The sequence below is a fragment of the Theropithecus gelada genome, chromosome 8 (genome assembly GCF_003255815.1).
Source record: "Theropithecus gelada isolate Dixy chromosome 8, Tgel_1.0, whole genome shotgun sequence".
Taxonomy (NCBI): Eukaryota; Metazoa; Chordata; class Mammalia; order Primates; family Cercopithecidae; genus Theropithecus; species Theropithecus gelada.
The window spans coordinates 25,484,681-25,773,038 of NC_037676.1; the positions used below are offsets into that span (position 1 = coordinate 25,484,681).

At 39.4% G+C, this 288,358-nt stretch overlaps 1 protein-coding gene and 1 pseudogene across 2 annotated transcripts; one reads left to right on the top strand and one right to left on the bottom strand.

The window, feature by feature from the left end:
* Positions 1-6,277: 6,277 nt before the first annotated feature.
* Positions 6,278-117,695, bottom strand: ADRA1A (adrenoceptor alpha 1A). Of its 2 annotated transcripts, XM_025394165.1 has the most exons (4): positions 117,356-117,695; positions 114,520-116,071; positions 21,676-22,061; positions 6,278-8,101 (listed from the first exon to the last, which is right to left on the bottom strand). In XM_025394165.1, the coding sequence occupies exons 2-4, from the start codon at positions 115,400-115,402 to the stop codon at positions 8,081-8,083; spliced, it is 1,290 nt and encodes a 429-aa protein (XP_025249950.1). In that variant the 5' UTR covers positions 115,403-116,071; positions 117,356-117,695; the 3' UTR covers positions 6,278-8,080. The 2 variants fall into 2 exon arrangements, with proteins under 2 accessions (XP_025249950.1, XP_025249949.1); XM_025394164.1 differs by lacking the exon at positions 6,278-8,101 and having other exon boundaries at positions 20,206-22,061.
* Positions 22,633-23,544, top strand: LOC112629768 (annotated as a pseudogene).
* Positions 117,696-288,358: the final 170,663 nt, after the last annotated feature.

Genomic DNA, 288,358 nt, shown 5'->3' on the forward strand with positions numbered 1-288,358 from the left:
TGGTGACAGAGTTAGACTCTGTCTAAAAAAAAAAAAAAAAGTTGAAAAACCATTGACCTAATTTTTTCCACTGGGTTTATTCAGCATGGCTTTTTATAGTGGTTTGATCCTCCCAGCTTGCATTTGGCCAATAGGATGACCTGGCCAATGTCTTGGCACCAGTCACCTACGGACTCAACCAGAGAGGACCTCTGAAACTGTCTCCTCAGCAGGTGAGGTTCACTTTTTGTATTGGAGAAAGATGTTTTGTGGTCAAGGTTAGTATTATTTCCAATAATAAGTAAATAAGGAATTTGTTGGGGGAGGTACCACACATAAATTGACTCTGAAGGCAGTCTCAAAACAGTTTCAAGAATGTTTTAGGCAGTGACAACATGATTGAAATATACTCATGGCCCCTAAAAATACTAGAAGCTCTAAAATAAGCTCTCAAAGTTGTTTTGTAGGACTCATAATATCAAACTATAACTTTCCAAAGGACAGGAGACTGGACTTTTCTTTAACTTTGTGGTGTGTTTGTTATGGCAACAACCCAGGGATCTAAGATAATCAGGGGCTGATGGCCCAATCACTGATCTATAGAGATGCATCTAATATAACCAATCAGTATCTGGCTCATTCTGTTTTTATAAGGATATTTGTGCAATCCACATATTTGCATGTTTATAGAGCATTTCTGGAAGTTGTTCTAGCATGTTAGCTTCATAGAGTAAGCCTTATGTTATTCTGTTTTGTTCACGAATGTGGTCAAAGATGATGCCTAGCATGTAACAAATTTTTAATAGCTATGCATTGAATGAGTAAACTCACAAGAAAATGGTAAGGGTGGTTACCTCTAGGGAGTAGGACTAGAGATTGGTGAAACTATTACTTTTCAATTTATATCCACATATGGCATTTATATGAAGAGGGCAGGAAGACTGTCTGCTTTTCTCTTTGTATTTGCTCCTTTACCCACAGAGAGGAAGAAATTTCTGCCTTTGCTTTCACTGCTGTCTTTTGGCCTTATGACTTCTCCATGGGCAGCCCAAACCAAAAAGGAATGCACAATCTGGCTGGTTGTTCTTGGACCATGTATTCTTAGTGGGAAAGTTTCCACTCTTCTTCACTCATTTCCTATCTCTATTGTTTTATGATCAGGGCCTCCCTTCCAGAATAAGTCCTGGTCATGACTCTACTCTCAATTTCAGCTTTTTCATTAGTGTTTGGTTCATAGGGCTAGTGGCATGTGAGCATTGAAATTTGTCCTTGTCTTAGTTCATCTGGGCTGCTGTAACAAAATAACATAAATAGGTGGCTTATACACAAGATACATTTATTTCTCTCAGCTCTGGAGGCTGGGAAGTTCAAAGCAAGGCACTGGCAGATTTGGTATCTGGTAAAGGCCTGTTTTCTGTTTCATAGGTGGCCATCTCCTCACTGGAGCCTCACATAGCAGAAGGGACAAGGAAGCTATCTGGGCTGGGGTCTCTTATTTTTCTTTCTTTGTTTTTTCTTTCTTTCTTTTTTGTTTTTTTGAGACCGAATCTTGCTCTGTTGCCCAGGCTGGAGTGCAGTGGCAAGATCTTGGCTCACTGCAACCTCTGCTTCCTGGGTTCAAGCGATTCCCCTGCCTCAGTCTCCCAAGTAGCTGGGACTACAGACATGTGCCACCATGCCCAACTAATTTTTGTATTTTTAGTAGAGACAGGGTTTCACCATGTTGCCCAGGCTGGTCTCGAACTCCTGAGTTCAGGTGATCCACTGGCCTTGGCCTCCGAATGTGCTGGAATTACAGGCATGAGCCACCACACTCAGCTGGGTATCTTCCTGTAAGGACAAAAATCTCATTCCCGAAGGCTTTCCCTAATTACTTCCCAAAGGTCCCAACTCCAAATAGTTTTACAATGGGAATGATATTTTAACATAAGGATTTTGGAGGGACACAGACATTCCTTCTGTGGCATTCCTCAAACCTGGACATTTTAGATGCAAGCAAGTTGGGTATAGGAAACCCTGAGTGAGACAGAGTAGCTCAGCAGAGATGCTTTAATTTTGGGAAGACAGTTCTCCTGGTGATTAATAAAAATTCTAAGTTGTAGGCTGGGCGCAGTGGCTCATGCCTGTAGCCCCAGCACTTTGGGAGGCCAAGGCAGGTGGATCACCTGAGGTCGGGAGTTCAAGACCAGTCTGACCAACATGGAGAAACCCCATCTCTACTAAAAATACAAAATTAGCTGGGCGTGGTGGTGCATGCCTGTAATCCAGCTACTCAGGAGGATGAGGCAGGAGAATCACTTGAACCCAGGAGGCGGAGGTTGCGGTGAGCCGAGATCGCGCCATTGCACTCCAGCCTGGGCAGCAAAAGCAAAACTCTGTCTCAAAACAACAACAACAACAACAACAACAAAAATTGTAAGTTGTTTCCCATTTTGCTCTTGTCCTCCTATGTACAGTTTCTGCAACGAGGCTGCAGTGATAGGATTCAGAAACCCAGAGCTCATTCCAACCTCATGATACTGCCGTGCTTTTACTTGTTTAGTTTATCATGTGCATATATAATTTTGAAATGAGTATATGGATCAGAACATAATAACATGTGAGGAGTGAGTACAAAGTATTTTTTCCTCCACCTACACAACGTAATAAAATAGTTGTTTTTCATAAATTCTGTTGAAGGCAATTTATATTTATAAACAGGAGAATTAATAATAATAATAGGCTGGCAGGATGATTTAGCATTAAGAGGCCTTTTGTCTAAGAAAACTAGTTCATAGAATCATTAAATACTTTGGTTAAAATTGAAAAGTAAAGGGACAGAGTTAACCCCAAAACTTTGAAGTCTGAAGCAGAGACAACAAATTCAGTATGGGTGAGTGTAAGGAGTAGGTGCTACATGATGACCAAAAGAAGGATTGTAATGCTGCCACACATATTTCAGAAAAGTTGATCTACTAGGGAATGTGTGTGGATGGACACTTTTGCTGTTCTGAGATATCTGTGATCTGTGCTAATAGGCATCAGTATTGTGTTAACAGTAACAGCAATTGCAACAACAACAGCTAAGACTCATTGAATGTTTATTATGAACTACACAGACATTCTTTGCATGTATCGGTCCAATGAGGAAGCTTCTATTATTATCCCATTTTACAGATACGGAAATGAACACTAGGTAGGCTTAGGTCACATGCTGCTAAGGGGCATGGGTGGGATCAGTGGAGTGTTGAAGTTGGCTTGTACAGGCTCTTGAGAACTGACTGTGCACACCTCTTCCCAACAGTGTGTTCAGCAACATCATGTTGCTACCTTGAATTTGGCCATTATGGGATAATTTACACCACAAAAATTGACCAAATGCCACAGATCATGTGGCATTTTTTTTTTTCCAGAGAGCTCATTGGCAAACATTCTAACAAATCACTAGATAGGATTCAAACCCAGGCAGTTTGACTGGAGAGCATCTTGGCAAAGATGCATGTTTTCAGGCCGAAGTATTGATAATGGTTTTAACAATTTTCTTATTGTGTGAGCCACTTTTATTTGGTTGGTTTTATAGATGAGCTTGAGGAGGCGGTGTCTCATTTATATGGGGCATAGTGGATTGGTTGGACCAGGTGTGCCATTTACATAGTGCCAGAGGAGGCTGGTCATCCCACCCTAATCTTTTATTATGTAAATGAGGTCTTTACCTGGCCTGTGCCATGTTACCTGCGCATGTGGCAACAAAGAAAAGGGAAGGGAAAACCTCCATTTTGAATATAACTGGCTTCCAGATATCCCTTTTTTATTGGTATAACTGCTGGCATTTACCTATGCAAGCTTCAAGCTTGCTTGTCTATGCCTGCAGCTTGATTTTTCAGGCTGCTTTTTGTTAGAAAAGAAATTATTTTGGGGCTGCTTTTTGTTAAAAGGAAATTCCACCGAGAACTCTTTTACCCTAACTGCCTAAATCATTTCTTTTTAGCTCCTGTATTACTATCATTTGATTTATATGCCAAGGACTTTGGCTGGAAAATAATGATCCCTCCTCATCGGGACGCAGATGCTCACCTTTGTGGATAGTCAAAGTGACAGCCACAAAAATCCCCCAGCAAGATCAATGAGAAGAAAAACAACCTGTGATTGCTGAGTGCTAACTCTATGTCAGGCATTTCCTTAAATCATTACCTGCATAGTTTTATTTCATTAGCCCAGAAGCCCTCTAATGATGCGCAGTAGCCATTGTTCTCATTTTTGAGACGAGGAAGTGAAGATTTGGAGATGTTGAAACATTGGCTTAAGATCTTCTAAGTGGCGAGTGGTTGAGGGAATTTGGAGCCTGTAACAGCTGCCAGGCAATCTGACTCCAGAGTTCATGTCCCCAAGGAGGAAACCATACTGCTGAGAAGTCCCACTGAGGGAGTGGGGCCGAAAGGGTAGCCCTGAGGCTTCCAGGTTCTGAGCCCTTGGCCAGAGAAGAACCTCCATCAAAGCACTCCACCAAAACACAGCTGTGTTGTCGGCGATCTTCTCTGACCTCGGCCCTCATAACCTATTGCCTTGGCTATGAGTAATTTAATATGTCCTGCCCTGAACACATCCAACATTTCCATGTGTCTGACTTCCAATACCACATTCCCCCACTACCTGCTTCTAAACCTGATGATCCAGGTGTATTCTGGTCCTTGCCCATATCTTGAATGCAGTCCCTGTACACCCTATGTCCCTGTACACCCTATGTCCGATCTACCCTATTTATTATTTTTTCCAGTATACTTTCTATTTTATTTTTTTTAAAGTGAGGATATAAAAATGAGATTCTTGAAGAAAATAATAAAGTGTTATCTTTGGAAGGTAAACTTAAAGGCACCTTCTATTGTGCTCTTCCTATACTTATTTACTGATTTTCTACATTTTCTATAATGAATGAGTTATTTCTATAACAAAAAAATGCTACTTACAAATGGATAAATGAAGACAAATCTTAAAACAAATCTTAATACCTATTCATCCAAAAAGCAAAGGACACTTTGCAAACTATTACAATCTACCTTATGCAGCTGGCTGAAGATACCAACTTTCTTTGTCTGCGCTACCCACTCCATTTCTCAAGAGACATTAACAACACACCATGATTGAAGAACTAGGGTGTTATGTGTTTAAAGAAAGAGGTTTAAAATATTTTATTAGAGAATACATATCAATATTGAACAACACTTAAATAGATGGCATTCATATTAATAAGGACAATATAAATTCTTATAATTTGAACAGTCACTTTGTTCAACAAATAAAATAAATTCATTTTTATCAGTGGGCATGATCCATGAAGTGTATATTTTCAATAATTTATTCATCTGCTTAGTACTATATACATTCATTTTCTTTGAAAAGAAACATAAAATCAACGTGATTGTTTATCACATCACATCATAAACAGATGGACCTGTAAAAATGGTGTGTAGAAAATTCAGAAACACTTACACAGCACATTCCAAGGATACCGAGTCCATTTAAGAGAAATTAAACGCTTTGAAGCCATTGTAGTCAGCCTGGGTGTCATATATATGCATCAATACAAAATGTTGCCACAAATTCAAGTATACTGATTCACACACATAAATATATTATTCTGACATAGGAGAGAATGCTCCCTTGAATAGTATAGCGTGCATACCAAACTCTCAGCATGATTCAGATTAACTTTTTTTTTTTTTTTTTTGTAAAATGGAAGGAAAGGTAATGACATCGTCAACTTAGTCGACCAAATACCAAACCTGGAGAAGGTGGACGTGGTTCACAAACACTGCACAGTTAGAAATTGCACCATACATGGAATCTTATTTGTCACAACAATTGTTAAAGGTTACAGAAAAACCATAGCAGCTAAAACCAGCCAGTCAGCCCACATTTGCTTCTGTGGCAACATGGAAATGCTGTGTTTGTATTTTGAACAAATGTAACAAGGAGACGAGCAGAAACGCTGCAGCAAGCCAGGAAATGTCACCGGGTTCATTGTTAAATGGCGTCAGCTTTATTTACTGAAGTATAATTTTAATTTCACAGGCAAAATGGACCTCCAAATTTGTTTTCCTTAGCCCCAGCAAGTCAAGTCCTTCCTAACTGCTAGTTGATTGCAAAAGTGCAGCTTCAAGTCTGTCCCTTTTGTGTTCATTTCTGCGCCCCCCACCTCTAGTCCATCAGGTTTCTAACACGAGCAGACACTCTTTCATACGCTTCAGTGTAGCGTGAGATGTGACCCTTCGGTGATGTGAAAGTCAACCTTTGGGTGTATTATAGTGATTCAGTTATTTTCTTTTTTGTTGTTGTTGTTGTTGTTGTAAAACTTGTTTTTTAAAAACGTGCTGCAGAACATCTTCTTGCTAAAAACAATTTCTCAATTAGTAGGAACACTGAATTGCCTTGTATATGATTTGCTTGTTTAGACGTCCAAAGCATTTGGTTATTCTTAAGAATTAGGCACTTCCATTCTTGAGCAAATATTTATTTGTGTGAAGAGAGAGAAATAGACCTCCTTTTTTTTTTTTTTTTTTTTTCTGTTTAGCCATCCCACTGTAATGCTGCACCAGGCCTTGAGAACAAAGAGAATCAGACAACTGGGAAACCAAGGCTTTGTGATTTTCAGCCAAGCCAAACATGGTCACTCTGTCAGGAAAGCCTTGGACTCACCACCGACTGGCTGTTTCAGTGAGTTCTTTCTTGGCTTAAAAAAAGAGTGAGAAGAAGAGCAGTTGTGTGGTTTGCCTGTGGGGACTTGGGCAGTGGGGGTTTGTAGAGCCAAGTGGTCACCATGATAAGTGAGACTGACTGCCCTGTGCCCCGACATTTGGGAGGAGGCAGCAGCCCTAGCACACGCCCAAGGTTTACCAGCCCCTGGGCCTTTGCACAGATTCCTCCCTTCTTTGCCTGGAACAACTGTTTCTGTTCCCCACCCCATTGTGTCCTCCAAGACTCACCGTAGAGATCACCACTTTTGAAAAGCCTAACTCTGCAGTCGACTGAGGCCCTCCACCAAGCTCCCATGGCACTGTGTCAATATCATAGATGCTTGGAGGGCAAGGACTATGTCTCTGCCCTTGTTATTCTCCATCCCCTGGACTTGGGGCTGGAGCACAGTCAGCTACACTGAATATTATAGAGTGAATAAAGAAATGAGAGAGCAGAGAGTGCAACAGCAGCTCTCTTTGAACAAAGGGGATTTTGTTTTGCAGCATGATTTTCATGTCTATGAATGTTCCAGAATTCAAGGGACACTGACTTTTACAAGTTAAATGTGCCTTGTTTTTCTTTTAAAAATATTTTATTCTGAAAAATTTCAAACATGCACAAACATGGAAGAACAGCGTGTGGCCTTGCCTGCCATTCTTATTTCATCTATCACCCTTGCTTCTCCACTTTTGGCAATAAAACTTTCAAGCAAATTGTAAACATACTTTGATATGCACTTACCAGTTAAGGACAATGCCATTATCACATCCAATAAAATTTAAAGTAACAATCTAATTATCTAACATCTAATAGGACCCAGCCTATTCTTAATTTTCTCCAATTACTTCAAAAATGTCTTTTTACACTTTAATAAAGATCTAAATGAACAACGCTTATACAGTATACTTGATGAATACATCTCTTAAGAATATTTTAACCCATAAAAGTTCCCCTTTTTAAAATGCCATTTACTTATTGAAGAAACTGGGGTGCCTTATGGAATTCCTCACACCCTACACATGGCTGATCATTCTCAGTGAACTTTTAGGAATGAAATGGGGGAGGGAGGTTGTACGAAACTGATTTACAAAAAATCGAGCTATTTGTCTCCGAAGGCTCTTTTCCTCTTGCCCTTTGCATTCATGATCATTCCTTAAGTTACGTTTTTCTTGCATCAGCAACAGTAATATATTGGATTTGTACCTTAGTCAGAAGGATTCTTGATAAAGAATTCAATCCATGTGACATGCAAGGCTCCTGGGCTCCTGGGGTGGATTCCAAAGACAGTGGTTCACAGGATGAGTGGTGGGTTTGCTTCACTCGTGCATTTGCTTCAAATGCTCCCCTTCCTTGGGCAGTAAGGACAACAGTTGTGGACAGGAAGCTGGCTTCATGTTATGGGTGTGTGTCCCTTTAAAACACAAGGTAGACTAACCTTTAATTAATCATGCATTTTTAATATCCTAGGCATCATGCATCAATGTGATCACAATTTTACCCTTTTGTAGAGTAAGAATTCTTACTCCAGACCCAATGTGTCCATTTTCACAAGTTCAGACTCCGGTAGAGCAGGTTCTTCTCAAATTGAGGATCCCTCTAATTTTCTCATTAGCCAGGCTGCTCACATTCTGCTCCCTGTGAGATGATGCTTTTGGTCTTCTTTCTCCAAACACTGAAAGAACTGAACACTCTTCTTTTTAATTTGGGCCAACACCAATCCGTTCATCCTTGCAGCTGCTTCTCAAAATCCAGAAGACTGAAATAGTCATAGACTGTGTTTACATAAAGCAGAGTTGGGCCAAGAACCTCATCCCCGAAAGTGACTTTTTTCCTCTCTTTAAAACAATTTTGAGATTCTGAGTCACGAGAGACCATTTGGCAGGGAGATGGCAGCAAGTCCCTGCCAAATTCAGCCTCCGGGCATGGCTGACTGCCCCGTCAGCCTGAGTTGTGGTGAGCTGAGCTTGCAGTGTGGACCTCCCTCTGAAGCCACCTGCCTAGAAGGCTGCTGGAGACCACTTAAAGGGCGCCCCAGAAATGTCTAGACTTGACTGGCAGAACCTGAAACTGGAACTAAGATTGTGACCTGGAGCTTCCATGCGAGTCTGGAAGTGCAGCGTCAAGTCTGTCCCTTTTGCTTCCATTTCCCCCACCCCCCACCTCTACTCTGTCAGGTTTGTGACACAAGCAGACACTCATACGCTTCAATGTAGCATGAGTCGTGACCCTTGGATGATGTGAAAGCCAGCCGTTGGGGGTATTATAGTGATCTTCAACTTGCAGTGAAATCAAAACGACCTCTGTTCATGATTGGGAATTTGCGGTTTTGGCTTGTAAACATTTACTTCCAATAGTTGCCCAAGCCCGGAGGTGCTCATCCCATATTTCCTTAGATGATGTTACATCTTAGTTTTGCTTCAAATGCTGTACTGCCTTCCAGTGGTCAAAACTACTTCTCTTTCCCATAACATCATTTATATAAGCACACGCACGCACACACACAAAGGCAAACACACACACCTTTTCTATAATGATTGCATTTTATGTAGTGTCTTTCATAGGACAACTATGATAACTTAAAATACTTTCTATTACTAAGCAAGTAGCCAATGTGAGGAAGATGACAAACACCAGCCTTGGATACTCTTGTTCTGGCCTGTCTACAATTCAGAGAGCTTGGTGGAAATCTTCAAAGTCGTGCAGTTTGCCTGATTTTTAAAAGCTAAGACAAATTTTCCAGGTGGAGATATTTCCAACCCAAAGAAAGTAGCGTGGTGTGGGGAATAACTGAGAGCTGGGATTTGGTGCCTAGCACATTGAATGCAGGAATGACAGGACCTGACCCACGGTGCAGCAGGTGCTTTGTGACCTGCTTTCTAATTACAGAGAAATGAATGTCTTCGGGTGGGCATGACCAACTCCTGGAAATGTAAACCTGAAGTGAGATAAAGAGCAAAGGAAAGTGAAGGACTTATTTTCTCTCTTCCTGCATATGGCACTTTCAGTGCTTGAAGATACTTTAAAGGTCATCTAATTTATAGTTGCGTCTTATTTAGATGGCATTTGAGAGGGGAAATGAAGACGGGGAAAGAGTGCTAGCATTTATAGGGGGCCTACTATGATTTTTTAGCTTTATCAGCTCATAAGGCATTTCATGTACACAATTTTATCTGCTAATCCCATTTCACAGGTGAGGAAAATGGCTCAAGAGAGGTCACATGACTTGTTTAGGGCCTCTTAAATAGGTACAGAGATGGGGACTGCAATGAAGCCCAGGCCTGTGACTCCTAGTCCATCATTGGTCTTCTCTCAACACCATTTTCCAGATCCTTCCAGTGCCCTTCCTAGCATGGGCCTTGGAGTGGAGTTGGGAAGGTCACGTTTAGCAAGCTAAGCGGTGAGCACAGGAGAACACCAGGAGAACATAGAAGAGAACAGTTCTTTCCAGTCTTTCTCTTTTTCAAAACTCCCTGCAGACTTGACTTACTTTCCTTGTCTCATACCCATAATGTATTTATTCTCTGGGAAAATATTTCTTTTGTAATGTGACTATGAAATCTCATACCTTACCATACCATGTGCAAAAAACTTGGCATGTAGTGGATACTCCGAAAATACCATTTTTACTATTTAAACTTTATCTTTGTATAAATCATCATGGATGCATTATAGGGAGCAAAATGATTTCGTTGTTGGCAATATTGGGTTAAGTTTCTGTGTTAATACTGGAGAGTGAATTGCTTGTGACTTGTTATACCCAGAGATAAAAATAGTTTGTTTTCCCTCACATCTGATGAAGAAAGCATGTGTTTTTGATTCAGCTTTAAATGCTGAGGCAGAATTTCTGTTGCACAAATGTCAGCTCTCACTTGTTGAAGTTTAAGTATCAGGGTTGTGTATGATGTTCAGAAGAAGAAGTTGGGGCCAGACAAGCCGCTGGGAATGGGGATGAGAGCAAGCAACAGACCTCAGTTTTTATTCAATTATTTCCTAATAAAAGTTTGACTCTTTTTGTTTAAAGTATGTAGAAAACTAGCAATAGATTGTTACTTAAATATTTGTAATGCTTGCTTTGATCTTAAAAATACTTCACAGAAGTACTTTTTAATAGCCTTCCTACTTGTCAGATTGACTTTGGACATCCTTATTTGTAGATTCAAGCTGCTCATTCCCCACCACATTCATCAAGATCCCCTCCTTCTCTGCTCTTTACAACCACTGTCACCTCTGCTATGACTCCAGGACTGACTAGGGGAGGCACTGTGGGGCACGAAGTACTTTACCCGATGCTCAGCTTTTGATTAATGGGCCACAGCCTTCCTATCTCTTGAGACTTCAATTAGTCAAACTCTTTTCATTATGAAAGATAAGGCTGCATTTAGCAACAGGAATGAAGACAAGGGAGTGGAAGAAATGCAATGTTTAAAGATAAATCAATAAGCCATTGCTACACTTATTCGAACCTGGTTTTGGATGGCTTTTGGGCTTGAATAGACTGAATACTTTTGTAGGCTTTTCCTTTTGATGTGATTTTCCCCCTGTCATTTCCAGATTGGACTAAAGTTGGTACATCACGTGACTCTAGACAGCAAAGGTGTTCTGATGTGATTGATATTGTGGAAGCAGAAACACTTGCAACCTGAGAGTGCCCAGGGAGGAAGGAGGGGGATAGGAGGCCACAGCGGCATGGTGTCTTGCCCAGAAAACACAACAGCAGGTGCAATGCAGTTAGAACAGTCCTGATTCTTCCAAATGAGGATAAATGCTCTTTGCTTCTTAGCAGGAACCAGGACAGAAGAGAATATATCACTCTGTGGCTGTCAGGGAAACACTGTGAGGCAATACAAGGCTCTTGGGTTGGGTGATTAAGTGGAAATGGCATGGAATTTTTCAAGAGGCACAAGGTGTGCAGGCCAGGATGCCCTGAGACCAGGCAGAGTGGGCAGCAGGGCAGCAGGACCGTCTTATTGCGCTTACGAAGGCTTAGGTTTTAAGAGTGGGAGGTGGTCTTCAGAAGGTCGAAATTAAGACAGCTTTTAGCAGGGCCTAGCTGTCTACATCCTCATATCAAATCCAAACAATGCAGCTTCCTTTCCTCTTTTCTGTCAGTTTTAGGCTATGAGAAGAGTAGAGGAAAATTACATGAAGCTCTTTGGCACCCATTTTTTAAGCCAGTTGTGTGATACAGGGTAGACAGCACTGATATACCCTTAGCCCACCTATCACTGGCATGGGGGCCCCAGCATGATCACAGGGCTCTCATGTGGTCCTCAATGCCCCAGTTCCCAAGATTGGGCTCTGCTGTTGGTTCTTATCCCATCTTGTTCGGTCTCACCCTCCTCTCGGAGTCTAGGGTCTATCCTATTTAATGATGGGGCTCTGCTTCCTCAGGTGCAGATGTCTCTGGGTAAGCATATGCCCACTTGACTCAAGATGGCTGGGATTCCCCACTGCTGACCTGGGGTTCCCCACTGCTGTGCTCTGCACCCCTAACTGGATCTTACTGTCCCTAAGAATCCTCAGGGTCATCAACTTGAGCCTTTCTGAGTGGATCTTCTGATGTTTCCAGGTCCCTGGGGACTGGCCTCCCAGCTGCTATCTGTAACTAGTGGTTGGATCTTATTACTTGTTCTGCTGTGCACCCCTCTCTCCATGTTTGCTTAGGGGCTGGAGTACTGTCATGGGCATGCTAAGTGACAGACCATTGCTGCCATCCAGGAGTTCTCCTCTAGTTGAGAAGACAGGACTTATATAAGTACAGTGTATACAAGGTACCCTTTAAAATACTTTAAATAGATACAGACTTTTAAAGACAACAGAAAAATTACAATAGACTACAGAATTAGTTGCCAAATAGATTCTACAGACAATTGCTGTAAGAACTTGGAGAGAAATTGGAATGATCAGAAAGGGCCGAATTTAAACTTCTAATCTGGGAAAAGAATTATGGATACATTTTGTATGGGCAGAAATGAGAGAGTGAGGAGAGAGTCCTTATGGGCTCAAATGAGTCTCCCACAGATTCCTATGTTGAAGTCCCCAAGACCTCAGAATGTGACTGTATTCAGTGATAGTGCCTTTTAAGGCATGGTGTGGTTAAATGAGGTGATGAGGGTTGACCCTAATCCAATAAAACAGGTGTCCTTATAAGAAGAAGAAATTGGGACAGAGAAATGCACAGAGGAAAGACCATGTGAAGACACAGCGAGAAGATATCTATCTATAAGTCAAGGAGAGATGCCTCACAGGAAACAACCAGCCAACGCCTTAATCTTGGACTTTCCAACCTCCAGAATGGTGGCGCAATATATTTCTGTTGTTGAAGCCACCCCATTTGTTTGTTATGATTGGCTAGGACACTAATATGATGGAGCTGGAAATGCATGGAGCTGTGCTGTATCTGCAAAAGCAGGAGCATACTGGTTGGGAGAAGATCCTTTACTTAAAGCAGAAAAGTTCCTGGAACAAGAATATGATGAGTTGGCAGAAGGACTCCGTGAACAAGTTCCAGCAGCAGATGGGCTGCTGGGGACAGGGACAAAGAGCAGCGCACCAGAAGAAAAAGAACACCCTTTGCCTGGTTGACAGTTTGCTTAGGGTATACATTCCGATGGGTTAAGCATTGCTCAATGCTATCATAAAACCAGCTTTACTTTATGGGATTAATCAAGGCCTGGAAGGCCCTCAGGTGCTCTTAAGAGGGAAAGTTAACAGGAAAGGAACAATAAGGGCAAGAGACAGAAGATGCAGAAGAGAAAGAGAAGGTGACTTTGCTGGGCTCAGTAGAGACTTTTGAACCATCAGAGAGTGGTAAGAGGTGCACACCACGGAGGCTGATAGAAATACTGCAGCCACCCACTCTGACCGCCAACTCTTTTCTAAAATGCGGCTGCACGTTGTGTTTGTACTTGGAAGCAATTGTATAAGAACAGAAAGGCAGCACTGCAAGCAGAGGGTAAAAGTCCATGGGGGCCTTCAGAATGTCCTCACCCTCCTGGCACCATCTCATGCCCTGGGCTCTCTGGAGGATGTGGGCCTGGAGCTCACAGAATCAGGCTGACCTGGGAAGAGGATGGAGTTGCTGAGGGCAGCCCCATCTCATCACCCAGAGCTATGCATGGAGCATGGATTCCATGGGAAATGGCACCCTCTGGAGGAAGGGCACCCACCCCAGCTTCTTTCACTGTTTGTAACTTTAGCAAGAAGGGGACAGTGGAATTATGGAGAGGATGGGATCAGGAAAGGAGATGGGAAAGATGAAAGGGCACAGGACCAAGGCCAAACAGGGGACAAGGAAGGGAAGGGAGGGGAAGCTGTCATGTGGCATCAGCCCAAGGTGGCAGTGGTGTTATTACTGAATGGCCTCAGTATTTCCAGGTTCTTCCATATCAGTTCTGCACCCACCACCATCCATGCCCCACCCCAGAGCCCTGCTGTGGAGTCTCCTCTCTCAACACTGTGAACACTGTGCCTTTGGCTGCAGGAACTGCACCTTATTTCTGATTGGGAAAGTCTTTCTCTTCCTTGTTGCCCATCAGGACTGGAGAGAGGAAGGAACAAGAGGTTCCTCCAACAAAGTGTGTCAGCTCAGGGAAACATGAATCTGGTATTCCCAGGGGAGGGACAAATATGCTTCCCCATAGTAATATCATTTCTATTCCAGTTAGTCAAAGAGAAAGGAAAAATAAGAAAAGATGAAGTGGAGAAGGAGAAGAAGGAGGAGGAAGAGGAAGAGAAAAAGGAGGAGAGAAATTCTGCATCCTATCTGTCGTTTGGAAATGCCTGTCATACCCAGCATGCTTTCTGAACCCCCTGACTCTTCTTGGTGAGCTCCAGGCAGGCCCTCAAATGCCCTGGTGTGGGGTGCCATGTCCAGGACTCAAGGAGCCAAGTGTGGCCCTGAAATTCTCTTGAGGGCCTCTGGGAACCTCCACTTGGGCAGGTCCCAAGGGTCTGGGAGGAATTTCAGGTTGGCCTTGCTCAAGAGGTGTGTATTTATTATTGCTACTCTTAGGGTCAGCCAGATTGTGCTGTGGGGGTTTCCCTGATGAGGTGAGGAGCTGAATGATGTTGAGGCTCCCTGGGCTCCAGTGTACCTTCCTGCTCTACAGACGACAGCAGTGGGGGTGGCAGAGGCTCATCTCGTATCCTGATGCCTGCTTGGAAGGTCACAACAATTCATGGAGTGAGGCCACTCTGAATATGGACTTGTCACTTTATCCAACGACTCATGCAGGCTGAGAACTTGAATTTAGCCAAGTGGAATTGTGTCAATGGCATATGAAAAAATGTTTGTATGTTGAACACCGAAACCCATTGTTTAGCATCATCTGTGCTACACTGTTAGCTAGTAATGGCATAGATCATGACGGCAAATTATGGCCAATGAGCTCACTCCGACCTGCAGCCTAACCAGGTTTTGTTTGTTTGTTTTGTTTGAGAGAAGAAGGGTTTTTACATTTTAGAGGGTTGTTCCCCCGGCCCCAAAAAGGCTAAACAAATAAGAATGTGTGATAGAGACTGTATGACCCCACGATGCCTAAAATATTTACTATCTAGTCACATACAGAAAAGGTTTGCAAACTCCTAAGGTACATTAAATAGATTTTTATTTTTTGGTTCATCTGGGAACATCCTCCCCCTCCCCCATTTATAACAATGCCTCTTGGAAAAATGCTTTCTTGACTTTGAAATAGATGAACCCGGACTCCATCCAGCTGGCAAGCTGGGGACTCTCTGTGCCTCTTTTTCATGCCAAGTGCAGGGCGGGGTGCAGGAGAGGTCGTTTGCTGCTGCTGATAACCAGTGGGTGTGCAATGACCCACAGGCTGACCGGGAAAATAATTATTCCCCAAACTCCCTTTGGGACCTCTGCATTCCTGAGGACATTAAGGTGACAATCACTGCCTTACATGTCACCCTGTGGAGCAAACCAAGAGCCTCCTGCCCTGCATATTTCCTTGGCTCCGCTGCTGCCATCTAGGGAGAAAGAACAGAATCACCTGTGCTTGTCTGTCAGTCAATGACAGAAGCATAGACAAATATGCCCTTGGTCCCTAGAACAGTGGCATGCCGCCCAGCCATGGCAGAGATAAGGTGGGAGAGAAAGTGCCAATAGAGCTGGGATTATAGGTCAGGGACAAATGAGTGAGATATGAAAGTCAGAGTGTCGAGAAATACAGTGGACCTGGGAAACATTGAGGTGTCATGGAAAAAGGAGTCGGAGGCTGGCTTTGGGGATATTCAAATAAACCCTTAAATCTCCCACCTCCTCTTTTCTTTATATGCTAAAGTGTAGGTAATAATCTGTTTCTTCTCCTTCTACTGCACAGGGATGACTTAAGATAGGCACAATTACTTTGACAAATATAAAGTGCTATGTAAATGGACAGAAATAGTAAACTCAAGTTGGGATTTTCTGTCTTAGCTTTCTCTCTACTGCATTTGAATGCACCTGTGGGACCCAGGCTTTTGAAGAAGCCAGTGCCTTCATGTTTTTTCTCCAAATACAGTGTACATTTGCTCTTAAATTTTCTGCCTAATTAAGTCTGTAGTTTTTATAGTTTAGTAATAGTCATTTTCAGCTTATAACGTGGCTCCACTGAATATGATATGGAGAAAAAGTAAAGTAATAACTCCTGAGCCACACAAAAAGGAAAGGCAATTATTCTGTCTTTTGAAATGAATAAGCCATAATCTTTAGGGCAGTTCCTTGCTTATCAGTTGCAGCAAGGCATGACTCAACCATCCTGCTTTGAGCGATGTCTATGGTAAATCTTCCTGCTTCTAAACCCCTCCACCCCCAAACCCCACAACCTTCCTTTTAGGTGGGAGAACCAGTAATGCATGTTTCAGCAGCAAAGCAGAAATGACAATTTCCTGCATAGAGTAGATACGGCCCATTCTCAACCCCTCCTTCACGACATTTGGGTCCGGGGAGCACGAATGAGCTAATGCTGATGGGAGCAGGGCTGGTGTCCTCCGCTGAAATCCTAACTTGCTTTTGTCAGCCCAGCCCCACAACGGTCATCTCCACTCACTCCGCTCCCAGGGGTTCTGGAGGGCCAGGAGGCCACAGCTGCCATTGCTTTCTGAAGATGGTGGGCACCACAGCAGCCTGGCTCAGCCCAGCTCCCCAGCACAGTCTGCAGACACGGAGCGGTGCAAACAGTGTTCCAACTGGGCTCCACTGGAGCTGTGCGCAGGTGGTTTCATGGTTAAAAGTCCTAGTAGTGTAAAAAAAATCAGAGTAACTGGTAAGCATACCTCTGATGTCTCCGTATTTGCCTCCTCTGCTTTCTTTTCACTTGGTTTTTCCTTGCAGAGTTTACCTTGGAGAGTTTACCTCCCATCTGCTTGGGTGCCCTTTGCTGATGAGCAGAGCTCTTTCTTTAATTAAGTCAACAAGTATTCATACACACAGGCAGCATCGTTTTTGGCTAAAGGACCTGAGCAGACCAGCCCCAGAAGCAATTGAAAAAGTCTGTCAAGCTCTGATTGAGTAGCCGTGATCAAAGAGTGAACAATTACCTGCCCAAGCAAATAGTTCCTAAAATGTTCTCATCCCAGGTCTTAACCATGAAACCTACTGGGCCAGAAGGTCAGGCTATCCAGTGTTCACTTGTGAAAAGAAATTAGGAACAAGCGATGTCACATAATACATAGCCATAACTTCCAACTGGCTCCTAATTTTCAGACTGCCTAAGTCTCCAGCTACCTGGAGATCAACATTCTGAACCCTTTCCCCATGGTGGCATTATAAAATTCACATGCTTGATATGTTCTCTGCAATTCTTGGTGAAATATCTATCCCCCTCTGTCCAACTAAAAAAAATCCATTCCCCTCTGTCCAACTAAAAACGTAGTTGGAATACAGGTGAGTGAGAGTGACTTATGTTGTATTTGTTTTCATTTATTTTTAAAACGGATGTACTCCCCGAAAGTGTTTCTATGAACTGTGGTTGGTCATCAATAACTTCAATACAACACCCGATATGTGTCCTGTCTGCAACTGCATTTTACTGTTCTTGGCCAATGCGGCCCCTTCTGCATTGTCTTCTATGCTCATCTTCCCCCAACGTGCCATTAGTATGTCCTCCTTGCAAGGCCTTAATCACATTCCAGGCCATTAACTCCTAAAAATGTGGTGCAGTCTGATAGTTAGAAGTGCAGACACCAAACCCTTCCACAGATGTCCTGCTCTTGGGTTTGACTGGGCTGGAGATTTGGCAGCATGTTTGCCATGGTTAATTTGGAGGCAAATCCCAAGGAAACAGAACATTAAAAAGTTTGGATATGGCTTGGCATTCTCAGCATACCCAATCCAAATGGGAAAACTTTTACCCCCATTCTCTTGAGGAAGGAGGGATATGGAAAATGTGCAGGTTGAGAATAGGGAGACCTAGGTTTAAATCATGGTTCCCCCTTGGCCTTGGGCAAGTCCTTAACCTCTCACAATGATGGGATTTTTATCTGTAAAATAGGGGTAGCAGAGTTTCCAGGGAGTTTAGAGGCAATGGGTGCAAAATTTCCTGCAGATGCCTGGCACACAGTATGAGCTAACAGAAAAATCTTAAGAGAATATTTATTTACCCAAACACTACTATCTACCATGGAATATTTATTTTTGAATATTTTGGAGAGTGTTAGACATGCTATGTGACTACAAGCAGAAGTCCTCTTGGATAAGACATGAGAGAGGCAAATGAAAGAAAACTGACGAGTAAAATGCTTTTCTGAAATCCTTGACGTAGTCTGGGGAAATTTTTGAAGAAGGAGATTCAGGGTCTCTCTTAATGCATGCAGTTTGAGTTGCAGAATAAACTCAAAATTTCCCTATCCCATAATGTCAGAATAAACTCAAATTTTCCCTATCCCATAATGTCATGTTGATTTTTGTGATATTTAGACAATCCCAAAGCAAGTACTTTTTATAACATATTAGAGAAGACATCGTTACTCTGGGTAAATTCCTCAAACTCCAAATAGAAGCAGTAAACATGTGAGTATAAATATGACAATCACTTGCTAAACTGCAACAATTTTAGATATTTTTTGGCATGCCTAAAGGTACAGAGATTTAGGGGGAATGAGCAAAAAGTAATTCAACTCATATATTGTTTACCCCACTTTGACTAAGTTTTGGTTGACGTTATCAATTTCTTGTAAAATTGGTGTATCATGCTATGGGAAAGGAAAAAAATGTTAAAAGTTTACCTCCCTGGAGAGAGGGAGCTGGAGAAGAGTGTAGCAGACAATTATTTACGGATAGTTTTACACGGATACAATTGTCATGGTTTTAATCTGATGACTGAAAGATTCTCTAGTTGTTTATTTAGATTAGATGTGGCATTAGTGCCAGATTTCCTGTGTTTCTAAGCTTTCCCATATCTAAAATTTAAATGTGTCTGTAAAGGTGTTTAAAGGATCATCTCTAACATGGAATCATAATTCGCTGAAGAAAAATGATAGTCATTCTTCCCGTGGGGACGCTCTTTCTGTAAGGAGGAGTGGGGCAAGTGATTTTCTTATTCAGATTCTGGACCAAACTCTTGTCAGCAATGAAACTGATCTTTCCTATCAAGGCCAAAGAGAAGCGAGGGTTTGCATATTCAATTTCTTCCTAGATGCCTGCCTCTATAATAGGACATCCACATCTGGCAGAGCTCTTATGGGACACACAGAGAGAACAAAAGAGTCTAAAAATCCAGCCAACATCTCAGTGCCAGAATCCAAGCTCTGAACACAAGGCTGAATATGTATCTGGCCAGTAAGAAGATACTCTTCAGAAAAAGGCTGAAAAAACAGTCACGCTCCAGGTCTCAGCACAACCTATAACAAAACTCAAATAAACATACAAACATACCCTCCATTGCAACGTGGAAAGAGATTTGTTTTTTTAGAAGAATTTAAAGAAATTATCATTTTGCTGCAAGGGAAGAAGAAAAGGATGTTGAGGCCACTACTCTTGCTGTGAAGGTTAGAGCTGCTTTGAATTTCTTGGAGGAATTACCCTAATAGAGGAAAGAGACTAGGCAAATGGTCTTTAGTTTTAGACCACTGATTGTTGTCAAGAATTATTCCAAAAACATAAATCCTATTTTAAATCCTTATTGTGGAACGGCAGCCATATATAATTTTTGCATATAGTTACCATCTTCCTCATTAGTAAACTATAGCTTGAGCAGCCCTAATCCGAAAATCTGAAATCCAAAATGCTCTAAGATCCGAGATTGTTTGAGCACCGACATGGCGCCACAGGTGGGAAATTCCACACCTGACCTCATGTCTATGGGTTGTAGTCCAAAACAGTCAATTAAAAATATTGTATAAAATTACCCTCAGGCTATGCATATGCGGTGTATATGAAACATAAATAAATTTTGTGTTTAGACTTGGGTCCCATCCCAGAGATATTTGATTATGTATATGCAAGTATTTCAAAATTTGAAAAAATCTGTAATCTGAAACACTTCTGGTTCCAAGCATTTCAGGAAAGAGATACGCAAGTTCTGTACTGAGTTATTATGGTTTACCAAAATTTGGTACACATAAAGCAAAATATAGCATGTTCCCCAAGTTCTTGCAGAAAAGTAGGAATAGATGAAGTTGAGTTGACTACTGGATCTTTTTCCAGAACAAATGGGCTTCTATCAAAAAATGTTTGCAAACTCCTGCTTTAGACAGTTCTTTGGTGATCCATCAGTATCTCTCTGAAGCTAAGCATTAGTATATTTCAAAGTTCGGGAAGAATGTATTTGGATCATAAGGCTCATTCCAACATGCCACAGGTGAAGCTCATTCATTATGCAATAGTGAAGCAGATGAGAAGTAATGGGAGACAATCTTTTGCCTTTCAAAATATTATAAGCTCTGGATTTTCATAACAGAGTTCTGGAACAGGTAAGTGATTTGTCAAGAAAGCCTTTTGTAAGCCATGTTGAAATGGCTGTGCAGTAAGTGAACAGCCTCTGTCTTTGCAAGAAATTAACAGCCACCCCAAGCTCTTGATGTTTAAAGATATTAGAGAGAAAGCCTATCATCATCTGATCTTGGAACTGTTTAATGGGTTTTCTCTCTAGTAGTTAAATTGAAAGAATGATGCTCAGGTCTACTGTCTTCTCTTGGGAAAAGCCATACCGCCCTGGTTGGTTCTTTCAACGCTCTCCTGACCCCGGGATAGAGAATGCTACATTCTGAGACATCATGAGTGCCCCTCACTCTCATCTTTGGGAAATGAGGAGCAGCATCCATTCAAAGTGCAGCCAAAGGTAAACTTCACTGTCAAGTTTCCCTCAAGCTGAGAAATTGGATGTGTCAGAAAGGGTGGAGTTTCAGAACTTGCTCTAAAAATAATGTGTCTGGATCTCGGCCACCATCTTAATGCTCTTCCTCTCTAAGCCCTCTCCCCATAAATGTCAAATGTGGCTGTCAGTAGGTTTAGCCTGAAAATAAAATCCCCTCACTTCCATCAAGAAATAGCTCCAAACTTAGAGTGTGTGCTCAAAATATTCATGATGAAATCATAATCCTGTATTTATAGTCTTTTGGATTGTGCATGAAATTCTGTTTCCCATGGTGGTTTTCGTTGAAGCGGGCACAGAGTGACCGAGAAAGCATTAGCTGCAGGGAAATGCTGTTCCGTATCGTTCTGAACTGGTTGGTTGTGAGAAACCCTCCCTCTTCCCTGTGCCCTATCCACTGCCTAATGAGTTGGGTTTACCCCCCACCCCATTCCCAGAAGGTCCCCTCTTTGATTAGTCCTGTCTTGTCCTCCAAGAAGAGCTGGCCTTCTGAGAAGGAAGTGGGGTGGGTACCTAAGCTTATTCCCCTTTCCTCTGCATCTTTCCTGTCCTAGACTTCCTCCCCGTTTTCACTGAGGGAGATGGTGTGGACCTTAATGGTTGGAACTTGATGGTTCTTGTCAAGGCTGGGGGTTGAGGGCCCTACACAGCAGCAGACCTGCAAAAAGCTTTTACTTCTCACCCGGGCTGTGGTGCAGGAGGATTGGTCTTTGGACACTGTAATCCTGGCAGATCCACGGGGCATGGAAGAGAAAAATTTCCATTCACAAACACCATCCGTCTTGGAGATCCTGTAGAAGGTCTCTCCTGATCCCACGGGGATGCGCACCGTGTCCTTGTGCTGCCCTTCCAGGGCCTGACTGGGCGGGTGCAGGGTGTAGCCCGGGGCATGTTTGGAAGACTGCTTTCTGCGGAGACACTGGATTCTCAAGACATTCTGAAAGGCCTTTTTGAACTCTTGGCTGGAACATGGGTATATGATGGGGTTGATGCAGCTGTTTAGATATCCGAGCCAAAATACTATTTTAAAAACTGTTTCAGAGGGCTTGATATCAGGGAAGAAAGACCCTGGAAGAAAACACACAGATTGATATATATTATTTGCAAGCCAGCAGGCCAATTGGCTAGGAAAACAAACAAACAAACATCTTTCTGTGTTTTTAAAAAGGTTAAAATGATCCCAAACACATTTGAGTTTCTCATATTTGACTGACTAGCTTCTGTGACTGTCACCCTTTTGCAGTATCTTCAAAGACCATTCCTACTTGGTTCATGTGTGTCATTAATTACAGGAGCAGGCCCAGTGGATAGGGTTGCATTGGCTCACAGTGACCAATGTCTGCTGTGAAGTTTTACCAAATGAAAATGTGAAACTCAGACTGAACCCACATATGTACATCATTTTGCCTAAATTGAAAAGTAAGTTGGAATCCATGCAAATAATCCATATTAAAATTCAGTTACCTGAACATGCCCTTTATTCTCTGATGCAGTGTTAGGTAACAGACACAGCTTCAGTGTTTATGAATTCTTCCCCTCTCGAATATTAGAATTACGGATTTTGATGAGAATCTCAACTTCACACAATACTGGCCTTGCCAATGTTGGGCCAGTGATTCTCAATCACTTTTCCTAGATGATGTCTTTTGACATCACCGTGAGTTCCCTTTGTCAATATCCCTCGATGACTCCCAAATGTGTGTCATTTGCTTCACATTCAGAGTCCTCCACAGCCCCTGGTCTGACCAGCTTTCTAATATGATTGGTTGTTATTTTTTCTCTAGCCAGACTCACTACACTTTTTCTCCAGGTCATTGGTCAATTTTTTTTGTCCTCTCAAGTTGGGCCACTGTGTCCTTGATGCCCTTTTCCACCTTCTCTACCTACCCAAACCCTACCCGTTGATGTACATAGCAGGAACCCCGCCTCAGGACCTGTCATGACCTGCACACAGAGTGCCACGGGGCATTTGGCAGCAGAAGAACAAAACTGTGAAGTCTTAAAGGGGAACAATCTTAAGGATTATCTCCTCCAATTACTCAATTTACAAATATGAAAAAATGCGTATTTAGCCTTTTCCCAGCTGCCGCCAAGACACTCCGCCCTTCTGAGCTGAGGCCACCTTGGGGTGAGGCCCTCACTGCATCCAGCACTAGCACTATTCCGGGCAGCCCAGCCTTGCACTTGTCCATAGCACGGACTCCATCTCAGAGCTCGCCTGCACCGACTCAGCCCTCGTTCTGCATAACGCTGAGGGGATCATCACAGAGGATAAGGTCAATGTCCTTTCTAAAGCAGCTGGGGTAAATGATGACGACTTTTGGCCTGGCTTGTCTGCCAGGGCCCTGGCCATTGTCAACATCGGGAGCCTCCTCTGCAGTGGAGGGGTGGGGTGGGATGACCTGCTCCAGCAGCTGGTGGTGCATCTGCAGGAAGTCCTGCCCTTCCATCACTGCAGCCCAGGTAGAGGAGAAGAAAGTGGAAGCAAAGAAAGAAGAATCTGGAGTCTGATGATAACATGGGCTTTTTTTTTTTTTTTTTTTTTTTTTGAGTAAGCCTATTTTATAGCATGTTCAATAAAAAGCTGAACTCTTAAAAATGCTTATTAAAGAGATTGTCACAAACCTCATAGCTATAATACTGATAAGAGTGATGGATAAAGGGTATGGGACTCCCAGTCGAATGTTCTTTATTCTCTGATTCTCAGACTTCCATGGACTTTTACTAAAGGAGCTTTATGAATTATGAAATCCCAAATGTCCCTCTTCACTCCTTTCAGAGAAATTGCAAAATAACATCTTGACTTTCCTTCCACCTCCTTTCTTTTCTTTCTCCACTCCCAAGCTCGTTTTCCTTCTCCACAGGCTTTTAGTCACAGCTTTGTGTACAGTTGGCAGAATGGCTTTGGGAAAGTCCCATGATCCCTTTGGGCCTCCAGTTTTCTTATCTGAAAAAGGAGTAGGTTGAATGGATGATTCCTAATGGCCCTGAACAATTTTTTTTCGTCGTTGTTTCAAACCTAAGGTCTTGATTTTATGTCTTTCTTTTCTTCTCTGCTCTGTGGACCTATCAGAGTCATGACAAATTGCTGGTGCTCTTAAAATCTACTCTGGCAAACAGTGCTCTGAAATTAAGTCCAAAAGTTCATCAATATAAACAGAGAGTAAACTTAAATACTGAAGATCCCAAAGAAGACAAAATATTGTGGTTGTTGATGGGAGCATTTATTATCTCTGAAGCAACACTCCCTGCTAAGTTCCATGTATCTCAAATTCACACACACACACACACACACACACACACACACACACACACACACAAAATGGGTGTTTATTTGGGAAAAAGAAACATGTAAAGTGAGAAAGTTTTATTCTTTAGCTCTAAAGCTCTTCACATTGTCCTATAATTATAATAAAGTTTACAGTCTTTGAATGCGTGATTTGAAACAGGCAAGGCAGTGTGCTGAACACTTTCCATATGATTTAATCATCATTAGTACCATGAAGAGTTATGTTACTCTTCCCTGTTTTACAAACGAAGAAACTGTGGCTTAATGAGTTTGAATAGCTCAACTGAGGTCACTCACATAGTTACTGGTAGGTTTGAAATTGGGCAGTGTGATTTCAGGGCCCATGCTCCTTTATGGAATCTCCAAATATATTGGAATAATACATCTCTTAGGAGGATGGCCGATGGGGAGTGATAAAGTGTGCAGCTAGGGGAAGCTGAATTGGAAAAACGCTTTCTCGAACCTCATCTGTGATGGAAAAAATGGCTAATGCCAACATGACTGATGGTTTTGTGCAAATGCGGTCAGTTCCAGAAAAAAATTTGTCTTACATTATGATACCTATATATTGTCCAATATTTCCTCCTAATAGTGACAGTGATGTGATTAAGGAAACCCATTTCACAAAGGCCTGCCTGGGCCTGTGCTTAATGACTACAAGAATGTCTGAGCTGAGCACACCAAAAACTCACCTTGTCTGGGAATGTCACTACTCTGTAAATCAGCGAGGGAGGGGAGGATCTTTCCCTTATCTGAATACTTTCAATTTTTAAGAAGGACAAAAAATGCACTATGAATGTGAATGCTAATAAATATGATTTGAGAGTCTTGGAACTTCCCATAATTCCCTCAAGGACGCTCATTCTGCTTACAGAGCCCAGTTTTGCACTCATAAATCTCAACATTTCCTTTTAGTCACTTCCTTTACATCCCTTCTTTCCTTGCATGGCCCCGCTCTTAATTCCAGGTCTGGCTGACCCAGAGCCAAGCTCTTGGGCCCTCTCTCTAGTCTCTTGCTGCGTTCCTGTCTTCACAGGTGAATCCTGGACTCCCCCTCTCTGTACCCCACTCAAAACACTCATTTCTTCAATGTGGCTCAGGTATAGGTATAGGGTGAGAAAGAGAGTTGGTTAAAACTAATTTACACTAAGATCTGAATGCACATAATCTCTAGCCCTAACCCCAGGAATATTTTCTTTTTAATCCAAGCAAATCTCTAGATTTTGGCTTATGCTTCCAGGCCAGAGACCTTCCTGTAAATGACAACGTTTGGTTTATCCCATCAAGTGTGTGACAGCAGCCAGATGTGTGTAAGTGTAGCACGAATTTGCATGCTCACAAACTGACAATTCCACCAGGGGCAGGTTGCAGGATCCATTCTCATGCTTGGAGTATTCTTCCCTTGCCATGGGGAGCAGGTGCAGGGAGCCACGTGATTTTCTTTGTGCAGCTGCTGACTGGCTGGGGTTAGAGGAGAGACTCATAGCTGTGCTTCCTTCAGGAACTTTCCAAAGAGTGAGAAGAGACAGCAAAAGGGGTAGGCACAGTGGCTCACACCTCTAATTCCTGCACTTTGGGAGGCTGAGGTGGGCAGATCACTTGAGACCAGGAATTTGAGACCAGCCTGGGCAACATGGTGAAACCCCATCTCTACTAAAAATACAAAAATTAGCTGGGTGTGGTGGCATGCGCCTGTAGTTTCAGTTACTCAGGAGGCTGAGGCAGGAGGATTGCTTGAGCCCAGGAGGTGGAGGTTATAGTGAGCCAATGCGCACCACTGCAGTCCAGCCTGGGCAACGGAAGTGAACTTGTCTCAAAAAAAAAAAAAAAAAAAAAAAAAAAAAAGAAAGAAAGAAAGAAAGAAAGAAAAAAGGACAGCAGAAGGGCAGCTCCTCTCCTTGTTGACATTATTCCCATCTACATATCTCTTCCTTCATTTTTCCTCTCCTAGGAAGGAGAGATGGGGCTGGAACTGGGCTTGGAAAGCAGCTGCCTGGTCCTATTCAGGGTTCCCTCGTCCTGCTCTCTCCTTCTCTGCCCAAACCTTCGCCATCTGTGCCCGTTTCTCTGAACTCTGCATTAGTTCTATCCCCAGCCTCCATTCTTCCCAAATCTCTTTCTTCATGAGGACTGGCAATGCTTTTTAGGGTAGGAAGACAGCTGGATAATGCTTGTCCCTGGCCTCCACCCATCAGGACCTAGAGTGTCAGGGCTGAACTTGGTTTAGGGGTGGGTGCCTCTGATCCAGTCACTGGGTGGGGAAGTCCATTCGAGCAGCCATCCGGCCAGCTTTGCTCACTCACAGAGCTCCAGAATCCGGTACAATGCTAGAGTCTTGAAGGCATTCTCCAAGGTTTTGCTGCATGAATGGCCAACCTCCTGATTGACGGATGGACTGACTGAATGAATGAATGAATAGCTGTGTCTCTGTGTTCTTGTCATGGTTCTTCTTCTCAATGTGGCTTGGTTTTCTTCTCTGCTTGATGGCTGTCGCCTCATATTCTCTCCCAACCCTGCCTTCCTTCTGCTGTCTCATTCTTTTTTTTGGCCCACCATTTATGTTCAGTCATTTGGTTTTTTTCTGCAATGTTATTTTACTACCATTTTTTCCTTGCCCTGTCATCTAGCATCAGACCCTCTAGTTTTTCTCATCATACTTCATAGGAAGAGCCAGACTTCCGAATCACCCACATGAGAATAGGAGCTCCTATTTTTTTTTGGTCACCATGGCTATGGTTTTTCTCCTCAACAATCTCTGCTTCAAGAGGAGCCAACAGCTCCTGACTTAATCCCCTAAACACCTTGCCCTGCAGCTCAAGCCATCCTTTGCATGTGAATTTGCCTGGTTTAGTTCTTGGGCTTTGGAAAATCCTCACACCCTAAGGACTATTCCTTTCACTGAGTTTCTTTCCACCATTTGCTCTGCTGCAGAATTTCTGCCTCTTTCTTGACCCTCCGGACACCCTGACCAACATACTACTGGTCAGACTGAGGTGGAGAGAACAGGTGTTTATGGCCAAACACCATCAACATTCTCATTCATGGAGATTCAGAATCCTCACTTCCACTGTAAAGGCCTCTAGATGCCAAGAAGATATTGAAATGAATAATTTAAAATGTTGCCTCTATGTTTTTCCACTGAATGCTATATCCATTGGGAACATCTTACTTCATTTTTGAACTGGGGCTCATCTAATAGGCTTATGGGGAGGGGGGCACTAGGAGTCATCCCAGGAAAGGCTTGGCCACTAGAGTCACCTTTTATAGCTATAAAATTACAGCAACGTTTGCCTCAATGACTCCAATACAAGATAAAACCATTTTTTTTCCTGCCCATGCTGGTCTCCTTCATGAATTTGATACACTGGTGAGTGCTATGGTTAGCTTCAAAAGTCAGTGAGAGTAGGAACTGAGTTCTCAAATTCCCATCCAGCACTGGTCATTAGGGGGTTCCTCCTTAGTTCAACTGTTTCTCTCAGAATTAGGGTGACTTGATGTGGAAGCTGAAAGCTGTGAGTCAGTCTTCTTGGTTGCAGCCTCCAGCTTCTGTGCTTCATTTTACCCCCTGGAAAACTTGACATCTTAATGACAACTTTGAGAGACACTGGGCTATGGTAAACCCTACTTAGCTGGAGTCGCAGAAGGCTAAAATGTGAAGACTGGCAGGCACTTTGAGATCAGCGCTGTAAACCTGTCCTTTACAAGTGAAGACAGTAAGGCTGAAGATGGGAGTAGTTCCCCAAAATCACACAACTGGACCCAAAGTTGGTTCCACCTCACCCATTTCCACTCCTGATCTTTATGTGCCATTTAGCAACCCTACGATGGCATGGAAGTATTAATGGCAATATATCCAGCTTTCACTGAATGACAACAGGTTTTGCAGAGATATGGAGAAAGAAGAAAGAGGAGAGTAGTATCCTCAATAATTGCATTATTTTAAAAGTCAGAGTGTGCTGTTTAGAAGGGTTTGTCGGCAGGGCATCACATTCTGAGAATTGGAGTTTGAATGATCTCAATTTAAAAAAATGTTGACTCCAAAGAAGAAGCTAATGTTCTGTGACCATCGGATAAAATAACCCTTAATTGTTTCTCCTTGTCCAGCGAGTGGTCTCTCCAATGTGCCTGGTACACATCCAATGAGCAGAGGAGAGAGACAGGCTGCCACACCAACAGGCCAAGGAGCTCCAGTGCCAGTAACATTCAGGCCAGACTCGATGGCGCCTTCTTACCAGGAAGAAAACTGCCCCATCAAATTAAACCCCAGAGACAAGCTGTAGAGTCAAAGTTTAAGGGCAGACCATATTCTACCAGATGCCTTTGTGCTGAACTACTTTGGCCTGAGCCCTCCTGGGGTTTATGTGGGGCCACTTGGGCAGCTCTCAGTCAGCAAGAAGTTTTTGGATTATCTACCCTAGATGGTGACCAGGGCTGTCTAAAGTGGTGGCCAGAATAACCATGGACTGTCACCTTAGGCGTGAAACCTCAGGTTCACAGACAAACTTCCCAAGATTGACATTAAATGTGTATGCCCAGAGAGACATTTTCCTGGGAAGAGCCCTTGGCTTGTATTAGCTTCTCGCAGTGGTCTCTGGTGATAGTAAAGATGGTTCAGCCTGGATTCCAGGTAGAGAGGACAAGCTGTACCCTGGCTGGGGAACCCCACTTAGCCGTATGTCCTAATGATAGAATCAAGCTTACCAACAGAGCAAGCAGATGTGACTTCAGTGCCTCTTTGGAAGGACTCCACCAGTCTTTTCTTCCCCGATTTAACTGGGGCCTGAAATTGTACAGCTCTCCACTCATGTATCTGAGTAAAGTCATGTGCATGCTCACTTGAGAGTGTTGGTATGTGGAGTCTTTTCTGAACTTTCTGGCAGAAAGCATGAGTGGTTGGCAAAGTGAAGAAGGTGGCACTGAGCAGGAATGGAATTAGCTGTCCTCCTGCATGGAGCAAAGCATGGGAACATGGCATGGGAGGGTGCAGTGAGTAAGGGGAACCGGGCACACTGTGCTGGGTACTCAGTCCCAAAGGAGGCAGACTCGGGGCACCCTGGGGGCCTGCCCAGTGTGGGATGGAAGTGCTGCCCACTTTTCCAGGGACCTGGGGTATGTTGGTCTATGGTTACTGTGAAAAACCATTGCTCTTTCCAATCCAGGCACGGAAAGAAGTCACTTGGGGAGATGTCCTCTCATCCCTCAAACTTCTGTAAGTGGCAGCTAAAGCTCTCTTGACAGGATCTGTCTGGCTGGCCAAGGAGAGCTCTGCGGAATCAGGAATTTCATCCTGGATGAGTCTGAACTGCTTGAATTAAAACTTGTCAAATGGTTTGTCTTGCCAGTTAACAAAGCCTAAGCAGCATTTCTCCTTTTAGGAAAAATGAGCAGGTCCACCCAAATGCATGATTTGGACCCCAATGCCCATAGGAATGCTGGAAAGAGTAACAGGGGACCCCACATGCAAGCATTTCTCCCTAGAAGACTTCCTTGTGTTGAATAAATAATTTGATTTGAAACTCTCTAAAAAGATAGCAAGATTCTCTACCCCACCCCCTTTATTTAAAATATTATTTGTTCAGGGAAAAGCTAGTGATGAGGAAGTCATCATGTGCTTTTATGGGCTGCTTCCTTTAAAAAGCAGATCTGCTTTCATAAGCCAGTGTGTTTTCCAAGCCTCGTCACTTTCACTAAGGTCACCATTGTTTCACGAGTCTTCCATTTAAAACATTTTTTAATTGTCTCTGCACAAAAGCTCTCCCTGAGACCACCCAGTCTAAAGACGAGTAATCTTCGAACTCACACCTGCTGAATGGCTTATTTATTTCACGGTACATATCACAGTTTTTACATTTTCTTATTTACTTGTTTTCTTTGATTGTCTCATCCTCCAGAGCACAGATGATATGCTCTCCAATGGCAGGAGGCCAGGTTATCTCTCTCACTGTAGTGTGAGGTGGGGGCAGGAGCCCAATTAACAGTTCCTGCCAGAAGAATGTGTATCGAGTTCCTTCTCCCCTTTTTTTGCTTCTTACATTCCAACTGGTCACCAAACCCCACAGGTGTCTTTCCTTGAAACACCTTCCAAATTTGCCTTCTCCATCACCTCCATCCCCAGCACCCCTGAATGGTGAACTGGTTATTTAAAGCTGGGTGAGTCATTTTTCCCTCTTGGGCCTCAGTTTCCTCATCTGTAAAATTAAAGACTTAGAACAGTAATTGATACTACCCCTTCCTATCTGTAAGAGCAGATGCTTCTAGGCAAATGGAAACAGTCAAAAGGGGAAAACAGGCCCATGACAAGCAAGATGATGAAGAAGCATGGTGGAGAGATGGCCAGAAGGGAACAGGGCAGGCTTTGGAAGGAAGAGGGAAACCTGAGGTTTGGGGGAGGGCTTTGGGAGGACATCCTGATGTCTATCCTAGAGATTTACTCTGAGATCACAGAAAGGAGGGATGGGAAGAGAATCCAAAGGCTGCTGTCATGGAGTGCACCTGCATAGGGACCCAGGCAACTGTGATTGCACCAAGTGGGAATGGAACTAGCTCTGTTCCTGCTTGGAGCACAGCACAGTTTGGGCTTCTGGTCGCGTCAGAACTCATGTGCTCCTTAATAATACATGGGCCGCAGACCTCCACATCTGAGGCCTGGGAGGCTAAGGCTGTGCTCATCTGGTCCTTTCCAAGGAGATGGGATGGAAAGGGTAGAAACCATGGCGGAAAATTCCCAGAAATAACTAAAGGGAGGGGAGGCTTATCAAGGGGCTCAGTATTGTAGCTAAAGGAACCTCATAATGGGGTATCTGCCAAGACATGTGTTATGCATTATCTTTTTGTTGCTGATAAGATCAAGCTCAAGCTTCTCACTCTGTCATTCAAGGCCCTTCATCATTTGGTTCCACCAGTCCTACACAACCTTCTCCATTCCTCATTCACTTAACACATAATTTACTTAGCACCGGCTCAGGCCAGGCACTTCCATAGATACTGGAGGTAGAACAGTCAGGAACATGCAAAGGTGTTTACCTTCTATGAGTATCTCCAACAAATGCCTAAGTTGGAGGCATTTGTTGCTCCAACAAATGAATTATGAGTTTCCAATACCAAGGCTTTCTTCCTGCCACAGTAGACTTTTCACTCTAACTTTGTTAGTTCGCGAGGTGACTGTGACCTCAAGCTCCTGTGGTTGTGGTTCTCTGCTGCACTCTTCTGCTCTTCACTCAATGACCTGTCCCTCTCCCCTGTATCTACTCAAACTGGAATCTGTCCAATTCTCTCTGTCTTCAAGGCTGTGTTCAAAATCCCACTCATCCACAGGCCCTTCTTTGTTGCAGTATAACTTGCAAGAAATTGCCATTTCCCCTATGGATTTAGCACCAGTTACTTTTCTCTATAGCAGGGGAAACCCCCGGGCCACAGACCATACCAGTCTGTGGCCTTTTAGAAACTGGGCTGTACAGCAGGACGTATGTGGTGGGTCAGCAAAGCTTCATCTGTATTTACAATTTACAGCCTCTCTCCATTGCTCACATTACCTGTCAGATCAGCAGTGGCATTAGATTCTAATAGGAGCAACAACCCTATCATGAACTGCACATGCCAGGGATCTATGTTGTGTGCTCCTTATGAGAATCTAATGCCTGATGATCTGTCACTGTTTCCCATCACCCCCAGATGGAACTGCCTAGTTGCAGGAAAGCAAGCTCAGGGCTCCCACTGATTCTACATTATGGTGAGTTGTATAATTATTTCATTATATATTACAATGTAATAAGCATAGAAATAAAGTGCACAATAAATGTAATACACTTGAATCATCCTGAAACCATCCTCCCATCTCCAGGTCCATAAAAAAGTTGTCTGCCATGAAACCAGTCCCTTGTGCCAAAAAGATTGGGGACCACTGCTCTATAGCCCTTATCACCATTTTCTGTGCTTTACTTATTTCTATTTTTGGTTGCTTTTCTTGACTATAAACTCCCTTGAAGGAAGAGATTCTTGTCTTTTAAATTTACTGCTGTATCCTCAACACCCATAACGGTGTACAGCATTTAGTAGGCTCCCAACAATGTTGCTGAATGAATGACACATTCAGTCCTCGTGGTTTTAGTCTCCTTAAAGATACACCATCCTTCTTATCCTTCATTCGTATCTCTCTAAGTGATCAACATGATTCTCAATGAATGCTTATTGAACCAATGGATGACATTGGTTGATGGAAGAAAACAACATTCTGAATACAACTCCTGCTTCAATTACTCACAGCTGGAGATAGATTGTCAAATGCAGAAATGGAGCCTGTCTTAACTTACATTCCAGGGAGGTCTTTCAGATCTTCAAGACACTCACATTTATTTACATGAAAACAAGACCATTCTCCAAATAATTTTATACAGCTAAGTTGCAGGCACTTCATAAAATGATTACTTCCAGTACTTATAAAAACATTTTATGCGGTCCTGGAGGAAGGGTTGAAGCCTATAATTCAGATGTGATAGTCATCATCTCCTCTCATATTTGTGGGATTCAAGTCCAAGGCCAAACACCACACGTCTGAAGCAGTGATGCAAACAACCAAAACTGATCTCCCAAGGAGGAAGTGTGAGGCTTTCTCAGGACTGTGTCCCTTAGTATTCAGCTTAAAGGCTAAAGCAGGTTCAGGTCCTGATCCTTGCCAGCAAGGACATAGGTGAGTTGGCTGATGCTTGAGTAGTCACAGGTGAACAGGGGAGCAGGAAAATGGGTTTTTGGTTCTGGACTGCTGCAAAGATGCTTAATCTCAGTGCTCTGGACAGTTCCGTACTTGGAGAGGACATACCGGGTCCTCTCCCAGGCCACTGGCTCACCCAGAGGCATGGCCCTTGCATCTTCCAACAGCATCTTCTAGCTCTGTGCAAAGTAGGAATATGAATAAACCCTTGCTCTTCACTCCCAGCTCCTGCACAGCTCCCTCCCCTGCCTGAATTAAGCTAGGGATGAAGATTGGCTGTAGGTCTCTGCTGTTATAAAGCTGCATAAGATTTTATACAGCTTAGATTTTATACATCTGGACTAGATCACCTGACCAGGGCCTGACCTCCATCAATCATGGGTCCTGTATTCAAATGGACATAATACATATATATATAAGAATTTTAATAGCTCATTTAAAACATGAAAGATGTCTTTTTGGAAGCTATAATATAGCTTCTAAGTATAGCTGGGCAGACCAATTTTAAAATGCAGAAAGCGGTTGGGGCAATTTCCTCTTTAATTTTAAAAGGCAATAGAGTATGGTACTGTTTTGATTATAGACATTTTTGCAAATAGGAATTGGCCATGCCTCCTTCTTTCATATAAATGCCACATTTAGAAAGCTCAGCTTTGCTTGCAAGACACATCCTTGCTCTTTTCAAACTTAACGAAGCCTTCTGCATTCTCATCTGAGAACTGGCTGGTAATTTCAGGGGGAAGAGCAAGGTCAGGGCAGCTCATTCATTTCATACCTTTAGTTTCTTTCTTTTCCCTGATGACTTGCAAATCTCTATGCCTAGACCATCTCTGCCTCCTGAGCTCCTGTCCTGCACACACAACTTTTACCAGACATCCCTCCTGATGTTTCTAAACTATCTCATCCTTAACATCATCAAGCTGAACTCATCATCAAGCTGAACTCCCCATCTCCCACAAAACCGACTCTTGCTCCTCTGCTTCACTTTTGGCAGCCTTCCTCTCAGTTGTCCAAGCCAGAAACACACTGTCATCCTCAACCTTCCACTCTCCAACCTCTTCCACAACATCCAATCACCCAGCCCTGACTACGAAACCTGTGTTCACTTGCTATTGTCCATTCCAGTTCTGGCCACCACCACATCTAGCTAGAACCTCATATCAGTTTTCTAACTGGTCTGGCCACCACCACGTCTAGCTAGAACCTCATATCAGTTTTCTAACTGGGCTTCCTGCTTCTGGTCTTATCTGCTTCCAACCCATTTCTCACACTCTTGCCAGCGAGATTCTGAGAAAGCAAGCATGACACTATCCCTCCCTTGAGTAAATCCTTTCAATGATTCTTCGCTGAATTAAAGATGAAGTATGAGTTCTACATGAAAATTTATTAGGCTTGGGAGACTGAAAATTCACTTGACTGGTTAAGCAGGTAGTAGAGCATGGTAATCCAAGTGTCCACCTAGAGACTCTAGTCAGTGTCATAGAAGAGCAGAGAATTACATCCGCCAGGATGTGATCATTTGCATAACTGTTAGCTGAGCAATGTGGAATCTTTTGTTCACTAGGATGTAGGCTGGCGTTATAGTGGTTGAGACATATAGAATTTAATTTTAAGAAATAAATATACATCTTCTATAAGGCAGTGCATCCACCAAAAAACTCTTCCCAAGGCCAGAGAATATTAAGAATGAATTTCCAACTGTTCCAGAGATAGTGGTGACAATGATTCAGAAAGTTTTGTAAAACCTGGAAGACCCAAGATAGGCATAAAAATACCTGAAGGATCAACAAGAGAAGTGGTAAAAATACCATTTGATCCAGCAATCCCATTACTGGGTGTATACCCAAAGGAATATAAATCATTCTATTTTAAAGATACATGCATGTGTATGTTCACTGCAGCACTATTCACAATGGCAAATACATGGAATCAACCCAAATGCCCATCAACGATAGACTGGATAAAGAAAATGTGGTGCATATACACCATAGAATACTATGCAGCTATAAAAAGGAATGAGATCATGTCCTTTGCAGGGACATGGATGGAGTTGGAACCTGTTATCGTCAGCAAACTAACGCAGGAACAGAAAACCAAACACCACGTGTTCTCACTTATAAGTGCGAGCTGAATGAACACATGGGGGGAACAACACACACTGGGGCCTGTTTGGGGGGGTGTGGTGAATGAGAGCTTCAGGAAGAATAGCTAATGGATGCTGGGCTTAATACTTAAGTGATAGGTTGATCTGTGTAGCAAACCACCGTGGCACAAGTTTACCTATGTAACAAATCTGCACATCCTGCAACAGGTACCCCGGAACTTACAATAAAAGTTGAAGAAAAATAATCAAACACAGAAACAAGTGCATTTGAGGCTGTCTCAGAAGAACTAATCCCTGGTACCTGTTGTGATTTTCTGTGACCCCAAACCAGCCATGTTTCTAAGAAAAAAGTCATTTCCCACTGTCAGGATTCCCCTCTGAAATGCTCACCCAATATCTGCTCCAATTAGGTGATTAATTTGGAACATATCAGATTGCCACCAATAATAGTTTCTAGATATGCTGTTAGGGAACAATAGTGTTCATCAACAATCTCAGCACAGATGTACTAATTCCCCAGGTGGGTGTGGAAGCAGTGGAACTTTTACCCAACTGTAGTTATCAATTTCTCTCTCTCTCACTCACAGAAAAATGTTCATGAGAAGAAAAGAAAGCGGGCATAGTTTGTCGAAATGAAAATAATGAGACACACTATTGTCGTTTATTCAGATTTGATTTTGGAGAATTCTAAATCTCCAAAAAATCCTCAGGATAGGAATTGGTGTTAGCAAGTGACTGCCTTCAGAATGTGTTAGAACCTGGGGATCTGGCATGACTCTATTTTCCTAAGTTTTCCATAAGGCTTATACTATCTAAGAATAACTGAAGAAGAAGGCTGCTAGGGAGACCAACCAGGAGGCTAGCAGCACATTGGTTTGGGGTCAGAACTCTAAGCGATGGCTAAAAGCTATAGGAAGACTGATTTGGGCTGCCCTGGAACTTGACCTTACCATCAATGATACATAAAAAGTATCTCAGAATAGGCTGGATACCCACTCACTGAGTCCCAAGACTGGGGAGTTCAGCATCACACAGCATCCTATTAAAATACTCGTTAGGGGACATTTAAATCCTGAAGTAAAACTTACTGAGAAAGCAAACACTATTGGAGGAGAGAAAGTTAATTATTTTTTGAATGTTGAATGAATGAATGTTGAATGAATGAAAAAGTTGACTGTCTTGCTTCCCTTTTAATATTGCAATAAGGTGTACATTAGAAGCATTTTAAAGAGTATATATATATATAAGAATATGAATATATTATTGGACATGACAACTTATTTATTTAACACGATTTATCTATTTCTGAGAAGGGGACTAGTGTGCATGTATTTCAATAATTCCTAAATTTTCCCCATTTAGGATTCATTATACACATTTTGATCTAATTTGTTGTTGAAGTCATTTATAATCACGTTGTATAAAAACTTAAGGCACCGAGAGTTGAGCTGACATCTGGGCTACAAATAGGCAAGGATGTCAACATTCAGAAAAGATCAGGAACTTGCTCAGGGTTACACAGCCAGTGAGCAAAAGGACTAGGTTAAAAACTCTGTTCTTCAGATATCCAATTTAGAAATCTTTCTTTTAATTGATACATTGAATTTTTTCAATTGCAAGACTAGCAATATCCTCCAATTATTTGGGGGCTCTCAGAAACCCTACTCTAAAAAAAACATGAACACGTTCAAGCTGAGTATCTGCAGTTAGCATTCAGCCATCAAGCGAGGGGCTTCAGTCCTTGCTTATTTTTCCAGCTCATGATTCATACATACCTCTCCATGTAAATGTCTCACAGAAGCCTCAGGGTTAATGTGTTCAAAACGACACATGCTAGTCTGCTTGCTTCTAGCATTTCCCATCTTTATAAATGATATTTAGCATTCACTCACTGTTATAAAAACATGACAATCAGTCCTGATGCCTTCTTGACATCTCCAGTAGATCAGAACTCCTAGTATTGCCTCAGTCTTTTCACATCTCTCCATCTCCACTGTTAGCTCCTACTCCAGCCACAACACCTGTCACCTGTAAGAGCCTTCTTATTGATCTCCTGCATGCCTGGGTCACCTTCCCTTTTCCCTAGGATGACCTTTATGGAATACAACTCTAATTCGGTGACATTTCCACTTCAAGACCTCAAACACTTTCCAGTACTCTTAGATGAAGCCCAATGTCCGTAGCATGGGCCATAGGGCCATATGATCTGCTCTTGCCTTCCTCTCCTGGCCTGCCTTTCACTCTCTTCCCTATCCCCTGCTCTGGCCACCCCGATTTCTTTTTTATTTTTATTTAAAATTTTTTTTTTTTTTGAGATAAGGTCTCACTCTCTCACCCAGACTGGAGTGTAGTGGTGCAATCTTGGCTCATTGCAACCTCCGCCTCCCAGGCTCAAGCGATTCTCCTGGCTTAGCCTCCCCAGTAGCTGGGATTACAGGTGCACACTACTATACCCCGGCTAATTTTTGTATTTTTAGGAATACAAAAATTGAAATAACTCCATTGAGTACATCTCTTGACCTCAAATGATCCACCTGCCTCAGCCTCAGCCTCCCAAAGTGCTGGGATTACACACCCTGATCTCTTGATCTGTGGAATACTTCTCTGCACCAGGTCCTTTACTTCTGGTCTTCTCCTTGCATGGAGTGTCCTCTCTACCTCTGTCCCCTCCATTCACCATTTATATCTTAACTTAAGTCCCCCTTCCTCAGGGAAAAGATCTTTGATCCCCTTCCACCCATCCACGTACCTGAGACTCCATGCTGGGTTGGGGGGTCTCATTAAATGTTATCAAAGCATCCTAAACTTTTTCTTCATAGCTCAAGCAATTGTTCTTATTTGATTTTGTGGGTGATGATTTGTTCAACATATCTCCCTATATAAATTTTATAAAGATAGGATTTGTGCCTGGTACATTGTAGTTGTTAAATAAGTATTTGTTCATGAATAAAATATTTATAGAGCACTCATTATGTGCCAGACATCATGCAAAATATTACACAAACATTATCCCATTTAATTCTCCCAAGAACACGATGTGACTGTATTACCAACCTCATCTTACAGATGAGGAAACTGAGGCTTAAGGAGTTTAATTTGCAACTAAGGAAAATGGCTGACCTCAGATTCAAATCCAGGCTTGATGCCCAAACTCATGTTTTAAATTTCTAGACGATGCTATCTGTGAGTCTATCACTGCTTTGCGGTCTTCATAGTGAAAATAGTGCATAGAGTCAGAGTACTTGAAGTTCAAAACAAAGACAATCATCAGAATAGCCAAGAAAATTAATCACACATTCCATGTCCTGTTTTTTTCAGAAAGCAGAGACGTGTAATTCAAATTATTAACACAAAAACAAAATTCTCAAATGTTAATAATTAGGTTTGTTCAGAACAGACATGTTTGGACATGGAAAAAAAACCACACATACTATATTCTATCTAAAAAGCCTTTGACAAAATGCAACTAATAAAGTATGCCTAAAAAACAATCAGGTAAGACTGGCCAGAAAGTATGATCTGTTATTTATGACAAAATCGGAATGAAAGTATAGGACTAAAAGAACTGTCATGTGTAGTTCTTGGATATGGAGAGAAGGGAAGAGTGAAGGAGAGATGATAACAGAAATAGTTACCATCTTGTGTGCTGCATAAAAATATCAATGCCTGACACAGACTTCTTAGTGCTTAGTACTTATTCCCCAGGGAGGAAATCCCGATAGCTCACTTGGCAGTTCAGGGATGAGGGCAAGATTGTTCCCTTTTCTGTGCCTCAGTTTCCTGGCACACGTAAGTGCAGTGTCTGGCTGTAAGCATTTGCTCATTTGCTATCCCAGAGCTATGATCAGTTTCCTTCCTCTGCATGTAGCAGCTCTGCATCTACTTTCAGGGTATCTGCTCAGTCATTAGTGCTCATCTTGTCTATTTTTTTCTAACACTTGGGAATAATTTCCAAGGTCAGAAACCGGACATTGAGTACATCTTCCTGCAGAGATGCCCCTGGATGTGTGGTTCTGGTTTACCCAATGGTTACTGAGATGTCACACCTGTCAGCTGCTCTGAGAATCCCCAAGTATTTCCAGAGAATTTCTCTAATTCAGAGTTTTGGGGAGAAACACTGTGCTCGCATTTCTTGCACAGCCTGTTGTCTGATACTACCTAATTGTGGCTACAGAAAGGTAAGCTATAATTTTATTTATTTGGGATGTTTTTCAAGACTAAGTTGAATCTAATTAGGTAAATAATAGGTGTGTTTCTACAAGTTGTGCTGAGTCTACTCTAGAGCTAAGGCCCCATGGTTATTACATTGGATTTCTTGCTGGAATTTCTTCCTCATTAACACCTGGGCTTTCTATCACATCTGGCACTTTGTTTCTTATTTTTGTCACTTTTAAAGAAAAAGCCTCCTAGAAATTAGACATAATTTTTGAAAAAGAGTTTGAGAAGTTTTTAAGTTTCATGATCTCATAACCCATGTGGAGAGTTCTTCCGAGCACCATGAGGTTGATGATGGTGGCACTAGTAATGTTAACTATAGCAGTAGATGTAATTTATCAGTAATTTCAACTGTCCAGCAATGTGCTAAGTACTTTTCATGCACCACCTCATCACCTCATCTCAACCCTGTAAGGTATGCATTGTTTATCCCCATTTTACAAACGAGGAAAATGAGACTTGGGGAGTTTAATAACTTGCCATAAAACAATCAGCCAGTAAGAGTGAAGCTGGGTTCAAACACATGCTTGCCTGGCTCCAGACCCTGTCCTGTACCCCCTAACACTGAACGTGCTACAACTCAATGCCTGGTTTCTTTACTGCTGTGTAGTGCTATGTGCTTATTGCTAAATTTTCACTGGCAAACTAGGATCCTGATTTAGACAACAAAACAAAGCAATTTGAATCAATTATTAAGAAATTGTTTTTGTGATGGTTAAAATATATATATTTTTAAATTTTACTTTAAGTTCTGGGATGCATGTGCTGAACATGCACATTTGTTACATAGGTATACATGTGCCATGGTGGCCTGCTGCATGCACCAACACATCATCCAGGTTCCAAGCCCCACATGTATTAGACATATGTCTTAATGCCCCCCTTCCCCTTTCCCCCACCCCTGACAGGCCCCCAGGTGTGATGTTCCCCTAAATTGTTTTTAAAAAGGGTAAAATTTCTATGGAACCACAAAAGACCCTAAATAGCCAAAGCAATCCTGAACGAAAAGTACAAAGCTAGAGGCACCACACTACATGGCTTCAAAATATATTGTGAAGCTATAGTAATCAAAACAGCAAGGTACTGATATAAAAATAGACACATAGACCAATGGAATAGGATAGAGAATCCAGAAATCAATCCATGCATTTGCAGCTAACTGATTTTCAACAAAAGTACCAAGTACATACAGTGGGGCAGGGATAGTCTTTTTGATACATGGTGTTGGGAAAATTGGATATCCATATGCAGAAGAATGAAACTAAACTGTTATTTCTCACCTTATACAAAAATTCACCAAAGTGGTTTAAAAACTTAAATGTAAGACCCAAAACTATAAATATACTAGAAGAAAATGTAAGGGAAATGCATCAGGACATCAGTCTGGGAGAAATTTAATAAACAAGACCTCAAAAGCACAGGCCACAAAAGCAAAAATAGGTAAATGGGATTATATCAAACTAAAAACCTTATGCACAGCAAAGGAAATAAGCTATGTGTCTGACAAGGGATTAATATCCAGAATATAAAAGGAACTTAAACTATTAAATGGTGAAAAATGTGATAATCCACTTAAAAAGGACAAATAATCTGAACAGACATTTCTCAAAAGAAGACATACAAATGGCTAACAAATACATAAAAATATCACAAATCATCAGCTATATGCAAATCCAAACCACAATGAGATATTTTCTTACCCCAGTAAAAATGTTTACTGTCAAAAACAAAAAACATGACAAATGCTGGTGAGGATGTGAAGAAAAGGGAACTATGATACACTGTTGGTGGGAATGTAAACTAGTACAGCCATTATAAAGAACAGTATGGTGGTTCCTCAAAAAACCACATACAAGTAGAACTACCACAATCCAGCAATCCAGCTATTGGGTATATAGCCAAAGGAAAGGAAATCAGTATCTTTAAGGGATCTCTGTACTTCTGTGTTTATTGCAATGTTATTCAAGATAGCCAAGATATGGAATCAACCTAAGTATTTATCAACAGATGAATGGATAACAGAAGAGTGGTATATATACACAATAGAATACTACTCAACCCTAAAAAAGAATGAAATTCTCTCATTTGTGGCAACATGGATGAGCCTGGAAGATACTGTGTTAAGTGAAATAAGCCAGGAACAGAAAGATAAATACCACATGTTCCCACTCATATGTAGAAGCTAAAAAAGTTGATCTCATAGAAGCAGAGATTAGAATAGTGGTTACTGAAGGCTGGGAAGAATCGTGGAAGGGGCATAGGGAGAGATTGGGTAAAGGATACAAAATTACAGCCAGATAGGAGGAATAAGTTCTAGTGTTCTATAGCACTATAAGATGACTATAGTTAAAAAGTTATGATATATTTATGGCTAGAAGAGAGGAGTTTGAATGTTCCCAACACAAATAAATGATCTTACAAATGTTTGAACTGATGGATATGTTAATCACTCTAATTTGACCACTATACATTGTATATATCAAAACATCACTGTGTGCCCCATAAACATAGTATGTATGGTTATTTTGTGTCAATTAAAGAAATAAAATAAAAATAAATTGTTAAAAACTTCCTAACATAGAAATTTTAATGACTTTCTTTTTGGAATAAGTTTGATCTATATTCAGGCACCAAAACAGTTTGAAGAAGGTCATAGCAACTATGTTTAAAAATTATTGTGCTTTTTAAGATACAAAATTAATATATGCCAAATTTGTAAAATCTGTGATATCCACAATTGGTATGCCTCCCATGTACATATAGGTGCATGTGTACACACACACTCACACACACACACAAAGTACAAAACTCAACCATGATGCTACAATCTAGAAAGAAGAACAGATTTTAAATAACTATGATTGTATTTAGAGCACATGCTTTTGTGACCAGCATTTATGTAATATGTCATGAACATTTTGCTATTTTATTTTCATTACAGAACACAATTTTTCATGGCATCTTAGTGTTTCATCACATGAATATAACAAAATTTATCTACTTCTGCTAATTTGAATATTTTGGTTCTTTCCAGTTTCCTCTATTATAAATAACTATGAAATAAATATTTGTGTGGATAGATTTGGAGTATTTTCTTAAGTTACATTTCTAGAGAAAGAATTCTGGGTCATATAATATAAATTTTGTAAGGTTTTTGATCCATATTGCCAAATTGCTCTCTGGAGAGAATATACCTACTTATACTTGTCCAGCATTGAAAAGTAATGACAGTATGGTGATGATGATGGCAGTAAATTATGAGTGCCCACTGGGTGCTAAACTCCTAGAGCTTCACATGCAGCAGTTAATCTAATTTTCCCATGTGTTCAGTGAGGTTGGGTGCCACGAAGCCTGTTTTATACAGACAGGTTTTATCTGCATAGGTGCTAAGAAAGATAACCTTGCCAAAGACTAAAAGGGTCTGCCTGACCTGGCCTCTGCCATTTTGTAAGAAAACATTTAACAGTCATGCCAAAATGCTTTTTACTTCTTAAACTGCCCAGATTTTCCTAACAAAGCTTTTGTATTCATTAATGTTCCCTCTTCCTGAGATGTTCTTCCCTTGGGTTTGCAGGTCTAGACCTTTCTCTTTTATGTCTCAGCTCAGAGGCTGTTCAGTGAGGCTGGGTGCCACAAAAATGCATTTTCTAAACATGTAATCTAAAGGATACTTCTGTCCCTACTTCCCAATATCCCTAACACCAGCCTCCCTATCACATCAGCCCACTGTATTTCTTTAATGGCTCTTGTCTTTTTCTGAAACATTTAAAAACTGTCTGTTTCACTTACGAAAAGTAATTTCCCTAAGGACAAGGAGCACTAGAATAGGGCCTGGTAAACAGTAGGAAGACAATACATGCTTGCTGGCTAATGAATAAATGCCCACATGAAAGGACAGCTAAAAAACAGCCATCAGGATTGGAACCCAAGTGTGCTTTTGAATCTTGCTTTAATCATTGCAATGTACAGAGGATGTCTCCTATTCCACCTTTAGCAGCAGTATGTATTTATTTGCTCTTTGCCAGTTTGATGGGTAAAATATGATATATTTTTATGTTTTATTAGTTATTTGTATTTCTGCTTTTGTTAATTACCTCTGTCCATTTTTTATTGGTTAGTCATCTTTTCTCGTTTTTTATATTTATCAATATTTGTATTAGACTTCTAAATATATCCTTGCCAAGTAAGAAAACAGGTAGAAAAGAAGAATACATGATTAATTTGATAGATGGACAAAGACGTTAAGTAGAATTCATCACCAATTCTGGATAAAATCATTTAAATGCATATAGACTGGAAGGACACTCTCTTAGTAGCACAAAGACGACCTGTAAGTTCCATCACAATATTTCACAAAGAGCTACTAAAAAGATAGACATTTAACTCAGTACTTTCTCACTCCCCCTTTGCCTTAGGTTCTTTATGTAGTAAATGTTTACTTTGTAAGCATCAAATGAATTAATATAGAGAGGAATATATAGATCAGTGTCTGGCACATAGTAAGGTCATATACATTGGTGATTATTGTTATTACCACTATATAACATACACAATTAAAATAATGAGTTTGTAACCAATCATTAACTCTTGCTTATATTTTTAGTACATCCATGCTCACCCTTTCATGACTAAAGTATGAACATGTTCCAATATGTGAATTATAAAAATAAATGTAAATGGATTAAAACACTGTATTAAAAATTAAAGCCTCTCACACTGAGTTAAGAAAAAAATGGAATATATACTGTTTATGACAGACATAAAAGACATGGTTACAAAAATAACATGGCTTGGAAATATATACTAAACCTAGGTTAAAAAAAAAACTGAGACAGTAATATTAGCATTAAACAAAGCAGACTCCATAACATAAAGCATTTCATGGAATAGACAGGATTATTTTAGGTTGATAAAAGTCATGCTTACCAATAGAGCCATATCTATTAAATTTTATGTACCAAGAGATAGCAAATATGAAGGTATATGTATGTATGTTTTTAAAATGCTTAAAATTGATAGAATTTTGCTTGAAGTAGATGACTAAGGTACAGACAACAAAATATGTATCAAGTTTTCAGTTCAAGAGTAAATCAAAACTAGAATGACAACTTAGAAAATACTGAAAATGAGAGCTTCGTGCAAGAAGCCAAAGCTATTCTCCTCTGTGAAGTCTTAGATGGTTATATTTAAACAAAAAAGACACAAATAGCTTCATTGGGGCATTAGAGTAAATAAGTTGGAAAAGAACTACAAATTAAAACAAAGGAAGCAAAAATTAATGAATTAAAAAACAGAAAATCTTTAGAATTAATTAGTACATTTAAGCTGATTCATTGAAAAGACTTTAAACTGGAAACGCCTCTGGCAATCCTGACCAGAAAGTAAGAGGAAAAGCATAACTGTCCATCAGTAATGAGAAATAATTTATTTTCAGATGCTGAAAAAAGTGAAAGCAGTTTCAAGTAAAAAACCGTATGCAGATAATATGAAGAATTTTGATAAATTTGAAGATATTTGTCAAATTTTATTCAAGGAGAGATAATATATGAAAACTATAATCATTATAGAAGACACAAAAACTGACAAAACTTCTCCTTAGAAACTGTTGGATCCAAATAGTTTATATTCATGCTATGTAAGTATTTTCAGAGTCTTTAAGTCTGTAAAAATGCTTCCTAATTTCACTTTCAAAGCTAGCGTAATCTTGATCTCAAAACTGAGAAACAGAGCCAAATCAAAAGAAAACAAATAAAAAATAAATATGAACAACCCACTGTCACCACAAAACAAACAATTCCACAGACTTGTATCATTTAGAAATGAAGTTGAAATACAATAAAAGTTGTCAATTATATCTACCAGTCTATGAAGTAAAAACAAACCATGATCAAGTAGGACTGGAACTGGCAAACTTTTGGAGTTTTATTATTAAAAACATTAGGGAATAATGGAATAATTAACAGGAAGGGAACACTTTCATTTCAAGGATTAAAGTTGTTACCTGAGGTGGCTCTTTTTCTATTCAGTGATATACCATTAGATTCTGCATCATCTTCATGCAACTTTATCTGTCTCTTCATTGTTGTTAGAATGAATTAAGAGAAAAAGTGAAATTTAGAAGGAAAGAAGCCTGCTATCTGGTAATAGATAGTCTGTGTGGTTCTTCTGGCCTCAGAATTGTGGTTCATGAATCTTGCATGAATTTTGGGATACAGGGCCAGATAGTAAGTATTTTAGGCTTTGCTAGCTGTATGATCTCTGTTTCTATTATTCAGCTCTGCCATTGTAGCTTGAATGCAACAATAGTCATTAGGTAAATGAATGTGTGTGACTGTGTTTTAACAAAACTTTATTTGTGAACACTAAAATTTGAATTTCATATAATTTTCCTGTGTCACAAAATAAATTCTTTGTTTGATTGTTAAAAATTATTTAAAAATGAAAAAATTGTATTTAATTCATGTGGCCATACCAAAAAAAAGGAGGCAGGTTGGATTTGACCTATGAGCTCTAGTTAGCTAACATCTAAGGTAGAATTTATCTCTTACTTTAAAGGGAATTAAGAACAAAAGTGTTTCTTCTGTCCTTTGATTATTAAGAATATTATTATGAACAAGAAATAGATGTTTAAAATTATAATTAATGAACGATGTTCTAGAAGAGTAAGTCAATGTAACGAGAGAAGAAAAGAAAGAAGATATAAATAATGGAAAAGGCAACTTATTAAGATTTGTATCCTGTGTACTATAATAATTTGTTACCTGGAAAACAAATGGTGTATTTTTAAAAATCTTTTTTCCTAACTTTGAATTCTAAAAAAACCTAGAAGCAATGATCTGTGCAGTTGCAATGAATATTCCATTAGATTGTGTCCTTCAAACACCATCTCCTACTAAAAAGACCAAGACTTCCTGGAGAAACGGCTGATTCCAGGTCTGGGCAGGAAATATACAAGAACAGACTTACTGCTACAGGTCAGGTAGCCACAAGAGACTGCAGCATCGTGTCAAAAGAACTCAGGAACTAACTTAAATAAACAACCGTTGGCCAATGATGAGACAATGTGAGACTCGATAAGGATTCACAAAGGATTAAAAATTTCTGCAAGGATTAATAATGTGTTTCAATTAGTAAGCTCTCAGTGATGCTGGGGGAAAATAAACCTTCTTTTATTACCTTTGAAGGAAACTAATAACTGCCTTATTATTTTGAAAATTGATAAGTAAAGAAACAGGCGTATATCCCACCTTTCTTGTAAAATCTACACCTCAGTTAATCAAATGGTTGATGAGCGGAAGTTGCTCTTTCTATGTGTTTTCCAACTAATAAATTAACGTGGAATGATAGAATGTCACCATTTTGAAACCCTAATAAATAAAATAAATTAATAAAATATAGGCAATTACTATAATTAGTAATATTTTGAAAAACCAAAAAAACATGACGTACCTCCTGATGGAAGTGTATACCATCCAAGCATTAGTTTTACCACAAATGAACAGACAAAGTGATAAATCCTTCTAAGTCCAATAACCAACTTCTAGGAACTATAAGGAGGAGAATATATTAAATGACACCACTGTAATGAAGTCAGCAAAACTCAGACTATGGAAAATTGTTTATTCAAAGGAAAACTAAATCGGAATTCCAAGAAAAAGAAAAGATAAGGGAGAACTTGTACAGGAAACAAATTTAGACATATAAACTATTCATACTATATGGACCTGATTTGGATCTCAATTCAAATAAAAAAGTTCTAAAAGTGTACTAAGAAAATTGAAGATATTTGATAATATAAAATTATTGTCAGCTTTTGTTTAGATATAATAGTATTATTGTTATACTTTTCAAAAAAAGAGTAATATTTAGAGGTAAATAGTAAAATATTTACAGGTGAAATGACATGCTGTCTAGAATTTGCTTCCAAAGAACCTGAGTAGAGTGAGAAATCTGAATAAAATAAAACTGCCTATGAATTAGTTTACAATTATTAAAATTGGGTGATAAGCACATCAGTTTCATTATGTGATTTTCTCCACTTTTGTACACATTTGATAATATCCATAATAAATACTTAAAATATTAAAGAAGAATAAAAGCACATAACTAAAAAATAACTCACTGATTACCTACAATATTTTGTTACCTTCATCTGCATTTCCAAGTTGGTTTTTAATAGCTTTCTTAAATAAGTTTGCTTTTTAATTCATCCTGCTTGAAAGCCAAATGCATTCAGGGCTGTGAAGGACGCAAAGAGGTGGGATTTTGTTCCCAACCTTCTGGATTCATTATGAACCAAGACTGGTAGAAATCCTACAGTAATTCACAGCCTACAATGTGCGAAGACACGGAGCAAAGATTCGAGGACAAATGTATCCTACACGTGGCCACAGAAAACAGACACCATGGGGACATGTGAGACAGTGAAGCAGAGGGTATTTTAAATGAAGGGGAATGATGCTAAAGGAGGGTCAGAGTGAATGTGGATAGAGAGATGATTAATTTCGAAAGGGGGGTACAAGATGAAGGGATGCCCCTGAAATCGGGCACAGGCAGGTAGATTTGATACCAGGATTATCAGGCAACCTCTGTAATGTGTGATCACAGGAAGCTCTTGCATATGGCTTTGTTTTAAAAGGCAGATATGTTCAGGACATATTGGAGAGGTTTATTCCCTCACTGAGCAAATTTTTATAGAGATGAGACTAGAAACGAGAGAGAAATGAAGGGATTCATATTAGAGCATCAGTTCTCTCAATGTTCTCCTCCAAAGGGTCTGCAAAGTGAACAGTATGTTCACAACGATACTAAGGCAGTATTTGCCTTTGCCATTATCATTCTGTTATGAAAGTGGAGTGAAATGTTCCAGAGATGAAATGATGTGTGTTATTGTAACAGATTAAATGAAGGGCAGATATGAGGATCTAGCTATCATTTATAGCCGGAAATCAAAGACACTTGCAAAAATGTAAAACAATATCATCCCTCTGACTTTTTAAAATTTGGAAAATGCAGTTTGTTTTCACAAAAGTATGTTATTTATGTTAATATGTAATGGGTTTGTTATTTTTATTTTATTTTATTTATTTTTGAAACAGGGTCTTGCTCTGTCGCCCAGGCTGGAGTGCAGTGGTGCGATCACAGCTCACTGCAGCCTTCAACTCCTGGGCCCAAGCAATCCTCCTGCCTCAGCCTCCTGAATAGCTGGGACTACAGTCATGAGCCACCACGACTGGCTAATTTTTTGATTTTTTTTTGTGAAGATAGGGTCTCATTGTTGCCCAGGCTGGGCGCAAACTTCTGAGCTCAAGTGATCCTCCAGCCTTGGCTTCCCAAAGTGCTGAGATTACAGGTGTGAGCCATCATGCCTGACCTATTATTGTTATTTTAAAGAAATTAATAAATATTTTTTAAATTTCTCAGTTTTAATGTTGAATATGGTAAATATCAACGGAGTCAACATACACAAAAACTCTTTAAAGTCCTACATAATTTTAAGAGTGTAGAGGGATCCTGAGACCAACAGGTCTGGGAATTACTACATTTGAGTGTTTATTGAGGCTATGGAGAAGAGGGATTCAAGAGGAATTTCAAAGGAAAAGTGATCATGACATGGTGTTTACATCAATAAATAATCATTAAGCACTCCCAATGTCCAAGGTCCTAAACATGAAGTAGGACACAAGGTGTCTTCAGGTGGTCAAGGTAGAGATCGGTTTGATTCAGATACAAATTGTCATCTGCATCGACAAGTAAGTTAGTCTTTTTTTTTCTTTTTTTGAGATGGAATTTCACTTGTTGCCCAGGCTGAAGTTCAGTGGCACCATCTCTGCTCACTGCAACCTCTGCCTTCCAGGCTCAATTGATTCTCCTGCCTCAGCCTCCTGCATAGCTGGGATTACAGGTGCTTGCCACCACACCTGGCTACTTTTTGTATTTTTAGTAGAGACAGGGTTTCACCATGTTGGCAAGGCTGGTCTTGAACTCCTGACCTCAAGTGATCCTACCACCTCAGCCTATCAAAGTGCTGGGATTACAAGTGTAAGCCATTGCACCTGACTAGTCTTGATAACTTCTAGTGATGTTCCAAGTGATTTGCTCTTTCAGAGAATTAGATGGGCGAGGTTCTAAATCTCACTCAGAAAAGCATGGCTTTTTTAACCCACAAAGAAAGAATGCCTTCTCAAAAGGACTCAATATGTTAAGCAGATCTGAATATACTTATTCCTTTGCTTACACGAGTCATAAACTCTGTCAGCTCTCACCTACCTCCTGCTTATTCTCATTTACTTTTGTTCAAAGGACATATTTTTATTCCCAAATTATTTCTCCAGACAGAGGTAATAATTCAGTATCTTGATGTTCATTTAATGCATGTGCATGGGAAGCCAAGTCATTTGACTATCTGGAGTCTAATGAAAAACAGAATTAGAATGGTAACTGCCTGTAAAAAAGACACAAAGTTTAGAGAATATACTAAAGTTCACAAAAAGAGGATTTTGGGAGTTATGTAGGTTACCATTATTAAATACCCAAATAAGACTATTTCTATAAGAAACAGTTTAAAACACCACTCACCTATCACCATCCCCATGCCAAAATTAAACACTCTCCTTGTGCTCCCACGAGTACTGCAATTTTCCTCCTATAGTATTACCAACACCTCTGGTATATGACAGTTTGTTACATTTCTTTCTTTTTTCTCTCTCTGCCCAGGGAGATCTTGCAGAGCAGGTAGTTTGCTTTATTCCCATTTGATTTCCAACAATCCCTTACATGGTGCATTCTATCTAGCAAGTTTCAATAATGGATGTTGAATTTAAGAAGCTAAAGAAAGCCCTGGATGTTGTCAAGATTGCATTTGTTTATTTAATGTATGTAGTTGTTCAAAATTTCACTAGTGGTGTCCAGTTATGACACAGTAATGGGTATGATATACTCTTCTGCTGTAAAAAAAAAAAAAGAGATATAATTGATTACAATATATGAAGTCCTTGTTTTTAAGCATTTAGGATTTTGATCCTCTGGAGAAGTGAACACATGAGATGAGCTCAATGTTACTCTGTCTTTCTCCTTCAGGGCATTTTCTAAATTGTGGCACAGAGAAGTTGGGCCTAATGAAACTGATCTCTGGGTGGAGAAAACAGAGGTTGTCGCCCAGGGAAACTGAGATGGGTGAAATTTGCAAGGCAGGGTGCCACAGAGAAGAGAGCTGTGCAGTGACTTCCAGTGAATCTATGTGCTGGGTCTCAGTGAAACTACGGCCAAACATTTGAATCTATGGTCAAATATACCCAGTACAAGCATAGAGTAATTGCCTGCAACAACACCAGTAGATGGGTTCGTTTGGTTCTTTGAGGCATGGCCTTAAGCTTTGCCATTACTTTTAAGGCTAGAGCAATGCTGCTGTAAGATATACTTTTCTGGGGTCCAGCTGAGCCCAGATTACAGAACAGGCTCTCTACTGTAGCTTGTTTCACCTTCAATGTGTCATGTGTGACCTCTGGAGTCTCTGTTGAGTTTGTAGCTCTCAGGGACAATAAGTGAATATTTTAGACTGTATGCCAATAAATTAAACAAACTAAATGAATTGAAGAAATTCCTTGAAGTACACAAATTTTCAAAAGTGATTTAAGAAGAAAGAACATTTGAATAAATCAATTTACATGGAAATGCAAATAATCTAGAATTGCCAATTCAGTGTGGAGAAAAATAAAGTTGGAGGAGTTATGTTACTTGACTTCATGATGTAATAAAAAGATTATCATCTGCTGGGCATGGTAACTCATGCCTGTAATCCGAGCACTGTGGGAGGCCAAGGAGGGTGGATCACTTGAGGTCAGGAGTTCGAGACCAACCTGGTCATCATGGTGAAACCCCGTCTCTACTAATAAAGTACAAAAATTGCCAGGCATGGTGGCACATGCCTGTAATTCCAGCTACTTGGGAGGCTGAGGCATGAGAATCGCTTGCACCTAGGAGGCAGAGGTTGCAGTGAGCTGAGATCATGCCACTGCACCCCAGCCTGGGTTACAGAGTGAGACTCTGTCTGAAAAAACAAGAGAAAAAATGATCATCATCAAAACAATATTACATTAGCGTAAGGACAGACCAATAGATGAATAGAAGAGAACAGAAACTCTAGGAACAGGCCAAGACATGAAGAATGATTTTTCAAAAATGGTATAAAAGTAGTTCAATGGAGGAAAGTAGCTCAGTGGTGGAAAGTCTTTTCAACAAATGGTGTAAGAGTAACTGAATATCTATATGAAAAAAAGATCATCCTTGAACCTAGAAGAAATGAATATATTCCTAGACACGTACAACCTACCAAGACTGAATCAAGAAGAAATCCAAAATCTGAATAGACCAATAACAAGTAATAATATTAAAGCCATAATAAAAAGTTTCCTAGCAAAGAAAATCCTGGAACCCAATTAATGGTTTTATTGCTGAATTCTACCAAATATTCAAAGAAGAACTAATACCAATCCTATTCAATCTATTTCAACAAATAGAAGAGGAGGGAATACTTCCAAATACTCATTATATGTGGCCAGTATTACCTTGCCACCAAAACACATGAAAAATCATAAAAAAAAAGACATAAAAAACCCCAAAACAAAATTACAGGATAATATCTCTGATGAACATTGATGCAAAAATCCTCAACAAAACACTTGTAAAGCAAATTCAACAACATATTAAAAAGATTATTCATAATGACCAAGTGAGATTCATTCTAGGGATGCAAGGATGGTTCAACATATGCATATCAATCAGTGTGATACAGCATATCAATAGAATGAAGTACAAAAACTGTATGATCATTTCAATTGTTTTTGAAAAAGCATTTGATAAAATTAACATCCCTTCGTGATAAAAAGCCTCAAAAAATTTGGTATAGAAATATTCCAACACAACAAAAGCCATCTATGACAGACCCACAGCTAATATTATACTGAATTGGAAAAAGTGAAAGCCTTTCCTCTAAGTTCTAGAACAAGACAATGATGTTCACTTTCACTGCTGTTAGTTAACATGGTACTGGGAGTCCTAACTAGAGCAATTAGACAAGAGAAAGAAAGTAAAGGCATCCAACTTGGAAAGGAAGAAGTCAAATTATCGTTGTTTGCAGATGATATAATCTTATGTTTGAAAAAATCTAAAGACTACACTGAAAAGTTAAAAGTACTGATTAAAAAATTCAGTAAAATTGCAGGATACAAAAATCAGCAGCATTTCTAAATGCCAACAGCAAACAGTTTGAAAAAGATATTTCAAAAGTAATTCTATTTACAATAGCTACAAATAAAATAAAATACCTAGGAATAAACTTAACCAAAGAAGTGAAAGATTTCTACAATGAAAACTATAGAATACTGATGAAAGAAATTGAAGAAGACACACAAAAAATGGAGATATTGTATGTTCATAGATTGGAAGAATCAATACTATTAAAATGTTCATACAACACAAAGCAATCTACAGATTCAGTGCAATCCCTATCAAAATAACAATGAAGTTCTTCACAGAAATAAAATAAATAATCTTAAATTTATATGGAACCAGAAAAGTCCCAGAATAGCCAAAGGTATCCAGAGCAAAAAGATCAAAACTGGAGGAATCACACTACCTGACTTCAAATTATACTTCAGAGCTATGGTAACCATAATAACATGGTACTGGCATAAAAACAGACATATAGACAAACATAACTGAATAAAGAACCCAGAAATAAATTCATACATCTACAGTGAACTCATTTTTGACAAAGGTGCCATAAATATACACTGGGGAAAGAACAGTCTCTTCAGTGAATGGTGCTGGGAAAACCAGATATCCATATGCAGAAGAATGAAACCAGACCCCTATCTCTCGCAATATACAAAAATCAAATCAAAATTGATTAAAGACTGAAATCTAAGACCGGAAACTATGAAACTACTAAAACAAAACATCGGAGAAACTCTTCAGGATACTGGACTGGCATACATTTATTGAGTAATATCCCAAAGCACAGGCAACCAAAGCAAAAACGGACAAATGGGATCACATCAAGTTAACAAGCTTTTGCACAGCAAAGGAAACAATCTACAAAGTGAAGACACAATCCACAGAATGCGAGAAAATATGTGCAAATTATCCATCTAAAAAGAAACTAATAACCAAAGTATATAAGGAGCTCAAACAACTCATTAAGAAAACATACAATAATCTGATTAAAAATGGATGAAAGATATGAATAGACATTTCTCAAAAGAAGACATACAAATGGTAAACAGGCATATGAAAATGTGATCAACATTATTCATCATCAGAGAAATGCAAATCAAAACTTCAATGAGATGTCTCACCCCAGTAAAAATGGCTTTTATTCAAAAGACAGGCAATGACAAATGCTGATGAGGATGTAGAGAAAAGGGCACCCTCATACACTGTTGGTGGGAGTGTGAATTACTACAACCACTATGGAGAACAGAATGGGGGCTCCTCAAAAAACGAAAAATAGAGCTACCATGTGATCCAGCAATCCTACTGCTAGGTATATACCTAAAAGAAAGGAAATCAATATATTGAGGAGACATCTGCATTCCCATGTTTTTGGCAACACTATTCACAATAGCCAAGATTTGAAAGCAACCTAAGTATCCATTAACAGCTGAATAAATAATACAAATGTGGTAAATATACACAATGGGGTACTATTCAGCCATAAGAAAGAATAAGGTCCTGCCATTTGCAACAACATGGATGGAACTGGAGGACATTTTGTTAAGTGAAATAAGCCAGGCAAGGAAAGACAAACTTCACATGTTCTCACTTATTTTGGGGAGCACAAAATTAAAACAATTGGACCCATGGAGACAGAGTAGAATGATGGTTACCAGTGACTGGGAAGGGTAGTGGGAGGGCGAAGGTGGGGAATGGGGATGGTTAATCTAAAAATATAGTTAGATATGAAGAATATTATCTAGTATTTGATAGCATAACAGAGTGACTACAGTAAGCAATAATTTGTTGTATATTATGGAATAACTGAGGGAGTACAATTGGAATGTTTGTAAAACAAGAAATGATGAATGATTGAGGTGAAGAAAACCCCATTTATTCTGATATGATTATTACACAGTATATGACTGTATCAAAATATGTCATGTACTCCATAAATATATCCTACTAGGTATCCATAAAAATTAAAAATGAGAAAAGATGACTTTCAAATTATACCTTATACTATGCACAAAAATTAGTTTGTATGGAGTCTGAACACAAACATAAAAGCTAAACCTGGCCGGGCACAGTTTCTCACGCCTGTAATCCCAGCACTTTGGGAGGCCGAGGCAGGCGGATCATGAGGTCAGGAGATCGAGACCATCCTGGCTAACACAGTGAAACTCCGTCTCTACTAAAAATACAAAAATAAATTAGCCAGGCATGGTGGCGGGCACCTGTAGTCCCAGCTACTCAGGAGGCTGAGGCAGGAGAATGGCGTGAACCTGGGAGGTAGAGCTTGCAGTGAGCCGAGATCATGCCACTGCACTCCAGCCTGGGAGACAGAGCGAGACTCCGGCTTAAAAAAAAAAAAAAAAAAAAAAAAGCTAAACCTATAAAGCTTTAAGAAGAAAACATTGAACAATACCTTTGTGATCCTAGAGTAGTGCAATATTTCCTGGATAAGACTTGGAAAGTGATAAATGTAAAAGCAGATAAATAAGCTTGATAAAAATGCAAACTTCTGCTCATCGAAAGATAGCATTAAGAAAATAGACAAAACACAGCCTATGAGACAATACAGACAATATAAATATCTAACAAAGTACTTTATCTAGAATATATGCAGAGATGCTAAACTCAATAATTTTAAAAATCCAATTAAAAATAGATAAAAGATGAGAATAGACACTTGACATAAAAAGATATACAAATAGCTGATGAGCACAGGAAAGGAGGCTCAGCATCATCAGTCATCAGGGACATGCAAATTAAAAGCATAAGGAGATACCACCACATACCTACTACAATCACTCTGCAAAAGAATATTTTGGAAGTTTCGGGTTTTTTTAGACGATTTCACTCTGTTGCTTAGGTTGGAGTGCAGTGGCAAGATCATAGCTCAAGAGATCCTTCCACTGCAGCATCCCAAGTAGCTGAGACTACGGGTGTGTGCCACCACACTTGGTTAATTTTTAAAGTTTTTGGAGAGTCGGGGTCTTGCTGTGTTGTCCACGCTGGTCTCGAACTCAAGGGTCAAGTGATCCTCCTGCCTTGGCCTCCCAAAGTGTTGGGGTTACAAGAATAAGCCGTGAGTTTCTTGAAAAGTTAAACATGTATCTATCTTAGGACCCATTACTCCCCTTAATGCTTACCCAGGAGACATGAAAACACATCTACAGGCAGGCTTGTCTATGAGTGTTCAAAGAGGCTTTATTTGTAATAGCCACAAAGCGGAAACAGTTCGCTTTGTGAAAGTATAAAAAATTATACCTATTACTCTAGAATAAAAAAGAATAGACTATTGATACATGTGACATGCATCTCAAAATCATTATCATGAGTGAAAGGAAAGAGGCCAAAAAGATTCATACTGCATGATTTTTCTTCATGTAGGAATCTAGAAATTGCAAGGTAATCTACAGTGCTGGTAAACAGATCAGTATTTGCCTGGGGACAGAATCTGTAACTCCATGGATTCCATGGGTATCAGAGTTTTGCTCTGACTTGTCTGACATATATCACTATTTGATGAACAAATGATCATATAAAGTGAAAAATCAACCTCTAAACTAAAAATTTGGGGTCTAATTCCAGAATAACACCAGTAACCTCTGTGTGTCTCATTGGAAGAACATATGATGCTTCAAGGATGGTTATGTCAGAGATCAAATGAGATTGTATGTGAAAAATAATGGTAATTATAATATCTGATAGAAATTTAATTTATTCTTATTGTTTGTTATTAATAACAAACTCTGATAAACTGTGTCTTTACCAAGGGCCAGCGTAGCTTGGCTTTGGCTCTGTTAATAATGTTAAACTTATGTCGGGGGGAAAGTGCTATAAAAATAAACGTGTTCACTGAACGGGCTTACTAAAATTCTAGTGACTCTTGGCTTGTCAAGTTTCTTGTATCAGGTAGAATCAACACGAAAAGAAGCCTTGTAATACTTTTCACAGCAAGTGATTATTACCTTTCATAAGAATCACAAATTTAAGTTAGAGATAAACCTGGAATTATAATTTCATAGCTCATCAGTCAGGGTAACGAAGAATTTGCATCAAAATAAGGTTTGGAGTCAGTCTCTCTCTCTCTCACATACACACACACATACACACATGCACTTATGCATGCACACACACAAACATACACCACTCAGGTTTCATGGACATTATTTCTGGAGATAAAGGGTATGGCTCCGAATTTTGTTTCTAATGCTGTTGATTATTTGCATGCTAATTCTAGGCTAGGAATCAAATCCTAAAAGGTCGGTTAGATTGTGTCCCACTGTGACCACCAAAAGTGGGGCTCTCACCTCTGCCTACCTGGCTCTTCACTTGAAGTCACCTTCCTTATTTGTCCACTCTCAATTTACGCCTATTGCCTCACTATGGTTATTAATTGTAATTTCTTACATTTTGAGTGTTTTGAGCTAGACAGTAAATTAACATTGAATTAATATTTCCTGGTTTGGATCTACAAGGTGGGAATTATTCCTACTTTAAAGATGAGGCAAATCGCTTGCCTACTACGCTGCCACATTGTCTTAGAGAAGGGAGACCAAGACTCTGGGTAATACAAGACTGAATACTTACTGCATGTCCACTCTATGCCCAGTGCTTTTGAAACGCTTTCCATCTATTAGCTCATTTAATTTTCCAAAAACGCTAGGAGGATACCAATACATTAGTGTTATTACAGATTAGGAAACATGCATGAGAGGCTAAGTAACTTGCCCAAGGCCATGTAACAAGTAAGAGATGGGACTGGATTTGAACTCTGGTACCCCAGCTCCAGAACTGGTGGGTAAGAATTACTTGCTGTGAAAAGTATTACGAGGCTCTCTTTTTTGTGTTGCTTCTACCTGGTACAAGAATCTTGATGAGCCAAGAGTTACTGGAACTTTAGTAAGCTCATTACTTGAACGCATTTATTTTTAACCATTTCCCCCCGACATAGATTTGACATTATTAACAGAGCCAAAGCCAAGCTATGTTGGCCTTTGGTAAAGATATAGCTTATCAGAGCCTGGGCCCCCCTTCCCCTAAGCATCTTCTCTCTCTGTTGCAGATGCTGGCCCCCTCTACACCCACTCTGGAAAGCTGAGGGTTGTGGCTGGTTCTCCTTTTCTAGGAGGCTCCCTGAAGCCACTTCTAGCAGCGGCCAATGTGGCAGCTTTACGTAATGACTGAACTCCTGAATGGTCGTTCCCATTCTGTCCTGCCTCTCTTTTCCCCTTACTCCAAGAGTGACCCATTATGGGGAATTAGCACTGCCCTGTTTTTAACTGGGTTGCAATTCATGCAGCTTCCTAACTGAAAAATCACTTCCCTACAGCCTTCCTTCAGACAAGGTGGAACTGGCCCCAGAAGCTGGGTGTTTACACCAAAGTTTTTGTTTGTTTGTTTGTTTTGTTTTGTTTTGAAAGCTGCCTTCTGTTTTGCTCTTCTCTTATTGTATAACAGATAGCAGGGTGCAAAAAGCCCTTTATCCTGTTAATAGTGGCCTTAGGTAAGAAAAAAAGAAAGCATGATTCAAGTTTTCTGTGGCCTCTGGCTCAGTTGTAATGGAATGTAAGTGCAATGCCAGAGCCTGGTAAAAATAGAAACTCTCCAGTGTCCAGACTCCTCTCCAGATGGTGTGGGAATCCAGATAGTAACTCATCACTAAGGAGAGTTGCCATTAATTAGTGGGGAGATGTCATGCCTCACACTGGGGAGTAAATGAAATGGCCTATAGCTTAGAGTGGAACCTCTCGTTAGAGTGGAACCTCTCGTTAGAGTGGAACCTCTCGTATCGCCAGAGAGTCCCAGGTTGCTCCCTAAGTCTCTTTACTCTGGCTCAATCAAGAGTTTGGTCATTACATAAAGCTGCCACATGTCTGGAAGGAGGAAATAGGAAGAGCAAGCGCAGTGGCCGCTGCTAGAAGTGGCCTCATGGAACATCCTAGAAAAGGAGAACCAGCCACAACCCTCAGCTTCCCAGAGTGGGTGGGGAGGGGGCCGGCATATGTGATAATGAGAGAAGTTGCTTAGAGGGAGCTGGGCCCAAACTCTGATAAGCTGTGTCTTTACCAAGGGCCAGCGTAGCTTGGCTTTGGCTCTGTTAATAATGTCAAACTTATGTCGGGGGGAAAGTGCTATAAAAATAAACGTGTTCACTGAACGGGCTTACTAAAATTCCAGTGACTCTTGGCTTGTCAAGTTTCTTGTATCAGGCAGAATCAACACAAAAAGAAGCCTTGTAATACTTTTCACAGCAAGTGATTATTACCCTTCATAAGAATCACAAATTTAACCCCTTTCCATTAAGCTTAGCCTCCTAAAAGGAATTAGCTTTGGGCCCTGGGCAAGCCACTGAGCTCTGCTAGTCTCCCCTTCTTTATCAATGTCATGAGGGTGATCATACCAATTTTCACATGACTGCTTCTTTTGGCAATTAAATAATAAGAAGGTACAAGAATCAAGAAGGGTGACAAGCACATGGGTGGCTAAAAATATTAACTGAAGAAATCAAAGCAATACAAATGATTGGCACCATTAAGTTAGAAAGAATGTATGAGAACTGGAAGGAACCCCTCCACTGGTCAATTTTTATTATTTGGAGTAAATGTCACCTCTCAGAGAGTCTAAGTGCTCTCGAAGATCATGTTGCGTTGTTAATTTCAGTGTCTGTCTCTCTTAATAGACAGTGAACCTTCAAAGTGGGGAAGACCATGGCACGTTCAGGTCTCATTATAGCATCTAGTGCATAAAGGTGCTTGGATGTTTATTGAATAAAAGAATGAGTGAAGATTTGGAATAATGGAAAACATTGGGAAGGGTGTTTCTTTTGGTGGGAATGTAGCATGATGAAAACTATGAAGTTACGTAGAATGTCCAGGAAAAGACAGGAGAGGGTGGCATGGGTGGAAAACAGGAATTGGGGAGTACTGAGCAAGAGACACAATAAAGAGGCCAGGACCCACCACCTTATCTCCTCACCTATACATTCTGCTCCCCTCCTCCTTTGCAAGGTCCAAGCCTCACAATATGGCTCCCTCTCTCCACCATCACATCCTGCTCCTGTTTGGAAACGGAGCCACAGTTCCCAAGCTCTTTATACTAGACACAGGGCTATGTATTCTGCACTTATTTTTCTAAGTTCATACTTTGAATAGGGTAATACATTTATGTGGCTCAAAAATTAGAACAATATAACAAATTATACTCTAAGGTATTATACCCTTGACTTTATCTCCCCTATCCCCCTTCAATCCCTACATCATAATCCTTTTAATTAGTGTCTTTTTTATTCTTCCAGTGTTTTATGAAAATATAAGAAGTATGTCTATATATTATTTACTTATGTTTCCTACACAAAAGATTGCATACTACATATACTTCTACATATTGCTTTTTCCACTTAATACACCCTGGTCCTCTTTTCCCTATCAATGTGTAAAGATCTTCATCCTTCTTTATAGCTGTGTAGTATTCCATTGTATGTATTTAGCATAGTTTATTCAACTAATCTTCTAGTGCTGGATTTTTTTTCATTATATGCACTGTGGAAATGAATAATGATTTTGAACAGTTTTTGAACTTAGCCTTTTACCTGATTGTTGATGCGTTTTTTTCTTCTTTCGTGATCCTGGCAATTCTTAGGACTCCATAGATCACTTCTATGCTGATGACAAAGCCCCCTTGCGGTGTGCATCCCCTCTCCTGCTTCTAGCTGCCTTCCTGATCTATTACAATGTATTATCTCACAAACATCTCAACAGCAACTCTAAACTTGACCTCATTTTCTCCTCCCACGCTCCTCCGCTTAGGAGGTTTTCTTAATGAAAAGTATACATTTAGATGTCACATTCTCTCTCCTACTCCCTAAGATAAGAAACTTCAGTTGCCTGTGATTTCTTCCCTGCTTTGAACTCTGCATCCATTGGGTGCAACAAACATATTGTTTTCTTGCATAATATTTTGGACACATGTCCTTTCTGTTTATTCTTATTGTCATAAATAACTGATTTTTCCACTTCTCTCTTACATGTCCTCTGCAATAATGTAGACAGCTTTGGTAGGAAATGTCTCACAACTTTGGTAGGATCATTTTTCTGCCGTTAGAGGTATCCCAATGCCTAATGAAGAAAGTGTACATTGCTGTTTGTAATGAGAAACTTGCTTTGTCTTTATTGACGGGTGAGCTCTTTAAGAGTAGACACCTGCCTTATTTACTACAATACCCTTACCACCTGCCATGATGCTGGTCTTAAGGTATGTGTTCAGTAAATAATTGTTGAATTTGTCTCTGCAATATAATTTCAAAGGGCATTTCCAATCTTACCTCCCATTATTCCCCTAAATGAACTTTATTGCCAAAGCTAATTTGAACTGCTGTCCAGATATACTATTTAACTTTCATGACTTGGATTATGCCATTCTCTCTGCCTAGCATAATCTTCACTCTGTCTCTATGTGCTACTCTGTTCAGGTACTGAAAAGCCAACAGTTTCCAAGGCCCAGCACCTCTGAGAAGTGCTATCTGACTACCCTGAAAACACTGAGGCCCAAAAGAAAGCAACTTTCTCAGTAAAGGAAATGGGCCCAGAACCCTGGTTTCTCAGCACTCATGAGCCTAGAAAGAGTAGAGACTCTAAGATCCAGAGCTACACATTCTATTTCCCAGTAAGCCATGACATCCTGCCTTAGAGGCTAGAATGATACTTGTCTTACAACCGTATTGGATAATAGGGAGGATTCCATGGAATGATGGAATTAGTAATCATTTATAAAAGCACTAAATCTTATAAACTGTAGTGAAGTATATAGTCATTTCTATTCAATTAAATAAACATGTATTAAGCTCCTACCTCTACTATACACTGAGCAATGTGCTACAAATGGAAAGGTTTCTTCCCACAAAGCGCTGAGAAAGAGAAAGCTGTAGCCTTACTGAAGCTATTGATTTAGCCTCAATAAATGCAGAAGGATGTCATCTACTCACACGAAGATAAAAGAGTTACAATCATGGACATGGCTTACCTCTCTAAATAGCTCGCTATATAATTTTGGCAAAGTCCCTTGAACAATTTTGTCCTTAGACTTCCTAGGTTGTTCATGGAACTTTCTTCTTAGATTATTATACCCTGTTCTGTGTCTCAGTTTGCAATTTTTTTCCCAGCAGAGGAACTCTGGTTCTAAGATGGAGATCTGCCCTTGAAAATCGGCTGCTCTTATTACTTCCTGTCTTTCTTTTAAGTGAGCTCCACTGGCTCAGACACATAATTTTTGTTAACCATGAATGCTTTAATAAACTCAGAGGTCGAATCAATAAAGCCAAAATTTTTGACCAACTGTGGTCATCACAAGTACCAAAGTGAATTTTTATAAAAGGTCTGCCATTCAATTTCTAGTAATTCAGGGCAAATTCCACTTTGGGTTAATTTCATGCTGCATTTCTGAATTCCCAAAGCAGTTTCTACAGAATGTCATCATGATTATGGGTTTTTTCCCTTGATCCATCCTAAGACTTGATGACAGGCAACAAGCCTAAAACAGTCACTCTGTTTCACTGGGGAGAGAGATTGGATGTGTACCCTGAATGAAACCATCTACTAGAATCTTCCAGCAGTGCAATAAAGGAGAATGAAATGGAGAATTGTTCAAGGATCTCAGTTGAAGGTAACAGTATTTATGGGATGATCTAAAACAATTCAAATAAGAAAGCCAGCTTTAAGTAACAATATCCCACTGCTGTGTCACACTAGTGAGGCAGTTCTGGCATGGTCAACTTAAAATATGGCCAGTGATTTGATTGTAAAAAATTAGCTAGTTCACTGGAGTACAGGACTTTAGAGAAGACCTGGACTCATTTTTCAGGTCCCACTTTCAACCTCAGCATTCCCACTCCCATGGAATCATATATGACCCACACATCTTTGTTCCTTGGATGGCACGTTTTGCAGTTACTCTTAATGACCATGCTTCCTACTCAAGTGACCATAAATAGTTTGGAAGTAAAATTGCCCTAATTTCAACTATGACTAATCAATTAGTTGAAAAATCAATTACCGGAAAAAAAAATCCAAGATTCACTTGGCATGAACTTTTAGTCTTTCATCATTTCCCCCATTTGTGCTCCTGTGTTCAACCAGCTTTGGAAGTAAATTAATAGAAAAAGATGAAGGAACTGCTTTGAATCCATACAAGACATGGTTTATCAAACACTTAGTTCACTAGCAAACATAGACGAACTCTGGGTGCATTTATTCATCATCATTTTGTGTGAGGCTCTAGGGTGAGAAACAGAAATGAAGGCTGGTTTCTGTCCATTTGGGTCTCACTGTCTAGCTTTCTAAAGACAAACCGGTATTTACACCAATCTCTCCTTGTCACTGCCACTAAACTCCAGTCCACTAGAGCCCACTCACAGAGTCTTTCTCAACTGATGGGAGCATAAAATTTGAGATTTTGAGATCATTCTCAAATTTCTTCTATTTTTTAGATGAATATAACTTAAGATTTGTAACATTCCAAATCTTCAGATATAGAACATTTCCAGCACCTCAGAAGGCTCCCTCATGCTCCCTCCCTATAAAGGTAACAACTATTCCAGCCTCTAACACTACAGCTTAGTTCGGTTTGCTTTTGAACTTGATATAAATGAGGTCATGTGGAATGTACTATTTGTGTTTGACTTTGTTTACTCAACAGTACCTCTGCGTGATTCACCCACATTGTTATATGCATCAGTGCTTTGTTCCCTTTCATTGTATAGTAGGAATATAACACAATTTATTTACCTTTTCCACAGGTGAGGGACATTGGTGCTGTTTCCTGCTGTTGAGCTATTACAAATAAAGCAGCCAAAAACATTCTTATAAATATCTTTGGGCCGATACGTCTTTTCTAAAGAAATCAAAATTTCTAATTTAATAAATTATATGTTTTCTACCTTGGAAGACGAAGACAATGAAATCTAATGAAATGAGAGGCTGAGAAAACCGGACCTGATTAGATGCATGCAGAGGTAACCTGTGAGAAAACTGTGTTTTTTCCATCTTTGACATTCACATGCCTCTTTCTTCCTCCTTCTCTGCTCCCACTCTTAGCAGTGGTAACTTCTGCTCACCCATTTTTCTTCTGAGATTTTTCTCATACTATCTCCATATTCTGTCAACTGATAACCACTCAGAAAACTTACAATCAAATAACTGATACTTAGGTTAAAATAATAGTTACACTACTCTCCTAATAATCAAATAACTAATAGGTTTAAATAGTAATGACTACTTTCCTAATGATATGTGCTCATTTAAAGGAAACAGGGATCTATTTATGTGGAGAAATTTTAGAAGTCAGTAAAGTTCAGGAGATAGTTTTTGAGTGGGTGAAAGTGATTTTCAGTACCAGAAAATCATAAAATAAACATCTTTCTTCTGAATCTAGTTCTTAATACATCCAAAAAAGGGAGTTGCCTTTTTATAATAATTTAATTTTTTAAAAATGCTGATAAAGACCTCTAGTTTGATCTATAATTCTCAGAGTTGTGCTATCATCTAACTACAATTTTCCATTGTTAATTGTAGTCATACCCTTCTCATCAATTGCAAGCTAAGGGACAGGTAATAAAAGACTACATTTGCATTAATAGTAAAACATACTAGGGAAAAGTTTTTCAGTTAGAGTTTCAGAAAGTTGTTCAGTTGCTGTGAAAAAGTGGAAATTAAATATTTGCTTCCTTCTATTATAAACACAGCAGGCAACCTAACCTAAGTCACCAAAGAAGCAGTTAACATTATTTTCAGTGACATTGCGGGGCTAGGCTTTTTAAAGCAAGACTGAGAAGATTTTTTAAAGCAAGATTGAGAAGGTAAAACAACTATAAGGCATCCTTTTGTTTTTTTCTTTCCTAACCCACTCATCTAACTTTCTGTCTCATTGAGCTTCCTTCTTACAAATAAGTGAATTAATTAAGACCCTACTTGCAAGAAAACCTGTGATTAAAAGGCATCTTAATTCCCCTTGCATCCATCCATCCATCCATCCATCCATCCATCTATTAATCCAGCCAACCATCCCTCAGATGCTTGGCTTGGATCCCAGGCCAGTAGGTTACACTGTGGACATCCATCCTATGTGTAGTGCTTGAGTGTTTCCAGTGATACGGGATTCATACGAGCCAAGCAGCCAGCTCAGTTCTGACAAGGTAACAAAGTTGCCTAATTAGAAGGTAATCAATAGGTAGTTTTGATAAGATGGCATTTTTTTCTCATTATTTTAGTTCCCATTTTTTAAACTTTTTTTTTCAAACACTGGGAAAATAGAATATTAAAAACAAAAAGCAATTTCATATGTAAATGTCTTTTTAGACTAGGCTCAAAAACCTGGACACAGTGAAGGATGATGTTGGCAGCTAACATTTTTCTATCTGACTTGGAGCAGGTGAAAGATTTCTCTACAAGTGACATGGACCTGCCAAGCCAAACCAGTGATCCTCAGGTCAGGCCAAGCTTTGTAACTTGGGGCCCACAGATGCGGTTTGCTTGGCTAGCACAATATTTTTAAAATAATGAGTTAGTTGCCAAGTTTTAAAATTAGACTGTTTCACATAAAATTTGAGTCTGGTTGATCCTAACAAAAAGAGGGTGCTTATTTATTTTTATAAAGGTTTTTTCTTAGCTTTACAGGAGTGGTTTTAGTGATTGCTATCTCCTATGGTGAAAAAAAAAAACACACTTCCTAGAATTAAGTGATTCCTTTTTAAATTTTTTAATTTATTTATGTTTTTAGAGACAGGGTCTTGCTCTGTTGCCCAGGCTGGAATGCAGTGATGTGATCATAGATTACTCTAGCTTGAAACTCCTGAGTTTAAGCAATCTTTCCACCTCAGCCTTCTGGGTAGCTGGGACTGCAGAATAGCGGAGACTTCAGGTGTGAGCCACCATACCTGCCTAATTTTAAAAATTATTTGTAGAGATAGGGTCTTGCTATATTGCCCAGGCTGGTCTTAAACTCCTGGCCTCAAAGAATCCTCTCACCTTGGCCTCCCAAAGGCCAACGATTACAGATATGTGCCACTGCACCTGGCCAAGTGATTCCTTTCATTTAGCTTTAATTTTACTTCTGTTAAATAATTAAAATTTAACACTTCTTTCAAATAAAGAAATATCATCTGTTTTATAATTTTCTTTCTCTCCATCTATTTACTCATCCATCTACCCTTCCATTTAGAGAGCTGTCTAGATTTGTGTTGGCCAAATGATAATGGTGGTTACTTTAGGATGGTGGAATTTTAGATGGCCTTTAACTTTCTATTTTGTATTTTGCTATGCTGAATTTTTAGTACTTAACATATTTCATTTTTATATAACATTAGTCCTTGTCACTTAAGAAGTCCTTTAAAATTAAAATATGTCTCTCTTCTTTTATCTCTTGAACTGGACCTTTAATGGATGTGATTAAGTGAAATCTAAATTAATGGTGAATGCCATTTTTCAGGTAACAAGAAAAATTTGAAAATTTGAGCTTCCTTATTAGACAGCCTTCTCCTCTGATACCAATCCTTATGTGTTTAACTCACTTTAGTAATTTAGTAAAACGTGTTTTATTTCTTTTGTTGGTCAATATAATTTAGATGCATGGGCCAAAGTATCAAAACTTTCCACTATCAAATCCTCACCAAGACATACTGGGTTAAAGCTTCTGGTAAAATATCTTAAACAGATACTTGAAATCGCATGCAGATTTCCTTTTCTGGAAATAGGGCATTCTAGAATACTGAAAAATATTTTGCCAGAGAACACCTAGACAGAGTGGAAAATTTGATAAGCTTTCTTTTACATGCATGGTTAGGTTTGCAAGATAGTAAAATTTTTCCAAGGCAGCAAAAAATTCTCCAAAGCACTAAAACAAGAGGTAGCTGAAAACCTAAGTATTAATGTAACACTGACTTCAAGCTACCTTATGGGATTTGTTGGTCTTGACAATCAAGTGATGTGGGTTGCATAAACCACATCAGGACAGAAGATGAGGCCTTGGGCTTACGTAAAATTGGAAGGAACATACACTGAGATCCCTACATGCAAACTTGAACCCTCACAGGGCTAGGTCTTTAGTGAAAAGCAGACAACTAGGAACCTGATCAGTCTCAGCCTGGATACTGTTTGTGGGAGAGAAAGGTCTCTGTTGAGTACTGAACAAGAATAAAAATAAAGCATATCAAAACCTGTAGAATGCAGCCAAAGCAATAATCGGAAATGTGCAGCCTCAAATATTTCTACTAGAGAAGAACAAGGCTGAAAATTAATAAGCAAAGTAGCTGTCTCTGTTCCCTATAAAACAAAGAGTAAGGCAGTGATTAAGTGCTAATCCTTCATTGGGGAGGTTCCAGGGCAGAAGGAATGAGAGGAAAGGGAAATGAGACAGGACAAGATGAGAAGCGAGGCAGGGGGGCATGTCCAGGTGCTGCTGGTTTCTTTATCATGAGCCTTGAAAAGACCTCGCTGGTTCCCTGGCAGCTGTACCCATTTGGCCACTCTTCAGGACCTCCAGAAAGGCAAGACACAGAAACAGTGCCTCACAGCAGCATCCCGAGGTGTCCCTCTTAGTGTAGACCTGAGGAGGTGGGGAAGAGCAGCCTTCAGGATAGGTGTAAAATCCCACCTGGATCTGTCTTTCCTCTATTTCTTTTGAAACAAAAGCCTTAAAGTGGTGTGGGAAGGACACAAAGCCTGTCACCTTTAAGGAATTGGAGAAAATCCACTAAAACTGGGGAAGGGCATGGGAAAAACCGTATTCCTTGAAGGTGGGGCAAACTTGCTGGGTTCAGACCTATTGATTGGGATCAAGGCAGATCACTGAGGAACTCCTCTCCTGAGACCCAAGGATGCAGTGCCTGCCAAGGACAGAGACTTAACCAGAGCATCAGAGTACACCCATGTGCTGCCCCTGGAACCAGTGTAGCACACATTGAGCAACAAGTAACAGTGGTCTATGGTTGGGAGAAGGGCAAAAACAACAAGAGAGGTGCTCATGGTGTGTGTGTGTGCGTGCGTGTGCATCCACATTGTATGCACACACTCATGTGCACATGCCTAACACACGGAGGCAGCCTGCATGGCACCCAGACCAGAGCGCCTATGCGGTCACACAAACACTTGAGTGGACATTGGCTCACTCACGCCTCCATGTGGCACCTCAGCGCCCACCAGCTGCTCAGCAGCTTGTCCACACATGCTTCTTGTGGCGCAAAGGGAAGACCTAAAACAGAAGATGGAGAAGATACTATGAAAGCCCCTGGCATGCCAGCCCCCATCCTACAGGGGTTTGAACACCCCCCTCACTCTTTGCAACAAACTAACTCAAACATATCATAGACTCAAATGTAAAACCCCAAACTGTAAAACATCTCGAAGAAAATGTAGTCGAAAAATCTTTGTGATCTGGAGTTAGTCAAGGATTCTGGGGTTAAAGATTTCTTAGCTACAATTCCAAAAGCATGACCCATAAAAGAAAAAGATAAATTGGGCTTCATCGAGATGAAAAACTGTTATTTAAGAAGTCTGTGCTGACAGAATGAAAAGTAAGCCATATACTAGGATAGAAATATTTACAAATCATGTATCTGATAAATGACTTGTATTCAGAATATACAAAACCATCAAACGAAGTAATAAGAAAACAGACAATTCAATAAAAATAGAAGTGACATATTTGAACACACACTTCACCAAAAAGATATGCAAATGTCAAATAAGCGAATAAAAAGATGCTCAACATTATTAGTCTTTAGGACAATGAAAATTAAAGCAACAATGAGGTACCATTTTACATGTATTAGAATGGCTAAAACCAAAACAAAAACAAGAGCATCCTGACAATTTTGTGTACTGGATTGTTCATATATTGCTTAAAAGAATGCAAAATGATACAACCACTTTGGAAAACAGCTTGGTGGTCTCTCATAAAGTTAATATATGAGCTGGGCACAGTGGCTCATGCCTGTAATCCCACCATTTTGGGAGGCCGAGGCAGGTGGATCCTTTGAGTCCAGGAGTTTGAGACCAGCCTGGGAAACACACAAAACCCTGTCTCTACAAAAAATACAAAAATTAGTTGGGCATGGTGGCCGATGCCTGCAGACCCAACCACCAGGGAGGCTGACGTTGGAGGATTGATTGAGCCTGGGAGGTTGAGGCTGCAGTGAGCTGTGATTGTGTCCCTGCACTCCAGCCTGGGTGACAGAGCGAGACCTTATCTCAAGTAAACAAAAACAAAAACAAAATAGGCTTATCCTACCACCCAGAGATTCATTTGCTGATGTTAACCCAAGTTAAATGAAAACTTGTTCATTTAAAACCTGTATGTGAATGTTTATAGTGGCTTTAGTTATAAGAGCCAAAATCTAGAATCAACACAGACATACATCCCTCAGTTGGGGACTAATGAATACACTGTGATACATCCACATAATGGAATGCTACTCAGCAACAGGAAGGAACATCCCAAGAACACATGGATGAATCTCAAATGCATTACACTGAGTAAAAGATGCCTGACTCCAAAGACTACAAACTGTATGCCTCCATTTATATGACATTTTTACAAAGACAACACTATACAGACAGAAAAGTCAGTGGTTGCCAAGGAAAGAGGTGGACAGATGGTTTGACTATAAACAGACATGAGAAAATTTCTGTGGGTAATAGAACTTTTCTGTCTTTTTTATGGTCATGCCATGTGACTGCAGAAATTTGACTCACAGAACTGGATACTACAAAGGTAAATTTTACTCTATATAAATTAAATGTTAATGTTAAAAATGAAATAATATTAAGTCAAAAAGAATTCCATGGTATCTCACTATCCAACGACAACTTTATTAACATTTTTTTGTTTTTAAAATTTTCTGAGATCATTTTTTTAAAAACTGCACTTGCTGCTTCCTACACATGAACAATAGACCCAGAAAACTTTAAAAATGAGTTTCACAAAACATTCAAGGAATTGATGGGTTAACTATCTCAAAGTATAATATATACGAAAAGGGGGAAAATTTCCTAGTTCATTTTATATGACTATAAATAAAAAGAACCAAAGAGAAATTCTGGAGCTGAATAATACATTAAAAAAGAAGCAAAGGGAAATTCTGGAGCCGGATAATACAGTAATACCTCTGGAAATGAGGTAGACAGCATCAACAGCAGACTTGATCAAGGAGAAGAAAGAATCTGTGAACAAAAAGGCTAGTAATTTGAAGTTATCCAGAGAAGAAGAAGTAAAAAAAATTAAAATAAAAAATGTGAAGAAAGACTCCAGGATTTATGAAATTTCATCTAGTAAAATAATATATGCATAATGAAGAATTTAAGAGGAAAAGAGAGAGAGAGAAAGGGGCAGAAAGCTTGTTTAAAGAAATAATGTTGGAAAACTTTCCAAAACTTAGAAAGGATGTGGACATCCAGACTTTTGATGCTCAGAGTTCCACCAAAAGGATCAACTGAAAGATAATTACGCAGAGACACATTATAATCAAATTATTAAAAGTCAAAGACAGAGGATTCCAAAGGCAGCAAGGCAAAAGCAGGAAAATTCCATGAGGCTATCAGTGGATTTCTCAGGAGAAACCTTGCTGGCCCGGAGGGGAGTGATATATTAAAAATGCTGAAAGAAAAAGACCACCAACCAAGAATATCATACTTGGAAAGCTGCCCTCCAGAATTGAAGGAGAGAGAAGACTTTCCCAGAGAAACAAAAGCTGTGGGAATTCATCACCATGAAACTGCCTTATAAGAAATAATAAAGGGAGTTATTCAAGTTGATAATAAAGGGATACTAATAAGTAATTTAAAATCATAGGAAAGTATAAAACTCACTTTTACTCTGGTATAAAAGTTAAAAGACAAAAGTATTAAAATAACTATAGCTACAATTATTAATAAACAATACAAAAGATGTAAATTGTGATATCAATAAAAAATGTGTATTGGGGGAGACAAGTTGGGGTAGAGTTTTTGTATGCAATTGAATTTAAATTGTTATCAGCATAAAATAGATTGTTACAACTATAAGACGTTTGATGTAAGCTTCATGGTAATCACAAAGCAAAAACCTTTTAGATACACAGAAGATAAAGAAAGGAATCAAAGCATACTACTACAAAATATCATAAAGAAAGATGGTAATATAGGAAAAAAGGAACTACACAACAGTCATAAAAATAATAAATTGGCAATAGTAAGTTGCCATCTATCAATAATTACTTTAAATATAAATGGATTAAATTCTTCAATAAAAAGACACAGAGCAGCTGAATGGGTTTGAAAAACAGGATCCCAAAATATGCTGGCTACAAAAGACTAACTTTAGATTTAAAGACACAACTGAAAGTGAAGTGATGGAGAAAAGATATTGCATGTAAGTGGTAACCAAAAGAGAGCAGGGGTAGCTATACTTACACCAGACAAAATAGATTTGAGGTAAAAATCTGTGACAACAGACAAAAAAGGTCATTATATAATGATAAAGGGGTCAATTAGCCATGAAGAATAATTGTAAGTGCACCCAACACTAGAGCACCCAAGTATATAAAGCAAATATTACCAAAACTGAAAAGAGAAATAGACAGCAATACAATAATAGTAGCGAACTTCAGTACCCCACTTTCAATAATGGGTAGATCGTACAGATGAAAAATCAATAAAGAAATACCAGACTTGAATTATACTACAGACCAAAGGCTAACAGACATACAGAATATTTCATCCAACAGCAGCATAATATATGTTTTTCTCAATTGTAGGTGGAACATTCTCCAGGATAGATCATATATTGGACCACGAACAAGTCTGAACAAATTTAAGAAAACTGAAATCATATCAAGTTGTTTTTTGACCACAATTATTGTCAATTATTACCTCAATAGTGCTGGAAAAAAAGTTTAAATCTAAATCTTAGCCCCAGGGATACTTTCTTGACTAAACATCATTGATCACCACAGATTTACTTTGTTTCTGGCTGGATAGTATAGCCATTCCCTTCTCAGTGTAGACTTTTCACCACCTTCCCCATGGCATAGACTGAGCATTTTCTGGCTCTTTGCACCTTACACCTTCTCATCTTACAAATCCACGCATGTGTGGGCACATGCACCATATGCCCATATGCATATGCCAATATGCGAGCATTGTTAGAAAGAATTGGCTTGATGACACTGAGATTCTGGGAAAATGCAGCTTCTATAGGTAATGAGCATATATATCTAGTCACATTAAAAAAGAATTTATTTTGAGTTAATTGTAGATTCATATATGGTTGTAAGAAATAATACAGACAGATTTAGTGTAACCTTTACCAGATGCATTAGGCCATTTTGTTGCTGTTGTTGTTGAGACAGAGTCTTGCTCTGTCACCCAGGCTGGAGTGCAGTGGTGCCATCTTAGCTCACTGCAACCTCTGCCTCCTGGGTTCAAGCAATTCTTCTGCCTCAGCCTCCTGAGTAACTGGGATTACAGGCGGGTGCCACCACGCCTGGCTAATTTTTGTATTTTTAGTAGAGATGGGGTTTTGCCATGTTAGCCAGGCTGGTCTCGAACTCCTGATCTCAGGTGATCTACCCACCTTGGCCTCCCAAAGTGCTGGGATTATAGGCATGAGCCACCGCGTCCGGCCACATTAGGCCATTTTAGTGTTGCTATGAAGAAATACCTGAGGCTAGATGTGTTATAAAGAAAGAGGTTTAACTGGCTCGTGTTGCTGCAGGCTGTACAAACATGGCTCTAGCATTTGCTTCTGGTGAGGGCCTCAGGAAGCATACAGTCATGATGGAAGGCTAAGGGAGAGCAGGCAATATCACATGGTGAGAGTGGGAGCAAGAGAGAGCAAGGGAGTGGGAAGGCCTCAGACTTTTAAACAAGCAGATCTCAAGTGAACTGAGAACTCACTTTTCACCACAGAGATGGTGCTAAACCATTCATGAGGAAGCCAACCCCCTGATCCAATCACTTCCCACCAGGCCCCACCTCCAACATTGGGAATCACATTTCAACATGAGACTTGGAGGGGACAAACATTCAAACCACATTACCAGGTTTCATTCAATGGCAACATCTGGAAAAACTTCAGTACAATATCACAACCAGGATATTGACAACGATACAGTCGAGATACAGAATAGTTCCATCCTGGCAAGGAGCTCTCAGATAGCCCTTTTATAGCCATACCCACATCCCTTCTGCCCCACTCCTATCTTCACTCCTGGCAATCACTAATCTGTTCTCTATTTCTATAATTTTGTCATTTCAAGAATGTTATGTAAATAGAGTAATACAGTATGCAATCATTTTGGGATTGGCTTTTTCCACTTAGCATAATTCTCTGGTACTTCATCTAGAGAATGTTGCATGTATCAATAGCTCACTCTTTTTTATTGCTAAGTAGGGGTGTATTACCATTCGCTTAACCCTTCATTCACTGATGAATATCTGGATTGTTTCCAGTTTGAGGCTATTAACAAATAAAACTGCTGTAAAAATTCCTGTACAAGTTTTTGTGTAACCATAAATTTTCATCTCTCTAGAATATGTGGCCAGGAGAACAACTCCTGGGTTGAATGGTAATTGCATGTTAAGATTTTTAAGAAATTGTGAAAGTTTTTCCAAAGTATGGTATCATGGTTGAGAGAGAAAATTATGGAGCCAGACCAACCCACATCCACCGCTTTTCAGTTGTATGTGTCTTGATATGAGAGCAAATCTCTCCAAGATTCAGTTTGTCTATAAAGCTATGCCTACTTCATAAAATGTTTCATTAAATTGTCTGAGGGTTAAAAGGGATTATACAAACAAGTTCTTAGCATGCAACTACTCAGAACTTGAAATGTGGCCAGGATCATTGAGGAAGTGAAGCTTTTCATTTACTCAATTTTAAATCACTTAAATTAAAATAGCCACATGTGGCCAGTGGCTACTCTATCAGACAGCACAGGTTTATGTTGTTATAAAGTGAAGATTACAATAAGGTTGATACAGAATGAAAAAATGCAAAAGAAAACTGCATTGAAGACATTGTAGTATACAACCTAAGGTGCTATTTATAGACAATAACTCACTCAAGGACGGTTTAGATACAGGCTGTATTAGTCCGTTCTCACATTGCTGTAAAGGAATGCCTGAGACTGGGTAATTTATAAAGAAAAGAAGTTTAATTGGCTTGTGATTCTGCAGGCTACGCAGGAACCATGGTGACTTCTGCTTCTGGGGAGATCTCAGGAAACTTACAATCATGGTGGAAGGTGGAGGGGGAGGAGGCACATAGCTGGAGCAGAAGCAAGAAAGTGGTGGGAGGAGGTGCCACACACCTTTTAATAAACAAATCTCATGAGAACTCACTATCATGATGACAGCACAAAGGAAAGACGGTGTTAAACTATGAGAAACCACCCCAATGAGTCAGTCACCTCCCACCAGGTCCCACTTCCAGCATTAGGGATTACAATTTGACATGAGATTTGGGTGGGGACACAGATCCAAACCATATCACAGGCCAAGAAAGATTTTCTCTCCTTTCCAATTGTGAACTCTAATTTTTTGTTATAGGTATTAACAGAAGAACAAACACCAGCAAGAAATGAACAAAAAATGGGGGAGGGCAGTGTCATGAAGCAAAATATGTGGCTAGCCTTTCTGCAAAGTGTGCTCCTGTCTGTGACACACGCTCCTATGGCCACATGGTATAGTGTCTGCCTTACACACTCTGTCACGTGCTGGGGGCTGGGCATGGACGGTGACTTCCAGCTGCTTCCTCATGGAGCACAGCCTCACAGAATTCATCATGGAGATAGGTCATGAATGGGAATACACGCCAGTGTAATATCTTTGTCCCTGGTGAGCCCCATCTCTGATACCTTCTAAAACGTTAGCTAGAGAAAGTGGAGGTGTTTCATTGACAGGTAATTATTATTGTCTCATGAAATCTGTGAATTCTATGAAGAACAAAACCTTTCCTCCATCTTGGAAGTTGGGACAAATGCACTGGCTCAGGGAGCGCTGGGCTAGGGATCAGGCTGCTTGGGCTATCAATATATTTGTGTCACCACCTATCTAAGTGGCACCAGGAAGCCCACCTCCCTTTTTCCTATAAGACACAGGATCAGGACTAGGTGGCCTAGGACCCCTACCAGGACCATCATTTCATCATTTATACTTGACACCTGCATATTTTTGCAACTTCAAGGGCAAAACCACTCTCTGATGTGTGTTATAATTATAGTTGTCAAGGTGAGGAACAAGGGATACCATAAGACTATGGCTTGGTCAAAACCCCACAATATCATAGGATGGTGGCAGAATTGGAAATGAAATCTTCATACTCCAAGCCTTTCTTTGGGTCTTTGTTCCATACTATGTTACTCTGGGCTCATTTAGAAGAAAGTATTGCCCCAGGCTGGAAAATGGAGTGCCCAGTGAATAGAGCTGCTCCTCTCTCCTTCCCCTGCCTCTTCTTTCTCAGCCCCCACACCGGCTATACTGGCCTTTGTCTGGATGTAGTAGGAGAGAGAAGAAAAGCAGAACAAAATAGGTAGAGGGCAAGAAAAGAGAAAGATATTAGAAAGGTAATAGAAAGGATGTATAGTAGTTTTCCGTCTGTCCAGAAAGAAAGGCACTTAGAGCTTCAGAAGAGCGAGTATTTTTACAGAATCATGAACAGTTAAAGCAATCAAGGACAGAGAGGTGAAGTGACTCATCCTGGGTAACAGGGGTCTATTTAGTAAGAAAAAGCTAATAAAGGATGGCAAAGCCTAGGAATTAAGGCCAACTAGAGTCTCTGTGTCAGCCCTGTTGCATGCCTGCCGGGAAGCCACGGTCAAGGCAGCCTCCTCCAAACTTTGTTTCTCATCTCTGTAAAGGAGGCCATGATACCAACATTGTAGGGTTATTGTGAGGATCAAACAAGGTAATGTCTGTAACACAGCTGACCAAAATCTAAGAGCTTAATAGAACAGAAAATTGATGAGTTTGGACTAGAACCCAGATATTCCTGTTCAATCAAGTGCTCTTCCCAGTATAACACGCTGCCCCTCCCTGCTTCCTCCCTTTTTGGTCAATGCCAGCTTGCTCCCTTAAGCTCTCTAATTAGCTAAATAAAGAGTGCAGACAGGGCCTATGTTAAAAAATGCTTTCTGAGCCAAGTGAAATCCCTAGGGAAGTGAAAAGAAAAGAAAAAAACACACACATGGCCAATTACCATAGCATCATTTCATTTCTTCAGAGTGACAAATACCCAGAGACAGTCACTTAAACACTAATTGCAGGAGAACAGGTAGAAATCATGTTAAATGAGCCCATCTTTATTCCCGGAAGAAAAGACAGCAAAGCTCTCCGATGCCTGAGTACGTCTGCCTCTTAATCATCTGCAGAAAGAGAAGGCGGCTTCCTTCTCTGATTGAACATTGGATTTTGATGGCATCGTAGTTCTTCTTGAACTAGCCGGCAGACCTGCAGCATGGAAGGAGTTACCAGTGGAGCAACATGTCAGCTTCCTTCTGACAGAGTTTGATGGTTCAGAATTCAAGCATGGCATAAAACAATGCCTGCATGCTCCAGAGAGACTCCCAGCCCCCACATGTCCCATCCTGAGCTTGCCAGGCCTTCCAGGGCCTCGGTCCCCACATCTGTGTTGGGAGAGAGGAGACAGCTCCTTCTTTAGGAAACGGGGGTTATAGAGATGTCTTCACTCTTTAGCTTGTTTTCTTCTTTCTGACTGTAGCTCCTTTTCTTTTCTCCTCTCTTCTTCCTGCCTTTAACCATTCTTCCATTAAACACTCAAGTGGAAGAGTTTGGTTGTTTGACAAAAAACGGGGAGGGTGGGTAGGGAGGAAGATGGAGTTCCTTTGCTTTCTAACTCTGCCCTACTTCATTTCCTATAAAGTGACTGTGAGCACTTTTCACTGGTCATCCTGGAACTTCTCATCCCCTAAAGGCCATATTACCCCAACTTCTGGTTGTCAGCTATTCTTGTCAAAATTTCCTAATTTTGACACTTATATCCCACTTATTCACTAATCCCAGGTCAATCTTAACTTCCTCCAAAAAGTCTTTTTTAACTATGTCAGCCTTCACAGAGCAACAGTCATTCTTTAGGAAAAATCAAATTTTAGCTTGTAATGATATATAAATTGTACAAGCACGCTAATTTATACTCTCCCTCCTGATTTAACAATCCTTAAGAGAACAGTCTCACTTGTATCCTGTGGGCGTTCTGGTTCGATACTAGGCACAGGGTTGATTGCCTGTTTGATACCTGCTTAAAACAGAAAATCCACTTCCAAGTTCTGCACACTGGTGTTTGCGTGAGGACATGAACCCCGTTCCTTGAATTCCTACAATGTCCCAAGTGCTGAGCTGGGCACTGTCCATGCCAAAAACACATCTGTCCGGAGAGTGCTGACCTCTTCTTCCTGAGGAGATGGCCGGCTCACTTACACACTGACTTCATTCTCGTCATGGAGGTCATGAACAGAGGGTGCATTCCAGCTGAGCTAGTACTTCTTGCCCCTCAAAGCTCAGCTCAAACTGAGTTTCCTTCTGTGGCCTTCCTCAGGCCATGCAATCTTAAGTTTCTTCATTTTTTCCCCTAAGACAATGAAAGGAAGAACGCTACAGTAATTAACGAAAGTCTCATGAGTGATCTCTTGCATCTATTTCCAGTGGGTAGTTGGGTGTTTCTGATTGTCAAGCAGTTCTCCTGCAGACCAAATTCAGGGACCCAGGCTCCTTCTACTTGTGGCTCTGCCACCTGCAAAGGCCTTGGAGTGACCTGCATCCAGAGGGCAATGGCAGGGTCACATTATGACTTTTATGGCTCCAATGACTCTTGCCTTCATGGGCTCCTTCTTTCGTGCAAAGTATTAATTATATTCTATAGCTTTGTTGGCATAAAGATGACTATATTGTATATAATTATATTTTATTTGGCCAAAAAGTCTATTTTGTTGTTTTGATTTTAAAGAACTAGAAACATTTCCATGAGGCCTTAAAACTCTTGTGGACCTGTGCTCATCTTTGTCTGTGCTTACCTCCCAGTCTGACCCCTGCGGTGCTCATTGGTCTTATGCCCTTGGCTCCAGCATGTGCCACCTTGCTTTGCCTTCTTAATATGTTCCTGTCAGCCTCCCCAGACAGACAGCAAGATCTTAGGTCTTTGGCTAGCTGCCCAGCACATTACATCATGCCTTGCCTAGGGCGAGGGTCTCCCAGTCTGAACCCTGAATATGACCAGCAGGACAGCTATCTGCCAACCAGAAACACCCAGTTACCAGCTGGAAATAGATTCAAGAGATCATCTCATAAGACATTAGTCAATTACTGTAGCATTCTTCATTTCACTATCTTAGGAAAAATGAAAAAAACTTAGGGTTACACAGTCTGAGGGAAGCCACAAATTTATAGGTATTGACGACACAGCTCTGCATGGTTGCGCCCGTTCTGCAACTCACTAACCCTCAGTTTCCTCATCTGTAAAATGGAGTGCAAGAACTGAATCTCCCTCATGGCACTGCGTGAGGAAGAAATTAGATGATTCGTGCAATGTGCTTAAAATAGCATCTGGCACATGGTAAGCACTAAATAAAGGTTAACCTTTTTATTATTATGACAATACAACAAAGATTCTTATTTATGAAATACGTGTGTTTTCCTAAAAACTGCCACAGGGTGATACCATAGCTATAATTGTAATGTCTCATTGCAGCCAAAACTTGTTTATGGGAAATGTTGAGATTGAATGGAAATGTTAAAGACAGATGTGGATTTAAATCCCAGCTTTGCCATTTGCCAGCTTAGTGACATGTGATACCTACCGAATTTCTCTGAATGTCTTAGTCTGTTTGGGCTGCTATAACAAGATTCCCTAAACTAGCTGGCACATAAAAAACAGAAATCTATTTCTTATAGTTCTGGATGCCAGGAAGTCCAAGATCCAGGTGCCAGAGTGTCTGGTGAGGTCCACTTTCTGGTTCGCAGAAGGCTCCTTCTATCTGTGTCCTCACAAAGTGGAAGGGGCAAGGCAGCTCTCTGGGGTTTTTCTTTTCTTTTTTTCATCTTTTTTGTCTTTTTAGCAACAAGAATGCTCAATTTATTTTTTCTTAGCTGCAGGAATGCCCAGTCTTGGGCTTTTTCCATAAGGACACGAATCCCAAACATCAGTGCTCTACCCTCGTGACCTACTCACCTTCCAAAGATCTCACTTCCTAATACTATTACAGCGATGATTAGGTTTCAACATAGGAATTTTGGGAGGGGGGACACAAACATTTGGACCACAGCACTGAGACTCTGTCTTCTTACTTGTTTTTATTATACTTTATTTTATTATTATTTTTTTTGAGATAGGGTCTCTCTCTTTCACCCAGGCTGGGGTGCAGTGCCATGATCATGGCTCACTGCAGCCTCAACTTCCTGGACTCCAGCAACCCTCCTACCTCAGCCTCCTGAGTAGCTGGGACCACAGGCATGTGCCACCATGCCCGGATAATTTTTATATTTTTTGTAGAGACAGAGTTTCACCATGCTGCCCAGGCTGGTCTCAAACTCCTGAGCTCAAGCGATCTACCTACCTGGGCCTCCCAGGGTGCTAAGATTACAGCTATGAGCCACTGCACCTGGCCTCCTTCTTCTTATTTGTAAAATCAGATAATAATACCACTTACTTCACAAGTATTAAGAAACTGTTCTTGGCATGCTTGACACCAGGCTGCCTTTTCTTTTTTTTCTTTTGTCGATTGTCTAAACAAATACCTCCTACTCATCCATGGTTACCAAAGCTTCAAGTCCTCATTAGAGACAAGCTTTGGTGTTAGGCTCAAGAATGCTAGCGCCCTTCCCTTTTCCCTATCCCTATTAAAATAAAAAACACTACACACCTCGAAGGATAACACATGAGTCCTTCCTCAGTCATTAATACCTTAACCTAAATGTGCTTCTTATCTCCAGAGAGCAAGCTCTATCAGCTGGGGAAAGAAGGGAGGGTTTAAGTATGCAGGGCCAGAGGCACAGGTCTCTGATGCCGAGAATTGATTTTGTTTCTGTTAATTTTATTTTTCTGTGATACTAGCATTCACATAATATGACATTTTCTGGATTTTGGAGGATCACATTCTCTGTCGAACTCTTCTTGATTAGATGAAGTCACTGGGTGAATATTTCAATTATTTCAAGTCTTTGTGGTCAGTGATCTAGTATTCAAGTGACCTGAACGCTGAAAACAATCATCATGCCTATGGTTATTTGCTTGGGACTTGTGATAACCACAAGCAGGAATTCTGGGTAAGAACCCAGGACCTCATTCCTGAAAAGGAATGAGGACCCTGCCTTTCCCAAACACCTGCTCTGTGAGCCAAATCACTTAATCTTAGGATTCTTTTGTTTCTTCTTTTATAATTTTAAAAATAACATCACCTACCTTATAAAGTTTTATGCATGAGATGGTGCACATCAAGTGTATAGTGGTTGGTGTGTGATAATTTTGCGAAAGCGTCACATCCCAGTACAACAGAGCCACATGACATACATGACTGCTGGGAACTGGGAAACACACTAGAAGCAGTGGTGCCTTCCAGCTGTCACCTGAGCAGACACTGAACCACCACTCACAATGCTCGGGAGACTCACCTAATGCCAAAGCCAGAGTCTGGATAAATCCTGCTTGATACAAGACTATATAAAGAGAGAGAGAAATATAGGGTTGACAAAAAGTGGCTACAAAGCAAGGCAAATTCAAGTGGCTACTAGTGGTGTGTATAAAACGCAACTGCCCTGGGAAAGGAACAACCAAAAAACAAGATGGTGCCTGGGGAACTTTCTCAAAAGTGAGGAAACAATGAGCTATGTGTGCTCCTTAAAGCAAAGATACAACAAAGATCCCAATCCATCTCATGTTTTTAATAAATATGTCATTCTAATAGAATTTTCCTTGGTACTTAAAATTACATTATAAATTTTACCCATAGAAAAAAATACAGGTAGGAAAAAGAAGGATGATTGAATGAATGAAAAAAGGAAAAATAATGAGTGAGCAGTCAGTAACATGATAATATGATAATATGCTTAATCACCTCTCAAAGAAATACAGCTATAAGTTACATAATCCTGGATTCCACATCTGGAAACAAGGCGCACTCCCTGTATTTTGGAGTTTATTATAAAGATAGGCAGAAAGGCTGCAATGGAATTCAGAAGAACAACCCGGTAGAAAATTAAAACCTGGAAAAAAATCAGCAATTCCATAACACATCACTTATAGACAGCCCCACGCCCCGCCCCGCCCCACCCAGTAAGTTTTTGCAGAAGAACACGAAAATCCTTAGCTAAGGTACAAACAAGCCAAGTAGAGGTCGAAGCATTTGGGAAATAGTGGCTCCACACTCCTAAATGTCAACGGTGTGTGTCTGGGGGGTGGCGGTGGGTGGGGAAGGATTGTGGTGTTTCAGGGAGAAGGAATGTCATATGTTTGAAGACAGTACTAAGTGCATATGAGAGTGACCACTGTCCTGAGCCTCTAATGGACTCCATTCTGAGATCTGTCTCAGAACTGTCAAGAACCCAGCCTAGCCCCAAAGAGTTAATTTATCACCTCCCACTCAGAGCCGACCCTGCTTCTCAGATTGCTTCCGGGCAGGTCCCCTGCAGAGAAAGCCAAAGCATGGGTAGACTCACAGGACTGGTATTAGAAGAGATGCTTCATGGTTTATTTCTTTTGCAACCTGCCCTCAAAGCTTGAAGGCAGCTCTTGAAATCCTTATTTCAAAGAAAGGGGAGGAATTTGGCTGTGATATTATGATGCTCCCTAAGATCTTGCGCTCTAAGAGCTGGCTTGGAGGCTTGTTTTCTTCTGCCATCTCCAGAACCCCAAATGTACTAATCAAGACTCCCTTGTTTGTGCTAGGATAACACATGACTGGACCACAGGGAAATAAATGGCCGTGGAAAGATGACACCCTGAAGCCAGACAATATTCTCCTAACATAGAAAGGGGAAGAGTTAACAGAGGGTTAAACCAAAGACAGTTTGGCTAGAGAGAGCATAGTTGAACCTTCTCATCAGTTGTGGCTATAACAAGAGTTTGCAAAGATGAAGGTTTATTTAAGGAATTAACCAAGAAATAAGCTGTTCTGCCCACAGTCATCACAGCTGCCAAAAGTCAAATTATTTTCTTACCCTGAAATGATCCTAGGGGAAAGCATGATTCAAGTTCTACCAGAGTGTCAACTACTCCCTCTGGGCTTGTGTTAACTCCCTTGGAATATTAAAATTGTTTCTGTAGCCTGCCAGAATAGAGCTGGGCTGTTGCAGTAGCCTCCCAGATGAGGTTAGGGTCATTGTGGGTGGGAGGGAGTCTTTCTCTCACCTTTTTTCTCTTTATCTTATATACACAAAGTTAAATGACTGGATGAAAGCCCAAGATACTGGTCTGCAGAAGTGTCTTTGTTCTCATGGATGCACTGTTACTTCCTGGACTTTGGAGGACTGAGGTCTTTTATAGTTAAAGAAATATACTTGGGAGATGGATCTGGTTGGGGCTCTGCCATCACAGTCTCTGGAGCTGTAACCTAATCACATATCCTTGGCAGCAAAGGCAAGATCCCCTGCTGACTTGTCAAACTCTCACATGGATGTTAAGAAGATTAAGATAATAGCGTGCCTAACATAGCTAATAAGAGAGATTTAAAACAATTGGCAGAAACAGATTGAGTTATGAAATGCTTATTATGGATAATGATTCTGTGTCACAAAAACAGCATATAGGGTCAGCTTAATTTCTCACACCAGTAAGGGGAGAGGAGATGCTAATGATGATGAGGCAGAGAGAGAGAGAGAGAGAGAGACTGCTATGCCATGCCCAGTGCTCAAGTGGGCAGGCTGATACTGAGCTCTGCTGGGACTGCCCAGTACCAAACCCCTGCCCACACCCCACCACTGATCATGGCCAGTTTGGAAAGGGTGTAGAGGTCATGGAAGTGCCAGGTCACATCCAATGTCCTAGACACTGGAGGAGGTGCATCTGTGTCCAAATATCCTAAATAGATTTTCCTAAATTTAAGAATAGTCACTTCAATCTTTCTTCTTTCCAGCCTGGGTAGATCAGCCACATGCCAATTGTCTTCCTGCTTTCTTTCCAGGACAAGAAGAACATAGTTTCACTTGCAGGGAACGAAGGACCCTTTGGGCCTTGGGGGGAATACGCTGCATGCAGCTTCCTTTCCATCCTTGCATCTTCTTTGCTGTCTAGTGCTCCTTGTCGTGGTCTCTGGAGCTGTCAGCAGCCACTGCCCTTGCTCTGTGGGCTCCCTGCCCTGTGGAGTCCTGTGCTCCAGGCTTGCTCCCTCCTCTCACACGGCCTGGCCGTGTGGTTTGAGGCTAGAGTGGGGAAAGAGTCCTGCTGGTCTCACCCCACATTTCTCATCCATTTAGAGGAAGGAGCCACCTGAGAATCCAGGGATGCTCCTGAGGCACACCAGGCTTCTCTCCCCTCTCCCAATCTCCCCTTCCTTTCACAAGGGAAGGGAGGGGATTGGGTTTGCAGCGAGATATGTTAAAGTTGTGAACGAAGTCTTTGGAGTGGATTAGCCCTTTCATCTTCAGGTGGGATCTCCAGGTCGGATGCTCACGGTGAGAACAAGCAGCAGGCTGCTCTCCTGCCTTGCTGGTGAAACTGTGTCCCAGACCCCTGAGAAAGTGACCTGGCAACGTCATTAAAATTGCAAGCACACATTCCTTTTAAACCAGAAATCCCCCTCTTAGGAGTCTCTCCCACAGAAGTAAAAGCATCTAGGTACAAAGGGACCTCTGTAAACAATGTGCACTCTTTGTGGAGGCAAAAGTCTGGAAACTAGATAAGTATCCCTGATAGAGGAAAGGAGGAATACAACAGACTACAGACACCGTTCAGAGAAAACTTAATGAAAACCCTGGCAGATACAAATCAGGTTGTGGACACGTGTTTTCTTGGGAGAAATTAAGGAAGCTGAAGTTGGTGTACGGCGCAAGAGATGAAGAGGGGTTGGCCGCTCCCAGCAAACAAAAAAGAAAAAAAAAAACAAGAAAAATGACGACACTTTAACAATTCAAGCAGATTGTCTAAGGCAGGGAAGTAGACTGAGAAACAGGCTCTGGGAAGTAGACTCTGAGATGGAGATTTGCCTGCAGGAGGATGTGACCTCCATGTTACATCTGTGGGGGAGGGAGGCAAGCAGGATGGGATGGAGGGAGAAGTCGGGCTGCCATGCAGTCAGGACAAAAGCTTCAGCCCATCCCAGGGAAGCTGGCATTGCTCTGGACAGCTGCCCAGTCATTAGATGTGGGCTGCCACCAGGAAGAAGGAGACTCTCATTTGCAGAGAGCAGCCACCAGGAGTGAGACACAGCTGGGAGCTGCCAGGCATTGGCCCTCCCAGCACCATAGGGAAGGGACACAGAGGGCACACTGTAGCGCCCATCGCACGGGTGCATGGTCACATGTATGTATATTAGTAAAGTTATAGATATATGCGTGTGTGGAAATCAATAAAGGATGAGAGTAGGCAGAAGAAAAGAGGGCCTCTGATTCTCAGAGTGTAGGATTTATTTCTAACACTGGTGAGTCTGAAGCCTCACTGGACCCCATTCCAATGGGAAACAGACGAGACTCTCAGCCTGGGTAGTTTCAGCAGTGACACTGGCTGGGTGATTTCCCTTGACTTCGCCACATGGAAGCCAGGCACCCAGCCCCCCATCGTCTTAGCTCCTGAGAACTTTGACTGCTTTCTATTTTTGAATGGGTTGGAAATAGAACCAAGGGATAAATTTTGTCTCCCTTTTGCTTGTCAGGGATGGGTGCCTTGAATATGGGTTCAAATTGGAACCAAAAATGCAATTCAAAGTAAACACCTCAGAAGGACACCCAGCTATCTCCATGGCACAACTTTGCATAGGGTGCTGGAAAATTCAGGCAACTGCTCTGACCCAGCCCAAACTAAGAAGCCCAGCGATGACTCAGTCACTCCTCTTGAGAGCAATTAAGATGCTAGAAAACATGTAGGAATCTGATAAATAGACATACAATCAGTCCCTAAATCCCACCTTCTCCTAGCACCATATTGCTAAGGCAAAGCAGAGACAATTCATTTGGCTTGCATATTTTCCTCAAGACTGTCTTTCATACTTCTCTGAATGAGTTTTGTTTTTATCAGCAAGTGTTTGAGAAACTATGGAGAGGAAGAGGAGGCTGGCATATGGTTTCAAAATAACTTATTTCTGTTGATATGAAAAGAAAGCCTGTTATATTTCAATAGGATATCTTCATGTATTCAGCATTGTTCTGGAAATAACAGTTAATGCAATGAGCCAAGGAAAAGGTGATTATATGTATTGAGAAGGAGGAGCAGAGTTAGTAAATATTGATAATTTTTGTATGTCTGGATAACCCAAAAGTTATTAGCTGGAAAAAGTTATTAGTAGGATATAATAAGAAAGCAGGAAGGTAGCTGGGTAAATATTAAATACATTAAAATCTATAGCTTTCTTATATGCCAGCATTAATTGTAAGTAGAATGTAAATATTCTACTCACAGTAGCAACAAAACTATAAAATACCAAGAGATACATTTAATAAGCAATGTATACAATAAACAATAGAGAAAGGTACAAAAATGAACTGACTTGAAAGAAGTAATACATTCTGGGATCGAAATCTTTAGGTTGTGAAGATATCAGTTTTATCCATTCTGATTTATAAATTAACAGCATTCCAACAAAGAGTTTACTTATAACTAGACAAAATAATTCTAAATTTTACCTGGAAGAATAATTATAGGTGAAAAACTAAAATGAGATGGGTGGAAGCGGGGAGCTTTTCCTATTTGATATTTGGATGTGTTTTTAAGTTGCATTCATTTACAGATAGGAAGACCAAAATACAAATCAGGCCATCTGCTGATTATTCAGCCATTTCTGATGTTTTCAGACATGGAAATTAACATTCTCTCTTTCCTCAGTTGACCATAGATTCTCATGAGTGTTATTTAGCCTTGTAGAGCACAGCAATCTCCACCTTGATCCCACCAGCCCAGAAGAGCCATCAGCCCCTGCGGTCAGATAGCTCTTCCCTTTGGACCTGTATTCCTCTGACAATACTGAGTGCATCTCCAAGGACAGAGCATGTCCTCTGGCTGGGTCTACAGGACACCAACATCTGGCAGAGAACTGACCCATCCAGTTGGAACTCTGGACTTTTTCCACTTCCACGTTTTCCTGAATAAGTAAAACATGCAGACTTCTATTTTAAATCTTCACTTGTTTCCTGGGATTTTTGATGTCACACATGCCAGAGCTTTTCAAATCATCTGTGTAAAGAGCCAGTTTTTCTCAAATCCATTGTGCACCATGATGTGTTTCAAATGTATGAAAAATAAATCATAAATAATGAAATTGAAAAGAAAGCCAATGTCAAGCAAATACAAGCCCCCATTTTTATTACTACATTTCATAGAAATCAAGTTACTCTGTCATGTTGCTGTATATGTCCTTAAACATTTATTTTCTTTGGTGACCTGGGCCTTGTCAACTGACTGCACTATTATATAACTCATCACAGGTGGACTGGCTACTATTTTAGCTAGCGATTCTTTATGCTTTGTGATCTATGTAGCAAATCTTACATTTTTATAACACTTAACTTTTTGTAGTATGCGAATTTTTTTCCTCTCCAACAACACTGTTCCGAGGTAATTGGGGCAGCTTTTCACAAAGCCAATTTCTCAAGTAGTGTATTAGCCTGTTCTCAAACTGCTAGAAGGATGTACCCAAGACTGGATAATTTATAAAGGAAAGAGATTTAATTGACTCATAGTTCTGCAGAGATGGAGAGGCCTCAGGAAACTTACAGTTATGCTGAAAGGGGAAGCAAACACATCCTTCTTCACAATGCGGCAGGAGAGAGAAGAATGAGAGCCAAGTTAAGGGAGAAGCCCCTTATAAAACCATCAGATCTTGTGAGAACTTACTATTATGAGAATAGCATGGGAGAAACTGCTCCTGTGATTCAATTACCTTCCACTTGTCCCTCCCACGACACATGGGGATTATGGGAACTACAATTCAAGGTGAGACTTGGGTGGGGATATACTCAAACTACGTCAGGTAGGAAATGCAGTTCCTCACAGAGATATTCAGTGACATGGTCAAAGGGGTTACTGACAAAGCTAGTATGCACCCTGGAATGCCCTCCCTGATTCATTATTTTGTGTTATTTCCACTCCTTTCCCCCTGCTTTTCCAATGCATTTTTATTCATAGTTAAGTTATGATTAAGGGCTCCAGGGTGAGAATCACCATGTACCCAGGTTTCCCTTTGCCTGGGAGAAAGATGGAGGACATAAGAGGAGTGAGATGCAGCCAGTTCAGATTTTTCCAGGAAATGTGCCTTTAGCCCAGCTGTCATCCTAGGCTGAAACCCAGGAGCAGGGCAGAAGAACTTGTACACACACTGGTATCACTCACACATAGAGACATCACCCCCTTCAGTGGTTGTCTTCTCACAGAGGTGGAAGTCCAGGAAGTTCTGCCAGCAGTTCCTAGTCTGCTTGAGGAAGCATCTGTCAAAAGGGGCAGTCTTATAGTTCTTGATTTTGGTCTTCATGTCTTTTGCCAAGGTGCTGACTTCTAAAGATGCTCATGATGCAGCTGGTAGCTCAGTGTGACCCTCAGCAAAGACATCAAGGTTGGACCTTGTTCCACTCTTTAATGAATCTTTTGCGACTCAGTGAGTGGAGCTACTGATCACTGACTCAGTGAGTCTAATCCCATGGCCCTGACTGACATAGCATTGTAAATGCTAATCCTGCAAAAGTCCCTTCTACCATTCTCTACACCTTGAAGAGAAAACCCACCAAACTGAACAAAGATGATGTTCTTACACAGCATCACTGCATTAGGAAGAAAATTTCAAATAATTCATCACCTAGTATGAATATTTCTACAAAACAGTAGCAAAATTCACTAAAAACTCTCATTAAACACTTTAAGAAGAGAAGTGTAGTGAGTTATTTAGGCTACACAAACCAATTGTTGCTTTGGTAGCTCTTTCTTAAAACAGTAGGTAACACATGTAAGAGCAAATAAGTAGTGTCTTATAGACCAAGTTTGCAAAAATAAACTACAAAGAAATGTGAGAAATTTTAAGCAAAATCTCTGCTCATTGTTCAGAAGGAGATGCTCTTCTCTGTGCTCTGCAGGAGGGGCCAGCAGTGGTATTTGGACTGGGTGGCAAGTGAAGAGGAGTGCTTAGGTCCCCTCAGACTGTGTGCCAGTAAATGCAGTTCCAAAGAGCTGAGAGAAGGGCAAACGACCAGCCCAAGGAGGCATCATTGTACAATGGAAAGCCCGTGGTTCCAGAATCCAAGGGTTTTGGTTTGAATCCCAGCTTTGCCACTTCCTAACTGGGTAATGGGCCCTCACCTCACTGTGCCTAATAGAACTGTGATTACTAAACAAAGGTAGATATACAATGGCTAGTATATAAGTGCTGAGAGATATTTGTCCTTGTCAATAGAATAAAAAGCATACGGAATTCACCTTCCTCTACTAGGCATGTGCCTGGACCTCTTCAGGTTGTTTAAAAAAGATTTTTAAATTTATTTTTGCCTGACATTGATTATGTGGAATAAAAATATCTCCAGGTGCAGTGCAAAATCTCTATGAAGAAACACAGTTAAGAAGAGAAGTAGTCACATTAAAGTCAAATTAAGAGTCCTATTAAAGTCTACAATAGCCAGGCTAGGCATGGCAGCCTACGCCTGTAATCCCAGCACTTTGGGAGGCTAAGGAGGGCCAGGAGTTTGAGACCAGCCTAGTCAACATGGTGAAACCCCATCTCTATTAAAAACACAAAAATTAGCCAGGTGTGGTGGTGCATGCTTGCAATCCTAACTACTTGGGAGGCTGAGGCACAAGAATCTCTTGAGCCTGGGAGGTGGAAGTTGCAGTGAGCTGACATGGCACCACTGCACTCCAGCCTGGGTGACAGAGAGAGACTCTGTATAAAAAAAAAAAAAATTCTACAGTACCCATTGGGCTAGATAGCCTGAGGCCTGACCAGTGCCCACAGGGAGAATGTGTTATAGCACAGGGAAAAAATCTTTGCTTTATGAGACAATTTTGCAAGGGCTATTCTGACACTCACCTGGGTGAGCTGACATGTTTGGAGAAGGCTCAATGAGTAGAAGCTCAGTACCTCTCATGTATGCTCAGAATGTTCCCACTTTTACTGGCTTTGATTCCTATCTCAATACATTACTTTAGTCTCTACCAAAGTAATATAGAAGACAGAATTAGAATTGTCTTTCAGTGATTGTATGCAGTGCAATGTACAACCAGGACAATTCTGTTGTTTTTCTGGCTTCAGTTGCTCCAGTTGGCTGTCTATACCAATCACGAGACTTGTATTTCTCAGGACTGTGCAAAGTTAAGCCAAGTAGTTGAGTACAAACCAGGACAACGTTTAATGATACAGATGTTCTACACCGTGTTTTCTTTTCTTTTTTTTCAGGCACCAAAAACCTGCGTGGTTACTTTCTTTAGTTTATAAGACCACATTTAAGTACTTTGGACAATTGATGTATTTTTCCTTTTTACATTCAGATATTTAACAAAGCAAGGCACAGGTCCAGGCTTTGTATGAATCTATATCTGAAGAAGCCAAGTTGGAGCAGCTTACAGATCCAAGTCACTGACGCCACCTTCCGAGGCTTAGCGATGGGTAGAAAATCCAGACCCTTCACCCGGCTGTTCATATGAAATAGAGGACAATAACTGGAATCTCTACACTCTCCAATAATGTAGGACTGGACTTGGAGTCTCTTCAATTTAATTGAACAAATATTTATTCAGGACTTACTACTGTGCTTAGGCCTGAGGATTCCAAGCTGATAAAGACTGATTCAGGTTAGGCCTATGGAATCCAATTTAGAGCTTAAAAGATGATCACCTAAGCCACTTCCATCATTCAGCTGATGAAGAACTGAGGCCTGGAGAGAAGGAAGCTTCTCACGGGCACAAAGCAAGGGAGAACCAGCGTCATTCAAAAATTTGAAATGGTAAAAATGTAGATGCCATTACTATCAAAGAAGTGGTAGAAGAGAAAAGTACTGTGCGCAAGTCCCTATTCTATAGCTTTGGGCTTAGATGTGGATCCATTCCTCACCTGGACACAGAGGAAAGGCCTCCCTTCTTAATGTCTGCATAGGGCCAGCCCCTCAGGTAAACCACCTGTGTGTCCTCTAATGTGTCCCCTCAGCTCTGGAACCAGAGTTAAGGCCACCTGACCCTCACCATGTGACTAGCTCTATCCTGGACAAGTGAGATATTAAACTCAGTATAATGAAAACCAGGTCTTTACATTCGAGATTTTTGTTATTTCAATAGATCTCAAGACAGACTTGCATGCAAATTTGTGTATTTAAAGTATATGATATAATGATGGACTATGCATGCTAATTATAGTAATTATAGAAGATAATGAGGATGCTAGTTAAGTGGTGCTTCACTTCTCTATGAATAATTTTTTTTTTTTTTTTTTGAGATGGAGCCTTGTTCTGTGTCCAGGCTGGAGTTCAGTGGCACGATCTTGGCTCACTGCAACCTCCGCCTCCTGGGTTCAAGTGATTCTCCTGCCTCAGCCTCCTGAGTAGCGGGGACTACAGGCTTCTGCCACCACGCCCAGCTCATTTTTTTTTTTTGTATTTTTAGTAGAGACGGGGTTTCACCATGTTAGCCAGGATGATCTTGATCTCCTGACCTTGTGATCCACCTGCCTCAGCCTCCCAAAGTGCTGCGATTACATGCGTGAGCTACCACGCCCGGCCTGAATAATTTTTTTGACTTCCTGAACTTCAAATTGGAAAACCAGCCTCCTCTGACTGTACCTGTACAATGATTTTGGTCCTTTGTTGGGCTCGATTCCATGCTAGTCTCCATCTTGAAGTCAGGGTCTGTTCCTGTCTGGCGCCCAGTAGACTCTCAATGTTTCTTGAATAAAGTAAATAAAAGATATTTTGAGATCTTAGTCCACTCTGGGGTGGCTTCCCAGAAGAGAAAAGCTGGGATTTATTTTAAGAAATGGAAGTAATTTGGTGGAAGGAGGCATATTTCTTCCTTAGTGCCCTCATCAAGCCTAGAAAATAGGAGCAGGTCTTGGGGTGGGGTGGTGGGAAGGGTGTCGGGGGAAGAAAGGCACAAACTGTTTGTGTGATTCCCCCATGGCTAGAGAGAAGCTCTCGGAGGCAGGCTAACTCTGCCAAGGTCAAGGAGCAAACAGGAATGGAAGCCTTGACCCTTGGCCCAGCCTCACACCACATGTTCTCTGTAGGAGACACCTTTGTACGGAGCTTTGCACTGACCTTGGGAAATAATTTCCATCTGGAATCCTGGGTGAATCACAGGAAGGCAATCTGCAATTTCTCAAGTTTTTACTTGGCTGGGGTTGTGGGATCTATGTTGTAACCCTTATGAAACACTGTTGCCCAAGAACATTCGAATGGATGCAACATTTGTAAATTAAAAGCCTGCTGCTTTAATTCCCTTCCAGTGGACACAGTTAGGCATATACAGAAGTCACAGTTGGTTGCAGCTGGAGGTTTGACTTTGAGAGGATGGGAGACTGGAAATCCCTGGGCATTTGGTCAGCACAGTAGCAGAGTGCTAGGGTTTGGGAAGGTAGCGGTTGGGTTGGATAGGGTGTTGCATGCAATATTTTTCTTTCTGGTATTTGTCCCGGGAGATCCATATTGACACCTGAACTTTGTGACACAGTCGAGCCTTGCTCCACTGGCTTCTACACAAACAACATGATGCAAACCAGCTGTGGTCAAAGCGGTTACCATGGAAACCCTAGACTTTGGTTTGGAAAGTAAAAGTAAAAGACATTTACGATGACCACAGCAGTGGTTTGTACCAATGCACTTCTTGGGAAGTTTCTTTTTTATCCTGAACTTTAGCGTTCTTTTTTTTTTCTTGCCCTGTGGAATTTGGCAAAAGAAATATTTAAAATCAGATTGGAAATATTACCTTCCCCGTTAAATAGCTAAAACAGGAAGTCTTGATTTATTCAAACCATATTTGCTAAAGACAAATTTAACTCTAAATGGAGAAACCGCTTAAAGGTCAAGTTTTGTCTTGGATACTTTGAAAGAGTTGCTAAGCATTTTTGTCCCCTATGGAGGCTGGGTTGACACCAGGAGGTGTTATTTCTGTTATTTCCCCTCAACCATTTTTCCACCTCTCAGTAACGACAGGAGAATTATGGCTATAGAGAGCAAACACAGCCTTATGTGGGCATGATCAGAGTTGTAGCAAGCCAGTCACGATAGCAGGAATAGGCTAGTTGCGTGAGTGCACTGGGTGAAGAATACAGAGGATGTTAAGGGCACCAGAAAGAACAGGTTCAATTTCCACTCTGTCACTTACTTGCTGCATGATCCTGGGCCAGTTACTTAACCACCCTCTACCACAGTTTCCTCAAGTTGGAAATGAGAATCAAAATACCCAATTGCCCCCAAATGTTCCCAGGGATTCAATGAAATAAAGCACATAAAGCACAAACTGAAATCCAGATGGAAAGCAATCACAAAAAGAATCCAGTGGAAGGGAAGTGAGGAGTAGCAGGCGGATCAGGCTGACACGTTGGCTTCAAGCAACTGTTCCAGTTTCAGAGGACGACAGTCCCAAGGCCACCTACAGCTCTCTTTACCTCCCACTGCCTGAGCCACCAAAGCCTACCCCACTCTTGCGCCTCCTTTCTTACTCCATTCCAACCGTGAAGGCATCAGGCTCTCCCAGATACTCTTTTCATTCGAATCCTCTCAATCACCACCCACAGATTCTCCCTTCTGTACTCATCTTTCTTTTCTTGGAAAAAAACAAAAACAGTGTTGGAGTCTTGGTGGAGCCCTTGATGGTGACAGCACAATCTTTCATCCCTTTGCTTTGTCCTCTCAGCTCCTGACTCTGTTCCTCACCTCCATTTTCACTTCCACGTCTCCTCACCTCCATTTTCACTTCCACGTCTCCATGGCAAGCCTCCCATCCCTAACATTCTGCTGAAACTGTTCCTAGATCCCAAACTCCTACCCCAGCACAAGAGAAAGCTGGTGGCATTCCTATTTAGTGACATCTCTTCCCGACTCTGCATCAGCTTTGATAGGTCACAAATGACCTCATATTACTAAATACTACTTCTTTTTTTCTCATTTTCTTTGTCCTTGACTTCTCTGCTGCATTTAACATTGGTGCCACTTTCTTCTCACTCAAATTCTCTCTTCTTTTTGTTGCCAGGATTTTATGCTGTGGTGAGTCTCCCACTTTTCCAAAACATCGTGCAATTTCTGCTTGTTTTTCTTCTGCCTACGCATGCCAACATATTCTAAAATGCAGCCCTCCTTAGGAGATGACCCATTCCCTTAGCTTTGCTATTTTCTATTCCCATGACTCTCATCTCAAGAGCTCTCCTTCACCAAATGCCAATATTTCTACTGATCTCTAGGTCAACCCTGTCCAACAGAACATTCTGAGGGGATGGAAATGTTCTATGCCTGGGCTGTCGAATGCAGTGGCCATTAGCCATATGAAGCTATGGAGCACTTGAAATGCAGTTAGCCTGACTGCAAAACTGAATTTTTAATTTTATCTAATTTCAATTTCAATTTAATTTATTACATGTGGCTAGAGGCTACCATATTGGACAGCATAGTTCCAGATAGTTTAAGTTAAACACCATCATTTCAGGCAAAATATGGTCAATACTAAAGGTTTTCTGGAACCAACTCCTATCCCAGCATCTCTGTCTGTGGACAACTACTCCCTACTGCACACAAAGCTCAAAAGCCTCTTTTATTAATTCCACTCTGATTCCTCAGATGCAGTCTCTGATTCCCATTGACCTGCCTTGAAATATCTCTGTTCTCTCCCCGACCTTCTGTATCTTACTGCCACACCCCTGGGCAGGTCCTCATTCAAACCTAAACAGCCAGCCTGATTCTGTCACTTCAACACACACTGCCATCCATGCAGATGGGATCTTATTCTAATACTGCTCTGCAGTGTTGCTTCCCTGCCTCAGACCCCCAGTGGCTCCCCCACTTCTTCTGATTTCTTGGCCAAAACCTTTGTCTGGTTTTCAAAAAGACACCCAGAATAATATTGTCCCACCAACTCTGATCAATGTTGTTTTCCATGACTCCCTCTCTCCCTCTCTCTCTCTCTCTCTCTCCACACACACACACACACACACACACACACACACAAACACACACACACCATTTGAGGATCATCTCACGAGCTCACGAATGTGCTGTGTTCACTCCTGTCTTGGAGCTTCTACTGGCTTTTCAAATCCTCTATTGTCTTTTCAAATCCTGCCTTTCAAGACCCAGTTGAAGACTCCTTTCCTCTGTGGAAACTTCCCTAATTAAGACCTGCCTGGCACATCTCCCCTCTGGATTCCTAGACCATTTATAAAGAGTGTTATCTTGTCCTGATGACTATTGTTTCACGTGTGTTATCCTTTTCCCCAGATTAGACTTGAAGAAAGTGGCTCTTCTTGTTCCTGACCTCCAGAAGACTTAGCTCAGAACTGAGCCTGCAGCAGATGCCAGTGCTTTGTGAATATGTCTTGATTAATCAGCAAGTGCAGGATAAGAACTGGATGTGACAACATCTGAGAACTCAGTGAACATTAGACTCACCTTGTTAATAATTTACTCCCTTTGCCCCTAGTTTTCTGCTCTTCCCTCTATTTCTCCTGGCCCTTTCCAGCTTCAATTCCTCTCATTTGTCCACTTTTTCCCTTTGTCCAGTAAACCACATGAGCTAATCAGGGTTGGAGTAAAGAGCGTAGGATTGTTTATTTTCTCTTGGAATTGATGGCCATGGCGAATACCTTGTTTGCCATATGATCAACATGGCTCTATGAGGCAGTTAAAACTATCTAGACAATTTTTTTTGTCAGATAAAATGAGGATAAAAATACCTCCTCATCATCATATACAAGAACTGTGGAATTAAGTGAATAATGAGTAATGGGCTAAGAATATAGGATTGGATGTACCAGAATCACAGTGCAACTGCCTCATGGAAAAGCTGGGCAGTTTCATCTCAAAGGATGATCCAGAAGGGCAAAGTTTAAAACAAAGGAACTGATTAAAGTGTAATATTTTACATGGTTTAAACATCTGAAGGAATTCACAAATGGACCACAATGGCTGCACAGACAGAGTGGTAAAGTGCTTAATAAATTGGTGAACATGTGTTGTGCCATAAATGTTAGGTGCATAAAGCAAATTATGATTATTTGTTTCCCTTTGTGTTTTTCTAATCAAAGATTTAAAAATCATGGGAGTTTTGAGCATCATGAGATAACCAGTGTTGTGATACAGGTCCACCATTTCTTTTCCAAAACCTTTGGTATTAGATGTGTTTTGGAAATCAGGATTTTTCAGATTTTATAAAGGTCATCTGGATCATATGTTGTATATTGTATACTACTACCAGTGGGATATGGTTCAGTACCCTACAATCAAACACATAAATATTTCTGCAACACAACGTGTAAAATATAAAATCTACAAATGGACTCACCTGAGTTAAGATTGAGTTCACTGACAAATTAGTTCTGATAAGGTCAGACTTTGGCCCCAAATTATTAATGGAGAACTTTTGATTTTCAGAGCCTCTGAATTTAGGAATACAGACATTGTGTACCCGTATTATTCTATATCATTTTCTTTAAAAAGAGGTAGTCTTTTTGAACATTTCTATTAAACTTTTAGAAATGTAAAAAGTAGTGGGTAGTAATTACAGAACTTACTACAAAGCTAAAGTAATCAAAACAGTGTGGTACTGTCATAAGGATAAAAGACATATGAAATGTGGAATACAATTCCATTTGATGGAATATAATTTAGACTCCAGAAATGAACCCATATATCTGTGGTCAGTTGAATTTTGACAAGGGTGCCAAGACCACTCTGTGGAAGAAAGAATAGTTTCTTCAACAGATGATGCTTGGACAAGTGGATTTCTACATGCAAAAGAATGAAATTGGGAGCTTACCTCCTATCATGTATAAAAATTAACTCAAAATGGATCAAGGACCTAAGTGTAACTATAACTCTTAGGAGAAACTATAACTCTTAGGAGAAAACCTAAGAATAAATTTTTGTAACTTTGTCAGGGATGTCCAATCTTTTGGCTTCCCTGGACCACAGTGGAAGAAGAAGAGTTGTCTTGGGACACATATAAAATACACTAAAACTAGCAATACCTGATGAGCTAAAAAAATTGGAAAAAATCATAATGTTTTAAGAAAGTTTATGAATTTTTGTTGGGCTGCATTCAAAGCAGTCCTGGCCGTGGGTTGGACAAGCTTGAATTAGACAACGATTCCTTAGACATGACACCAAGAGCACAGGCAACAAAAGAAAAAGTAGATAAATTGGATGTCATAAAAATTAAAGACAGCTGTGCACCAAAGGATACTATCAAGAATGTGAAAGGGCAACCCACGAATGAAAATAATTGCAAATCAAATATCTCACCAGGGTCTGGCATCCAGAATAGATAAATAACTCAACAGCAAAGAGACAAATAACCCAATTAAAAAATGGGCAAAGGATGTGAATAGATATAACTCCAGAGAAGTTATATGAATGGCCAAATATGCACATGAAAAGACGCTCAGCATTATTAGTCATTAGGGAAATGCAAAGCAACATCACTAGAGATACTATTTCACACCCACTTGGATGGACATCATTTCAAAAAATGACAAGTAATGGTGAGGATGTAGAGATACTAGAACCCTCAAACATTGCTGATGGTTATGTAAACTGGGGAATTTGCTGTGAAAAACAATTTGGCAGTTCCTTAATTAGCTACATGTAGAAGTTCCATATGACCGAGCAATTCAACTCCTGGGGGTATACGTGAAAGAACTGAAAACAGGTACTCAAACAAAAACTTGTACACAAATGTTCATAGGAATACTATTCACAGTGGTCACAAGGCGGAAATAACTTAAATGTCCCTCAATGGAGGAATGGATAAATAAAACACAGTATATTCATACAAATAAATAGTATTCAGTCATACAAAAGGAATGAAGTACTGAAACATGTCATAACATGGATGAAGCTTGATAACATTACACAAAATGAAGAGGTATACACGAAAGGTCACACATATGATCCTATTCATATGCAGTATCAGTAATCAGCACATCCATACAGTTTGATGGCTGCCAGGAACTTGGGGAGTGGGGAATGTAGCATGATTGCTAATGGGACCTAGATTTCATTCTGAGGTCACGAAGTGCTTTGGAACTAGATAGTGGTGATGGTTGGATAACACTGTCAATGTATTAAATGCTACTGAATTTTACAATTTAAAATGGTTAAAATTGTGAATTTTATGTTATGTGAATTTAATTACAGTAAAAAAATACTGAGTAGACAACTATTGCCTCTGGAGAACTCAAGGCATCTGGAGACCTCAGGGTTTGTTTGGTTCATGTGTTTTGTTTTGTTTTGAATCACTAGCTAAGATATTGGCAACAGAGTAAACAAAATCTGAACAATAATAATTGATGTCCGCTTTAAATGTGCTGTTTCTAATGTATTTTGGTAAATTTCAGGAATTTCTGTAGCATAAACCAGAGTTTGTTAATCTTGGCACTATTGCCATTTTGGGCTGGTTAATTCTCTGTTGTAGGGGCTGTCCTGTTGTTGTGGAACATTCGGCAGCATCCCTGGTCTAACCCACACAATGCCAGCAGCATTTCCCACCCCAATTGTGACACTGTGGCAAAAAGAGGTCTTGGGCCAGGCGCAGTGGCTCATGCCTGTAATCCTAGCACTTTGGGAGGCCCAGGTGGGTGGATCACTTGAGGTCAGGAGATCGAGACCAGACTGGCCAACATGGAGAAACCTGATCTCTACTAAAAACATACAAAAAAATCAGCTAGGCATGGTGGCAGGTGCCTGTAATCCCACCCACTTGGGAGGCCAAGGCAGGAGAATCGCTTGAACCCAGGAGGCAGAGGTTGCAGTGAGCCGAGATCACGCCATTGCACTGTAGCCTCGGCAACAGAGTGAGACATCGTCTCAAGAAAAGAAACAAAACAAAACAAAAATACTAACAAAAACAAAAACACAAAAAGAAAAACATCTCCAGACCTTGCCAAGTGCCTCCTGGAGGTCAAAATCACCCCTGATTGAGAACTACTGATGTGACCTCTTTAGGAATAGTTTATTATCCTGGGATTTTACCCTCCCTAAAGTTTCTTTTTAAAAACCCATTTCTGAGATTGTTCTTTAGTAATTTCCAAATGACAGCAAAGTCATGAAACAAACATGAAAATTCCAGGTAAATGTCAAAAACCTTTTGCATTAAGAGGAACTAAAACTACGTGGTCTACTAGTAGACAGCAGGTTTCTCACTGGCAACGAATGCCCTGGCAATAAGCTAAATGTGGATAGCACATTAAAAAAGTGAGTGTGCAATGTTCCCTTTTCAAACCCTTTTTGGGCAAAGACGGCTGCTCTGCCAGCATTCCAGTATAATGACAGCTCATGCACCCTTTGTCAACCTTGCCTCCTTCTCCTTTGAAAATGCAAACCACACTTCTTCCCGAACTTCTTCTGATACCATTTAATGAGTCTGGGATCAGACACTGTTAGCACAGAGAGCAACCTGTGCTCCGGATCCCCCCTCAGCAGCCGCTGTCAGCAGGAAGGGAGGGCTGAGTGTTCAGGACACACGGTTCCCTGGCTGCTTCACCAGTGCAGTGCTGCCTTTATCCATTTTATGTCTTGGGTTTCTGAGTGGGATTTATTTTGCACAAAGAGTTCTGAAGCTGAGAAGTCTGAAAGCCACTGGCTTGACCCAAGCCCCTCTCCTACAGATGAGGACACCAGAGTGCAGAGGGAAGGGCAGGACCAGGTGTGATCCCAGGGCTTTTAACTGTAGCCAGGCCCCTTTCCTCTGTTCCAGGGAAGGCAGCCAGGCAGCTGCTGCAAGATGTCACTAATCCCTTGTGGTCTCAGTTTCCTTATCTCTACATGAGCATAGCAACCTCCATCTTCCTGGCTACTTCTGGGATTTAAGTTAGACGTATTAAGTGCCACGCAAGTACCACTAATATGGACTGAAAGTCTGTGTCCTCCCCAAATCCACATGTTGAAACTCTAACCACCAGGGTGATGGTGTTAGGAGGTGGGGCCTTTGGGAGGTGATTAGGACTAGATGATGTCATGAGGGTGAACCCCCATAATGAGATTACTGCCCTTATACAAGGAGTAAAGGATCAGAGAGCTCTCTGTCTCTCTCTCTTCATCAGGTGAGGATGCAGGGAGAAGGCAACCATCTGTGACCCAGGAGGAGAACCCTCACCAAGAGCCTGACAATGCTGGCACCCTGATCTCGGACTTCCAGCCTCCAGAGCTCTGATAAATCAATGTCAGCTGCCTAAGCTGCTCGGTCTATACCTGCCCAGGTATTCCATTATGGCAGCCTGAGTTGACAAGGCTACTGCTTGACATCACACACATCCTCAGGTGTGTGAATGGTTTCACTTCCTTTTTCCTAGGAAAAGAGTCATTAAACTCTACACATGTTTCACATAATCCTCTTGTGATCACAGCCACAAGGGAAAGCTTAGCTTACTGAACTGTGTAGGGACACTGCTACTGTCTGACCCCACAGTTGTCTTCCTCTAACTGTTGAGAATCAAAGGCTGTAGGAGAATGGGTCTACTTTGTCTTGAACCACAAACTTCTGAAGGACTAAAGGAGAGAACCACACTGCAGGTGACTCACTTCTGCTTCCCACTCTTATATCCCCATGAAAAGGAGCCTGAACGCAGGCAGTGAATTCTAGACGGAGCTGAACTCTCAGGTCCTCTTTCTAAATTCTCTGTCTAAAAGAATACACTTACAGGTGAAGTTTTACCTCGCTGATAAAAACCTTAGGGAAAGCCAATATTCATAAGCCAGAATCTCTGAGAAGTTTCTTGAAACTACAGTTTGGTTAGAACCAGCCCGAATAAAGAACTGATGAGTCCTCGGTTCACATCAATGAAAGATGGGAAAGATGGGCTCCCGTTGCTTCTCAGGAGTAGCCCCGAGGGCTTGAGATAATAGAAACTGCGACACACACACACAGGATCAGGGCCAGCTTGTCAAAGGCAAATCTCAATGCTCACATCCAGGCAGGATGGGAAGGACCCTGGGCTTTCCCAGGCAAGGTCAGCAGACGAGGGAGGTTCTCTACAACAGCTGCCCAGGCAGTCAGTCATGCCACCCAGAGGAGAGGGCACCACACCCCCTGCATCAAGCAGACAAGAGAAAGAGGCTTTGCTGTGCAAAATTAAACGCATTACTTCTATCTCCTGATGGATAAAGAGATCTGTACTCTCGCGGATTCAAACCACAACAAAGACAATCCATTTCCTTCTCCCCTTAATCTGGATCTGAAGATTTGAAGAGGAACCTACCCAGTTTCAAACAAAGCCCATTTCAAATTTTAATACCAGATCACCCTCTATGGGGCTGAACAAAAAGAGAAAAAGTACTGTTCCTATGAAAAGCTTCAGCTATTCAATAGAGGAGATTGATCTGAGGAATCAGAGCAAGTGTACATCTTTAAAATGGTGATGCGGAAGACGATCTCTGAATTGTATTCAAACAAGACTTAAGCAGCTATTACGCTCACAAAACAAGTGTAGGAGGTGACGAAGACGGACAGTGTGCCCACCAAATGGAGTGGGATGGAGGGAGTATGGAGATTGTGTATTACAAAAACCAAGTAAGTCAAGTGGAACATGAACTTGAGAAATTCAAATGGAAATTAAAAAAATAGTAAAAAAGTGACCAAAGAGAGAGAAATGCAAAAGAAAAAGAGGGTAGGTATAGGAATTGAAATTCCAAGAGAAAGAGCAGAGCAGAGGACGTCATCATCAAAGGAGGCTGCCTTTGGCTTCAGAGCAAAAGGTGCACCGGGTCTCAGGCAATAGCAATGAAAAGTTACCCCAAACAGAAGTCCCCAGGATATATATTTTTTAATTTAATAAAGAAAAAAATTTTTTATAAACATCTTAGTTGAAAAATAAATACATAAACAAAGAGAATACTTGACAAAAAAACAATAATCAAGGGGACCTCGTGTCTTTTATGAAGTATTAAATGCCAAGAAACAAAGAAGCAACAAGAGTATTTTGAAATGAAAAAAAAAAACAAAAACTCACTTGAATTCTAAGTTGTCTTCACATAAGTTGTCTTTCATGTATTAAGGCTCAGGCCTAGAAGGGCTGAGAAAATGTGTTTTGCTTGTATCTTTTTTTGTTGCTGTTGTTGTCAGAGACAAAGTGTTGCTCTGTTGCCCAGGCTGCAGTGCGGTGTGGAAATCTCGGCTCACTGCAACATCCGCCTCCTGAGTTCAAGTGATTCTTGTGCCTCAGGCTGCTGAATAGCTAGAATTACAGGTGTGTGCCACCACGCCTAGTTTTTGTACTTTTAATAGAGACGGGGTTTCGCCTTATTGTCTAGGCTTGTCTCAAACTCCTGGCCTCAAGTGATCCGCCCACCTCGGCCTCCCAAATTGCTGGGATTACAGGCGTGAGTCACTGCACATGGCCCTTGCTTATATCTTTATTGGTAAAATTTTGTTTGGTGCTACAGTCTCCTCTAATATAATAATAAATATTTTAAACTTTGTGGGCCACACAGTCTCTGTAGCATCTACCCAAGTCCACCACTGTCGCATGGAAGCACCACAGACAATATGTCAATTACAGGGCATGGCCAACCCAGCTGGAAGAACTTTACTCCCAAAAGCAGGCCATGGTTTGCTGACCTCTGCTCCATCTGGGAGGTTAAGAAAAATCCAGAGTACAGGAGTGAGTAAGTCATAATATATAACAGGAGGACAATTGATAAACTAAACTATGGAAAGTTACAAAAGACAGGAGAGGCAATACAAAATTTAATGAAAATAATCTAGATTTAAAATGCACTATTTTATTAACTAAAAGATAGAGGTTTTAAGGAGAAGAGAAAAGAAGAGTATGCTAAACTTCTCACCTTCCATGGGCAAAGGTGGGTGGTGGAGTAACAGTAAGAGAGAACTGAAGGTTTAAACATGATTTTGAAAAGCTCAAAAGTTATGTCTAGTAAAATTAAACACAGGAGACAAGCTTTCCAAACCACCACAGAATTAAAAAGCAAAGAAAAAAATTACCCGTTTTATGAAAGACTGAAAATAGTGAAAACGAAGGAAGCATAGAACCAGAAAGTATATGGTAAGTTGACAAAAATCACACCAAATAATCTGTCACGATAAATGAAAATTAGTTAAATACTTAGTAAGGACAAATACCCAGATTAGAGACATGGATTATGAGAATTCCATTTGATGTGAAATACACAAGCTGATAAATAAAATGATGAACAAATGTGAACAAAAAGTAGATTAGAGATTGAAATATTATTTTTTTAAATGTGCATATCCAGGAAAAATAATTAAATAGAATAAAAAGTCTATCTTTAAATGAAGATATTATTGACTTGATCTTCTATGCATGAAGCAAAAGCATAAACATATATAAAGCAAAACTTGTTAAAAATTTAAGAAATAATGGGAAGAAACCCTGTAGCAAAGGGAAACTTTATCATACCTCTCTCATTATTTGGCAAGTAAAGTATATAATAGATAGTGGTAAGATAAATAAAGATGAATGGATAAACAGGATCTGGAAAACACCACTATTAATGTTTAGTTAATATATGCACTAAAGATTAAATCTATTAAGTGTGTTAATTATTTATTACATATTAAGCCATTAAGAAAATCTCAATAAGCCCCATAGCTAAAAATTACTGAGCTCACACTCTCTGACCACAATGCATTGAATTGGAAATTAAATTTGAGAAAGTGGGAGATAAAATTACCAATTATTTTCAAATGAACAAACAACAACAACAACACAACGAATCCCTTCCTGTCTGCACAGGACGAGGGAAATATTAAAAGAAGAAAGACAGACTGATTGGATGAGGGCACTCCCTACCCAAACATAAGGGAAGAAAGTGAACTTTGCTTAGAAGCAAATGTACAGCTTGGATTGTTTTTAATCTTAGACAAGAAAGAATTAAAATACATGAACTAAACATTCTGGGTAAGCTAATATTGAAAAGCAAAATATAACCAGAAAATAAAAGAGAGAAATCTCTAGAGATTACATTAATGCACTAGAAAGGAGATTAAAATAACTAATAAATTCAGGACTTGGATTCTTTGAAAAAAACTAATAAAATATACAGGCTCTCAGAAAGTGAAGGCGGAAAGAAAGAAGAAAGACAGCAAAGAAATAAAAAGTTACAGAATTTCATGTAGAAGTCTATGCTAAAAACTTGAACCTCAATGAGAAGGCAAATGGAAAATATGAAAATAAAAATTATCAAATCTGACAATCAGAACAGACCACTGTCCTTGGAAGAAATAGAAACCAGTCTCAAAGAATTGCATCCATAAAAGGAGCTGGGCCCGAATGTTTTATGGGCAAGTTTTTCAGACCTTCAAGGAACACATAATTCTTATGCTATTTAAGCTGTTACAGTTCATAGAAAAAAAATGAAAAGTGTCACAATTTGCTTTATGAAATTAACATAAACCTGCTACCAAATGCAACAAAGACAGTGCATTAAAGTAAAACAATAGACTCATTTCACACAGAAATATATATGCAAATGAGAAGTGAAATATTTCCTGTGATATAGCAACATGAATAAGGGTAATGTCACTTGATTGAGTAGAATTTAATCCAAGAATACATGGATAGGTTAATAATATGAAATAAATTTTTATCAAATCAATGGCAATGAAAAAAGATTATATTGATTGATATCAATAAAGCAAATGTTTAATTTAACAAAATTAAAAATTCATTTTTGATTGAATTATATTAAAAATGCAAACAAATTAAAATGCATTTTAAATCTAGATCAGTATAGTTTTGTAAACTCTAGAAAGATATTTCTTGGATATGATCGAGTATATCAATCTAAAACCAATGGTCAGTGTCATATCTGTCAAAATATCAAAGCAGCATTTCCCAACTTCGTTGTTATAATCAGTTTTCCAGGAGATGTTAGCAGGTGTGCTTAAAAGTAAAGTGTAAACAATAGTTCAAAAGTAGTTTGGGAAGTAAATGGAGTGACAAAATGAATCCAGAGTTTTCTTGGCAGAATGAATGTACAAGAATAGACAAAATAATTTTGAAAAAGAATATTCATCCAGGCCTTAAACTGGAGAATATTAAAATGTATCATGCAACCACAGCCATTAAAGTAATGTGACAGCAATACTAGAGCAGAGAGACAGATAAATGGAAAAGAAGCGAGTGTGTTCCAAAATAGATCCAAAATTCTTTTTAATATAACAAATGTGGTTTTCCAAATAAGAAAGGAAATGATGGATTATTTGATAAGTCTTTTGAGACTATCTGGCTAACCATTTCAAAATAAATACAGTAAGGCATCATCTACCAAAATACAAACACGAATTCCAGGTAGATTACAAATGATGCTCTAAAAGAATGAGGAGGAAATAGACTTACGCTGTGGAAGCTCTCTCTGAGCATCCCTGAGAAGGCACATTCCATGAAAAAACAGATGAAAATATTTGACTATATAAATATTTTAAGTGTCCAAATATTTGTAAAAAACCATAAAACAACAAAATGCAAATAACCAAGCGGAAAAGATAATTTTAAATATGTATAAGGATTATGATATTTTAAAATACTCCTCATCTTTATTCTTCTCTTAGTAAATCTCTCTCTCTGCTGTCCATTGTATGGCTTTGCTATTCCATACAAGGTGGATGCCACTCTGGAAAGGAGGAGGAGTATCCCCTTTAGCCAGAACAAGGAAAAGGAAAGACTTCGCTGTCTTCCCCAAGGGACTGTGAGAAAGGCAGAGAAGAAGGTAGTAGAAAGGGGCAGTTGGCATTTGTTCTGATTTCTGTCTCTCAACAACAATGGTAGGAATGCCTGAAGATTGGCTGGGCGTGGTGGTGCATGTCTGTAGTTCCACCTACTCAGGAGGCTGAGAAGAGAGGATCACTTGAACCCAGAGGTTCTAGGCTGCAGTGAGCCATGACTGTGCCACTGCACCCCAGCCTGGGTGACACAGCAAGACCCTGTGTGTAACCAAAAAAAAAGCCTGAAGTTAAAGGTGGGAACAGAGGTGCTTTCTCCCATTCTCCATTCTGGGTGTCGTCAGTCCTTTATATGAGAGCCACCATACCTGTTAATGTGGCAGCCAGTGTGTTGGGGCAGAGAATGTGGTGTGGAAGGAACCCACAGGGCTTTCTGTGCCCTGAGACTGGGATGGAAACATTGTTGAGAATTTGGTGCAGGAGGTTGTCAAAGTTGTTCACAGGGCTGCAGGGACAAAGTAACTCCCTGGCCAACAGCAACAGAGCCAATGTCAACAGAGCCAGGAACCAATGAAGTCATAGTCAAAACCTCTCTGACTACTATGAGGTTCGTAAGCACCTAGGCCTGGTCAGTAACTTAGAGGGCAGATCTGAAAGGCCCTGTGCTGTGGTCTGCGCCCCACCCCCAAAATTCCTGTATTAGAATCCTGGCCCCCAGTGTGATGATATTAGGAGATGGGGCCTTTGGGAGGTGATGCAGAAAGAGGCCCTAGGGAGCTGCCTCACTCCTTCCACCAAGTGAGCACACAGCCAGAAGGCACGATCCATGAAAAAGAAGGTAGGTCCTCTTCAGACACTAAATCTGTTGGTACCTTGAGCTCAGACTTCCAGTCTTGAGGATTGTGAGAAATAAATTCCTGTTGTTTATAAGCCACCCAGTCTATGGCATTTTATTATAGCAACCTGAATGGACTAAGACACCAAGCCATCCAAAAGAGACTGAATATACAAAGGTGATGCATAAACTATTGGATTGGAATAAGTTTATTAAATTTATCTAAAAGTGTGTGTGCATGCATGCGTGTGTGTGTGTGTGCCTGTCAGTACATGCGTATGTGTATTTCCATGGAAGTTTGTAGAAAAGATCACATCTGTTTTTGGAAAATAAGCTACATTTTCTTGGCACATTTGCATATAGTGTGAGAAGATTGGTAACCCAGGATTTATGATAAACAAGTAATTATTTATCTTCAATGTATAAAATGAGCTTACTGATAAAAAAAGACAGAAAAACAGCTGTAGAAAAAGTGACCAAAAAAACACAGATAGGAAATTTCACAAGAGGAGAAATATAAGTGACAGATAAAAAAATAAAAAGAAATGTTCAAATGAGAACACATGGACACAAGGAGGGGAACATCACACATCGGAGCCTGTTGGGGGTTGGGGGGCAAGGGGAGGGAGAGCATTAGGACAAATACCTAATGCACGCCAGGCTTAAAACCTAGATAATGGGTTGATAGGTACAGCAAACCACAATGGCAGATGCGTACCTATGTAACAAACCTGCACATTCTGCATATGTATCCCAGAACTTAAAGAAAAAAAAAAAAGAAAAAGTAGAAGAAGAAAAGAGATGTTTAAATAGCAAAGAAATATATAACGTAAAAATGAGAAGCCACTAGGCAAGTGCCAAACTGGCAAACCAAATAGTAGGGCTAAAATACAGTAAACTTGTTAGACAGAGAAAATGCGTTAGAAAACTGTCCTCACATCCACTATGAAACCATGAGGTGACAGAACACAGCAATGACTTTGTTACTAAGTGACTAAGGATTATTACTCCACCCAAGTAATAACTCACCTGTCTATAGCCTGACTTGAGAGTCAGCTATTGTTCACAGCATTGTTAGAGCTCATTGTTGACATCTTCTGAGCCTGCAGCACGTTCTTTTGAAAATGATGGTAAATCTTCATTGACAGATTTGTCTTGTGGAAAGAGCCAAAATTAATTTAAAGCCTAGTCTGGTTATACTGTTTCTGATCACGAGAAAGGTTTTCTCATAAATCTAAGCTCTGAAGGCAGTGACAAAAGAGGCATTCCAGAATGATGTGGCAGCTCACGGAAATAAGTTTTTTAAATGGCATGGTAGAAGGATTGCACTTGTCAGGATACAGCTCCCCCTGTCCTGCATAAAGGTCTCCCAACTGGTCTATCCACAATCTTGTTTTCACTAAGCCTTCGATATCTTGAAATGCTGTATAAACTCAATCATGTCATTCCTGCTCGTCTTTGGATAAAAACACAAACTTGTATAATGGCTATAAAGCCTTGTTTAGTCTGGTTCTTCTCTTTCCAGCTTCACTGGACACCAGTTATCTCTTGGCCTCTTGTTTCTGGCCACAGTGGCCTTCTAGAAAGTCATTATGGGCATTAAGCCGCCCCCACTAGAGTCTTTGCATATTCTCTTCCCTCCCTCCCCATTTTTGCCACTAAACACCTACTCCTTCAATAGATCTGGACTTAATAGTCAAGCCCTCCTTCCCAGAAAGACCTTTCTACCCTCCCAGTCCAGGACCACCCTTAGCCACAGGACATATTTTTAAGGCACCGTTTATGTTCCCTTCATTGCTCTGTACATGGTTTTCAATAACTTAATGTGGCTATCCGATTAATGTCTGTCTCCTGGAGATTAGAAGCCTGCAGGGAGGCAGAGACCCCAGTTGGTTTTACTCTGTGCATTGCATGAAGCCTGGCATACAGGGTTCTCAATATAACTGATGGATGAAAGAGAAATGTAATTTGGCACACTTGTGAGGTCGGTGATCTGCAAGAGGACTACGATGATCCGCCCCTCCCTGTATGCACCTGCTGCTCTCCCATCAAGAGATGAGTCTGTCTCACTTCTCCTTGAACCTAGGCTGGTCTTCTGACTTGCTGTGACTGCAGAATGAAACAGCAGTGATGCTGGACCAGGTGTGAGCCCAGTTCTTCAAAGGCCTCACAGTTTCTGCCTTGGCTTTCTTGGGGGAGAACTGCCATGCTATGAGAAGGCAGTTTAGACCATGGAGGGAAGAGAGGCCACCAAGACTCACAACCAGCTTCAACTGCCAGGCAAGCTGGGTGCTGACGTACTTCTGCCCATAGAATCATGAGACATAGATGGCTGTTGCTTTAAGCCACTACCTTTTGGTATGGTTTGTGGTGTAGTAAGAGTACCTTAAACACTGACTTCTTATCTTAAAATAAATTCTAGCCAGGTGTGATGGCTCATGCCTATAATCTCAATGCTTTGGGAGGCTAAAGAAAAAGGATTGCTTGAGCCCAGGAGCTCAAGACCAGCCTGGACAACATAGCAAGACCCCATCTCTATAAAAATGAAATATAAAAATTAGCCAGGCATGGTGGTGCATGCCTGTAGTCCCAGCTACTCAGAAAGCTGAGGTGGGAGAACCACTTGAGTTAGAGGCTGCAGTGAACTATGATTACCACTGAACTCCAGCCTGGGTGAAAGAATGAGATCCTGTTGTTAAATAAATAAACAAAATAAAATAAATCCTAATGGCATTAGTTTCTCCTCACACCATTATCTCTAAGAGGTGAACCTTTTCCATGAGAACCAGGGGACTGCTCCCCTTTGTACCTGCAGTGAAGCAACCTTCAGCCTCTGGTTATCTTGGGCATCCACAGAGGGTTTGGGGTTATCATATAGCATTGTATGTACTTGTCCTTTTTCCTTGTCATTTTTCATATACTTTTACTAGGTATCTAATTGTTCAGATGTTCTGCTCCTTTAGGGCAGGGATGTATTTGTCTTTATCTCCAGTGATTCTATAGCTTCCTGGCAAACAGTAGATGTTCAACGAAATTCTGCTGAATGAATGAATGAATCATTCTCTGCCTCGCTGCCTCCACCTGACCAATCCCCTGCCAGCTGTGCCCTCCTCAAACATCCAATCTTAAAACATTCTCCTGCTCTATCAATGTGCTGCCTTCTGTTCTTTTATAAACATAATCCTCAAAAATGCTACGTCTATGTAAGCCACATCTCAGCCCAACACTGCCTCCTTTGATGCAGTGGCAATAGCAATCAATGGCTTAGGTCCTATAATAACACTGAGTTTTGTGTTTAAATCAGATAACATGTCCAGAATTCAGACACCTAACTATATTTTCAGTGAATGTTACCTTTTCATCTTCTTTCCAATGCTTTCTATTTCTCAGAATGCCAAGGACATCAACCCTCAACATGCAACATCCGCATGTTGACAGACATCAGTAATAGTCTGTGAATCCTTTGAATTCTGGTAAGATGGACATTTATTGACATTTACTCTGTGTTAGGCACTATGCTGGGCAGCTGACCTATACAACATCCCCTGTCATATGAAAAAGAAAGCCTAGGTTTAAATCTCAGGCCAACAGTTTCTCCACTCAGCAGCACACTGCCTCTGGAACTAGTGGGCTCTAGACGATGGGATGAAATCAACAAAGATGATTTACAGGTTTTAGATGCTGGAGGTTCCTGAGAAGCAGAGTCCTTATCCCTCCTTTTCTTTCGTAGTTTGAAGGCTAACAACGTCATAGTCTCTCTACTCATCTCCATGACCAAAATTTGCTTTTTGAAAGCATTTGCTCCAAAGTATAAATGACTGTTAACAACCTCACAATGCAACCCCCTCCCTTGAAGGCATTCTGAATTTCACCCAAACATTTAGGATGCAGAAACGGAACAAGACTAGCAAGATTTAGACTTGGAAGCAGGCAAGTCAGATTCCTCCCAACAGTCATTCTACTGAATGCAGCAAGCAACCCAGCCTTAGTGGGGAGAAGCTTGGGAAAAAGGGAACGTGAGACTTCTCATAATACACAGGAAGGACCTTCGCAGTCAAATAGCCTACTCACCTGATTTTTCTGGGTCAATCCCTATTAAACATGGGTGTTTCACTTCTTAGCTGTGGATAGCACACTCATCCCTGCCCTGGTTTTAGTTTTTAATCTCTTTCCTCTCCTGCAGTCTAGTGCAGACCGACAGCCGTTTTTTCCAAAACAGCACATGTCATATTTAAGAATGAATATCCCTTGCATATAATAATATGATAGCATATTTATTCTTCTGTTCACATTTTGCATGAAAAACACACTTAAGACAGTTAATAAAAAGACATATAACATCTAGTTGATGACCCAGCGGAAGTAGTGCCATCTTCTTTAAGTCTCTGCTCTGTCAATGGCTATGCATATAGAAGCTTCTCAGTGACCTCCAGACACAGTTAACAGCTATATACCTTAGCACTGGGTAATAATGTCATTCTGAGCACCATCCTGAGCACCATGTAATAATATCACTCTGAGCACCAGTCTCACAGACTTGCAATAATTGTTGACAATTTGTCTCCTTAACTAGACTGTGAGGCCCTTGAGGGCACTGTGCTTTATTCATCTTTTTTATTCTGTGTAGCCCAGAGCCTGGTGCTTATTACATAGGCAGTACATTCTTGGAGGAAATCATCTCTTACTCAACTGGTGTCAGGAGGAAACTGGGGACCACAGATTGGCAGGTTCAGGAATGTTTTGCACTACTGAGCAGCTACTCAGACCTTGTGAACTGTACGTTCCCTACTTCCCTCCTGTCATATAATCTTTTCCCTTTTTTTTTTTTAAGACAGAATCTCGCTCTGTTGCCCAGGCTGGAGTACAGTGGTGTGACTCAGCTCACTGCAACCTCTGTCTCCTGGGTTCAAGCAATTCTCCAGCCTCAGTCTACCAGGTAGCTAGGATTACAGGTGTGCACCACCATGCCCAGCTGATTTTTGTGTTTTAAGTAGAGATGGGGTTTCACCATGTTGGCCAGGCTCGTCTTGAGCTCCTAACCTCAAGTGATCCGCCTGCTCAGTCTCCCAAAGTGCTAGGATTACAGGCATGAGCCACCGCACCCAGCACCTTTCTGGGATTTAAAGTCCACTGATTCCGAGGGCTCCTGTCTACCACCACTTCTCTCCACCACAACATCTTCTCCTCCACACTGCTGACTCCCTGGGAGAGCAAATCCAAGAGTGAGCTATGATTAGACAGAGCATCCACCTCCCCTAGACGACTGCAGAACCCAGGCCATTGTTTCTCATCTCTATGCATAGCTCAGCCACCACCACAAGCTCCAAACTCTCAGGCCACCCATCGTCACCCGGGCTCCTTCTACCACCTGGCTGTGGATGCTCCCTAACCTGACTGAGTCTGTGTCTCTTCACAAACACACTCTCTGGGACTCACAGTTGGTCCTCAGCAATGCCTCCTGTATCCCTCAGCTGCTTAGCTCTCACACAACCCTCCTGACTGCTCTACTTTAATGTTATGACCGTAAATCTCAAATAGGCCTTCAGGACTATCCAGTGACTCTACTAAACTTCCATAAAATGTTTACTCTTCCACTCTCAAAGATGAATCTTTCACACCTTCTCTGCTGCTCAAACTGCCATCGTTCCCCATTCCTGACTCACTCTTAGCTGATGATCTTGCTTCATATTTCACTGAGGACATAAACATATCCTAAAGGGATCAATATGTCTCTCCCTCCATCTCTGCTTGCCTCAGGACTCACACACTTTACTTTCTTTGTCATTTTCCAATGCTCTCCTTGGGCACTGAATCCTGTCTCCTCTCTTGCTTATCCCATCAGTGCCTCTCTCTATCCCATCGTTCCCATCAGAATGTAAATATCATGTCATATACCCACCTCCCACCATTGAAAGCCTTCTCTAGAACCCTCCAGCTACACCACATCTCCTAGCTCCACTGTATAGCAAAACCTTTCACAAGAGTTGTCTATTTTCCCTGTTCCCACTTTTTTCATCCTTTGTTCTTTCTAGAAAGTACACAATCAGGCTTTTGGTTCCATCACTCCCCTGGAGCTGTGAACCTCATGTGTCTTCCTCCTATCACTAAGAACCTCCTTACTGCCAAATCCAATGTTGGCTCCCAGTCCTCCTCTAACCTGACCTCTCAGCTGCATGTGACACAGTTGATTATTCCTGCCTTCTTGAAACATTTTCATTAGGCTTCCAGGATATCACATTCTCCTGATTTTTCCTCTCCCTGGCTAGTCCTTTGCAATCTTGTTTGCTGGCTGTTTCTCCTCTTTTTTTCTGACCTGACCCCCAAGTATCAGAATTCCCTGGAGGTTTTTTTTTTTTTTTTTTTTTTTTTTTTTTTTTTTTTTTTTTTTTTTTGAGATGGAGCCTCGCTCTGAGCCCAGGCTGGAATGCAGTGGCATGATCTCGGCTCACTGCAACCTCCGCCTCCTGGGTTCAAGCAATTCTCCTGCCTCAGCCTCCCGAGTAGCTGGAACTACAGGTGTGGAGGCTCTGTTCTTGTCTCTTTTCTCTCTTTACCTTCTCTTTTGTCAACCTCTTTATTCCTATAGCTTTAAAGATGTTGACATATCCCAAGTTTATATCTGTATCCCGCCTCCTCTCTAAGCTCCAAATCTATGTACAGTATCTAACTCCCTACTTGCCATCTCTACTTCAATGTCTAATGAATGTTTCTCAACACAGTGTACACAAAAGAAAGGCTCCTACTTCTCACTCCCTGCAGCCCCTTGCAATCATGTAACTCTTTGGTTTTGCTAGTCTTAGTAAAAAGCATTATTATTTACTCAGCTGTTCAGGCCCTAAACCTCCCTTTTTCTCACACCTTTGTCCAAACTCATCAGCTTTACCTTTAAAATAAGTGGTAAATGTGATCACTTCTTACCACCTCTACCTGTCCCACCTGAGTTCAAGATGTCATGACCTCTATCCCCTTGACTTCTAATAGCCTTTTAACTAGTCTCTGCTTCTGCTCTTGCCCCCAAACAGCCAATTTTCCCCCCAACAACCAGAATGATCCTTCAAAAATATAAATGAAACTGGCCACTCACCTGCTAAACACCCTTGAATGACTTCCCACCACAGTTAGAATAATACGGAAATTTTACTTTGGTCTAAAAGACCCCACATGACTTTGGTGTTGTCTATCTGTCCAATCTCTTCTTGAACTTGACTGCTCCCTCCCTGTCTGTAGCTGAGTCATACTGGCCTCCATGATCTTCATTGAACAGGTCAGGCTCTTTCCCATCTCTGTACTCACTGCTCCCTCTGCCCAGGAAGCTCTTCTTCCCAGATCTTGCAAGCTTTGCTCTTCAGTCCAGTCAGGACTCTGCTCAAATATCACTTCTTTAGACAGAATTTTCCCCACTACCCACTAAAGCAGACCCTCATTGTCTTTGTCATTTTCTAGCCTCTCATCCTGTTGATTTTTTGATAGTGCATGTTAATCTTGACTTTTTGGGATTCATTCATTTGCTTAAGTCTATCCTTTCCAAATGCAAACATCTCATTGGCAAGGACTTTTCTGCCCTGTTCATCCAAAGTGCCTAGAACAGATGGTCCATAAATACTTGTTGAGCGAGCAGATGCATGAATAAATGTGCAAAGGGACTCAGGTAAAGAGTGTAATTTCTATAATTTCAAAGCTGTGATGTACTTCCAGGAGCAGAGTAAGTAATAATGATGGGCAGGCACAATGGAAGGCCAGGTGTTGGACTAAAGAGGGCCTCTCTGGCAGCCCTACAGGACAGACATTTCTGCAATGATAGAAATGACCTATATCTCTGCTGTCTAAAACAGTAGTCACTGGCCACGTGTGACTATTGGGCACTTAAGATGTGGTCAGTGGGACTGAGAAATTGAGGAACCGAATATTAATTTAATTTAATTTCAATTAACATTTAAATAGCTATCCATGGCTTGTGGCTATGGTATTAGGACCTGAAGAATCCCTTCCCATGACTTGTGATTGCCGGATAATTGTGTATAACTCACCGAGTTGTCGAGAGGACTAATGAAATAAAAACTTGGGAAAATGTCTGGAACATAAATGGCACAAAAAAATAATAGTTGCTATTATTGCACAGAGTTGCAAATTAAAGTACTTTAAGTACATGCCATTTAAATTAGGCTGTAAAGCACTTGAAATGGACTTTTACTAATGTTAACCATGATGTTTTGTTTTTTAGAGTTGGTGGATAATCAATGTTTGGGTCTATATTTGAGCTTCCAAACTAAAAATAGCATACAACCATTCTGGGATCTCACTGAAGGAGATAGATGACTATTCCAAGTGGATCAGCTTGCTGATACTTATAACGAGCTAATTAATTTTGACAACAGCTAATTTAGCATCTGCAAAAATTGGATTTGTAACATTACGTGTACTGTATTATTTTCAAACAGCGTCATCTGCAACTTTCTGGATGATTTTGGGTAAGAGAAGTGTTTGTTTTAATACTTACTATTAAAGTAAAAAAATAAGTATTTACTTATTGGAAACATTATGATTAATTATTTAAGGCTAAAATTGGTTTGGACATAGAATCATTTTTTTTTTCTTAGTGGCTCACCGTAATTCCTTCCATACTGAATCCAGAAAATAAAATTAGCACAGATATAGAACATAAACAGACCATTAAAACAAACCCTTATGAATAACCTAATGCAATAATAAAATCCCACATTTGTCCAGAATAAGCATGGTACTTATTCTCAGGCCAAGAGAATTTGTGCTCTGTAGCAGAGTGAAAATGACATTCCACAGTCAGCCTAAACACTTGGTGGAGACTCTGAGACTAGAGAGAGCAGATGCATTTAAATTAAACACGTGCTTATAGGCATTAAGAAAAGTTGACATTCTTATTACAGAGAACAATTAATCTGCATCAGTTGGAAGCCACTTTACAGTTGAAAAAGTGTTCTAGGACCTAACATAAATGAGACTGGAGTAGAAAGAGAATGAAAATTCACTTTTCTACACGGGAGCCTTTTCTAATTGCCCTAGAGCTGTGCTGTTTGAAATGCTAATCCATCCTCTCCCATCCAGGACTGGGAGTCTGGGGTAACAGAAGCCAAGAAGGGTGAAGATCCCCAAATGCTAAAGTGAGGGGTGGTCAAGACTTACCAATGGGCATCACTAAGAAAAAAGGTAGCCAGCAGAGGACGAAGCAGCCCACCACGATGCCCAGCGTTTTGGCCGCTTTCTTCTCCCGGGAGAACTTGAGAAGCCTCACCGAGAAGTGCGTCTTGGTCTTGGTGCTGGCCACCCCGCTGCCTCCTGCCGGGGCGTTTTTCCGATGGATGCGGAGCGTCACTTGCTCCGAGTCCGACTTGTCGGTCTTGAGGCCAGACTTGAGGCCCCGGCTCTCCCTCTTGGCCACCACGTAGACGCGGCAGTACATGACCAAGATGATGGCCAGCGGCAGGTAGAAGGAGCCCAGCGCTGAGAAGAGCACGTAGCCCGGCTCCTCGTTGATCTGGCAGATGGTCTCGTCCTCGGGGGCCGGCTGCCTCCAGCCGAACAGGGGTCCGATGGAGATGACCAGGGAGAGTGCCCAGACGCAGAGCAGAGCCATGAGACCCCTCCTCTGGGTGACGATGGTTGGGTAGCGCAGCGGGTAGCTCACGCCGATGTAGCGGTCGATGGAGATGATGCAGAGGCCCATGATGGACGCGGTGCAGCACAGAACATCCACTGCCGCCCAGATGTTGCAGAAGACCCTGCCAAAGGCCCAGTAGCCTAGGACCTCGAAGATGGCGGAGAAGGGCAGCACCGTGGAGGTGAGCAGGAGGTCGGCCACCGCCAGATTGACGATGTAGTAGTGTGTGACTGAGTGCAGGTGTCGGTGACAGGCTACGGAGAGGATCACTAGGATGTTCCCCAGCACCCCGAAAAGAATGAGGCCCCCCAAGATCACCCCGAGCAGAATGGCCTTGGAAATGTTCACCGGTGCCGGCGGTTGGGTGCAGTTGGAGCTGTCGGAAGCATTTCCGGAGAGAAACACCATGGTCCCAGCCGGGGCCGGGCGAGGTCCGGCTCTCCAGGGCCACCCCGCGGGCTGGCGCGGAGGCGGGAGCGCGGGAGCCGGGAATCAAAAGGTCTCGGCTGGAGGGAGCCCTGCCAGCTGGGTTTGGCTGGGAGTGAGAGCGCGCGCGCGGGTGGGAAACAACCCTGGCCAGCCCTGGGAACCCTCAGAAGGCCACACGAAGGGGCAGGGCATTAAAGGCGACATGGCCAGGGGCGCGCGGGGCTGCCGGGGACCCTCTCCACCTGCTGGGCTGGCCTAGCCCGGACCCCAACTCCCTCTCTACCCGAGGGTGGGCGTGAAGATCCAGGAGACTCCTTGCAACATGCAATTCCAAAATTACGAGAGTCTGCTTTTCCGCGTGGTGTGATTCGTCCTGGCTCGGGGAAGATTCAGCATTCTGCACATGATTCGGAATTCAAAATTCCAGCGCCAGTCTCCCCCACAAACCAAAGGATCAGCCGTCGACGCTCAAAGGCAGGGACCGATGGCATCTGGGCGCTGCTCCTGGCCCGCAGTTACCTACATTTTGAGCTGCCCCACCGAAGGTTTCTGCTGTCTCCAGCTTCTAGGAGCACAGGCCAGGGGAGGTGGGTGTGAAATATGTGTTGAGACACAGGTGGCTGCCGGGCATCGTTTGACCGCGTCCACCTGAAAGAATGCAAGAGAAAGGCGGGCTGTGAGCTAGGCGCCCCAAGGAGAGAGGCTGTGCTGAGCTCGACGGGCTGCGGGACGCCAGCTGGGAGCCGGGCTGGTTCTGCGGTCCAGAAGCTGCTTCGCCCGGCTGCGGCGGAGGCGACTGCGGAGCGCATTTCGCGTCCCCACCACTGGGAACCTGCCTCGCGCGCTCTACTGAGTCACCTCTGCCCGAGTTCAGGATTCGAAGCGAAAAAGAAACAAACAAAAAAACAAATCCCCCTAACCCCAGGCTCCAGCGCTCGAAGGCTGGATTTCGAGCGCCGGTACCGAGAAATTACAATCCTCGAAGCCCGGGAAGGGCGATCGCGGCTGGCGAGTGTGTCGCACCGATCCTAGCCGGGGAATTCTGGAGGATGTACTCGGTTTCCATTAGAACAGGTTGCTTCGCAGTCACCTGGAGGGGGCGGCCTGGGAGAGGGAACCGCTGCGACCCAGGGACCGCAGGGCCAGGACCACGCGCACGCTCACGCTCACGCCGGTGGAATTCGCACTCGGGTGCGCAGAGCGCTCCGGTCTGTCCACCAGCCAAGCTGACTTGAGAGCCAGGTCCCGAGCGAAGCCGGGAGGGACCCGAGGGCTGACAGCGACCCAGGTCTGTCCACGACGCCTCTCCAAGCCTCACTGTTGGCCACCCGAGGGGCTCCAGCTGCCAGCCGTAGCGGGACTGCCGGGGCACGGAGTGGGGAGGACGTCCCTCTGCAGAGGCAGCTTTGCAAGTGACAGTCACTGCGGATTTTGCAGGCGTAAACATGAAGCCGGCATGCCAGCGGGCAGGGGCGGCCTTCGATTTTCTGGGCTGGGGGCCACCATCTGCGTAAGAAACCTGGGTTTCCACAACTGCGAACCGACCGCAGGGACTCGGCAGGACCGCGGGGCGTGAGGAAGTGCCCACCTTGCCTTCTTGGGTTGGGCCCTGAGAGGAGACCTCGGGCAAAGACTGTTGTTAAAATCCCAAGTTTAAGACCTCACAGGTGGTATTAAAATCGTGCCACTGCAGAAACCCTTTCCCTCCTACCTCGAGGGTGATAAACACAGGGTTAAAAAGACACTTGTTAAGTAGAAGGCAACTTCGCAGAAGATGTAAGGGAATCGGGGGTGGGGTAGAGGGGCCGGTATAAAACCTGGTGGAAAAAGCGGGAGGCGCTGGGAAAAGTGGGGGTTCGGTCTCACCAGACGGCGGGGGATGTCTGCCCTCACCCACTCGGCCCTGCGGGACGCCCGCCCGGGCGCACTCACCTGAAGCGCCGCTGCTGAGCCACCAGCTCGCGAGCGTGGGAGGCGGACCCGGCTTGGGTCCCGGGAGCTGCCTGCCTGCTCTTCTCTGGAGGCGGAGAGGGGACCGTCTCTCCGAGGAACCAAATCCTTGTCCTTTTGCACCCGCTGACTCACCCTTCCACCAGCGATGTCTTTAAGCTCCTGGCCCGCTGTCACTTTACCTGCATTTTTTAAAAGAGTCAAAATAGGAAAAGAAAAAAAAAAAATACAGATAACCGATAACTCCACAATCACCCTTTTAATATTCAGCTCCCCGACACCAGAAAAGAATAGCAAGGAACTTTGCAGCTCTCGCTGACGTAACACAGGCAGTAGCCCAGCTAGTACCGTAATCTCCTGCTGCTACCGTATTACTCTAGGGCAACAGGCACAAGTGCGTGTACAGCTGTAATGTTTTCCTCTGGCCTAAAGGGGGTTGGGTTCTAGCGTTTCTTTAAAAAGGTTTGCGTGTGTGTGCGCGTGTGTGTGTAGAGTCATTTGTAGTAAATAACTTCTTTAAATGATCTGATTTTAAAAATAAAGAAAAATTGACACCCTTGCTAGATATTGCTGTGTGTATGGTGTGTTCATAGGAATGTGTTATAAAGTAACTTTGAACAGTTTGATTTGATTAAATTCAGCTGGAGAATGTGCTAAGTGTCTTGAGCATTGCACTTGAGCTAAGTGGTGTAATCAGAAAGACCCAACATGGCCGAGTTGCGAGAGCTGGTCCTGATCACCAGCTACTTCTTTTCTTCTTACTTTCCCCCCTTGTTCTTTGAATTGAGGGGCCATGCAAATGTGTGTGAACACCTCAGCCCCTACATCCAGAAAGCTGCCTTCTTGGCCTCGGGCCTTGGGGTGCACACATTTGTGATGTCTGCCCAGAGAAGATGGACCTGAAAGTGATTGTGTGGCCATCTAGGGTAAGGGATTCTGAGTCCCAGGGCATGGCCTAGAAGGGAGGGCACAGGCTCCAGGTGGGCATATCACATTAGTCCTATGGCCAAAAGGAGTCAGAGCTGGACTCTGTAAAGCATGAAACCCTAGCCAGGAGTCCCTCTTGCCTGGCTCTGAGGGTGATACTCTGAAGACTTCCTGTGTGAATTGAAGAATCCCCTGAAGGGGTGGTTGTGGAAAGGCTCATAAAATGATATTGCTTGATGTAGGATTTGTGGAATCAGCAGGATTGAGATTTGTAGACAAAAGTGAGGAAGGTGAACCATCAGCAGCCGCATTTTAGAGTGGTGTGTCAGGGATGCTGGGGGAATGAGTCTGATTGGAGAAGGGCTGAGCAATGGACATAAACCCATGCGTTGATTGACAGGACTTTCTTAGTGACTAGTGAGGAACTCAGCAAGTGTGGTAGGCTTAGGGGTTTAAAAAATAAAGAATCTGTCTATCATTCCCTTAGAAAACAATACACAATGGAATTAGGAGCTGTGTTCTGGAATTTATGATTGCAAATGACAGAGTAGAAGACTTAATGTTAGTATCTACCCCAAAGACTTGGCTTTTCAACTAATTCTCCTAAGGCTTAAGAAGTTAAAGAGGCAAGAAAATGAAAAACATTTCTCAGAAAGATATTGATGCAGTATCAAGTCACAGTTCTCCAAAGAAGCATTGTGTCCTAATCCTTTATCGAACTGAGAACACTGCACAGCCCACAGACACTGCTGAGGGATGTCTTTGATGAGATAATAATTCTGTCTTTGCTATCATTTGTCCAAATCTTCATTGCCCTGAGAAAATAACATACTCCAAGTCTTGGGAGTCATACCACCCCATCCCTACACTGTGGGACTATCATGGTAGGAATATGAGGTCAAGTCACCCTATAGCTGATCAGCAAATAATTCCTTTAAAACAATAAGACTTTGCTCTTGCATAGCAAGTCTGAGCTGAGGCATATCAATCAAATTTTTTCAATATCTTTGTCAATATCATCTGGAAATGGAAGTAAAAGAAAATCAATATGTGTACCAAGTGCAGACACATTTTTATCTCATCTCTTCACTTGCTGATGGGCTGTTATAGGCACATTAAAATGCTTATTGACTTGTATTTAATTATAAAATTTGTGCTCATAATAGCACATTTGGAAAAGTCAGACAGAAATGTATGAAAATAAAAATTATCTGTAATCCTGCTGCTGCAGAAATAGCTACTGTTAAATATTTGTCATATTTTCTCATTTTTTGCTAATGTGTATAAATTATATACATAAAAATATATATACACATGTATATACCAGGAAATATTTTATGTACATGTATTTATTATGTGTACATATATATTTCATATATTATACATTGTATACATTACATAAAATAGTGTAATCATACTGTACCCATAGTTACATATCTTATTTTTTCACTTATATTATTTCATGAACTCATTCTATTATTACATTTATACCAAAACATGATTTATAAGAGCTCCACAGTGATTCTATTCTATGTATCTGCTATTGTCTGAATGTTTGTATTCTCCCCAAAATTCATATGTTGTAGCCTAACTTCTGAGGTGATGGTATTAAGAGGTGAGGTCTTTGTAAGATGATTAGGTCATGAGGATTCCACCCTCAGGAATGGAATTAGTGCCTTTATGAAAGAGGAAGCCTCTTTGCCCTTCTGCCATGTGAGAACACGTAGAAGGTGACATCTATGAGGAATGGGCCCTTGCCCAGCACCAAATCTTCCAGCACCTTGATCTTGGACTTCTCAACCTCCAGAGCAACATATTTCTTTTGTTTATAAATTATCCAGTCTACGGTATTTTGTTATAGCAGCCTGAACAGACTAAGACACTGTATGTCATGCTAAACTAAATATTTAAATATTCAGGTTTAAAAAAAATCCTAATCTATAACTTGAACTGTGGTAAATACTCTTATTTATTTATTATTTTACTTTAAGTTCTGGGATACATGTGCTGAATGTGCAGGTTTGTTACATAGGTATACATGTGCCATGGTGGTTTGCTGCACCTATCAACCCATCATCTAGGTTTTAAGCTCCACATGCATTAGGTATTTGTCCTAATGCTCTCCTTCCCCTTGCCCCCCATCCCCTGATGGGCCCCAGTGTGTGTTGTTCTCCTCCCTGTGTCCAAGTGTTCTCATTGTTCAGCTCCCACTTATGAGTGAGAACATGTGGTGTACAGTTTTCTATTCCTATATTAGTTTTCTGAGAATGATGGCTTCCAGCTTCATCCATGTCCCTGCAAAGTACATGAACTCATTCTTTTTTATGTCTGCATCATATTCCACAGTGTGTATGTGCCACATTGATAAATACTCGTATATATAACATTGTACTCCAAATTTTCCTTAAGATTAATTTCTGTAACTAAAATTAGAATGACAAAGATTATGAACATTTAAGAGGTTATAACAGATATTGACCTCTAGAAAGGTTTTACAAATGTAAATGTAAAATATAAACTCCCCACAGGAGTGCATAACAGTACCTGTTTTTTGTCTCTTTACTTATTTATTTTTTGTCTCTTGCCAACTTTGACTGTTTATAATAAACTAGACAAGTACATAAATATATGTAAATAAAATAAACCTTAGCCAGTTTGATAAGTAAAAAATATCTCATTTAAAAAAATTTGTATTCTTTAATTATGATTTTATTTTTATACATTTATTTCTATGTATTCGTTTATGATTTCCTTGTTCATGTTTCTGCTAGCCAGGTGTTATGGTTTGGCTCTGTGTCCCCACCCAAATCTCATCTTGAATTCTAATCCCCATGTGTCAAGGGAGAGATCTGGTGGGAGGTGATAGGATCATGGTGGAGGGTTCCCCCATGCTGTTCTTGTGATAGCAAGGGAGTTCTCATGATATCCAATGGCTTAAAAAATGACAGTTTCTCCTGCACTCCCTCTCTCTCCTGCCACTCTGTGAAGAAGGTGCCTTGCTTTCCCTTCACCTTCCATCTTACTGTAAGTTTCCTGAGGCCTCTCCAACCATGCAGAACTGTGAGTCAATTAAACTTCTCTTGTTTATAAATTACCCAGTCTCAGTGTGAAAACGAACTAATACACCAGGATTTGGTCAGAAACCGCTGTAGTTGTTTCATGCAGGAAGGATTTAATACAGGGAATCAGACGGTTATGATATTGCTTGGAAATATTGGGAAACAGATTAGAGAAAGCTACTGTTTGCTTCCAGAAATTCTGAAGTGCAACTGTATCGGGAAACCATGCTGATGATTTAGCTGTCTAAAGCACCAATATGTGCATGCAGGTCACCCAGGAGCTCCTGGCAAAACCTCACCTCTACTGTTGGCTGAAGTCTTCATCCTTGCACAACACGGTTACAGGGTGAGAAATGGCTTCCACTTCTCTTCCACTTTCCAAAATCTCACAAAATTCCTCTCATTGGTGAATTGTGACTCAGAATCCTGATGGCTTTTGCAATGCAGAGAAGAGTATAGAAAGAAAAAAATGTGACCCTGAGTGGACAACAGACAATTTGGTATAGTGTCCATTACCCATTTTGATATTGGTATTTTCCTCTTTTACCTTATTGATTTGTAAGAACTTCTTATATATTATGGTGGCCTTGAAAACATGCCATTCGATCTGCAGCAAGGAGCATAATTGACTTAGATTGTCTTAGATTTTGCTCTTCTGGATCCATTCCTGTATTCATGCCACACTTTCTATAGGCTGTTCTCAACCAAAGGCAAAGCAGGGCAAAGGTTCTAATGCAGGCTTATTACTGTAATATATGGGATTTCTTGAATTGGTGAATTTGTCTCAGGTCAGCTAAAACTTTCTTATGACTGTGCAACAGTCTGACACTTTTCCTTCCCTTCTTCTTCAGAAGGTGTCAACTTGGATCATAGTCTGGAGGCTCTCCTTACCTTCTGAATTAATCTCTTCTCATGCTGCTAATAAAGACATACTTGAGATTGGGTAATTTATAAAGGAAAGAGATTTATTCGACTAACAGTTCCACATGGCTGGGGAGGCCTCACAATCATGGTTGAAGGCAAATGAGAAGGTCAACATCTTACATGGTGGTAGGCAAGAGAGCTTGTGTAGGCGAACTCTCCTTTATAAACCATCAGATCTCATGAGACTCATTCACCACCATGAGAACAGCACGGGAAAGACCCTCCGCCATGATTCAATTACCTCCCAGTGGGTCCCTCCCAAGACATGTGGGAATTATCAGAGATAAAATTCAAGATGAGATTTGGGTGGGGACACAGCCAAACCATATCACCTTTCCCAGCTCCCTTCCTCCTTGCCTTTACAAGCACTTCCCAGTAAATCTCTTGTATGCTGAAATCTTACCTTGGTGTATGCTTTTTGGAGGGCCAAATGTAACACGTATATTAAAGATATTAGAACTTTGTGATATTCTTTGCCATTTCTTATCATAGACATTTAAAAAGAAAAATTTCATGAATTTACATAAAGAGAGAGGCTTCCACATAAGTTCTTCCATAATCAGTATATAAAGTATCATATTATTTATACCTGGGTAACCTGTAAGCTTCATATATTTTGTGCAGATTTTATAGAATTTTACTTATTAGTGATTTTTCTCTATGATCAGGATGGTTAACCTCATGAAAGAAACCACAGGGGCTTCCTTACTTCCCTCTACTCAGGGATTTTTCCTAAAATTAACCTATATGAAGAAGATAAGAATTTGCACCAACTTTAAAGCTCTTTCCTTCTGAAATGAAAAGAGTGAGTATTGATAAGGAGCGGTCCTTCGATTTCTTCTGGCTGAAGATCAGCAGATAATAACACTATTACTTTAAAAGCTTAAAATCAGAGTGTTTTGTCTCGTTTATTGATGGATAAGCTTGAGTTCTGGATCAATATTCAGAATTTCTCTAGTCTTGTTAATTTAACGGCCAGTTTATTTACTTTCTGAATGAAGATGTGGGACATGTATTGATAAAATGGTTTTGTTCCTCTGTCCAGCATCAGAAAAAGCAAAACAGAATAATTTTTACAGTTCTTTTTTTTCTTACTTACTGAAACCACCTTTATTACCTTTTCTGCTCCCTTGTAGCAGCGACATGAATCCAACTATGAGGAATTAAGGCTATAAGAAAAGACACACATCAAAAGTCAGGCTAGTCTGATTTTATCAGAAGTACCAATTGTACCTGGGGAATCCTTGGAAAGAATGGTTGAATTATCAACTGAGAAAATCTTGGGGGAAAAAAAAACCTTGAAAGCCAAGGATCTAGATAATCTATTTTATATTTTTGATGACAAATGTGTTTATAAATATGAAGACAGAAAGTTGTTTAATGATATAAACACTAGTTTAAACTAACATAGGGAGATTCATCTCCATTAGCCAAATTTCCAATTATTCCTGTTATTGATTTCTAGTTTTATACTACTGTGTTCAGAAAAGATACTTAATGTCATTTCAATCTTTCTACATTTGTCCAGATTTGTTTGGTGATGACGTATGTCTATTTTGAAGAATATTCTGTGTGCACTTGAGAAGAATGTGTATTCTATTGCTATTAGATAGAATATTCTAAGTATGTCTGTTAGATCTATTTAGTCTAAAGTGCAGTTATAGTCCAATGTTTCATTACTTACTTTCTGTCTGAAAGATCTGTCCTTTGTTGAAAGTGGGCTACTGAAGTCACCTAGTATTACTGTATTACAATGTGTTTTTCCCTTCAGATACTTTAATATTTGCTTTACATATTTAGTTGTCCCAATGTCAGGTATGTATATATTTACAATTATTATATTCTCTTGTTAAGTTAATCCCTTTATCATTATATAATGTCTGTCTTTGTTTATTTTTTAAATTTTTAACTTAAACTTTATTTTGTCTGAAGTAAAGTATAAGTATCAGATTACCCCTGTTCTCTTTAGGCTTCAGTTTGCAAAAAATAATCTCTTCCATTTATTCACTTTCAGTCTATGTGTGCTTAAGAGTGAGGTGAATCTCTTGTATGCAACATATATTTGGGTCTTAAAAAAATCAATTTAGCCACTCTTATGTATTTTTATTGGAGAACTTAATTTATTTACATTCAAAGTAATTATTGATAAGTAAGGACTTATCCACTGTCATTTTGTAAATCATTTTCTGTTTTGTATTTAATAGATATTTTGTTTCTTTCTTCCTCTTTTTCTGTCTTTGTGGTCTGATGGTTTTCTTTAGTGGGATGTTTTGAATCCTTTCTATTTATATTTTGTGCATCTACTATAGAGTTTTATTTTGTGGTTACCATGAGCCTTACATAAAATGTTTTATACTTAAAACAGAGTATTTAAAGCTAATAACAACTTAACTTTGGTTGCATACAACAACTCTGCACTTTTACTTTCTCCTCCCCACATTTTATATTTTCAATATCAAAATCAATATCACTTTGTAATGTGCTTCTCTTTACAGCTTATTTCTCCTATAGTTGTTTTTAATAGTTTTGCCTTTTAATCCTTGTACTAAAAGTAAAATTCCTTTAAAAACTACCATTACAATCCCAGAATATTCTGAATATGACTCTCTATTACTTTTACCACTGAGTTTTGTGCTTTTGTATGTTTTATGTTGTTTATTAGCAGTCTTTGGTTTAGCTTAAAGACTTCATTTAGCGATACCGGTATAGCAGGCCTAGTGGTAACGAACTCCCTTAGCTTTGTCTGGGAAAGTTTTTTTTTTTTTTCCTTATTTCCGAAGTACAGATTTTTCAGGTAAAACTGTTCTAGGTTGTCAGGTTTTTGTTTTTGTTTCTGTTTTTTGTTTGTTTGTTTTTACCTTCAGCCCCCTGCTTATATCATAGTACTCTCTCCTGGCCTGTAGGGTTTCCGTGGAGAAATCCACTGATAACCATTTTAGGACTCCCTTATATGGATATGTTTCTTATCTCTTGCCACTCTTAGAATTTTTTCTTTGTCTTTGATTTTTGATAATTTGGTTGTTATGTGTCTTTGTGAACTCCTCTTTGGGTTTAATTTTGCTGAAGATTGTTCTTACTAAACTTGGATTTTTGCATCTTTCTAATATTTGGGAAGTTTTCAGCCATTATTTCTTTAGTTGTGTTTACTGGCTTTTTAATCTGTCTCTTATCCTTTTGAACTCCTGTTATAAAAATGTTAGTTCTAATGAGAATACGTGGATACAGGGAGGGGGGAACATCACATAATGGGGCCTGTTGGGGAAAAAGGGGAGGGAGAGCATTAGTACAAATACCTAATGCATGTGGGGCTTAAAACCTAGACGATGGATTGATAGGTGCAGCAAACCACCATGACACATGTATACCTATGTAACAAACCTGCACGTTCAGCTCATGTATCAAGTAAAAATAAATAAATAAATAAAATAAAACTTTAAAAAAAAAAAGAAGAAGAAAATGTTAGTTATCTTAATGGTGTACCATAATTCCTGCAGACTTTCTTCATTATTTTTAATTCTTTTTCTCTGACTTCTCTGACTGAATAATTTCAAATATTCTGCCTTCAAGCTCACTGATTCTTTTTTTTTTTTTTTTTAAATGAGACAGGGTCTCACTTTGTCACCTAGGCTGGAGTGCAGTGATGTGATCTTGGCTCACTGTAGCCTCGACTTTCTGGGCTAAAGCAATCCTCCCACCTCAGCCTGCCGAGTAGCTGGGATTACAGGCACGTACCACCACACCCAGGTAATTTTTTGTATTTTTTTTTTTTTTTTTTGTAGAGACAGGGTTTTGCCATGTTTCCCAGGTTGGTCTTGAACTCCTGAGCTCAAGCATTGGCCTCCCAAAGTGCTAGAATTATAGGTATGAGGCACCACGCCTGGCCTGATTCTTTTCTTTTCTTTTTTTTTTTTTTTTTTGCTTGATTGAATCAACTATTGAAGCTTGTTATTGAAGCTTTTCATTGAAATTTTTAGTTCAGTCATTGTATTCATTTTTAGAATTTCTACTTTTTAAAACAATTTTGTTTCTATTTATTTGTCAAACTTTAAATTTGTTTGCATATATTTTCCAGATTTTATTTAATTTTCTATTAGTATATTCTTGTGATTCATCGAACTTCAAGAGGATTTTTCTAAATTCTTTGTTAGTCATTTCTTAGTTCTTCATTTATTGAGTGTTCAATGTTAGAGCTTTATTGGTTTCATTTGGTGGTGTCACGATTCTCTGAATTTTTTGTAAATCTTCTGTCCTTGCATTAATGTCTACACATTTAAGGAGACAGCCACCTGCTCTGGACTTTACAGGTGTTATTGGCAGGGATAGAACTTCATTATTTAGTCTAGTCCTGATCCTGGATGGGCCAACTTGTACCAACCCCGAGCAGGCAGAGATTCCTGTCAGGTTGTTCAGTTGGATGGGCTGCTGTCTTTGCTCTGAGGTCTGAAGGGACTATTGGCTGGGCTCCACCATTTGGCAAGACTATTGGCTGGTCTCTGCAAACAGGCCCAGCTGCTGGCTGGGCACTGCAATAACCACCCATTGGGCAGATTTGCAGTGTGTATTCCCTGGCCAGGTTGAACTACTGTTTGCATTTTGGAGCTTGTAGGGCTGCAGGCTGGGCTTTGAGGTCAGGTGGAGTTACAGCTTAGGACAAATGGGTCCAGAGACTTTGCTTCACAGAACTGTCTTTCTTTGCTCCATAGAACTGTCCTTCTTTGCTCCATAGAACTATATTTCCTTGCTCCATACAACTGTCTTTCTTTGTTCCATGCAACTGTCTTTCTTTGCTCCACAGAAATGTCTGATTGAGACTTGTCTTTCTGCCTGGGTGGGGTTTTGGAGTGAATTCCGAGGCTTGCCTTACTTTTCTGGACTCCCAAGTTGAGCAAGACCAGCCCCTGTTCTCTTCTGAAATGTGCTGTGGCAGGTGTTTCCCTCCCTGAGTGGAGACTTGGTTTAGGCTCTGAGGCTGGGTCAAGCTGCTGTTTGAAATATATGGTTTGCAAATAATTTCTCCAACTTTTTACTTTGTCTTTTCATCCTCTTAACAAAGGCAAATGTTTTTAATATCAATGAGATCAGTTCATCAATTTTTTATTTTATGAATCATGCTTTTGGCGTCAAGTCTAAGAATTCTGTCTAAACTTAGATCCCATTATTTTCCTATTTTCTCTAAAGTTCCATAGTTTTAAAAATTAACTTTTTAACATTGTTCCTTTTAGTTTCCATTAGTATTGGTTTTATTTCTTTAAACTAATGTATGTTTTAATTTTGATTTCAAATTTAATTGCGTTGGGATCATATTGTGTTACTCTGCCTTCTCTCCCATTAACTTCTGCTGTTTTTAAATTACTTTTCCCTTTTTAAAAAAATATTCCTTTTAGTCTTATATGAACATATTTTTTGGGCAGTTTAGACTTTAGTAGTTGAATGTTTTATAATTTATTTTTCATTTTTCTTTGCAAAGCAAATGCAGTTATAGCAATAAAATAACTGAATTCCACTTAATACCCCACAATGCTTGATTTGATATCTAGTGTTTTCATAGTCATCCAGTTCTAAATATTTCACACATTCCAATACGGTTTTCTTCTTTATCTAAGAATTAATTAGCAGTGTGATTTTCTTAGTATCAGACTTCAAACTGTTATTTTAATGTCGATATGTAATTTAATTACATGGATGTCTGGGAAAATCATCTATATGATATTTACTCTATAAAATTCTTGAGACTCACTTTGTAATCTAGAATGTGGCCAATTTTTGAAATGTTTCCTATGTGCTTGGAAAACACATATATTCTCTGTTTGTTGAGTGTGGGGATACCTGTACCACTATTAGATCAAACATATTAATTTTGTTATGAAGATTTTATTTGTTCTCTCAAATTTTAGGTCTGCTTGATCCACTAGTCTCTGATCAAAGTGACCTAATGTATTCCATTCTGATTGCAGATTTACCCTTTTCTCCTTATAATTCTTTTTTAATGTATGTTTTATTCTTGTAAAAATAGCAACCTTTAATAGTTATTTCACAGATGTTTTTTAAGTTTCACAAAATTGTCTTAATGTGTGTATATTTGAAAACATCCTTATTTCATGTTTTCTCTTGAAAGATAGTTTCATTGGTGATAAAATTCTAATATATTTCTCTTCACCATTTAGATGATTGATCATTTGTATGATGTTATTCATTTTTGCTGATGGTAACTTTGCTATTGCTATAGTTATTATTTTTTGTAATAATCTTTTATCTCTAGTAGCTCTTAGGGTCTTATTTTTATCTTTTATGTCCTAAAGTTTCATAAAATGTGAATTTGTTTCTATTCTGTTGGATTCTACTTGTGACATTTCAAAATGAAGATTCATGTAATTCTTTAATTCCTGAACATTCTCATTGATTATCTTTTGTTTAAACTTCTGAAATTGAAGCAAAATACACAGTGCACCAACTGTAAATGTACAACATGATAGATTACCACAGTTGCCCAAGTATGAACCAGAACATTGCCAAAGTCCTAGAAGCCTCCTTCATAGCCAGTCATCCTCTTCCCCATAGGTAAACACTATCTTGATGTCTAATTTTATACTTATGCCTATTTTTGAGCTTTATGTAAATCATACAGTATATATTCGGTCATATTTAGTTTCTTTAATTCAAGGTTATATTTGTGAGAATTAATCACGCTGTTTTACATGGATCATGCTGTTTCTTGTAAATCATGTAGATCATTTACTGACACTGTTTATTCATTTATTTCTGTGTATGAATATACCATTTTTATGTATCCTTTATACTCTTAGTGGGCATTTAGATTATGTCCAGTGTTTAACTATTATGAATAATGTTGATATGAACATACTGTAAAAGTCTTTTGATGCGTATGCACCTGAATTTTTATTTCGATGTCTATTTCTAGAAAATGAAATTGCTGGATCATAGGACAAGTATAAATTCTACATGTTCTTCTTTAGTAAATATTGACATATGCTTTTCCAAAGCAGTGGTAGCAATTACATCGCTATCAATAGTACAAGATTCTCTGTTATGAGTCTTACTAGTTTTAGCCTTTTTGGTGTGTAGGAATAGCTTGTTTTAGCTTTAGTTTGCATTTTCCTTATTATTAATGAGGTTGAGCAACTTTTCATATGTTTCTTGGGTATTTGATCATCTTTTTGTGTGATTTGTCTGGTTAGTTCTTTTTCTGAAATTTCTACTGTGAAATTTCTACTGTGTTCCCACTACTCATTCAGCAGACTTGCTCTCCCCTCCAGTATACTCATATCTAAATCATAAACACATTTCAATACTCATCCAAAGGTCAAATTTTCTGTGATACTTTCCCTAATACACCCAGCCAAAATAGATCTATTTATCTAGCAGACTTTCTAAAATGTTTATATAAGTGTTGGTAATTATCACTTTGTACTTAAGTTCATAATTATTTGTATTTGTTTGGTCTCCTGCAATATAGCCAAGGTGCCAGGGGACATGAACTGTTGGTATTATGTATGATTTCTAGCATCGTATTAGGTTGGTGCAAAAGTAATTGCAGCTGTCCACCAAAAGTAATGGCAATAACCGCAATTACTTTCGCACTAACTTAACACTTGGCTAAGTTGACTGTATGTTCCATTTTCTCAGGACAGCCCAAGTTGATGCTACATCCTGCTGGTCCTGATGGACCGTCTAGTTAGCACTTCTTTCTGCTCTCAACATCACCCTGGTTTATATGTGGTGTTATGTGGTCACCCTGTTCATATTAGAATAAAAAAAAAAAGACTTGGCAGCAATGATAACTTGCAATTAAATCGATGCTTACTGAGGAGAAAAGAGACACTTCTAAGTGACTTAAAAATCGTGGCGCCGAGGCCGGGCGCGGTGGCTCAAGCCTGTAATCCCAGCACTTTGGGAGGCCGAGACGGGCGGATCACGAGGTCAGGAGATCGAGACCATCCTGGCTAGCACGGTGAAACCCCGTCTCTACTAAAAAATACAAAAAACTAGCCGGGCGAGGTGGCCGGCGCCTGTAGTCCCAGCTACTCGGGAGGCTGAGACAGGAGAATGGCGTAAACCTGGGAGGCGGAGCTTGCAGTGAGCTGAGATCCAGCCACTGCACTCCAGCCTGGGTGACAGAGCAAGACTCCGTCTCAAAAAAAAAAAAAAAAAAAAAAAAAAAACATTTTAGTGAAAAGAGCCACTAGCGTATCCATCATGAATCAGCAACAGAAATTTTGATTTGGGGGCAGATAGGTGTGGGCTGGAGGGGTGAGGGAGGNAAAAAAAAAAAAAAAAAAAAAAAAAAAAAAAAAAAAAAATCGTGGCGCCATTGGTATAATGAAGTCAGGAGGAGGAGATTTGTGAGGCGGCTACTGAATGTGGTAAGTGTGGCTTGGATATATTGAGTTTGAGGTCACTGGTAAGAAATGGGGCCGGGCGCGGTGGCTCAAGCCTGTAATCCCAGCACTTTGGGAGGCCGAGATGGGCGGATCACGAGGTCAGGAGATCGAGACCATCCTGGCTAACACGGTGAAACCCCATCTCTACTAAGAAATACAAAAAATAGCCGGGCGAGGTGGCAGCGCCTGTAGTCCCAGCTACTCGGGAGGCTGAGGCCGGAGAATGGCGTGAACCCGGGAGGCGGAGCTTGCAGTGAGCTGAGATCCGGCCACTGCACTCCAGCCTGGGCTACAGAGCGAGACTCCGTCTCAAAAAAAAAAAAAAAAAAAAAAAAAAAGAAATGGGGCAGAACGCAGAGTTATGCACAGTGTTAGATAGACGGGGTGACAGAAGCCCTGGGAGTGATATTGTGAGCCAGCTTTCATATTCCTTACTTAGGGATTTAGCAGGGAGCAAGACAAAGTCCCTGCTCTCGCAGAGCTTATGAGAATTAGAATAGGCACATTAGATAACTATTTATGAGCGATTTTATCATCTGAGGGATGGAGGTGAGGAGAAAGTTTGGGAACAATAAAAAAAAATTGGGAAATGCTCATGTTTTCAGGGGAGCATAAGGATGAGGGCCCAGAGAATAAAAGAGCTGGCAGAGTTAAATGTTACGCATTTCAAGGTTTTTAAAAGAAAGATGTGGTCTGATATTAAATGCAGAATATTAAAATAAACTGGAAAATTGGAGATAGTGTTTTATATTTTTGTATGCTTTTCATATTTTTAATATTTGCACAAACAAAATACAAACAAAATTTTTAATACATATTTTTGAAATAGGTATGCTTCATTGTCGCATTGACCACAATTTGTTGAAGCTCTTATTTAACTTTTTTGGGAGACATACCTTAAGAGTCTATTGCCATGCTGCCAGGAATATACCTGCTTTCACCTGAGAAATACCTTAAAAGTCTCATGGAAAGAATAAAAATTTATTTTTTGTCTTGACTGTTGCCCAAGTTTGGTGACAATTACTAGCTGTTCAATTCTGAAATATATTAAGCAAGAAAGCATTGCAGCCACAGCCAGCCAACAGCATTTAGGTGAATATGCATTTCCTCCTTACCAAAGTATATTATATTAATTTTTAGCAAAATCTCAATTTCTCCTTTTTCAAAGAAATGAGTCATCACTCATTTTAATTTTACAAGGACAAAATCTTTGGCATTTGAAAATTGACCTCTACAAATATGTTTTATAAAAATATTTTTTTTCTTTTGTGGTTTTTAGCCTTGAATGTGGAAAGTTAGGAAACGACAACATTTTTTCCTTAAAAGTAGTTTCCCACACAAAGAAAATAATAGCCTCTAAGAAAAGTTAGAAGCTTTCTAATAATTTATAATTCAAACCAATATTTTTTTGGGATTTTCCCACACTCTCTCTATCACTGGAACTGTATATATACAAACTAAACCATAATGTCATCAGAGTAATTATGTTTCCTGAGAATTCAGTAGCATTAACAATAATAACAGCTAACATTTAAATAGAACTTGTGGTTTGCAAAGAACTTTCACATACATTATCTAATTCGATGCTTTGAGCAACGCTATAAGATGCTTATCTATGACCCACGTTTTCACGATGAAGCAACTGAAAATTAGAGAAGTCCAGTTAGCAGGCCCAAGTCACACAGTGACTTGGAGGGAGAAAACTGGGTTATCTGAACCTATATCATTAATTCTTCAAAAAGAAAACCTTCCTTAAAATAAACTTATTATTGTGTTGGTAGTACCACCAAAGTAAAAGAATATTGCTAACCTTTCTCATGGGTTGTTAAACTGGATCTTGTGGGCCAAATCCAGTTTTGCAGCCTAAGTTTTTGTAGTAGAGTCCTCCAGTGTAGAATGCTTTTGTAATGCTTCCAATGTTTGTAAAAAACAAACAAAAAGCAAGCAAGCAACAGAAAACCAAACACCGCATGTTCTCACTCACAGGTGGGAGTTGAACAACGAGAACACATGGACACAGGGAGGGGAATATCACACACCGGGGCCTGTCGGGGGGTGGGAGGGCGCTGGGGGAGGGATAGCATTAGGAAAAATACCTAATGTAGATGATGGGTTAATGGGTGCAGAAAACCACCATGGCACATGTATACCTATGTAACAAACCTGCACGTTCTGCACATGTATCTCAGAACTTAAAGTATTAAAAAAAAAAAAAAAAAAAAAAAAAAGCAAGCAAGCAAACAAAGAAGAATATGCAATTGACATGTAGGTGACACACAAAGTATTTTATACTTACAATTTGGTCCTCTACAGGCAAGTTTTGCTGAACCCTGTTTACAGCAGTGTAGATATTGGGCACGGCAGGAGACTTTGCTGGCAAATGCTCCCTCAGGCTGAAGGTTTTAGGGGGAGGGTTGTCTAGGCTGTTTTCAGTGCACTCCTGAAAATGGTATACATAGCAGAAAGAAGCACCTCACAGAAAGTCTCTAGGAAATGACCTATGTAGTTTCTGAAGCTAGGGAGCTGAACCTGAGCAGAAAAGGGTCATGGGTTTGAATCCTGGCTTCCACTGGGCAGCTTCTGCGACAGGGTCAGGTTAGCTGTGCATTTAGTGTTGTACACTTGATATTGGGCATCCTTCAGCATTGTGCATAGGAGAACAATTATGGAGCCTCTCTGTATTTCAAAATTCTCCAAGAATGATCTGAAATATTTGGTGTAGAACCCTATATCAAAGTAGTCTAAGGAATATTTTTCAATAGTGAGCACAAAACCAAGTAAGTTTTCCCCATTCTCACTTTCTAATTCACTGCAGTCATGTGAGAGGAGGTAAAGAACATTAGGGAGTTGAATAGGTTTCCTTCCACTTGACATATGGCTTTAGTCTCTTATATTTACCATTTACAAGATTTAATGTAGGATGATGCTTGCTAAAGATGGTATTTTAACAGTCTTTTACTCTGTAAAGATGTTGTGTCAAGTGCTGGGACCATGACGATGAATGAGACACTCTACCTGTCCTCTAGGATTTCAGGGACTGAAGAGGAAGGTTAACATGTAAATAATTGCATAAACACATTATAGTAAGTATTAAAGGGAAATGTAATGGAAGGATATGCGTGTATTTTTGGCATTGAGTATGTCTGTGTCTTGACAGCATGTAGCTCTTTTATTGCTAGCGTGAATATTAGAGGTAGCTCTTTATCGATGACTGATCAGTAGAGGTCAACTAAATTCTACAAATTCTATTTATCAGGGACAAAATATCTACCAGGCACACTTCTTCTCTTCCAGTTAAGAAGTTCTACAAATAAATGGCAAGAGGCACCAACACCAAAAACCATGTAAACCTCCAATTAGATGTTGAACTAGGAATCCCATCACTGACTAGTGACAACTCAGACAGGTACAACCAGAAATTACATCTGTTTGCTGTGTCTGCCTGAGAAAGTTACAAGGAACCCAGTGACAGTCCAGCTCCAGCAATCAAAGCAGCTGTGGGAAAGTGGGTGTAATAATCCTTGCAGGGAAGTCCCTGGGGCACTGCTACGTGGATAGGTATTGCTACATGACAGCTACTTGGGGTGGCTCTGTCCTCAGCATTTTGAATCACATGCAAATGTAACCTTCATTCACTGCCATCACGAACTGCCTCTGCTCTTTTCACATGCCAGTGTTCCCTACCCACTTTCAGATGTCACAGCTTCTACTTTACCCTGGAGTAAAATAAGCTTCCACACCAAAAACAAGTCTCCCTGCTGGCAACATATTTCCCTCTATACTCCAGATTCCAAAAGGAGAGTTTGCTACACTGGTCTCCAATCCCTGGGTATTGCTGCCTGGAGCTCACAGAATTACTCTCTTATGCTTTGGAGTTACTATGGCTATCAGGACAGTTTGAGTTGTCCCAGGCTTCCGGATGAATTATGAGAAATTGGCAGTGGGAGAAGTGGTATCAAAACTAGAGAAAGCAAGAAGTGTTGATGCCAGGCCAAATTCAAAAGGAAATAGTCATTCTCCTTTTAGGCCCCTGAAAACTTAGGTTCATGCAAAGCATTCAGGGGAAGCCTTCTTTGATTGCATCACCTGACAGGTATTTACTGGGTGCTTATCTTTGGTCATTGCAGCATATACCCACTAAGAATACTCTCCCCTGCAGAAAGACTACCTGGAGCTAAATCAGCTAGAAAAGTAAGACGCATCTGTTTCAAAGGCAAAAGCAAAATTGATCTAAGACACTTCAGAATTTTCATGTTTATAGGAAGAAATGCAAATAGGTTCTAGTTCCAGTTTGTGAGGGAGCTTATCCCATGCTGTGCTGCAAACAGCATGTACTGTGGGGAGATAGAGTGATGGCTGTTGACAGATGGACCATGACTTTAGGTGTGGGGATATCTGGAATGGAATGTTCTTTGAAGTGGGAGAGATTCAGAGGTACCAAGTGAAAAAAAAATCTCCTTTACTTTTAGATTGTATCCAACTCCAGTCAATGTATTCCAATTCATTTTTATGGCTGGTTGTTAATGGAAGGCTGGGCTTACATTACATGCATTCGGGGTGAGTCTGGAGAAGGGAAGAACTGACCGCCAAAAACCATTGAGGAAAGCAGGCTGTATTCTGCATTTCTTCGGACTTATCTTTGTGGAGTTCGATTGGAACCATGGATGCCTTTCCTGGGGCTTTCAAATTCCTTGTTTCTGAGACACTCCAAAGTTACCTAAAAGCAGAGAGATCTGAAGGTTAATCCAAAGAAGACAAGCTCCTCCATTGTCACCTTGTGTGAATTTGGGCAATATACTCCACAACTCTTCATCTTTGCAGGCACAGATGACACCATATTTCTTTATTTTTTTAAGTTAACACTTGCTTAAGCCCCCACCTGCCAGTCTTTATTCTCTAATCCAAATCTTCCCAAACCCAAGCTTTAGAAATGGACATTGATGTCCATTTAATGTCCTTACACTGTGCCCACCCAATGGAGAGTAGTGGATGAAAGCACAGACTCTGATCAGAGTTCCTGGGATTGAGTGCTGACTCCACTATTTACTACCTATCTGAACTTGGACAAGTTTCTTAATGTCTCTGTGCCTCATTTTTCTCAGTGATGAGGTATAGATAATAAGAATAGGTCTTCATGATGATTAAATTAGTTTGTATACATGTCTTAGTCTGCTCTGGCTTCTATGACAAAATACTACAGACTTGATGGCTTAAACAACATACATTTGTTTCTTATAGTTCTGGAGGCTAGGAAGTCCAAGATCAGGGTACCAGCAGATTCATTCCTGTTAAGGACCTTCTTTCTGGCTTGCAGACATCTTGCTTCTTACTATGTTCTCACATAGCAAAAAGAAAGAGAGAACTACTGTCTGATTAGTGTCTGATAGGGACACTAATCCCACACAAGGGGCTCTGACCTCATCTACATCTAATTATCTCCCAAGGGCCCCATCTTTTAATAGCATCACATTGGAGGTTAGAATTTCAACATGCGAATTTGGTGGGAGGACACAAACATTCAGTCCCTAAAAACATGTAAATTGATTAGATTAGTGTTTGCATAGAAAAATGTTCAATAAATAGTGGTTCTTATTGTTTCCACCCCCCTTATTTCTCCCAGCCACACAGTGTCATGATGTCACTGTTGAGGGTCTGTGCTCTGCAGTCAGCAGCTGCCGACCTCTCTGTAGTGAGACCCTATTGGTCCATCCCTGTGGTGGGAAGCCTCTAAGAAAACCTACAAGGATTTCTGCCTCTTAGCATTCATCCCCTTGTGTAGTTCCCTTTTCTTTAGTGTGGGATGGATGTAGTGACTCATTTCTAATAACTGGAATATGGTGAGTGATAGCATGACACTTCTGAGATTAGGTTACAAAAAGATAGTGACTTCCATGCTGCTGTGCCGTGGCAAGGCCCACGAAGCAAGGTTCTAAGTGAGTCCTTCAGTCAACAGTCAACAAGGAATTGAGGCCTACTGAGATCCATGTGAATGAGCTTTGGAATACAGCTCCCTACCCCTCAATGGCACTTTAAGATGGGACCACAGCCCCAGCTGACATCTTGACTGCAACATCAGAGACTTTCAGCCAAGGGTACCCAGCTGACCTACAAATACCAACAGATAAAAAATGTCTCCAGACATTAATTTTGGGGGTAATTTGCTAACCAGCAATAAATCACTAATATATATGTTGTCAAGGCTGTCTAAGAGCAGATGAGTGCCAAACTCAGCCAGAATGCTCCTACATGAACTTTTTTCAAGTTGATGCTCTCATGTTCAGTTACTTTCCAGCAATACAAACAACGTAACGGGGTTTGGTCTGGAGGAGCTCCCAGTATCAGCATCATTGAATAAACCAATCCTTTTCTATGAAACCTCAGGTCTTTATCTTGAATACTACTCTTCAGCTTGACTCCCACTTTTCTCAATGCAATTTATTTTAGGGACTTCAATGTACCTCCCTGTCTTTAGGTCTTGGTTGAACGGACCTTGATTTAACAAATCAGGACAACCTAAGTTCAGTTATTGAGAAATTCTGAGTGGTTTTAGTTATTTCCCTCCCACAAGGCCCAGTAATTTCGAGGAATGGCAACCAAAACTTAGTCACAAAACATTTTCTTATACTGAAATTCCAGCGCTTAGAAGAGCTACTCAGGTCTATAATAGTTCAAAAGACAGTGAAGTCCAACTTCTATTAACAAAAATAAAACCCATCCCACACAAACACACAATATATTGTACCTAATACATGTGAAGGGAAATGCTCCTCTTTAGTGGGAAATAAGGAAGAGTATTAAGAAAAGGCACAGCTGCTTTGGCCACATGACCACAGTTCAGATCATGTGAGGTCCCCATGTGTGTGGTTGTGAGAACCACTGCTTTGTGGAAGTCTAAGGAATTGTTGAAGGGACTCTGTTGCTGTTGTTGTTTTGAACCAATCTGACAATCTTCAGCACCAGTCTGACAATCTTCAGCTTTGAGCTGAAATATTTTGTACATTTATGTTTAATGTAATTACTAGTGTAGATTTAAATTTCTTATCTTAGCATGTGCTTTCCATGTGCCCTACTGGTACTGTTTGTTTTTTGATTTTGCTTCTTTAAAATTTATTGAGAATTTTTTATTCCACTTATTTCCTCTGTTAGTTTGGAATTTATGCACTGTTTTACTATCATTTTAGTACTTACTTTAAAAATTCAGCATATATACTTGACCTATCAAAGTTTCTGATAATTGATCCTTTTACTCTCCTCTGAAACAACAAAAGGACCCTAGAACATTTTGTCTTCCTTTAATCCTCTCTTTGATTTTATGTTATTATTGTCATTTACTTCAGTTGCATACATAATATCCAAATTAGACATTGTTATTATTATTGTGATACCTTCAATGCTTATTCAGGTTTATCCTTTTATCTATCCCTTTTGTAATTTTTCTCTTCTTTCTATATCTCCAACCTTTATTTGAGATTACTTTATTTCTGCCTAAAGAATATCCTTCAGATTTCTTTTAGTATGGGTTTGCTGGGAGCAAATACTCTCATTTTTGTGTATCTGAAAATGTTTTTAGTTCATCTTCATCCTCAAAGGATATTTTCAGTTGAGTATCAAATTTTACATTGAGAGTAATTTTGTTTGAGTATTTTGAAGGTCATATTCTGCTGTATCCTAATTTCTGATATTGCTGCTGAGAGGTAGGCTTTAGTCTGTCACTCCTTTGAACATAATCTGTCCTTTTACCTGTGACTGCTTTTAAGATTTTCTCTTAACTTTATCTTAAGTTTTCTGCAATTATGCATTATGCACTATGATATACCTAGGTGTGAATTTCTCTTTTATTTATCCTACTTGGGATTTACTGGACTTCTTAAATCTATAGATTGATATCTTTTATTGGTTTTGAAAAATTATCAGGCATTATCTCTTCAATTATTGTCTGTATTATTTTCTCTTTTAACTTCTGGGATTTTAATCAACTATATGTTAGATCTTGCTACTGAATTTCCCACATCTTTTCTCTCTTCTTTGTTTTGTCACTCTATGATTTTTTCTTCATAAAATTTTCTGACCTATGTGCTAGTTTACTAATTTTCTCTTCAGCTGTGTTTTCTCTGCTATTAAATATATTAACATAAATAAGTAAATTTCTAGGATAACCATAAAACCCATAGTAAAACAGTGTGTACATTTTAAACTAATTAAATCTTAATTTTTATTTATTTTTTTTTAGTTCTAGAATTTTCAGGGGGAGGGGGTGGCAGTTATTTTCAACTGTAAACTGTTATTTTATGTTGGAATACAAGAGGCAATGGGACAGTTGTTTGGAAGGTTTAGGACTAGGAAAAGTCTGGGAGATGGGAGGGAGTTTGGAAGCTGTTATAGTTCTGACAATAGCAGGAAAGGGCAGGAAGGTGAGGTTTACATCCACCACTGCAGAGAGCAGAGCAGGATGCAGGAGCACTGTGGAGGGACTCCAAGTCTGGAGCGATTTACTCTTTCCTATATTCCCTGCTACCTGTTGGGCCTCACAGGTCTGGGACAGGCACTAAATAGAACTAAGAGTAGCAAAAATCCCACAGCTGAAATTAATTCCTAATCTCTAAGTAAGACAAGGAAGCTAAAATTCTTTGCCAGAAGACAACATAGACTTATGAAAGTTTTGTGGTAAAGCAAAATCATAATAAATAAAAGTAATATTTTAATGTTACTCTTTCTCTCTGCGTTCAGTATTTTGTATAATCCTTCAACTGTTCTACCTTCAGCACCTCTCACTATAAAAATATAATAGGGAGATGGAGGCCAATGACTACCAAGTTTCAATTTTGCAGGATAAATAAGCCTAGACCTCTAATGTACAGCATGATGACTAGAGTTTATAATATTTTATTGTACACTGGAAATGTGCACAGTTACCACACAAAAAAATATAACTATGTGAAATGATAGTTATGTTAATTTGCTTGAATGTAGTAATCATTTCAGTATGTATATGTGTATCAAAACATCATGTTGCTCAATAAATATATAGGATAAATGAATAAAAAATACAATAGAAGCATCTTCCTGGAATTAAATTTTAAAAAAGAAGAAAGGAAGATTATATTTAAACCTAGAATGATAAATGAGAATTAAATACACAACTTTTAAGTTTTCTTTATCAATATGAACTGTGTAACCAATTTTGTTTTTGCAATTTTAGGCACTTTGTAATTTTATAACCTGCCTAAACGTTTGCAGGGCCTTCCTGCTGAGAAAACAACAGGCATTTAATCCATGTGATTTCTTTCTCCTGTTCACTGCTAACACATTTCAAAAATTCATATCCTAAAAAAAATCATTACATTAAAGAAATGCAAATACGGCTCAATTAATGTATCTTCCAGGACTAAAGCATTTTTGGAGGTATTTGCTTTGTTAAAAATGACAATGAACCTTCTTTTTACTCTGGTAGAACCCAAGAGGTCAAAGGTGAAAGCAGTTCCAGTGTTGGAAGGATGTGGGGACTGTATTGGTTTTTTCATTGCCAAATTGAGGGTGGGAGCAGTATCGGAGGTGGGATTGGCATAAGGGTGAGCGACTGAAGCTCCTGTCAGTCCATAGTGGTGGCAGGGACAATTGTAGTGATGGTGTCCAAGGCCCAACAGATGGCCCAGAGGAGGTGGAGTTGGTGGCTCTGGAGTGGTAGCTGTATTGACTTAGCTGCAGACCCCCTGTGGGCAGGACAGAATCCAGGAATCAGAATGTGGTTGCAGAGTTGTACCTAGGAGTCAGGAAACTTTGTCTCTGCTTTAAATTCTGTCACTGTTCTCACTGCTATGTAGAAATACCTGAGACTGGGTAATTTGTAAAGAAGAGATTTAATTGACTCACAGTTCCACATGGCTGCTGAGGCCTCAGGAAACTTACAATCATGGCGGAAGGCACCCCTTCACAGGGTGGCAGGAGAGAGATTGAGTGCAGCAGGGGAAATGCTAGATGCTTATAAAACCATCAGCTCTTGTGAGAACTCACCCTCAGGAGAACAGTAAGGGGGAAACCATCCCCATGACTCAATTACCTCCCACTAGAACATGTGAGGATTATGGGGATTACAATTCAAGATGAGATTTGGGTGGGGACACAGCCAAACCATATCAGTCACCAACCAGTTATGTAGTCTCAGGTAACTTTCCAGTCACTTGAGGCAGCAACTTCTACATCTCTAAAGGGAGGGTATTGGAATCAATGTTCTCCGATGTCCTTCCCAGCTCAAAAAGTCTCTATTATCATTGGATTCTCATACCTTATATTGTTTCTATGGTTGGAAAATTAAAAAATTTTATAATGAAAATATTTAAGAATTAAAAAGTATTTTGAAGTATTTTAAATAATTTTACATAAATATTTTAATAAATATTTTAATACTTTATTTTGAATAAAATATTCAAATTTTAATTTTACTAAGAACTTTAATAATGAAAAATTGTAAGCACAGAGAAAAATAGGCAAAATCTTATAATCCTCTGAATAATCCTCTATATTCAATAACTATTAGCATTTTGCTACATTTGCTTTATCTATTTTTTTGCTTAATTTTTGAAAATTATGAATATCTTGACATTCTTCATGCAGAATACTTCAGAATATCTCTCTAAAAATAAGGACATTTGCCTGCATAACCATAATATTATTTTTACAGCTAACAAAAATAATAATAATTCTTCGACATTTCTAATACCCAGCCTGTAGTCAAATTTCCCCAGTTGTATCCCAAATATTTTCTACCTTTGATTTGTTTGAACTTACTAAGGTCCACAAATTTTATGTTGTCATTATGCATTAAAATTCTCTTTTAATAAATATCAATCTCCTCCACCTTTTTAATGTGACATTAAGTTATTGAAGAAAATAAAATTTTGATGCCAAATAAACTATTAGCCTGCATCTTCTTTAGCAGAAGTACAATATTATGATGCATTGGATTGGTTTATAAGCACCATCTAACTTATAACCCCTTTCCAATAACCCTGTTCCCACTAAGAAACAAAACACAACAAAACTGACATCTTTGGCTCAGACAACTGTGGCTCAAAGCAGCAAGCTTCTGTCCCCAGACTCTGGGGTCACAATTTATCAGGGAGTCAGGCCGGGGTGCTGGGTCAGTGGTTGATAACTGCACAAGGAGACAGAAAGAAAATGCTTTCCTTGCTGAATGGGGAGAAATTTAATGGAGGACATGAAATCTGCGATATCATTCATAATGAGTTTCTATTTTATTAGATACACGCTTTGAGTTTCTTCAGTCCTAGGGGAATTTTCAAAAACAGCCAGCCACCTTTTTCCATTACAAAAGCTATAATTTTTAATATGTTTCTTGAGGCTATTCTAACCAAAGATTATGATGTTTTTTATTTTATTGTACACAAGTAAGATGAACTTTTGGGGGGAACTTTAAACTTTGATCAAACAATTTGGGGTGAGGCTGCTTATTATACAGGATTCTCACTAGTGGTATCTTTTTAAAAAAATAATTTCAAGTTTTATTTTAGATTCAGGGGTACATTTGCAGGTTTGTTACATGGGTATATTGTGTGATGTTGAGGTCTGGGATAAGAATGATCCCATCCTAGAGCCAAGGAGTTTGAGGCTATAGTGAGCTATGATCATGCCACTGCACTCCCTTTTCTCCATGTCCCATGTCCTCACCAGTATTTTTTTTTTTACCTTTATGATAATAGCCAGTCTAACTGCGATGAGATAATATCTCATTGTGTCTTTGATTACATTTTCCTGATGATTAGTGATGTTGAGCATTTAAAAAATACTTTTGTTAGCCATTTGTGTATCTTCTTTTGAGAAATCTCTGTTCAGATCATTTGCCCATTTTAAAATCAGATTGTTTATTTTTTTGCTATTGAGATGTTTGAGTTCCTTATACATTCTGGTTTTTAATCCCCTATTGGATGAATTGGTTTGCAAATGTTTTCTCCCATTCTGTAGGTTGTCTTTTCACTTTGTTGATTGTTTCCTTTGCTGTCCAGAAGCTTTTTAGTTTTATATAATTCTATTTGTTTATTGCAGCCCTACTCATAATAGCCAAGATATGGAATTAACCTAATTGTCCATCAACAGATGAATGGATTAAGAAAATGTGGTATATATACACAGTGGAATACTATTCAGCCATGAAAAATAATAAATAATGACATTGTATAAAAATAAGTATAAAATATTATAAAATAATAAATACTGTCATTTTCTGCAACATGGATGAGCATGGAGGACATTTTGTTAAGTGAAATAAGTCACCAACAGAAATTTAAACACCATGTTATTACTTATATATGGAAGCCAAATAAGTGGATCTAATAGAACTAAAGTGTAAAACAGAGGTTACTAGAGGATGGGAAGAGAAGGGAGAAAGGAAGAATAGGGAGAGATTTATCAAAGCGAGTGTCCCCAGTCCCTGGGCCATGAATCAGTACTGGTCCATGGCCTCTTAGGAACCAGGCTGCACCGAAGGTGAGTGGCAAGTGAGCAAGTGATGGCTTCATCTGTATTTACAGCTGCTCCTCATCATTCCCATTACTGTCTGAGCTCCCCCTCCTGTCAGATCACTGGCAACACTGGATTGTCATAGGAGTGCAAACCCTATTGTGAACTGCACATGTGAGGGATCTACATTGCATGCTCCTGATGAGAATCTAATTCCTGATGATCTGTCACTGTCTCCCATCACCCCCAGAAGGACCATCTGGTTGTGGGAAAACAAGCTCAGGGCTTCCACTGATTCTACATTATGGTAAGTTGTGTAATTATTTCATTATATATCACAGTATAATAATAGAAATAAAGTGCACAATAAATGTAATGTGCTTTAGTCATCCTGAAACCATCCTTCTCCATGGTCCGTGGAAAAATTGCCTTCCATGAAACTGGCCCCTGGTGCCAAAAAGGTTGGGGACTGCTGTATTAAAGGCTACAAAATTACAGCTAGAGAGGAGGAATAAGTCTTAGTGTTCCATAGCACTGTAGGATCACTATAGTTAACAATGTATTATATATTTTCAAATAGCTAGAAGGAGGATATTGAATGTTTGCAACACAAAGAAATGATAAATGTTTGAGATGATGAATATGCTAATTACCATGATCTTATCACTTACATTGTATGTATGGAAACATCACTATGTACTCCATAAATACATACAACTATTGTGTATCAATTTTAAAAATAAATAGTTTCTAAAAAAACGAATTTGAAGGTAATCCAATGGTTTAGTGGTTTCAGCAAATTTAAGTCTCTAGCTTGGCTTGTTATTTCAGTAGTGTATTCTGTCACTTAGTTCTAGACATTATGCCAACTCAAAGGGATGGGTTGATCTTCAGTAGAGTCCTTCAGAGTCTCATATTATACATTTTATTGTGCCAAGTCAGGTCTAACAATAATATTGAACTGCTTTTCATAAAGAAAACAATAAGATTTAGTGAAGGTAAGGATCTATTCTATTCTGAATCATTGTTGAAATGAAGTCCTATGGCATTTGGTTCCTGTAAATAAAAGAGAAGAACCCCAGGAGGCGCATGTTTGTAATACTCCACTTTGATGAAGTTTTTCTCGATGAAAGGTTTTGTCTATATTCTGTATGCATAAAAAGAGTTACTACTCATATGAGCTGAGCCACAGTGGAAAGTTTCCTGCAAAGTCAGTGAAAGATAACATGTGGATTACTGGGAGGATGTGAAAATGCAAGCAAAGTTCCCTGTGATGGGAGAAGGAAGCATTAAGTGCTAAAGTTCAACACATAAAACAAAAATAAAACATAGGCAACACTAAACCGTGAGAATTCCTTAAAGTGCCCATAAAAATAAGTACAAAAGTACACATAGTTTGGGGCTCTTAACTCAGTACAGTAATACATACTGTATGTATTAATATAGTGTATATACAAAATCTACAAAATGTAACTTTATGGTATTATAAATCATGCCATTTAAAACTGTTATTTTCCTTTCTCTTTAAAAAGTGCCAAGTATATCTCAACACATTTATATACATGTGATATTGATGGCTAGATATTGAGATATTCTTTAGTATGCTAATTAAGACTACTTAGATGCTTCTTTAAAGTTTGCAAGGACAGATGTTGAATATTGACTAATATCTTTTTTTGGTTTCTAATGGGACCACCATATGACTGTTCTCTTTTGCCTTATTAATGTGATTTCTATCAGTTGATCTCTTAATATTAAGTCAGCCTTCTTTTCTTCAGATGAGGCTTCCTTGATATGGTCTATTATTGTTCTGAATAATTGCTGAATTTCACTGTATTTTCTGTAGTCTTTCTAGTACTATCATTTTCAGGCTTGGATATCAGAGTAAAACAAATTGGGAAGCTTTCTTTCCTTTGTTACGCTCTGGAGCAGTTTAGACCATATGGGAATAATTTATTCTTTGAAATTTTGGAATAACACATTTAATAGCTTTAGTAGCATCCCACAAATGTTGATATATATAGTGTTTTCATTGTCATAATCTGAATAGTTCTTTAACAATGGTATTGATCTCCTCTTTGATCCCAGAATTATTCAGAACATTGTCCAGGAGTTTGAGAATATTTTTGTTTGTGTTTTTTGTTTTTTTGTTATAAGTTTAATTTTATTGCACTGCAATCAATACTGTGGTCTGTACAATTTCTACTTTCTATATTTAATTTGTTTTTGTTATGGCTATTAAGACTATTTTTGTAAGCTTGAAAAGGAAGATATTTTTATGCTTGTAAAGTATTATCTATGTAATAACTCTCATTAAGGATATTGTTCAAATGCTCTATATTTTGGATGTTAGTCTGCCTTAGACTGAGGATGCATATTTGAAGTTATTCCACTACTATTTCATTTCTGTTGATTTCTATTTGTATTTCTAGCAGGTTTTTCTTTATGTATTTTGGGCCAATGCTATGTGGCAGAGAAAAGTTTGTGATAGTTGTGTTTCAATTTTGTATTATATATTTTGACATTATTAAATGACTTTTTCCTATATAATATTTTCAATTTTGTGTTTCTTTTCATTTAGTTTTTTTTACTAATATTAGTGTTTTTGTGTGTTTTTCATTTTTTCTTTAACTTTTCCTATACGAATTTGAGTTATCTTTTATTCTGCAATAATTTAGAAGTTATATAATATTTAATTCTACTATTGCTTACCAGTAAGTTTTAAAAATTGTATTTGAATCTATTTTTCCTAAACTCAAAGGAAACTTTAAGCAATATTATTGTTTTCCCAACACATAAACCATGAGATAAGACATTTTCGTATTTTATTTTTGTCACTACTGTCTCTACTCTTCTCCATTCTACTTCCTAAATTGTATTTACGGATGTTTAGACCCATATTATTACCTTTGTGTTATGAATCATCTCTCTTAAAATGTTTTGTATTTGTACTCATATTATTGAACTCAATCTGTATATGATAGAGTTTTCTGCCTTACTATAGCTTTTTATACTACTTTATTCCCATTTACGAATTTAATGTAGTCTAGTTCATGCAGGATAATTCTGAGTAATTTTTTCTGGTTTCGTCTGTGGATGGTATACTTTCTAATCTCTTGTAGATCTGAAAGTGTCTTTCTGTTATTCTTATGCGCACATTTAAATGGAGTGCAGGATTGTGGAGCCACAATATTTTACCTCAAAACTAGATGTTGCTCCATTGTGTTACAGTGTCTAGTGCTGCAAGGAAGTTCGATATCCTCCTGATTTTCATTCTTTTGGGGGTGATTGCTTTTCCATCCGGATACAGTTTTCTTTTTCTTTTTTTTTTTTTTTTTTGAGACAGAGTCTCACTGGATGCCCAGGCTGGAGTGCAATGGTGCGATCTCAGCTCACTGCAGTCTCCGTCTCCCAGGTTCAAGCGATTCTCCTGCCTCAGCTTCCCAAGTAGCTGAGATTACAGGTGCCCACCACCACACCCGGCTAATTTTTTTGTATTTTTAGTAGAGACAGGGTCTCATCATGTTGGCCAGGCTAGGCTCGAACTCCTGACCTCAAATGATCCACCCACCTCGGCCTCCCAAAGTTCTGGGATTACAGGCATGAGCCACAGCGTCCGGCTATCATCCAGATGCCTGTTGGACATTTTATTTGGCCTCACATTTTTTAAATATTTGCCATGATATCTTTGACCTTGACCTTGTAGATTTTCTTCTATGGTTTTAAAAAACATTAGTACTATTGTTCTATTCTGTTCTTCATCTTTGGGACTACAATTAAATATATTTTGTGTATTCTTGTTTTTCCTGCCACAGAGTATATCGTTCATTTTTCTTGTTTCTTCTGTGTACTTAGAGAAGTAGCCTGTCTTCTACTTCACTGATTAGATCTATAGTATCTAATCAATATTCAACATCACATTGCACCTTTTAATTCAAAAATTGTAGTTTTCATCACAATTTTCTTCCTGGTCTCAAACAGTTTATTTTTTTTAATGAATACATGCTCTAATCTCATACCTGTAGTGCCCTTTTGAAACTGAGAACAAAGACTATGCAATTTCTTTAAAATGCCAGTTTCTGATAACAACTGTAGATTTCAGAAGATGACATTTGTTCCCCTTGATACGAAATACAGTGGTTTCAATGGCTTTCTGCTTAGTCCTCCCAAGGGAGGGAGGTCCAGGTTTACCCAGTGGTGGCTTATAGAGCTAAGATTTGATGAGTTTTGTGTGTGCATTCTTTATTTCAGAATGGGTAGCTCTTGTCTCTTTTAGAGCCTTTCAGTCTAGTTGGAGGAAGACAGGGCAGCTGGGCTTTTCTGTGGTTTACTTTACTACAGTCCTGGGTGGCCTCTCTTCTAGCCCTGCTTCAATACTGGTCAACTCTGGGAGCCTGAACCAGGGATGGAGATCTCAGCAGGGAGCGAATCCCCAAGGAGGCAGCTTGTTGCTGTGCTTCTTCTGGGTGGCTGCAGCCTAGGGAACCTCCAGCAGATGCTGGTAGGGTGGAAATGTCACTGCTCACTCCCAGCTCCCCGCAGGTGACACCAGGACCTTCAGCACTCATCCTTTCTCCTCTGCATTACAGGATCTCAATGCAATTTTCCTGGATTCTCTTCCACTTACTTTCTGGGCAAACAGTACAGTGGTAGATCATTCTTCCTTTTCATTAAATCCCATCTCACTCCATTGTTTCTAAATGACATTGTGAATACTCTAGTGCTTCTGGAACACTTGTCTGTGCATAATCTTTCCCTGAACTCCAGCACCAGCTATTGACTTTTTTCTTCTTTGTGTAGTCTCAATGGCCATTTAAACAGGAACCGGGGAGGAGCAATTTGATGTTTGTACACATATCATCCTCTTGGCTGGTCATCACATGGTTTCTGAATGCTTTCTGTGACTCTCATGCATATCTCTAACTAGACAGCACAGAGCTCGCCTAAGTTTTATTTTGTTTTCTGCTGTCCGCAAGAGGCTCACTTTTTTTTAGATCCAAGGAGTAAAAGTGCAGGTTTGTCACCTGGTTTTATTGAGTGATGCTGAGGTTTTGGGTATGAATGATCCTGTCACCCAGATAGTGACATAGTACGCAATAGGTAGTTTTTTAACCTTGCTCCTTCCCCATCTTCTCACCTCTAGTAGTCCCTAGTGTCCATTGTTTCTGTCTTTAGGTCCACGTGTACCTAATGTTTAGCTTCCACTTATTAGTGAGAACATGTGGTATTTGGTTTTCTGTTTCCGTGTTAATTCGCTTAGGATAATGCCTTTCAGCTGCATCCATGTTTCTGCAAAGAATATAATTTCATTATATTTTATGGCCACATAGTCTTCCATGGTGTATCTGTACCATATCGTCTTTATACAATCCACCATTGATGGGCATCTAGGTCTTCGCTATTGTGAATAGTGTTGCATGAACATATGAGTACATGTGTCTTTTTGATAGAACAATTTATTTTCCTTTGGGTATATACCCAGTAATGGGATTGCTAGATCAATTAGAAGTTCTCTTCCTAGTTCTTTGAGAAATCTCCAAATGGCTTTCCACTGTGGTTGAAGTAATTTACATTCCCACCAACAGTGTATATGTTCCTTTTTCTCTGCAGTCTTGCCAACATGTTATTTTTTGACTTTTTAGTAATAGTCATTCTAACTGGTGTGAGATGGTATCTCATTGTGGTTTTGATTTGCATCCCTCTGATGATTAGTGATGCTGAGCATTTTTTCATACGTTTCACAGTCACTTGTATGTCTTCTTTTGAGAAATGTCTGTTTATGTTCTTTGCTCACATCACTATTTCTAAATGGTATTGTGAATGCTTTAATGCTTCTGGAACATGTGAGTGTGAGTGTGTATGTGTGTTTCTGTGTGTGTGAATGTGAACTTTCCTTGAGCTGCAGCATTTCTTTTTTTCATAGTCTTTATAGTCATCGAAGTAGAAATTGGAGAGGAGTGATTTGATGTTTGTACACACATCATCCTCTTGGTTGGTCTTCACATTGCTTCTGAATGCTTTCTGAGTTTCATGTATGTCTCTAAGTAGACAGCAAAGAGCTGCCCTTAGGTTTTCTTACATTTTTCACAGCCCAATCAATGCTTTGCATATCATTTACATTTTATAAACACTGGAGGAATTGAATTCTAATGAAATCTCTCCCACTTCCCTACCCCTAAATCCAGGCTTTAAATATCAATATTTTTGCTGGTTGGGATTCTTCTAAAATAAGAATTGAGTCTCTAGTTCTCTTTTTCGGTTTCAGGAATAAAAAGGTAATATTAGAGCACCAGATAAGAGAAATTTTCTGTAATTTATTTAATAAAATAATTGGGTTAATATGCCTGGGTCTGCAGCATTACAAGTGAAATCCATGCTTCATTGCTTTCACACTGAGTGAATTACACAGGGAAGCCGATAGACTGAAAATGAGAATAATAGTCTCTCTTTCCCTAGCTTCTTGTGCTGTCCCTGCCTTCATATTCAGTTTGTGCCCAAAGAACAAAGCAACAGGAGAACACTGTTTAAGTCTCTTCTGAAATGTTCACACAGATATGGTCCTGATAGCTGTCATGAAAGTCAAAACTAAGCCACTGAATTAGTTGAATAAGTCATCTGAGAAGGCCGTGTCTGAGAATGTTGGCCTACTAAAGATGGCTAGCCACAGGAAAGACATCAATTATAGACAATAAAACTGGAAAATTATACAATTATTTCTTATTTCCCTCCTAGTGATGGATACCCCACCTGACCATGGAGGTGAGCAGTTTGACTCTCGTTTTGTCAAGAGGCAGTGCTGTGGGAGTCAGCTTGGGCTGCCATAACAACACACCACAGCCTGAGTGGCATCCGCAATATTTATCTATCACAGTCCTGAAGGCTGTGAAGTTCAAGATCAAGGTTACAGTAAGATTTGGTTCTTAGTGAGGCCTCTTTTCCTGGCTTATAGATTACACCATCTCACTGTGTTCTCACATGACAGAGAGAGAGAGAATGCATACTCTCTGGTGTTTCTTCTTATTAAATACTGCATTAGTTTTATCATTGTATCAGGGTCGCATCCTTCAACCTCGTCTAAACTTAACTACCTCTGTATAAGCCCCATTTTCCAAATACAGTCACATTGTGGGTTAGGGCTGCAACATACAAATTTTGGGAGGACACTATTCAATCGTAGCAGGTGGACTGGATAATATGGGTGTATGTGGAGAGATTTGGACCAGGAATTGGAAAACTTCTTTTCTTTCCTGGTTGCTATATGAATTCAATAAGTCATTTTACATTTTGAGTCTTATTGATCTCATCTGGAGGATATTCATGTGACAATGGTAAGGCTTCTGCCAGCTGGGCCCTCCAGGGTCATGCTAACATTGCACGCAGTCTAGTCTTTCCAGTGAGTTCAGCAGCCTAGCCTCCCTTATGCACGCTGTGTTTGGCCAGACATTATTCCTTTCTCTATAACATCACAGTGCCCAGAGAGCCCTTCTCTTAGCAGGTTGCCAAATGCGGGAGGCCTTTCAGAATACCTCCATCCATCCATCCATCCATTTACTCTATAGTTTTCTCTTTTGCTTTGTTCGAGGTGCTGCTTTAGGTGCTGGGGATATCTGTGCTCTGATAAATTCCATGCTTTAGTGGATTTGCATGGATAGGAGGGATAATAGCAAACAAACAAATATATAGTATGTCAGATGGTCCATGAGTGCTATGGAAAAAAATAAAGTAAGGAGAGAGAATGAAATGTCCTGGACTGGATGGAAGGGTGGGAGGCTGTTATTTTATATCTGATGGTCAGAAAAAGTCTCCGTGCAGATATGCAGAGGATGTGAGCTAGCCCAGCATGTATGGGGTGCAGAGGGCCCAGGTGGGCAGGGCAGTAAGCACCTGCAGTGTGTGTGGTGTGGCTGGGGAAGAGTGAGCAAGGAGAGCAGTGAAAGGAAATAAGGTGAGAAAAGCAGAGTCCCTGAGCTGGCCAGGCTTTGTTGAGACTCCAGAGACTTGGGTCGCCTTTTCTATTTTGACCAGAATTTATACTGTTCTTTGCAGGAGGATGGTTTGTTAGGCTCTCACTCCTCTATACCAGAAACAAAGCTCTCTAGATTGATATTTTTAAAATGTAAATTGAATCATGTTAGTCACTTGCTTAAACCACTTCATTATTTCTTTTTCATTTTATTATATAACAAAATCAAAACCTTTCACCAGGACTCCCCACGGATCCTTCCTTATCATCCTAACTTCATTTTGGCCCTGTTTCCCATCCCTGCATGGCTTCATAAGCTCCAGTCACCAGGTCTCCTTCTAGTTTCAAGAATCCTGCAAGCTCATCTTCCCTCAGGGCTACTGATGCTGGAGGTTTCCCTGGCTGCTCTTCACTTCTTACTCTATAGGTCTCAGTTTAAATGTCCTCTTCTTAGGCAGACTGAAAGCATCTCTTTACTAGTATATCTAATAATTTGTAATTACTTGCTTTATTTTTTTTCCCTTTCAAATGTACACTTCTTGAGGGCAGGTACCACCTGCTGGCATTGAATCTGAGGATCTGGAATGTGGTAGGTACTCAAAATATTTGTTGAACGAATAATTAATGGCTGGGGAATTGAGTGTTTGATAGCATTATCTGAAGTAGACTGGAATTTTCTATGATTTTCCAGAAAAATCCAGAGAAGTGGATGGGTTCTCAGCCTTCATCTTCCTTCCTCTCTCAGTAGCGTGTTACTTAGCTGATAACAGCCTCTTCTAGATATGTAAAGCTCTCTTAAATTATAATTTTAGGCTGGGCATTATGGCTCATTCCTGTAATCCCAGGACTTTGGAAAGCCAAGGCAGGTGGATCACTTGAGGTCAAGAGTTCAAGACCAGCCCGGCCAACACAGTGAAACCTAGTCTCTACTAAAAATACAAAACTTAGCTGGGTGTGGTGGTGGACACCTGTAGACGCAGCTACTCAGGAGGTTGAGGCAGGAGAATTACTTGAACCCAGGAGGCAGAGGCTGCAGTGAGTCGAGATTGTGCCACTGCAATCCAGCCTAGGTGACAAAGTGAGACTCTGTCTCAAAAAAAAAATTTTTTTTTTAAATTTATACACTCACACACACACACACACATATATATACACACACATATATAATATATATTTAATAATAGTTCTATTAAAACCAAAATCTTTTTCCTCATTAACAATAATTTGCACAATTTGATTTACTTTATATTAACTGTGTAAAGAAAGTATAATTTGTTGAGAAATAAATTAGAAATGACGGGGTTGTTTTGGTCTCAGAATGGAATGTATGCTAATATGTAGGTTGAAATGCAATTACTTATTACTGCACTAAAAATTGACAAAAGCTGTCAAGGCTTAAAAATCAATGGTTTTATTTTTATAGTTCTACATGATAAAACAACAGATGGTTTTTGGCTGCTGTGTTTAACCTTTCCCTTCAAACAACATAGTGTGTTATTCTTTGCATCCCATAAATGAATTTAGATATATTTATTACTATATTTCATATTTTCAATTTTTTGAAAAGTAATTCATATATATTAATCTGCTGCATAAGAATTTATATACAAGTTACAGATACAGTGAATATCAATTTGAGATAAGGTTGCAGAATTGTTATCATTTTGATTATTCTTCTAAGTTACATTTTGACATTATATTCTTTATGCTTTCTTTAGCAAGTGATCCATTATAGATACAAAAGAAAGACTCTAAGACTATAACTAAAAGCAATTCAAAACCATCATGACTAGTGGGGTTTAGTTGAATAACAAATAAATGAGTCATAGGTTTACTTACTTTGAAATTCACTGGCCACAGCATACCTGTTCACTGGATACAAACTGAGATATTAGCAAAGTGTTCCTTTTTAAAAGGGAAGATACTTAAAATCATTGCTTTATTTACTGATTCATTGAACTGTGTTTCTGTTATTAACTCATAGATAAAAGATGAAAGGGATAGACACTACTGTGGTTGTGAATGACCTGAACCTTCTGGAACCTTTTGGAAGTCCTCCATTAAATCCCTATTAAATCCTCTAACCACCAACTAGGCAGACCCAGTCGAAAGACTAGCAAAGGGATTTAAGAAGGGGACACACTGATCAGATTATCCTTTTAGACAAGTCACTCTGGATTGGACAATGAAGCCACTGAAGGCAGGCAATGGCAACAGCCACTCAGGTAAAAGTGAGTAGGGATTTGAAGGGATGAGGTCAAGAGATTTTGAGGAGGCAGAGTCAACAGGTCATGGTGATGAAGTTGGAGGAGAGCAGGAAGAGGGATTAAGGTGCTGGGATAGACACCGGAATGTAAATTAGATAAAGAATTCAGACATGTGAGCAGGTTTGGAGGGAGGGAGGATGAGTTTCCTTGGAACATGTTAAGTTTCAGTTGCTCATGGGATTTACATATGGAATGGTACATGGTGCACACACTACAATGATTTGAAAGCAAAATTGAAGGGTAGCTTTTATATTCTGTATTTTTTAACCACATAAAAATAATTTGGATCTGCATGGGATGTTTTGGGTTGTCAAAATAACAGGAAGGGGTGCTACTGACATTTAAAGTCAAGGGGAAGGGAGAGAAGTATGGTGAACTACCCTGTGAAGCAAAAGTGACAGGCTTGCTGCACCCATTTGCTGAACTATCCTGTGAATCAAAAGTGACAGCTTGCTGCACCCACTCAGCACCCTCTTGAAAAACAGTGAAGGTGCTGGTAGAAACCATAAGCCTCTGTAGACTTGGTAGAAAAGCACAGAATCCCTCAGAATCTATGTATGTATGTATATATGTATCTCTGTTTACCTACCTACCTATTTATCTGTCATTATCTATCTCTCTGTGCTTTAAGCAAGGGAAGCTGCTATTTAAGATTCTGAAGCTATGCCTGTGTCTACAGGTGATGACAGCAGGTCATCTTGGAGCACATTCTCTAGTGTGATAAATATTTGTTTTTTATAGGTATATAAACACAAGACAAGAAGGCACTTACTGTTTGGGAAAAGGTGTAAGAAGACACTGTACATTTGCTCCTCTCTTTGTGACATGGTAAATTCTGTTCCTCTCAAAATTGCTTGAGATCTACAGGGCTGTGGGAGGGGGTGTGGGGTCATCAAATATTTTTGCATAAGGAACTCAGAGGGAGGAAAAGGATTAAGAACCTCCTAGCCTCTACTGCTCAAGTTAAAAGTTAGAGAAATCTCTTTGCATATTCATGGTTTATAAAAGTTTTAGAGACCCTGGATAGGGTTTTCCCTGCAGGTAATACTACAATTATTATTATTTTTTTCTGCCAGGTCATCATTACTTAAATAAACAGGTGATTTTATAGCTAAAGGGGAAGAAAGGATATGTATTAAGAAGTTAAATTTTATTTTTAAGTGATTGAGACATTTTCTTAAACTAATACGAAATGCTTCACATTTGTCACCTTTTTACTGAAAGTACATTAGCCTGAGTTCACTGCTGTGTGGCTACCTAATGGAAGGAATAAATCTCTGAATGCCACTGAGAGTGCAAATTCACTTTGGAATGGTGCAATATCTCAAGGTTAATGGATAGAAAAATTATAATTTAATGCTCAACCATCTAGGTTCTTGTGTTGTATGGGATAAAGGATTTTGGAATAAAAATTCTCATAATATTGCTTAAAAAAAGTTACAGAAATCTGTTTATGTGAACCTGGCCCTAATCAAAGCTCTGGGGACAGCAAAGGGCAACAAAATTGACAAATAAAATGACTGTGGGCCTGGAAATAGTCATTACCAGTGGGCTGGCCCTTACTCTGGAGTCTTAAGTGGTTGGTTCTGGGACCCAAGATGACAGATATTCTAACTCCGTAGGTCTCTATTTGTCTACAACACATTGAAAACATATGAGTGAACCCAGCCAACAGATCAAATAAATGCGTATCTCTGAAGGGTAGGCATCAGGCATTATTAGTATTACTGGAAAGCTCTCCAACCCAAATAATGTCAGAAAATACTTGAAAATCATATATTTGATAAGGGACTTGTAACTAGAATATATAAACAACTCTTATAATTCAATGAAAAGACAAGTAATCCAATCAAAAAAATGGGAAAGGTATCTGAATAGACATTTCTCCAGAGAAGATAAACAAACGTCAAAAAGCACATGAAACAATACACAACATCATTAGTCGTCATATGGGTTTTGTCTTTCATTCTATTACTGTGTTGTATCACATTTACAGATTTGCATATGTTGAACCACCCTTGAATCCCTAGGATAAATTGCACTGGATCATGAGAAGTGATTCTTTTAATATGTGCTATTGAATTCACTTTGATAGTGTTTTGTTGAGTATTTTTGCATCTATGTTCATCAGGGATATTGCCCTGTAATTTTATTTTCTTGTAATGTTCTTATCTGGCTTTGGTATCAGGATAATGCTAGCCTTGTAAAAAGAGTTTGGAAATATTCCCTCCTCTGATTGTTTGGAAGAGTTCGAGAAGGACTGATATTAGTTTTTCTTTAAATGTTTTGTAGATTTCAGCAGCGAAGCCATCATGTCCTGGGCTTTCTTTGATGGGAGACTTTTTAATGACGGATTCAAACTCTTCTTATTAGTCTTTTCAGATTTTCTGTTTTTTAAAGATTCAGTCTTCCTAGGATATACATGTCTAAGAATTTATCTATTTCATCTAGGTTATCGAATTTGTTGGTGCATAAATTATTCAGAATAATCTCTTATGATCTTTGTATTTCTGTAGTATCAATTATAATTGTTTCTGATTTTATTTTTTTCCCTTTTTTTCCTAGTAAGTCTAGTTAAGGGTTTGCTGATTTTGTTTAGCTTTTCAAAAAAACCAACTCTTAGTTTCATCAACTTTTTTTTCCTGTTGTTTTTCTAGTCTCTATTTTATTTTTTTCTTCGCTGATCTTTGTTATTTCCTTCCCTCTATTAATTTTGGGTTTAGTTTGTTCTTTTTTTCCAGTTCCTTGATGTGTAAGACTAGGTTATTTGAGATCTTTCTTCTTTTTTTGATCTAGACATTTATTGCAGAAATGCAATGTGGTAGATTTCATCCCAACACCCCCCTCCCCCACCGTGGTCTCTTGTGGGGGCTTTGGGGCCACAATGAGCACTGCTTAAACTCATGAGTGTGCCATAATTAGCCCCTGCTTTTTGCTGAAATGTGCTGTGATGAGCATCTGTCTCCCTTAAGGGATCTTGGGGTGGGGTCTGAGGCTGGGCCTGGATCTAGGGATTCAAGCCAGATAGAACTGTCCACCACTTCTAGGGGTGACCAGCTGGGCTTCTGTAGGTGGGCTTTGTTGTTGGCTGGTACCTCTAACTGGCACCATGGCTGGCAGGAGCATAGCTGCCACCAAGATCCTCGTGCTGGTTTTCATGAACCCTGTTTCACTTCTGTTCTGTGTTTCTACCTGACTCCAAGTTGTCTAGTGCTGCCATTATCCTCAGTGTTCTCCATGAGGTGAAACTGGAGGGGGCTTCTCAGGAAACATCTCAGAATGCTAGAGAGGATGAATGTCCCCCTCTGGTTCTCTCTTCTCACAATAGAAACCATAAGCCCTAGGGAATTCTCTCTTTGTGGCACTGTGCCAATTTGGGAGACAGGAAGCGATGGGAGTGATGTGGTCAAAGTGAGACTCTTTCTCTTACTCTCTCTTGCATTTTTTATTAAGTTCCATGGCCCACAAAGGTGTCTTGGTCTCATTCCCATGTTTCAGGGTTTTTGCAAGGTGTTCTTCTCTGTGGCTAGTTTCTAATTGGACTCTGTGTGGGGATCATGCGACCTGGGACCCCCTATTCTGGTGTCTTGCTGATGTCATCATTAGGGAAATGCAAATCAAAACCACAGTAAGAAACTTCGCACTCACTAGGATAGGTAGAATGAAAAAGTCAGATGGTAAGTTTGGTGAGGATGTGGACAAAGCAGAACCCTCATACACCACTGGTAGTAATATAAACTTGTACAGCCACTTGGTAGTTTCTCAAAAATTAAACATAAGGTTACCATGTGATCCAACAATTCCCTTCATAAGTATATATCAAAAGAAATAAAAGCATATGTCTACACAAAACTTGTACAAGAATGTTCATAAAAGCATTATTTATAATAAACAAAAAGATGAAAATGACCCAAATGTCAACCAACTGATGAATGGTAAAACAAAATGTGGTATGTCTACACAATGGAATATTACTCAGCCATAAAAAATGAAGTGCAGATATATGCCACAACTTAGATAAACCTTGGAAAATTATGCTGAATGAAAGAAGCCAGCTACAAAAGATTACACACATATCATTCCATGTATATGAAATATCCAGAATAGACAAATCTATAGAGTCAAAAAGTAGACTAGTTGTTGCTTAGGGCTGGGAAGTTGGGGTGATAGAGAAGGTGGTGGAAGACAGCTAAAGTATACTGGATTGCTTTTTGAAATTATGAAAATGTTCTAAAACTGATAGTGGTGATAATTACATGATTCTGTGAATGTACTAAATCCATGGAATTGGATATTTTAAATGGAGGAATGGTGTTGTATGTGAATAAAACTCAGTAAAACCATTACTTAAAAAATAAAAAAGAAAGCTCCTGAAGTGATTCCAACGTTCCATGAGAGTTGAGAACCTCCACCCTAATCTATTCTAACTCAGCCTGGTGGGCAGGGAGTAGGGTGAGGTGGGGTGTGGGCAGGGACAGATTTAAGTTCTTAAGTATTTGTGAGCTGTCGCCTTGAGAAACCCAGTTATTTTGGGCATGAAATATCCTTGGCTGACTGCAGTCCTGAGGTGGAGGCCATGGCTCTCCCTCCCTTCCAGAATCCTGGCAGCTCTGGCAGACTGCTATACCAGCAGGAGCAGAAGGCTCAGTCTGCTGTGTTACCTTAGACTTGGGGAGAAAACAGGGCCAAGGAGCACTAGTTCTTTACACACTGGTTAATACTGAATGACATAAAGGGGACGTATTAAGATAGAAATAGCTTAGACTACTTGCCAATAGTCCGTAATCGTCTATCATTCACACCTCAACTGAAATGCTGACATGTCACTTATACATGGATAATGTCACTCAGGTAAATGCACAATGAGCAGACTCTGTTTAGTGAAATTTAATGATGCTGACATGGTGCTAAATCAATGGACCAAAGTCCATCTGTTGAGCAGAATAAAAATCAGAGTTACAGAACTTTAAAGATGAATTATTCTTCAACGAGCACTGAATTCAACTTATGTTTTTCTGACGATTAAAGAGGGGCAGAAAAATGTCAACTGACTACCTCGGCACATTACTAACATTTAAAGAGCTACTTTGAGGGCTCTTTCCATCCTGAGATGGTAAATGTAGCAGTATTTGAGCACAGTCTATACTGCTGTCTTAATCTGGACCCTGCAGAGAAACAGAACCAACAGGATGGAAGTGTGTGTGTGTGTGTGTGTGTGTGTGTGTGTGTGTGGTGTATGTGTTTATGATTTATCATAAGGAATTGGCTCATGTGGTTGTGGAGGTTGACATGTCTCAAGATCTGTAGTAGGCAAGCTGGAGACCCAGGAGACTTGATGGCATCATTTCAGACTGTGTCCAAAGGCCTGAGAACCAAGGGAACTGAGGGGAGAAATTACAGTTTAAGACTGAGTTTGAAGGCAGGAGAACACTGATGTCCCAGCTCAACAATAGCTAGGCAGGAGAAGTTTCTTCTCAGTTATCCTTGGATGAGGCCCACCCACATCAGGGAGGAACATTTGCTTTACTCGTCTACTGATTGAAATGTTAATCTCATCCATAAACACTCTCACAGACACACCCAGAATAATGTTCGGCCAAATGTCTGGGCACCCCATAGCTCAGTCAAGTTGATGCATAAAATTAACCATCAAAACTGCCTTTAGGTTCTGATGGGTCCTGTGTTTACACCAGAAGTAGGATGTCAGTTCTCTATGCTATAGGGTTTGGTCTCTCAATGTTGGGCATCTGTGTGCACTCTCCTTGGCACCTCAGAGCAAGGGTCTTGCCTGGAGGAGAAAATTGCAGAAGGGCCAGGAGGACATGCAGCCATTGTGGTCCTGTGAGAGGAGTGGAGGCTTACAGAATGGCAAGGTCACTGTGGTCCAGAGTAGTTAGAAGTTTCACGGAGGGGATGTGACCTGAATGGTGCCTTGAGGAATGATTGTACTTTTTCTGGGGAGAGAGGAGACAGAGAGGATCCAGTGGAAAAAGCAACATGAACAGACACAGCATGAAGGAATGGGTGGGGCAACAGGCAGGAAGCAACCTGACTGCAACAGAGTGCATGCTGGGAAACAGGAAGAAGCAAAATGGGTAGATGTGGTCTAAGAAATTAGAGTGAAAGATTTAGACTTCACACCACAATAACAGGAAGCCACATTCTCAAGTCGGGCATTCATCTGATGGTAATGACATTCTAGAAAGAGTTGTCTGCTCTTCCAGTTAAATCCTTAAAGATGAATGATCATGACATAATGGTCTCCAACAACGCCCTTATTATCAGTAACCTAAAAAAAACTATAATTAAATTTATTTTACTTAAAATATGGTAACGGAAACTAATTCAGTAATAACAAGATTTGATTTTACTCTGTTCTTTAGATACTGAGAAAATTAAGAGCAAACTCTTCAGGCTCGGTGTGAATTTCAGAAGAATATCCTCATTTTACATATGACAAACTGAGGCAATGGTCTCAACATATAATATAACAACGTAATCTCATATTCTTAAGAACTGCTGTTAAGAACTACCATTTAAAATAAATTTTTATATTATTATTCTTTCAAAAATTTTGCTATTAGTCTTGTACTATACTTGTATTCTGGCACTACTTCTACTTACTTTTATACGTTGCCCAATTTTGCAAGGAAAATACTCTCTTAATAGTTGAAAAATGGCAGTGTGCTACTGGCTTATATTTTACCAACATTGCTTCTCCCCAGTGCATGTTTAGGTGCAGAGCCATTTCATTATCACAGCAGAATAATTGCCATGTTCAAAGCCAGCCCTCAGAGTCAAGCAGTGAAATGTAAAAATTCTTTTACAACTAGCAGTTGTGAGATCTTACATATGTAGGGTGCATTTCTAGGACAAGCATTTAAGATACTTGGGCTGTTCCTCAAACCATTCTAACATTATCTTTGGCTACTAAAAATAAAACAGGTAAGTCATACTTTTAGGACCACATTTGTAATTCTTTTAGAAAGAATAAGAAGATGATATCCATGTAATATTTGAAGGTGAATTTGAATATGAATACCATATGATATGTGAAAAACTATGAAATAGGCTTAAATGTTTTAATACTTCCCATCAATCACACTGCACACTTTTTGACATCTTTTATGTTCCAATTGACATAGATGTAGAAATTTCCATCAAAAACTTGGGGGGAAATTATATATCTAAACTGAGTGCTGTTGTTCCTTCATGTTTTTTCTTCCTTATAAGGAAGTTTTGCAAGAAACTTGGTCCCAAGAGGTCATCTTCCCCTGTAAAATTCAGTAAACACCCTCTTTAAAGATGAGAAAGAGGGGATTGAATTTGGGAGACGATGGTGTTCCAGAAAGGATGGAGAAATGCATGGCTGTCAAACACAGCTGCACACTAAAATTACCTGGAGCATTTTCAAAACTGTTGACGCCTTGGTCTCACCCACCAGAGCTTCTGATTTGATTGATGTGTAGTGCAGCCTGGCATCAAGATTTTTCAAAGCTCCCCAGGTAATTCCAATGTGAACCCAAGATTAAGGACACTGAGGTGGCAGCCATGGGCTTGAGTAACAGCTGGAGGGAGTCAGGTGTGTCATACAGACTCCATGATCCTCCTTCCTGTATGTGAAAAGTGGAAAAATACCAGCATTTTACAGGGCTATTGTAAGGATCAAATAAAAGGAAAAATATGAAGTTTCACTGAAAACTATAAAGGGCTCATCCAGTGTTGATCTTCTCAGAGATATATTCAGACCTTTTTGCTCCAAAAATATAACAATCTAATTTGCACAAAAAGTCATGCTTCAATCATCTTTATGGAAAACAAAAGTCCTGCCAATTTTTGAAATAGTTATTCATCACCCTGGTAGATTTTGGAAACTCACTGACCATTTTGTATGATATGTAGATTTTATACTAACAGTGGAATATGTAAATGCTATTACAAAGACAGATATATTTAGCTGTTTGTATATATATACACACACACGCACATACAGCTGTACATCTGTACATGTATGCACAAATAGCTAAATATATCTGGTTTAGTAATAGCATTTACATATTCCTCTCTTAGTATATTTCTCCTGGGGTAACTGATACACACACACACACACACACACACACACACACAGGAAAAACTGAATTGGGTTGATACACTAGCAGACTAGCAGTAGAATTTTATCTCTGCATAATTTGGATGCGTTGAGAAAAAAAGGAAGTCACTGAAAGAATAAGGAAAATAGAGCTCTCTACTAACGTGGATAAATCTGCAAAGGAGAGGGAAATTGTTAAAGGAAGATAAGAACATGGAAGTGATTGATGAAATTGACAACATGAGGGAGTTTTGAGACTTGCACATGGGTAGTATCCAGTGAGTTGTGGGAAATGTAATTCAAGGAAGATGAATTGAAAAATGAACAAAAATTTCCAAAAACAGGAGTGCAGAAAAACGCATCAAGGGAACTATGACGCCAAGGGAGAATTTATTCATAAGATGCTGGAATTAGTAGAGTATCCTTGGATACTGGTGGGAGTGACCCATGGAGGAAAGGCTGATGATGGAGAGAAGGGCTAATTGCAGGAGTGAGATCCTTCAGAAAGAGTGATGAGATGCTATCCTAAAGGAGTCTGATAAGGAAATGAAAAATGAATCATACATTTGTAACAAGACAGAACACCGAGATTATAGATATGGATGTCAGCTTATTACAAATTTCAGGATGGGAGATTTTCAACTTTATCAGTGAAGTGTGATGCAAGATCATCAGCTAAGAATGTTGGGAGTGGGAGCCTTCGGGCCAGAGGAGAAGGTAGGAAATTGTTGTCCTACAGTGTGAAAACAGACTTATTAGGCAGACGAGGTAGGATTGTTGATGAGTGTTTAATGTCAATTTGTTGTCACTGGTCATGAATTTAATATGAAGTCAGTCAGTTCTTTGGTCCATTCTTAGGCACAGGAGCAGGAAAGGTGGAGGTTTGGGTTTCAATAGAACAGTGGTTTTGTTCAGGAAGAAGAATGAGGGGAGTTGTTGTGTTAGTAAGTAAGTTTGGTTTCATGAAACACTGAACACTTACCAGTTGAGTTTTGGCAGGGGAATGTACAGAATACCATTACAGAACCTGTTCTTTCAAATGTCTCTTAATTCAGTGCATGGCTTCTGCCTTCCTCTCCCGAGCCAATAGCCAGATTTGGGATGAAGCCAATTTGGAAGCTTCAAATAGTCAGTCATCTCTAAGGGGCTTTAAATTATTAAAATATATCAGAAATACAGGACCAGTTAGCTCAGGTTTTCACATCCTGTTTTTACATTTCTGACATAGTGAACTGAACGGTGGCCCACCAAAATATATGTCCACCAGAACCTACAAATGTTATCTGATTTGGAAAAGTGGTCTTTACAAATGCAATTGAGGATCTCAAGATGAGATCATCTTTAAATTCAATGACAAGTGACCCTTGTAAGACAAGAGGAGAGAAAATACAGAGAAGGCTATGTTAAAAAGAAAGAAGAAAGCAAGCAAGCAAGCAAGAAAGAAAGAAAGAGAAAGGAAGGAAGGAAAGAAGGAAAGAAGGAGGGAAGGAAGGAAGGAAAGGAAGGAAGGAAGGAAGGAAGGAAGGAAGGAAGGAAGGAAGGAAGGGAGAATAGGCAAAAATTACGTGCACCTAAAGTAAATTAATGGTTGCCTAGGGCTAGGGACTGGGATGGACAGTGACACCTAATGGGGATGGGATTTCTTTTGGGGGGAGCAAAAATATTCCAAAATTAGATTGTGGTGATATAAAGCTTTGTAAATATACTAACATCATTGAGTTGTATACTTTAAGTGGGTGAATGTATAATATGTGAATTATTTCTCAATAAAGCTGTGAATGAAAGAAAAACAAATAAACAAAAAAGAAAACAGAGGCAGAGTTGGATTTATGCAGCTGTAAACCAAGGAACAGCTGGGGCTACCAGAAGTTGAAAGAGGCCAGGAAGGATTCTTCCCCTAGAGCCTCCAGAGGGAGTGTGGCCGGTTGGCACCTTGACCTTGTACTTCTGGCTTCCAGAACTGTGAGAAAATAAATTTCAGTTGTTTTAAGCCACCAAGTTTGTGGTAACTTGTTAGGGCAGCTCCAGGAAGCAAACACAGCTGTCAACATGGAAATAGTTCCTGTTCCCAATAAAACGAACAGTACCTCTAAGTAAATAGAAAAAATAATAAAACTAGTAAACTTTGCCAGTGCTGGCCTAGGTCTGTTGAGTGTATTTGTGTCATGCATATGACAACTTATAGGGTCCATTATCTGGCCAGTCACTGATCTTCAACTGTATTAGTCCATTTTCATGCTGCTGGTAAAGACACACCTGAGACTGAGCAATTTACAAAAGAAAGAGGTTTAACTGGACTTACGGTTCCACGTGACTGGGAAGGGTTCACAATCATGGCAGAAGGCAAGAAGGAGCAAGTCATGTCTTATATGGATGGCAGCAGGCGAAGAGAGAATGTACCAGCAGGGGAAATGCCAGATGCTTATAAAACCATCAGATCTCTTGAGAACTCACTCACTCACTATCACAAGAACAGTATGGGGGAAACTGCCCCCATGATGTAATTATCTCCATCTGGCCCCAGCCTTGACATGTGAGGATTATTACAATTCAAGGTGAGATTTGGGTGGGGACACGGCCAAACCATATCATTGACCAATCTGTTGACAATTGCCTGAAAACGTCAGCAGAGCCGTCTGGAATTCTGAAACGAATAGTACATGGCATGGGAGTGGGATTCATTTTCTTATCTAAAATTAAAAAGCACTAATATCTCATCTGAGAACTTAGTTTTTTTTTGAAAATTGAAAGAGAAAGCTCGATGGAGAATGATTATGAAAGGAAAGGGAATGTTGTGTTAATTCGTTTATTTTTTTTTTTCCAGTGGAAGTAAGTTAGTAAGTGACTCTGTTCTTCATCCAGTTTTGGGTAAACATTCTTTGCACAGGATCTGATTCCTATCTCAGTTTGAAATAGAAATTAAAATGGAATAATATTTGACTTTCTGCTGTTTCAGATAATTAATGTCAAGAAACAATAACTGAAAATTGGTAGGATTAGAGTAGGGCTCTTTTCCACGTGAAAATGGAAACCTGGGATTTCATTGCTGCTGCTGACATCAGTCATGACGCTCCCGCTCCACGGCCTGGTGCCCCGACTGAGCAAATGGTGAGCACATTGTGCCATGAGAGCAGGAGTCCCAGCTGATCACTGCTTTCTCTCTCTGGCTTCCAGTGTATACAGAAGAAACTCAAAACGGCAAACGGAGGTCAAGCCCCAGTTTTGTTGTTGACAATATCATCATGGAGAATAGGGCTTGAACCTGAGCCTAAATGGGGCATTTTCTCCTGCCTGTGAGTTTGAGATAACTGGCCATCACCGAAGAGCAAAGGGCTGACTGCAGTTATCTACCCAGAGGCTAGAACAGAAGGATCAGAGGCTTGGCTGAGCTGTCAGAGGAGTGAGGGCCAGGGAATGTGCTGGTCAGCTCACCAAAGGTAAATTCAGTGGGCTAGCCTGGTGGGTAATAACTGAACCAGATAAGTAAGCCAGATAAAGGGAGCCTTGGCTGTTTCTTTGAATGTGGCTGTAGAGAATATACCCAGCCTGTAGCTACCTGCCCCCACTCCCACCACCAACTCCATTTACCAAACTCACTGACTGGGGAGCTGGCTGGGGATAAAGGATCCCCCAACATGAGGCATTGGTGGAAAAAAAGTCCATTTATTTTAAAGTTTCCAATAACTGCTGCTTCTCTGATTCAATATATTATAGGAAAATTGCTCATGGGAAAAAGTTATAAATGTGATGACTGAATAAACTTAAAATGATTAAGCCGTATTTACAATCATCAATATCAAATCAACGTTTAAATTCTCTATGGGAACTTGTCACTTGAAAATGTTTCTATTGTCAAAGAGAATGTGTCAGCAAATCAAAACATTTTTTTTCCAGCATGAAAGCAAAAAAGAAAAAAAGAACCCAAAACAATAAAACAGATTTATCCTTAGTTGAGTAATGCTATCTGGTTATGTGATGAACTGTGACACGATAAGCAATTCTAAATAAGTTTTAAATTCAGCACAAGTAATAAAGCCCTTAATATGGACTCAGTGAAAGAGACATACAATTCCATTAATCACTGAAAGCAGTTTCTGGAAGTCACATATCTTGGCTGCCCCTGCCTGGTCTGATATGAGTCTAGGTCATTTCAGAGCCTGTAATCCAGAGAAATTCTAGAAAGGAAAAGGAGATGTGAAAACAGGAGTTCAGTATTTATTATTCTCTGATACTATTCACCCCCCACCCCCATTCCTCCAGCATTTTAGGGACTCAAAATGTTAATGAAAAGATTCATTATGGGGCTGGGCGCGGTGGCTCATGCCTGTAATCCTGGCTCTTTGGGAGGCCAAGGCGGGCGGATCACTTGAGGTCAGGAGTTCAAGACCAGCCTGGTCAACATGGTGAAACCTGTCCCTATTAAAATTACAAAATTTAGCTATGCATAATCCTGAATAGCTGGGATTACAGGCGGGCAGGGTGGCAAGCACCTATCATCCCAGCTTCTCAGGAGGCTGAGGCAGGAAAACTGTTTGCACCTGGGAGGCAGAGTTTGCAATGAGCCGAGATTGTGCCACTGCAATCTAGCCAGGGCAAAGAGGCAGACTCTGTCTCAAAAAAAAGAAAAAAAAAAAGATTCCTCATGATTGGGCATATGAAGTAACTATTCTCTTGCAAACCACTTTCTTAACAGTATGTCCCACTTTTTAACAGTTCTTTTCTAGAGATGCTCATCTCCATTTATGTTATTAAAATCTATCCATATAAAAGGAATTGATTTTTATAAACTTCAAGGTAGTAATTTAATGACTTTAATAAAATTAATCCCTTAAAACTGTAAAACATTAGTGATTACCCTTACAATATGAAGGACAGGACACAGACAATACATTTGCAGGAACAGAAGGAAGCTGGCATTGGAAGTCACTTTGGTTGTATTGTCAGCCAACTGATGTTTCTACTACCTTTTCTTTACTGTTCCCATTAGCTCATTTTGAAACACATTCAAAAATTATTATTTTTATTAATACTCCAGATTTTTACATATGTTTAGGGTACATGTGATATTTTGATTCATGCATACAATGCGTAATGATTGCAGTATTTAGGATATCTCTTACACCGAACATTTATTATTTCTTTGTGTTGGGAACATTTCAGTTAACAACAATATGTTGCATATTTCAAAACAGCTACAAGAGAAAATTAGAAAATTGAAGCATATTTTGATGACATACTTTTCTAGTTTCTTCAAAGAGTATGGATGGGGGACCTTTTCTGTTATCCTCACTGAAACAATGACATCCCTTTCCGTGAGAATTAATGCTTATTACTTATTACCATGATCCAGACATTGGTCTTAATGCTTTACATTTGTTAATTTATTCAATCATTATGATAAACCGCACAAAGAAGGTGTATTAGGTCATTCTTGCATTCTATAAAGAAATACCTGAGGGTGGGTAATTTATTTTAAAAAATGAGGTCTGATTGGCTCACAGTCCTACAGAATGTGTTGGAAGCATAGTGCTGGCATCTGCTTCTACGGAGGCCTCTGGAAGCTTCCAATCATGGTGGGAGGCAAAGAGGGAGCAGGCACATCACATGGCGAAAGCAAGAGCAAGATGGAGGACAGTGCCACACACCTTCAAACAACCAGATCTCATGTGAACTCACTCACTATTGTGAGGACATCACCAATCCGTGAGGGACCTGCTTTCATGACCCAAACACCTCCCACCAGGCCCCGCCTTCAACATTGGAGATCACATTTCAACACGAGATTTGGAGAAACAAATATGCAAAGGGTCCTATTTTTTATCCCATTTACAGATGACAAAGGAGGGGCACAATGATAGATGCCCAGGTAGTCAGACTCAAGCACATGCTCCCACCCATCAGGCTACCCTTCCACTCTCCATCTTTATCTTCAAAGGCAGTTTTGTTCACGAAAATTCCTGAACTGTCTCTTCCCTTGAGTCCTCTTCCCATAAAGGTTGTCGAGAATTCTCAGAAGGTTAAAGGACTTGCTAAAATTCGCACAGTGAGTGGAGTTGAATTTAAACCAGGCCTTCTGATCTCAAATCCTATTAGCTTTAATAACATCACACTACTGGATATAGCTGAAGTTTTCAGCTTTGGAGAAACTGGCTCAGAAACAAAATAGTTGGCACTATTTCACTTCTTTCACAAATAAAATCCAGATGGATTTCAGAATTAAATCTTGCAAATGAAACCATAAAAGTACTGCAGAAAAATTTTGGTGAATATTTATATAATCTTGAGGTGGCAAGGCCCATTCTAAAAATGCCCCTAAAGTAAGAAAGATGGATACATTAGATTTCATAAAAATTAAAAAGTCAGTATGTAAAAACGCTGCATACAAAAAGGAAAGGCAGGCCGGGTGCAGTGGCTCATGCCTGTAATCCCAGCACTTTGGGAGGCTGGAGCGGGTGGATCACCTGATGTCAGGAGTTTGAGACCAGCCTGTCCAAGATGGTGAAACCCAGTCTCTCCTAAAAATATAAAAGTTAGCTGGGCGAAGTGGTGCACACCTGTAATCCCAGCTACTTGGGAGGCTGAGGCAGGAGAATCGCTTGAATCCAGGTGGCGGAGGTTGCAGTGAGCCGAGATTGTGCCACTGCTCTCCAGCCTGGGTGACTGAGTGACATTCCGACTCAAAAAAAAAAAAAAAAAAAAAAAGAGAGAGAAAGAAAAAGAAAAGAAAAGAAAAATTAGGAAGGGCAAATAACTCTGTGGAAAAAAGAAATCCTCTCTTTTTATTGATTCATTCAAAAAAGGTTGACACTGGGGTAAAATAGAGTAAAGGCAATGTCTCTGTCTTCATGAAGTTTATAATCCAAAGATGAAGTCAGACACTGACTGATGAATATGAAATTACATGAAACAAAGGACCCCAGGGGACCCTGGAGAAGCTTTTCACCTGCTCTTCAGATGAGTTTTTTCTCCTCACATGGTGACTCTCCAGTAGGTGGACCTTTCCTTCAATCTTGCCACTTATTTCTTACACAAATCGATGAACATTTTTGACACCTGGATGCTACACTTTTCTAGTTTTGACTACCAATATTTCAACTGCGCTGCAGTTCTGGGGATATTCCAGTTGGGTATAAAACAAAGAAGAGGTGGGTAAGGGAATAGTTTCCAACTGGAACCAGATTCTGTGTAACTTTAGCAAATGTATTCTGCAGGAACACTGCAAAGGGAAACTACGTACTGTCCAGCCTAGCTCACGGCCTTTTGGGAAAGAAGGGGACACTTCTGCTCTGACTCCAAGTTCTTTCATTAGAGTCAGAGGCAATTTGACCAGGAAAGACTGACAGTGTTTCTACTAGGAAATATTCAGGCCTTCTTTCCTCTCTTGCCAGAAAGTACCCTCAAGGCCAAAGGGAAGAAAACAAGGAGCAGTAGTAAAGACCAGTTACTAGCAGGGAGAGTGCTTCCCTTGCTCTCCCCATGCCCAGGATGACTTGGCCATCAGAAGCATTAAGTTCTCAAGGTCTGAGCAGAGATACAGGAGTCTTTATGTGAGAGGAGCCCATAGCTGGTGAGCCTCTCTAAGCCAACTCTGTTGTACCACTCCTCTAAGATAATGGATTTTAAAAATTGGCAGAAGGAGTGTGCAAATTCTTTTCTTGCTTCTAACTTGCTTAGTGTCAGGCAATTTCTGTAACCTTTGAGTGAAGTAAAACACAGCCTAAATCGTGGTCCTCAACTGTGAGTCAATTTCCCCCCACAGGACTTTGACAATGTCTGGAGACATTTTTGATTGTCATGACTGTGTGGGAGATATTGCTACTGGCATCTAGCAGGTAGAGGCCAAGCATCCTGCAATGCTCAGGACAGCCCTCATGACGAGGAATTATCTAGCCTAAGTGTCAGCAGTGCCTAGATGGAGAAATACTGACCTAGGGATACAAATACTCCTTCAAAAAATCTCTCAGAGCAAAAACAAAACAAAAGGAAAAGGTACCAGACTGGATTGGCCAACATTTTGGAAAGAAAGGGGGCTTCGGTTTTATTTCTCATTTATTTTGCACACAATTCTCAGACTTTTCACAAATAAAAGGGAAGTTATGGGCATGACGGTGTGAAGTCAAAGTAACAGCTTTCACCATGACACACAGTCAAGTATATTTCTTAGACTCTCTCTCTCTCTTTTTTCTTTTCTGTAATTCCCACTTCAAAACCCAAAATCAAAACTTATCCAAATATCTTTGGTAAAAATACACACCCAAGTGTTGTATTATTTGAATACTTACTCCCTTTAACTCTGCAACGTTACATATTTTCCTACTGCATTTTTAACTTTCTAGCTAGCTTTAATGGGCATTTTATATTAACTCCTTCTAAAGTTTTTGTCCCAAATAAAAATGTATTGACCTAATGTAATAGCGTATTTTACTATCATCTTTAAATTGTTTTAATTTGTGTGTGTTTTATTTTTATGGCCCACTGGTTTCACTTGTTTCTGAGAATAAGTTTTATATGGCTTGGCTTAATTTCATAGATGTGTATAAATTTCCCTTTACTTGCTGTAAAAGTAACTGTGAATTATGAGCATGTGCTCTAGTAAATGTTCACAGCTTCTCCATTAGGAACGCTCAGATGACTGGGAAGTTACTAAAACTGGGCTTCCAAGAAAAAACAGTGGATAAATGTTTAACTCCTTTAGCCCTGACTCCTTTCTGAAAGGCAAATTTTTAAGATCTTGGATTCTTTATATGTTAAATGTGGTTTATCACTACGGATTTCATCTAGTTATGTGACAGGCAAGATCACTGACTTGAGCAGGATAGGATTTTATTGTTTCACTTTTGTAAAACAGGTCTGGAGACAGGCAGTCTAGGACTGAGATGGTCTGGTGGCACCATCTGGTCATCTCAAACTGAAGCTCCTTGCTTTGAGTTGCTTCATACTCAGTGCAGGGCTTCTGCCTTCAAGGTCCCCTGTAGTTCACACTGAGGACTGGAACTGTAGCCATCACCTGCACATCCCAGCACAGAGAAAATAAGGGAAATAGGACAAAAGGGTGGCCATGCCTTTTAAGGAGCCATCCTAGCAGTCCCATGTCATACTTCTGCTAACATCTCATTGCTGGAATTTAATCTCTGTCAGGGAGGCTGGGAAATGCAGTTCTCGAACTGAGTATATTGCCATCTCCAATAAAATCGGGATTCTGTTACTAATGAGAAAAGAGAGACTAGAAGAGGAGTTATACGGTGAGCAGTCTCTGCGACAAGTATTTCCAGACTTTTAAAGTAAAGCAACCATGTTTTTCCCCAAAAGATTCTATTTGGGAGTCCACTAATTTTCACTGCTTTCTTCTGACACTGATTTCTCTCTCAGCCCTTCTAAGGTTCTGGAAGATTTCTATGGAACCTTAAGGGCACCATGGGTTTGAAAATCATTAGCTAAGATAATTTCCAAAGGTGTATTCTTTTTAAAAAATTCTGATTCTTTGATTTTATTGATTTGTAAGATAAGCAATATCTAAAGAATCACATTTCTCAGTGATTATGACAAGCTTTAAAACCTATTTTTTATTTTTTTATTTTTGAGACAGGGTCTTGCTCTGTCACTTAGGCTGGACTGCAGTGGCATGATCACAGCTCACTGCAGCCTCGACCTTCTGGGATCAAGCGATTCTTTCACCCTAGCCTCCCAAGTAGATGAGACCATAGGTGCGTATCACCATGACTGGCTAATTTAAAAAAATATATTTTTAATTTTGTAGAGATGGGGTCCCAGGCTGGTCTCAAACTCCTGGGCTCAAGTGATCCTCCTGCCTAGGTCTCCCAAAGTCCTGGGATTATAGGTGTGAAACACCACACTCAGCCATAACAAACTTTTAAAAATTGTGGTTATTAAATTATAGGTGTCAAAAACAATGTTTTAATTCAGTTTCCTTAATCTGAGCATTCCATTCATGGAACAATACCCCCTTTTTTCCTCCAGTCCTCACCAAGTTAAAAATGGATAAAGATGAATTGGGATTGGGTTAAATATATTTGAAGAAATCTTTGTAATTATTTATTTTGCTTTCCTGTGTTCCTCTTAGTAGTGTTGGCATAAGTTAATCATTCTGAATACGTTCAGTGGTGTTTGAATCTGTTGTGTTTTCTGAGATCATTTGTAAGGCCCATATTGTTCTCCCTATACCTTAAAACTAATTCCACTTTTACCCCTAAACTAAGACATCGTAGAAAGTATATGGTTGTTAACAGCACACATCCTTATACTCAAATATCATTTCTCTCACCTAATAGCTGTGAGATTTTGAACAAATTAATTTTCTTAAAATATGTCTTCATTTATAAAAGTAACAATGATATCTATCTTGTTGATTTTTTTAGGGTTAAACAAAAATAATGCATTGTAGGCACTTTATAAATGTTAGTTTCCTTTTATGAAGAGTACAAGTTACTTATATCATAAAAAAGCTTTATAGGCACTTCTCTGAAAATGAAGAACCAGAAGAAGATGGGCATAGGGAAGGAATCAGAATTATTAAGATGGTGATGGCTTGGTCTGGGAATTCATGTCAAGGAACGGAGGAGCCTTGATTATAGGATGCAGGTTGGTATATTTAATCTCACTCTTACATATAATGCCATCACTGTATAATCACACACACACACACAATGGGAATACAAATCATGAAACATCAACAGAAATGTAACAGCAAAAGATAATGTATGTTTTCTAGACTTGTACCCTGGTTGTGATTCTAAAATTTCCTGGCTTCAGAAAGTGGCATTGGTCTGATTCAGGTTTATTCTTGGCTCTCACATGAAAACAGCAGGCCCAGCCAAAGGCTAAATTATGAATCTTTCAAGTTTGACTTTGGCAAGGCTCCTCCTTTCAGCACTTTCCTCAACTCCAGGACAAAGTGGGGGCTGGGGGAAGAATGGGGAGGTGTTGACCAAAAAAAGACGAGGCTGTGTGAAGACATTTTTTTCCAGCTATAGGGATGTGAGGAAATGATGCAGGACACACCATCTCTTGGGGTGCAAATTTCCTACTTTGAGAAACACTGCCTTAAGAGATAGCTCCAAAATGTGTTCCCTTTTCTTGTAGGACTATAGCTGATGAAAGCATTTCAACCAGACCCGGATCAGTCAGAGGGAGTTCCAAAAATAGTAAAAGTATGTTAAGAGCACATCTGTTGAGAAAATCACAAGATATTAGTATCTGCAGCAGCTTTGCGTCTCTCTTCATGTATCCTCTTCCTTCATTTATGAATATTCTCGATTCAGCCTATTTCCAAGGGATTGATTTCACAACACCTGCAATCTCCAACCTTGCCAGCTGTAGGCATTTAACCTCCAGGCGGTTCAGCTGGCTTGAGTCCCTGCACCAATATCAGAGACCAGAGTCTCCTGAGGTCTTGCCTCCTCATTCCTGGTATTTGGGGCCTGGGTTGATTTACTTCATATAAATAGCTGCCTTGGTTTCCTGACCTGCAGTAAGCTGTGCTGGGGCCTTGACATGGTTTACCAAGATTAGATTTCTTTCACCAGGGAAAATCTCATCCTTGCCCCACCCAGGCATTCTAGATGAAGTATATCTCAAATGCTTCCTCCTACTGGAGACTTGTGAATTTTTATTGTCTGGCCCAACACTTGTATCAAGTTCTCTTCCATATTGCTATTGTTCCAACCATAAATAGGTTTGCTGAGCCACTTTGGGCACAGTGATAGGCATGGTTGGTGCTATGGTTTGAATGTATGTGTCCCTTCAAAATTCATGTGTTGAAACTTAAACCCCAAGGCGATGGTTTAAGAGGTGGGGACCCTCGCAATGCGATTAAGTCATGAAAGATTCACCCTCATGGCTAGTGCTCTTAGAAAATAGTTTGAAGCAAGTAACCTAGTGTCTCTTGCCCTTTGATCTCTTCTGCCATGTGAGGACACAGCATTTGTCTCCTCTGGAGGATAAAGTAACAAGGCACCACCTGGGAAGCAGAGAGCAGCCCTCACCAGCCACGAAGTCTTCTGGCACCATGATCTTGGACTTCACAGCTGCCAGAACAGTGAAAAATAGATTTCTGTTGTGTATAAGTTACCTAGTAGGTGGTATTTTGTTATAGTAGCAGGAACAGACTACGACAGCTGGTCACTCCCTTTGAGTGAGTTAGACGTTCTAATAACAGCCACACAAGACTGTATGACCATGGCCAGAATATCTCATGGCAAAGCTCCGAAAGAACAGTGCTCATTATAGCAATAACTGCATTTGGAAAATATAATTGTGTGGGTGAAAGATTGGCATAAAAGTTTGGGATCAGAAAGAATATCAGAGGAGGCTGATTTTAAATGCCATTTTCATACTGTGTTAAACTCCAATCTGTTTTTAGGCTGGTTTCTGGACTTTGCCTTTTATTCAGTTGAGCTTTCAGTTGCTCTCTACATCTTTACTACATTACCGTAATTGTTTGAACTTTAAATACAAGTTTTGGTGTATTACAAAAACACTTTAAACAATATTTTTTCAAAATTTTCTTATATGGATTTACTTGAGCTTAATTTATTTGGGGAAGTGTTTTCCTTTTCTAATCTCTTTCATATTTTTGGCATTTTCTTCTGCATTACTGAGAAAATTTCTCAAGGTTTTATCATTTATTCTATTTGATGCAGTATTGATTCTTTTATTCTCTGGGTCTAAAGTCATTTAAAAAGTTATCATTCAGGATGTCACCACATCCAGGGTAGAATAATCAATGTTACAAAACAATCTACTGTACTACAAACATATGAAACAACTTCAATGAGAGTGGTGGGGGGAAAAAAGCATTGACCTTACTACACGTGAAAATGAGTTGAGACTGTAAGACTAAAGGCAAAAGGAGCCGCACATAAACACTGTGCTCTAATTGATACAGTTGTTTCATAAGGGGTACAAATGAACAATTCCAATACCACTACACGTGTATACTGGAATTGGACAATTACATAAATGGATGACAAATGGTGGAAGTCAGGTTTTTCATTGTTGGAGTAGGAGGTTATAGATAAGCAAGGGAAGGAGAAGAAAATGATCCGTGTGGTAACTGATTAGATTCGTTAGCATCTGTATGAACTTATGTTTAGCTTAACACAGATGGGTACATATGGAATAGTTATAGATATGTGCATATACTTGAGTTACTATATACACATATATTTTCTTGTTCTGTTAGCTGAGAGGAGGGCCTAGAAGCAATGGCACTCCATTAGCAATGAGTATCCCTAGCACCCAGATCTTGGTTTCTAATACCTTTCTCTAATAAAAGGAACCAGGGCTCTTTGGAGAAATAGCTGATTTTTGAACTTGGTAGGGAAGGAAATATACAAGATGAGCTTGGAGAATTGTATAGTGCCAGAAAATAAGAAAGTGCTAAAACAAAAAATCTGCAATGATGGGGGTATGCCAAAGGGATACAGGAGCCAACTGAAAGAGCTTCCAATGGCCAAAGCCAGAACAATTTGAGCAATAAAATAAAGTATTATTGGATTATAACCAGAAGAACAAGATAAATATTTATGAGTCTATACTTATGTAAGAAAATGATTGAATAAATATATGTGAAAGAATAAACAAATTGCCCACACAGAAGAATTTCAAATAATTTATGTGGATACTTTGCCCTCAAAAAGGTGGAGCATAACTCCTCACTCCTTAAGTGTGAGCTCTGAATAGTGACTTTTTTTCAAAGAATACAGTATGGATGGGGGAAAATAACTTTGCAGTGGAGAGATCCCACAAACACTACCTCAGCCAGCTGAACAAGTTCTATATCAACAATTCTAAATCATGTTGGTCATATATTCTCATTATATGATGTGATAACAATGATATTTTACCTGTGTGGTCTTCCTTCCCAAAGCACATAATCCCAGCTTAATCATGAGAAAAATAATCAACTAAATCCCAGTTGAGGTACATACTATAAAACTCCTGACTAGTACTTTTCAAAACTGTCAAGGTTATCAAAACAAGGAAAGCCTTAGAAACTGTCAAAGAACCTGGGGAGATATGATAAATAAAACTATTGTGGTATCCTGGGCAGGATTCTGGAATAGAAAATAAATATTAGGTAAATCCCAAGAAAATTTAAATAAATTTTGAACTTTAGTTAATACAAAGTGCATTGATATATAATACAAATGCATTAATCATGACAAAAACACTATACTAATGTTAAGTGTAAATAATAAGGGAAACTGGGTATAGGGTATATGGTAACTTTTTGTACTATCTTTAAAATTTTTCCATAAAATATTATTCTCAAAAAAGTTTAGTTTAAGAAAGCTTTCATTTTTTATTTTTTATTTTTTTCAGCCATTTTCCTGCCTCAGCCTCCCTAGTAGCTGGGACTACAGGTGCGCCACCACGCCCGGCTAATTTTTTTTGTATTTTTAGTAGAGACGGGGTGTCACCGTGTTAGCCAAGATGGTCTGGATCTCCTGACCTCGTGATCCGCCCACCTCGGCCTCCCAAAGTGCTGGGATCACAGGTGCAAGTCACCGCGCCCGGCCATGACATTTTTTAATGTTGTCAGCTCTCTTACATCTGTCTCATCTTTCATGTTTAAATAGAATTTTGCCTTATTTAATTTCCTTGTGAAAGATTCCAGATCTTATTTAAAATTTCATTCCATTTCCTGTAAGTTTTAAAAGTATGTTCTCCAGACTTTCACATCTAATAAAAATAAAACAGGGACTGGACTTATCTTATACTTGAAACATTCAAAATAAAAATAAGTAAATAAAACAGCCAGTATACATAAAACAGTAGTTTTTAAGACACTATATCAAATAGTGAAGGACGGCACCCCCCAACAGATGGGAAACAAATGAAGTAAGCCCTATAATTGTCCAAGCTTACTGCCTTGAGAGAGCATCAGAACAAGGAGGGGAAACCCAGGGAAAGCCCTATAGGCTCCTTGAATTGAGGAAACATAACTGAAAGTCCAGGTGGAACCTGACTGCTAGAGTTTGTAGCACAGAGTACTAGAGAGGAGAATACTACGTAGAAAGAGAAAGAATGCTGAAGCTCTCCACAGGGTCCACTTTGAGTGTTCAGCATTGTATAGAGCAGCATATGAGAAAGAAAATATCTGAGAGAAGAAAATTTAAAATAATTACAGGGAATAGTGCCTGATGCTCATCTGGGCCTGAAAAAGTGCCTGTATCCAACAGAGTGGGAAACGTTACAATTAATGGATGATTGGATAGAGTACCCAAAAGGGTTTTGACTTAATGGTGGGAAATAATGATTACTATAGACAAAATGTTTCTTTGGTCCTGTCTAGCAAATCTTCATAGCAAGATCCAAGAGGATCAAACTATTTCCAAAATACTTAATTACATACTAGAACAAACTTGAGAATATAGAAATACAAAAAATATCCAGCATCCAACAAGGCAAAATTAACAATATCTGGTATCCAATTACAGATTGCTAGCTATACAAATAAGCAGGGAAATATCACCCGTTATGAGAAGAAAAATAGTCAATGAAAATCAACCTAAAACTAACACAGATATGGAGACTCAGTAGACAAGGACATTAAAATAGTTATTATAATTGAGTTCTGCATGGTAACAATGATAAGTAGATAAATGTAAGTTGGTTTAACAATCTAAATGAAACCTCTAAAGATAAAAACTAAACAATGTAAGACAAAAAATGCAGGGATGTGATTAATGATAGATTAGACATTGCAGAAAAAATCTTAAATTTGGAGACAAAGCATCAGAAACTATCAAAATAAAGCAGAAAATAAATGTTTAATGAAAAGAACATCAGTAAGCTGAGAGACATCATTAAACAGCCCAAATTAAGTCTCTGAAAGAGAAGAGAGATAAGGGAACAGAATAAAATATTTGAAGAAAATATGGCTGCATGTTTTCCAATTTTGATGAAAATTATAAGCTCATAGCTTCAAGAATCTAAACAAATTCCAAAAAAATAAAGAAAGAAAGAAAACTACAGTAAGGCTTGCCATAATCAAATTTCTCAAAACCAATGATAAAAAAAGAAAGCTTAAAAGCAGGCAGAGAAAAAGTATAAATTATGCATAAGAGAACAAAGATAAATATGAAAGATTTCTTTTCAGGAATAAATTAAGCAAGACAGTGAAGTAACATCTTGAAAATATTGCATAAAAAACTGTCAATTTAGAATACCCAGAAAAAAAAAAACTTTAAAAAATGAAGAGAAAATGAAGACTTTTTCACATAAAAAAGAAAAAAAATTCATCATCAACCCTATAAGAAATGATAAATTCTTTCAGGTAGAAAAAAAATGACAGAAGATGAAAACCTGAATGTACATGAAAGAATGACAGGAAATAGAAATGCTAACTACATTGGTGATTATACATAACTTTCTTACCATTTAAACGTTGTTAAAAGGTAATCAACTTTGTAAATAAAAATAATAACACCATATATTGAGGTATACAACATATGTATAAGTAAAATGTATGACAAAATAGTGTAAAGATCAGAAGGGGAAAAATGAAACTATATTATTATGTGGTCATTTTACTATATGTGAAGTGGTATAATACTGCTTTCATGTGAATTGTATTAAGTTAAAGATGTATGTTATAAACCGTGAAACAAACAGTAAAATAACAAAATAAATAAATATAGCTTATATGCCAAAAAGGTGGTTGAAATATTTGATTAATACAAATTAAAATATATTATTTATCCAAAAAGAGGCAAAAAAAATTGGAAAGAGGAACAAAGAGTAGATGGGCCAAATAAAAACTACATAGGACTATACTACAAGGCTACAGTAACCAAAACAGCATGGTACTGGTACCAAAACAGAGATATAGACCAATGGAACAGAACAGAGTCCTCAGAAATAATACCACACATCTACAGCCATCTGATCTTTGACAAACCTGAGAGAAACAAGAAATGGGGAAAGGATTCCCTATTTAATAAATGGTGCTGGGAAAATTGGCTAGCCATAAGTAGAAAGCTGAAACTGGATCCTTTCCTTACTCCTTATATGAAAATTAATTCAAGATGGATTAGAGACTTAAATGTTAGACCTAATACCATAAAAATCCTAGAGGAAAATCTAGGTAGTACCATTCAGGACATAGGCATGGGCAAAGACTTCATGTCTAAAACACCAAAAGCAACGGCAGCAAAAGCCAAAATTGACAAATGGGATCTCATTAAACTAAAGAGCTTCTGCACAGCAAAAGAAACTACCATCAGAGTGAACAGGCAACCTACAGAATGGGAGAAAATTTTTGCAATCTACTCATCTGACAAAGGGCTAATATCCAGAACCTACAAAGAACTCCAACAAATTTACAAGAAAAAAACAAACAACCCCATCAAAAAGTGGGCAAAGGATATGAATAGACATTTCTCAAAAGAAGACATTCATACAGCCAACAAACACATGAAAAAATGCTCATCATCACTGGCCATCAGAGAAATGCAAATCAAAACCACAATGAGATACCATCTCACACCAGTTAGAATGGCGATCATTAAAAAGTCAGGAAACAACAGGTGCTGGAGAGGATGTGGAGAAATAGGAACACTTTTACACTGTTGGTGGGATTGTAAACTAGTTCAACCATTATGGAAAACAGTATGGCGATTCCTCAAGGATCTAGAACTAGATGTATCATATGACCCAGCCATCCCATTACTGGGTATATACCCAAAGGATTATAAATTATGCTGCTATAAAGACACATGCACACGTATGTTTATTGCAGCACTATTCACAATAGCAAAGACTTGGAATCAACCCAAATGTCCATCAGTGACAGATTGGATTAAGAAAATGTGGCATATATACACCATGGAATACCATGCAGCCATAAAAAAGGATGAGTTTGTGTCCTTTGTAGGGACATGGATGCAGCTGGAATCGATCATTCTTAGCAAACTATCACAAGAACAGAAAACCAAACACCGCATGTTCTCACTCATAGGTGGGAACTGAACAATGAGATCACTTGGACTCGGGAAGGGGAACATCACACACCGGGGCCTATCATGGGGAGGGGGGCGGGGGGAGGGATTGCATTGGGAGTTATACCTGATGTAAATGACGAGTTGATGGGTGCAGCACACCAACAAGGCACAAGTATACATATGTAACAAACCTGCACGTTATGCACATGTACCCTACAACTTACAGTATAATAATAATAAATAAATTAAAAAAAAAAAAAAACTACATAGGAAGATAGTAGCATTAAACCTAACCATATCACTACTTACATTAAATGTAAATGGTTCAGACAGTCTAATTAAGTGGCAGAGACTGTCAGACTGTATTAAAGTACCTCTAAAAAAATTTTTAACTATAAAGACATAAGGAGGTTAAAAGTGAAAGAATGGAAAAGATACATTAAGCTAACACTAAATAAAAGAAAGTTGAAATGATTATAGTAAAATCAGATATAGTAGATTTCAAAGAAAATAATAATATTGGGGATAAAGAAGATTACCTCATAATGATAAAGGGTTCAATCTATTAAAAAGGCATAACAATCCTAAACATTTATGCACTTAATAGTAAAGCTTTAAAATACATGAAGCAAATTCTGATAGAGCTATAAGGAAAAATTGACAAATCCATGATTATAGTTGGAGATTTCTATACCTGTCCTTCAATGATTCATAGAACAGGTATATAGAAAATCAGTAAGTATATAGGAGACTTAAACAGCACCATCAAGCAACTTGAAATTTATCAGATACTCTACCCAGCAACAACAACAAAAACACATATTGGTTTCAAGTGTACATAAAACATTTATCAAGATAAAATATATTCAGGGCCACACAACAATACTAAATAAATTTTAAAGGATTCAAGTTATATGAAGTGTGTTCCCTCAACTAGAATGAATTAAATTAAAAAATCAATAATAAAAAGAAAGACCTTTTAACTATTTAAAAATATTTGGAAAATAACAAACTTTTAAATAATTCAAGGATTGAAGGGAAATCAAAAGAAAAATTAGAAAGTGTTTTTAGCTCATTAAAATAAAAACACAGCATATACAAATGTGTGTGATGCCACTAAAGCAGTATTTAGGGTGGAATTTGTGGTATAATAACTGTATTATAAATACAACATAGCAAACTATATAGTATATTATAAATAGAGTATAGCAAACTATATTATAAGAGAAGAAAATTCTCAAATCAATGATCACTGCTCCAACTCAAAAACTGGAAACTAGAAAAAGAAGAGAAAACAAAACCCAAAGTGGGCAAAAAGGTAATAATATCAGAGCAAAAATAAATAATATAGAAAACAGGTAAACATTATATGAAATCATTGAAACCAAAAGATGGTTCTTTGAGAAAAATGAATACAATTGATAATCCTCTAGAGAGACTAGAAGAAAAAGAGAGAACACATAAATTGCCAATATCAGAAGTTAGAGAGGTGATATCACAATAGTACCTACAAATATTAAATGGATAATGGAAGAATATGATGAACAACCTTACATCAATAACTTCATCAGTTTAGATCAAATGAATAAATTCTTTGAAAGATGTAATCACCAAATGTGTCTCAAGAAGAAATACAGGACAACTTTTGGGATGAGGCCATGAGAATCTCCCTCTGATGGAAGCTCCACTCTGTATAGTTGTGGTCAAGAAGTCTTTCTTTTCTCCAAGTCGAGAATTATGGCATCTCCCTGGAAGGAGAAGGTTACCACCTTGTTATCCCTTTAGATCTTTGTCGTGGAAGTAAAATTCCAGACTTGTGCAGCCAAGGGTTTGGAGATCCCTTCTTCCACCCGATTCTCACTCGTGGGGTAGAAGCTCTATTACAAGAACAAAAGGTGAAGAATATGGGGGCTCTGATTATACTCACCCTAGCTTGCTCATGGGGCAGAATTTCCACACTAAAATAAGCAAGGTGTAATGATCAGTGACCACTGCTCCCACCCAGTACTGTACTTATAAATACCAGTGTCACTCAGAGAGAAGTGAGCCATCATTCCTGCTCCTGACTCCTGAAGAGGGGCTCAGAGATTTTTCCCAGAAGAGGGACAGACCATAAGAAGACAGAGCTCCAAAGCTCTCCTCAAAGGAACAGCTTTAATTTAGAATAAAGTGTTGAAAAGTTAAAGTTAAAGGGAGCTTATGAAAGCAATAGAAATTTTGGTAGCAGGCAATTAAGAGGAAACTTCTAGCTCAATGAGAGCAACAAGGTAAACTGTAGGTCAGCTAGTTTATTGGAGAGAATGAGCACTCCTGTGATTAGAAAAAAATCTCAAAGACTAGCCTCAAAAACTGCTCCTGTGAAGATGCCTAAATGTAATTAATCAGACTGTGGAGCAATTTATGCTCCATGGCATCATCAAAACCAATAGAATAATCAGCTAGCAATTAGTGGAGCTAACAGCTGGCTGTGATACCAACAGAGACAGACAGCCTAATGGGGAAAGAAATAGTCAAACTGCTGTTATCTCAGGATAACTGTTTTTCCTGAAGGCTATGGTCTCTCAGTAAGGACATCAGAGGCTTCATACTGTGGGGGAAACATAATTAAATAAAATAATTCATTCAAATTATTAAACAAATAAACAAAAATTCTGGAGAATTGGGAAAGGTGTTGATAGGGTTCAGCACTCAGAGTTGCTGCAATATGTACTAAAAAAAAGTACTATTTAAAAAATATATAAGACATGAAAAAGCAGAAAAGTGTGACCTATACTTAGCAAAAAGTTAGAGCAACATCACTGTATTCAATGGGATTAAGTATAAATCTGAAGTTGTTTCTTTCAAGTTAAGATGTATATGGTAAACTAAAACAATTACTAAAGAAATAACTAAGAAAAGTTAAAGGATACTTGAAGAAACTGAAATGTTGCATCACAAAATATTCATTTAGTGTAAAAAAAGCAGTAGAGAAGAAATAGAACAAAAAAGAATGAGACATAGAAAAAACAAAAAGTAAAATGGCAGAAGTAAACCCAACTTTATCAATGATAGCATTAAGTGTTAATGAATTAAATAATTCAAACAAGGCAGAGAATGTCAAACTAGAATGAAAATCTAGGTTTAATTATATGCCATTTCTAGGAGATAAACTTTGGATTCAAAGATTCAAATAGATTGGAGACAAAAGGAAGAAAAAATATATAGCATGCAAACAGTGACCAAAAGAAGCTGAAGTGGCTATACCAATATTAGAGAAAACATGTTTTCAAAATGAACTTTAAAACAAAAATATTTTAAAGAGAAACATTTTAATGATAAAAGATCAATACATTAGGAAGAGATAACAATTACACACACACACACACACACACACACACATATATATATATATATATATGCACCTAACAACAGAACCCTCAACACCAGAAAATTAAGAGAGAAATAGACAATTTTCACAATATAGTTGGAGACTTTAGTACATTACTTTCAACAATAGATAGAACAAGCAGACAGAAAAGCAACAAGGAAATAAAAGACCTGAACAACGCTATAAACCACAAGACCTAATAGACATGTATGAAACACTCCATCCCCAATGACATCAGTGTATAGATTCTTGTCAAGCACACATGGAGCATTATCCAATAAATAAAATGGTAAGGCATAAAACAAGCTTCAGTAAGTATAAAGAAAGGGAAGTAATACAAAATATGTTCTCCAACCACAATTGAATGAAAATAGAAATCAATAGTGGAAAGAAATTAGGGAAACAACACATTCATAAATAACAAGTGGATCAAAAAAGAATTATCAAAAAAGAGGAATTAGAAAATCACTTGAGATGAATGAATTTGAAGAGACAACATACCACAATATATGAGATGCAGCTAGAAAAAATCAGTGCTTAGAGGTTAATTACTGTTGTGTCTATATTAAAAAAGAAGAAAGAACTCATATTAACCACCTAATCATCCACTTAAAGACACTGGAAAAAAATTACAGCAAACCAAATTTAAAGTAAGCAGAACAAAGAAAATAATAGTGGTTACAGTGAAAATTGGTAAAATACAGAATAGGAAAGCAATACAGAAAATAAATGATTTTCAATACAGAAAATAATAATGATTTTTTAAATCATTTCATATATTTTAAATGATCAAAAAATTGAAAAATCTTTAGCTAGATTAATCAAAGAAAAAGAAGTCAAATTACTAGAATCAGGGATGCAACAGAAGACATCACTACAGATCTAACAGAAATAAAAAAAGTATTATAATGGAATAACACAAACAATTGTATGCCAAAAATTTAAGCAATTACATAAAATGTACAAATTCTTAGAAAGACACAAACAATAGAAAATGACTCAAAAAGAAACAGAAAACTTGAATAAATCTATAACAAGTTATAATAAGTGAAGAAATTGAATTAATAATCACAAACCTACCCACAAGGAAAAGCCCAGGCCTAGACAGTTTTGCCAATGAATTCTAGCAAACCTTTAAAAAACAATTAACACCAATTCTTCACAAAGCCTTCCAAAAAAATAGACAAGAAAGGACTACTTTTCAGCTTATTTTAGAAGTTAGCATTATCCCAATACTAAAACCAAAATATCACAAGAAAACAAAACTGCAAACCAACATCTCCTATGAATACGAATGCAAACTCCTCAACAAAATACTAGCAAACTGAATCCAGCAACATAAAAAAAAAAAATTATACACTGTGAACAAGATGGATTTATCCCAGTGATGCAAGGTTGGTTTAATATCTGAAAATCAATTACAATAGAATAAAAAACAAAAACCACATGATAATTTTAACAGATGCAGAAAAAAATGTTTAATAAAATCCAACACTCTTTCAGGATAAAAACAGTCAACAAATTAGGAATACATGGGAACTTCCTCAACTTGCAAAATGGTATCTATAAAAAAGCCACAGGTAACCTTAGAATTAATGGAGAAAGACTAGAAATGTTACCCTAGGATTGGTAACAATACAAGGATGTCTGGTCTTGCCATTTCTGTTTAACATTGTACTGGAGGTTTTGGCCAGGAAAATTAGGCAAGAAAAAGAAATGAAAGGTACTGGAATTGGAAAAGAAGTAAAACTATCTGTATTCGCTGATGACATAATCTTTTATATAGAAAGTCCTAAGAAATCTACTTAAAAATGATCAGAACTAGTCAACAACTTCAGGAATATTGCAAAATATATTAATACACAAAATTAAATTGTATGATAGATATTCCAATTACCCTGATTTGACTGTGTAAATGTGTCAAGTTATCACATGTACCTTGAAAATATGTACATCTATTATGTATGCATCAATAAAAAGAAGAAAAATTACTGTATTTTCATACACTTGCAATGGACAATCCAAAATGAAAATTTAAAAACAATTTCATATGTGATAGCATTAAAAGAATAAAATATATATGTGTAAATTTATCAAAGAAGTATAAAATTTTTACTCTGAAAATTACAAAACATTGTTGAAAGAAATTTTTAAAAGTCTTAAGTAAATTATAAAACAGTCCATGTGCATGCATTAGAAGACAAATATTCTTAAAATGGCTATATGCATCAAAGTGATCCAACTGATCCACAGATTCAATAAAATCCCATGAGAATCCCTGCTGACTTGTTCATAAAAGCTGAGTAGCTGATTCTAATATTTATATGGAATTGCAGGGAACCAGGATAGTCAAAACAATCTTGAAAATGAACAGTAAAGTAGGAGGACACACACTGATTTCAAAATTTTCTACCAAGCCGTACTCTCAAAACAGTATTATACTGACATCAGGATAGACACATAGATCAATGAACTATAATCGAGAGTCCAGTACAAAAAGTATGTATCTATGGTCAACTGACTTTTGACAAGAGTGCCAAGACTTCAATGGGGGAAGGAATAGTCTTTTCATCAAATGATGCTAGGGCAACTGAATGAATAACCAAATGCAAGAGAATGAAGAAGGACCCCTTTCTTATATCATATACCAAAATTAATTCAAAATGCATTAAAGATCTCAATGTAAGAGCTAAAACTATAAAATTCTTAGAAGCAAACACAGGGATAAGTATTCACAATCTCATATTAGGCAATATATTCTTAGATATGACACCAAAACCACAAGCAACAAGAGAAATAATAGATAAATTGAACTTTACATAAATTAAAACCTTTTGTACATCAACAGAAACTGTCAAAGAGTAAAAAGGCCACCCACAGATTGGGGAAAAATGTCTGCAAACCATATACCTGACAAATGATTTGTATATAGACTATGTGAATATGTTTTACAACTCAAAATTTTTTTAAAAAATGAAATAAACCAATATACAAACAGGAAAAGGATGTGAATTAAAATTTTAAAAAATATATGCAAGTAGTTAAAAAGCACATAAAAAGATGCTCAACATCATTAGACATTAGAGAAATGCAAAACAAAACTACAATGATATACCACTTTGCACCCAAGAACATGGCTATACTAAAAAAGACACAACAAGTGTTGGTGAGGATGTAGACAAATCAGAACTTTTTACATTGTTGGTGTGATATGACCCAGGAATTCTTTGCCTAGATATATACCCAAGAGAAATGAAAATACATGTCTACACAAAAAGTTGTATCTGAATGCCCATAGCAACATTTATAATAGCAACAAATTGGCTACAATCCAAATGTCCATTAGTTAATGAACAGATAAAATGTGGTATATTCATAAAATTTTTTCAGGAATAAAAAGAAGGAAATACTGGTAACTGTTTATCTTAGTAAATTTGGGCTACTATAAAAAATTACATAGGCTGGGCCAGGCACGGTGGCTCACGCCTGTAATCCCAGCACTTTGGGAGGCCAAGGCGGGCAGATCACAAGGTCAGGAGATCCAGAGCATCCTGGCTAACATGGTGAAACCTCGTCTCTACTAAAAATACAAAAAATTAGCTGGGTGTGGTGGTGGGCACCTGTAGTCCCAGCTACTTGGGAGGCTGAGGAGGAGAACGGGGTAAATAAACCCAGGAGGTGGAGCTTGCAGTGAGCCGAGATCGCGCCACTGCACTCCATCCAGCCTGGGCAACAGAGCAAGACTCTGCCTCAAAAACAAAACAAAACAAAAACAAACAAACAAACAAAATTTAATAGACTGAACGGCTTAAACAATAAACATTTACTTCTCGTAGTTCAGAGGCTGGGAAATCCAAGATCAAGGTGCCCAACAGATTGGTGTCTGGTGAGGGCCCTCTTCCTGGGCTGCAAATGGCTGTCCTCTCCTTGTATCCTCATGCGGTGGGAAGAAAAAGAGGAGACAGACTTTCTTATAATTTTTATAAGGGCACTAATTCCATTCATGTGAGTTCCACCCTCATCTAATCATATTAATAATTACCTCTCAAAGGCCCAGCCTCTAATACCATCACATTAAGGTGTACAGTTTCAACATATGAATTTAAGGGTGGACACAAATGTTCAGTCCATAACACTGCTACACCATGAATGCAATTTGAAAGTGTTATGCTACGTGAAATAATCTTTTTACAAACGACCACACATTGTATGACTCCATTTACATGAAATGTCCTAAATAGGCAAATCTATATAGAGAAAGCAAATCAGTGGTTGTTTAGGATTGAGCAGGTGGAGGTAACTGGGGACTGAGTGGTAATGAGTATGAGGTTTCTTTCTGAAGCAAGAAAATGTTCTGAAATTGGTTGTGATGATAGCTGCACGACTTTGTGAATAAATTTTAAACAATGAACTTGTGTACATTCAGGAGGTGAATTACATGGTATATGGATTACATCTTTAGAAAATGGGTGGGTGTGTGTGTGTGTGTGTGTGTGTGTATTGATAGCTAGCTAGCTAGGTAGGTAAGTAGGTAGATAGATACAGCTAGATAGATGTAGATATAATCTGAATAACCCAACATTTATTTTAAAAATTGACTTTGTATTTAAACACCTGTCTACAAATAAAAGTCCTGGTCCAGATGGCTTCAATGGCAACTTCATCCCAACATTTAAGGGGGATATAATACCAAACCTACCCAAATTCCTCCAGAAAATTGAAGAGGAGGAATTGCTTCCCAAGCCATTCTGTGAGGCCAATATTGCCCTCATATGAAAACCAAAGGCATTATAATAAAAGAAAACCACAGATCAATATTTGACATGAAACCTAGTGCAAAATTTAAAACAAAATTATGGCAAATTGTATTCAACATATACAGAAAAGGTAATATATCCTGGCTGAGTAGTTTTATTCCAGGAATCAAAGGATGGTTTAACACTTAGAAATCAATTAATGTAATTTACCATGTATGCATGTACATGCATGTGCATACAGGCACGCACACATACACACACACACACACAACTATACAATCATCATAGTAGATGCAGCAAATGCATTTGACACAGTCTAGGTTTGAGTAAGTACACTCTGTGGTTTCACACAATGGCAAAATTGCGTAATTTCTTAGAACATATCACCGTTGTTGAGCAACACATGACTGTACATCTTTGCCCATCCTTTTAATTTTAGGCTTTTCAACTTAGTCTGCTTTGAGTATATCTCTCGTGCGTACCGTGGTATTGAGTTTTGCTTGATAAACCAGTTGAGAATCTCTTTTTTTCTTTTTTTTAAAATTTTCCGTAAGTTATTGGAATACAGGTGGTATTTGGTTACACGAGTAAGTTTTTAGTGGTGATTTGTGAGATTTCGGTGCACCTGCCACCCAAGCAGTATACACTGCACCGTATTTGTAGATTTTTATCCCTTGCCCCACTACCACTCTTCCCACCCCAAGTCCCCAAAGTCCATTGTATCATTCTTATGCCTTTCTATCCTCATAGCTTAGCTCCCACGTATCAGTGAGAACATACAATGTTTGGTTTTCCATTCCTGAGTTACTTCACTTAGAATAATAGTCTCCATTCTCATCCATGTCACTGAAAATGCTGTTAATTCATTCCTTTTTATGGCTGAGTAGTATTCCATCGTATTATATATACCACAGTTTCTTTATCCACTCGTTGATTGATGGACATTTGGGTTGGTTTAACGATTTTGCAATTATGAATTGTGCTTCTTTAAACATGAGTGTGCAAGTATCTATTTTGAATAATGACGTCTTTTCCTCTGGATAGATATCCTGTGGTGGGATTGCTGTATCTAATGGTAGTTCTACTTTCAGTTCTTTAAGGAATCTCCACAGTGTTTTCCATAGTGGCTGTACTAGTTTACATTCCCATCAGCAGTGTAGAAGTGTTCCCAGTTAACCAGATCCATGCCAACATCTACTGATTTTTGATTTTTTGATTATGGCCATTCTTGCAGGAGTAAGATGGTATCACATTGTGGTTTTGATTTGCATTTCCCTGATCCTTAGTGATGTTGAGCATTTTTTCATGTTTGTTAGCATTTGAATATCTTCTTTTGAGAATTGTCTATTCTTGCCCTTAGCCCACTTTTTGATGGGATTTTTTTTTTACTGACTTGAGTTCATTGTAGATTCTAGATATTAGTCCTTTGTCAGATGTACACATTGTGAAGATTTTCTCTGTTCTCTGTTTACTCTGCTGACTGTTCCTTTTGCTGTGCAAAAGCTCTTTAGTTTAATTAGGTACCAGCTATTTATCTTTGTTTTTATTGCATTTGCTTTTGGGTCATGAAATCCGTGCCTAAGCCAATGTCTAGAAGGGTTTTTCCAATATTACCTTCTAGAATTTTTATAGTTTCAGGTCTTAAGTTTAAGTCCTTAATCTCATCTTGAATTGATTTTTGTATAAGGTGAGAGTTGAGGATCTAGTTTCATCCTCCTACGTGTGGCTACCCAATTATCCCAGCACCATTTGTTGAAAAGGGCATCCTTTCCCCCACTTTATGTTTTTGTTTGCTTTGTCAAAGATCACTTGGCTATTCAGGTTTATTTCTGGTTTCTCTATTCTGTTCCATTGGTCTATGTGCCTATTTTTATACCAGTACCATGCTGTTTTGGTGACTACGGCCTCTTAGTCTAGTTTGAAATCAGGTAGTGTGATGCTTCTAGATTTATTATTTTTGCTTAGTCTTGTTTTGGCTAGGTGGGCTCTTTTTTGGTTTCACATGAATTTTAGAATTGTTTTTTCTAATTCTGTGAAGAATGACGGTGGTGTTTTGATGGGGATTGCATTGAATTTGTAGATTGCTTTTAGATACATTAATTCTACCCATCCATGAGCATGGGATGTGTTTCCATTTATTTGTGTCATCTACGATTTCTTTCAGCAGTGTTTTGTAGTTTTCCTTGTAGAGGTCTTTCAACTCCTTCATTAGGTAAGTTTGTTGTTGTTGTTGTTGTTGTTGGTTTTGCAGCTATTGTAAAAGGGATTGAGTTCTTGATTTGAGTCTCTGCCTGGTTGCTGTTGGTGTAGAGAAGAGCTACTGCTTTGTGTACATTAATCTTGTATCCAGAAACTTTGCTAAATTCTTTTATCAGTTCTATGAGCTTTCTGGAGGATGCTTTAGGTTTTTCAAGGTAAATGATCATATCATCAGCAAACAGTGACAGTTTGACTTCCTCTTACCAATTTGGATGCCCTTTATTTCTTTCTCTTGTCTGATTGCTCTGGCTAGGACTTCCAGTACTATGTTGAAGAGGAGTGGTGAAAGTGGGCATACTTGTCTTGTTCCAGTTCTCAGAGGGAATGCTTTCAACTTTTCTCTTTTCAGTATTATGTTGGCTGTTGGTTTTGTCATAGGTGGTTTTTATTACACTATGGTAATGTCAATTTTGTATGCCAATTTTGCTAAGAGTTTTAATCATAAAGGGACGCTGAATTTTGTTTAATGCTTTTTTTGCATCTATTGAGATTATCATGTGATTTTTGTTTTTAATTCTGTTTATATTGTGTTTCACATTTATTTACTTGCATATGTTAAACCATCCCTGCATCCCTGGTATGAAACCCACTTGATCATGGTGGATTATTTTTTTGATATGTTGGATTTTGTTAGCTAGTATTTTGTTAAGGATTTTAGCATTTATGTTCATCAAGGATATTGGTCTGTAGTTTTCTTTTTTGGTTATGTCCTTCCCTGGTTTTGGTATTAGGGTGATGCTGGCTTCATAGACTGAATTAAGGAGGGTTCCTTCTTTCTCTATCTTGTGGAATAGCATCATTATGTAATGTCCCTCTTTGTCTCTTTTAACTGCTATTGCTTACAGTTTGTTTTGTCTGATATAAAAATAACTACCCCTGCTTGCTTTTGGTGTCCATTTGCATGAATTGCCTTTTCCCACTCCTTTATGTGAGTCTTTATATGTTAGATGAGTCTCCTGAAGGCAGCAGATAGTTGGTTGATAAGTTCTTATCCATTCTGAGGTTCTGTATCTTTTTTTTTTTTTTTTTTTGGAGATGGAGTCTGGCTCTGTCGCCCAGACTGGAGTGCAATGGCATGATCTCGGCTCACTGCAACCTCCAGGATTCAAGTAATTCTCCTGCCACAGCCTCCTGAGTAGTTGGGATTACAGGGGCCCACCACCATGCCCAGCTAATTTTTATATTTTTAGTAGAGACGGGTTTCACCATGTTGGTCAGGCTGGTCTCAAAAACTCCTGACTTCAGGTGATCCACCCGCCTCAGCCTTCCAAAGTGCTGGGATTACAGGGATGAGCCACCATGCCCGGCCTGTGGTTCTGTATCTTTTAAGTGGAGCATTTAGGCCATTTACATTTAATGTTAGCATTGAAATGTGAGGTACTGTTGCATTCATCATGCTCTTTGTTGCCTGTGTACTTTGGTTTTTTTGTTTGCTTGTTTTTTGTTTTTAACTTATATTTTCGTTTTATAGGTCCTGTGGGATTTATGCTTTAAAGAGGGTCTATTTTGATGTGTTCCCAGGATTTGTTTTAAGACTTAGAGCTCCTTTTAGCAGTTCTTATAGTGGTGGCTTGGTAATGGTGAATTCTCTCAGCATTTGTTTGTCTGAAAAAGACTGTATCTTTCCTTTACATATGATGCTCAGTTTCACTGGATACCAAATTCTTGGTTAATAATTGTTTTGTTTGAGGAGGCTGAAAATAGGGCCCCAATTCCTTCTAGCTTGTAGGGTTTCTGCTGAGAAACCTGGTGTTAATCTGATAGCTTTTCCTTTATAGTTTACTTGATGCTTCTGTCTCACAGCTCTTAAGTTTCTTTCCTTCATCTTAACTTTGGATATCCTGATGACAGTGTGTCTAGGCAATAATCTTTTTATGATGAATTTCCCAGGTGTTCTTTGGGCTTCTTGTATTTGGATGTCTAGGTCTGTAGCAAGGCTGGGGAAGTTTTCCTCAATTATTTCCCCAAATACGTTTTCCAAGCTTTTAGAATTATCTTCTTCCTCAGGAATGCCAACTATTCTTAGGCTTGGTCATTTAACATAATCCCAGATTTCTTGGAGGCTTTGTTCATATTTTCTTATTCTATTTTCTTTATTGGATTGGGTTAATTCAAAGACCTTGTCTTCGTGTTCTGAATTTCTTTCTTCTACTTGTTCAATTCTATTGCTGAGACTTTCCAGAGCATTTCACATTTCTAAAAGTGTGTCCAAAGTTTCCTGAATTTTTGGTTGTTTTTTCTTTAAGCTATCTACTTCCTTGAATAATTTCTTCCTTCACTTATTGTATTGTTTTTTTTGGATTTCCTTGCACTGGGCTTCGCCTTTCTCTGGTGCCTCCCTGATTAGCTTAATAACTAACCTCCTGAATTCTTTTTCAGGTAAGTCAGGGATTCCTTCTTGATTTGAATCCATTGCTTGTGACCTAGTGTGATTTTTGGGGGGTGTTAAAGAGCCTTGTTTTGTCATATTACCAGGATTGGCGTTCTAGTTCCTTCTCATTTGGGCAGACTCTGTCAGAGGAAAGGTCTAGGGCTGAAGGCTGTTGTTCAGATTCTTTTGTCCCACAGAGTGTTCCCTTGACGTAGTACTCTCCCCCTTTTCTATGGCTGTGACTTCCTGTGAGCTGAACTACTGTGATTATTGTCTCTTCTGGGTCTAGCAACCCAGTGAGTCTACCCTGCTCTGGACTGGTCCTGGGGGTTGTCTGCACAGAGTCCTGTTATGTGAACCATCTATGGGTCTCTCAGCCATGGGTACTAGCACCTGTTCCGGTGGAGGTGGCAAGGGTGGTGCAATGGACTCCGTGAAGGTTCTCAGTTTTGTTGGTTAATGCTCTATTTTTGTGCATGCTGGCCTGCTGCTGGGAGGTGGTGCTTTCCAGAGAGCATCAGCTGTGGTTGTATGGAGAGGAGCTGGTGGTGGGTGGGGCTCGAGAACTCCTAAGATTATATGCCCTTTGTTGTCAGCTACCAGGGTGAGTAGGGAAGGACCACCAGGTGGGGGCAGGATCTTGAACTAGGCGTGTCTGAGCTCAGACTCTCCTTAGGTGGGTCTTGCTGCAGCTGCTGTGGGGGATGGGGGTGGGATTCCAGGTCACTGAAGTCATATACCTGGGAGTATTATGGCTGCTTCTGCTGAGTCATGCAGGTTGTCAGGGAAGTTGGGGAAAGCCAGCAGTCACAGACCTCACCTGGCTCCCCAGCAAACCAAAGGGCCACTCTCACTCCCACTGTGCCCCCACCAACAGCCCCAAGTCTGTTCCAGGAGGTGGGCAAGATGGGCTTGAAATCTTGCCCCAGGCTACCCACCTCCCAGTTGTGAAAGAAAAGGGCTCGGTTCTTCCTCTGGCTGTGGCATCTACACACCAGATTTGTGCCCTCCCCTGAGTTCTGGCCAGGAGGCTTCTCGCCCAGTTTGAATTGTTACAAAGTTCATCTAGAGATTTCCTTCTCCCCGTGGAGTTTTACCCCCTGCTCCTCCAGCTGCCCTCCCTATGGATTCCTGTGGTGCCAGGCAGGAATGGACTGTTTGGGGACCCAGTGAGCTCCCAGTGCCTTCCTGCTGCTTCCTCAAACTTTATATTTTGCTCAGCTTTCTAAATTGAGTCAGCTCCAGGTAAGGTCAGCAACTTCTCCCACAAACAGACCTTCAGTTTCTCCTGCAGGTGTGTGTGTTCGGGAGAGGAGGGTCTCCTTTTCCACTTCCGCAGTTGGGACACTCACAGTATTTGGGATGTCTCCCAGGTCGTGCAGGAACAGTCCACTTCCTTCAGAGGGTCTGAGGGTCCTCTTGGGATTGCTGGTTTGTTCTTGCAGTCCATCTTAAGCTTCAATTCACAGTGCGAGCCTCCACACACTGCTCTGTCTGGAGCTGCAATCTAGTCCTGCCTCCTGTCTGCCATGATGATCCCTGAACCTGGAAATCTTACTTAAATGACTGATGTATGTGAGCTCAACTCTTTCTTATTATCTTAAGTTACACTTTGGGGTTATATATTTCAGTTTAGGTTATAATTCCTGTATGTACTATGTTATATTTACTATGTTTGTTTATGTGTTGTGTCTTCTTTGCTCCTTTTTAGAGTTTACATTGGTAGTTAGGAAGCCTTTTAATTAAATTCAAGTGGTTACCTTTGTTCTGGTATCTTTTTACAATTTTCTCTTGTTTATTTTCTGGTGTGTCAGTTCTATTAGTTTTCCATTGCTGTCATAACAAAGGACAACAATCTTAGTAACTTAAAATGAAACAAATTTATTATCTTACAGGCTAAGATCACAGCCTCATTAGGGATGCAACCCTTTCTGGAGGCTCCAGGGGAGAATCTGTTTCCTTGCTCACGCAGATTTCTGGCAGAATTCATTCCTTGTGGTTGTAGAATTAAGGTGGCTTTTTCCTTGCAAGTTGTCAGCTGAGGGCCATTCCAGCTTCCAGATGCTGCCCGTATTGCTTGACATATAGCTTCCTTCCATCATCTTCAGGGCCAGTGGCCCATTGAGTCCCTCTTACGCTTCAAATCTCTCCTATCTCCTCTTCCATTGTCACATCTCTCTAACTGTCTGCCCTCTTATTTCACTTTTAAGATCCCATGTGATTACATTGATCCCATCTGAATCATCAAGGATAATCTGTCTCTTTTAAGGCTTGGGGCATTAACCTTATCTATAACACTCCCTTCGCTATGTAACTTGACATTGTCAGATGTCTCAGAACTTAAGCATGGATATCTTTGTAAGTCATTATTCTGCCTTTCACACCAGTTTTAAATGGTATTCCTTAACTCTCATTTATTGCCTATACATCCATTAATGATCTTATTTTATTTTTAAAAATTCCTTTTCCTAACATTTGTTTTAGTCACATACTTACTCAGAACACACAATGTTTGCATATTATTCTTCCATTCATGTCCTCACCCACAGTGACCTCACTTTTAGATTTAGATATACAAATAAACATATTACATCTTCATTTTCATCCTTTGCCAAAGATTTCTCTATCATTCTACATTCTGGTAGAATGGAGCTTCCTCTCTAGAAGATTTCACCATAATGGTATGTGAGTAGAAAGTATTCCCTTTACATTAGGTCTATCTCCTAACACCAGCATGGCACATGTATACATATGTAACAAACCTGTACATGGTGCACATGTACCCTAGAACTTAAAGTATAATAATAATAATAAAAAAAGAAAGTATTCCCTAAGGACCTGCAGGTTAAAACTATTTCCGTAGCATTGATACTTCAAGATCACTTAGCTTGTTAAAGTAAATAAACAGGAGATCATCAGCCCGAGGCTATTTCTGTACTTTGAGTTTCTACACAACAAACCACAATCTAACTTAGCAAAGAAACCCAAACCTAACACAGAGTATATTTTTTGTAACAAATAACCAGGTTTCAGGCAATGACAAACAGCCATGCTTCCACCAGTCACAGGCTGCCAATTGATTAGACCACATCTAAATAAGGCAAACGTCTAGCTGTAGCCAATTATGTGATTTATCTGCTTTCATGTTCAGCTTACAAAGGTTTACCATTCATACCACTGGCATGAGCTTTCTGTGCCCCTTCTGGTGCTAAGTGCTACCTGATTAATGAATTGTTCTTTGCTCAGATAAACTCTATTAAATTTAATTGATCTGAAGTTTTTCTTCTAGCAAGCTGTTTTAATCTGTTTTGTGCTGCTATAACAGAAAACCTGAGACTACTTCATTTGTAATAAACAAAAATTCATTGGGTTATGGTTCTGGAGGCTGAGAAGTCCAAGATTGAGGGCTGGCATCTGGAAAGGGTCTTCTTGCTATGTCATTTGATAGTGGAAAGTAGAAGGGAAAGAGAGGGTGAGTGAGAGAGAGAAAAAAGGGGGCTGAGCTTGTACTGTTATACAGAACCCAATCCCATGACAATGGCATTAATTCATTCATGAGGGCAGAACCCTCATAGCATAATTGCCACTCAATAGGTTCCACTTCCCAACACTGTTGTACTGGAGATTAAGTTTCCTACACATGCTTTCCGGAGGACACATTCAAACTTCTGTAATACACTCTTTTGTCAGACACATTTCTTATTTTTGTGGTGGAATACTAGACATTAGGATGGGCATTGAGATACGTCATATATGTAAAGCTAACTTCAGGGGTAGAACATTTTTTCACAGAAGATGTTTTAGTTGATCATACTGGAATAGTGGGTATGATGCCTGGATTCATAGAACTATAGTGGTTAGTAGAAGTGTTTTAATAGCAAAGTTAATTGCACATATTTCTGATAAAATACAATCCTTGGCCTCTTTCTTTCTCTCTTTCTCTTTCTCTTTCTCTCTCCTTCCCTCCCTCCCTCCCTCCTTTCCTTCCTTCCTTCCTTCCTTCCTTCCTTCTCTCTCTGTCTGTCTGTCTTTGTGTATATTGAAAATACTGCTCTGCTGTTTCTGTGCTTTGTGCATTTCTCTTGAGAAGTCACATGCCGGCCTCATTTTCTTCTTATTGCTTGCCTGTTCTTTTTGTCTGGAGGCCAAGTAATTTTTTTATTGCCTTTAAGATCTAATTGTTTTTCTAGGCTATGTCTCAGAGTTGATCATGCAGAATAATTTTTCTGAGGTATATCGTGTACCCATTCAATATGTAGATTTAACTTTTCTCTATTTCTAAAACATTTTCTTGAATTATAATTTCAAATATTAGTTCCGTTTCATTGCTTCATATTTCTTCTTCAAGGACTCCAATGACATATATATTGAATATTCTTTTTATTCTGATTTTCAACTACTTTCTGTCTACCCCTTTTACCTCTTTATTAATTTTTAATCTTAGTTGTTTACCTGCCTTTCTTCATTATTCTTTATTATTATATTTTACTCTATTCCATTGGAGACTTTTAATTCATTCTTCGTTTCTGAGTTGATTTTTTTTTTTTTGCCTTTCCTTTTACTTTTGTCTTGATCTTGATTAGCTCTTGTTCTATTTCTTTCTGTGTTTTTCGCATTTGTAATCTTAGTTTTTGAATTTTGATTTCTAAGAATTTAAAAAGTGTTTCTAAGATGCTCATTTGGAGATATTTAATTCAGTTTGAAGTGTCATGTCAGTGCTCTCTTCTGCTTCTTGACTGATGTTTTGTAGGGGAATTTTTATTTTCTATTTTCTTTTTCAGGAACATTGCGTACAGTTGGTGTGTTTTTTTTCTATTCCTAGGCATTTTATAGCCTGTGCAGTAAAATGCATTTTATTCCATGGATGATGTTGGGGAAGAAAAGTGCCAGGTTGGCATGCCTTGCCATATAGTTCTCTTTCATTTCTGCAGGATCTTTAATTTCCTCTGTTGCTTCTTTCTTTCCCTTCATTGCTGCATCCTTTAAGGGGACCACATTGTCTCTATCTCCTTCTCCCCTGGGAGCATGCTTCTATGAGGCTGGTACTACCAGTCCCACTCACTTTTAAGCTACTTCCCTGTGGCTGATGCTGTGAAATACCAAACCTCCAGCCTGTGCTGGGTATTTTAGCACTTAGTATTATTTTTCCTTCTTGGGGAGATGGGGAGGGAGGTTTTGTCTAGTTTATCTCTCTCTTCCATGCCCCTCTTGTCAGAGTCTCTTAATTCTCTGTTCCCTGATCTTTCTCTGCTTGAAGTAGCAGCTGGAGCTCAAGCTCTTTTGAAATTTGGTGTCTATTTCTCTGTTTACAGGTAATTAGAAATTGATAATAGCCTCCAAGTAATGCTGAAGGCATGAGTTATATATGGCATTATTTGCACTTCATGGTGATCTTAAGTGTTTGGGGGATGATGTGTGGAGTGATTTAGATTTAGCTGACTGCTATCCTTCTAAGGTCAACAGCACCCACCCGGCACAAGTCTTTTGACCTGTGTTAGAAAAGCGAGTTCCCAGTGCTCTGATTCCCTTTCTCCTAAGGCCCAGTCATGTCTCCATTTCTTGTTCCTTCATGTTAGCAGCTGTGAAAGGGCTTCTATTGGGATCTGCCTTTATTTTTGGCTGCATCTAGCCATTTTCTCAATATGAGGATCTAGGAAGTAGTTATCAGCTGTTTCCTTTCATCAGGTTCAATTGACATCAAATCCAGAAACAATGCCTTAAAAGTGGATGTCCCTCTTGCCTAGGATCCAGCCCCCATGCAGATTCCCCTAATTGTTCCATGCCACTTGTCCTGAAGCACTGGCAGGGAGAACTTGGAAGGCGTTCATGCTGACTCTGCAGTCTTTCCCAAATGCAAATAAGATACTTGTTTTGTGGGAAAGAGTTAACTGCCTGCCAGGTTGCCAGGCACTTATGTAGGCATTTTGAATGTCAGCTTATTTAATCCCTAAACCAACTCTGAAACTGTTCAAGGGCACACGGTTGAGAAAGGCACACAACCAAATTCAAGCCCTGGTATGTTTATTCCAAATGCTCTTCCCTGCCTCTGTTTTATATTGAATAATCATTTCAGCAAAAGGAAAGGTGTCTTCTCCAGGCGTAAACACTGGTTGATCCTTTCTGTAAAGCATGTCCAAATATTCAACGATGTGGCCAGGCATGGTTGCTCATGCCTGTAATCCCAGCACTTTGGGAGGCTGAAGCGGGTGGATCACGAGGTCAGGAGTTTGAGACCAGCCTGGCCAACATGGTGAAACCCCGTCTCTACTAAAAATAGAAAAATTAACTGTGTGTAACGGTGCATCCCAGTAGTCCCAGCTACTCGGGAGGCTGAGGCAGGAGAATTGCTTGAACCTGGGAGGCAAAGCTTGTAGTGAGCCGAGATAGCACCATTGCACTACAGGCTGAATGACAGAATGAGAACAAAAATTAAACAAACAAAAAACAAATATTCAACAATGCTCATGCGTCTATTTATCTATCTATGTATATTCTTAAATTAGTCACAATTTGGCTGCATTAGTATTATTTTTCTTTCTTGCGGTGATGGGGAGGGAGGTTTTGTCTAGTTTATCTCTCTCTTCCATGCCCCTCTTGTCAGAGTCTCTTAATTCTCTGTCCCCTGATCTTTCTCTGCTTGAAGTAGCAGCTGGAGCTCAAGCTCTTTTGAAATTTGGTGTCTATTTCTCTGTTTACAGGTAATTAGAAACTGATAATAACCTCTAAGTAATGGTGAAGGCATGAGTTATATATGGCATTATTTGTACTTCATGGTGATGCTCTTCTTCTGGCTTCTATAGAGATGAACTCTCTGATATGTTTTTTTTGTTCATAATGAACAAAAACCACTCCTCCAAAAAAACCAAAAAGAGAAAATACTATGTCTTTTGTGGTATACTCAGAGTCAGTTTAACTGGGAGAATGCTGATCGTGGAGGGAGAAGACAGCATAAATCTTCCGGGCGAAGGGCAAGGAACTTCACTTACCTGACCCTGAGATTAGCCTGCTGAATGGAAGTATCGAGTTGGGCGACTTCTAAATGTCTTCTAGTCTCTACTACTTACGAATCTCAGTCACCTATGGCTCTCCTGCAGTGTGCACAGTCATCATCCAAGTACAGATGATAGTTCACCCCTATGCTCCACTTTATGAGTGACCAGGATTAGCTGCAGCTTAAACTCTATTTGGTATAATACTTGGAATGAAGGTGAATCTAAGCCGTTATAAGATTTAGATTTCTGAAGACACTGAAGGGAACTTCTTGAGGTTCTTTTAGTATTAGTAAGCACAAAAATACTAATTAATTTATTGGCATGATTTGCTACCTAATGAGATGACAGCACTATGATGCACTGAGCCTGTGAGAACTTGCTAACCTCAGGGTTCTTATAATTTAGTTTTACCTCCTGCTGAATCATTTTTCTAATGGCATGAATCAGGTCTCATTGGAACTCCTCTGCATTTTTTTTTTCTAATTTCCCTGCTGAAACACATCCTGCCTGTATCTTAAAGACTAAAGATTAGGAATTTTAACTAGAGAACTGGAGGATTACTGAATGAGTAGGCAGTTAGTTGCTGAAGGATGTGCCAATTGTCATTGGAAATATAATTTCCCCCAGATTTGCAGGAAGGGATTTGGTTACAGAGTGTTCTCCACATTGGTGATTTGAGCTATTGTGCTTGCCAGGTCTTTAAATAGGCACCTGAACTTTATATTCTTGGCTCAAAACCTAAGAGACTGCATTTTATTGTGTTAAGCCTGCCTTCAGTTTTGGTCTCAAGTTTTATTAATTTATTGCCTGATAAGAAATATTTTTAAATGGCCATTTCTTCTTTACTATTTTGTAAAAATCATGTTAGTGATTTCTATAGACAGATAAATATGCCCTAAATGTTATTGCACTTTTATATTTCAGAAATTGACCATCTATACTCTTTTAGGAATAGAAAATTGTCAAAATAGAAGGCCAATATTCCCTATGAAAGTAAACAATTTTAGAGATTAAAAAAAGCATCTTAGAGATGTTAGCCATCTGATTTTTGCAGACGATGAAACCACGATGCTGGAGAGTTGAATGTCATGTTCAAGGTCACAAAGCCGGCTATTGCATAGAACCACATCTAGTACCTCTTCAGTCTAGTGATTGTCTCCCCAAACCACATGGCCTGTCCGGCATTACTAAAGTTAATCATCTTATTTTAATTTCTTTCATTGGTCTAGTGGATCAAACATTGGATGGAATTTTAAAGCCTGGCTCTGAGCCCTGCCTCACTTTTCAACTTGCTAATTGTGTGATACTAAGCCTCAATCTTGGAGCCATTTATTTTTCATCTGTAAGGCAAGGATAAGAATATTGACACTGCAGAACTGGTAGAGCAATGAAATGAGGCAATATTTGAGAAAGCATAAACTGAAAAATTGTGTACAAATAGCAGTGAAGGGTATCTATGGTTGTCTATATTATAGATTATTTTGGTTGCCTATTTATAGAATTATTTTATAGATGATTTATTGACATCAAAAATTTCAGTGAAATAAGCCAGGAACAGAAGGACAAATAACTCGTGATATCACGCACACAGATAATCCCCAACTTACAATGGTTCGACTTAGGATTTTTTTGATTTCACAATGGTGCAAAAGCAATACACATTCACTAGAAACTGTACTTTAGTACAGTATTTAATGAATCACAGTTAGATATTTGGCACCTCATTATAAAATAGGCTTTGTGTTAGATGATTTTGCCCCAGTGTATGTAGGCTGATGTAAGTGTTCTGAGCATGTTTCAGTTAGGCAAGGCTAGCTGGGCACAGTGGCTCACACCTGTAATCTCAGCACTTTGGGAGGCTGAGATGGGTGGATCGCGAGGTCAGGAGATTGAGACCATCCTGGCTAACACAGTGAAATCCCGTCTCTACTAAAAATACAAAAAATTAGCCGGGCATGGTGGCAGACACCTATAGTCCCAGCTACTCGGGAGGCTGAGGCAGGAGAATGACGTGACCCTGGGAGGCGAAGCTTGCAGTGAGCCGAGATCGCACCACAACCTGGGCAGCAGAGCCAGACTCCGTCTAAAAAAAAAAAAAAAGTTAGGCAAGGCTAAGCTATGGTGTTTGGTAGGTTAGGTGTATTCAGTGCATTTTCAGCTTATGATACTTTCAACTTATAATGGTTTTATCAGGACATAACCCCACCATAAGTCAAGAAGCCCCTGTACATGGAATCTACTGTAGTTAAACTCATAGAAACAGAGAGTAAAATGGTGGTTACCAGAAATGGGGGTTGAGGGGTTTGAGAGGATGTTAGTCCAAACATACAAAATTTTAGATAAAAAATACCTGAAGGAATAAATTCAAGAGAAGTAAGTTCAAGAGATCTACTGTTCATCACAGAGTTAATAACAATATACTGTATACTTGAAAATGCTAAAACAGTACATCTTAAATGTTCTCACCACAAAATAATGATAAGTATGTGAGGTAATGCATGTGTTAAATAGCTTGATTTAGCCACTCTTCAATGTATACATATATCAAAACATCATAGTTGTACACCTTACCTATATGCAATTTTTACTTGTTAATTAAAGAGAGAGAGAGTTTCCACATCCAACTCCCTCTGTAGCTTAGATAATGATTCTATAAGAGAGTTACTGCTTCTCCCCTTGTTGCCCAAGGAATAGCTGTCAAGAGAGAAAATCATGTATATGAAGAGCTTAGTCAAATCAGTTGGAAGTTTTAATAATCACACTTTTTCAATCACCGTGATTGTTTGACTTACTCAGGATCAGATCTTTCCTGACATTGGTTATTCCTTGAAAGTTGCAATCTGTATCTTATTCAGTGTTCGCTATAAACATAATAAATGCTCTGTAATTTACGTTATATGTAAAGTATGGAGGTTGTCTTTTCAACAGGCCATTGCCAACAAAGTCTGGGATGGCATTTTCTTAAGTATGAAAGGAACTTGAAACAACTAAGCTGATCAATGAGTCTGGGCGTCAGAATAGTCAAATCAGTAGGTCACATTATTTCATCACACTTGTGTTTACGGAACCATCACCACAATCAAGATACAAAAGAATTCTATCACTATACAATTCCCTCATGTCCCCCTTTCTAGTTCATTACATCCACCTCTCTTTCACCAACCATCCCCGAACCTAGGCAATCACTAATTTGGTTTCCATCTCTATAATGTTGTCATTTTCAGAATGTGACATAAATGGAATCATACAGTTTGTGTTCTTTTGTTACTGGCTTTTTTCACTCAGCATGATTCCTTTGAGATTCATCAAAGTCGTTATGTTCATTCCTTTTTATTGCTGATCAGTATTCCAAGGAAGAGATGTATTAGGATCTATCTAACTGTACACCTGTTGAAGGATACTTTGTTTGTTTCTAGCTTTGGCTATTACAAATAACTTTGTTTTGTTTGTTTTTAAAGAGACAGGGTCTCACTCTGTCACCCAGGCTGGAGTGCAGTGGTGCAACCATAGTTCACTGTAACTTCGAACTCCTAGGCTTAAGTGATCCTCCCACCTCAGTTTCTTAAGTAAACAGGACTATAGGTGTATGCCACCATGCACTACTAATGTTTTTATTTTTTGTAGAGATGAAATCTCAGTATGTTGTCCAGGCTGATCTTAAACCCTGGCCTCAAGTGATCCTCCTACCCTGGCCTCCCAAAGCACTGAGAACATTATTTTAAAATAAATTTTATTGTGTATATTTGAGGTTTACAACATGACATTCATTTCTATGGGATAAGTGCCCAAGAGCACAATGCTGGATCCTATAGTAGAAGCATGTTGAGTTTTTATAACTACACTGACACACTATTTTCCAGAGTGACTGTACCATTTTACATTTCCACCAGCAGTATATGAATGATTCAATTTCTCTGCATACTCACCAGCATTTAGTGTTATATTATTTTTCATTTTAGACATTTTGATAGCTGTGTCATGATATTTCATCATGGTCTTACTTTACATTTTCCTAATGGCTAGTGATGTTAAACTCTTTTCACGAGTTCACTTCCATCCATATATTCTCCATGCCAAAATGTCTGCTTTTATCTTTTGCCCATTTTCTCATTGGAATTTTTTTAACTTTGAGGTTTGATCATTTTTTATATGTTCTAGATACGAGTCCTTTGTCAAATATGTGGCTTTCAAATATTTTCATCTCCTTAACAGATCAGAAGTTTTTAATTTTGATGAAGTCCAGTTTATTGATTTTTAAGGAATTGTGCTTTGGGTATAAGTCTAAGATTGCCTTCCAGAAATATTGTTCAAATAACTATTTTTCTAATCCTCATTATTCATTGATTAAAATATACCAATTTAATGGACAAAATAATAACTTTTAAGATAAATGGTTTTTAATAATGTATTTAATTTTTGTGTTTATTGTTTATGAATTCCCTGTTCATCTCCTTTGTTCATTTTTCTAAAGGTAATTTTCTTCTTCTAATGTATTTCTGATATATTAAGGTACAATTTATCAATCATAAATATTACAAATATATTTTCGTACATTTAAATTTTATCTATTATATTTGGATGTATAGATGGTTTTAACCAGTATGAAGCCAAATCTATCAGATTTTCACTATATGTCTTCTATGTCTACATGTGTAATTGATTTAGGATTAATTATGTGGCTAGTTGAGAAAGATTCTTTTTCCCTAAATGATTCATTAATTATAACATCAAAGTATATTGAATAATCTATCCCTTTCAGGAGCTGAAATTTCAGGTTAATCAAATACAAATATTTCTTGGCTATCTTTTACCATTTTTCATACAAAGAAATTTTAGAATTATTTTTCTAAGTTACAAAAATCTAACTGAAAATTTTTCTTAGAATTTTATTAAATGATTGACTTGGGGAGAGTTTATATCTTTACAATGTTATCTTCCTGTTAAAAAATGTGATTACTTTCCAGTTATTTGTCTTTGTTTATATCCATAGTAAAGTTTTTTAGTGTTTAACACACTCTTTGAGTTTACTTCATGTATTTTATATTTCACAAAGCTATTGATAATGACTCTTTTTTCTTTATATTTTCTAATTGGTTACTGTTGATGAATAAAATATTTCTTTTATAACTGGCTGAAATGTCTATTTTCCCGTTCCAGTCAATTTTCTGTTTTTCCTAGTTTTTCCAGTTTAATACTCACATAATCTAGAATAGTGATAATTTTGTCTTCCCAATTGTCACCCTTGTTGAGTTGCATGAAATTAGTATTTCAGAGTAATGTTATATATTGCAGTGGTTGCTTTGTCTTATTCTTAACTTTTATTAGAAAATCTCTTGTGGCTCAATATTAATAAAATATTGGTTGTTAACTTGAAACAGATTCTTCAATATATTAAAGAAGAAAATGTACCCTAGTTTACTAAGAGGTTACTGATAGGTTTCACACGTGCTTGGAACCTGGGGTCCCATTTCTCTTTCCTATTTCTCCCTTGTGGAATGCGAATGTCTATCCTATGCCTGTTCTACCACTGTATTTTGAAAGCAAATAACTTGTTTTGTTTCATAGGTTCACACCTGGGAGGAATTTTGCCTCAGGATGAATCATTTGTTTTTGCCTTATCATACTGATTTAGATAATGCTTAGATGAGATTTTGGACTTAGAATTAATTCTGTACTACAGTAAGACTTTTGAGGCTATTGGGATGGGGTGAATGCATTTTGCATATGAGAAGGCCATGAATTTGAGAGTCAGGTAATGGAGTATTATGGGCTGACTTGCGTTCTCCCAAAATTCGTACATTTAAGTCCTAACCTTAGCACCTAAGAATGAGACTATATTTGCACTTCAGTCCTTTCAAGAGGTAATAAAGGTAAAATGATGTCATATGGGTGGGCCCTAATGCAATATAACTGATGTCTTTATAAGAAGAGGAAATTAGGGTACACATATGTACAGAGGAAAGGCTAAGCTGGAGTGAGTCCTTCAAGGGAAAGGTGGCTTTTACACTCTAAGGACAGAGGTCTCAGAAGAAATCGTCCCTGCCAACACCTTCCAGCCTCCAGAACCATGAAGAAATAAACTTCTGTTTGTGGTACTTTGCTACAACAACTCAAACAGACCAACACATTTTTCCCCAATGCCTGGGCCCATGGACCAGTACCAGTCCGTGGCCTGTTAGGAATCGGGCTACACAGCAGGTGAGTGGAGTGTGAGAGAGCATTACTGCCTGAGCTCCATCTCCTGTCAGATCAGCAGCAGCATTTGGTTCTCATAGGAGCACAAACCCTACTGTGAACTGCACATGCAAGGAATCTAGGAACACTCCTTACGAGAATCTAACTTATGCCTGATGATCACAGTTTCATCTCAAAACCATCATCCCCCACGCCAAACCCATCCATGGAAAAATTATCTTCCACAAAACCAGTCCCTGGTGCCAAAAAGATTGGGAACCACCAGACTAACACACTACCCTTGGTTCTATTGTTCAAGGCACAGGGGTATGTCTGGATGGTCATGTTATTCTGTACCAATGTCCTTTCACAGGTTATTCACAGGGTCCTTGCTCCTCATCCCTACAGATTAAAGATGTGGCTAAAATGTCAGAGGATGTGGGTGGAGGACTGGAGACAGAATAACACACTTGAACTCCACATTCCCACATTATTTGTAAAATTAAACCTTCTCTCTTATTTTTTAGAAAAAGTGCCTAAATGAGCAAATAGCTAAAAGCAGGAAGGTGTGCAGCATTGCTTCTATGACTGGCAACTGGGTTCAACTGGCAGTTCATTCACCAAAGAAATAGTGATCTCATGCTGAAGACATAGCATCACCACCCAGAACTAAAAGAACCAAATCTTTCCCCACCCCCAAGCATGTCTTATTTTAAAGCCTATGTGAGAAGCTATGACTGTCTGTCTAGTACCCAATCATTTAGATACTGGTTTAAATGTTTTAATAAAAGAAGAACAAATGGGAGTCCTTTTTTTTCTGCTTACCTGCAGCATTTTGGGTTTTATTAACTCTACTTTGAAGCAGACCAAGAATATTTTTTCTACCTTTCATTGATCCTCCTATTTCACCTTATAATTCTTTTCATTGATTAAGCCATGCCCCCTGAGGATCTGATTGGAAAGAAAGGAATCAGAGACTCAGAATGTTCACTTGAGCTGGAAAACAACTGCAGGATACATTTCCCTGTAGGAGCCTGAAGGGACCTGTGCAGTACAGCTATGCTCTCAGCCAGGAGTTAACTACAAGATAGAAAGCCCCTATTTAGTTAATTGTTTTAATCAGTCTGCTTTTTGCATTCAGCGGTAAAGTCCTATTTAAATGAAAATGATTTTTTCAGGAAGGAAAACCAAGAGTGAGTAGGGATTTCCAGAGAGGAGCCTGTGGCTTACAGAGCAGGCTCTGAACTCAGTCCAATTACCGCTCAGCCATTTGAGCCATTACATGCAACAGGGGAAGTTTATTCCTCTGTTGTCACAGGCAAAATTTTGAAGGAAGCATTTTTCTTCTCCTCTATTAAATACACTCTTATCCATTAAGCAGCTTCCTGTGCTGGCATCTGGCTCTCTTCCTGCAGCTAAGGGTTCTCCCCTCTTGTGTTAGGTCCTACCCAAGCCTCACTAGCTCTGCCTCATCGAGATTCAGGCCTCTGTTGGAAGAAAGGAGCTAACCTTTCAGAGCCAAAGTGGTCATGCTGGCAGAGGGCCTCTAGTTCTCCAAGTGCCTCACTGAGCTCCTGCTATGACTTTGCAAAATTCTAGATTCCGGGGAGGTACATGGCTTGTGCCAGACACTGTGGGACGCCTGGGACCTGGATTGTCTTATTCAACTCTCACAGCAAATAAGGGGGAATTACTGTAGTAGCTCCTCAACATCATCTAATACCTAGCCCACAATTTTTTTCAACTTTTATTTTAGGTCCAGGGGATACATGAGCAGGTTTGTTACATGGGTAAATTTCATGATGCTGAGGTTTGCTTTACAAATGATCCCGTCACCCAGGTAGTGAGCATAGTATACAATTGGTAGTTTTTCAACCCATGCCCCTTCCTACCCTCTCATCTCAAGTAGGCCTCAGTGTCTATTGTTCGCCTCTTTATGTCCATGTGTACTCAATGTTTAAATTTCACTTATAAGTGAGAGTACATGGTATTTGGTTTTCTGTTTACATTAATTCTCTTAGGATAATGGCCTCCAGCTGCATCCATGTTGTAGCAAAGGGCACGATTTTGTTCTTTTTTCATGGCTGTGTAGTATTCCATGATGTATATGTACCACATTTTCTTTATGCAGTCCACCATAGATGGACATCTAGACTGATTCTATGTATTTGCTATAGTAGTTTCCAATGTTTTAGTGGCTGTATAAATCACCTGTATAAATGGCTAATTCAAATTAAATCATACAGACATACCATGATTTATTTAATGAATTCAAAATGGCTAGATATTTCATTTGTTTCTGATTTAGGGCCATTATAAGCAAAACTGTTCTTTTGTCTTTGTAACTAAATCTTAGCACATTTCCTTAATATTTTTCTTGGTAAATGTCTAGAAGTAAAACTGCTATTGCACAGGTGATGCCAATTTTAAGATTTCTGATACATAACTGGGAGACTCTTTTCTGTGAGACTCAATTAATTTCCCAGCCATCAAAACTATTTAATAGCTCTTTCTCCATGTCTTCACCAAAACAGAGTATTACCCTTTCTGGCTACCTTTCTGGCTATTATCATAGGTGAACATGGAATTGCACTGAGCTTGCTTTTCTTTGCCAACTTTAGTGTGTTTACGGGCCATCTGCATTTCTTCTTTGGCAAATTGCCCACTATCTTAGTCCATTCATGCTGCTATAACAAATACGGGAGACTGGGTAATGTTTAAATAACCGAAATTTATTTCTCGCAGTTCTGGAGCTCGGAAAGTTCAAGATCAAGTTGCTGGCATCTGGTAAGGGCCTTCTTGCAGCATCCTCACATGGCACCACACAGAAGGGCAAGAGAGCAAGCTAGCTGAACGCTGTGTGAAGCCTCTTTTATAAAGGCCTTCATCCTATTAACGTGGAAAAAGATTTCATGACGTAATCACCTTGGAGAGGCCCCACTCCTTAATATTAGCACATTGGCAACATCTGAATTTTGGAGAGGATACATCCAAACCATAGCACACGCTTATATATTTTCTTTTGAAAGAGGTGTTCATCTTTTTCATGAATTTTAAAAGCTCTTTTATACTAAAATGTTAACCCTTTGTTCATTATAGTATATGTATAGTACACTGCAAATACTTTCTCTATTTATTTGTTTCTAAAATTTTGCTTTTCTTTTTGTTTTAAGACATTCATAACTACCAATCTTTTCCTTTATGCTTGCTCTGGGATCATTTTTGCAAAGACCTTCCCAGATCAACACCTAAGATAATATAGTCATATATCATATATATTTATCTTAATATTTTGTTTAATGTAATCATATTTAATTTACATGGAACTTACTAATATAAAGTGTAACTAACCTATGACTTTATTATTTTTCATATATTTACTCAATTTACCCAAGATCATGTAGAGACTGAGCAATAGATGTAGATTTATATATGTATTATATCAAATAATATTATCCAATTTTTCCAAGATCATATATAGACTATATATATATCTGATATACATATGTATATATCTCCTTTGATATATACTTCTATATAACTGTCTCCATATGTGTGATCTTGGAAGAACTGCATAGATTTCTGTCTATCATTTATCTCCTTTCTCACGTTTATTACTAAACACATGTTTTTTTCTTTATTATTTATCTAATCAACTATAATTATAGAGCTCCTATTATATTCTATAGACAGTAATTAATAGGTACAGAGGATTTCTTTGTGAACAGGACAGAAAAAGTCTCTTTCATTTTGGAGATGATAGTGCAAAAATAGGGGGCTTGATGAAAAAGTCACAAGTAGCTCTACAATGGAATTTTAACTCTATGAAGAAAATAAAACAAGGGAAAGGAATAAGTGAGTGATGAAGGCAGGCAGAACAAATTCAGGAAATTCAAAAAAGTTTGTCTGAGGATGTGACCTTTGACCAGAGACTGTGATTAGCCTCGCTATTTGTGTTTTATTAGTCTCTTCAAAGAATGAGTCATTGGATTTATTTATCAGGTCTACTGGCTTTCTATTTTCTGTTTCATTAGTTTCCATTTGTATATTTATTTAGTTCTTCTTTTATAGCTTCTTGAGAGGCATTGAAGCATTCTGGACAGCACCTGAGAATAAGAAAATGCTCACGTTTCTGCCTCTTGGTCTGGCTGGAAGGGATTATTACTTCCTTGCCTTGGAGAGGTCTGCCCTCCTCCAACTTTAATGAAGAGATTCACAGGTCATTTTTAAAATAGCTACTCTTTATTCAAGAATTTCCTTTTCCCTGGAAAGAAGAGAAAAGATTTCTTTTCTCTGATACTTTTAGGAGCACCCAGCAGTCAGATGATTGCAAGGAAAAAAGGAACATTCTTTGACCCCGAGGGTGGTACTTTTATTCAGTTGGCACTCGCTGAACCAAAGCTTCTGCAGCATAAGCAGCCTGAAGCAGGAATCTATCTACAAGAAAGTGCTTTTTCATGCTAATTTTAAATTCAGGATTCATACTACCAAAATGGAACGGAGAAGAATAACTTGCTGTGAAATAGCATTAGTTCTATTTGAAGCTGGAAAATTCATTGAAGTTCTAGCTCCAGACGAGGCTAGTCCATTTACCCAATTTGCCTTTCATGCTCACAGAAAACTCATTTTGTCCATTTCACTATTCAGGATGACTTTTAAATTGCATCGCACCTGTTCAAAAGCTGAGAGGAAGCACGGAGACCACATACTGGAGATGGTAAGTATCATACTTCACAGGGAAATAATAATGAAGAGCCCCTTAAAAATCACCCATCAGACAGCCACAATAATCCCAGATAAGTCTGAGTCTAAAGACCAGGAGTGCACAATTACAGTGCTTGGGTTATTTTCATCAGTAGCAGACAGGCTGGTTATTTGCACATGGATAAATAGCTTATTCATTTGTGTTGGAGTATATATATATTTGTTACCTTGAAATGTAGGTGAAAAGCTCAAGTCCACAACTCCATGGCAAGAGAAATAAACTCAGGCAGAGGATTATCAAACATTTGGACACACAGAAGCAATTTTAAGAAAGGTGGAATTAATTGGTTCTCATTTTCCTCAGTCCTCTATGCTGAAACTTCTAAAAGTCTTCTATATTCTTTAAACAAAAATCTAGAGAAAGAGAGAGAGAAAGATTCTGGAAACAGTTTATTGTCATCCCCTTCTTAGAGATCCACCATGTGTATCTTCATAATAAATTCATTTAAAAAATCCAACATTAAAGAAATCCATCTATTTTTATTCCAAGCATTTCACACAAAATCTTAAGAAATCAGCATTTGACAAAATACATATTAGAAAATATTGTCCTCTGCCAACCTTTATTTGCTGAATAGAAAACTTCAATAATGTATAGCACATTCTTTGACATTTACTCTGCTAATTTGGGGTCAAGCTCACCATTAATCTTTTCAACTGTCATAGAAAATAATTCTGTTTCGATCAGCTTTTCTGTTTTACACTTATTGTGCAAAGGTATTACTGTCATAATTCTTAAACTCCTTCCACGCCCCTGATACCCCTTCACCTACTTAATGGGTTTTCTAACGCTGACTTTCTTGTTTTGAGACAAGAATATTTTGGAATTTACAAAAATAAATTTGGGGCACAGTACTTAAGTCAATTCATAATATGAAATCTGGTTTCAGGAGATGATAAAAATACCTTCAGACCTCATGTTGTGTGGTAGGTTCATAGGATTTGGGGCCAGTAGTCATCTTTGCAATCCTACAGTTACTACAATGTTTGTACGTTTTAGGTAATTACAAAGGATTGTGAACCAATGAGAAATTTAATAGTAAATTATTCTTTTAGGAAGAAACTGCAGAATAATTGATATTGCCATTGGAATTGGAGACAGCAGATCTAGTTGCTGGACCTGCCCACTACCACTAATGAGTTCTAAGCTATCTAAAAATTCATAAACCTAAGCTCTCTGCTTCAGATTCCCCATCTGTTAAATTGGAATCATACAATCCACTCACCATATTTTTCAGGGTAAAATAAGGTAACTACTGTATAACTGTGTTGAAAAAGTTAAGAATACTCAATGTTTGGGAAATAATTTTGTTGGCATTATATTTGCACCCCCTATACTGCTTTAGCTTTCATGTGAACTGGAAGCTATCATTGCATCAAAGCTTGAGCCAGGGAGAGGATGATCTAGCACCATACTGAAACTGCAGATACAGCCAGCTCTAGGCAAAGTTGTGAAGGAAGAAAACTTGGTCACCTTCCTGCATTGATTCTCCTCTTTTATTGCATTCTTCCTCCTAAGCCAGTCAGTGAGTGCATTCCTGGAATATTTATTTAAAGGAAATTTCTAGAAACCTAGTAGATTATGCTTACTTTATGAAGAAAGCAACAGTTAATTTGAAAAATCCTAATTATTACATGTGGAATTTCAGCAATTAACAAGGCATTGAGGAGGGCTGGGGAAACTTTACTAGCCCTTTTCCCCATTTTATATAATATAAAAGTGTTCTATTATACCCAAACACTTTGAGATATGAATTAACATCCCCATTTTACAGATAAGAAGATAGACTCATTGAAGTTGACTTGTCCTGACTTCAAAGACTGTAAATCAGAAGAACCAGGATTTGTCACCTGCCTGACTCAAAACTTATTCTTTTTCTTTACATCCTATGACGTCAGTGGGTGAGACCAAATAACCTCAGAGTTTCAGATATGAAGAGAAGCAAACAAGTTATTATATTCTTCATTCTTTATTTGGATGTTATTTGTCAAGAAGGCAGGCCATGGAAAGTTTTGTCCAATACCAATGAAATATAAGTTCTAATAAAGACTATTAGAAGATACAGTGATCTAGCATACTGGTTACAAGCCAGAGATGTGGAAGAGACTGCCTGTGCTCTTATCTGGTCTTTGTTAATTATTAAATGTGTATATTGAGCAAGTTAGTTCAACTTTCTACATACCTCAATCTCCTCATCTATAAAATGGAGATAAATACAGTACCAACATTTTTGGCTTTGAATCAAGATTATAAATTTAAAAATTTAACTTACTGTCAGTTCTGCCATAACACTTGTTTTGAAAATGGGAATCTAGCCCCATATAATTAATATATTAAGGAAGAATTTGAGCATTCACTTGAATTTTGCACGGTTGTGTGCATAATTTTATTCATGAGAAATGCTAGATGAGCATAGAAACCTGCATTTGGCTTAGTAAGGCTAATGTAGAAATATACCAAATGTTTGCATGCACACACCTGTACACACATACAGCACACATGCACACACACACCTCAAGCAGCTACCCTCTCCTTTAGTTCACTACATGTATCATGAGCCACATCTAGTGTTTCCATTTTCCTTTTCATTTCAGATACTACTCCTTCCATCACTTCAAAATAACACAGGCCAGCAGCCTTTCCGAAGCCCAGTTCCACTAGCAAACTTCAGGCCTTGTTAAAGTTCCACATTTATTCCAGTAATTTATGTGTTTCTTAATCATCCAATATATGTAAAAGCTTGCCACATTTTTATTGGTTTTCTAAATTTTTTTATGTGTCACTGATGCAGTTTTTGAGTGTTGTATCTCAACCCCATTTTTTCCATAGGTTTTTTTTATCACATGATTTTGCATAATATGGTGATTTTTTTGCAATGCAAATATCTCATTATAAAAGAACTGACTATATTTAGAACAGTGCCTGGTATACAATAAAACATTCAACAAATTGTTATTATTATGCTAAACAGATAGAATTCTTTTGACCAAATGTTAAATCTGTTTCATTATGAAAGAAGAAAGAATGCTAATATATTTTAAATCATGGATAGAATTCAACCACTTAATATTCACTCAACAAATAATTACTGGTTGCCTCCTAGGTGCCTGGACTGGCTGGACTGGCTGAATACAAAACCAGGGGGAAAAGATGCGGTCACTGTCCTCACAGAACTGAAGGTCTAGCCAAGGAGACAAACAACTGAACAAGCAAACTAAGTGTCCAGGCAAAGTATACGGGGGTGCTTTGCTAGTAAGTACATTGTAGCATTAATTAAGCTAGCATAAGAAGGCTCAGAGAGAAAATGACTTTAAAGCCAAGTTCAAAAAGATGTGTAGGACTTTCCTAGAGAGAGCTACCGGGAGTGGAGAGTATGAGGTGTTCTAAGAACAGTTAAAGCAAAGACCTGGAGGAAGGAAACATCCCACTGAATGAAGTTCCTTGTCTTGTGTAGTGAGACACAAGGAGGGGTTAAGGAAGAAGGCCGAAGAGGAAGACAGACACAAGTAAAGAAGTGCCTGCTAAAATCTACCAAGAACTCTGAGTTTTATTCTAACAGTGATGGGAGATGATCGAAAGGCTTTGAGAAGGGGATTCAGATTTTCACTGTAGAAGGGGATTCAGATTTTCCCTCTGGCTATAAATGAGCAATGGACTGAGGAAAGACAAGATGGGGTGGATCAACTCATTCCAGGAAGTTATTGCACAAATATGGACAAAATGCACAATTGTATAGGCTGGCTGCTTTGGCACTGACAAGGATGAACTCTACTCACTGGGACCTCCTGCACTGGGATGAGGAGCATGCAGGAGCTGGGGTGAGTGTTTTTGGGCACCGGCAGGAGTGAACTTTGTACTGGCCCTGTGGCAGCATCTGGGGGTAGGGGGTGCCCGTGACCTCTGAAGCCCCAGAGGAAGTGTTACAGTATTCTTTTAACTCTGCCATTTGCACGAATGAATTGAAGATGGTAAATGTGGGAGATTTTATTGCCTGTGAAAGTGGCTGTCAGCCGGAAGGGGAACTGAAAAGGGGACAGAGTGGGAAGGTCATCTTCCCCTGAAGTCCAGCTGTCTCTGGCCAGATTTCTTTCCGAAGCTGCACCATCAAGCTGTCCCTCTGAAGTCAATCCACTTCTCTCCAACATCCAACTGTCGTCTCCAACATCAGTTGCTTCTCCTCTTTCTGCCAGCTAAGCCTGAGGTTTTTATGGACATAGGATGTGGGGCAGGGTGGGCATGGGTGGTTTCGGAAAAGGCAATATTTAAGCAGGAAAACAGAGATGTAAGTCCTCACATTGGGCCGCAGTTTCAGGCTTGAGGATGGGGCCCTTGCCGGGGACCCACCCTCTTCTGCCTAGAATTCCCCTGCCTCCTGTCCCTGTCACTTGGAGGTGGAATGAACTAAATTCAGTGGAGTGTGGTGAGGGGAGGGGAGTGAGTGAGAAGCAAGGATCTAGGATGACTCTCAGGTTCTGGGTGAACCATTTTCTGAGAAAATAAACTTGAAGAGAAAAACAGATTTGGAAGGGAAGATGATGGGTTTTCAGCCAATGGGGCTGTTTGGACAGGAATAGTAGAGGGTGATCATAGGAGAATAAAACTTCCAGACAGCAATTTCACATGATAAGATGCTATGGGCTGATAAGACCCTGAAAAACAGGTGTGGGTCAAGCTGGCTAAGACTGACTGGTACCAACATGGTGCTGGATTTGATCTAGGTTTCACCTAGAACCTCATTATATGCTCATTTACATAATTACCCACCCACCAGTGCCATGACATTTCCAGGAACACCCATATTTGGTGTAAAAATGGGTGGCTCCACAATTCCAAGAAATCTCCACCTTTGCCCAGGAATTTTCACCAATATCCCGCCCCTTGTTTAAAGAAATTCATAAAGATAGATACCCTAAACCCCATTGGGTGACCCTGTCTTGAGTACACCTGCACTCTCCTTGCTTGAGTGTGTACTTTTCCCATTACAATAAATCTCTGTACTTTCACTATTTTCAGATTCATCCTTGAATTCTTTCTTACAATGGTGTTAAGGGCCCCTGGAAACTGGTTGGGCTTGAGGTCTCACCAGCGTTTGGACCTCCCCCAGCCCACCAGTATCACTTTCACCATAGAATTACCATGGGATGAAAAACCATGCAGGATGGAAAGGTTTAGTTCCAGTAGATACCCAGGACTTGAATGGCCCAATGAATTTCAGATGGAATGAAAACCCAGTGGATTTTTAAACTCAATTATATTTGATAAACATGACTTTATGAGTTCTAAGAGAAAAGTGTTTGGTAGACTCTACCGTGAGATTCTAGAATTCAGGTCTCTTATAAACAAGAGAGCTTGGCTTTATTTTAGCCTATCCAAAATCATGCTGTGAAAAGTTTTGATGAAGTAAGTGTAAATATATCAGAAAATGTTGTAAAAGTTTACTTGATCACTTGAAAATGAAAAGAAAGAATGTTTAGGACAAAGTACATTCTGAGTCCTTCTGAACCAAAAATATTTTTACAAAGAATATAAAATGTACAAAAACAGCCAAACTGAGGCCTATCCATCCTTAATTATAAACAGAATAACATGAAAAGAAACCAAAGACATGACCCAATCTGCTTCCTTGAATGGTAATGAAAACCCAGTGAAACATTCTATTATTTTCTGCTTTCTACCACAGTGGGCATCACATTCTAAAGGGATGAGAAATACGGCAATGTCGTTTATTTCTTAAAGCATGATTGTTTTTGTAACGTGATTTGTAACTGTGCTAAACTTGTAGAATAAACTGGTACACTCTGACTCCACTTAGCTTCAGTTTTTAACTAAGCCTAGAAAATAAGAGAGTGAAGCATCACATTGCTATAATTAGGGTCTCTAAATGTGTATGGTTTCAGATATACTACATCATTATACAGTAAGTACAAAGCTGGAATAAACACTAGGCTTTCTGAGCACAATGCTTACAAAACAGCTAATTGCAATTTATCTTTGTTCTACTTGTGGGATTTGTCTTAGTATCTGCCAACTGATTTCTTATTTATATAAATATCCTTTAAAAGTAAGATTTATTTTTGTCACATGTGAAAAATTTGCAGTGGCCAAATAAAGGTATATTTTAGCTAACTGCATTTAATTTGTTACTGTGAGAACATGACCTGAAAGTGGAAATTTAATGTTTTAAAAATGTTTGTAGGTACATAGTAGGTATATATATATTTACGGGTTGCATGAGATATTTTGATACAGGCATACAACACATAATAATCACATCATGGGAAATGGGATTTCTGTGCCCTCAAGCATTTATCCATGATGTTACACACAATCTAATTATACTATTTTACTTATTTTAAAATGTACAATTAAATTACTATTGAATAGTTATCCTGTTGTGCTATCAAATACTAGGCCTTATTCATTCTTTCTAACTATATTTTTGTGAGACCATGCGATGCTTGTCTTTCTGTGCCTGGCTTACTTCACTTAATAAAATGATCTCTAGTTCCATACATGTTGCTGCAAATAACTGAATTTCATTCTTTTTAAATGGCTGAATAGTACTCCATTGTATATAAGTACCACATGTTCCTTAACCATTCATCTGTTGATGAACACTTGAGTTGGATATTTAATTTTTTTTCCAACTATTGCTGCCTGGTGAACTGATAGGGACCAGAAATTTACAAATATGCAGAATTTTTTTTTCTGTCCTTGGAACTTGTTCTTATTTGTGGATGTTAAGTGAAGCGAAAACAAACTATTCTTGATTTGGTCTTAAATAATTCATGGGCAAATGAAGCCACAGACTGTAAATTACAAAGGCTTTCAGAAGGGCAGAGTAAGGCACACAGGGCCATTGGTGGCAGAGAATGCAGAGGTGAGCTTCATGAGATCAAACACGCTGTAGGCAAGGTGGGCATGAAGAGGACTTGAGATGGCACAAGGACCCATCTTAGGGACGTGTGTGCCCCACGAAGCATGGAAATAAAGAAAAATCTTGAGTTCCTTCAAGGTAAATTCCAGGCATCTAGCTAGCCATGAAAAGTAAACGACTACCTTAATAAGTAAGGAGGTAATAGTAACTTAAAAATAATAGCTGAGGAAGTTAAAGTCAGGAGATGTTCTGTTTCCTATGGAAACTAAAGTAACATCTTAACATACTCTGGGTTGTTTTTCAGAAACCTGGACCCCTACCACATGAATCCACTGGCCGGCACGTAGACCTCAGATAAGGGGGTATTAAGGACTGAACACTGATGGCTGTTTTCGTTCTAAACTTCTTCCCAAAGGGCCTCAAGGAGGTCATGCCCACAAGCCAGAGCTAACATTATTTTCTCCTGACCCCAAAATTTTAAACAAAGCTTCTCTTCCTTGATCAATTGCAAATCAGAAAATCTGAATTTGCCTATGACCTGTAAGCCACCCCTGCACCCCCCCCCCCCCCCCCCCCCCCCCCCTTTAAGATATCCCACCCTTTTAGGCCAAAACGGATGTGTAACCTCCAGGTATTGGTTTGCAATTTTGCCTGCAGTTTCTGCTTTCCTGAAATTAAATCCTGCCTTTAAAAACCCTTACCTGCAAATCAATGGGGAGGTCAGAGTTTGAGCATTAGCTACCTGGTGCTCCTTGCTTGGCACCCTGCAAATAAATGCCTTCCTTTTTCCCACTGCAAACTTGGTGTGGCTATCTGGTCTTACTGTGCTGGGTGAGTGGACCCCAGTTCAGTTCTATTACAGGCTGGGCTGGGTAAACCTTCCCATATTTGAATGGTAGGAGACTACTTATTCATCAACCGTTAGAGGTCCAACATAGGAAGAAAAAATTAATCCTTATTTTGTCTCTCTTGCCAGATTGTGGAGAGAGTCAAGCAAGTGTCTGGGGTGTGTGTGTGTGTGTGTGTGTGTGTGTGTGTGTGTGTGCATATGTGCATGCGTGCATGCTTGCTGGGGGTGGGGGAGGTGGGTGGTGAGGGTAGAAGAAATGACTTAATTCAAATACCACAGGATATGCAGGTAGAAACAGTATATGAGGATCAGTAAGGTGTTCTCTGAAATTTGACCAGTGGTATCGTGGATGAAGTAGACCGTAGACTATGCAGTGTACAGTTCTTTTATTAAGAACTTGGGATCTGTAGTCACACTTCCTGGGGCAAAATCCTGCCTCTTATGTTGTGACCTTGGGCAAGTTACCCCACCTCATAAAACCTGTTACCTCACCTGTAAAATGGGAATAATCACAGTACCTATGTATGGCGATTGAAATGAGAATTCAATGACAGTCTTGATTAAACACTTAGTACATGGCTTGGCATGGAGAAAATGCTTCAAAAATGGTAGTTCCTATAATGACATTTTTATTAGTGTTATTTATATTCTGCATTTGTCAGAAAAAGTGTTCTGCTTTTGTATTAGTCTGAGTTCTCTACAGAAGCTCTCTATATATAGTTTTTTATATATATAGTTATATATATATACACACACATATATATATACACATATAGTTATATATACATAAATAAATTGCATTGGTCATGAAATTCCTTGGAGGCTAAGAATTCCAAGATCTGCAGTTCATGCTGGAGGGTCAGGAGAACTGGTGATACAGTTCAGTCCCAAGTTCAAGGACCCGAGAACTAAGTCAGTCAATAGTATAAGCTCCGGTTCTAGTCCAAATCCAAGTCTGAAGACAAAGACCAGTGTTACCGCTCCAAGACAGTCAGGCAGGGAAAAAGAATTCTTTCTTACTCAGATTTTTATTTTATTCAGACATTCAACAAATTGGATGAATGTTTTACTGCTTTACTCAATGTAATGATTCCAATGTTAATCTCATCCAGAAATACCCTCAGCGACACACCCAGAGATAATATGTAACCAAATATCTGGGCACTCTGTAGTCCAGTCAAGTCAATCCATAAAATTAACCTCCACAATCATTATCACTTTCTTCATCCTGCCTTCTTAGTGTTACTTTGTTGCTTTTTCTAGCTCCTTGTACTACTTTATTTGCTTACTTATTTTAATATTCTTTGATTAAAATAGCACTTAAAAGCTATACTTGGGAGGCTGAGGCAGGAGAATTGCTTGAACCTGGGACGTGGAGGTTGCAGTGAGCTGAGATCATGCCATTGTACTCCAACCTAGGCAACAAGAGCAAAACTCTATCTAAAAAAAAAAAAAAAAAGCTATACATTTTATCTAATAACTATTTTGCGACTACACCCATAATATTTAATGTCATAATTTTTCTTTTATTTTCTAACAGTCTGTAACCAGTTTTTTCCATATTTGTTATTAAGGTGATTTTATTTTTATTTACTTATTTTGCATATATTTTTGCACCCCAGAGAAAGTGGCTTGTACAAGTTCTAGTTTGGGAATTTCTTGAGGCAGTCACTTAGTGTATAATAATAATTGCATTTATTTTTAAAACGTACTATTTAGATATATTTTTAAAAGTTCTTCATGTGTGAATTTTATTTAATGCTTACGACAATCCTATAATGTAGATATGATTATTATCCTAATTATACAAATGAGGTCACTGAAGTTTAGAGAGGTTGACTAACTTACTCAAGAGTGCACAGTTTTAAGAGTGAATAGTAAGCCCAAGTTAAGAACCAGATTAAAGATCAGACAAATAAACAGTGACCCAGGGCACCAAGCTATGAAGTGTGATGTAATAGTTAACTAAGATTGCCATAGCAAAGTGCTACATACTGGGTGGCTTAAACAACAGAAATGCATCATCTCACAGTTCTGGAGGCTGGAAATCCAAGATCAAGGTATTAGCAGGTTAGGTTTCTTCTGAGGCTGCAAGGGAAGGATCTTTTCCATGTCTGTGTCCCAGCTACTGATTGCTTCCCCCCAGTCTTTGGTATCACTTGGCTTGGAGAGGGATTATCTTTGCCTTCATCTTCACATGGCATTCCCCCTGTGTGTGCCTGTTCAAATCTGCCCCACCTTTAAAAATAAAGCCACCAGTCATATCAGATCATGGCCCACCCCAGTGACTTCATTTTAACTAATTGAATTTGCAACAATCCAACTTCTGAGTAAGGTCATTTTCTGAGGTAGACTTTCAACATACACAATTCAACCCATAACAAGTGGTAAGTCCCCATAGGAATACATTGAAAATCAGTTTGCAGGTAACTTTGGTTTCCACTCAGAACTTCCTAAGATACTGATGAGCTAGCTGCAGCCTGGTACTGTTCTGACAGAAGCGATAGAACTTTGAGACAGCATTAAAAACAAACAAACAAGCAAACAAAACTCCTTTCCAGTGCCAGTCTGTCTCTTCTACCTATGTTTCTTTGTGGCAGGCATATGCAAGTTATTGGATCTAACTATGGACAATGCCATTGTCTCCCAGAGTAACTAACTGGTTTGTGCCTGAGACTGAAGGCAACATCAGCTAACATTTTGAAACTAAATAAGGTGCCGTGCTATTTCTTAATAACAATCCTTGTACTTTGTAAAATAAATGTTCACATTTCAATATTTTTCCTGAGAAACCATCTGGCCATAATATCAGATTTGAAAGTGAAAGCCGAATAGCAAAGACATAGAATTAACCTAGGTGCCCATCAACGGTGGATTGGATAAAGAAAGTGTGGTACATATACATCATGGAATACCACCTAGCCATAAACAAAGTTGAAATCATGTCCTTTGCAGCAACATGAATGCAGCTGGAGGCCATTATATTAAGTGAATTAATACGAGAACCAAAAACCAATTACCACATGTTCTTACTTGTAAGTGGGAGGTAATCAGTGGGATATGAACACAAAGATGGCAACAATACACACTGGGGACTACTGGAAAGGGGAGGGAGGAAGTGGAGCAAGGGTTTAAAACCTAACCGTTGCATATTATGCTCACTACCTTGGCGACAGGATCATTCGCATCCCAAACCTCAGCATCACACAATATCCGCAGGGGGCACATGTGCCCCCTCAATCTAAAATGAAAGTTGAAAGAGAAGTGAAAATGAAAGCCACATATACCCAATAGAAATGAACATCTGTGTTCACCAAAATGTGTGCTCTGAAATGTTCATAATTGCACCATTCTAAACTGGAAACCACCCAAATCCTATCAAAAGAAAATGGATAAACGATACAATGACTATCACGACATAATGATGAGCAAAAGAACTCATAAGCACAATGTATGGGTTTTACCCATCTAAGTATCAAAAGTATGATTTCACTCATCTAAGCATCAAAACAGGGACAATGACTTGATGGACCTCAGAGGAGCATTTATCCTCAGAGGACGCTATGACTGTGAGGGACGTGAGCAGTGGCTCTGGGGTATTGGTAATTTTCTGGGTTTTGTTCTGGTTGCTCACTATATGGTATATTCATTTTGTGAAAATTCATTGATCTGCACCCTTATGACAATGGATACTTTAAATATATTTTGCTTCAATAGAAAGTTAAAAGTAAATACAAATATTAAACCATTAATTGTTCTGTTTTCATAAAAGCATGGGGTTCCATTTTTATTCCTGCATATGAAAACTTTTAAAAATAGCAAATCTCTCCACCCTCACAATGCAGAAACAGAAAAAATGTTCAAAAGGAAAGAATCAAGCATTTATCTTGACTTCTTCGTGTGAGCAGCATGACTGGGTAACCAAATAGGAGAAGAGGGGAAGCATCTCTTTTTATGTGTTTTATCTAATAAATGAAAAAGAAATGATGGAATTAGAAATCACCATTTGGCAACCACCAATGAATGAATGTATCGAAGCACGGGGCACCAACAGCTGCTAAGATCACAGAAGGAGAGACAACCAGATGGATGCTGGTGAAAGTGTACAACATCACATGGTCTTGCCAAATGACTTGAACCTGAGTCTGTATCCAGCCTCTGAACTCAGCTGCCAATCTGCAGGAAATCCAGAGGACAGGGGAACTGCATTATGAGTATGCAATAAACAGAATGAAACTGTGGAATATTCCAAATGTCCTGGATTTCTCAAAAAGTAAATTGTGGCTGGGGGCGGTGGCTCACACCGGTAATTCCAACACTTTCAGAGGACAAAGTGGGCAGATCACTTGAGGTCAGTTCGAAACAAGCCTGGCCAACATGGTGAAACCATGTCTCTACTAAAAATACCAAAAAACAAAAAAAAAAAAATTAGCTGCGCATGGTGACGGGCTCTTGTAATCCCAGCTACTTGGGAGGCTGAGGCAGGAGAATCACTTGAACCCGGAAGGTGGAGATTGCAGTGAGCCAAGACTGTGCCATTGTAGCCCAGCCTGGGAGGCAAGAGAGAGACTCTGTCTCAAAAACAACAACAACAACAACAAAAGTAAATTGTAAGGAAAAAAAAAAGAGAGAGATGAAGGAGAAAATCGTGGATTACAATAGGGATAATATGTTAACTTTTAAAAAAAATGAGCAAGATTAAACATAGTCTCTAGGAATGGACATTGGAGTGATCTGTATAAAAGGAGAGTAGTTCCTTTTAGGAGAAGCAAGGGGATCATGAGAGACACAGGCCACATGTCCTCACCTGGGTGTTGGTAAGAAAAGTAACTTGTAACTCATTAGGCTACGCATTTGTTTGGTAGGGGCTTCTGCATGTGTGCCTGTTTTACAATAAAATTATTTTTAAAAAATTTAGCTTCCCTATTGTTCTTTGAAAGTAAGACTGCTAGGGATGCCAAGATGACCGAATAGGAACAGCTCCAGCCTCCAGACCCCAGCGTGAGTGACACAGAAGACAGGTGATTTCTGCATTTCCAACTGAGGTACTGGGTTCATCTCACTGGGGCGTGTCGGACAGTTGGTGCAGGACAGTGGGTGCAGCCCATCGAGTGAGAGCCGAAGCAGGGCAAGGCATCGCCTCACCCAGGAAGCACAAGGGGTAAGGGAATTCCTTTTCCTAGCCAAGGGAAACCGTGACACACAACACCTGGAAAATCGGGTCACTCCCACCCTAATACTGCGCTTTACCAAGGGTCTTAGCTAACGGCACACCAGATTATATCCTGCACCTGGTTCAGAGAGTCCCACACCCATGGAGCCTCCCTCATTGTTAGCACAGCAGTCTGAGATCTAACTGCAAGGCGGCAGCGAGGCTGGGGGAGGGGGTGCCCGCCATTGCTGAGGCTTAAGTAGGTAAACAAAGCGGCTGGGAAACTCGAACCAGGTGGAGCCCACCTCAGCTCAAGGAGACCTGCCTGCCTCTGTAGACTCCACCTCTGGGGACAGGGCATAGCTAAACAAAAAGCAGCAGAAACCTCTGCAGATGTAAATGTCCCTGTCTGACAGCTTTGAAGAGAGAAGTGATTCTCCAAGCACGGAGGTTGAGATCTGAGACTGGACAGACTGCCTGCACAAGTGGGACCCTGACCCCCTGAGTAGCCTAACTGGGAGACATCCCCCACTAGGGGCAGACTGACACCTCACACCTCACAGGGCCGGGTACACCTTTGAGACGATGCTTCCAGAGGAACAATCAGACAGCAACACTTGCGGTTCAGCAATATTATCTCTTCTGCAGCCCCTGCTGCTGATACCCAGTTAAACAGGGTCTGGAGTGGACCTCAAGCAAACTCCAACAGATGTGCAGCTGAGGGTCCTGACTGTTAGAAGGAAAACTAACAAACAGAAAGGACATCCACACGAAAACCCCATCTGTACATCACCATCATCAAAGACCAAAGGTAGATAATACCACAAAGATGGGGAAAAAGCAGTGCAGAAAAGCTGGAAATTCAAAAAATCAGGTGCTTCTCACCCTCCAAAGGAATGCAGCTCCTCACCAGCAATGCAACAAAGCTGGATGGAGAATGACTTTGATGAGTTGAGAGAAGAAGGCTTCGGTCGATCAAACTTCTCAGAGCTAAAGGAAGAACTACGAACCCAGTGCAAAGAAACTAAAAACCTTGAAAAAAGACTTGACAAATGGATAACTAGAATAACCAATGTAGAGAAGTCCATAAACAACCTGATAGAGATGAAAACCATGATAGGAGAACTACGTGACAAATGCACAAGCTTCAGTAACCGACTTGATCAACTGGAAGAAAGAGTATCAGTGATTGAAGATCAAATGAATGAAATGAAGCAAGAAGAGAAGTTTAGAGAAAAAAGAGTAAAAGGAAATGAACAAAGCCTCCAAGAAATATGGGACTATGTGAAAAGACCAAATCTACGTCTGATTGGTGTACATGAAAGTGACGGGGAGAAAGGAACCAAGTTGGAAAACACTCTGCAGGATATTATCCAGGAGAACTTCCCCAACCTAGCAAGGCAGGGCAACATTCAAATTCAGGAAATACAGAGAACGCCACAAAGATACTCCTCGAGAAGAGCAACTCCAAGACACATAATTGTCAGATTCACCAAAGTCGAAATGAAGGAAAAAATGTTAAGGGCAGCCAGACAGAAAGGTCAGGTTACCCACAAAGGGAAGCCCATCAGACTAACAGCAGATCTCTCAGCAGAAATCCTACAAGTCAGAAGACAGTGGGGGCGAATATTCAACATTCTTAAAGAAAAGAATTTTCAACCCAGAATTTCATATCCAACCAAACTAAGTTTCATAAGTGAAGGAGAAATAAAATACTTTACAGACAAGCAAATGTGGAGAGATTTCGTCAGCACCAGGCCTGCCTTACAAGAGACCCTGAAGGAAGTACTAAACATGGAAAGGAACAACAGGTACCAGCCATTGCAAAAACATGCCAAAATGTAAAGACCATCGATGCTAGGAAGAAACTGCATCAACTAACGAGCAAAATGACCAGCTAACGTCATAATGACAGGATCAAGTTCACACATAACAATATTAACCTTAAATGTAAATGGGCAAAATGGTCCAATTAAAAGACACAGACTGGCAAATTGGATAAAGAGTCAGGACCCATCAGTTTACTGTATTCAGGAGACCCATCTCACGTGCAGAGACTCACATAGGCTCAAAATAAAGGGATGGAGGAAGATCTACTAAGCAAATGGAAAACAAAAAAAGGCAGGGTTTGCAATCCTAGTCTCTGATAAAACAGACTTTAAACCAACAGAGATCAAAAGAGACAAAGAAGGCCATTACATAACGGTAAAGGGATCAATTCAACAAAAAGAGCTAACTATCCTAAATATATATGCACCCAATACAGGAGCACCCAGATTCATAAAGCAAGTCTTTAGACTCTTACAAAGAGACTTAGACTCCCACACAATAATAATGGGAGACGTTAATACCCCACTCTCAACATTAGACAGATCAACGAGACACAAAATTAACAAGGATATCCAGGAATTGAACTCAACACTGCACTAAGCGGACCTAATAGACATCTACAGAACTCTCCACCCCAGATCAACAGAATATACATTCTTCTCAGCACCACATCACACTTATTCCAAAATTGACCACATAGTTGGAAGTAAAGTACTCCTTAGCCAATGTAAAAGAACAGAAATTATAACAAACTGTCTCTCAGACCACAGTGCAATCAAACTAGAACTCAGGACTAAGAAACTCAATCAAAACCACTCAACTACATGGAAACTGAACAACCTGCTCCTGAATGACTACTGGGTACATAACGAAATGAAGGCAGAAATAAAGATGTTCTTTGAAACCAATGAGAACAAAGATACAACATACCAGAATCTCTGGGACACATTTAAAGCAGTGTGTAGAGGGAAATTTATAGCACTAAATGCCCACGAGAGAAAGCAGGAGAGATCTAAAATTGACACCATAACATCACAATTAAAAGAACTAGAGAAGCAAGAGCAAACACATAAAAAAGCTAGCAGAAGGCAAGAAATAACTAAGCTCAGAGCAGAACTGAAGGAGATAGAGACACAAAAAACCCTTTCAAAAATTCAATGAATCCAGGAGCTGGTTTTTTGAAAAGATCAACAAAATTGATAGACTGCTAGCAAAACTAATAAAGAAGAAAAGAGAGAAGAATCAAATAAATGCAATAAAAAATGATAAAGGGGATATCACCACTGATTCCACAGAAACACAAACTACCATTAGAGAATACTATAAACACCTCTACCAAAATAAACTAGAAAGCCTAGAAGAAATGGATAAATTCCTGGACACATACACTCTCCCAAGACTAAACCAGGAAGAAGTTGAATCCCTGAATAGACCAATAGCAGGCTCTGAAATTGAGGCAATAATTAATAGCCTGCCAACCCAAAAAAGTCCAGGACCAGACAGATTCACAGCCGAATTCAACCAGAGGTACAAGGAGGAGCTGGTACCATTCCTTCTGAAACTATTCCAATCAACAGAAAAAGAGGGAATCCTCCCTAACTCATTTTATGAGGCCAACATCATCCTGATACCAAAGCCTGGCAGAGACACAACAAAAAAAGAGAATTTTAGACCAATATCCCTGATGAACATCGATGCAAAAATCCTCAATAAAATACCGAATCCAGCAGCACATCAAAAAGCTTATCCACCATGATTAAGTGGTCTTCATCCCTGGGATGCGAGGCTGGTTTGACATACACAAATCAATAAATGTAATCCAGCATATAAACAGAATCAAAGACAAAAATCACATGATTATTTCAACAGATGCAGAACAAGCCTTTGACAAAATTCAACAGCCCTTCATGTTAAAAACTCTCAATAAATTCGGTATTGATGGAATGTATCTCAAAATAATAAGAGCTATTTATGACAAACCCACAGCCAATATCATACTGAATGGGCAAAAACCAGAAGCGTTCCCCTTAAAAACTGGCACAAGACAGGGATGCCCTCTCTCACCACTCCTATTCAACATAGTGTTGGAAGTTCTGACCAGGGCAATCAGGCAAGAGAAAGAAATCAAGGGTATTCAGTTAGGAAAAGAAGAAGTCAAATTGTCCCTGTTTGCAGATGACATGATTGTATATTTAGAAAACCCCATCGTCTCAGTCCAAAATCTCCTTAAGCTGATAAGCAACTTCAGCAAAGTGTCAGGATACAAAATCAATGTGCAAAAATCACAAGCATTCTCATACACCAATAACAGACAAACAGAGAGCCAAATCATGAATGAACTTCCATTCACAATTGCTTCAAAGAGAATAAAACACTTAGGAATCCAACTTACAAGGGATGTGAAGGACCTCTTCAAGGAGAACTACAAACCACTCCGCAAAGAAATAAAAGAGGACACAAACAAATGGAAGAACATTCCATGCTCATGGATAGGAAGAATCAATATCGTGAAAATGGCCATACTGCCCAAGGTTATTTATAGATTCAATGCCATCCCCATCAAGCTACCAATGAGTTTCTTCACAGAATTGGAAAAAACTGCTTTAAAGTTCATATGGAACCAAAAAAGAGCCCACATCTCCAAGACAATCCTAAGTCAAAAGAACAAAGCTGGAGGCATCACGCTACCTGACTTCAAACTATACTACAAGGCTACAGTAACCAAAACAGCATGGTACTGGTACCAAAACAGACATATAGACCAATGGAATAGAACAGAGCCCTCAGAAATAATACCACACATCTACAACCATCTGATTTTTGACAAACCTGACAAAAACAAGAAATGGGGAAAGGATTCCCTATTTAATAAATGGTGCTGGGAAAACTGGCTAGCCATAAGTAGAAAGCTGAAACTGGATCCCTTCCTTACTCCTTATATAAAAATTAATTCAAGATGGATTAGAGACTTAAATGTTAGACCTAATACCATGAAAACCCTAGAAGAAAACCTAGGTAGTACCATTCAGGACATAGGCATGGGCAAGGACTTCATGTGTAAAACACCAAAAGCAATGGCAACAAAAGTCAAAATTGGCAAATGGGATCTAATTAAACTAAAGAGCTTCTGCACAGCAAAAGAAACTACCATCAGAGTGAATAGGCAACCTACAGAATGGGAGAAAAATTTTTGCAATCTACTCATCTGACAAAGAGCTAATATCCAGAACCTACAAATAACTCAGACAAATTTACAAGAAAAAAACGAACAGCCCCATCAAAAAGTGGGCAAAGGAAATGAACAGACACTTCTCTCAAAAGAAGACATTTTTACAGCCAACAGACACATGAAAAAATGCTCATCATCACTAACCATCAGAGAAATGCAAATCAAAACCACAATGAGATACCATCTCACACCTGTTGGAATGGCAATCATTAAAAAGTCAGGAAACAACAGGTGCTGGAGAGGATGTGGAGAAATAGGAACACTTTTACACTGTCAGTGGGACTGTAAACTAGTTCAACCATTGTGGAAGACAGTGTGGTGATTCCTCAAGGATCTAGAACTAGAAATACCATTCAACCCAGCCATCCCATTACTGGGTATATACCCAAAGGATTATAAATCATGCTGCTATAAAGACACATGCACACATATGTTTATTGCGGCACTATTCACAATAGCAAATACTTGGAACCAACCCAAATGTCCATCAATAACAGACTGCATTAAGAAAATGTGGCACATATACACCATAGAATACTACGCAGCCATAAAAAAAGATGAGTTCATGTCCTTTGTAGGGACATGGATGCAGCTGGAAACCATCATTCTCAGCAAACTATCACAAGAACAGAAAACCAAACACTGCATGTTCTGCCTCATAGATGGGAACTGACAACGAGATCACTTGGACACAGGAAGGGGAACATCACACACTGGGGCCTGTTGGGAGGTGGGGGGGGGGGGGGAGGGATAGCATTAGGAGATATACCTAATGTAAATGACGAGTTAATGGGTGCAGCACACCATTATGGCACATGTATACATATGTAACAAACCTGCACGTTGTGCACATGTACCCTGGAACATAAAGTATAATAAAAATAAAAGTAAAAAAATGAGACTGCAAAATCCTAAGTCAAAAAAAAAAAAAGAAAAGAAAAGAAGACTGCTGACTATTTACCTAAATGTGTCCTTTTTTGGTGTTCTTTACATATACAGAATGTGCCTTTCCAGTTTGTTTTCAAAAGCAATTTTTTAAATTATACTGTGGTTAGTAAGAAAGCTTCCTGAGCTGCACATTAATTTTGTTGTTTCGTAAATGGTAATTGACCTAAGATTCTTTCAGGCATTAAATGCCACTTAATTCAGCAATATTTGGAATCTTTTTCTGTATTAATGTTTATTATTAATCGCATTTAAAGCATGCGAATATAAATCATTCTGGCTGTACAGGAAGGAGGCAGTTACACAGAAAAACAAAGGACTTTGAACAGTTACTTCTCTGACAATTTGTGCTTTGAGCTCTGGAATCGCTGAAGGTGTTCCATATCCCCTACCATTAGATTTCTAGAGAATTCCCTGAATTTTTGTTTTGTTTGTTTTGTTTTTTTTGAGATGTAGTCTTCCTCCATTGCCCAGGCTGGACTGCAGTGGCGCATTCTTGGCTCACTGCAACCTCTGCCTCCTGGGCTCAAGCGATTCTCCTGCTTCAGCCTCCCAAGTAACTGGGATTACAGCTGTGTGTCACCACGCCTGGCTAAGTTTTGTATTTTTAGTAGAGACGGGGTTTCACCATGTTGGCCAGGCTGGTCTTGAACTCCTGACCTCAAGTGATCCGCCTGCCTCGGCCTACCAAAGTGCTGGGATTACAGGCATGAGCCACCATACCCGGCCCCATAAGCACTAATTTAAAATTCAAATGACAAATTCTTCCTTCTGGATTATATATATACCATAAAATTTATCCTTTCAAGGTGTATGATTCAGTGGTTTTTAGTATATCCACAAAATTGTGAGCCCATCATCACCAATTCCAGAATATTTCCATCACCCCAAAAGGAAACCCTATATCTATCCTTAGCATTCACTCCCCATTCCTCCTTTTCCCCAGACTCGTGAATACTAACCAACTTTCTAGTATGGATTTGTTTATTCTGGACATTTCATGTAAATACAATCATAGAACATGTGGCCTTTTGAGTCTGGCTTCTTTCACTTCACTTAAGCTTTTATGGTTCATCCATGTTCTAGCATGTATTGGTACTTTATTTCTTTTTATTGTTGAATAATGTTCCATTTTATTTATCTATTTATCCATTGATGAACATTTGGATTGTTTTCACCTTTCAGCTATTGTTAATAATACTGCTATGGACATTTGTGTACAAGTTTTTGCAAGGACATATTTTCAGACCTTTTGGATATATACCTAGGAGTGGATTGCTGGCTCATATGGTAATTCTATCTTTAACTTTTTTAGGAACTGGCAAAATATTTTCCAAGTGACTGTGCCATTTTATATTCCCACTAAAAATGTATGAGGGTTCTAATTTCTCCATATCTCTGCAAGCATTTGTTATTATTTATCTTTTGATTACAACTATGCTAGTAGCTGTGAAGTGGTATCTCATTGTGGCTATTTGTTTTTTTAAATACATCCTGAAAAATCCTATAACAAAATCAACATTCATGGTAATGATACAGGAGTTAAGAAGAAATTACTTAGGCAGGTAGTGAGGGTATGGAAGTCCTTGGTAAAGGTTTTCTTTTAATGAAAAGCAGCCTCAAATTATTTTGCCTTCTAACATAGAGCAGCCTGTAAGATGGACCTGCAGACACAGGTGCAGGGAGTTATGCCAATCATGTTCAAGATGGCAGTTTCACCTTCCCTCTCTTTGTCAGCCACGCGTACAGTAAGGAGGAGACAAGATGGTGCCCGGCCAAGGAGAAAGTTCATTTACATAATAAAATTGGGGTGAATCAGCCTGCTTCCCAGCACTATGTAACTGTTATACATAATGGAACCAATCTGTGAGCCCTATGTAAATCAGACACTGCCTCCTCAAATCTGACTACAAACTCCAGGGCATTTGCTGCTGGCCAATCTTTTCCTCTAGAAGTCCCCTCACACCAGAGACAGCTGTTTTCCTTTCTCTTTCTTTTGCCTATTAAACCCTGCTGCTAAAATCCTCATGTGTGTCTGTGTCCTAAATTTTCCTGGTGCGAGATGATGAACCCAGTGTGTTTACCTCAGACAATGTAGAGGTAGCTGCTTCAGTAACATCACATGTAGGCAAGCCAGAACGGGCAGAGAAGCCAACCTGTAATCAAATCCTCAATCCCATGGGATGGTCAAATAACCCGAGATAGGGCACCTACCTGACAGTCTCCTGGGGTCCTCTGAAGGGAACATCTGTTTGCATTGGCATCACGGGTTAATTATGAGCATTATGGGTCTCCTGAGTTGCTAGAGACAGCCATGCTTGAAGTCAGTTTTAGTTTTAGTTTTGAACTTTTAAGTTTTAGTAAGAGTGCAAAAATGTGATGTTACTTGCATTTCAATATATTAATTTAGAACTCATTCTCCCTAAGTCTGTCATGGCCTGATGACATGTCATACCTTAGTGACAGGAGTTTTCCTCTGAAATGAACAGAAGGGCTGTATGCCTTGATGTGAAGTACATGTTTTCTGTGTGGTTTTTAGACGAGTATTTCACATATTGTATTGTGCATACAAGTTGTTCGGCATCTTGTTAAGATACAAGGAGTCTTGGGTGGGGCCTCAGATTCTGTATTTCCAACATGCTCCGAGTGTTCAATTATTGAGTCCATGGAAAATACTTTGAATCGCAAAGATTCAGGGGCTGTTGTAGGACTTTCTGCTCAGTTCAGCTAAAATCCAGGTTCTTGACCCATGACCAGGAAAGATTAGGCTCAGGGACATATAGAAGGGTGAGAAAACTGGAACTTATTGGGTGAAAAGGAAAAAAACTCCCAGAAAAACAATAGGGGCTCCTGTTAACACGCCCTCATCTCCCAGATTGAATCTCAGTTTACCACAAAGGAACAGGAGTGGTATGGCTCCTCCCCGCTGCAAAGGGCACCAACTTCCCGAGGCCCTGCCCCATCCTCCCAGTGTGGAGGTTGGTTGGAGATTCTCCAGGGACCCCTTTATCCTTGGCTACCTCAGGGCTACTTCTTTTTTTTAATTATTTTTTAAAATTATTATTATTATACATTAAGTTCTGCAGAACGTCCAGGTTTGTTACATAGGTATACACGTGCCATGGTGGTTTGCTGCACCCATCAACCCATCATCTACATTAAGTATTTCTCCTAATGCTATCCCTCCCCTAGTCCCCCCACCAACCCCCCAACAGGCCCCAGTGTGTGATGTTCTCTTCCCTGTGTCCATGTGTTCTCACTGTTCAACTCCCACTTGAGTGAGAACAGGCGGTGTTTGGTTGTATTTTATGTTACATCAGGAGAAGATTGAAAATGAACAAATTTTTGGCCTTTGTAAATTACCTACTTTTTCTGTCTGGAAGTTTTCAGAATTTTTTCTTGTGCGTGTGTACAGGTGGATTCTTCTGATGATTTTACAAATCAAGTATTAAGGGCATGATGTTAGTATGCAGCATTCTGTCTGCCTCATGGTACAACTCATGGAGTAGAAGAGAAAGCAGCTTCCATTGTTAACAGTACAGATTCCAGGCCTTTAATTGAAGGAACAGGTTGATAGAGATGTACAATTTCCCTACTTGTTGTGTGTAATTTATTTTATTAAAGCAACATGGGAGTGTACAATTATCCTTGGAGAATTTTTCCAAATTGCCTTGTCATGTATCTGGAAACTTCTCCAGATTTTCACAGTTGTCTGTGAACTTTAAGTTTTAGTAAGAGTGCAAATTTTTGTCTTTTGTGTTTTCTTTTAGGAAATTTGTTGAGAATTTTGGTGGAGTTTGGTGTACTGCTAGGTGAATGCCAATTTGAGAAGGAAATGCATAAAAGGAAAATAGTATTTAATTTATATGCATAAAAATTAGAAGTCATTTCTTCTCATACAGTAGAAACTATATAAGAAATTCCACTTTTAAGCTTTTTAAAGAATGTTGTATTGCTCAGGACTTCTAGTTAAAAGTGAGAGAAGCCACATTTAAACTAGTTTAAACAAACAAACAAAAATTATTTAACATAAACAACAACAAAGGAGAATTTGCTGTCTCATGTAATTAAATTACCCGTGGGTAAAACTGACTTCAAGCATGGCTGTCTCTAGCAACTCAGGAGACCCATAATGCTCATAATTAACCCGTGATGCCAATGCAAACAGATGTTCCCTTCAGAGGACCCCAGGAGACTGTCAGGTAGGTGCCCTATCTCGGGTTATTTGACCATCCCATGGGATTGAGGATTTGATTACAGGTTTGCTTCTCTGCCCGTTCTGGCTTGCCTACATGTGATGTTACTGAAGCGGATATACAGAATTCAATGCAATCCCTATAAAAATTCCAATAGCATTATTTTCAGAAATATAAAAAACAATCTTAAAATTCATATAGCACTACAAAAGACCCCCAATCAAAGCAATCTTGAGAAAGAAGAACTAAGCTGGTGTTATTACACATTCTGATTTCAAAATATGTTACAAATTTTCAGTAATTAAAACATCATGGGGCTGGTATAAGAACAGACACACAGAACAAAGGAACAGAATACAGAGCTCGGAAATAAACTAACATATGAATAGTCAACTGATCAACAACGGTGTCAAAAACACACATTGGGGAACGATAGTCTAACAATGTTGGGAAAACTGGACATACATATGCAAAAGAATGAAATTGGACCTTTATCTTAAACCCTACACAAAAATCAACTCAAAAATGGAGTAAAGACTTAAATATAAGACCTAAAATGGTAAAACTCCTTAATGAAAATATTTGTCAATTGTTCTTGGCATTGTTCTTGGTAATGATTTCTTGGATTTAACACTAAAAGCACATGCAACAAAGCCAATGTAGACAAATGGGACTATATCAAACTAAAAACTTCTGCACAGCAAAGGATGTAATCAACAGAGTAAAAAGGCAACCTATGGAATGGAAGAAAATATTTGCAAATCATGTATCTGATAAGGGGTTAATATCAAAAATATGTGAGAATCTCCTACAATTCAGTAGCCTAGAAAACACAAGTAATCTGATTTTTAAAAAATGAAAACTGCTTTGTAAACCAAAAAATATCTGAGACAGGTCTCAGTCAATTTAGAAGCTTATTTTGCCAAAGTTAAGGACATGCCTGGAAAAAGGAACACAAATCCAGAGGAGCGATATGTGGGCTGTGCCTGTTTCCAAAGATTTGAGGCTTTAATATTTAAAAGTTCCGGAAAAGCAGGCTGGAGGGAAAAAGGGGAGGCTATGGCCACATTACTGAATCCACATGTTGCAAGAGAAAGGAGCAGATAGGGGAATAATTAATTATGATTTGTCTGGTGCTCAGTGAATCGGCACATTACATAAGATAAGGCAACCATAAAGTTGCTACCTGTGGAGATATTTAACCTTTTATCTGTAGCTATCTGCTTAGGAGCAAAAGGAAAGACAGTTTCTTGCATGACTTAGCTCTGGATTTATTTTTGTTTCTCAACTTGAATAAACACTTCTCCAAAGAAGACATACGAATAGCCAACAAGTATAATAAAAGATGCTCAACATCATTAACCATCACCAAAATCCAAATCAAAGCCACAATGAGATATGACCTCATACCTGTTAGAATGGCTACTATGAAAAACAATAGCAAAAAGTAACAAATGGAGAAATGGGAACCCTTGTACACTATTGGAAATGTAGATTTGTTGAGCCACTATGGAAAACAGCATGGAGTTTCCTTGAAGAATAAAAAATAGAAATACTGTATGATCCAACAGTCCTACTATTGGGTTTCTTTCCAAAGAAAATTGAAATCAGGATTTCAGAAGATATCTGCACCCCTACATTTATTGCAGCATTATTCACAAATGTCAAAATATGGAAACAACCTGAAAATTGATCAACAGATGAATGGATAAAGAAACTGTGGTATGTACATACCATGGAATACTATTCAGCTATGAAAAAGAAGCAAATCCTTCCATTAGGGACAATATAGATAAACCTAGAGAACATGGTGCTAAGTGAAATAGGACAGACATGAAAAGGACAAGTCCTGCACGATTGCTCTTACATGAGTTATCTAAAATAGTCAAATTCACAGAAGCAGAGAACAGAACAATCAGTTGCCAACAGATGGGGGAGAGGGAAATGGGAAACTGTTGTTCAATGGGTATAAAGCTTCAGGTACACAAGATGAATACATTCTAGAGATCTGTAGTACAACATAGTACCGTATTTAACAATGTGGCATTGTGCTGTTTAAAATATGTTAAGAAGAAAAATCTCAGGTTAAGTGCTGGTACCACAAAAAACAAAACAAAACAAAACAAAACAAAAAATAAACAAACAGAAGTCCCCAAAAGAGCACAAGGAAATCTTTGTCAGAGACAGATCTGTTTAGTACCTTGACTATGGTAATGGTATCGTGAGTGTATGCATATGCCCCAAAACATCAAAATGTATACATTACATAGTGCAATTAAAGAAAAAAAAAAAACACTGGGCACTGCAGCACTTCATAACCCCCTTCTTTCTAAAATATCCTTGTGAAAAATGAACAATTATAAATGAAAAAAGAGAAGGAAATGAGTAATAGATCCTATGCATTATAAACTACTATTAAAAAGGGAAAGCATGAATTAAAATCAAAAGGCAAGTAATTAACACAAAGGAGAAGACAAATGTGGCCTCAAAATAGAAGAAAGTTTTAAAAACATTGGTGATTTGAGAGAAATTAAAGAAACATGGCTTCACTGAAAGAAGAGTTATAAGGAGAGGTACAGCAGATCAAGAGAGAGATGCTAAGTCCACAAAAGGCAATGAAAAAGTGAGCTGGCAGAGTTAAAAAAGGAAATGAAAAAGAAAGAGAAAACATTACGTAAATTAAAGCCACATTTTAAGGAGTATTGGATTAAATTAAAATGTGAAGCTCAAAACACAGTAAGATTGAAAAGATTAAAGATTGTCTTAACTAAAATTTGCTCAAGTCTTAATACTGAAGAAGTACATGAGGTTCTAGAAAAATGTAAACAGAATGATACCCACTGATCCACCTCTTTGTCACGTTTCTAGACCTCAAGAATGAAGGAAGAATTTCACAAACATTCAGGATAAGTCCTGTTTAAGAAATGAAAAGATCAACTTGGCCTCAGACTAACAGAAGACACTCAATGGCAGAAGATACTGGAACAACTGAAAAATTAGGAGGGAGAGAGACTATGCCTCTAGAATTTTATACTGAGCTAAGCTGTCCTTCAACAGACTGGCCTTCTGGCATGCAGGAATCTAAGAAATGGAGCACACATAAATCTTTCTTTAAGAAAAGATCACAGGAAGACAAAATCCAACAAACCAATACATAATTTCAGATTAAGAACTCAGAAACATAAAGGCTATGGTGGTCACATTAGGGTTCACTCTTGGGCTTCTACAGTCTGTGGGTTTAGCCAAATTTATAATGGTATGTTTTTACCATTACAATACCATACCCATCCATGGATTTTAAAAATTTAATAACGACATTTTATTAGGCCATTCTCACACCACTATAAGGAAATATCTGAGACTGCGTAATTTATTTAAAAAAAAAAGAGAGAGAGGTTTAATTGGCTCACGGTTCTGCAGGTTGTACAGGAAGCAGAGTGCTGGCATCTGCTTATCTTCTGGGGAGGCCTCAGGAAACTTGCAATTATGGCAGAAGGCGAAGGGGAAACAGACATGTCCTACATGACCAGAGCAGGAGCAAGGGAGAGAGGGAGGGCAGGTGCTACAAATATTTAACCACATCTCGCAACAACCCACTCACCAAGGGGGAAATCGACCCTCTTGATCCAATCACCTCCTGCCAGGCCCCACCTCCAACACTGGAGATTACAATTTGACATGGTATTTGGGTGGGGACACAGATCCAAATCATATCTAACATTTTAACGTATAGATTTCTGACAGGTTCTGTTTTATATTCACTGCTTCTTATTTTATTTCTGCCACTTTAAAAAATGTTGTCTTATTCTTTCTTACTGATGGTTAGTCTTACATTTTTTTCAAGAAGCTAAATTTACTTATTTCAAACTATCCACTGGGTGCTACATTTTTCAGATTTATCTAAAAGGATTTCATCTTTGCTTTTGAAAATTTCTTGGTCAGTTTTCTTATTGTATTTCTTTACTTTTCACTCACAAGTTCATTTTGAGCAAAATTCTCTTGTTATCCCTCCCTTTCTCTTCCTCCTCGTCCCCTCTTCTCCTCCTCCTCTTTTTCATCCTTTTCACTGTTTCTCTTCTCCCCCTCTCCCTCTCTCTTTCTTTCCACCCCAATATGTTTGTTTCCATCTAACCTCTCAGAAGGTCATCCCTAAAACTTCCAGATTGTGTACTGGGAAGTGGTTTAGAACCCCTTGCCATAGTGATACTGGGGCTGCTGCAGATCTCTTCACTAAGCTCAGCTGTTGCTGATGGGGAGAGGTATCTGTGTTCCCCTACTTCCCTGGTTATGTCCCTTCACTCTGCTCCAAGCCCAAGCAGGGATGGGCAGCAGCTTTTGTAACCATCTTTCATGAGTGCAGGAGACTGCTTGAGGCCCTCTTTTCAATCGGGGGCTGCTGACTCTGCACTCCTCCCTCTTGTAAAGTCTTTTTATGATCTTGACATTGTAATAGAGGAATTCTGGGCCACTTTGGTTTTTTGGGGACCTAAAGTCTGTGAAGCCCACAGATTAGGCCCTGACTAGTCCTTTGAGTTTCTGACCACCCGTCTGGAGCCACAAGCTGTTAATTTTTGTGCTTGGGTCTGTCCTTTAATTTTCTCTCTCTCAACAATATCTTTCAATGATATATGTGCAAAGCAGAGTGTAGTTCAAAGCATGAATTTACAACTCTTTCTCTAAAAGAAGTACGTACCCCTCATAAGATAGTTTTAACTCTGTGACTACTAAGAGATATGATAGCCACCACTCCTGTGAATTCAAATAATTTGATTGGAACTGAGTTCAATGGACTGAAACTTGTTCCATTAGCCAGAAAAGCTCAAGTGGTTTTTTCCCTTATTATACAATGGTTATGCATTTCAACTCTAAGACCAACTATCTTCCTATTGGAGCAACAAGTTTTCCAGACTAGAAAAAATATGCTTTAAATTTATAAATATTGAAGTTTTTTTAAAGGAAATCTTTGTTCATCACATAATATTTATGTGATAAGTGGCATTCCATAAAAATATAAGTAGCTCTAAAATAAAGATAATGAACTATACTGTTTTAGCAATACCAGGGCAAATTTGGTACATTTTGTTCCATCCAGCTATTGCATCCTTTTCATATTAGTCTTCTTTTAAATATTAGATAAAAATGGTACTGTGGGAACATGCATAAAACCACTAGAGAAGAAATAAAATACAGCATCTGATCATTCTGTTTTGTTATGACCATCTTGTTCTTTGGTCAATTAGACAGTTGTCTCGTTGATGGCCGGGTCTTCCTTATACAGGCATTTTTATCACAGGTCAATTTCTTGTAAATATCATCATCACTTCCCTGAACTACTTGCGTTATTAGTGCTTTAGTCACAGATGTGCTAAACTCTCCAAAATAAGAAAATATATTGAAAGAAGCTAGAATAGCTTCCAAATCATGCACAAACATCAAAATACCAAGAGCTAGAATAATTTCTAATTTTGCCCAACTTTTGAAAGCTCATCCTTGAATTGAGATTGTAGTAGAAAAAAAAAAAAGTAGCAATGCCTTAAGAGAATAAACAAAATTTTTAAACAAAAAGAAGACATATAATTAATGAATTGGGCAAAAATGTTAAACAAAAATTCCTTCTTTCCCTGTAGCATTGTGAAAAAAATTCTTAATTTGGTTGAAGAAAATAAAGCAAGAATGGAAAGAAAATTCTATATTTAGAAATTGATGATGGAACGCTGGCTAAAGACTACATAATGAATATGAGCTTTTATTTCTGCATCTTCCAAAAGCGGAAAATCAAAGAAAGGGGACTTTATTTACAACCAAAGTTATAAACCCACATGACGAGCATAGGTGAGACAGTTAGGACAAAGGTGGCTCACGTATTGCACTCCAACCTGGGCGACAAGAGCAAAATGCCATCTAAAAAAAAAGGAGGGGGTTTTGAAAAATAGAAAGCAGAAGAAAAAGTGGTGATTGACTAATTAGACCTGATAGAGTTGAAGCCAGGTTAGCAGGAGAAAAAGTGGAGGATCACTTTTCCTCAGGCTTCTGGGGAAAGACTGTAAGAAGAATGTTAGAGATGAAAACAAATCTGCAGGAAAAAAAAAAAAAAAAACTTGGAAGGATTGAGATTGTTGAAGGGGATTAAAACTTTGAAACAATTACTAATATTTTCCAAGAGGTAAGAAATGACAAATGATGCTGCATCTGTGAAACAAGTACAGGATGCCATAGATGACTGATAGATAGAGGGACAGATGGATGGATAGAGATAGATGATAGATAGATAGATAGATAGATAGATAGATAGATAGATAGATAGATAGATAGACAGACACACAAACAGGGAAATATTCAGAAAATGAAAAGAGTTCTTGGAAAATTAAAAGAAACATGACAGCAGAAAAAACCTCAAAAAAGGAGATTTGGAAATATACCACGAAATAGAAGGAAAAGGCAGAGATAGGAAACAGAAAACATTAAAATAAAAGATAATTAGAGGATTCCTACACCCAACCCTGACCCTAACGCTAACCAAATATCTGAATAATAGGAGTTCCCGAAAGAGAGAATAGACAAAACAAAATGGGAGATGTGATCAAAGAAATACTTTTTTAAAAATCCTAGAATGGAAGTATGTGAATTTTCAGATTGAAAGGATACTCTGAGTGCCCAGAATAATGGTAAAAAATAGACCCACATTAAGGCATGTCATTGTGAAATGTCAAAACAATGGTAACAAAAAGTGAGATCCATAAAACAGGAGCGAAGGGAGGTAAATAAACTTCCTGGTTTGAGGATTCTTCAAATCCTCTTCAGATCCATCAGTCGGGTCCTCTGTGGCTTCAACTGTGTCCCATCAAGACAGATTGCCTTTTCACCCTGCAAAACTAGAGGCAGGTTATAGTTTGCAGTTTTTCTGCTTCTCATATGTAAAAGGGGATTCGCTGATGGACAACTTGGTGCAAGACACAATGGAGATCACAGGGTTCTTAACTCCAATATCCAGAGGTGGCTTTGACCTTGATTCAAAGAAACATGATAGCAGAAAAGGAGAAACTCAATAAAAGGAGATTTGGAAATAGATTTGAAGAAATCTACAAGGAAATAGAAGGAAAAGGCAGAGATAGAAAACAGAGAAAACATGAAAATAGAGGATAATTAGAAGATGCCTATACTAACCCTAACCCTAACCCAACATCTGAATAATAGAAGTTCCAGAAAGAGAGAAGAGATAAAACAAAATGGGAAACATGACCAAATAAATACTTAAAAAAAAAAATCCTAGAATGTAAGTATGTAAATTTCCAAACTGAGAGAATGCAATGAGTGTATCCACCTGACATGACCAGCAAAAGCAGAAATGTCCACCTGTGCCAGGGCACCTGTTCCTCTGGCCAGTCCTCCTTCAGAACACAGGGCTTCACCTACACCACTTTTCAGACCTTGCACCCTTCACCTTCTGCTCCAGATGACCCCTCATCATCACCCCGTCTGCACCCACAGCTGCATCTGGACAGCAGCAGTGTTAGCTGAGACAGCTCCCCAAATTCCACTGTTTACCAAGGATCTGAGGAGACCCATGTGGGAATGGGAGCTACCAAGGTTCAGCAACCTCTCACCACCTGTTTGATACAACCTCTCCTCCTCACTCTCCTACCACACACTCCCCACATTCCCTCTCTTAATATCTCCCCTCCCACACATCTTGCTCAGCATCTGTTCATCAATAACACAATCATTAGAGGCCCTTCATTTTGTAATCTAATTTTACATTGATAATTCTTAGATCATGATTTTTTTTTTTCCCTCAAAACACTGAAGACCTGGTTTCACTGTCCCGGAGTTAAATGTTGTTGACAAGTTATCCAACTATGACTTGGGTACACACGAGTCTTCAAAACATTTTAACTTAATTAGTTTACTGATTGAAGTAGAAATTTGTCTGTGTGGATTCTTTCTGCAGTCAATTATCCTCTCTACCATCTCTCCCAAAAAAGAGTTTGTTTTTGTTTTTCCCTCAGGAACATGATTTCACTGGCCTTGTAAGGAAGAAACAAAAATACTACACTTCAAAATAAAACACACGCTTACAATCACGGGGGTAGATGATAACTTGGCTAAAATCAATTATTACTCCTGCTTATGGGTAAGACTAGGAAAATTGATATGTGACCAAGAGTTCTTTTAAAATTTTTCATGCAAATGCACATACACACACACAACACAGATGCACACATACACACATTCTACTAGCAGTCATTTTTAATTGATCAGTATGGGGCAGTCAGGTATACATGAATCCATCATGTTAGGCTCTTATCTGAAGAGTGGCCAAATGGTAATATGATAACATTGTAAATTTCAATAGAGAAGAATTCAGGATTATTTTTGCACTGTGATCACCCGTGGTCAGCTGCGTAAATTTTAGAAAATTAAACCTGTTCTCTCACCCAGGGAAACTGAAGGGAGGCTGTTATTCTTTCTCCTTATCTTTTGACAGTTAGAGCAGAAAGTGACCTAAGGGTGACAAACAGATATTCTTGAAGGAGCAACAAAAATCAGAGAGTCAGCTAGGAATTGTTTCTGGCAGTTGCAGTTGAGTCTAGAGCCCAGTGGCTTGGGCACCACTCCTTGACCATTCCTCAGCCAGGAACTTGACCCATCCCCTCCCTTTAACCCTACTCAAGCCTGTTTCTCCAGCTTTCTGATCCCTCTCAACAGACTGCCTTCTTGCTAAGTTTCAGGTTCAGTTTCAGTAGTTTGTAACCAAGGAATCATGATCAATTGATCAATTCTGAAGAAGCTGGTGACTTTATGGCTGTTGACCAAACTTCTTTGGGGAATATTGAAAGAGTTTGGCATGTCTGTGCATGATGAAGATGTGTAGAGCATCCTTTTTCCATAAAGTAGCAAAAACCAGATGTCTCACAAGCATCAGAGGGGCTCCATCTGTGCGGAGTAGGAAGTCGTTACTTTCAGTGAAAGTGGTTTGGCAAAAAAACAAAAACTATTTACCATTTCCAAAACATTGGCAATCTTTGTTATTTCAAAAGGAACTCACATAATAAGATCTTTTTGATGGCATTAGCATGTAAATAGTGAATATAAAAAGGAGGTGATTACATAAAAAGATGTCTGTAGTTTCAACCAGTTGCATGCTGAAGGGGAAAAAGGAGGCTGTCAATTGCTTGATGACTTGCTTCAAAATGTTAAAAGCAATGTCAACTATTCCAGAACGTGTCATTAGACAAGAAAATCACTTCCAGTTTTTCCTCTATTCTACTCCACCAACCAGCTTGACTATTTGCAACGCATGACTTTACTTAAGCCTCTCCAATAGAGTGAAGCTTCCTGAGTTTGGCAACCTTCTAGGATGTGTTGAGAAAAGGTTTTTGTGAAACAGTAAATTCAATATTTAGGAAAGTCCCGGCTTCTTCAAGTTATTATTTTCTCACTTTACCACTTTCTCACCTAAAATATTTTGTTTAGATCTGTTTTTAGGATGGGCAGATATGAAGTGCGTTATGTTTCCTGGATTAATACTTTAATTGACAGGACTTTTTGGCCCAGAAAACACTATGGCTTTTGTGTTCTACCGTCACATCAAATCAACAATGCAAGTGAAAGTATGTTTACCAGAGTCATCATCCTTCCATTTCTTTGGCACTGCAACTTAAATGAATCTGTAACAATAAATAATAAATCATTCCTCAGTAATGCTGATTCAACTGACTTTTGAAACTCATTTATTTTGCATTTTAATTAGTTCAATCTGCAAAGATCCAAATAATTTTTATGTTAAGTAGAGTATAGAATATTCCAGAAATTTATATAACCAACAAAAGACAGCAGATTTTACAATTTATCCAACATTTTAATGACTTTTAATCCTTATGTATACATGCAGATTATAACAACAGTTTAGAATGCATATCATTCCTGACATTCAGCAACAGTCAAGGAGACAGTTGCTTGGTTTTGTTTTGTCTTGTTTGCCTTTGTAATATAGTGATTTCTGATAGCTTTCACAGTTGTCTTGCAAAGATTTTTTAGATGTATAGAATTTTCATGAAATAATATGAATATGGTTTGTGTCACATAGTGCATGTGCATGCCATTACTTTGCATACCCAGAGAGTATACGAAAGAAAAGGGATACAAAGAGAAAGCAAATTTGAAAAGACTCTTTACTGTTCTCATAATATGCTACACTGGGAATGGCCTATGCCCGTCAAGGAATCAAATCATTTAAAATAACACACTTCAACATTTATCTTAATCATGAGATATCTAAACTTGCTTGGTTTACATTCCCGTGGACCTAGTTACCTATTGGTCAACAAATAATTATAAATAGCAAAAAGTGAAAATCAATGTAGATGAGCTGAGTCTCCAATATAGAAACAAGTCATTTTACCATTTCATGGCAGAATGGCCAGTAGACATAGAGTCTCTTCAGAGCTGTTCAACTGGTCATACACATTTCTGTAGAAGGGTGAACTGTGGACATGTGTGACAGACAAGCAGGCCTAATGACTACTGTAATTTTGAGATAGTGATGAGCATAGATAGTATTTCCAGGTATGTGCAAAACTGTAATGTGATAGGAAAATATTTATGATGTCTATGGATAACAAAGTTCACTGTCTTTTAGGAGGACAAGTATTAAAGTGCTTGATAGAACTAAAGGTAGAAGTTTTGTATTCACCAAAAGAAAAAAAAAAAACAAAACTCTTGAAACACTTTGAGATAAACGATTTTGTCCCTGGGTCAGCTTACATGGCAAGCATATTTAATTATATGAATAAGTCTTTCAATTCAAGGTTCTGAAGTCACCATCAGAGATACAATTGAAAAAATTACAAACTTTCTTGGCTAGGCTGCTAACATGGAAGGAGAGAGTGAAGCCAATACCACTGCAAGCTTTCAAATATGGAACAAAGTGCTTTTCCTGCATGAAGATGAGGTAGGGACTTCACTAATATGTTTGAATAGAGAAGTTATGAACACCTGGAAACACTTCAGAACCTTTTCAAATGTTTCTTCCCCTTATCTTGATGGCATCAAAATTAATCATAAATCCACAATTCTTTTCTTTCTGGTATGAGTTGTTTGAAGATATTGACCTAGCAAAAATTAATTCAATTAATCTTAGGGCAAAAATAATCTATTGTAATTGAAGTAATTAAAGCTTTGGAGAATTCTAGTTTCTCCTGAAAGAATCCCATCCCTGCTTTTTAAAGCAAGCTCTGAAATTTTAATTCCATTTGCAACAGTGTCTTTGCAAATTGAGGTTTTTAACACTTATAATTATTAAAGCAAATGGTCAAGATGAGTTGCTTGTCAACATGCCCCTTACTTTCCCATTTTCCCTTCCCTTCCTTTCTTTTCTTTCCCTTCTTTCTTTCTTTCTTTCTTTAATCTTTCTTTCCTTCTTTTCTCTCTTTCACCCAGGCTGGAGTACAGCACATTGCAACCTCATTCGACATGAAATGCATGCTTTCTTATCAAAGGCCACTCCATAGTGGCCTTCTTATTCAAACTTAGCAACAATAATCTTCATTTTAACATATCTTTAAAAATAAAAATAAATTTAATTTACCTGTATTTCAAATGTCTTTTCTTTGTATTATAATGCAGGTATTGCTATAACCTACATTTATTTAATATAGGTATTAATTTAATACAGATATTGCTATAACCTACATCTATGTTTAAATATTTTAATAACTGTATTTCAATATACTTGGTTTCCTTTATAATCCTAGTTTTTTAATTTATTTTTAAAAATTCTGAACCTCAAAAATTAAATATAAAATTACCACACGATCCATCAATTCCATTTCTGGATATATACTCAAAAGAATTGAAAGCAGGGACTCAACAGATATTTGTATTCCATGTTCACTGCAGCATAATTCACAATAGGCAAAAGGTGGAAACAATGTAGGTTTCCATTGACAGATGAATAAATAAAGTATGGTATATACATGCAATGAATATTATTCACTCTTAAGAAGTAAGGAAATCCTGACACATACTACAACATGGATGAATTTTGAGAACATTACACTAGTGAAATAAGCCAGTCACACAAGGATAAATACTGTATGTTTCACTTATATAAGGTACTTATAATAATCAAATTAATAGAGACAGAAGGTAGAATGGTGGTTACCAAGGGCTGCAGGGAAGGATGAAATGGGGAGTTAGTGTTCAATGGGTGCAGAGTTTCAGCTGGGAAGATTAAGAGTTCTGTAAGTGCATGGTGGGGATGGTTGCATAACAATGTGAATGAATTTAAGGCCCTGAACTATAAACTTAATAACAATTAGGATGGTAAATTTTGTGCTATGTATATTTTACCACAATAAAAAATTATTAAAAAGATGATTTTTATCAGACTGCCAAAAGCATTTTTGTCACAAAAGAGTTTAAGAACTGGTTCTAGGACTTGAGGACTTTTACCACGGTTTCGGAAGCCTCATTGTCTTTTTTCTTTTTTTTTCAATCTCACTCCATCACCCAGACTGAAGTGCAGTGGTATGATCTCAGTTCACCGTAGCCTTGACCTCCCGGGTTCGGGTGATCCTCCCACTTCAGCCTCCCCAGTAGCTGGAACTATAGGTGCACACCACCACACCTGGCTAATGTTTGTATTTTTTGTAGAGATGGAGTTTTGCCATGTTGCCCAGGCTAGTCTTGAACTCCTGGCCTCAAGCAATGTGTCCACCTCAGTCTCCAAGTGCTGGAATTACAGGCGTGAGCCACCATGTGTGGTCTGTCTTTTTAGTAGAGTGTATTCTGTGTAGCACCTTGCTCTTCTCTTCATTTTTTACTTCTTTCCATTTTTTGATTTTTAACATATTATTTTATACCACAAAATTTACCAATATTAAGAATACAATTTGGCCTGGCATGGTGGCTCATACCTGTAATCCTAGCACTTTGGGAGGCCAAGGTGGGTGGATCACCTGAGGTCAGGGATTCAAAACCAGCCTGGCCAGCATAGTGAAACCCTGTCTTTACTAAAAATACCCCCCCAAAAAAAAATTAGCTGGACATGGTGGTTCGTGCCTGTAATCCAAGCTACCTGGGAGGCTGAGGCAGGACGATTGCTTGAACCTGCGAGGTGAAGGTTGCAGTGAGCTGAGATCATGCCACTGTACTCCAGTCAGAACAATGGAGCAAGACTCTGTCTCAAAAAAAAAAAAAAAGTACAGTTTAATGAATTTTAGTAGATGTATACAATTGTGTAAATAATGTCCAATTAAGATACAGAACAGTTCATGCATCCTAAAATAGTTTTATGTTTAATCCCCTATGCCCACCCCAACACACTAGACAATCAGTGATCACCTCTGTCACTGCAGAATCTCACTAGAGTTTCATATAAATGAGGTCATAGCATATGTAGTTTTCGTGTTGGACTTCTTTCATTTACCGTAATGTTTCTGAGATTCTTCCATGTTGAATGCATTAATATTTCATTCCTTTTTAATGCTAAATACTATTCCATTGTAGGGATATACAAAAGTTTGTTCATTCACCAGTTGATGAACATTTTGGTTGCTTCCAGTTTGGAGTTCTTATGAATAATGCTTCTATGAACATTTGTGTTTATACTTTTGTATAGACATTTGTTTTTATTTCTCATCCTACTATGCTGGATCATATGATAAACATATATATAACTTTATAAGTTATCTGCCACACAGTTTTTTAAAGTAGCTGTACTATTTTCCATTTCCATCAGCAATATATGACAGTTCCAGTTACTCCCTAACCTCACCAATTGCTATTGTCTTTTTAACTTTAGCCATTGTAGTGGACGTGTAGTTGTAACTTTCTGTGTTTTACTTGCTTTCTGATAACCAGTAATATTGAACATTTTTCCTTATGCTTATTAGTGATTCTTATATCTTCTTTAAAAAGTGTGTCATCAAATCTTTTGTCCTCTTTTTTGTCTTGTATTATTAAGTTGTAAGAATCCTTTATTCTGGATCTAAGTCCTTTGCTAAGCATATATTTTGTAAAAATTTCTACCAGTCTATAACTTGCTTTAAATGTACCTTTCAAAGAGCAAACATTTTTAATCTTTTTTATTTTCTTTTTTCTTTTTTCTTTTTCTTTTCTTTTTTTTTTTTTTTTTTTTGAGACAAAGTCTTGCTCTGTCGCCCAGGCTGGAGTGCAACGGTGCGATCTGGGCTCACTGCAACCTCTGCCTCCCGGGTTCAAGCAATTCTCCTATCTCAGCCTCCCAAGTAGCTGAAATTACAGGTGCCCACCACCATGCCTTGCTAATTTTTTGTATTTTTAGTAGAGACGGGGTTTCACCATGTTGGCCAGGCTGGCCTTGAACTCCTGGACCTCAGGTGATTCACCTGCCTCAGTCTCCAAAAGTGTTGGGATTATAGGCATGAGCCACTGCACCCGGCCACATTTTTAATCTTAATAAAGCACATCTTACCAGGTTTTTTATTTTATAGTTTGTGTTTTTTAACGTCCTGATTATAAAATCTTTCATTAAGCCAATGTCATTAAGATCTTCTCCTGTATTTTATTCTAGGAATTTAGGTCTATGATTCATTTTGAGTTGTTTTGTCGATGGTATGAGAGAAGGGCCAAAGTTTATTTTTTTCATACAAATACTGCAGCACTGTGAAAAAACTAGCATTTCTCTATTAAATCACTGTGACACTGATATCAACAATCAGTTGCCTTTAGAAATGTGGGTCTATTTCTAGACTACCTGTTCTGTTTCACTGAACTCTAAAGCTTAACCTTTCTCTAATACCATACTGTTCTTAATTACTATAGCCTTATAGTAAATCTTGAAATCAGCATAAGCCTTTCTACTTTCTGTTCCTTTTACTAAATTGTTCTAGCTATTCTAGGTCCTTTGCTTTTTTGTATTAATCGTAAAACCAGATGTCAATTTTTTAAAAAGTTTGTTATGATTTTGGCTGAGATTGCATTCAATCTATAGAGAGAAGATTGCCATTTTAACAATATTAAGTCTTCTAACCCATGAACATATTGTATATCTTTATTTACTTAGGTTGCTTGATTTCCCTTTACATTGTCTTATACTTTATAGGGTATAGGACTTGAATATCTTTTGTTAAGTTTATTTCTAAGTGTTTGGTGGTGCTTTATGTCATATGAAATACAGTAGTTCTAAAATTTCAGGTTTTAATTGTTTATCGCTAGTATAAAAAATGCAATTGAGCTGGAGAGGATGTGGAGAAATAGGAACACTTTTACACTGTTGGTGGGATTGTAAACTAGTTCAACCATTATGGAAAACAGTATGGGGATTCCTCAAGGATCTAGAACTAGAAGTACCATATGACCCAGCCATCCCATTACTGGGTATATACCCAAAGGATTATAAATCACGCTGCTATAAAGACACATGCACATGTATGTTCATTGCGGCACTGTTCACAATAGCAAAGACTTGGAATCAACCCAAATGTCCATCAGTGACAGACTGGATTAAGAAAGTGTGGCACATATACACCATGGAATACTATGCAGCTATAAAAAAGGATGAGTTTGTGTCCTTTGTAGGGACATGGATGCAGCTGGAAACCATCATTCTCAGCAAACTATCACAAGAACAGAAAACCAAACACCGCATGTTCTCACTCATAGGTGGGAACTGAACAATGAGATCACTTGGACTCGGGAAGGGGAACATCACACACCGGGGCCTATCATGGGGAGGGGGTGGGGAGAGGGATTGCATTGGGAGTTTTACCTATGTAAATGACGAGTTGATGGGTGCTGACGAGTTGATGGGTGCAGCACAGCAACATGGCACAAGTATACATATGTAACAAACCTGCACGTTATGCACATGTACCCTAGAACTTAAAGTATAATAATAAAAAAAAATGCAATTGAGCTTTGAATTTTGACCATAAATAATACAAATTATTTTTTTCATATTGCATATTTTTGCACTTATTTATTAGTTCTATTAACTTTTGGGGGTAGTTCTTAGGGTTTTTATACTTACATGATTATGTCATTTTCAAATAAAGACAGTTTTAATTATTCTTTTATAATCTTTAAATGTTTTATCTGTTTTTATTGCTTTATTGCACTGGATATGACCTCCAATACAGTGTGAAATGATAGTGGTGAAAGTGGATTTCTTTGCCGTATTCTTATTCTTAGGTAAAAAAGCATTGATCATTTCACCATTGAATAAGATGCTAGCTATTGGCTTTTTACAGGTGTTCTTAATCTGATTGAGGAAATTCCCTTCTATTCCTACTTTGCTCAGTAGCTTTAATAATCATGAAAGAGTATTTAATTTGTCAAATCGTTTTTTCTGATCTATTAAAATGATTTTTATGTTTTATTCTGTTAATATGTTGAATTATTTCTGATTTTCTCATGTTAAATCAACCTTGCATTCCTGGGATAAACTCACTTGGTCATGACTTATCATTTATTACATATGTTCTTAGATCCCATTTGCTAATATTTTGTTAGGGATGTTTGTGTCTATGTTCATGAAATATATTGGTTCTTGGTTCTTATTTTGATATTTTGGCTGGTATTGTAATTAGGATAATACTGACCTCATAAAACAAGTAAGGAAGTGTTCCTTCCATTTCCATTTTCTGAATGAATTTGTGTATAATTGAGATTGTTTTTTCTTTAATGGAATTTACCACTGAAGCCATCTAGGCCTGGGGTTTTCTTCTGGAAAGCTCTCAAATTATAAATTCAATTTCTATAATTGATATAGGACTGCTGAACTTTTCTTTTTTTAGTCAATTTTGATAATTTGTACTATTTAAGAAATTTGTCCATTTTATCTGGTTGTTAAATTTATTGGTGTAAAGTTAATAGTATTCCCTCATTATCTCTTAATGTCTGAAGAGTTAACAGCGATACCTCCTCTTTCATTTCCAATACTGGTGATTCATGTTTTCTTTTTTTTTTTTCTTGATATTTCTGGATAGATCACTATCAACTCTATTGCTATTTTGAAAAGCAGATTTTAATTTGTTTTCTCTATTGCTTTTCTGTTTCCTATTTTATTGATTTCTGCTCTCTTCTTTACTATTTCCTTACCCCTGTTTTCTCTGGGTTTAAATTGTATCTTTGCCTAATTTCTTAGGGTAGAGACTTAGATCACTACTTGAGAACTTTCTTTTCTAATGTTGGCACTAAACATTATAAATTTATCTCTCAGTACTACTTTAACTGCACCCCACAAATTCAAGAAATTCAAAATATTTTCTATTTTTTCTTATTTCTTGCTTGACTCAATGGTTATTTAAAAATAAGTGTGCAATTGCAAATATTTAATGCTTCCCAGGTAACTTAATTTTGCTTACTTTTTTAAGGTAGTGCCATTGTAGCCATTCTCTATATGACTTGTTGCACTGAAACCACTTTTGCAAAAATGATAACAGTTGGGGAGATGTGCCTTTAGCCAATCCTCTTGCCTTTAGCCTTCAAACTTCCTTTAACTATTTCTGGGCTTAAGCCAAGCTAACTTTGGGAAACATTTAATTGATAGTTTCAATGATAATAGCCCTTCCCCAAACCCAACCGTCTTAATAAAGCTCATGAGAGACCACCAAGCTAGGAGGAGAGAAGAGCCTGAATTCTGCTAAGGTGTAGATAGATATAAAGGGTTTCCAGCCATTATTCCAGAATTCACAAGATATGCAACTTTCTCTATTACTCCTGCAGCCTCAGATTGGCCCTTTGAGACACCTTTTCAGATTTTCTGCATGTTTGACACTGATGGCTCCACCTGGACTCACCAACTGCTCACGTGGTCCCACCCAGGGATGGTCCCACCCACCCTCTTGTGGTCTACTCAGCACAAGAGGACAATTTCAACTCCTTATAATTTCATCTCCCATCAACACTCCTCATACCCTAGCCCCCTGCCCACCAAACTACCTTTGAAAAGCCCCCAACCTATGAGTTTTTAATGATATTGATTTGAGTAATGACTCTGTCTGCCACGTGGTGTGGCTGGCGTTGCATCAGTTGAACTCTTTCTTTACTGCAATGCCATGATCTATTTTGTTTGTGCAGGGGGACGGAAGAACCTGTTAGGCTGTTACAGTATGGCTTAGAATATTGGTAAGCATACCATGTGCACATAAAACAAATTTGCGTTCCGTTCTGTTATTGTTGGGTGCAATTTTCAAGTAAAGGTAGATAAGATTTTTGTCTTGTTATTTTTTCTAATAGTTTTATTATATACTCAGGAAGTATTAAAAATCCATTATTAGAATTATGATTGACTGTTTCTCTTTTTAGTCCTGTCAATTTTGGCATTATGTATTTTTATTTGCTTCATGTATGTTTTATTGTTATGTCTTCCTCTTGAATTTACCCTTTTATTATTATGAAGCATGCCTTTTTATTTCCATTATTGCAAGTTATTTTTAAGTTTGTTTGACCTAATATTAATACAATCAGTTCAGATTTTTTACATTTCTAATGCATGGTATATCTTTTACCATCCATTAACTTTTAACCTATCTGCATTTTTATTTAAACATGTGTCCTGTAGAGAGCATATAGTTGTGTCTCGTTTCTTTATCCATCTTGACAATCTCTCTTTTAATTGAATGTTAAGTTTATTAATATTTAATATTATCAGTATGGTTTGGTTTGAGTCTAGCTTTAAAAAAAATTGTTTTGTCCTTGCTTGTTTTTGCTGTCATTACTTTGTACCCCCTTTCCTGCCTCTTTTTGGCTAATTTGAATATTTGTATAAATACCATCTTAATTTTCCTAATGGCATACCTATTATTTTTTGCATTATTTTTATAGCAGTTGCCCTAGGGAATATAATACACATTCAGAACTTTCAATGCACCAATTTATAGTTAATAATACACAGTTTATTGCAAAATACAAGAATCTTGCAATCTTACAAACCCTTGCTTTCTCCTTCTTTTATAGTCTAGTCGCTATTTATGTCAGACAAACTTAGAAATTTGTTCTAAAGAGAAGCACAATGTATAAGAAAATTAATAGGAAGCATGCAAAAATATATTATTTTGCATTTATCTACAGGTTTATCACGTTTGGTGCTCTTCACTCTTTTCTGAGGATCTAAGTTTCCATCTGGTATCATTTTCCTTCAGCTTGGAGAGCTTCCTTTAGCATTTCTTATAATACACATTTGCTGGAGGTAAATTCTCAGTTTCCTTTTATATGAAAGCTTCTTGTTTCACTCTCATTCTTCATGATATTTTCACTGGATATAGAATTCTGGGTTGCCAGTTTTTAACTTTTTTCTTCTGCACTTTAAACGTGTTGATCCACTGTCTTCTAGCCCAGTGATTTTCGATAAGTCAGCCACTAACTGGATCATTGGTCCCTTGCTTGTAACATGTCAAGATTTACTCTTTTGTCTTTCAACAACCTGATTATATGGTGTTCTTTAACATGGATTTCTTCGTATTTGTTCTGCTTAGTATTTGTTTAGCATCTTACGTCTATACATTTCTGTCTTTCATAAATTCGGGAAATCTCCAGATCTTCCTCAGCTGGGCTTCTTTGCATCTCTTCCACACATTCATGCTTCAGAGGTTAGTCAGAGATTCGGCAGAAAGAGATTGAAGATCCCCTGTCTGGCTCCTTCCCCTACAGGAATCCCCCACTCTCTTCAGCCTCCACAATTTTATACCTTCTCTTTTCTGGTTGACAGGACAGAAAGAATATAGCTTTTTCCACATGTGCTCCTGCCTGTGTTGTGTGCCTTGTGTTTGCTAAACTTAGTCTTGGGGTAAAAGCCTGAGGAATGGAAATTTACCCACATATCTCTCTCCCCCATCAATAATGTATTTCGTCCCCACCATAGCCTCTTTACTCCTGTGCATTCTTCAGTAACTTCAAGAAAGCAGTTTAAGTTTTAGTTCACATCTTTGTGTTGAACTGGGATGTTTAGAGTCTGTTTCATACATGTAACATTACTCACTCTTAAATAGAAGTTTCACATGGGTGCATCTGATTTGAGGAAATTTGTCTAATGCTTGAGTCCTAGCTTCAAAGGAGACTGGAAAAGAAAATTTCAGGTTTCCATTTTACAAAGACAGAGCTAAAGATAGGACATTTCTAAAACATAAGAGCATGAAAACTATTGTTCATTTTCACAATTTTAATAATATTTGAACAACAGTTTACTTATTGGTTGTCCAATATTATGAACCAGATTTAAATTTCCAAACAACCAAAAACTATGAAATAGTTACCTCATTTAGTACAATTATATTTTATGCAAATGAAAAGTACTGCAGAACATCCTAGTCTGGGAGGAAGGAAGATATAGCCTGGGATGTTCTGGACATTTCCTCCCTATCTTAGGATGTTGCATTGCAAGCCAGTGAGGGGAAGAGCTGGGCCAGCCAAGCCTATCCAGGGACCTGTCCTTCTGCAGGCAGTGCTAAAGTTTTCTCAGTTACATAGACTTAATGGGACCTTAGAGAACCATCCATCTTTTTTTTTCCCCTAGAGACTTTACTGTCCTTTAAAAGTATGTGTGAAACATGCATTTAAAAAAGTTTCTGTTAATGAGTAATTCTTGCAAATCGTTGGTGTGTAAACCTTTTCCTAGGTGTGATTTGTTTTTGGCACCCCAGGACCCACAGGTTCTGCAACCAGTTATAGGTTAGAGACAATGTCCGGGAGGGGTGGGGAGGAGGCCTGGAGGATCTTTAAAGAGGCGAATGCTATCAATGAAGCCATTAGGAGGTCTTTAAGCAAGGCAGGAAGAGGATCATCAGATTGGGAAGGAGGGTGTTTTCCATTATACAGGTCTTTGGGGGTTAGGAGTATAAGGCGCCCAAATCCTCCTCTTTGGTCCTAATTCCCATATTCAAGATTATAGTCATTCCTCTTTGATGCCTTAATATCCACCAATGAAATCAGGCAATACTGTGAATTCCTCTGACTCTGAATGTTGGCAGCCCTCAGACTCAAACCTTGAGTTTGATTTTTGGCTACAGAAGCCCTCTGTCTGCAATAAAGATAAGTGATTCTTTCAGCACAGCCATAGAAATCAAAGAAAGTCCCTGGTTTTCTGACCATGCCTTGGGCTAACAAACAAAGACTTTGGAAATTGTTTTCTTTCTTTAAGCTCTTCTGCTCAGAAGCAGCCAGCTTACCTTATCATCCTTGCATTCCATTTATTTGAAGGCTTCTTGACAGCAGACACTTCTAGAATCAATTACTACACCCATTGGGGCTCTAAGTTGCAAAGAGCAGGACTCACTGGAGCTAGTTCAAGCAGGAATGTAGTTTATTAAATCATATGAGAGGCTCCTGGAGACTGCAGATGGGTCAGGGAGCAGCTTGAACAATGGCATAGACAGCTTCCTCCAACGGAGATCTGACAGGTATCCTGTGCACTGTGTAGCCTGCTTCATGATGCTGGGTTGGGGGGGTGCCACCACTGGGACCTCTTCCTGTTAGGTCTGAGCCAAGACCCACTAGACTTCCTGAAATGCTTTAAGGGCATCACCCCCTTCACATCTCTCTTTTCTGAGCTGGAATCTCCAGTGGGTGCATGGGATTGGCAGAGCTCATGCCACATGCCTGCACTCTCCTCTCAAGGTGCTGGGAGAGCAAGGTGTTCCTTTGAGTTTGGGTGAGGGCACAAGGTGAGAAATTCTGCAAACTTTAGATAGGGGTTCAAAAGGTATTATGAATACTTTACAAATATGAAGGCAGCTCTGGACTTTAACCAATGCCCGCTGCAAAGAGCCAGCCCCAAATGTTACCTGCCCCAAATGCCATCTCCTGTCACCCAATCTAAAGTGGCCCACACCCAGGATACTCTTTGTGCATATTCACATCTTTTAGGGCATATATCATATTTTGTAACTATCTTGCTGATGTATTTATTTGATATTTTTCCGTTTCTCACCTAATTAAAATGTAAAGCTCAAGAAGAGCTTAGCACAGTTCCTGGCAGATGGTTGATACTCCGTAAATATTTGTTGAATTAATGTAGCTGTAAAATAAGATGTTTCTGAATAACGATTGTAATGCTGGTTTTCAAACTTTTTTCCCAAGGTGCTGCTGGACAGCCACCCAGGTGGGCCCATCTGGGGCTGGGCTCTGATCTGTTCCTGCCCCTGCATCAGCCCAAGAAGTTGAATTTCTTCATTGTCAGTGAAACAGTAAACAATAGAGTTTTTAAACTTACTTATTTAACAGTGATTTTTTTTTGACACCACAAATTGTAAACTATTTCCTCCCTGGGTTAAGTCATTTATATAGGAATGGTTTGTTGCTGCAATAAAGTGAGACAGATGACCTTAATCAATAATTTGTATTTTTGAAATCCTTACCCTGAATCGGAAACCTACTAGGTTGTTCGTCAGTTCAGAACTCTACAAGCGCTTGCCATTCCCTGGAATACCAACACCTCCCACAGCACTCAGAGCCCCTGACAACTTACTGTCCCCTTTTCTTTCCATCTTTGTTTTCTTTTTGTCCTGTGCAATGAGCTCACATTTCAATCCATGTGTGATGAACACACTCTTGCAATGTCAGAACTGAAAAGGACTCAAAAAGCAATCTTGTTAAACCTCTTGTTTTAATACAGGAAAATGCTAAATCCCAACGAGGTTAGCTGATAGAAACATAGTACACACTACTTAATAGTTCATTGACTGAGTACATTTCCCAAGATCATACTCCTACGTAGTGGAATAGTTGAACTTTGAAAGCAGACTCTGAGAATTTTTAGCCAGTGTTTAAATTTTTGTTTCAGTCCTAGTAATGGGTAACATTTACGGAGCACTTCCTAAGTGCCAGGTACATATAGGAACACATTTAATCCTCGCAATATCCTTATGGAGAAGGTTACTATTGTTATCCTACCTGACAGTTGAGAAAACTGAGGCACAACAAAGCTTATGTGATTTAATCATAGCTGCACAGTTAATAAGTGCCAGAGTGGGGATTTGAACTCCAGAGCCCGTGTGCATGATGACTGTGATGCTGCCTACTATGGGCTGAACCAGCTTTCATCAAAATTCATGTGTTAACTTCCTAATCCCCAGAAACTCATAATGTGATTGTATTTGGAGATAAGATCTTTAGAGAGCTAAATGACAGTAAAATGAGGTCACTGGGATGGGCCCTAATCCAATAGGACTGGTGTCCTTATAAGGAGAAGAGATTAGGACACAGGCAGGCAGAAAGGGAAGACCACGTGGGACGCAGGGAGAAGATGGCCATCCACAAGCCAAGGAAAGAGAGGCTCAGGAGAAACCAATCCTGCTGACACCTTGATCTCAGACTTCCAGCCTCCAGAACAGTGAGAACACAAATTTCTGTTGTTTAAACCACGTGGTTGTCCCTAACCCCCAGACCATGGATCCGTATTGCTCTGTGGCCTGTTAGGAACCAGGCTGTACAGCAGGAGGGGTGAGTGGCTGTGGGTCAGCGAGCATCATGGCCTCAGCTCCGCCTGCTGTCAGAACAGCAGCAGCATTCCATTCTCATAGGAGCACAAACCCTGTTGTGAACTGCGCATGCCAGGCATCTAGTTTGCGCGCTCCTTATGAGAATCTAAGGAATGCCTGATGATCTGAGGTGGAACAGTTTCATCTTCAGACCATCATCCACCCTACACCGCCCCCAGCCCCCGCCATCTGTGGAAAAATTGTCTTCCATGAAACCCGTCCCTGGTGCCAAAAATGTTGGGTACCGCTGGTTTAAACCACTCAGCCGGCCGGGCCTGGTGGCTCATGCCTGTAATCCCAGCACTTTGGGAGGCTGAGGCGGGCGGATCACGAGGTTAAGAGATAGAGACCATCCTGGCCAACATGGTGAAATCTCGTCTCTACTAAAAATACAAAAATTAGCTGGGCATGGTGGTGCGTGCCTGTAGTCCCAGTTACTCAGGAGGCTGAGGCAGGAGAATCTCTTGAACCCTGGAGGCGGAGGTTGCAGTGAGCTGAGATCATGCCACTGCACTCCAGCCCCAGCAACAGAGCGAGACTCCGTCTCAAAAAAACCAAAACAAACAAACAAAAAACAACAAAAAAATCCACTCAGCCTATGACACTTTGTTACAGCAGCCTGAGCAAACTAAGACACTGCCTACATGTGCATACTGACTCCCATATCTCCCAAAGCCTTGGCATCTTCTTTCATAGCATTCCCTCCATCCCCAGTGTTCTTTGTCCCACTTTTTACCTCCCTTCTTTTATCCCTCCACCATGTCCCTGTTCTTCCTGAACCACCTTAGCTACTATCTCCTCCGTGAAGCTCATGAAGCTTTTTAAAACTAACCACTAAAATGCGCAATTGCTCTATTGTCCTTCCTACACCTTGTTTACCTCTGTATGTTGGGCTTAATACATTCTGCCTGGATTTATGATTAATCTGTGCAACTGCTTTATATCCCCCTACTAGATAATGAGGTGTCTGAAGACAATGGCTGAGACGAATTCATCTTTGTTCAGTTCAAGTTATATTTATGAGGCCCTTGCTGCATGAACCCAGCACTATGCCAGGAGGTCAAAGTACAAGGTTAAGGCATGGTTTCTGTCCTGAGGCACTTACAGTCTAGTAAAGGAAACTTTATGTTCTTGGCAATACCCGTAACACTACCTCACATTTCTTATTATCTAATATGGCTTGGTTGAATTTAATTGAAAATTGATCTACTCCAAAGAAGATAAATTAAAGATGTAAATGAGAGCAGTTTGTTTTACAAAATAGCACCAGCCTCTGAGGCAAGAGATCTTTATTCCTGGTTGAGTGGGCTGGGTATGGCCATGCGGGGAAGGTGGCCACAGCCACCCCAGGTAACTCCTTGGCAAGAGCATCTGAAGCCTGGGACATCACTGTCAGACAAACATAAACTCCAAAGGTCTCCTGTGAAATGACTGTGTAGCGGAGGCTTTCATTAGACAAACTTGAGTCTGAAGATTTACATAATGACCACACAAACTGGAGACTCGTGTATCAGAGCGTGAAGCCCCTGCCTTGTGGCAGGAAGCTGAGGCTGGACCAATGTGTGCATCTAATCATCTCAGACTCCGTAAGACCCGACCTTGCTCTTTGATGCCACCTCAAGATGAATGCTGATGGCAGACAGGCTTCTGAGGCAATTATGAAAGACCGATTTCATCATATCTACTCAGAAGTCGCCCATCTCTGTATCCAGGTAAATCAATTTTCAATTAAATTCAACCAAGCTATATTAGATAATAAGAAATGTGAAGTAGTGCTATGGGTATTGCCAAGAACCTAAAGTTTCCTTTACTAGACTGTAAGTGCCTAAAGACAGAGACCATGCCTTAGCCTTGTACTTTGGTACCCAGGTATAGGGTGGGCTAGGACAGGTGGAGGAATAAAAAGGGCTTCTCTGTGTTTCATATTTGACTTTGCTGTGGTTTTGTTACAAAAACCTGGACATTATGAGTCAATAATGAAATCTATTCCATATTGCTAGGGAGAATATTATATTCCTAATTATTTCATGATAGCTATATAATGTTTTATTAATGACTCCAATCTAGCCTAACATCATTCTAAAACAGGTTAAAAGCACCCTTGAAATTGCTGCAAACTAAAAATGCAAGGTAGGCAATGGTCAACATAGGTCCAAATATTCTACATACTTGGACCTTGAAGTGATAGTAGCGGAAAGGAAGGAGAAACGGAAGTGGAGGAAGAGGAGGTAGTGAAGAGGGAAGGGGAAGTAGAGGAGGAGGCCTGACTGGGTGTGGTGGTGTCATGCCTTTAATCCCAGCACTTTGGGAGACTGGGGTAGGAGGATTGCTTGAGCTCAGGAGTCTGAGACCAGCCTGGGCAAAGAAGACCCTATCTCTGCAGAAAATAAATTAGCCAGCTGTGCTGGCACACACCTGTGGTCCCAGCTACTCAGGAGGCTGAGACCAGAGGATCCCTTGAGCCCAGGAGGTCAAGGCTGCAATGAGCCATGATTGCACCACTGTATTCCAGCCTGGGAAACAGAGTGAGAGCCTTTCTTTTAAAAAAAAAAAAAAAAAAAAAAAAAAAAAAAAAGGCCGGAAGGCTGGATCATTCACTTTTGTTTCAGTTTTGTGATCCTTTTTTTCACTTAAGGAAATCCTCCTGCCTCTTCTCAGAATCCTCACTCTAAAGGTTAGATCTCTGTCTCTTCTATTTATAACCTCTCTGTAACCAGAGCCTTCTCACCAGCTTTTGAAGATGCTCCTTCACTTACACCCACTCCACAGGGTCCTGACTCCATTTCTTAGACCCCAAGTAGGGAAGCTGATGAAAAACTTGGAATAAACTCCAGAAAGAGCGGAGGGCTGCCTGTTTGCTGAGAAGAAACAGAAGGGGTGGACGAGCAGGTGGTGGAGGGAATGTCAACTTTGTTCTGACAAGATTGTGTGTGTAATAACACCCTGTAGGGAACACAGAATTTGGGCGATGTATTTTTAAGGCACATTAACCATGACACATATAAAGGAATGAACAGGTAGATGCAAACAGTAATCTCAAGATGAATTAATCCAGTCGTGCCCTCAGAAACCTGAAACTTTCCGTTGTTTTCTTGAAAGCAACCAATAATCAGGAACTCTCGATAAAAGAAATACTCACTAAAAAAGAGGCAGAATGAAATCATTGTTAAACCTTACATTGTAAAGGTATATTGATGCTGTTTTTTTTACAAAGAAGCTGATGAACGTGGTACTCCCCACTCCACCCTAAACCAGTATTTTTCTTGTCCCCTTTGGGTGGCCTGTGTCCTTAGTTTAACACTAGCAGGGTCTTTATAGGCTTTGAGCTCGTTAACTTTTCACTCTCACTCAGAATCCTGTAGCTGATCCTCAGGAGGCGCATGGTGTCTGCCTCAGGCAAGCTCAGAGCTTCTGCAGACACTTTGTAAGACAACCTGGCATCCTTTTCCCATTAGCAGCAGGGCCTGGGTTCACACCTGCCACCCCCGTGACTGACTGTATATCCTCTTTCCCACGTGTTCTGTCTTTTCTTCAGAGAACTGGAATCTCTCATGATCTCGGCTTCTCTAATGAGGTTGTTCCATAGGCAGGCAGCCCTGAGTTGACTATGAACATGTACCTTCGGTTACCTATGCATTGCAGTCATTTCCGTAAATTTACTACATGTTAAAGAATGGAAAGAGACAGGAGAAATAATCCAGTCCCATGATTCTCAATGTTTTAGTCAGTTCCAGCTACTATAACCAAATACTTCAGACTGAGTGGTTTAAACAGCAAACTTATTTTTCGTAGTTCTCAAGACTGGGAAGTCCAAGGTCAAGGTGTCTAGGGATTCAGTGTCTGGCGAGGGCTCTCTTCCTGGTTTGCAAATGACCACCTTCTTGCTGAACTTTCACATGGTAGAGAGAAAGGAAGAGAACTCTCTCGTTTTGTTTTTTTTTAGGAGAACACTAATGACAGGCTCTATCCCCGTGACTTAATTGTCTCCCAAAGGCCCCACCTCCAGATACTATTACATTGGGGGTTAGGACTTCAACATATGAATTTGGGGGAAGGGGTGGAGCACAAACATCAAACATTCAGTCTATAGCACTCAATAAAGAAAAACTGCCCCCTTCCCCAGAAAGTGTGTTGGAAATTTGTGGAGACATTTTTGGTTGTCATAGAGATTGGGGGTAGCACCAGCACTTAGTGGGGACATTCAACATGCTGCAATACACAACCTGATGAAGGTTTCCCCGACATGCTACACAACTTTTTTAAATGCTCTACTGGACGTTTTTAGGACTATTTATAATTATCCAAGCCTTGATTCTAGCTCACCTGAAAAGATAAAATATATTTTACATATACATTTGAATGAATTTGTCAGATTATAGAAACTGAGAGAAGAAAGTACTGAGCTTTCTTCTCAACTTCATTGGACGCAACAGTACGCATTGATCTGCATTTGCAGCTGCTATATTCACAGAGGTTCTATGGATAGGTGCCCAGACTATGTTATTATATTATCTATCATAGTTGGGTCTGCACACTTACACATGGAAATAACATTTCATAATTAATTATCATATTTTTAAATTATAGTTGGGACACTTGATTTTTTAAAATTATGTCTGGAGATCAATTACATTATTTATAAATTTCATTGCAAAGAGGCATTGCAAAATATGTGTTAATAAAGGATACAACAGTTCTGGTTCCATTCATGAATGTTTCAGCATTTATTTAACTAGTCTTTGATTGATGCACACTTGGGCTATTTCTAACGTTTTACTTTTACAAATAACGTTGCAGTGAAGAACTTTATAGATACCATTTCATATGTTCACAGTGTTTGAATTTTTATTAGTTAATAACATTAAAAATCCAGGAAATTTTTCACATCAAGATCTGGGCTTCTGCTTTCTGATAACAATGAAATTCCAACAACCTTGGGGCTTTTGTTTCTTCCTGGCAATGTCTGGGACTGAGAAGTAGTTACTCACTTTTCACAAGCTATGTTAGTCTGCTCAGGTTGCCATAACAAAACATCACACACTGGGTGGCTTATTAAACAAGAGAAATTTATTTCTCACAGTTCTGGAGGCTAGAAAGTCCAAGTCAAGGTGCTGGCAAGGTAGGTTTTATTCTGAAGCCTCTTATCCTGGCTTGTAGGTGGCCGTCACCTTGCTGTGTTCTCATATGACCTGTCCTTTGTGCACACTCAAAGATAGAAAGGGAGAGAGAGTTTCCTAGTGACTCATTTTATAAGGTCACCCATCTTATCAGAGTAAGGCCTCACCTTTATGAACTCATTTAACCGATCTCCAGATACAGTCACACGGGGAGTTAGGGCTCCAATATATGGATTTGGAAAGGGGGGGAACACAATTTATTCTATAGCACAAGGCACATACTCTCCAGTTGCCAATAGCATCCATCACTCCTTACTGTCTTCTTAACGCTGACTACAATCAGTTCCCATTCATTGTCACACATGGGCTGCTGTATTTCTTATAACAAAAACAAGAGGAGGGCCAAGGGTGGTGGCTCAAGTCTGTAATTCCAACACTTTGGGAGGCCAAGGTGGGAGAATTGATTGAGTCCAGGAGTTCGAGACCAGCCTGGGCAACATAGCAAGACCCCCTTCTCAAAAAAATTAATAAACAAATAAAAAGAGGAAATTATATTGCTATTACGTCTATGCCTCTATCAAAAGTTAGAAAATTCAAGAGAACCTGTAAGGGCCATGAGTTTCAAACAAAATGGAGGATACATATTTAGTAGAAGTAAATAATATTCCTATGTGTATATGCAAACAGAATGTGATTTTTGTCGAAGAATAAGACTTAAGGTGTCATTGTGAAACAAACCACCAGAAAAGCACACACTTAGTCTGAATCACATAATTGGGTCATCTGCTTGGCCCTGTATACATCTGAGTTTGGGATCCCTGTGTGATTCTATTTTGACTCCTAAAATATCTGCCTCCACTGATGTTGCATTGCCTTTCCTCACATATCATGCAAATTGCAAATACTGAGAAAAAACCAACAGATGTCTCCCAGCCTCAGACACTAGCAGCAAAATCCATGCATGGATTCTTTGTTTTTTGCTTTTATTTAAGACAGAGCCTCACTCTATTGCTCAGGCTGGAGTGCGGTGTCGTGATCTCAGATCACTGCAACCTCTGCCTCCCAGGTTCAGGGGATTCTCTTGCCTCAGCCTCCTAAGTAGCTGGGGTTACAGGCGTGTACCACCACGCCGGGCTAATTTTTGTATTTTTAGTAGAGATGGGAGTTCTACCATGTTGGCCAGGCTGGTCTCAAACTCCTAACCTCAAGTGATCCACCCACCTCAGCCTCCCAAAGTGCTGGGATTACAGGTGTGAGCCACCACACTCAACCTTTTTTTATTTTTATTTATTTTTATTCTCTTAGAAACGTCTTTAGGTCTGTGGAACTGCCACTCTTTGAGAAATGGGTTGCTATGTTCTCTTTCCCTACGAACTGTGGACATCATTTAATCGGTTTTCCAGTCTCATAAATACACTGCCACGTGATGGATGGAAGCCAAGTCCCTGTGCTGCTGCAGACTCAAGCTGAGCTGCCAGAGCTACTTGCCTTGTTCAACTCTTCAGCTCAGAAGGAAGGCAGGATATTTGTGTTTGTTCATTTCCTCTCCCAAACATGGGCTTGCTGCTTGCTGCAGTGCAACAGGCTATGAATTCAAAATAGGATAGAGCTGTCCAGTGGGTTACACTTCAAATGAACGTTCAGTCTTGACCATGGCCTCAGATTATCTAAGCCACAAAATGGGGGAAGGGAGCAGCACACAGAGGAAAACAAGTTCCTGTAGAATTTCCAGATTTTCTTGAGCTTAATGGGGTCAGACATTCTAAGGCAAATAATCTTTCTAGAGGCCAATCAACCCTCTTTCCAAGGTAAATAAAAGCGATGCTTGTTTCCGTCCATGCAAATGCCATAAGCAACAGTTTCAAAGCGAAAACAATGTGAACTAACATGTTTCCTATTTTCCAAGTCCTAGATTTCTTTTTTATCCTCTGCAAGTGGCACACAACAAATAACCTTCCTTTGTTGGAGTTGATCTGTAACTCCAACTTCAGTGAGGCTCATCTTTTGTTCTGGCAGAAGAAGTTTTTCCTTTATTGGTGTCATTTTGGTGTTGTGACAATCACAGTGCCACACTCATAGACTGTGAGAACATTTGCCACAAGGCTAAAAGAAAAAGGCGCCAGCCAGGGAAGAAATTATTGCATCTTGGCTGACATTGCAAGTCAGAGTGACTATTTTTTCTTGCAGTGTTTATGGAGCCTGAAGGAACTAGGACCATCATCTCAACGCGGGGCAATGATTGAACCCTGATATATAGTTTACCAAGTGCTTTATGCACTTTTATCTCATTTAATCCTCCAACAGTTTAATGAAAGTGGAAGCCATGAGAGATAAGTAATCATCCTACCACCTGCAGGTGGTAGAACTGAAATTCTGAGTCCAGTCTCTTGGTTCATTCATTCACTTATTCCATTGCAGTCAACAAAAATTGAGTTCATAATGATTGTCTAACCCCAAAGTCTATGCTTTTACCCTGAGGTATTACATTTCCTTTAAAAAGTCAAACTATGTCAAAAATAATGTTTTAAAAGGCTGTTCTGGTGTCATAAAAGTGAGAGCTAGGCCGGGGGCAGTGGCTCACGCCTGTAATCCCAGCACTTTGGGAGGCCGAGGCGGGCGGATCACAAGGTCAGGAGATCGAGACCATCCTGGCTAACTCGGTGAAACCCCATCTCTACTAAAAATACAAAAAATTAGCCGGGCGTGGTGGCAGGCACCTGTAGTCCCAGCTACTCGGGAGACTGAGGCAGGAAACTTAAAGAAAACCAAAATAAATCCAAACAAGATCCAACAGCAACCTGTATCAAGTTTATTAACATCTTTCTTTTTGCTAGCCTTGCCTTCTCTCTCATAATCTGTAAGTGGGCCGAATGACCCTATAGGGCAAACAGGCAGGAAAATGGCGTGAACCCGGGAGGGGGAGCTTGCAGCGAGCCAAGATCGCCCCACTGCACTCCAGCCTGGGCGACAGGGCGAGACTCCGTCTCAAAAAAAAAAAAAAAAAAAAAAAAAAAGTGAGAGCTAGTAGAGTCTTCGGGGCCAAAAGTCATCAACTATGAAGCAATCTTGACAGGTCAGGCTAGGAAAATCCTTTAACCCAGACTCTCAGCTCATCTGTGGGGAATGGTAGGTCATCTGTATAAATACAGATCAATCTTATACATACCACGGGGTAATGCCTGTTTGCCCTATAGGGTCATTCGGCCCACTTACAGATTATGAGAGAGAAGGCAAGGCTAGCAAAAAGAAAGATGTTAATAAACTTGATACAGGTTGCTGCTGGATCTTGTTTGGATTTATTTTGGTTTTCTTTAAGCTGTCATCTACTTCAGTGGGCTGAAACAGTGAAGAGAAATTCAACATAAAATAAGAAATGGCTGAAAACTTATGGTTCTTAACCTAATAAGAACCAAAAAGACCTTTTTAAACTAATAAGATAGAGCTTACATTGGGCTGAAACCTGTTTACTTTCTTTAGCAACAAGAAAACTGAGAAACTTAGGGTACAATAAATTCTTTCTTTATTCTTGTGTTGCCATCTGAATACTACATACACATAGATATTTCTTTGCATTTTTTTATGAATGACTTTTAAGATTCCCTTCAAGAAGATGAGGCTAAAATTAATCCTCTGTAGATAAGTGAAAGTAGATGATCTTACAGAAGAAAATCTATCTGATGGAAGAATATCAGGTTGACAGGCACACTTGAATATTACAATTATAATTAAGATAAACTCTTCTCCTCACTTGGCATGGAAACAATGGAGGCCATAAAGTATCAGGATTCTTTTTGCGTTACAGGACTAATGAGAAAATGGACAAAAACCAATCTCTCCTCTGTGGCAGTACAGCCTGGATTCTGAACATCAGGCATGTGCACACCATGCGGAAAGCACAGGAGACTGGACTTCACTTCTGAGATAATTCATTCTTTAATTCTGGCAAGCCTTACGTTTAAACATAAGGCCCACAACCACACTGTTTCAGACAACATACCAAATGGCATGCCCAATATTTTGATTTAAGAAGAAAAAAAAAAAGCAGTTCTCAGTTGTCACTGCCTTTTTTCTTTTCTTTTTCTTTTTCTTTTTTTTTTTTGAGACAGGGTCTCTCTGCGTCACCGAGGCTGGAGTGCCATCTCGAACTCCTGGGCTCAAGTGATCCTCTCAGCTCAGCCTCCTCAGTAGCTGGGACTATAGGCACCTGCCACCATGCCTGGCTAATTTTATTTTAATTTTTTGATTTGCTATGTTGCTTAGAGGCTGGCCTTGAACTCCTGGCCTTGAGAGATCCTTGCACCTTGGCCTCCCAAAATATTGGGATTATAGCCATGAGACACTGTGCCCAGACCATCACTGACTTTGTTATGCTTGATGCAACATGAAAGAAGGTGGAGAAGAATCCCCTTCCCAGAAAAGACTATAGTTTCTATTTCTTCATATCTGAATTTCCTGCCTTACCTTGGAAGAGAAACAGATGGCAAGGATGAAAGGAAGAGGGGTCTAGAAGATAAATTATTTTGAAAATAGAAAAAAAAAAGATCAAAAATTTATCTTCCAGTTGATGCAGCCGCCAGGAAAGGCTGATAACACAGCAGGTAGAGCCTTGGGGTCACCATTCTTAGACCTCAGTGAACAGGCAGAGCTGTGGGCAGCCAGAGCTCTGTCCACTAAAGGGCATCTGTCTACCACTCTGCAAGCTTTAACCCAGAGCAGTGTTAAGTCAGGGCCTCCTGGGGAGTCTCAGGAAGGGTTAGAAATGTCTGAGATCAACTAAAAAAACATACTCATCTTCCAGAGTTAACTACAGTTTTTCATGTTGGTTCTTCCCTTTAGTCTTTTCCTTTTGCAGAGTTCTTCACATTTATAATAGATTTTATAAAATTACTTTCATTTTTGTGATTGTTTCAAAACTAACATGTATGAGTTATAACGAGTTTATAGAAAACAAAGAAACAAATGAAAACAATTCACTTTTCAACTACACAGAAGAAATGCCAACAGTTAATGTTTGAAGGTGGTATTAATTTTCTCATACTATATATTGAGTGCCATTTTGGACAAAAAGAAACTGAGGTTCAAAAATTTCAGGCTCGGAAATGAACAAGGTTGATAGATGGGGAAAAGCAAAAACAAAAACAAACTGGCTAATTTTTTTCCTTCTATACTCTCAACATTCAGTGCAAGACTGCTCTGTGACTAGATGTGCGGGGTTTTTCCCCACAATTAATTCTCCAGCGGACCCGGTGGAGCTCAATGTCCTAAAATGTAACACAAATCTGTCACTATCTATGCAGAGATAGTGTTGGATCCCACAGGTTAAGGTTTTCACATCACCAACGCAGTTTTCACATTTACTATTAAATAGCTCATCCTTTCTCCCACTTACCTGAATTTCCAGAAAAATCGTTTAATTCTTTATATACACATGCATCTATTTCTAGATGTTCTAATCTGGCCCATTGAGTAGCCTATCTTTATTTCTATGCCAGTATATAGGAAACCTTTATTATTTGCCAACATAACCCTTAATATTTGTTCTTTTCTTTCTTTCTTTTCTTTTTTTTTCTTTTCTTTTTTTTTTTTTTGAGACAGAGTTTTAGTCTGTCGCTCAGGCTGGAGGGCAGTGGCATGATCTTAGCTCACTGCAACTTCTGCTTCCCAGGTTCAAGCGATTCTCCTGCCTCAGCCTCCAGAGTAGCTGGGACTACAGGCATGCACCACCACAACTGGCTAAGTTTTGCATTTTCAGTACAGACGGGTTTTTGCCTTGTTGGCCAGGCTGGTCTCAAACTCATGACCTCAAGTGATCCACCTGCCTTGGCCTCTCAAAGTGCTGGGATTACAGGTGTATGCCACTGTGCCCGGCCAACCCTTAATATTTTCTTGAGGTCATTATCCTCTCCCAAAACATGTGGCCAATCGTGTGCCCTGTCCCCCACTAGCACATTGGGACAGTTGGGCCTACATGAGCCAGTTGGCGCTTCCTACACCTCAAGTCTCAGGAAATGGTTCCAGAATTGTCATGTGATCCAAACTGGGCCTCAGGAGTTTTCAGCTGGAGCAGCTGAGGAAGATTGCCCCTGGCATTTGCCATCTGAGTGCTAGAAGGAAGTGACGCCTTCCTGGCCACGTGGAGGAAGCCCATCTGCAGAGGGAGGAAATGAGAACCCAGAACAGGGCGGCTAAGCCAAGTAAAAGACGCAAAATACTTAGGCTACATGGAGTTGGATTCAGTTTGGACTCAGTCATCTGGTTTTTCTAGTTATGGGAATCCATGAATTCCCTTATTTTTGGATGAAACTGGTTTGAGTTTCTGCCTTAGCAGGTAAGTGTCTCATAAACAGTAAGGGACCATACAAATTCAAGGTAGTGGTAACACCTGGGAAAAAGAATCATTTCTTCTAATATTAGTCATTCCAAAACTCTTAGTCCAAGTTTCTCCATATAGTGTAGACCATAATTTAAACTCTACCTATATTATAGAATTATTTTATAGATAAAAGGAAAATATATATGAAATTTAAAAAACTACAAAGATGAAAGTATTATTTTAATCATGGGCATATTTATTTTCCTTAACTTTGCCCATCTTATTTGAGAGAAATTACTTTCATGTCTTTATCTATGTTACAGCCTCCTAATAGGTTCATTATGGCTTATAAATGTAAGTTATAATTAGATTTCTATAAGGTCAACACTATTTAGAAGTATTAGGAAAGCAGCTGACTTGTATTATCTGTTTCTATTCATGTAAAATTCACCACAAGAAGAAAGATGATTGCTTTAGTAATTGTATTTTTCACTAAAAGCTGCCTAGTCCAAGCATTATCAATGGAGAAATGTCTCAGATAAATGGTACCTGCAGCTGTCACATCAAACCAGATGACAACAAAATCTCCGTGTACACCAAGGTGTCTAAATGTTCAAGATATCCAAAGACCACTTTCATTCCCAAAGTAGCTTTTACAGTGGCCCAAATCCCCGCCCACCCCCACTTTTTTTTGAGACAGGGTATCACTCTGTCACCTAGGCTGGAGTGCAGTGGCGTGACCTCGGCTTACTGCAACCTTTGCCTCCTGGGCTCAAGTGATCCCCCTACTTCAGCCTTCGGAGTCGCTGGGGCTACAGGCATGTACCCAAACACTCAGCTAATTTTTTAATTTTTGTGGAGATAGGGTCTTCTTGTATTGACCAGGATAGGCTCTGTATTTCTTAAAGAACAGCACAAATAATGGGAAATGATTGTTAAATTCTTTAATTCCCTGCACTGTAAAATAACTGATGTGTACAAGAAGAAGCTCTGTGAGTTGACTGAAGCAGGCAGGAAAATGATGTTTCTTTGTCTATCGTTTTGTTTTAACACCACTAGATACACTGGTTCTGCTTCATTCTCTTGAAAAAGATTTTTGCTTGAGTTATAACATCTTGCCAAAGAACACCATATTTTAACGTAACAGGAATTAATTAATCTTTAAACCTCTAAAATTAATTCCATCCTTCCTGAGGAAAGACAAATGGAAATGGTCAGGATGCCCACCACGAAGTACACAGGAATCCCAGCTCGAGCCTTGCCCTTGGCTTTATCTGTTTAATTGCTTGCTTGTTTGTCTCAATTCTGAGATTATGTATTCTTACACATAATCTCTTTAAAACCTTGAAACCATATTCCAGGGGAGAAAATAAGGTTTATGTCATCATGTTTGATGGAGAAAACCAGTTTCTGCGTCTTTTCATCTCTGCTGTGGTTGATCGTTAAGGAGATGTAATTAGTCAATATCTTTGGCTTGCTGTATTCAGACTGAACGAAGCGTTTTCAGAACAACTGTTATGTGCGTAGCGCCTTGTTCTCACTTGTTTTATCTTAATTTTGACAATAACCTTATGAAGTGGTATTTTTATAGTCATTTTAAGTGGAGGAACTTGAGGTTTAGAGCGATTTGTCCAAAGAGCCAGTACTGAGATTACATCATTTGTTCAAGGTTGCACAACAAAAAGGAGTCAGAATTTCAACTCAGGCCTTTCCGATCTATGCTGTGTGCCTTTTTGACCCTCTTCCCTCTGCTTGCTAAACATTGAATAATTGAAAGTATCATGGATGATACATCTAATTTTGAGATCTGATGAATCTCAAAAGCATTATGCTTCAGCAAAAGAAGCCAGACACACAAAAGAGTATATACTGTCTAAAGTCATGTATATGAAATCCAAATACAGACAAAACTAAGCTACATAGATGGAACACAGGCAGTGGTTAACAGCTGCACAATGAATGCCCTGCAGTGTAGGGATTCGACTGAAAGAAACACAAGGGAACTTTTTATGGGGGTGGAAGTGTTCTATATCTTGTTACTTGGATATACACAATTGTCAATACTCTTGGAATAACTGAACATCTAAAACCTGTACTTTTCATTGTGTGTTAATCACATTTCAATTTTTTTTTTTTTTTTTTTTTTTTTTTTTTGAGACGGAGTCTTGCTCTGTCACGCAGGCTGGAGTGCAGTGGCACAATCTTGGCTTACTGCAACCTCTACCTCCCGGGTTCAAGCAATTCTCCTGCCTCAGCCTCCCAAGTAGCTGGGATCACAGGTGTGTGCCACCATGCCCAACTAATTTTTTTGTATTTTTAATAAAGACAGGGGTTCACCACATTGGTCAGGCTAGTCTCGAACTCCTGACCTTGTGATCTGCCTGTCTCAGCCTCCCAAAGTGCTGGGATTACAGGCATGAACCACTGTGCCCGGCCACATCTCAATTTTTTAAGAAGAGAATATTCTATTTAAATGACCTAAAATGCAGTTTCAGGTAACTCTACTTCTCTGGTAGTCTTCAAAGTTGATATACAGAAATTTCTACCTTGAAATAGAAAACAAAAAATAATACTTTTAATGTCAACAATGTCTTTGACTACAAACTTTGCCAAAGTTACTGACTTAGGTTTAGTGAGAAGATTCAGGAGAAATCTGGGCTACGAGGCACAATCGCCAGGAATTATTACTTTTATCAAGAATCTATGTTTAAGTAATAATTGTATAAATGTTAATAAGCATTAACTGAACATTTTCTAAGTACCAGACATGGAGTCAAATGCTTCACTGCCTCTTCTCACTTCATCCACACATCAATTTAATGAGGCAGGTAACATTATAACCATTACCCTCTGAAAGATAAACTCTACAAGACTTAGAGAAGTCAGGTGGCACATCCAAGATCCCAGAAGTAGGTGTTGGGCTAGAAATTTGCCGAAGAGAATCTGAATCTTAGCTCCAGTCTTACACTACTTAATATTGCTTTCAATGACAGCACTAACGAAAAAATTCAAGGGAATCAAGAAAAATGTTGAATGGTTAGCATTAACTTTTGCTTTTTTCTAGTCTTGTATTTTCTAGGTATTCTGCATTAATTATGGGTTACTTTTTTAGGTAATAAACTATAATCTAAAATGACAGTTAATAGAATGCAAGTGTGGGATTGAACCTCAAAATATTTTGGAAGTTAAAAAATAACCCTCATATAGACAATATAAATCTTCTGTTTCAGTGCAGTGGACTAAAACTACATTGTGCATTTCTCTGTGGCATCAGAAAGCTTATTAAAAATACATGGCATGAATGTATTATTTTTCTGGCTTGAAGAAAAATATCCAATGGCACCTCTATCTCGTAAAATTTAGAACTGAAGGATGAAGTCATATTATGATGACCCTGCCTGTGTGACATTTTCACCTTAGGACGGATGTCTTGTGTTTGAAACCTGATTAAATCTGATTATCAGGTGTAATGATAGTTTACAATTTTCTAAGGAATAATCCTCACAGAGGAAATCGATAATTCTACAGTGCAAACCTTTACTTTATACTAATGGGTTAAGATGAAATACTGTGAGGTTTCCTTGGCACTTACTATGCTCAGAATTTAGGTAAGGGAGAAAGTAAGTCAGATATCTATAGCCGATGTCAGTTCCAGCTACTGTGGCCCCTGACATGATGGTTTTCAGTGAAAGTGTAAGGTTATTCTCTAGATTTACAAATCTACAAATTATCAAAATGTTACAAATTTTAAAACTAAATCACAGCTACCAGCCCACATTGTTTTTCCCTTTTTTTCCATTCACCTGTCCATTGAATTCTCACTTCCAAGTCAATCAAATCCACTCAAGTTTTGGGAATCATGAAGCTGACAAAAATACATGACGAAAAATACAAAAGTATTTTGAAAGTATAGAAATGCAACATTTCTGATTCCCGTCATTCTAGTCATTTTCAATGCTTATCCAAATTATCCTACCTTGGCCTTCGTCTGGTACGCCAACACTCATTTAGAAAACCACAAATAGTCTTTGGTTATTTACTCATCTTGACTTCCTGTATACAGTAGATTTCTTTATGCCTTCTGGATGCATTCTTTTTTGCTGGAATATTTCATCCAAGAGTGATTTCAAAGAGATTCTCTGTGTTCATCCTTCTGAGGCAATTGTATACTTGAGAATGTTTTTATTGCACTTAAACAAAAGCTCAACTGGATGAAAATATTCTAGGTTCATACTTACTTTTTCTATCAGCATGTTAAAAAATATTAGCCTAGTGTCATCCAATATCATTCGTGAAAAGTCTAACATCAGTTTGATTTTTGTTTCTTTTTTTCAGGAAGCTCTTCTTTTACTTTGATGGTCTTAAGTTTAGCAAAGTGTGGATTTTTCTTATCCATTCTCTTTCACATTTCGTGATCTTTCTTTTATAATAAAAAATTCTCAATCATTTTTTCTTTAAACATTTCTCCCCTTTATTCATTTATTTATTTATCTATCAATTCATTTGTTTATTTAAGACAGGGTCTCACTCTGTCACCCAGGCTGGAGTACAGTGGCATGATCATGGCTCACTGCAGCCTTGAGCTCCTAGACTCAAGTGATTCTCCCTTCAGTCTCTTAGGTAGCTGGGACTAGAGGCACACACCACCATGCCTGACTAATTTTTGTATATTTTGTGGAGATGGGGTTTTGCCATGTTGCCCAGGCTGATCTGGAACTCATAGGCTCAGTGATCCTCCTGCCTCGGCCTCCCAAAGTGCTGGGATTACAGGTGCGAGCCACTGTGCCTGGCCTCCTCTTCATTTATTGTATTTCCTTCTGTAGCTTCTTCTATTCTTCCTATTAACATGTCTTTTATATTTTGGTCTTTTTAATACACACTTGATTGTTTCCCAGAAGGATTCCTTTACATGGTTTTTTCAGTTTGCTAGCTCATCTTTGGCTATATCCATTCTAATATTCAATCTATCTACTGAGTTTCTTATTGTGATGATAACATGCCATTGCTTTTTCCTTATAAGTCTTTGTTCTTGCTTTAAATTGCCAAAACCAGTTGATTATCCCTTATCCAAAATGCTTGGGACAAGAAGTCTTTTAGATTTTGGATTTTTTCCAATTTTGAAATATTTACATATGCATAATGAGATATCTTGGAGATGGAACTCAAGTCTAAACACATTATTTATGTTTTATATACACCTTGTAGACACAGCCTCAAAAATAATTTTATATAGTAGTTTGAATAATTTTGTGCATGAAACAAAGTTTGTGTACACTAAACCATTGGAAAGCAAACATGTCAGATGTAAAACTTTCTACTTATGACATGTGTTCATGCTTAAAAAGTTTTGGCTTTTGAAGGATTTTGAATTTCAGATTGTTGAATTAGGGATGCTCAACCTATATCTTCTTGAAAAATATTTCTTTTGTTTACTTTAAATTGACGATTCGTGCTTTGCTTGTGTTGGTTCTCCAGTTAAATTCTGGGCATTCAGTACATTTCTCTCTAAGTGCATGTTACCAGAGGATGCCAATTCCCTTGGGTGGTATCTGTGCAACCTGTTCTTTTACTCCTGCTGGGTTTAGGCTCCACTTGGATGCCACCTGTTCCTGGCTCCAGCACTAGGCTTGTAATTAGGGTTTTCTTCTTCCAAGTAGTGATTGGGTTTTTCTGCTTGGGTTAATTTGGGGAAATACAATAATGCAACTGAGATCTCTGTCTCTCCTTCTCCCTCTCCTGGCCCTCCTTCAATCTGGACTGCAATTCCCTCCCACACCCACCTACACTCTTCTGATGTTTCCAGAGGTTTTAGACAACCTTGGCATTAATTAATCAACTCTATCAATTTCACTTTCACCTCTAGAGCATTTACAAACTGGGCTACATGTTTGCTTGCAGTGTTGCAAATATCACCTTTTGTATAACATTAGAATGTTCCAAATTTTAAAGCTAACTATCACTAGCCCATTGCTCCATTCTTTCTTTTCCAGGAGGTCTCTCCGATCCTAAAGGTGGTATCATTCTCATGTGAATTCTTATACCTTTATTTCATATGCATACCTCTGTAAGTGTCATTTAGCATTATTTTTGTGTTTTTAAAACTCACATAGAGTATTATACTGTATTATACTGTATTATACTGTACAAGCATAAAACAAACATTTTAAGGGCTGGGTGTTTTGGCTTACATCTGTAATCCCAGTAATTTTGGAGGCTGAGGCAGGAGGATCACTTGAGGCCAGGAGTTTAAGACCAGCCTAGGCAACAGAGCAAGACCCCATCTCTACAAAAAAATTAAATTAAAAATAAAACAGAGGGGGGTGGTGGTATGTGTCTGTGGTCCCAGCTAGTTGAGAGGCTGAGGTAGGAGGATCACTTGAGCCTGACAATTTGAGGCTGCACTCTCACTCCAAAGCAAAGATTATGATTGTGCCATTGCACTCCAGCCTGGGCAACAAAGCAAGACCCTGTCCCCAAAAAGAAAAAAAATAAGATAAAAAATTTTAATATATTACACTGATTATATTTAACTTTTTCCCAAAAAAAGACCTTAAGGCATTTTTAAGCCAAAGATATAAATATAACACTTAATAAAGGAAAAAATACAAAATTACAACCAAAGAAAGGGGAGAATGCAGGCACACTAAAGTAAGGGCTAGAATAGTTGCTATGCTTGAGAGTTTAGCAATGTTCTGACTAAAAGCTCATTAAACCTATTTATTTTCAGAAAAAGATCAGAGTCATTGGAGGAATCACATTTGGATTTACAGAAGGCCACTTAATATGGTTTGTCTGTGTCCCCACCCAAATCTCTTCTTTAATTTCCATGTGTTGTGGGAGAGGTAACTGATTTATTGGGGCAGGTCTTTCCTGTGCTGTTCTCATGATAGTCAATAAGTCTCACGAGATCTGATGTTTTTTTAAAGGGGAGTTTCCCTGCACAAGCTCTCTCTTTGCCTGCTGCCATCCATGTAAGATGTGACTTGCTCCTCCTTGCCTTCCACCGTGATTGTGAGGACTCTTCAGCCACGTGGAACTGTAAGTCCATTAAAGCTCTTTTTCTTCCCAGTCTTGGCTATGTCTTTATCAGCAGTGTGAAAACAAACACCACTTGATATGTTATTTACTTAAATGCAAAGTAAATCCATTGACCTTCCATTGAGTCCAGCCACCATAAAGAGTTAGAAGCCCTTCAGTTTTGCAGAATGGTTTCATAATATCCAAGCAGTGTGGGATAGAGCCTTGTAAGGCTCGAAATAGGAGCCAGGAGCAAAACAGAACAAGAAAGATCCAGAAGCTGATTTAATGTGCTTTGTTTTGAGAATTCGTTTAAGGCACCCTGTGTCTTCATAGTCATATATCTGCAGCATAACTTGGCTGTCCACACACTGTGAAATAATTTTAAAATTTGTAGCCATAATTTTCAGTAGGAAGCAACATTACTTTCTTGTTTATTGGGCAAAGCAACTGGCATTTAGGCTGACTAGAATGTTTTAAGTGACTAATGAAACAACTGCTAATATTTCAAGCTTCCACTAGATGTTTGCAACCTTTGCAATTGGTCTTAAAGAAGTAAAATGTCTGGTTTAGATCACTATATAAATAATATCTCACAATAAATATATTCTTTCTAAATCTATAGCTATACTTTTTTATCACTTAGAGAATAATATACACTTTGTGGAAAAGCTATACTTTTTTCAACAACCTTTACTTTGCTGTAGAGTAAAATACACTAAAAGAAAATTCAACTTCAGATACAGTTTAATATTTTGAAACTCATTAAAATTGTATTTCAATTTTAGAGAAGGCCTTGACTGTATGTTTATGTTAGGGGTAAATTTAGAGTAGGTAGCTTTGTGCATTCATTACCCCACCTACAGATTTTCAGCCCCTTCAGTCACTTTGCAAATATTTGTTGACAGCCTACTATGTGCCAGGCATTGTGTTAGGTATTGGGAACACTGATGGAAGGAAAGAATGAGGGAGAGTTGCACTCATGGAATTTATGATGTACAGGTAAATAAACAGTTGCACAATGAATCAGTGACCTTTTTGCCAAGTGTCATAAAATAAAAGCAGAGGGTGCCAAGAAGCCATATAGGAATGTCTAATTGATGCAAGTTTGAGGGAGGGTGTTTCTAAGGAAGAGCCATGTTGATTGAGACCACACATCGGAGTGGGCGTTATGGAGGGGAGGAGGGCAGCAGGAAGAGTGTTTCGGGTAGAGGATATGCATATGAAGCCTGGGAGATGGGAAGGAACTTGGCATGTCTGACAACTAGAAAAGAAAAGACAAAGACAAAACTGCTGGAGCTTGGAAAACGGGGAAGAGAGGTAAGGCATATTAAGCTAAAAAGCAGGTGAGAAAAAAATCACACAGGCCCTTGCCAACCACATGAAGAATTTTGGATTTTATCCTAAGGGATGCAGAAGGGTGATATGATTAGATTTGCCTTTTAGAAAGATCACCTGGCTGCCCTGCAGAGAATGGATTGGGCAGATTAGCTGGAGGCCACATGGTCATTTGGCCAAGTATGGCAATGGCTGAGTGGATCAAGACTTGTGGCAAGGATGAGGGAGTAAAGTGGATGGATTGGAATTAGGAGGAAGAGCCAATGAGATCTGGTGAGCACTGAGGGCTTCAACCAGGTAACTGTCCCAGGTACTGGTAGCATAGATTTAGCTACCAGCTCATTTCGATATGAGCTCATATTTAGCCAGTAAAGGGGCTTGCAAGTGATGCAGCATGAGGAACCCCAACATTGTGGCTTAGTCGGGGAGGGTTCTTGGCTTTGCCCAGGAAAGAATTCAAGGATAAGCCAGGAGTGTTAGACAGCAATCCTTTTTCTATTTTTCATTTTATTTTATTTTTGAGACAGTCTCACTCTATCACCCAGGCTGAAGCACAGTGGCATGATCTCCGCCTCCCAGATTCAAGTGATCCTCTGGCCTCAACCTCCTGGGTAGCTGGGATTACAGGCATGCACCACCACACCCAGTTAATCTTTGAATTTTTAGTAGAGACGGGGTTTCACCATGTTGGCCAAGCCTGTCTCAAACTCTGGACCTCAAGTGATCAACCCAGCTCGGCCTCTAAAAGTGCTGGGATTACAGGCATGAGCCACCAGGCCGGCCCATAGTAATCTTTTATTGAATGGTCCTGCTCCTTGCAGAGCAGGGCTAACTCATAGGTAGTATGGGCAGAGTAAGGAACTTTTGGGCTATAGGCAATTATATTTATACCCACTTTCAATTGCATTCTAATAAAGGGGTGGGTTAATATAAATTGAGGGGAAGTTTATTTAGAACTTTCTAGGAAAGGGGTGGTAACTTCTGGGTCATTGCCATGGAAAGGGGTAGTAACTTCCCCATCGTTGCAATGGCATTTGTAAGCTGTCATGGTGCGGGTGGCAGTGTCTAATGCTAATGAGCAATGAGGTCAGCTAGGGATCGCTTTCTTCACCATCTACTCTTTCCCATCAGTTTCTTCACTTCATCCTATCCAGACTAGGAAATAAGTCTGGCAGGTCTCCTCCTTCACAAGGGCGTGAGGGAGGCAACTTGAATTTGGAGGAATGTGGGCAGCGAGTCTCACTGGATCTCTACCATGGCTTGGTAAGGAAGCTCAGAAGCTGTGGTGGGGGCTGGTGTTCTGTGTGTTTGTGGTCACCAGGTGTGGTCAGGGGCAGCAGGCAGGGAGCACCAGCCACCAGGCCCTTCTCAGGATAGCAGACAGGGATTTGATCTGTGCAATGCATGGGACCAGTGACCATCTTGGTCCCAGAGCCTCTCCCTCAATGACTTGGCAGCAGGCTGAGAGCTGGCGCTTTTCTCTCCCAGCACAGGCCTTCTGGGTATGCTTTGTTAACAGAGGTGCCTCTGTTGCATCTCTCCTGAGTTTAGAGTTTGAAGGTTGTTGTCTTAAGCCATATCCCAAGAGGGAGGACAGCTACAGAACTAAACAAGGATTGGTAGAAACAGATTATGAGGAAATCACAGTAGAACATCGTTTTTTCTAGCAACTACCTTTTTCATGTTTACATTCTTTGAAAAAAGAAATGCTGTTATTCATTCAACAGCTCAGAAAAAAGAATTACCAAATAAACCATCAGAGTCAGATTCTACTCCTGGGTGTCTGACTGTGGCCCATGGTTTCCTGTCAACATCTGGTCACTCTGCTTCAGCCACGCAGACCTCCCAGTTGCTCCTACCCCAGGGACCATGCTTTTGTACTTTTTCTGCCTAAAATTCTTTAACCCTAAAATTCTCACTGAGCTTTCCCTTTCTTTGGGCCTTTCCTCAAAGCACACCCAAGATGTCCTTCCCCCACTCTGCCACCCTTATCTCGCTTTTCTGTTTTTTCTTGTAGTAGTTATCATCATCTCACATCATTAGATTTTTGTTTGTTTGTTTGTTTGTTTTGAGACAGGCTTTTGCTCTGTTGCCCAAGCTGAACAGTGAGCAATCACAGCAAATTGCAGCCTTGATCTCCTGGAGTCAAGTAACATTTTCACCTCAGTTTCCCAAGTAGCCGAGACTACAGGCACATGCCACCATACTTGGTTAATTTTTATATTTTTTTATTTGTAGAGACAGGGTTTCACTATGTTGCCCAGGCTGATCTTGAACTCCTGAGCTCAAGTGATCTGCCCGCCTTGGTGTCCCAAAGCACTGGGATTACTGGTGTGAGTCACTGTGCCTAGCCACGTAATTAATTGTTTTTATTCATTTGCTTATCTTCTTCCATTTAAATGCAAGTTCTATAAAGGTGGATGATATGATTTGGCTCTGTGTCCCCACCCAAATCTCATCTTGAGTTATAATCCCCCTGTGTCGAAGGAAGGAGGTGATTGAATCTTGGGAGTGATTTCTCCCATGCTATTTTCATGATAGTGAGTGAATTCTTACAAGATCTGATGGTTTTATAAGTGTTTGATAGCTCCTCTCTTGCTCGTTCTCTCTCCTGCCGCCTTGTGAAGAGGTGCCTGCTTCCCCTTTGCCTTCCACCATGATTGCAAGTTTCCCAAGGCCTCCCCAGCCATGTGGAACTGTGAGTCAATTAAACCTCTTTTGTTTATAAATTACCCAGTCTCAGGTAGTGTCTTTACAGCAGTGTGAAAACGGACTAATATAGTGGAGTTTTAGTTTTCTGTTTCCCTAGCTCTTAGAACAGAGCCTCTCACAAAAAGGACCCTCGATAAGTATTTGTTGAATGAACGAACGATCTTTTAAGATGTGGCAGCTTTTAAAAAGCTGACTGGGGCCTCTCTCAGACACATCATAAGCCAAAATAAATTCCAATACATTAAAATTCTGCTGTAACCAGGCATGGTGGCTCACACCTGTAATCCCAGAACTTTGGGAGGCCGAGGCAGGTGGATCACTTGAGGTCAGGAGTTTGAGACCAGCCTGGCCAATATGGCGAAACCTGTCTCTATGAAAAATGCCCAAGATTAGCCAGGCATGCTGGCACTCACCTGTAGTCCTAGCTACTTGGGAGGCTGAGGCACGAGAATTGCTTGAATGCGGGAAGGTGGAGGTTGCAGTGAGCCGAGATCATGCCACTGCACTCCAGCCTGGGCAACACAGTGAGACCCTGTCTCAAAAAAACAAACAAAAAATTTCTGCCGTAAAAAAATTAAACTGAACTACTGGCCAAAGCTTACACAAGGATGTGGGAAATTAACCTTCTCTTATATAAATACTAAAAGTATTATTATAATCTGGCTTGTTGTTCTAGGATTTCCACTTCTAGTTACTTATACTGTGAAAGGAAACAAAGATGTGTACAAATATTTAAGGGCAATAATGGCGACATTATTGTGTATATTAATAATAATCAGGGACAACAGGAGATTGTTAAAAATTCAACAATATAAGGTCAGGAAAGCAATTTTCTAATTTTATGTTTTATGTAGAGTTAATTTACCTCTACAATGGAATACTATATAGTCATTAGATATTATCTTGTAAAGAAATATTTGATGTAAAGAAATATGTTCAATGTACATAATTGAGTGAAAAAATTACAAAGATATATGTATACAGTAGTCCTCCCTTATCCAAAGGTTTTATTTTGATGGTTTCAGTTACCCAAGGTCAATGTCTGTCCATATTAAATAGAAAATTCCAGAAATTTTAACAATTTTTTTCCAGAAATTTATAACAATTCCTAAGTTATAAATTGGTAGCTATTCTGAGTAGCAAAATGACATCTCAGCCATCCTGCTTCCTCTTACCCAGGAAATGAATCATCGCTTTGTCTAGTGTAGCCATACTGCCCATTAGTCACTCAGTAGTGGTGTAGGTTATCAGATTGACTGTCAAGGTATCACAAAGCTTATTTTCAAGGCACCCTTATTATGCTTAATAATGGCCACAAAGTGCAAAAGTAGTGATGCTGGTAATTCAGATATGCCAAAGAGAAGCCATAAAGTGCTTCCTTTAAGTGAAAAGGTAAAAGTTCTCCACTTAATAAGGAAAGAAAAAATTGTAAACTGAGGCTGTAAGATCTACAATAAGAACAAATATTCTATCTGTGAAATTGTGTAGAAAGAAAAATTAATTTGTACATAGTATATATGGAGGAGTTTGGTACTATCCATGGTTTCAGGTATCACTGGGGGTTTTAGAACATAATCCCATTTTCTGAGAAGCCTATGCATGGATTAAAAAAAAGATACCTGGCTGGGTGCAGTGGCTCGCACCTGTAATCCAAGCACTTTGGGAGGCTGAGGCAGGTGGAGCACCTGAAGTCAGGAGTTCGAGACCAGCCTGGCCAACATGTAGAAACCCCATCCCTACTGAAAATAAAAAATTAGCCAGGTGTGGTGGCACACGCCTGTAGTCCCAGCTACTTGGGAGGCTGAGGTAGGAGAATTGCTTGAATCTGGGAGGCAGAGGTTGCAGTGAGCTGAGACTGCACCACTGCACTCCAGCCTGGGCAACAAAGTGAGACCCCGTTTCAAAAATATATATATATACCAGGCAAAAGATTAACAATGTTTATCACTATTGGCCTATATATTTTTCCAAGACATTCATGAAGTATTGCAGTCGTCTGTCCATATATGTAGGGCCCTGGTTCTGGGACTGCCCTTGTATGCCTAAATCTGCACATACCAAGTTCTGCACTAGGCTTTGCAGAACCCATAGACAGGAGAAGTTGGCCCTCTGCATACACAGGTTTCACATTCCTCCAATATGATACTTTCTATCTGTATTTGGTTGAAAAAAAAAAAAAGGTATATATAAGTGGACCCATGCACTGCAAACCTGTATTGTTCATGGACTTATCCCTTAAAAGAATAGAGAGACTCTAAAATGTTAGCAGCATTGAAAATGCACATAGTATAAGGCCTGAAATCCATGGGTGACTTCATACAGATGGCAGCATTTCATGTGGCTTTTGAGGGACACAGGGTTTTTTCACATTGGGAGGGAGGGAAGAGTTATGAGACTAAAATCTGTTCAGGGAACAGTGAGAAATATGGTATGTTGGGAGATGAGGAATGTGAGACTAGCATCTTATTCAAAGTGATAAGTGATATTAAGAAACCTGAACTGTTTCTTTTGAATAATGAAGAGCCAATGAAGATATCAACTGATGGAGGTAATGTGATCAGATTTAAATATGTCAGCAAATGTCCTAGAACCTCCTGGGTTTTCTGGCTTCCCTCTGCTTTCAGGAGAGCTCACTCTCAAATCGGTCATTGTATTTTATTACTGAATGTGATTTTCCTTGAGACATTTGCAATAGGAATGTTCTTCATGTCCCTGTCCTTCTTAGAAAATTTTAAGTTGCACGTTTAAACATATAAGTACTTTTGCATAAATATTTTCATATGTGTACACATAGAAGTACCTTTGCATAAATCCATTAATGTGATTATACCTAATAAGTTTTTTAGAGCATTTTTTATAACAAATGTGATTCTATCCATAGTTTTTTTCCCCATGTATACATAAATATAGTGTCATATACACACTCACACAGAAACATATGTAGGGTGCCAGTCATCATTTGCTTTACAAAAAATGGGATTAGATGATACACACTTTACTGTTTGCCTTTCTCTCATCAATAACTGGAATTATCTCCAAATTAGCTGGTACTGTTCTAAGTGCTTCTTTTTATCAACTGCAGGATATGCCGTGAGTGCCGTGTAGTCTTGTTTTCAGTCATTTTCTTACCCATAGATTATCATTGTTTTCAGCTTTTCATCACTACCATGCAATAAGCATTCTTATACATTATGTTTTTATGAAATAAACCCCCAAAGCAGGACTGCTGGGTCAAAAGATACAGGTAAGTATAACTGGAATAAGCAGGGCCCAGATTACTTTCCACAAAGGCTATAACACTACACCTGCAATGGCATAAGGAAAATATATTCTTTTGTCCAAATCCTCACCAGCAATAGATATTATAACACTTTTTGATGTTACGTTGCCAGGCTGATGGGTATAAGGTGCTATCTTAATATTCTTTTAATTTGCATTTCTCTTACCACTGGTGAATTTCAGCAACTTTTCACGTGGTGTCTTTATGTATTGGGTTTCGACTCCGTGGATTATTATTTCTATTCTCTTTTCTAGATTTCTGTCCCTTCCTAATCTTTCTTGCTGTTTGGCTAGTTGACAGGTCAATTTTCATGGCCTTCATCAACATTGACTCCATGAGTACTGTTAGAATTCGCATGTTTAAAACATGAACTAACTCCTCTGTGCATGCCAATACTCAAGCCAGATAAACTCCAGGCGGGAGGACCCAGGTGATACATTCGCATTCCTTTTCTATGGCAAAATGGGTGAAGAGAACACAGATCCCCGACTCCTGGAATACCTAAATCAATCAGGTGCCTTATCGAGAAATGCAGGTCTGTAGCGGAGGGATAAGGTCTCTCCAGCTACGTCAAACGCCACCTTGGAAACGTAAACTAACCTGCAAATAAAGCAGCCCTGAGCACAACAGGATTCAGGATGACAGATGTGACTCTGGCGTCCCCAAAGGATGCCCTCATAGGGTGGCCCGTGTCTCTCTCCTTGATTAATCAGTCCGCGCTCACCATTCTAATCTATTCCAGCCAGCTGCATGCAGCAGATTATTACCAAGTCAATACGGATCACAGCCAACTGCTGGGAGGGCTTGGCCATTATGCCATCCTGCAGTGCAGTCAGAGAGACCAACCCCTACCCCTGGGGCTCTTTAATGAATTAAAATGATGTAGATTGCTTGGTCTCCTTGTCACTACGGTGGAAAAAATCAAGAGAACCCAACCTTGTGTTTACGACTAACATCGGGTGATTTTCTGAGGAGAGGTTGCTAGGGGGTTTATGTCTGCTGAGAATTATTTGCCACCAGCGGCCACCCAAAATTATCCATCTGTCCACTACATTCCCCTCCAGCATTAGTGGAGAGCATGGGTTACTATAACTGGTTCTAACCCATTTGCTCCAAAATAAATTTTTAAAGAATAAATCTCTGTTTCTTGTTTCAAAGGAGTAGCCTCTTTGATAGCAAAATAAATAAATACATAAAAATGAAGAAGAAGAAATTATACGGCTACAGATATAAAAGGGGGAAAGGCCATCCCTGTATGTTGACAGAGACCCCAAATCAAATCAGGAGAGAGTAAATGACTCGTTCAATTACAAGTTGTTCAGTGGCTTGGTCAAAACTTTTAACATATACACCCTGACTATAACGTGAGTATTGTAATAGAATGTTCATGGGTGGTTTTCAGGGAACCTGTGAAACCTCTAGAATTGAATTAAAAAGTGTGTGTGTGTCTGTGTGTCTTTTTCTTGAGGAAAGAGTCCATGGTTTTTGTCAGATTCCCACAAGGGTTCCAGGTTGAAAATGAGTTAAGCATTCCTGTTCTAGAAGTTCAAGTCTTCAACAGGAGGCACTAACACAAGTTGAAGACAAAATAGAAACCTCAAAGATATACAATGCAACCCAGGTACCAGAAGGCATCAAAGTTTTGGTAGGGGGACAAAGGAGATTGTAATTCTCTTTCAATTCTTGGTTTTATTCTCGGATGTGATTTATTTTTTCTTCATGAAGCAGATGTGGTGAAATGGAGATTTGAGGGCCCTTTGTTTGGGACTGTCTTTCATTCTTTGACAGCCAAAGAGCCCTACTATGAGGCTTAGGGATGGGAGCATGGAGAATTGTCCTCAGCACACTCTGGTCAAGGGTTCACCAGCTCTTAGCTGTCCCCATCTTTGGTGAGGATGACGCAGAGGAGCAGCTAGACCAGGTGGACCAAGAGAACAGAAGACAGGGCTGGTTCGACATTTGTCTAGACCTTCCTTGTCTCTGAGGAGTAGCAAAAGCCATGACTTCCATACTATTCAGCCAGATTCACCAGAGCAAGAGCTCAGATCCCAGGTTCAGGTAGGAGCCTAAGTAACGGGGTGTGTACCTTTACCTGGAGGGGCCTCTCTGTGCTTTCCTCAGAGGCTCAGTGCAGGAATAAGTGAGTCAGAGATACAAAACTTGGGGACTGGCTGTACTCAGTATGACTAACACAATTTACTAGCGATTATCTGTGGCATCTAACTTCATTCAGGCACCCAGCAGATGCCATGAGTGGGCTGTGTTGGGGAAAAGCAAACTCATTTTAATAGCAGTGCCAGGAAAACTAGATTTGCAAAGCAAGTCTGACATACATCCACTAAAACACTGACATACATACATGAGTGTGCGTATATGTAAAAGACTTCCCTATGGTAAAGAGAAATGATTTTAAATGACCACTCCTTTAAAGGTTCCACAATACCAGGGTTCTTCAATAATGGAAATACTTAAGAAATACAGGCTACTCATATCCTCATCTTTTATCATATCTAACTTCATGTTCAAATAACTAGCATGCCTAAGAACAACATGTACCATCTTCCAATAACCAGCAAATAGTATCTATTGCTGTTAATTGTGTGTTTCTCCTTCCCAAGTATAGTAAGCGCATGCCTCAGTCCTTTGCTAACTCTCAGGGGTCTTATACACAGCATTGCTTTGGCTCCAGTCAGCTATTTTTTTTTTAAAGGGGACTGAGTCTCACTCTGTCACCCAGGCTGGAGTGCGGTGGCACGATCTTGGCTCACTGCAACCTCCACCTCCTGGGTTCAAACCATTCTTCTGCCTCAGCCTCCCAAGTAGTTGGGATTACAGGCACCTGCCACCACACCCGGCTACTTTTTGAATTTTTAGTAGAGACAGGGTTTCTCCATGTCAACCAGGCTGAACTCCTGACCTCAAGGGATCCACCTGCCTTAGCCTACCAAGCTGCTGGGATTACAGGCGTGAGCTACCGTGCCCAGCTACAGCAGATTTTTAATTTATTGGAATTTATTTTGGTTCACGATGTGTCTGAGAGAGGTATTTTCCAATATTCACACTTATGTTATTTTAAAAAAGAAGTAAAAGCCCTAACTTTTAGTAAGGTACATGCTCCTCCTGAAGAAAGCTGCATTTCTCAACAGTTTTTGCTAAGATCTGGCTAATGGAATGTAAGTGAAAGTGATGTGTGCAAGCTCTTAGTCTTGTTCTTAAAGAGCAGACCCTTTCCTCTCTTCATCCCCCAGCTTGCCACTTAATATGTTTGTGATGACATCCTGGAATGTGCAAAACGTGCCACTAGTGATGGCAGAACAATTAGATAAAGGAACTTGGACAATCCATGAATCTGAGCCATATTCCACCCTGGACTGCCTCTATGTACTCATATTGATGGACTCACATCTGGTTCACCTTCACATCATGGATGTGTCCTTTGAAATCCCAGTTTTATGGCTGAAGGATTTTGTCCCAGTCCCCTATGCCTATGTGTTCATGAAAATCCAATCCCAAGGCCATCTTGTTCAGCAAATCCCCTTGGAGGCAAGGTTGTCTCAGTCCTCTGTGTGCCTATCTATGTAGGTACCTTTACTTAAATTTTAGACCACAGCCTCTTTCCTGCTAGGGCATCAATGCTATCAGAAGAAGCACTGCTCTCATGCTACTCAGGGTTTTTCCTTGGTTTCAGCAAGAGAGTCAGTCTGGATAATTTGCCTGCCATATCACTGGTAAGGGGAGTCTTGACTTGCTATCTTGAGTGGCCAGTGCTTAGCCTGAGATAAGGATGGAGCTGCATCTCCTGGGGTGTGCTGCTACGAGAAGCCCCTCTGCAGTTACTGCCCTGAGGACAGGGACCTCATTCTGAGCCTGATTGCCTCTTGGAGAGTGCTGGGTACACTGCAGAGCCCATAAAAGATTTTTTGTTTCGGATGAACATCTAAACAGCAGAGTATATTACACTAGAAATATTGCTGTGATTATTTCCTCCTTAAAATATAGGACTATGAGCTATAAAACAGAGAATCCATGAGTGTATGTAGAATTTCTGTTGCTAAGTGATGTCTTTGTTCCTACACTAGACTGCTTACCTCTCCCCATGTAATGCTAAGAACTTCTATTTTTCTTCCACTACGAACTAAAATCACTGATAAAGTGAAACAAACAGAACGGCAATTACCACTTCTTGTGATTGAGTGTCAGATTCAAATCAGTAAAAGGCAATGAAAAGTATACAAATCTTTTTTTCTGAACTTTTCCCTTTTTTCAGATAATTTTCTCATACAATCATTTTAAATAAATCATCATTCTATTTGTTCCTTTCCCAGAGTAATTCTTGGCACTTCATGTGCAGACCCATTGCCAAAGCCATAGTGTGGTCCGCATCTCAATGACCTCATGACTCATGCAACATCTTCCCCTCTGCTCTGTGGGATATCACCAGGAATGATTTTGCTGAGACATGACAAAACAGTTTCAGTGATTGCTGTCATCAATGACATTTATTTCTGCAGAATTTGTTAATCATATCAGAATTTTTTAGTATTTAGTATGTCTCAGGTACTGAATTTGACACTTCAAATGCATAATTTCATTTAATTATCCCAATAAACTATGATGTGGACACATATACTTCCATTTCCCAGGTGAGACAACCAAAGCTTAGCCTCTAATTTGCCTAAGGTTACTCAGATGGTATTTTATTCGGCTCAGGCTGCCATAACAACACAGCATAGACTGAATGGCTTAGACCACAGACATCAATTTCTAACAATTCTGGAGGGTGGGAAGTCCAAGAGTAAGGAGCTGGCAGATTCAGTATCTGGTGAGGACTCTCTTCCTGGCTTGCAGACATCTCTCTGTGTCCTTACATGGTGAAGAGAGACAGCTTCAGTTCTCTGGCATCTCTTCTTATAAGGACACTTATTCCATCATGAGGCCCCTATCTTCATGACCTCATCTAACTCCAATTACCTTCTAATCGCCTCATCTCCAAATATCATCACATTGGAAGTTAGGGCTTCAACATAGGAATTTTGGGGAGACATACACATTCAGTTCATAGCAGATGGTGAGAAACGGGTGGATTTAAAGGCTCTACTTAACCTGGCTTCTACCCTCATGCACTGGGCTCCAGCCACACTAACCTTCTCTCTGTTTCTCAAAACCTTTGACTTGCCCTGCTACAAAATGCTTTGTGCCCTCTGCCTAGACCACTCTGCCTCTAGATCTTGACCCACCTGAATCCTTCTGTCGTGTAGGTTTGGTTCAAGCACACTTCTGCTGAGTCTGAGTCTGTCCTTCACCACTAATCTAAAGGCCACCCCCCACTCTGACCCAATAGCTCTCTCCGATCATCCAGTTTTCGCTTCCTCATAGTGTGTGTTGCTTCTCAACATTTGTTAATACATAAATTGACTTGCCTATTTTCTTTTTCTTCTCTAGAGTGTAAGCTTCATGAGAGCAGGAACTAGGCCTCTCTTGTTTGCATCTGTATCACCATAAGCTTGAAGACTACTGATAAAGCTTGGATCTGTGTCTCCACCTAAATCTCATGTTCAATTGTAATTCTCAGTTTCGAAGGTGAGGCCTGATGGGAGGTAATTGGATCATGGGGGTGGATCCTTCATAGATGGTTTAGCACCATCCCTTTGGTGGTGTTCTTGTGACAGAGTTCTCATGAGATCTGGTTGTTTAAAAGTGTACCCCACACTTCCTTCTGCTCTGGCCATGTGAAGATGTGTCTACTTCCCCTTCACCTTCCACCATGATTGTAAGTTTCCTGAGGTCTCCCCAACTATGCTTCCTGTATAGCCTGTACCGTGAGCCAATTAAACTTCTTTTCTTTATTAATTACTCAGTCTCAGGTACTTCTTTATAGCAGTGTGAGAACAGACTAATACAGGTACCTGACACATAA

What these genes read in the sequence shown, in the direction of transcription:
- ADRA1A (XM_025394164.1), bottom strand. Translation starts at nt 115,402, where the DNA reads ATGGTGTTTCTCTCCGGAAATGCTTCCGACAGCTCCAACTGCACCCAA. An exon ending in TTTCTTAGTGATGCCCATTG is followed by an intron (nt 22,062 to 114,519) that starts GTAAGTCTTGAC and finishes GTTTTCTTCCAG; the next exon opens with GGTCTTTCTTCCCTGATATC.